Source organism: Nesoenas mayeri, assembly GCF_963082525.1.
Source record: "Nesoenas mayeri genome assembly, chromosome: 8".
Lineage (NCBI taxonomy): Eukaryota > Metazoa > Chordata > Aves > Columbiformes > Columbidae > Nesoenas > Nesoenas mayeri.
Window position 1 is genome coordinate 25432606 of NC_137554.1, and position 277878 is coordinate 25710483.

At 43.6% G+C, this 277878-nt stretch overlaps 6 protein-coding genes across 8 annotated transcripts; 5 read left to right on the forward strand and 1 right to left on the reverse strand.

The window, feature by feature from the left end:
• Nucleotides 1-8824: 8824 nt before the first annotated feature.
• Nucleotides 8825-50383, forward strand: RAVER2 (ribonucleoprotein, PTB binding 2; the record flags this gene model as incomplete). The annotated part of the gene is made up of 14 exons (XM_080348998.1): nt 8825-9001; nt 19955-20021; nt 32255-32724; nt 35992-36183; nt 37080-37206; nt 38134-38219; nt 40760-40864; nt 41045-41156; nt 42225-42475; nt 44320-44431; nt 44801-44946; nt 46539-46628; nt 47285-47413; nt 50237-50383. The coding sequence occupies 14 exons, from the start codon at nt 8825-8827 to the stop codon at nt 50381-50383; spliced, it is 2211 nt and encodes a 736-aa protein (XP_080205124.1).
• A 1586-nt stretch (nt 50384-51969) lies between these two features.
• Nucleotides 51970-108534, reverse strand: JAK1 (Janus kinase 1). 2 transcript variants are annotated; one of them, XM_080348396.1, is made up of 25 exons: nt 108374-108534; nt 79897-79977; nt 78856-79054; nt 77675-77798; nt 72449-72602; nt 70340-70503; nt 69448-69790; nt 67860-68033; nt 67467-67624; nt 66625-66748; nt 64946-65132; nt 63056-63162; nt 61832-61978; nt 60709-60796; nt 60098-60225; nt 59431-59566; nt 58843-58994; nt 57875-58025; nt 57046-57140; nt 56743-56935; nt 55991-56115; nt 55339-55511; nt 54833-54950; nt 54619-54729; nt 51970-54211 (listed from the first exon to the last, which is right to left on the reverse strand). In XM_080348396.1, exons 2-25 carry the CDS (start codon nt 79900-79902, stop codon nt 54110-54112), a joined length of 3459 nt encoding a protein of 1152 aa, XP_080204522.1. In that variant the 5' UTR covers nt 79903-79977; nt 108374-108534; the 3' UTR covers nt 51970-54109. The 2 variants fall into 2 exon arrangements, with proteins under 2 accessions (XP_080204522.1, XP_080204523.1); XM_080348397.1 differs by having other exon boundaries at nt 79897-79973; nt 108374-108399.
• Nucleotides 108535-124842: 16308 nt separating this feature from the next.
• On the forward strand, nt 124843-137335 carry AK4 (adenylate kinase 4). Its single transcript, XM_080348912.1, has 5 exons — nt 124843-125211; nt 130634-130753; nt 133028-133200; nt 133809-133927; nt 134682-137335. The coding sequence occupies exons 1-5, from the start codon at nt 125067-125069 to the stop codon at nt 134794-134796; spliced, it is 672 nt and encodes a 223-aa protein (XP_080205038.1). The 5' UTR covers nt 124843-125066; the 3' UTR covers nt 134797-137335.
• A 12894-nt stretch (nt 137336-150229) lies between these two features.
• DNAJC6 (DnaJ heat shock protein family (Hsp40) member C6) lies at nt 150230-184751 on the forward strand (the record flags this gene model as incomplete). Its single annotated transcript, XM_080348721.1, has 19 exons — nt 150230-150431; nt 163406-163556; nt 164427-164476; nt 164583-164731; nt 168106-168228; nt 169835-169968; nt 170726-170920; nt 171308-171425; nt 172639-172718; nt 172891-173084; nt 173177-173257; nt 174296-174727; nt 177058-177207; nt 178544-178612; nt 179393-179527; nt 181015-181275; nt 181642-181787; nt 183574-183750; nt 184650-184751. 19 exons carry the CDS (start codon nt 150230-150232, stop codon nt 184749-184751), a joined length of 2949 nt encoding a protein of 982 aa, XP_080204847.1.
• A 3724-nt stretch (nt 184752-188475) lies between these two features.
• On the forward strand, nt 188476-194280 carry LEPROT (leptin receptor overlapping transcript). Of its 2 annotated transcripts, none has more exons than XM_080348796.1 (4): nt 188476-188626; nt 188810-188885; nt 189597-189783; nt 191070-194280. In XM_080348796.1, exons 1-4 carry the CDS (start codon nt 188611-188613, stop codon nt 191184-191186), a joined length of 396 nt encoding a protein of 131 aa, XP_080204922.1. In that variant the 5' UTR covers nt 188476-188610; the 3' UTR covers nt 191187-194280. The 2 variants fall into 2 exon arrangements, with proteins under 2 accessions (XP_080204922.1, XP_080204923.1); XM_080348797.1 differs by having other exon boundaries at nt 191156-191193.
• A 20623-nt stretch (nt 194281-214903) lies between these two features.
• LEPR (leptin receptor) lies at nt 214904-243741 on the forward strand (the record flags this gene model as incomplete). The annotated part of the gene is made up of 19 exons (XM_080349089.1): nt 214904-214908; nt 215744-215802; nt 218292-218600; nt 220183-220300; nt 225811-226016; nt 227489-227634; nt 228228-228372; nt 229856-230152; nt 230331-230448; nt 233323-233522; nt 234566-234714; nt 234958-235117; nt 235207-235289; nt 237151-237367; nt 238494-238676; nt 239188-239283; nt 239819-239921; nt 240619-240694; nt 242941-243741. 19 exons carry the CDS (start codon nt 214904-214906, stop codon nt 243739-243741), a joined length of 3471 nt encoding a protein of 1156 aa, XP_080205215.1.
• Between the last annotated feature and the right edge of the window lie 34137 nt (nt 243742-277878).

Genomic DNA, 277878 nt, shown 5'->3' on the forward strand with positions numbered 1-277878 from the left:
TCCATTTTTATTGCAGGTGTTGCTGCCATGGCCCTTCCCTCCCCATTATTATTTTACTGTGTTAACTGAGGAGCAAGACCATAAAATGAGCAATTAACTGCCTGACTGGGGCTCATACCTGCATCTTCTGTACCTGTCACTGAAAAACTTTACAGCCGTTTTCCACTTGTTTGGTTTTTGAAACTTAGCCTGTAGGTTTCCTTCTTCCAGAACAAGTTATTTTGAAATGAAAAAGGTTTGGTTTGCATTCTCTACCATTAAATTGACTTAATGCTTTCAGTATTTGAGCGCTGTCAAATATTGATTTTTCCTACAGGTTACAAGCAGGTTCTCCATCCAGGTAACCCAGCTGGCCGGCTGCTTACATGGTCAGAATATATGGCTTGAAAAATTAATTAGGATGATTTTTTTTATTTGTTTACATTATTGCCTTGGTAAAAAATGTGATTTGGAAAGAGTATGTCACAGTTTGCCCACAAATGTTTTATAAGGCCACTTAAGCCATGAAATATTATCTTTACCCTCGCTCTTGGCAGTGAGAAGACAGATAAGAATTCATGAGATGTTCACATGTGCAGCAGTAATTGTGACTATAACTGGTCAAAATGAGGTCCCTGACTTTCAAAGGCTTTATTCTGTAAAGTGACCCAGAAATGGTGATGAGGATGGAAAGTAGATCTGTCAGAGTACAAATTATGGTAGTAAGCTGGCAGCAAATATGGAAAAGGGGGAAAAAATAGGATGCAGAAGTCCTGGCTCAAGTTCAGAGAGTGCAGGTAATCCAAAAGGCTGTACGCAAATGCAAAGATCAATTTGCAGTGTTCATAGCGCTTAGCTACCCATTTCAGTTGTTTTTAAAAGAGAATCTCCGCTATGGCTGGGGTTTTCAAAGGAGCCTGCGCTAGGCTTCCAGTGATGTTTGGAATATTAATTCCTATCGCAGTTAACTTGGTAACTGTTGGGTTGTTTTGCTGTACAATCCCCCCTTTGCCCTGAATCTTAACTATGAAAAGTAATCTAAGTGCCATCAAGAATATCATATTACTTTTTTGCAGCACTTCTGCGTGATGAGAGGTAATTATTTTCTCTGCTTTGCGTGCTCTGAACTGAGTCACGGAAGGACCTTGGCCCAGAAGGGCTTGTGTTTCTGCAGCCAAGGCTACAGTGGAATTTCGACACCCAAGTCCAGGAGTGAAGTCCTCCAGCCCCGGCCTCGTTAGCGAAGTGCCAGACATAGCTGGTGCGTTTGCCAGGGCATGCGCAGAAACACCGCCGGTTCCATCTCCGCAGGAAAGCCCAACACTTCCCCGCGTCTCCACCATCTCTACTGCCTGCTTCGGTTTGCACTTCCTGAGGCTGGGGTACACAGATCCAAAAGGAGCCTGAACTGGCAGAAATTTGGAGCGTATCTAACGCTGTGTGTGAACAGGAGGGTCTGAAGTGACTTACTGACTTTGCACAGCAGCCTGCACTAGAATGTGAGTTTGCTGGTTCCCTGCTGCGTTCCAGGCAAAGCCTCGATTGCTTCTACCTCTCTTCTGCAAACTCCCAGTGAGATTTTCAGTAAACAGTTGATCTAATGATATATTAAGGGAAAATAAATGTTTGAAGTTAAAAAGTTTCCTTCAAATAATGACATCTACTCAGTTTAACCAAGGCTTTTCTTGTCACGCAGCACAGTTCTACGCCCATCAGAAAGTGTCAGCAACAGCAATGGCCTGAGCAGAAGAGCAGCAGGAATTTGATGGCAGAGAAACATGTATTAGATCTGGAAGCTTCAGCTCCCAGATGAAGCACAGTGGCGTCATCTAAGTTCTCTGGAAAAAACTTGCTATTTGGATATTTTTACCCCCGGGCTGGTTTCATTAGTGGCAGCAGTAGATGGTACCGCTCTCAGAAGCTGGGACCCAGCAGTGACAATTATGTTTTGTTCTGTTTTATTCTACATTTTTATAGCTGACACTGGCAAAAATACTAGCTGCCTGGAGCGCTGCCTGAACGAGTGTGCTCCGCTGTTATTGCCACAAATGGAACAAAAGCAGTGACAGCAAGCAAGGGAAACTGTTGGCCAAAAAGCAGAGCAGGAACCGTCCAACCCCACCCTCACCTGGCAGGGAAAGGTGAGGGATAAAGGGGACAAATGTGGCCCCGAGACTGTCGAGTCGGTGCTTTTTACAGGCAACATCTGCGTGAAAAAACGTGCAGCAAGAGGTGGTGCGGTGCCACGTCAAAGTTCTCCGAAAACTGGCAGTGTCTCCTCTTTAAAGCTGGGCACTGTCACTCCAGTTGAACAATGGGCCAGCCTGGGGTTGGATTACCAGATATTTCCAGTTTAGTCAACACTGATGGATTTGTCTCATTTTAAAACTCTTCCACTGCACCAAGAGGTAATGAAATCAGACAGACACTCCAAAATGGGTTGGCGCTGAGAACTGCAGGAAACTGGGAACTTGGTCAAATAGTTTTAGTATATTTCTTTTCAGTTTTCCAACTTTCTGACACTTCAATTAATCTGCTCCCAATATCGATTCTCTTGGCATCGTGTATGCAAATCACGTGTAATTCGGAGAGATTAAAGATTGAGTAATTAAACTTACATGATCTAATTCCTGCAAAATAATAACCTCTTTAAGTGTGTTTATTTCCATTGCAGCTTAACCAAAGAAATCTCTATAAACAAGTCAAAATGTGTTACTGCTGTAACTTCAGCCAATAAAACTGGAAAACAGGAACAGGATGGATTTCTTTTTTTTGCTCCCCATGAAAACGGAATGAACATGTACAAGTCGGACAGTTCGGTAAGTGTGTTTATAGCAAAAAAGTCATGTTGCATGACGGTTTCTATGGAAACCTTTTTATAACTGAATGGCAGAACATTTTAAAGTCTCATAAATTTTTTAAGAATGTACTGGGAAAGTTTCGTTCGCATTATATTCTTCATGCCAGTTTTCCATATTTAACAAGTTACAGTGGTTTTAAGGACAAAATATTGTGGGGGTGTTTACAATTCCAACATCTGCTGGCAAGGATAAATCACTGACTGGTTTATCACAGCAAAACAAATCACTGTCAAGATGCCTGTTCGCTCCCACTATCCACGCACTATTCAGTTAATTGTGTCAAAAATTCTCAAGTTTATAGTTAGCCAGATCTGCAGGGACTGGAAATGAGATAGTAACGGAGATGTGCCGATCCACCCTAGTGATGGTTTTAATTCAGTGTGATAATTTCACTAGTTTTTAATGTGAAATTGTTTCTCAGTTCCTGTGAACTATCAATATCAGTTTCCAGTTCTTAGAAAATAGGCCTGTATCAAGAATCTGAGAGAATGATTTGAAACTACAATTTGCAGCCCATTAATGGGTTAGTCAGTTAGGAATCTGGGGTTGTACCTGCTTTTGCTAGAAACTCAAGGAACCTTTAAATTTTTTTTTAATTATTAAAATTGCCAAAATATACTCTCTGCCAGTAAGTTACTGCTACATTTGAAGTTGAGTCTGCATGAGGAAAAATAAAGCCTATGCGGGGAAGAATGACCATTTAAAGCAGGGAAGATATTGTTTCAGGAGTAAGGTTGCTGAGGTTCCCCTGTGAATATATTGGCCTTTGGGGCCATTTATTAGAGAGGAATGTACTTATAATATTTGTTTGATCTTATTTTCTACTGTTCTCATTTATTGTTCAAGCAGCTAGATTTGTTTTCTGGTGGTTTTATTTGAGATTCACTCTTTTTTTTTTCTGTCTTTAAATATAACCTTCCCACGGATTTGCTAACGATACTCCTTAGGCAACAAAGGTTATAAATTCTACTGCAAAGACCACTATTCCCAAAATAGACCATTACATTACGCTTCACTGTAATGATTTCCTCAGAATAGTTACTCATTTTGTAAGTTATAGCTCTTACCTCTTTTTACTGTTTATTTGCAGACCTCTGTGTTACGAACAGAAACTGAAGAGAAGTCACTAACGAGTCTGTTACTGAGATAATCCATCATTCCCAGCACACTTTGGAGAAATGTTACACCAAGTTTAAGAGCTATCGGGTTCCACTTAAAAGGAGAATGTTCAGCTGCGTCACTTGGAAGTGGTTTTGTGTATGGAAGAATGTTTCGGGAGTAAAGAAACATCCAATTTTGGTCAAACGTTGCAGTACCTGCCCTGTTCTAGTGACTGCACCACTAGAGCACATACAAGGCTCACACAAAGGAGGGTGAGCAAAGCGAAAATAATTATTTATTTGCAACGCAACTCTGAGTAAAGCGTGTGGCTGTTGTGGACTCTGTCGCAATCTGCTGCCCATCTGGCATCTCTCCCACAAGATGGGAACTGCTGGGATGTGATTTGATGGACCTGAAGCCTGAGCCTGTATTAGCACAATTCCTAAGTTTCTGGAGACTGAATCGTTCATCAGAATATCTCTGTTATTAAAACAAGATTAGCAGTTAGCTGGGAAGACTTGCCATGTCACAGTACCTGTTTCAACAAAACTGCAGTCTGGACATGCTGAGTTATTCGAGTGGTTAATTTAGTGAATTGTAACAGAACAAGTGAAGCCTCAGAGGGGTTACAAGGTTTTTGCTTCATCACGTCACTGCAGGTATCAGTTGCTCACTCAGCTGTCTAGCTTGGTAATTTCATATGAAATTCCGTTTGTTTCTTAATGATCCCCAGTGTTACTGCACTACAAAATGTTACACTCAGAATGCCAAACGTATTTAAATTTGTAGAAAAATGGTGAAAGGACCTTCTTTTGGCACCTCTGGGATATTCTGGAGGCATTATGCATTTGTGAGATAAATGAGCATCTAATCGATCATCACTGAATTAATTACTGGTGTTGACAACTCAATCTACATCTTTTGGCTTCAACATTTCAGTTTCCTGATGAAACACCAGGAGTTGCTAGAGCTTGAAACAGTGGCTATAATACGGACTAAAGAGAACGGGATTGTTTATGCTTTGTTCACATGAAGCAATCAGGGATTCTTATGGAAGCTTCGAATTTGCAGCAACTGATGGATTCCACACCCTCATTGCAGGAAACACACCCAGCAAAGGGCTTCAGATTTTAGAAAATCATTTCGATTTCTCTTTCATATAAGAAATCACTTATCTAAAGAGCTCACAGATACATTCCTTGTATCTCATATACCTGGGAACATCAGATGGATCTTGGAGATCCATCAGATGTTCTGAATCTTGGCTTTTATTTTTATCTGCACAGATCTGAATTTGTTTGTACTTTTGAACATGGACAATTATGCCTGAGGGCATCTTCAATTCAGGAAGAGTGTTTGTGACACAATTCTGTTTTAACACTCTCATCCCATAAAAATGAAAAAATATATCTAGGGCTTGCATTAGTTCAGAGCTGCAGCAGCGTGGGTAAATTAATCTTCAGCTTAGAAGAGCTACAAAAGCAACTGCTGGAGATGGGTACATTACTCTTAATTAACAAGGAATTTAGTGAACTAAATCACCACAAATTGGCTTATCTGTATAATAGCATCAAGCCAGCAGTGCAAAGTTATGCTTGCAGATCACTATACTTTTCTGCCATTTTTTAAATACTGCTTTTTGATTTATTAGCAATTTTGAAACATAATTCAAGTGCATGAGAAAACTGAAGGCTGTTTCGAGTGCAAAGCATAAATGTGTAACGCTTTTTTTGAAAGCAGCATGAGGTGAGTAACGATACATTCATACAAACATACGCATACAATGCATATAGAAGATGGTGTGTAATCAACAAGATCAGATTCACACTGATCGGTTTGTGGGGCTTCGAAGGAGGATGGATTGTTTGCTCGCACAACCTCCGTGCTGGATTAATGTGCCCACCGACACTCTGTGGGGACTCCAACGGACATGTTTTTCTTTATTGGTGCCTAATTTTGATTGTATTTTTATTTAAAATTATGTTTTAATTCACCACGTGCCTGCCTGAGGGTGTACTCAAAACAGGATGGCAGTTGGGTGCCAGAGGGAGCATCTCCTCAGGTCAGACTGGTTGTTGCTGCTGATGCTGGCTTGGCTGATTTTGGTTGTCAGACGAGGTGACGTGTGGCTTTGTTCATTTTCACGGACCATCTCCGCGGACAACAGCAAAGTTTTTGATCTTTCCTGCTCTCTTTGTCGTTGCCTTTTAGTGCAGGCAATTCTTTGACCTACCTGTGTGATGTCAACTACCTGTGCACAGAATGAAATGTGAACACTGGGGTGAGAAAAAAGATGAATACTTTTACCAACAACCTTTTAATATGTATCTCTAAGCAAGAAAAATACTTCTATCTCTCTGGAACTACTTGCAACTACTACAATGGTAGTTTTATTTTTGCAATTCATATCCAACTATTCCTTTCTGAACTATTTTTTTAGCAATGCACTTTAATTTTTAATGACTTTCATTCAGAGACACCTGCAGCCTATTGAAAAAAAACCAACCAAACAAAAGCCAGGCAGGTAAGTTTTTGAGAAGGTAACTGCTATAGGTAGCATTAATTATCAGTAACATACAGATGAACCAGAGTGTCCACCTTCAGACTGGAAAAATTAACGCTATAATTAGTTACTCTGCTTTTGCTACTTCCTTAGCTTCACTAAACTAAAATGACATTTTGAGCAGATCCTTAATTTCTGCTGTCATAGCTTAATCTGATAATTATTTCTGAGGAGACAGTTACGTGTTTCGGTATTCCTAGCAGATCAATCTTTTTCTTGGTCCCAGAATGATTTACATTATTATATGTTTCAGATAAGTTTTCAGGAGACCTCGTATCCCTACTTCAGTTTCGTAGCTTGACCTGAAAATCATGGTAAACATTCACTAGGAGACTTTGCATTCATCAATTTATCTTTTCCAAGGATAATTCTATAGGCAGCATGATCAATGATTTGTAAATCCTTAGGCATAAAAAGCCTGTAGCTCACAGCTTGTGCTGGGAAAGATATCTCATAGTTTTAAAATGCAAATCTTCATCTGAAATTTGAAAAAATAGCAGGCATGTACTTATTTTTAAGTTACATTTCTCAAAGAATGGGAACTATGAAAATATATCTATTTTTTAAGAGTATTAAACTTCCCTTAGATCAGATCTCACTCTAATAATTTCTTATAATAGTTTTTCCTGTTTCTTGGTTTAAGTATGAAGGCCAAATAAATGTTCAGGAGAGGCTGAATTGGGCAGTTCTCAAATTCTCCCATGACAAATACATGAACTATTTACAAATGCCCTTCATGCCCTTGATTTCCAAAAATTCATTAAACCTAATACAAATACTGAAGGAGGAGACACATTACCCGTTCAAAAAAAATCGAGAAAATGAAGCCGTTGAACGGAAGCTTGTCAGCCCTGATAATTGTATTAATAATACACATAAATACCCACAAAACTTTTATTATTGTTTGTTCAGTAGTTTTAAAATTAATTTTAGAAGTAATGAAGGTCCAAGATTCCTTGTAGTCTTAACTTGCTAGCACTGGGCTGGACTAATGCAATTTATAAAACACTGTTGTTTGGAGGTTTTTTTTCTGTAACTGGTAATCCTGTCTAAAATGGAATTAGATTTTGTTGATAAGAACTTAATCATATATACCCAATTTAACTGAAGATGTATTTCCAATTTCCTTTTTAAGACAACTGGTTTTCAGGTTTGGATTCTCTTTTGCCTGTTCTTTGTGGTCGGCCTCATATCTAAAAATGGATACAAACATTTAAATTATTCTTCATTCATTTATAGCAATGATGACAACGGTAAGAGCTAAATTTGCTGTGACATTGCAAGTAACTACGCTAAGGAGAAGTTAATTTTTCAAGAGGACAACCTCTTTTATTTTTTAAATTAAGCACTGGCTAACGGAGCGAAACATTTTTACAGACAGAGGCTTCGGAAAAGGGAAAATTTATTTTATATAGTGACTCCCAGCAATATTTTCCTTGTACCAGGACGCTGAGCTCCTTCTCTTGGCATGACAGTGGTGTCCCTGGACCTGCCCATCCGCCATCACACGGCGCTTTGCCACCAGAGGGTGACTCCTGCTGCAAGTGGTTCACCCATTTGGATGCTTTGTAATTTGTTTGGTATGTTTCTGATGAAGATTAAACTTAGAACGAGATCATCTTCGGCCACCATGCCCGCTGACCTCTGATGGCGCATTTGGGTTCGCTCAAGATCTGCTGTTCTGTTGTGGCTCTGCATTTCGGTCTCTCTGAGGGGACTTGTACCTAAGGCAGGTGTCGACAGTGGGAATTCTGGGGAAACTGGTTCCTTTTGGGGAAAAAGAGCCACTTCGTGCCTCGGTGAGTGACAGGGACAGCGTCCAGGCCTTGGGGCACCTCTGTCACGATGGCTCTTGGGGCGATTTCCCTCCCAAGAGCCTCAAACTCTCGTCAAGAGTGCTCAAATCCTTCCCCGAAATCAGACTCTACGTTACTGCGGGGATGAAACTCCCGCTCATCCCCGCACACCCCAAAGGGGTTCACAGCCCGAGGCCGTTCCGTGCACGACCGCGCTCCTCGCCACTTTTCTCCACTCCCACCCCTTGTCCTTCTCTCCTCACAAGGGATTCGCGCCCCTTCCACCTCCTTTGTGCGACACGGGGGTCGGGGCGCCTATTTCGGGGAGGCCGAGCCCGCGGCCCCCTCCCTGGGCTCCTCGGCGGGGCTCCGCACACTTGGGGGCAGGCAGAGGGCGGCGGGCGCGGCCCCTCGGCGGGGCGGGCCTGGCGTGGCTCCCCGCCGGGCCGTTCCGTACCGTGCCCCGCGGCTCCGCCGCCCGCCCACCGCCGCGGCTCCCCCCGCTCGCCCGGGCGCTCTGCAAGATGGCGGCAGCAGCCGAGCGCGGCGCGGACCTGCCCGCGGAGCCGCCGCGGGGGGCTCGGCCGCCCCCGCCGCTCGGCCCCGAGGAGGTGGCGAGGCGGCTGGCGAGCACTCGCCGGGAGCTGAGCAACAGGCGCAAGATCCTGCTGAGGAACCTGCCGGCCGAGAGCAGCAGCCAGGTACGGCCGCCGCCCCCCCTCAGCCGGCGTGGCGAGCTCCCGCCGGCGCCTCGGGCGGGCCGGGGCCGCAGGGGCACGTCGCAGGGCTGCGGAGCGGGGCCGGGTGCCGAGGTGGAGCCGCTCCCCAGGGCCGGCGGGAGGGAGGGAGGTGCGGGGCTGCCCGCGTTCGCCCTCTTTCCCGGGGGTGTTCGGGAGCTGCAGCTTCCCCTTCCTCCCCGCTGCGAGCCCGCTCGGGCTTCTCCTCCCCGCGCCTCCTTGGGCAGGCGGCTTTGTTACCGCGGTGCCGCCCGGAGCGGCTGCAGCTTGTCCTGCCCAGAGCGGGAACCGTCGCCCGCGTGGGCCGGGGGCGACGCCGGGCTGGGCCGGCCCCGCCGTTACCTGAGAGCCGCGGCTGGGGGGAGCAGCCATGGGGGGCTGTGAGGGGCGACCAGGTGTGTGAATCAGCCCGGCTAATTAACCAGTGTACTCACAGCACCTGGTGGCTGCCCCTGAAGGGGAGCGGTGGCCGGTGTGGGGCCGGTGAGCGCTACTCGTGAGGTGACACCTGTGTTGCCACAGCGGACAGGCAGGTGGGGCGACCTCTGCACGTCCAGCTTCTGTATAAAAGAAAAGCTAAAAGGCTTCAAGTCTGTTCGGTTTTATTTTTTCGAGGTGAGTAGTGCGTAGTCTGTGAAAGTGTTTTTCTGCAATCTATTGGTAGTTTAGGAGAATTCTGCTCAAATTGCTGCCGTTTGGAGGAGAAAATTGCTGAACTCGTAAACCTAATGCGTGTGAGTCAGATTTTGAGGTGATTTACTTGCACAGTCACTTTACCAGGTCTTTACCAGCTCCATATGTTCAACTTGATGCAGAAACATAAAAAATTGTGATTACAGTGTTTGTTCTAAACCTCTCCTCGTGTCTCTTTCCCTGTCTTTCTAAAGCACGGGCCATTTAACTACCTGCGGGTCAGTGTAGTGCGTGAAGACTATGATTTTCTCTGTAACTCTGGTAGAAAGGGACCATTCATTTCAGAGAGAATCTTTCAGTAATCAGTGTAATTTGATCAGAGTACCGAGCTGGGTTGCTGTGTCACTTCTCGATGTTTTGTTTTCATGCATATGGTGTCTTTTGGTCGATTTGACTGTGCCGTAGCATGGTTGGAGTTTTAGATGTGATGATTTTGCTGTGATGTTTTACACACAAAGCCTCACCCATATTTATAGCAAGCTAATGACCAAATCAATAGCAAACTCACAACTTGGAAAACGCTGCTAATCTTCATCATCTCTTTAAGAAGCCACCGCGCGTGAGTGTGTTGACAGGAAGGGCTTACTGGAGTATCACGGGGTGCTCGCTGCAGATGGCCAGGGTGGGATCACTTTGTCTGACACTCCAACAGTTGCATTACTTGCTGGAACTTCATAAATTCACACGTGGATGGTTAAAAGCACATCTCGCTTCAGTGGAAGCCGTCAAGTTTGGCACTGCTTGGTCAGACAAAGAATGCTGCAGGGAGGTGTGAGTGTGGAGGTCCAGTTTGGCACCCACACGGTATTTTGGAAGTTTGCCGTTTCAATTTGGTTCTGACGTTAAGCTGGTACTATGCTAGAACAGTACCACCATGCAGGGATCCTGAAATACAGCTTCAAAAGGTGTCATTTTAGTTTTTACCGTCATTGAGCTATTGGTGTTGGCATGGAAAGACAGAACAGTTTTGCTATAGAGAGGAAGTTTCTGTCCTGGAGCAGTTTTGGAAAGCAGAAGTGTGTTTGTGGTCAGGCATGTTAAGTATACCTGTGTATTTGGCTGTAATGCATTTCCACAAATTACCATGAAACGTAGTATTTCTTGTTTCAAATGAGCACCCTTGGTAAACACTGTGTGTGTTTCGTCTGCTGTTTTCTTCTTGGTTAGCCAAGTGAAATCAGATAAGCTATTGCTAACCTGTCTAATTTATTCGCCATTGTGAAGGAGATGAACATCGTTTAAATGTAATGAAGTTTTCCAGAATAGATTCTAATAAATGTAATTATTAATTTCTAATCATTGGGGTGTTGTGTTTGTTGTTATGATGTAAAGAGCGAGGCCAAGATTTACTGAAATAGTTTTAAAGTGAGAAACGGCTCTTCTGCTGGTTGAGATTGGTGGAGATGTTTCGTTTTCTCAGAAGGTTCATAATTTTCAAGTTGAGAACAAAACTCCAGTTTTTTACAGGTGAAATTAAGTAATAAACATTTTCCTCTGCCAGCCGTAGCTACATATTAACTTTTTTTATTTATTGTTGTACTTGTAATCTTCTATTACCTTTGGAGTTCCACCTGTGTAAAACTGAATTAAAAAAAAATACATATTCTTAAAGCCACAGAAGATAAGTACCTTAGCCATGAAGTTTCTGAACCAGAAACAGAGTACCACAGATTTATAGTCTTAGAAACCAAACAAACAGAGAGATCTTGAAGTGTCAGAAGCGTTTGGTACTTTAGGTGTGGGCTGGCTATTGCTAAGGGGCAAAGGTTGCCCACGTTTGAATCTTGGCAAGTGGGATTTCTCTGTAAATGAGTTTGGCAACATCTGTGTTTCTCAGGAAATGTGGAGCCTGTTTCCAGGAGGAAGGTCAACCTGAAGAAAGCACTTTGCTGTCTGTCACACCGAGTTGGTCAGCATTCCCTCATAAACTTTTTTCATTGACTGTCAATGAGAAACAAATCCAAAAGGGGAACAACTTAAGTCAAAATTACATCAAGAAGATTCTTTCTCCATTGGGCTTTGTAGCTCAACCTGTAAATATGTCCTTGCAGGATTAGTATTTCTTCCAGCAATTCTCTCACTGCAACCATGGAGAAAGGTATTTTTGTGGCAGATCTGCAGTAAACATTTTTGTTATCATTTTTGCTATTCTTGAAAGCAAAGTCTCCATTTACTGTTTAGTTGACAAGTCAATTGATTCTGTACAGACCCGTCATGGTGAAGTGTTCCAGGATTGCCAGTTAGCTCCCCACATTCATCCTGCTCCAATTCCTCCAGCGCAGCACCTGAACTGTGCACGTTATTAAACATGCATTGTGATAATGACCTAAAACCGGACATACACTGTTGCCATGACCTCTCTGAATCTGGAGATGAAGCACCATTGATATCTGCACAGCTGTATTTTTGTTACTTTTTAGATTGCTGGACCTGTATAATTAGATAGAAATGCATTTGTTATTGCTAATTCCTGTTAGTTGGGTCTGTGGTGTGAGTAAAACAGCTCACCAGATCAGCTGTCTTAATTAATGTCATGTTTTCCCACCCTCAATCTGATGTTTTTATATTATTGTAGCTATACACAAACTATATTAAAAATCTGCTCAGTATTTTCTTTCTACTTAGGGGGCAAGATTGTCCCATTAGTGCCTGTCGTTTTGAAAAATGTCCAATAGTGGGTCTGTTCTCGTTAGCATTAATATCCTCTGATGCAGTGTTGTGGTAAGGCTGATGTTTGCATAGAGAGTCTTTGCAAAGACTTCAATATATGCTTGGTTGTAGTAATTTGTTTTATTCTGGTCAGTGCTTGGCAATGAATTAGCAATCTCTTGCTTGGACATCTCTTGTGATTGCCTCACGCGTGCATCTCCCTGAGCCGTCATATCTGGTGGACCAACTAATCCATTTTGATAGCAAGGACCGCAGCGCATACGATTTTGAAAGCGCGGTGTCCAAAGGCATCCGTCACAAATTGAAGGTCTGTGCAACCATCACAAAACTGCTGCGAGTGCTCTGGGCAGGGAGAAGGAGGGAAACAATAAATTTTCTTCTTTACTGGTACAGAGATGTCAAGAGCTTCAGGATGACCAGAGTGCAAGTGAAGTTGTACCTTACTAAAGGGGAAGTATTTTTTTTGCTGGAGTATTGTATAGCAAGTCATGTTCTGTTTGTTTTGGTTTTTGTAATTGCCCCAGTGGAGGAGAAGAATTGGATTTTATTTCCCCCAAGTCATTGTTTTTTCACTGTTGGTGGTTCCTTGTTTATGTCTGATGAACTTCCACAGGAGCAGCGGCTCATAACCGGGAGGTGATCAGTCTGGTGCCCTGGCACAGCAGTTTGTATCCCATGGAGTTGCTGTTAGGAAGAACAGGCCTTGAGTTACCTTTTTTGCTAATGATTACCGAGATGCATAGCAAAATCTCCTGTCTCCACTGCTAAGATGAGCTGACCAACAAGGACTGTTCACTTTTCAATTCCCCTCTTTGCAGCTAAGGATCCAGTGCTGTGGAAGATGCACTTGCTTTCAACTCGTGTTTTCTGTGTTTAATTATCTTTAAATGCCAACATATTACATTCCCATTTCTGCTTTTCTTCTTTAACAGCTGAAGCTAGAAAATCAATCTTATAGAGGGGATGTTCTACTTAAATGTAGGGCATGAAATAAAGTAGGGCTGAATAATTATCTTAATACCCTGTAGTTCTTCTTGGGCATGACAGAATCTAAAGAAAGATGAAACTTTAACATATTGATAAGAAACTGGTGCAGTCCACCTGGGACAGAGATTCATCTTGTGGTTTGGGAGCTGATGTACCCACCCAGTTTTATTCACTGGTGCCTGTTCCTGATCAAAAGACAAATCGCTACTTAGCGTGATGCTGTTTCTGGTGGGATTGGGTTTTTTTAATTCTTCTTTCTCCTTGGATTAGCCACAATTTTTCCTTGTTCCTTTGTGATGGAAAGCCTTTAATGAACTGTGATGATTTGAGGAAGTCCTCTCCCTCCCGATCCATTGTATGCCAGATGTTTAAGTAGGAGGGGCCTTTGTGTTTTACTTGGTCCTGGTCACACCAACTGAACATGAAAGGCACACCCGCTGGATAGCGAGTAGCTCTTATGTCTGAGGATGCACGTGCTTTTTCATTGTCTTTATTGCCTTTTTAATTTTTTTTGCTTTGTGTTCTTGTTCTCTTATGTTACCCCTTCTATGTTTTTTTTTTATCTTTCATTTAGCTTGCGTATCACCCACTTTACCCAAGATGATGTAATGAATTTCCAGTGCCATAGTGTTCCTCTTACCAACACACTAATATGTCTCTGGAAGATCAGAGAAGTATGTTTTTCATTTCATGTCCATGCTAAGTTTATTGAGAAGCTTTTTGTACCTTAGTGGTTTCTTATATTATTTTACTAAAGGTCTTTGTAGGATATGGTCTTACAAAAGTGAGAGTCGATTCTCAAACCAAAAGGTTCACCCCAAAGGCACTTTATGGCCTAGAATTGTGGGCTTGATTTTATTTCAGGTTTCAAAGTTTGTGGAAGTGAAGAGGGAATGTGCTGAGCCAAAGCTTTAGACTCCACATCAGTCCTCATTGTTCTTGGGTACCTGGGCAGGAGAACATCTGCTGCACATCTTAGATGTGATCTCACAGCCACTGCTCACCTGAGAACTTTTTTTAACACCACATCGAAAAAAACTTGAAAATTTGCCACAGAAGAGTGCATCCTGTATGATGGAGTGAGCCCGATCTCTGTCTGAAATCTTGCTTGCTAGGTGCAAGGCAGGATTTATCTGGTAGTCTGTGCCTAGTTGGTGAAAATTTGAGGTCTTCCTACCTCTGTGGTCATAAGTAGACAGGAGGTGTTTAAAATTTGACTTTGCATTGATCCTTGTGCTTTGTTATCTAACCCACTTCATGGTGCTACTGACCCCACTTCTCCTCTGCAGCAGAGTCTCTGGGATTTTCTCTCAGTAACAGGTTATTATTTTAAACTTTATTTATTTAAATTTTATTATTTTAAGCTTTTTTTTTTGAGCAGACCTTTTTTTAATATATCTGCAGTGAAATCCACGTGTCATGTCATGAACTCAAAAATATAGTGGTCTAAAATTTGAATTAAATGAACACTGCATTATATCATTTGTAAATGTAAAGCTTTTTCCTGAGGAGTCCTTCTCTTTCCTGCTCTGCCTGCACAGATGGAAACAAAGTCTTTTTTTAGTTGTGAGATGATTTAAAACTTCTTTGGTAAGCGTTATTCAGTTCAACTACTTAACACATAATTGATTCCCATTGCAAGAATATGCATGTGAAGTTTAGGGCTTCAGCTACTTGCTGAGAGCCAAGTTACAGACCAGGCTTGTCCAGTGTTTATATTGGAAACACCATTGAAGCTTACTGTAGAAATCTGGCCAGGCACCACTATAATTGTTAAATATTTTTGTTGCCAGAATAACATAATTCAGTATTACATCTAGAGAGAGAAAAATACTTCGATTTAGGTGTTGTAAGCTTTATCCATGGTATGTTGTTCCACGTGGTGACAGAGTATTTCTTGCATGTTTCTTTTCTTGCATGATGAGATCTCGGGTGTGAAAAGCTGATTTTAGTAGAAAGAATACACTGAGCTTTGCTAACTTGATAAACAGAGAAAATGTGCCTGTTAATGACTCCCTTTCTTGTTTATGTTTAAAAAAATGCGAGCAATAAAGCATAACGACAGATCCTCTGGAAGGCCGGCATTCTTTCCATTGGAGAGATGCAAATTTCACATTGCTAGTATGTGGTAGGAACTCATGTTGACAGTTTTTCTATCCAAGACAAGACAGGACAGGCCAAGAATTGAAGCATTTCAAGACCACATTTCTTATGGTGGTAAATAATACATTTTTAAAGTATACTGAGCCTGTATTTATTAGTGGTTTCTCTTAAACTCCTTTTAGTATATTTGGCCTTGCTTTTTCTGCTACTTTTAAAGTATGGACTGATTATTTTCTAGTTAGGATTTTAATTGTTACTGATTATAAGATTAACTAGCTTTCAGAGTCTGCTTTTAAGAACTTTGCAGGTTTAAGGGGCTATGTTGTAGCTATGCATTAGTGGTTACATTCTGTTCCAAGATGTTTAGCTGAGCCGCTGGCATGGCCCATGTGTTTATGCCGCTGCTGTTATTCTGATGAGCTCTCTCCTGCGTTTTCTCTCTGGTTTTGCGGTAGGATCATCCTTGCTGTGACCAGGGGCGTTCCCCGGGAGCTGCCTGGCAGGGACTTTGCTCAGGTGCAAACACACCTCGTTGACCAAGAGCCGGTGCCGAGTTTTATATCCGGTTCAGGAGCCAACTACGAGTTGATCCCAGGAGTGCAATAATTAAGGGCCAAGATAGGGCACCACTGTAACCAGTGTTTGTGTTGGAAACTGCATGGGATTCATGACTGCTGTACCTCTGCCAGACAGCTTTATAACTGCCTACAAGTTTTGTTGTCAAAATATTATAATCTAGTTGGGCATTCAGTGCATGACACTCATGGCAGTGAGACTTTGCACATGTTAGTGGATGTTGCCACTTTGTGTGGACTTAATATGATGCAGTTAAACCATTATTGTTGTGGTAATTGTCAGTGATTTGTGTTTTTTTTTTTTTTAGACTAGCAGATTCATTCATTTGTGAAAGAGGAAAAAATCCTTTAGGAGAAGCAGTTTTGCAAACATTATGTGCAACAAATACTAATAGTGGCTAGGCTTGTTCAACAGATGGTTTGGATGTGGATATTGTGAGCGTGGGTGTAGTGGTGATAGCTGGGACTGGCAGCCCCGATTAGTGTGTGGTACCATTGCTAGGTTTGTTACTGCTTTGCTGAACCCCGTGGAGGTCGGGAACGGGGAACGAGCTGCGGCTGTTTGTTACCGCTGTGCTCAGGGCAACAGCCCTCTGCTTACATTCCTTGCGAGTTAACAGGGTTGCACCAGAGAATATACCTGACTTGGATGACCCGCTTCTCCTCGCTGAGTAAACACTCCTTCCTGGCCCAGACAGAGAATCATGGAATGGTTTGGGTTGGAAGGGACCTTAAAGCTCATCCAGTCCCACCCCTGCCATGAGCAGGGACATCTTCACCAGCTCAGGTTGCTCAGAGCCCCATCCAGTCTGGCCTGGGATGTCTCCCGGGATGGGGCATCTACCACCTCTCTGGCCAACCTGGGACAGGCTCTCCCCACCCTCAGGGGCAACAGTTTCTTCCTTATGTCCACCCTCAATCTCCCTCCTTTAGTTTAAAACCATCACCGCTTGTCCTATTGCAACAGGTCCTGCTCAAAAGTCTGTCCCCATCTTTCTTATGGATCCCTTTTAGGTACTGAAAGGCCGCAATAAGGACTCCCCAGAGCTTCTCTTCTCCAGCTGAACACTCCAACTCTCTCAGCCTGTCGTCCCAGCAGAGCTGTTCCAGCCGCTGATAATTTCTGGGGTTCCCCTGGCCCCTTTCCAGCAGCTCCATGTCTGTCTTGTGCTGAGGACCCCAGAGCTGGACCAGCACTGCAGGGGGATCTCACCAGAGCGGAGCAGAGGGGCAGAATCCCCCCCAAACCTGCTGGCCATGCTCCTGTTGATGCAGTCCAGGATGTGATTTACCTCTGGGCTGCAAGCACACATTGCCAGCTCCTGTCCCATCTTTCATCCCCCAGCACCCTCAAGTCCTCCTCCACTGGGCTGCTCTCCGTTCCTCCATCTCCAGTCTGTATTGATACTGGGGGTTGCCCTGACCCAGGTGCAGGACCTTGCACTTGACCTTGTTGAACTTCATGAAGTTTGCATGAGTCCCACTTCCCAAGCTTGTCCAGGTCCCTCTGGATGGAACCCCTCCCTCACGCGTGTCACCTGCACTGCTCACCTTGGTGTCATCCACAAACTTGCTGGAGGTATAGTTGTTCCCAATGTCTATCTCACGGATGAAGATATTAAGCAATACTGGTCCCAGTACGGACCCCTGGGAGACACCACTTGTCACTGGTGTCCATCCAGACATTGTGCCATTGACCACTACCCTCTGGGTGTGACCACCCATTGTAGGAGGCCGCCAGGTTGGTCAGGCTGAATAGTGGGTAAGTGGTTACCCCAGAGGGAGCAACTTCGTTCAGTGCTGGTGGTGCTGGGTATTTGGTGGTGCAGAGCTGAACCTGGTTAGAACAGCGGGTAAGGTGTCCTGTGGCTCTCCCTGGCAGTTCTGTTAACAACATTAAATGGTAGGTAGTGTTTGTTCTTTTCTAACAGACCTAAGTGTTGAAAGATGTTGAAGGTTAAGTTTAGATCAGTGCCCAAGTTAAAAAGCCAGCTTAGTAGTTTTGAAAATATTATGAGGAATCTTAGTCTGATGTACACAGACATTTACATATCTGTTTAATTTGAAGGAGTATACATTTGCTGAAGAGTTGGCATGGTGTGTTTTATTTTTGTAAATTGTCATGAACAGTCTTTGTGTGAAAGATGCTTTAGCTGAAATATTCCACAAGCTCAGCCCTGCCATGGGGGATGTGAGAGCACCAGAAAAGCACCTTCCTGGAAGAGCCCAGTGTGCAAACTCAGTGGTGTTTGACACAACCTGTGCAAATCAATATTAAAATCTCTACAAAAATTAATTTGCTTAAATTAGATTTTCATTTTAAATTTTTTTCTATGTTCTCATCATTTTTTACATGAGACTTCATGATATGTTCACTACAGGCTAGTTTCCCTCTCAGTTTAACTTTCAAACAGTTACTGGGAAATCATGTGAAATCATCTGATTCACAGATGACCTTCAAAAGCATGTTCAGAGCTGTTTGAAATAATATTTCCTGCTACTTAATAATCATATGAAACTTCCAGTGTTACTCTTTTCTTGTTCTAAGTGGGACAGAAATAACTTTGAGTTTTCAGTGCCACAATATAGCACAAAACCATGCAGAAAATGTTTTCTTAATCTCTTGTGATGGAGAATGAGCTCCCGTCTAGTTCTTGTTAGAGAGATGCCCACAGTCAAATCGTGCTTGACTTGAATCTTTGAATTGTGCCTGGTGTATTTTGCTTCTCAGAAATGGCGTCCTTATCATATCTGATGAGAGGATGGCTGGTAGCTTGAGAAATGCTGCTATGTTTTATTAATGTAGTATTTGACAGCTGTTAACTAGTGAAACTAGAGATTGGTGTTCGCTTGACTAAAAGGTATGCACCTGATACTGGTCACGGAGAACCCAATTAACCTCTAGGCTATATGTATTGAATTAGCAAACTGGCAAGTAGACTGGGCTAGTGGAAATTGTCTGCAATTAAACTTTCAGACAAAGATGGTTGATTGTTTTGCTGACTCACATGGTTTTTTTTCACTCTGAGGTATGGGATTTATCCAAGTAAAGGAATAAATATATCCCGTTACTACTCATGGTTTCTTCTTGGGAATGATTTTTGTTCATATCTACATTCTCACCCCTGAACTGATAATAGTTTGTGGTTTTGGGGGGGCATATGCTCTTGTTGGGGAATAGCTATAGCAAACTGCTGTGCACCTCTAACACTTGCTCCTACCTCAGCCCTATTCTCTCTCCATTAATTAGTGGGAGCAAATAATGCCCTTGGGACTGATTCTTCATTGAGCATCTGTGTGGTAATTGATAGAGGATACTTTCCAGGGGGTATTCTGGCCACAGTTATCTGCTGGTTGAAAGAATATTCATTATTAAAACAGTGAAAATCAAAGTGAACTTGAGCAGTTAAAGGAAATTAAAGCAACCATTGCACTTTATGATGGCGTTGCCCGGCCTCAGTAAACTGCGTGTTGTGATGTTGCCAGTATTTCTTGTCTGTGTGGTATTTTAACTATGCTAGCTGTATTTTGGAGAAATTGTGGGGGGGTTTGCTATTTAATGAACTGCGATGTTACTTATCTTTATCAACAGACAGTCAACAGGGTGCCCTGTTGTGCTTATGTGACTTTATATAATGACAAGTAAATTAATCAAATTCAGTAAGCCAGTTTTTGTGGCGAGATAAAAACATTGCTGCAGTAGTATAACTAGCTCTTTTAAAAACAAATATTTGATAGTGTTTCTATGGTGAGATTTTCTGTTTATTTGGACATTTTATATCTCTCTCTCTCTATATATATATTTATTTTTTTTAATGAAGATGAATTTATGCACTTACTTGGTCTGGTGGATTATTTATCTGATGTTACTTGTACTTTTCTCTTCTAGGAAATCCATGACTTATTTAAAGATTATGAAATCAAGTATTGTTATGTGGACAGAAATAAAAGAACAGGTAAGAACTTAAAGCCTTCCAGTGTTATACATTTCAGCTCTGTCATGAAACTCATGAGAAACATCATCTGCTGTGCATGAAGTCATCAGGTTCTCTGCCGCCACATAACTTCATGTCCCTTGGTGCCTTTTATGGCTATATAGTTTGTCACCTTCTACTGAAGCCAGCAGAGAGTTGGAAACTTTACCGATGTCAAGCAGAAGTAGACTGGTCCACTATGGTATCTCTTGGGCATATTCCCTTAGCAGGTGTCTCTTTGGGACAAAGCTGACCTCAACTATCTGATTTGCTTTGAAAAGTTAGACCTGAGGTTTGTGCTCTCTTAGGAAAGTGACGTGATCAGAGGACAACAAACCTAAAGCCACATGCTTTTGTGTCAGGTAATATAAGCCAGAAGTGATTTATTAAAAGAGTGCTTGAGTCTTTGAAGGAAATTAAATCCTGAATTTGAAGTCTGATTTTCCATTTACAAATTAATTCTATAAATAGAGGATTCACAGATTTTTAGTATTTCTGGGGTACAGGAATGGACAAATATTTCTCTACATGTTCCTGTCTTTCCAAACCACCACAGGTCCTTCCACCTGGCCCGGCTCCTGAGGCAACCTTCATTTCCAGGACAAAACCTTAATGCGGTAGCTGTGGTAGATTTCTGTCAGAATTTCATGAGGATAATAGTGTTTCTTGACATCTGCCTGTAAGGAGCAAGAATTTGTACTTTAATGTTCCATTATCTTGCAGATTTTATGTCTGAATATGGCCAGTTTGTCTGTGAGGTATTATAGTCTGCTATTTAACAGCAGACTGGATGTCTGTGTTCATCCTTCCAAGAAGGATGAATATTTTAATTTAATCTAGATGCTCTCATATATAACTAGTTTTTTATTGAGTATTTGTGTTGGTTTTAGAGTGTATACATGTGTCTTTGAGTATATGTAGATATTTATATAGTACTCTGCCTATTCGTGTGAAATTTTGTATGTTTTACTGCATGCCTCTGCAAATTTTTTTGCGACTGGAATACACTGTAGGTGGCTTATCTTGTTTTTGGCTTATTTGGATACATTAATTTACTTTATCTCCATATTCATGAAGACTTTAAAACTGTGTTTGGAGACCCTGGTGTTGCAGAATCTTATGTTACTATGCAATCAGCCAAATTCTTGAGCCTCTCAGCTCTTCCTATTCCTGTTCTTTATATTGCAAATTATTTTTGGTGATCATAACTTTGCTGTGCGAAAAGCAAAAGTTCTGTTAATGGTTTTGGCTGTGTCTGTGGGTGTTCATATGTATTTATTCCATCTTGTCTGAATAAGTAGACACAACAGAATAGTTATCCGTCTAAAAGATGGACATACGTATTGTAGTGTGAACTATTTATGTAAGGAACTCTCTTTGTATTGAGTGGGTTTTTTTGCTTTATTTATTTATTTAGTAATCTAAGGGTTTTTTTAGTTTAAGGGACATAATTGGAACTTCGTAGAGCTCTGTAGATGTTTCTAGTTAGATCTTCTAAAATTCTCCTGAGTTGATGACAGGTCTCTTCGGTTATGACGGATGGTAAAAACCCCTGCAAAGGCATTGGTTGTGTGTTAGTACAAACTAGTTGCTTGCAGGATGCACAGCAACATTCAGTCTGACTAGAACAGCAGAACTCAGATCTCAAATATCAGGTGTATGTCACCAAGACTATACTTGCTTCTTTTTTTTTTGCTTTATGAACTGCTACCTGATAGTCACAGACCAGAACTTGCTTTAAAACACACTGTGGCTGTTAGAAATCCTCATTTAGAAAGTTGTAACTAATAGAACCATAGAATAGCTTAGGATGGACAACACCTTTAAGATGTTCGAGTCCAGCTGTTAACCCGACACTGCCAAGTCCACCTCTACCCCATGACCCTGAGAACCTCATCTACCATCTGTTCAACCCCTCCAGAAATGGTGACTCCACCACTGCCCTGGGCAGCCTGTTCCAATGCCCCAGAGCCCTTTGGGGAAGAAATTGTTCCCCAGATCCAACCTCAGCCTCCCCTGGCACAACTCGAGGCTGTTTCATCTGGTCCTGGCGCTTGTTCCTTGGGAGCAGAGCCCGACACCCCCCCGGCTCCAATCTCCTTTCAGGCAGTTGCAGAGAGCAAGGTCTCCCCTCAGCTCCTGTTCTCCAGAATAACCCCATCCCAGGTCCCTCAGTCTTTCCCCATTGAGATTGGTCCTCCAGACCCGTCAACACAAGAAAAAGTCAGCACTTTCGGGCTGGCTGTAGGACCGCGAGGTGGTAAAGGTACAGTAGGCAATACAGAACTCCCTTTATCCACGGCTACACGAACCTTTGGTTCCCTGTGGGTTGGTGATGGGGTTCTGATATGGTGGGTGTTGTGGAGATGAGATGGTCCGTGGCTGCATGTTCCTTCCAGCTGCCGGTGGAACCATGACATGTTGGAGAGGTGATGGGTGTTGCAGCATTCCTGCTGTCCATGGCTTTTGGCACCTTCTGGCTTGATGCAGGATGAGGATGGGGTACAGATACTGTGGGTGTTTTGATGTTTCCATAATCCATGGCTGTGGGCAAATCTGAGTAGGTGGTGGGACCTGGATGGGGATACAGTTACATTGGGTAGTCTGGCTCTCCCTTGGCCCACAAGTGTGTCTGTAGGATGAGGACGGGCTACAGCTATGGTAGGTGTTGTGAAGGTCCCCTTGTCTATGGCTACGTGGTCCATCCAGCTGCTTGTGGCACCATGATGTGGTAGAGAGGTGGTGGGTCTTGTGACATTCCCTTTGTCCATGGCTGTGGCATCTTTGAGCAGCCTGTGGGACCTGGATGGGGTATAGGTACAGTCAGTGGTGCAGCTCTCACTTGGCCCACAATTGTGGGCACCATCAAGTGCTGTGTAGGATGAGGACGGGGTGCAGCTGTGGTACCTGTTGTGGAGGTCCCCTTGTCGACGTCTGTGTGTTCTTTGTGGTTGCCTGTGGAACCATGACGTGGTAGAGAGGTGGTAGATGTTCTGACATTCCCTTTGTCCACGGCTGTGGCACCTTTGAGCAGCTTGTGGGACCTGTATGGGGTAAAGGTACAATCAGTGAGGCAACCCTCCCTTGGCCCACAGATGTGGGCACCTTCTCGTGCTGTGTTGGATGAGGATGGGGTTCAGCTATGGTGGCTGTTGTGAGATCCCTTTCTCCACATCATTGTGTTCTTTCTAGTTGCACGTGGAACCACGATGTCTTGGAGAAGTGATGTCTGTTGCCGTGCTCCCTCTGTTCACAGCTGTTGGTGCCATCTGTCTGGTTGCAGGATGAGGATGGGATACAGAGACGGTGGGTGGTTTGGTGCTTCCTTTTTCCTTGGCTGGGGGCACCTTTGAGCAGCCGGTGAATCCTGGGTGGGGAACGGATAAATTGGGTGTTGTGGCTGACTTCTGAGCAAGGCAGTTGGCATTTCTGGCCATCTGTAGGATGAGGACAGGGTGTGGGTATGCTGGGTTTTGTTGCGGAGGTCTCCTTGTCCACAGCTGCGTGTTCCATCCAGCTGCTTGTGGCACCATGATGTGGTGGGTCTTGTGACATTCCCTTAGTCCATGGCTGTGGCACATTTGAGCAGCCTGTGAGACCTGGATGGGGTACAGAGAAATTGGGTGGTGCAGCTTTCCCTTTGCCCTGGGCTGTGGGCACCTTCTGTCTGTAGGGTGATGACGGGGTACAGATACGATGGGTTTTGTGGAGGTCCACTTGTCCATGCTTGCGTGTTCCTTCCAGTGGCTTGTGGGACCATGATGTGGTAGAGAGGTGGTGGATGTTCTGACATTCTCTTTGTCCAATGCTGTGGCACCTTTGAGCAGCTGTAGGACCTGGATGGGATACAGATGTGGTAGTTGTTGTGGCTCTCCCTTTGCCCACGAGTGTGGGCACCTTCTGGCTTTCTGTAGGATGATGGGGCTACAGCTATGGTGGGTGTTGCGGAGGTCCACTTGTCCATGGCTACGTGTTCCATCCAGCTGCTCGTGGCACCATGATGTGGTGGGTCTTGTTACATTTCCTTTGTCCATGGCTGTGAGACCTTTGAGCAGCCTGTGAGACCTGGATGGAGTACAGAGAAATTGGGTGGTGCAGCTTTCCCTTTGCCCTGGGCTGTGGGCACCTTCTGTCTGTAGGGTGATGACGGGGTACAGATACGATAGGTTTTGTGGAGGTCCACTTGTCCATGCTTGCGTGTTCCTTCCAGTGGCTTGTGGGACCGTGACGTGTTAGAGAGGTGGTGGATGTTCTGACGTTCCCTTTGTCCAACGCTGTGGCACCTTTGGGCAGCTGTAGGACCTGGATGGGATACAGATGTGGTAGTTGTTGTGGCTCTCCCTTTGCCCACGAGTGTGGGCACCTTCTGGCTTTCTGTAGGATGATGGGGCTACAGCTATGGTGGGTGTTGCGGAGGTCCTCTTGTCCATGGCTACGTGTTCCAGCCAGCTGCTCGTGGCACCATGATGCGGTGGGTCTTGTGACATTCCCTTTGTCCACTGCTGTGGCTGTGAAGAACAGGAGAATCAACACTCACAGCAGCCACCCTCTGTTTCCATAACCAGCCCCGGCATCCCTGCCCTCAGCAATTCTGCCTGTGGCTGTCTATCACATGAATCCCAGACAGTGAGGAGACACCTGTCCTGGGCCAACCCTGTTGCTTTACCCCACTGTGACATGGACTGCTGCCAAGGCTGTGTCCTCTATGACATGGCCTTGACATCCCCAGGGCTGGTGGCCAGCCCTTGGCTACCCAGGGAGGAGAGTTGTGGAGCTGCCTTTGCCCATGGCTTTGGGAAGCTCCCTGCCTAACCAGGACAGGGTAGAGCCCAGAACTATCTTACCTGTCCTGTCAAGCACTGAGAGCTCTCCATCCCGGTGGCAAGGTGGGAGGGGACAGGAACGTGCCACGTGCCATTGTGTGGTTGTGCCCGTGTCCAAACTGTGTCAGCCCTATTTATACCCGTCTGGGGCCACCGTGTCACAAACCCCTGACGTGGACCAGCACGAGCAGTCTGTGCACTGTGACATAGCCATGACATCAGCAGGGCTGGTGCCTGGAGGTGCTGCCACATCCACGTGTTATGGCTTTTCCAGCAGTCCAGTGAGAAGACACAAATAAACAATAAAATGAAAAAGAAAACAAGAACTGGTAGTGCTGAGAAGGGGAATGTAGTAACTGTAGGATCAATGTAAAGAAAAGCAGTTCAGCAAAGATGAGAAGAGACTTAAAAGCAGCAGATCTCACCCACTGCCCTGTTTTCAAGATTTGGGTGGTACTTGCTGCTGCAATTTAAGATGCTGAGTTTTCTGGAGGTGATCGTTCACACCTTCGGCATTGCAGACACATCCCAGTGCCCACCTGTGCATCACGACTGGCTGCCATTGCTGAGGGGATCTCTGGGGGAGTGCGAGACCTGCATCTGCCCTTCCCCACAATGAACCCAAGTGTTTGCCGGGGACTGCCCTGTGCTGTGCACTTCGGTTGGTCACCAGAAGAAAACAGAAGAAATTCACTTCCACCTGCTTGGTTCACTGCAGACTGTTACTATACATCCTGTGTAATTCACAGAGTACAAGGCAACAGATGCCAGCTGAACCGCAGGAGTTTCCCTGTGAGCATCAGGAACCACTTTTTCATTGTGAGGGTCACAGGTTGCAGGTTGCCCAGAGAGGCTGTGGAGTCTCCATCCTTGGAGATACCTGGACATGGTCCTGCGTAACCAGCTCTGGGTGGCCCTGCTTGAGCAGGGGATTGGGGAAGATGGTCTCCAGAGGTCCCTGCCAACCTCATCCAGCCTCTGGTTCTGTGATTGTGGGAAATGATTTACGGACTGAAAACCAAAAGAAGATCCAGTAACTCCAAAGTGAGAATTTGTGGATGCTGTTCTCCAAGAAATTCAGTAGAATCAGCAATGTGTTGACTTCAGTAGAAAATGTAATTTTCTTTTTCTTTCCCAAATAAAAGAACAGGTAAGAACTGAAAGCCTTCCAGTGTCATACATTTCAGCTCTGTCATGAAACTCATGAGAAACATCATCTGCTGTGCATGAAGTCATCAGGTTCTCTGCCGCCACATAACTTCATGTCCCTTGGTGCCTTTTATGGCTATATAGTTTGTCACCTTCTACTGAAGCCGACAGAGAGTTGGAAACTTTACCGATGTCAAGCAGAAGTAGACTGGTCCACTATGGTATCTCTCGGGCTTATTCCCTTAGCGGGTGTCTCTTTGGGACAAAGCTGACCTCAACTATCTGATTTGCTTTGAAAAGTTAGACCTGAGGTTTGTGCTCTCTTAGGAAAGTGACATGATCAGAGGACAACAAACTTAAATCCACATGCATTTGTGTCAGGTAATATAAGCCAGAAGTGATTTATTAAAAGAGTCTTTGAAGGAAATTAAATCCTGAATTTGAAGTCTGATTTTCCATTTACAAATTAATTCTATAAATAGAGAATTCACGGATTTTTAGCATTTCTGGGGTACAGGAATGGACAAATATTTCTCTACATGTTCCTGTCTTTCCAAACCACCACAGGTCCGGCCACCTGGCCCGGCTCCTGAGGCAACCTTCATTTCCAGGACTAAACCTTAATGCGGTAGCTGTGGTAGATTTCTGTCAGAATTTCATGAGGATAATAGTGTTTCTTGACATCTGCCTGTAAGGAGCAAGAATTTGTACTTTAATGTTCCATTATCTTGCAAATTTTATGTCTGTGAGGTATTATAGTCTGCTATTTAACAGCAGACTGGATGTCTGTGTTCATCCTTCCAAGAAGGATGAATATTTTAATCTAGATGCTCTCATATATAACTAGTTTTTTATTGAGTATTTGTGTTGGTTTTAGAGTGTATACATGTGTCTTTGAGTATATGTAGATATTTATATAGTACTCTGCCTATTCGTGTGAAATTTTGTATGTTTTACTGCATGCCTCTGCAAATTTTTTTGCAACTGGAATACACTGTAGGTGGCTTATCTTGTTTTTGGCTTATTTGGATACATTAATTTACTTTATCTCCATATTCATGAAGACTTTAAAACTGTGTTTGGAGACCCTGGTGTTGCAGAATCTTATGTTACTATACAATCAGCCAAATTCTTGAGCCTCTCAGCTCTTCCTATTCCTGTTCTTTATATTGCAAATTATTTTTGGTGATCATAACTTTGCTGTGCGAAAAGCAAAAGTTCTGTTAATGGTTTTGGCTGTGTCTGTGGGTGTTCATATGTATTTATTCCATCTTGTCTGAATAAGTAGACACAACACAATAGTTATCCATCTAAAAGATGGTCATACGTATTGTAGTGTGAACTATTTGTGTAAGGAACTCTCTTTGTATTGAGTGGGTTTTTTTGCTTTATTTATTTATTTAGTAATCTAAGGGTTTTTTTAGTTTAAGGGACATAATTGGAACTTTGTAGAGCTCTGTAGATGTTTCTAGTTAGATCTTCTAAAATTCTCCTGAGTTGATGACAGGTCTCTTCGGTTATGACGGATGGTAAAATCCCCTGCAAAGGCATTGGTTGTGTGTTAGTACAAACTAGTTGCTTGCAGGATGCACAGCAACATTCAGTCTGACTAGAACAGCAGAACTCAGATCTCAAATATCAGGTGTATGTCACCAAGACTATACTTGCTTCTTTTTTTTTTGCTTTATGAACTGCTACCTGATAGTCACAGACCAGAACTTGCTTTAAAACACACTGTGGCTGTTAGAAATCCTCATTTAGAAAGTTGTAACTAATAGAACCATAGAATAGCTTAGGATGGACAACACCTTTAAGATGTTCGAGTCCAGCTGTTAACCCGACACTGCCAAGTCCACCTCTACCCCATGACCCTGAGAACCTCATCTACCATCTGTTCAACCCCTCCAGAAATGGTGACTCCACCACTGCCCTGGGCAGCCTGTTCCAATGCCCCAGAGCCCTTTGGGGAAGAAATTGTTCCCCAGATCCAACCTCAGCCTCCCCTGGCACAACTCGAGGCTGTTTCATCTGGTCCTGGCGCTTGTTCCTTGGGAGCAGAGCCCAACCCCCCCCCCCCGGCTCCAATCTCCTTTCAGGCAGTTGCAGAGAGCAAGGTCTCCCCTCAGCTCCTGTTCTCCAGAATAACCCCATCCCAGGTCCCTCAGTCTTTCCCCATTGAGATTGGTCCTCCAGACCCGTCAACACAAGAAAAAGTCAGCACTTTCGGGCTGGCTGTAGGACCGCGAGGTGGTAAAGGTACAGTAGGCAATACAGAACTCCCTTTATCCACGGCTGCACGAACCTTTGGTTCCCTGTGGGTTGGTGATGGGGTTCTGATATGGTGGGTGTTGTGGAGATGAGATGGTCCGTGGCTGCATGTTCCTTCCAGCTGCCGGTGGAACCATGACATGTTGGAGAGGTGATGGGTGTTGCAGCATTCCTGCTGTCCATGGCTTTTGGCACCTTCTGGCTTGATGCAGGATGAGGATGGGGTACAGATACTGTGGGTGTTTTGATGTTTCCATAATCCATGGCTGTGGGCAAATCTGAGTAGGTGGTGGGACCTGGATGGGGATACAGTTACATTGGGTAGTCTGGCTCTCCCTTGGCCCACAAGTGTGTCTGTAGGATGAGGACGGGCTACAGCTATGGTAGGGGTTGTGAAGGTCCCCTTGTCTATGGCTACGTGGTCCATCCAGCTGCTTGTGGCACCATGATGTGGTAGAGAGGTGGTGGGTCTTGTGACATTCCCTTTGTCCATGGCTGTGGCACCTTTGAGCAGCCTGTGGGACCTGGATGGGGTATAGGTACAGTCAGTGGTGCAGCTCTCACTTGGCCCACAATTGTGGGCACCATCAAGTGCTGTGTAGGATGAGGACGGGGTGCAGCTGTGGTACCTGTTGTGGAGGTCCCCTTGTCGACGTCTGTGTGTTCCTTCTGGTTGCCTGTGGAACCATGATGTGGTAGAGAGGTGGTGGATGTTCTGACATTCCCTTTGTCCACGGCTGTGGCACCTTTGAGCAGCTTGTGGGACCTGTATGGGGTAAAGGTACAATCAGTGAGGCAACCCTCCCTTGGCCCACAGATGTGGGCACCTTCTCGTGCTGTGTTGGATGAGGATGGGGTTCAGCTATGGTGGCTGTTGTGAGATCCCTTTCTCCACATCATTGTGTTCTTTCTAGTTGCATGTGGAACCACGATGTCTTGGAGAAGCAATGTCTGTTGCCGTGCTCCCTCTGTTCACAGCTGTTGGTGCCATCTGTCTGGTTGCAGGATGAGGATGGGATACAGAGACGGTGGGTGTTTTGGTGCTTCCTTTTTCCTTGGCTGGGGGCACCTTTGAGCAGCCGGTGAATCCTGGGTGGGGAAGAGATAAATTGGATGTTGTGGCTGACTTCTGAGCAAGGCAGTTGGCATTTCTGGCCATCTGTAGGATGAGGACAGGGTGTAGGTATGCTTGGTTTTGTTGCGGAGGTCTCCTTGTCCACAGCTGCGTGTTCCATCCAGCTGCTTGTGGCACCATGATGTGGTGGGTCTTGTGACATTCCCTTAGTCCATGGCTGTGGCACATTTGAGCAGCCTGTGAGACCTGGATGGGGTACAGAGAAATTGAGTGGTGCAGCTTTCCCTTTGCCCTGGGCTGTGGGCACCTTCTGTCTGTAGGGTGATGACGGGGTACAGATACGATGGGTTTTGTGGAGGTCCACTTGTCCATGCTTGCGTGTTCCTTCCAGTGGCTTGTGGGACCATGATGTGGTAGAGAGGTGGTGGATGTTCTGACGTTCCCTTTGTCCAACGCTGTGGCACCTTTGAGCAGCTGTAGGACCTGGATGGGATACAGATGTGGTAGTTGTTGTGGCTCTCCCTTTGCCCACGAGTGTGGGCACCTTCTGGCTTTCTGTAGGATGATGGGGCTACAGCTATGGTGGGTGTTGCGGAGGTCCTCTTGTCCATGGCTGCGTGTTCCATCCAGCTGCTTGTGGCACCATGATGCAGTAGAGAGGTGGTGGATGTTCTGACGTTCCCTTTGTCCAACGCTGTGGCACCTTTGAGCAGCTGTGGGACCTGGATGGGATACAGATGTGGTAGTTGTTGTGGCTCTCCCTTTGCCCACGAGTGTGGGCACCTTCTGGCTTTCTGTAGGATGATGGGGCTACAGCTATGGTGGGTGTTGCGGAGGTCCTCTTGTCCATGCTTGCGTGTTCCATCCAGCTGCTTGTGGCACCATGATGCAGTAGAGAGGTGGTGGATGTTCTGACGTTCCCTTTGTCCAACGCTGTGGCACCTTTGAGCAGCTGTGGGACCTGGATGGGATACAGATGTGGTAGTTGTTGTGGCTCTCCCTTTGCCCACGAGTGTGGGCACCTTCTGGCTTTCTGTAGGATGATGGGGCTACAGCTATGGTGGGTGTTGTGGAGGTCCTCTTGACCATGGCTACGTGTTCCAGCCAGCTGCTCGTGGCACCATGATGCGGTGGGTCTTGTGACATTCCCTTTGTCCACTGCTGTGGCTGTGAAGAACAGGAGAATCAACACTCACAGCAGCCACCCTCTGTTTCCATAACCAGCCCCGGCATCCCTGCCCTCAGCAATTCTGCCTGTGGCTGTCTATCACATGAATCCCAGACAGTGAGGAGACACCTGTCCTGGGCCAACCCTGTTGCTTTACCCCACTGTGACATGGACTGCTGCCAAGGCTGTGTCCTCTATGACATGGCCTTGACATCCCCAGGGCTGGTGGCCAGCCCTTGGCTACCCAGGGAGGAGAGTTGTGGAGCTGCCTTTGCCCATGGCTTTGGGAAGCTCCCTGCCTAACCAGGACAGGGTAGAGCCCAGAACTATCTTACCTGTCCTGTCAAGCACTGAGAGCTCTCCATCCCGGTGGCAAGGTGGGAGGGGACAGGAACGTGCCACGTGCCATTGTGTGGTTGTGCCCGTGTCCAAACTGTGTCAGCCCTATTTATACCCGTCTGGGGCCACCGTGTCACAAACCCCTGACGTGGACCAGCACGAGCAGTCTGTGCACTGTGACATAGCCATGACATCAGCAGGGCTGGTGCCTGGAGGTGCTGCCACATCCACGTGTTATGGCTTTTCCAGCAGTCCAGTGAGAAGACACAAATAAACAATAAAATGAAAAAGAAAACAAGAACTGGTAGTGCTGAGAAGGGGAATGTAGTATCTGTAGGATCAATGTAAAGAAAAGCAGTTCAGCAAAGATGAGAAGAGACTTAAAAGCAGCAGATCTCACCCACTGCCCTGTTTTCAAGATTTGGGTGGTACTTGCTGCTGCAATTTAAGATGCTGAGTTTTCTGGAGGTGATCGTTCACACCTTCGGCATTGCAGACACATCCCAGTGCCCACCTGTGCATCACGACTGGCTGCCATTGCTGAGGGGATCTCTGGGGGAGTGCGAGACCTGCATCTGCCCTTCCCCACAATGAACCCAAGTGTTTGCCGGGGACTGCCCTGTGCTGTGCACTTCGGTTGGTCACCAGAAGAAAACAGAAGAAATTCACTTCCACCTGCTTGGTTCACTGCAGACTGTTACTATACATCCTGTGTAATTCACAGAGTACAAGGCAACAGATGCCAGCTGAACCGCAGGAGTTTCCCTGTGAGCATCAGGAACCACTTTTTCATTGTGAGGGTCACAGATTGCAGGTTGCCCAGAGAGGCTGTGGAGTCTCCATCCTTGGAGATACCTGGACATGGTCCTGTGTAAACAGCTCTGGGTGGCCCTGCTTGAGCAGGGGATTGGGGAAGATGGTCTCCAGAGGTCCCTGTCAGCCTCATCCAGCCTCTGGTTCTGTGATTGTGGGAAATGATTTACGGACTGAAAACCAAAAGAAGATCCAGTAACTCCAAAGTGAGAATTTGTGGATGCTGTTCTCCAAGAAATTCAGTAGAATCAGCAATGTGTTGACTTCAGTAGAAAATGTAATTTTCTTTTTCTTTCCCAAATGTAAAATTGTGTTGTTTAAAAATAATGATGTTGTGTATATCTGTGTTTCTGTGGTTACTTTTTGAGTTGATTACTCGTGACGTCCAGTTGATAATGCCAGATTCTAAATGTGTATTACAGCATATCTCTGTGTCTGTTGCATCTTCAGGGTAAATCCCAAACTCTTGTTTTTCCTGTGACTTCCAGCGGTGGGTTTTAGGGGGAGGGAAGAGGTTAATTACCTCTGTAGCTGGAGAGATACTGTGGTAGATGGTCTAACTTGTTCTGATCTCTTCCAGCGTTCGTCACTCTGTTAAACGGAGAACAGGCTCAAAGCGCCATTCAGAAATTTCACCAGTATTCTCTTCGGGGAAAAGAAATATCGGTGCAGCTCCAACCAACAGATGCTTTGCTGTGCATTACTAATTTGCCCATTTCATTTACGTTGGAAGAGTTTGAAGAACTCGTGCGTGCATATGGCAATGTCGAGAGGTGTTTTTTGGTGTATAACGAGGTTACTGGCCATTCAAAGGGCTACGGCTTTGTGGAATACATGAAGAAGGACTCTGCTGCCAAGGCGAGACTGGAACTTCTGGGGAAACAGTTAGACCAGAGCACCCTCTTTGCACAGTGGATGGACGTGAACCAGCTGACAACAAATCTTATTCACTCCAAGTGCCTTTGTGTAGATAAATTTCAAAAAGACTATGCTGATTCAAAAGAACTGATCCAAGCTTTTTCACTAAAGTATAAACCCGTTTTCTGCCAGGTATGTTGAATTTGTATCTTTGGAAGATCATGGTTGTGATTTAAGTAGCTCTGTATTTGCATATTCACTGCTTGCTGCATTATCCTTTTATTTTTAATATAGGTAGTGAATAGTCATGCATCTGCATTGTGATATATGATGTGGTACAGAAGCTTTATTGATCTGGGTTTGCAGTGAGTGGCCGATGTCATCGGGGAATTCTGCAGGAGATTGCTCCTTTGAAGTGCCAATAAAATGTTTATAGGACATCATTTATTTTATTGAAAATAATTTTAGAAATATTTTGGGGAGCTTTTAATGGTTGATGATGGTTTTATTCCTCAGTAACGAAAGCCAGAGTATATGAATACCAGTGCAACAATTTAGATTATGGAGAATATGTATATGTGTATAATTAAGATATTTAAGAAACCTCTGCAAATATCTGCTGTGTTTTTTTGCTGATGAAGGTGAAGGCTTGGGATCTCAGTCACTGGGCTTGCTTTCTTTTGGAAAGCTTGCAGGTACAGAAGAGGTAGATTCTTATTGCCTTTGTGTACCAAAAGCAGGCAGTTGAAAGTAAGTTTGCTTTATAGTCACACAGGCAGATGTGATCTCAGTTGTGGGCTTGTTTGTTTGTTTGTTTGTTTGTGGTTTTTTTTCTTTTTCTTTGTTTCCCCTTAAGTGTCTTGGAAGGCTGCTCAGGGATTAGCTTCAGGGATAAGTACCCAGAGATTCTCAGCTTCTGAGACCAGCAGGTCCATCAGGCCGTCTGCTCTGACCACCGGCAGCCCAGCACATTTTTCCTCGTGCTCCTTTCAAGCCCCAGTAATTTGTAGTTGGCTAAAGCCCATCCTTAGACTTGTTTGATCCAAATACATCAGGAGGTGCCTAAATTGGAAGTAATTTTTTCCAGAGAATGCCTGTCCTTGTTATTTTGCACTTAGTGTCTGTTTTCTCAGTTGAATGTATCTGGCTTCAGCTTCACCTCTGATGACAAGACTGAGGAGCCTTCACTCCCTGCTATTTTCTTCCAGTAAGAAGGTATTAAATACTGTAATCAAGGCAGGTACTAAATACTGTAATCAAGTCACCAGCTCAATCTTTGTTTAATTAACTAAACAGACTAGTCTTTTAAAGTCTTTTACTTCAGGGCATTTTTCCAGCTGTCAGATAATCCCGAGGCTGTTATCAGCTCTCCTAACATTTTTTCAATGTTCTTTTAAAATCCTGAAGTTCAAGGAATAACAGGCTTTTTGATAAAGATGCTTTTCACTAACAGTATTCTACCGTGCACTTAAAAATTTACTTTTACCTTCCTTCTTAAATTATAATGATACACATGGTATAGATGAGGAGGGTCTCTGTGTATGCACTATAGCAGTAAAAGGCCCTAAATACATGTTTGGGTAAAATACAGGGATTAAACAGTATGATTTTGAATTAGGAAATAGGCACCCAGTAAAAAACATATCCAAGAGAACATTCTTAGCACATTCTCATAACACCTATTGCTCATATATCGTTCATTCTCAGTCATGGAAACCATTGGGCACCCAACAGGTTCTGACTGGTGAGGGGTGTGGGGGGAGGCAGCAGAGGTGCTGGTTTGCAGGTGTAGTGGCTGGTAAACAGGTGATTCAGATTTCATAGGTGAAAAGGGAAGATGCTGGATGAATTATTGTCAAAATAGTGGTAATTAACTAGGGGTTTTTTGAGTGAGTTGACCTAAAATTGAGGTACAAGGAAAGGAGAAGGAGGGAAACCCAAGTAAGTGTGAAAAAAGCAAGGAGGGGGGTGTGACATGATGGGTAGAGAAAACTTCTCCAGGGACAATTCAGACTCTTCTCATTTTACGCCTAATTTCTTTCATTTTATTCCAAAGTTGCCATTTTTTGAGATACATTTGATCTCTCTGTTATTAACAATAGAAACGTTCTGTCAGGAAGAGCTGAAGCCAGATACCTATACACGGGTCTTAGAAAAATGGCATTTCCTGGGACTTACAGCAGCATGTTTTGTCCTTTGCTTCAACAAAATGGACCAGAAAACCTCATTCTTTTCTCATGTCAACTTTAAATGGTCACTGGGGCATCTAGACTGTTATCTAGATAGGTACAAGGGGCTTTTCTTCTATATCTGGGAAGTTTAAAAATTCCTGATGTATTTGCAGGTCACATGTCGAGGGAGTTTTTAATTGCGTGTGAAACTACAATATGTACCATAGCTGCAAACCTTTCTTTTCTTAAGTACTTCAGGTCTTTACCAGTGCAGCTATACTGATGTCAAAATAAAATATAATGTTTCTCCACACAGACACACACATATATAGCATGTTCATATATGTGTGTATTTACTATGGGTATCAAAGTACGTGTGTTCTCCAGAGCTCTTCCCAGAGGCCAGTCTTTAACAGTGCCATTAAAGATCTGACCACTCTCTTTTCCTTCATAATCTTTGACATTTCTATTTCAATTATTAGTGTAAGTTTGTGGGATCTAATAGTTGGAAATAAGTTGTTTTTATTCAGTGACATTTCCTCTCTTCTCCTCCACATCAGAACTAGTATATAATTTCTGTTCATTTGGGGACTAGAGATTTTTGCCTAAGCTTTATTCCCTCCCTTCTCACCCTCTTTTTTTTTTTGTTTTGTTTGATTTAAATCTGCTCATTCTGCTATAAAACTCTGCAAACAAAGGGCAGAGCATTGTTTGACACATTAGCCTGTTTCCAGTCTGCTTGATTGATCAGTCTGGCATCTTCTTTTGGCATTAAATAGAACCATAGACTTCATATTCTCCTAAAAGGTGGATATATCAGTGGAATTTACGTTGTTTCATGTTTCAACAACTGTCATGCAGTCTGATGAATGACGTTTTTATTGGCTTAGAAACTGAACAATAATGAGTTTTTAATTCTGATCCTGCAAAAAAAAATTATTGTAGCAAACAGGAGTATTTAAAATTTCCTTCTAAGTCCTTCTTTATTCTGAAAATATGTGTTAAATACATTTCACAGCTCAGGTTTTCCGTGAGATTAGATGGAAGTGAAGGTGGTAATTCAAGTAGATACAGCATGTATGCCAAGTATCATATGTAGATATGATATTCAGCTTCTATCTAGCATGTTTGAAAAAGAACCACGGTGATATGGGTAGGCATTAACACAGGCTATCTAATGTTTGCGAAGCGTTCTGCAATACTGCAGAGCAGTTCCTGAAACTCTCCTTTTTGTTTGAGATTTGAAAACCTTCCATTTTCTCAGCGTATTGTGCAATGTTGTTTCCAGTTTGCTCAGGATGAAGACAGTTTCATTGGGGACTTTGCAGTGGTTGAGTATGAAACTGCAGAGCAGGCTGAGAAGGTCCAAGAAGCCACCGATGGGATGATGATCAAAGGGAGGAGAATCCAGGTGTCCTACTGTGCTCCAGGAGCGCCGGGCAGGAGCACATTAGCGGCACTCATAGCAGCGCAGAGGATGGTAAGATATTTGCAAATCTGTTTTCAGAATGAGTTCAATACAGCTTGAGCGGCCTGAGTTGGGCCAGAGGGATTCAGCTGCTTTGTGTTAGGAAAACGAGGCAAGCTTTTGGAAGCATTAGCCTTGTTTTGTTTTTTAATCAAGTCAGCCCAATTTGGTGTCCTTGCTAGGAAAAGCGTGGCCATGTTCTGCAAGAAGGGAGGGTAAAATATGGCCACAAGATATCACAGAGTTATACATACACAGTGCTGGGAATTTAGGAACTTTAATTTTCTGTACAATAAATTGTTCGAGTTCAAAAGAAAAATAACACTAAGTGGAGTCATTTGACAAGCTAAAACTCGGTTTAAAACAGAGAGGCAAGAATTTGCCAGTTTTAAGATAAATTTCAAGGTAGGAGAAATAGTTTAATTTCATGCTTGATACAGAAGAAAGCTTTTTACACCCACATCTTAGCAATTTATTTCCTAGAAAATGGGATGTGATAAGTGTTTCATGAAACTATCTTAAATGTGGAAGCAGAATAGTCTCCTTACTTCGGCTACCTTAGCCCATGTCTTTATATGAGTGGTGCTGTTATGAGGGAGTACGTGGTGCTCATGGTGACAGTGCGTTTGCTGTTCTCCTTTATTGATAACGCTGTCTTGGTTTAAGGGAAAAAAGAAATGTGTTTCAGGAAAAATAATATGCTTGAAGTTTTCTGGAATAGTTTGTTAGGCTTTTCATTTGAGGGAGAAGGAGCATGGAAAGGAGCACGAAATGGGGGAGGACACTTTGGGATTATTTTCTGTGTAAAACAAAATATGTACTTTAACATCACACAAATTTGAGGGATTGCAATGTATTCTTTTTTTTTTCTCCGGATCCTAACGTTTTTGTGTATGTCTTAATTGGAGATGAGGAACAATAGGAAAGGCTTGCTTCCAGAGCCTAATCCAGTGCAGATTATGAAAAGTTTGAATAACCCAGCAATGTTGCAAATGCTGCTGCAGCCTCAGTTGCGTGGACATGCTGTTAAACCTGGTAAGTTGTTTTAAAACAGAGTTTAAAAAAAAAACAAGCCCGTTCTTGGTGATACAAAGCTTTCCGCGAAGGAGAACAGCAGGAATACAATTTTAAAATCTGCACAGCCGCTGTTTCAGTGTGTTTGTGTAGACACTTTCACATTTTATGAAAGCAAAAGCAAGAGGTAGATGACCACACTCTTGTGTTTGGGTAAAATTTAGTGTTAACTAAAAATGTCCACATGTTAACTTGTGGCCTCTGAATATTCATGTTAGAAGTGGGTTTAGAATGAAATGTTTTTTGCAGATATCCTTAAAATGGCAAGTTTAATTCTGATTCTAGATCTGAATTTTGCAGCCTTAGTATTTCTTCTGTTGAATCCAATGCAAATCATTATTCACTTGGTTGCTACCGTAGTTGTACGCAACATTCCATAACAGCATCAGCCAGAAACATTTCTCTGTCTCCTCATGACGATGGATGTGAATAAACATATAAAACTCAATCTTAACACAGTGGTGAAAGTATTAGGAACAGGAATGAGAACAGATAATTTGAAGTCAACTGGGAGGCAGCTAAGAGTTTGTGACATAATCTACTGACTGAAGATATGCAGAAATTGCGTGTGAAGTGACCACTTCAGTGAAGAAACACTTTAGGTGCCACTGATATCTCAGAGCACTTTAGATAGCGCTGTGGTCTTGTGGGTGTGCGTCTTGGAGTGAAACTCGCAGCTTTAGAGGAGCCTCTGGAGATAACACTTTGATCTCTCATATCCTGTTAATTGCAGATCAGAGCTGAGTGTTTTGAAGGGTTTCATTATATTGATATTTAGTGCCATGGAAAGTTTCATGGAAACCAAATCTAAAAAATATAGAATAACTCTTATAAAGATTTGTACTTGCCTAACTTATAAAACTGCAACTTTTTCTTGTGTTTCTAAAGCAGTTCTTGGAGCATCTGCAGGTTTACCTCATCTTATAAATTCAGCAGTTGGCCCACCTTTTTTGCAGTTGAATAAAGTTCATCAGGTAAGTGACAAAATAACTTTGGTCCAAATAGATATTTGTGGACGTCTTACCCTGAAGAATGTCCGTAAAGTTTTAAGTAATTACAACTAAAATCAAGTGTTCTCGTTAAAGCGATCTTTAAGAAAAGCACTCTAAAGCAATCTGTTATGAGATGCATATGGGGTGTAAGAGCAGACTGTGCTCATTGTCCGCAAGTGAGTTATTTTATCTTAACTGAGCTTTTGATCTGCTAACTCCTGATGTAGGAACACCTTGCCATTACTGGCAAAAAAATCCCTCTTTAAATTAGAGCTGGGGTAGCAGGGCACATGCATTTCTTTTGGAGCTGCTCATACACACTTTGGTAGAGACCTGATTGTTTTCTCTTGTTCAAACCGACAAGCTCTTAGCATCATTGTCTTCATTTTAGAGCTTGCAGGGACCAAAATGTGCTATATATGCCATAAAAAATCGTGATTTGCAGATGGTACTTCTTAGTAAAACAATACCCAAGGTTATAAGCTGTTTAAAGTGTTCTTGGGGGATCTGTAATTCATTGTGAAGTTGATACAACTTCCATATGGACACCAGAATTTCTGAAAGATCCTATACCGGATATTTGAGATGAGTTTGCCCTGGAAATTTACCTTCAGTATTCGTGGTGGGGATTTTCATAAGTACCTGTGAGGGACTGGAGTCAGTCGCTTTGATTTACCATTTCTGATGTTTCGGAAATTCCCATTTGAAAAAGAAAATCTCCTTAAGTATTAGTTCTTCTGCCATTCTTTTGTCAAAGATAGACTGATAGATCTTAAAAAAAAAATGCAGAGGTACTCTTAAGTATATTTAGCTTTTCTGGTTTGGTTTGGTTTGTTTTTCTGCTAAAAACTGATAGGTGAATGTATCCTTTTGGAATAAATACTGCTTGATTTTGCCCCATCAAATGAGTTGCTTTTGTCCTGTACAATGAAAAAAATCACATAATTCTTTGCTCCTACTTCTTTTATTTAAATGGCATTTCCAGTGGGTACATTTAGTTACTGCTGCTCTCTCTTCTGCTTCCTTGGAAGGCAATGGGAGCGTTTTCTGATCGCGGCTGCAGACAGGCGTGTTTTACACAGTTAGCAGTGATATTGATGGGGATCTGATATTTTTAGGCTTAGGGTTGCTGCAGCCAAAACATTTTAAGTGTTTTCAGAGAGACTCATGAGTCTTAATTCTCTTCCAGAGAGCTTCCTGTCATTGAATTAGCTCCAAACCTGGTCTAATAGACTGAACTTTATTGACAGTGATTTGATTTTCTGTTACTCAGTGACTCGTTTCAGAGTATTCTCTAAAGCCAGAGAACCAAGTCACTGTTTTTATTGTCACACACTGATTCAGCTTCCTGTGTATCCTGGGTTTGCTGTTTTATAGTCGAGGTTTTGTAAAGTAATATCATGAGAAGAAACTGTGTTTTTTAGGATGATTATGCCACAGCATTTCAGTAATTGATAACAAAAGATTCAACAGAGAGGAGTTTGAACAAATGGGTTATTCATCCAGTAATCCTTCAGCATGACTTTCAACTTCTTCCTTTAATTTCTCTTTGTCACAGTTATCATGTGCTAAAGTAATGTGTTTTAAACTTTCTCAGTGGTGTGTTTTCCTGAGTCGTCCAGCAGTTTATTAAATCTTTATTAACCCAGAAACTTTCTTTTGAGGATTCTAACCAGCCTGCTTTTCCTCTCTTGTATTTCTCAAAGTTTTACAGTTGAACTAATACGTTTACTTCATTGACTTAACTAAGTTTAGAAGGAACAACCGCTGGTATTGGTGGCAATAAACAGCCCTGGATAATTTCTCCTGGAAAACACTAAGACAATTAAAATAGCAGATGCATAACTAATCCACAGTCGAGATGCATAACTAAAAAGGAAAGGGAAAAACATACCTGGATATTCATCTTTGAAAATAAAGATACTGTTTGGTATGTGTAAAACAGGGGATGAGAGTCCCTGCCAGCTACAACCCAGTCCTGCAAACTGTATAGATATTTGGCGGGGATTATGTATTTGAATTGCAATGCAAGGCACAACGCAAACGTTAACAAACAATGAAGTCCTTATTCCCAGAGCTCATCATCCCCTGAAGTCCTCGTGTCTCATCTTTCTTACTGGCGCTGTCGGAAACTCCCCCGTCTGCAGAGGCTTCAAACACATTTGGCTTTTCTCTCTTGGCTTAGACACGGGGGTTGCAATGGAGTCTGGCTTGTATTTGGAGTATATTTGATCCTTTAAAAGCCAGGAGAAAGCATACTTGTGGTTATGAGGTGAAAAAAGGGCTAGGAGGAAGAGAGGTTAAAAGAACTTGAAATGAGCTTCTATGAACAGAGCAAAAGTTAGTTTTAGTTTAGTTAGTTCTACTTTAGTTAGTTTTGTGGAAGAAGTAGTTATTTTCCCTTGCTGTATTACCTCAGAAACTAATTTAAATTTCTTCCAGCAGTATCATCTGAAAATATTTCAAGAATGTACTGTTTTCCATGCCTGTCAACTTAACACTTTCTTTGATGGATTTCGCAGAGTTCGATTCTGGGGAGCACATCCAACCTGCTGCTGCAGAGCCCGCCTCACCTCCCGGTGCCACAGCAGCAGCTCATGAAGATTGAAAACCTCCAGGCTAATAGTGTAAGCTCCTCTCTTGGACTGTCTTTTCTTAGAGCTGATAAAACAAATAATGGTCTTCATCTAGTCTAATATAACAATTTAGTGTATCTAAAAAGATCAACTGATTGTGAAAGCTTTGTAAGAAATACCTACAGACAGATTATTTTAATCATTTACACAGTTTTTTATTCTTCCTTATAGAAACCGGGTTTGCTGGGAGAACCTCCAACAATGCTACTTCAGACAGTTCTGGGAGTAGGGGTAATGCCGTCAGTGAGCTCAGGCATGGGAGCCCGTGGAGAAGCTCTTAAGTGTAAATGACATTTTATTTCATACCGAATCAGTAGAAATGCTCAGCTTGAAATGATGCACCTTACTTTCGCCCACTTCAGCAATAGCAATGATCTGTTTGAAGCTTATCACTGCACAGAGCTGGACAATCATGCATGTTATATAGCTATATAGCTAAGTTAACAAGTTCTATAGCTATACAACCAATAGCTGGTTTAAGCAGGGACCAAACTTGGAATATCTTGCTTTCTTGTCTGGCTTCGCTCATCTGTTTGTAAGGGAAGAAAGAGGACACTGTGGCATTGGCTGAATATTTGCAGGTTGTTAAATATTCTGCTTGCTCAGTTATTGCCATTTTTAGTGCACTTGGAACATGTTGTAATTTAGGATCAAAATTTGGGGGTTTGTTGTCAGATAAATCTGAGTAGCTGAAGAGGCACTGGAAATAGTGGGTTTTTTGCATTCATGTTATTAAGCAATAGATCTTTGACATCTGGTCTGTGACAGATGTCAATTTTGAATGCAAATTTCTGCGACAATGATGCCTTCAATTTTTATGAGGAAAGATCAGTTGTGATACTACTTAGTGCCTCTTTTTTGTTTCCTCCATTGAGAGCCACATACTCTGCAGTTCTAGCCATGATTTGAGTCATGGTAATAACCAGTAGCAAGGACAAGCTTGTGGGGAGGAGCAGAAAATAAATCTATTCTGAATGTCTAGGTTTTCATTTTGGAGAATACTTTCTTGCTCTTTTGTTTGTAAAAATAATTTTACTAATGCCAGTTGAGGTGGGGTCTTTCCCCTGCTGTTCCAGTGCAGGATCGTCTGGGATGTTGTTCACAGTTTTTTTTGAAGGTGACAGGACTAACTTATAGTAAATGTTTAGAAAAGTCAGAGTTTTCTTCTATTGTATTTGGTTTAAATAGAGTCATTTGCTCCCGGGATGGTGAAAGAATAAAAACTATCATCAGAATCCAGTGTAAAGTAGATCTCTCAATGTTTTTCTCATCACTTAGTAAAAACCACAAACAAAATGTACTGATAAATCTTGCCTAACAGAGAAGTTTCTCCATTTATGGTTGACTACAGCATCTAATCTGACTGCAATGCAAGCGGCGGCGGCTGGGATGGGCATCCTGCCATTCTTCCCCAATCAGCACATTGTTGGACCAGCTCTGCCAGGGCAAAATAACGCTCCGGATAAACAACCGGCTACTGAAGCGGTTGTCTCGGGATCGCAGCCTTATCACCAGACCTTAACAAATCTTCCTGCGGGAGCTTTGCGGGCCGGCCATGCCAAACAACAAAATCAGCTCAAAAATACTGACACAAATTTGGGGGTAAGGAACACTGAACATTGAATACAAATACTTCCTTTTTTTCACGTGTGGATGTTAACATGCTTAAGAGTTAACTTCAACTGCTTACTGTTGTTCTTCACTATAACATTTGCTAAATCACAGGATCGTTCATGAGATATTTTAAGGTCATTTCAGTTATGAATAATAGGGAGAGAACAATAATGCTCTTTGGTGGTCCAAATGAATTAAGAAAGGAATCTTTTTACAATGCTGGAGGGTTTTTTTCCCGTGTGTCTGCCTCATAGTGTTTGATGATGAAATTACCTCAAGGGCAGTGTCCCTTTCAAAGAATGGAAATTGAACTTGTGGTTGGATTTCATGACTAATCAGGAGCAATTCTGGTGGTATGTAGTGCCTTTGGGTTTTGAAGTGGTGTGTCTCTATAAATATGTATGTGTGTATATATGAATTTTCCACTTTGAATCTGTACCCTCTTAGCCATAGCTGGCATATTCTCAGTCTGAAATCAGTTTTAGGAGTTACTCCATTTAAGTCAATGGAGGTGATGTTGATGGCATTGGATTTAAATTAAAGCAGAATGGTCTATTGATGTTTTTTAGTAATTTTGTTCCTGTCATTATCAGAACTTACTTTTTGTCATATACATAAATCATTTTATATCTGTGTGTAAAAATGTTCTTAATTCAGATCCGATCTGTGTTTTCCTAAGCATTTGAAGCAGTTAGATTATAGATTATATAATTAGAGTATATAATTTTGGTGTCTGCATTTGTTAGACAGCTTTGACAGATTTGGTCCTACTTCAGAAAGTACACTTTTAAAATTTTTACAACACTTTTTATTGTAATGAAGTCGGATTTTACCTATGTACAGATACACGTGGATAAAATACATAGGCTGTGTGTGTATTCTTATATAAAATCAGTGGTTTTATTTAGTTAAAATGAAATTTAATTAAACCATTAGAAGTCTAGGTAATTCCTTTATTTCTGTGAATATTTATCAGGAAAAGTGTGGGGTTTTTTTAAATCCTAGTAGATGTTTTAATTGTTTCCATTTCTGCATCAGTAGATAGAAGGCCCAATTTGCAAAAATCACTACCTTGACAAGACAGCCACAGCCTGTACAGTCACGTTATCTTAAATACCAACTTCTGCATCAGATAAAGAATTACAGCACTCTCAAGTTTTCTGTGTTTAAAACCTCGTCTCAATGTTTTTGAAAAGTTGTTGATTAATACTATTTTACTGAAAACAGTATTAATCCCTTAAAATAATGGATTTTTTTTTTCCTTAATGGGTTTTGAAAGGATGAAAGGACATAGAATAGAAGTGTCTTTCAGTTACATATTTCAGACAAGCTATGGAACATGTTATGGCTACTTCTTCCTGATTTCTGTTATTTATTCTACATAAGCTGACGAGAAATAAGCTGGTAGTGTAGATGAGCGATAATGGCAGAGTGCAGACAGTGTCATCCCTCCTGTCTAGGGTTTGTTTGTCCTTTATTTGCTTATTTGGGTGAAGAAAGTTTGTTTGTTTGTTTGTTTGTCTTGGCCACTCACTTGATGCCAACTCCCTGCACCTGGGGTCTTTATGGTGGTTATTATTCACTTACTTCAATGCAAAAGGTTATCTTTTGTTTGTTTATTTTTAATATCCTTTAGTAACTCGCAATCAAAAGAGAAACATTCCTACAGAATTACTTGGTACAGACAATGTGTCCAGATATTTATTTTACAAATCTTCTTGTTACATTTCATAGGGCTAAATTATTTTCTAAATCCTGCTGGGACACTTCCCTTATTTTTGACAAATGTTGTATGAGTATAATGCACACTGACCTGTCCGATTGTTTGGCAGACTCCCTTGAAAAAACAGACTTCGCTGCTGGGAGACCCACCAAAAGAAATACGGCTTAGTACCAACCCCTACTTGAATTTGGCAAGTGTGTTGCCTGGTATATGTCTTCCAGGTAAGCAAACATTTAGTGGTTTTAGTCGCAAGTTTCCTCAACCAGAATGTGGCAAATAGTTGTTGTGTTTGGCAGGTAATTCCAGTTACCACAACATTTATCTTTAATTAAATGCTGTAGTCTGTCTTAAAATTGCAATGCAGTGTGTCCTTAATGTTTTATTGGGGAAGGATAAATTTTCAGAGTTAATGGGATTACTGATCTAGACAACTTCAGAAAGCCTTTCAGTTTTTAGAAGACTGATTAATTATGGACACAGCCTACTATGAAGTAGCAAATTTCTGTTGTAATCCCAGAATGTTGCTAAACAAGAGTGCAACCGAATTTGTGCAGTTTATGCAAACCACATATTCTTTGTGTTCTGAACAGCAATTGCCAGCAAAGCCTCCAGCCCACCACAGCAGACCGGGCTTCCGAACAGCGTTGTGGATGCTGCCGTGTCTCAGGGAACCACATCACAACACGCCATGGAAAATTATTTTAATTACTCCCAGCAGCATGGGGAATACACACAGGTACGTTGCTCTGCTTTCTTCTGACGCCTGGTTCGTCCCTCGGAGCTCTGGTAGCAGGGATTTTGGCAGAGATCGGCTCAGAGATCCCTCCCTGAGCTGCTTGTCGTTTTTCTCTGTGTGCTCTTTATGTGTTTTGTGGCTCATATGTGGTCTGCCAGCCCCATTGAACAGCACTGCCCAACATCGCAGACCCTCTTCAAGGGCTCCTAGGTTTCCTGCAGCTGAAGCCAACCCTGTTCTTCACTGATAGTTTCTCCTTCCGTGTACAAAATAGATGTGGCACAAATTACACCTCATGCCAGTCAAAAACAGCCTGAATGCATTCCCTGCTGCGGTGTCGTAACCATGGAAAGATTACTTCTGGAGAACCTGAGTTGATAGCAGTCAGCTAAAAAAAATTACACGTTAGAATTTCTGTCTTGGCTTTTGTCTGTCATCAAAACGATGAAGTTTTTCTCTTTCCAAGAAATGTTCAGGTTTTCTTGAGCTTTGGCTGGATCCAGAGGAGAGCGTGCTCTACTAGAAGTTGCTGTGTAGCTTTGGGGATTTGTGCAGTCTCTGCTGGCTGGTTTCACAGCACGGGATTTCTCCCGTTTGGTGGTCAGAGCGTGGCTGTTCAGGGAGGGCTGCCCTGCCGTGGAAAGGGGTTTGTTGTACTGGGTTTCACAGGCAATGGGACATTGTGTGAGATAATATTTACATATTTTCATTACTAGTCTGTGTAGAAATATAATTCTATACTAATCAGAGAACTAGATCGTGATGTCAAGTGATGTTTAAACTCTTGGGTCTGCGCTGCGACACCCACCCTGGCCCTGCTGTAGATCTCCTGCCTTGTCCCCATCACCTCCTCCTCTCCAGGGTCTGTTGAATCTCCAGAATCTGCGTTGCTCCAAAGCTCCTGGGGCAGAGTCAGTGGGGTGCGGAGGACAGAGCGGGCGCAGGGGTGGGCACGGGGCTGGTTTCGGAGGGGTCAGGGTCACCACACGGCGTTCGCTGCAGTGGGGAGATTTGCCAGGGGCCAGACCCATCTCATCAGGTCAGATCTGGTGACAGGGTAGAGAAGCAAATGAGATTGTCACATGGGCTGTTGTGCTGTGTTCCTTCGAAGCGCTAACATAGTCTTGAAGTTGTTTTTTTTTGAACCTGATTGTTGGCTTTAAATTCATTCTGGCGTCTCCTGGAGGTAGTTCCCAACCCTAAATCCTTAAAATACTGTAAAAAAAAAAAAATAGCTAGTATTGTAGTGTTAGTGCTATTAGTATTATCTTTAGTAACGTGGAGGACTCAGATGATGTCACTGAGGTGCAGAGATGCCACATGTCACCATTCACCTGTATTTGATGCAGCAGAAATTACATTGCCCTTGCATCCACTGCCAAGGAAGTGCTGCCTTGTGCATCTTTTAAGCACTTAACATAGTTTTAAGTGTTTGGTTTGAGCTTTTTCACTGGTGTTCAACATGTTTCGATGCTTCTTGGAGAGCTTTGCCTTTTATTCATTCTCATGTCCTGCGAGGCCTTACAAATTGTTTCCATTTCAAATGATCTCAGTAGACAGCTAATGGGAAGAGATTTTCTCCTCCTTTATAGGAGGCTGTTCAGCACTGGTATCAGCATTATGCTCAGGCATATAACTCTACCCAGGCAAGAGTCGATGAATTTGAAAATGAAGCCTCTGAGGTGAGAAATAATTCTATTTCCTTCCTGTCTCTGTTGGCTGTTTCTCCCACCGGCCGTACGGGTGCTTTTGGATCTTGGACACGTGCTTTGTTCGCTGATAGCGGCTGCTGCTGCCCGTACCACAGAAATGAGGGACTGGAGAGTGTGGGACAAATGGCACTGCATGGGCACCCTCGGCAGGACATCCTGCATGGTTACTCTTCAGGATTCATACTCACGCTTTTGATTATATCTGCCATAAATAGCCCTCTCTCTAAAATCCCACAATCCAAAGTTGCCTGTAAAGTTCAGGAGTGTATTAAAATCCTCCTGTCAAGAGACAGCACACCATAACCTTATTTCCTAGGGAGTCTATTGAAGGATTGTTTCTCGCCCAGGCCATTATATAGCCCCAGGTTTTGATGGCCAGTGAGAAGCACACTTTTTTTTTTTTTTTAAAGGAATTATATAAACTGTCCCCCAAATCCTACATTTTGCCCAAGAAATTGCTGCATGCCTGAGCTGCTATGAGTTGTACACTCCTTGTAGCAACTGAGTGTGACTCAGCTCTGTTTTTGTATCTGCTGGGTGCTCATTACTTACAGCAAGTAAAAATGAATTATTAAACCTATTTTCTTTCAACTTCTGGTTGATGACGGATCCCATTCTGCATTTAGGAATCTACAGGTGGATCTTACCCCGACTACAGTACCTGTTTGCAGGTCATGCCTACACTTTACAGTGGAGCCCAGGGACCATTCCAGCCAGGCAGCTTGTACCTTCCTCCACAAAAACCAGTAAATAAGGTGAGAGGAGAGACCCAGCAGACCGGCTGCAGCTGCAGCCTCTGCTGGTGGAAGCGCTTCTTAATTGTCTTCTGCTGCCACCGAGTGGACTTTGGACCCACGGCAAGCCAAGGCAGAGCTTTTCCACTGCGCCCGCTCTCTGCAGGACCCTGAGTTGCCAGGATCCCGCATGGTTCCTGGTGGATGTGACAGATAAAAGCAGCTGGGCAGGGTGTGCCAGCGCCAGAGCCCTCCAGCCCCTAGAGACCCTTGCTCCTCGCTGCCCACAAACCACCAGGCAAAGAAAGGCTGGATGTTTGCAAGCAGACTTCTTGGAAAGATGGTATCTGTGAGGCTGAGTGTGCCAGAATGCCTTGAAGGAGGCAAATAAAGTAGGACATGAACAAAGGAGGAGGAGGAAGTTCACACTGGTTTTAGATGTTATGCAGTGAGTGCCACTGGGATAAAACCTCTGAAGTGGAGTTAGCAAGTCACGGCAGTGTCCAGATAACTACAGCCACCACTTTGTAGTCCTGCTAACTGGCTCCTGGGAGGAAAACCATTGTAAAATGGCTTTAGTTCCAAATATATAACAGATGTCAGATGCAGCCTACTTCAGGCAGACTCGTTGCGCAAAACTTCCTTTGTCTGTCTCACCCAGTAGATACTTAGTTTTCATCAATAAAGATGTGGGAGAGATGGGGGAATGCTATGGAAGCAGTTAGGACCAGCCTAAAGGAGGCTGGAGGCTGAACTGACAGGAGGATGGTTTAACAAAGACTGAGCCAGTGGGGATGAAAGCTTTGTACAGTGTGAGCACAGGTTGTCTTTCCTGAGTGCCTTAGAAGCCCTGAGGAATTCACACCCTCATGCTGTAAGTAAATCGCACTCCTCCTGTTTTTACAGAAGGGAGAGACCTTAAAAGGTGGGATGGGAGAGACCCTTTTGGAGGAGATTTAGAAGGAACACACAACTGCAGCAATTTGTGACTCCTAGATAGGAGCTGGTTTTGCTGTGTCTTGGTATAAAGACACAGAACGTGGTGCCATGGGCTGTGGAACCTCTAGCTCTGTGCAGCAAAAAGTGGAGCTTTTGGGTTCCTGACAGCTTTGATATCACTGAACACAAGTGGAATGGTAACAAGAGGAGATAGTCTGAGGTTTGAGCTAACGAATACCTTTCAGTTTATCTCCAGCCTAAAGAGGAAAGCTTGTATGTGGAGGTGATGTTGAACAGCTTGCTTGAAAGTTTGTTTTGATGCCAGATGCCATAAAAGGCAGAAAGAGAGCAGTCAGTCCCTTGGCACAGACCAAGCAGAGGATGGTTTGCCCGCAGTGAGGTACTTTGCTCGTTCATTCCTGGAATGAAAAGATAAATGCCAGTGAAGAGGGACACAGACCGGTCCCCAAGAGGCTCTTGTATCGGTTAAGAGCGTGTGCTCACATGTGTGCACTTGCATTAACCCTGCAACCCATTTGTCTCCTGTGTCTGGGAGCTGCATTTCAGGGGTTCAGAGCATGGTCGGAGGTTTGTGTGATGCGCACAGAGATGCTGTGCTGGCGCACGAGCCAGGACCTGGTGGAGCTTGTAGTACACGTGGGACATTCCCACGGGTGCTAGAAGCGCCAGGGGAGGCGGGGGAAACTAAATGTCACACGAATTCCTATTTATGATAGTGACAAGTGCATGCTAAAATGAAATTGGACTTAGCGGGGATGGTTTGAGTTGTGAATGGGAATTAGTGAGGGCTGCTTCTGAAAACTGCTGAAGCTTGGGGACACTTAGTTCTTTTGGTTAAGGAGTTAAGTGTCTTGGTTTGTAAAACGTTAAGGTTTCTAAAATATTCACTCTAACATGAACCAGAACCTGAAATCTTCTGATCTAGGAGCCAGACTTAACCCAGGATGCATAATAATGTTGAGCAGGATGTGGTGAGCTCAGGTTCAGGTGGTTGTTACAGGGCAGATGCTTCAGTCTTTTGGAACAAGGTGACTGTTTAAGATACTTGTTAATGAAATTAATAACACGTTGGGGGAAGAGAAAAGCGATCAGGAGGAATTGATAGGGCGGTGAGCTCTGCTGTGTGTGTACAGCTCCTAGGGCTGTAGAGCTGTGGATATTGCAATGTCCTGCTCTGGTGGATGCTGGAGATGAACCGAACCAGAGTCTTGCAGACCCCAAGGAGCCCTTGGTGGTGAGGCAGGGTCAGGTCCTACCTTGGGACCCTCGGGACTTTGTGTGTTAGATTGAGCCATTTTAGTTGAAGTTATGATTAAAGAACCATTAACGCTCTGTCCTTCACTTCGGTACCACGTGGAAACTCATGCCTGCAAGAGGCAGATGCTTTCCTGTAATTCACAGCACAAACCACTTTGGCACAGCTGGAAACCACATCTGTCAACATCTGCTTTGCCATGACTGCTGTGCCAGGACACTTCAGCCCATTCAGCTCTCCAGGAGAAAAGAAAGAGGCACCAAAGGTGCTACACTGGTGCCTTATTTGAACAGATGATGCTGCCTGGAGCTGCCGAGGCTGCAGCGTAACAGCATGGCCATTACACCGCTGCTTTTTAAACGTGCACTGTGGAGCGGGGGCACCCGGCCCTGCCAGCCCTTTGCCCTCACAAAAACGCATGGATGGTGGGACACCAATGCTTTTACAATCCTTTTTTTTTCTGTAGGGAAAGGGCACAACCACTGACTCATGAGCTGTGTATAGCTGGACCTTAAAGCCGAAGGAGTCGGGCCTTTGGAGTCGGTTACCGGCTCCTGGTCCTTCCCAAGCTGTATTTATTGACACGTTGGCGCTGGATCATGTGTCACTTGTTTTCTTCTTGTCCTTAGGTGGCTCCGCCGAGAAGCGAGAAGCGCAGCTCTTCGTACCTCATCCCCTCCCCGGATCCCGGCCCCGGGGAGTTCCTGGGCCCGCAGACTCAGGGCTCCGCAGCGCGATACGCAGAGTCCTCGCTGAAAAAAAAGCGCGTTTATTGAGACCTAAACAATCCCTCCCGCCCTCGGGTTGTGAAGATGGGCTTTTCGTACCTCTGCTATTTATTGCTGCCTTAACTTCAGACAAATAATTCTTCTTTCTGTGTGGGTTAGAGGTATCCCAGCAGGAGCAACAGGCAGATTTGCCAAGGAAACGGTACGTTTGCTACAAGATTAGCCATTTCGGGGTAGTCAGATTTGTCTTCTGAAAGGACGGATGGTGTTTCCTTTGTCGTCTGCCACTGAGGGAATCGGTGGGCCGGGGCTGACAGAGCCAAGGAACTCGGTGAGTTTTGGTACTTAACGTACCAGCTGAAAGCAATAAAAATCCTGAGGAGGGAAAGCTGATCCTTTCTCTGCTCCTCGGGCTGAGCAAGTTGAAAGATGAAGTATTGACAGTAATTTTTTTTCTTATTTTTTTAACTCAGACTGTGGGGGTTTTTTTCAATCTTTTTTTTTTCCAGGATTGAGTTCTGCATTTACAGCCTTTATATTTTTAATATTTCCTCTTAATCCTGGAATGGAGACATACCAAATGTATTACCAGAGCCTCTGTGATGTTTTTCAATAAATGTTTGTTAAAAGTAAGGTGCTGTACTGTGTGCTGCCTTCCGATGTGAAATGCAATTTGGACAGGTGCTACTTGGACAATGAAGTAAGTAACCTTTATCTGCTTTTAGGCCAAGAAGCTGTAGTTATTCCTTGGAATAAGTAATTTGTGGTTTGTGACTGCACCCGTGTAACACAGGGTGTGGGGCAGGGCTGCTGCCCCACTGCAGGACATGGAGCGGGGTTAAAAATAACTGAAAGTGGGAAAAATCAGGTGTGTGTTGTACTTTTTGTGGATGTGGATAATTCAGAGTTACAGCCTAGACTGGGCTGTGAGCTTGGCCTGCCCATAAGACTTCCTATTTGTAGCTTAGTCATTAAGCAACTCTGATTAGAGTTTGGTTTGTTTTGGGGTTTGTTTTTCCCTTCTGCTGTTAATCTTTGTAGCTGAAGATGTAGAACATATTCCTGTTGCAATCAGTGTATGTGACAGGTAAATGATGAGCCAGCCCTCTGCGACGGACACTGGGGCTTTGCTGCCTTGGAATCTTGTTTCAAATTCAGGTCCTTCTTCCTTAATTGTGCCAGATAATACTGAAGCCATTTAGCAACATTGATATATATTTTTTTAAAGTCTTAAATCCTGCCTTTCAAGCAGGATACAATTTTCAAAGCTTAAAAAACCACGCTGAGGGTCCCTCGTGGCTCCGAGTGGGGATGCACAGCACTAACTGCTTCAGGCCAAATGGCAGCGCAGGTGACAGAAGCTCTTCTGGGATTTGACCCGTGTGGATTGATAACTCATGTAAAATTTTGTTCAGACTGTGTGTATATGCAGCTTTCTCAACTTGTCATGCTTTACACTGACAATACATTTAAAGTGGATTTCTGTGGGAAGAAAAGATCTCTGGACTATCTATAAAGTAACTGTTTAGTGTAGGGAAAGGTTGTTTTGAAGACGCGTTCTCATCACCGTTCCCGTGGAAGTTACATTTTAAAATCTTTCTCTGTTTAATTTATGCTTTTAAAAGATATGCACGTGGAGAAAAAAAAAATCTTTATTAGATTTGTTTGTATAAAGAGTAACAAAGTGCTTACAGATTTAAACCAGGCTCCTAAGTGACATACAGAAAAAAAACAGGTAATACTGTAAAAATAAATCTGACCTCGTTGCAACTCATAATTACAATTTTATATATATATATAGATATATACTTAATGACATCTTTCTGTTATTGGCAGAACTATCATCTCCTCAAAGCCTTTTCAGCAATCCAGATGTGGTGGGAACACAAATCCAAGGACGGGGTGTCACACTCATTGTCAGCAGGGGCACAGCAGCCTTGTGGTCGCCTTCAAGGGCCAAATGGCATTTTAGGACTATTTATACAGTCCTGTTTTTAAAGGACTATATAAATCAAACAGATTTAAGTCTTGCATTTTTGAATGCTAGATTTGGGTTTAATTAACAAAAGCAAATATTTTTAATGATCTAGCTGTGAAACTGGTTGTGAGAGCAACAGGAAAGTCAAAGGCTTTCAGAATCGGATCAGAACTGCTGTGTGGCTTCTTTACATGCCATGGCAAATCAACAGTACCGGTTTCACCAGTTTCACTAACACTAGTGGAAACTGAGTAGTTTCACTCAATAACTGCAATTCCATATTGACTAAAATGGGATAAACCATTCAGGTGCTCTTATGCAGCCTTGTGCTTTTTCTATACTTCTCTCTGACCCTCCTCCAAGCTGTCACACATGAACATATCTTCTTAATCGGAACTGCCACAGATATGACAGCATTCTGCTCCTCTGCACTGTGCCTGAGCAACCTGAAATAGCCCTGTTTGTTAGCACAAGCAGAAGAGGGAACCGCTGGCATCACGTAATAATGCAACATCCAGCTGGTAAAATTATAAATACGTCACGGAAAAACAAACAGAACAAAGGTATGTTTTTTAAAACTATGCTGTGCTCTCTCCTGCAAGGTCCATTTGGTCTGTGCACAGAGAAATCCAGATCAAACAAGGACACCTGTGTCCTGGACATGGGTCAGCAAAAGTTTCCAGTTAAACCACAGCTGTGGGCCCTGGCTGGACTCATTTTCAGCTGAAACGCAAACTCTGGTCCTGACAAATGGTACGTGGTCCCAGCGCCGTCCCTTTGGCAAACTGGGTTTCAGCCCATACAGCAAATCAAATAAAGGGCAGTGCTCTTAAAGAATCGTCACCATTGGCCAAGTGAATGGTGTTCCAGAACTGCTGAAATGAACGAACCTGCTGCCGTCTACTTTAGCTCGTTCTTCTTTCACAGGGGATGCTCCCCCAGGTTCTGTACATTGATTCATTTTCTATCCCCAAAGTGTGCAATTACTTTTTGTCCGCACACTTGTCCGCGCTGCAGCTCCCTGCGGTCCCAGCTGCCACACGCTGCCTTTGCACGGGTCAGAGCCACGGACACGGGGAAGCTCCAGCGGGCAGCAATGGGCCACGGGGCTGAGGAAAGGCAGGTATATTTATCCAGAATACATGCTGATCCAGGCTTTGTTTTGCTTTGTATTTTTTGAACATGACAGTCAAGCAAATTTTTTTTAAATATACACCAGAGCTCGGCCCTGCACACTGGTTAAGATGAGCCGGTTATTTTGTCTTCTCTGGATTTTTATGCCAGAGTTGGTTTTTTGTTACTAAAATTTAAGTGCACATGAAGGATATTTGTCAGCCAAACATCATCTTAAAAACCTTGATACACTATCAAACATTATTAAATTACTGTATCAAGCCCTCTTATGTCCACCAGTTACTCAAGGAATAAGCGCGCATAGCAGCTTGTTTTAAGTGCTACAGATTGCAGTAACTGCAGCATTTTTTTGACATGGCTCCTTCTGTTGGAATCTATCGGGGTCCTTCAAATTGTGGTGAGAACATAATGAGATAAAACTGCCCTGCAATAACAGCAGCAAAAGGAGTTGAAGCTATTGTTTCTGCCATAGCTTTGAATTCATTTGATCCAACCGTTGACTAAAACTGAAAAGGAAAACTGTTGGAAAAAGAATCCTTTAAACACATTAGCACAGTCAGAGTACAAATTACGGTAGTTAAAAAACAAAAACAAAAACCAAGAGGTCTTGGGCATTTACATTTTGACACTGACAAAGTACTGACAGTATAAAAAAAAATTAATTACATTTTACTCATAATTGTTTCAAATCCTTGAATCAGATTGTGAAAGCTTGTCCGTTCATCATGCATGAATATCCAACACTTCCTCATCAGCTGGTCCACCTAAAAAATAAATAAAGAAATAAATTAAGGGATGCCCGAAACATTTAATTTGTTTTTCCAGTAAATAGAATGGAGCGGCTTCTCACTGCTATAAAGTGAAGAACTCTGACAGAAATGTGCCATAGATTTTGATCAGAATTAGCAACTGCCTGTTACTAGTGGGGGTTTTTTTGTTTAAGTGGAGGTGACAGGGCAAACAGTGATGCAGTTGTTGTGTAACAGGGATGTTGTGAACTTGGGAATGCCAATGTCTAATGCTTAAAAAAACAAGGAAAAGCTTTTTCAATAGCAAACCTGAAGGTTTTCCTACCAGGATTAGCCAGGCCTACTGAACTGAGGACATGTGGGGCTTTTGGTGTTTAAAATGCAGCGCCAAGGGCACAGCGCTACCAACGCACAGCCGTTACCTCCTCTGGGCAGCCGGGCGGACGCGGCAAACGCTTTTCTTCCTGCAGGACGCGCACCAACCGCGCCACCGTCATCTGTCCCTGCGTGGGGCCGATCATCTTCAGGAACTCCTGCAGAGAGAGCCGCCGTCACTCTTGTTTCCAAAAATAATCCTGAATTTATTTTTAAATATCCAATTTAAGCAACTCGAGCAACTCTTTCACAAGCACTTACTGCCATGGGACTGGACTCGGAATCACAGTAGGTGAGCAGTTCGTACAGCGTCACGCCAAACGACCAGACGTCTGAGGCGATATAGAATTTACTCTGCAGCAGGCACTCCGGGGCGTACCTGCGGCACAACAGACCCTGGTAAACTCACAGCAAACTGAAGCAGCACATTCTGCAATTACAGCGTATGTAAATTAACATGCCCACAGGGCTTGGGGTGTCTCAGAAATAGTAAATAAGGCACAAGTGTCACACAGCACGTCGCTGTGGAACTAAAGAAGGCCAAAAACAAGATTGTGGGAAAATGGATCATTAAGTGCAGGAAGAAATAAAAAGCACAGGAGTGGATACGGAGAGTCTGCCAGGTGCCTTTTCCTTGTTCTGGTGTTGTATCATTATTTAGGCCTCTTAGCAAAACAGGAAAAATCTTCAGGATGCCTAAAAGCCTATGGCTACAGAAGCAAACAAAGTATTCTGCTGCATAGTCTGGTTAAAAAAAATGTTAATACCAAAAAACAGGGCTGTCGAGGTCGTCCTTGACCGTGTAGTACTCCTTATCCGTCTCGATGGCTTTGGTGAGACCAAAGTCTCCAATCTTCACTCTGTTCTCGCTCTCGACGAGGACATTTCTTGCTGCCAGGTCCCGGTGCACGTACTGACAGGAGCCCAAATAGTCCATGCCCTAAATGAGAAGAAAGCCTTTCATGCCACATTCAACATTTCAGTCGCTGTTTTTTCCCCAGCATCCCCTTCAAATGCTCCCTTGTTCAAGGGGTGATTCTCCAGGTTTCCCGTGACAGATCCTCTTGTCTGATGGCACTTTCCAGGGTCCTTTTCTGACACCCCCTCACCCTTAAACTCAGCCTTGGATTCCTTGTTTGTCGAGACTGTTGTTTCTGCTTTGTGCTTTTTAACTTGTGGCTGAGCAGTCACCATCCTCAGACCCTTCTCTCTCTATAGTGATTATTTTGTGTCATGATTGATAAAACTGACTCTACACTTCTTAAAACTGCCCCATCCACCATGAGCACAAAAGCAGCGTCTCTTGCCGAAAGCAGATCACTTCACACGGCCTGACCTCCCTGTGCTTGCATCTCTTCCTCACTTCAGATTTGCACGTTGCTCCTTCCCTCTGGCCAACAAACCCTTTCTGACGCTCACCTTGCAGATCTGAACCGCGTATCTGAGAAGCTGTTTGAGGTTGATTTTGTTCTTGTTGCGGGGGAGATATTCCTTGAGGCTCCCAGAAGGGAGAAATTCCATGATGAGTTTAATCCCGCTTCCTCCTAAAAACAAAGCACAGGTTTAATTTGCAGACCCACAACCCTTCCCATGTCATTAACACCAATAATTCTTGTACAAGCCCACAGCACCAGTAGCATTCAATGTGTAACGATATCACCATATCGCGTGACTGTGGGCAGACTATGGCCCAAACTCCTGTTGCCATCACTAAACCAATCCAAAGGAGAATCTATTCCAGGCAGGACAGTTACTGAACATTAAATTCTTAAAGTTTTTTTAAAATATTGATTTAAAACAATCTCTATTGCAAATGCCAACAATACAAGGCAATAAGGCTTTTTTCTATGAATAATAACATTGGCTTCTAACAACAAGCTCTGGGTTTAGGGGGTTAAGACCCGGCTCGCTCCTGGAACACCGACACCACCAGCCTGCCCACGTGCTCGTTTTTTAATGGATTTGGTGAGAGCAGCAACCACGTTGCTGACATCCAAGTGAGCCAAGCACAAAAATGGGCAGGAGGAGGGACTGTAGAGAGAAAATTTTCCATTAAGAAGGAGACCTAAACCTATAAGAATGAACTAATGCTGTTTTGCTTTTTAAAATATTCAATTTTTGCATTAAAACCCTTTTAGTGTATACTTCTAATATTCTACATGAAGATTTACCATCTTCCATGCAAATTCCCTTGTATTTGACAATGTTCTCATGATAGAGATTCCTCAAGATTTCGATTTCCTTCTTGAGATCAGCGATGTGATTTCCTCCACTCTCGGGCTTCAGAGATTTAACTGCTACTTGCTCTCCTGTGTTATCGCCTTCTGGGTCGTATCTGCAAAGTTCAACCTTCCCAAAGTGGCCCTGATTGGAAAAGACCATAAATGCACCATTTTAGGCTTTTATCATTCACATCTTCCAGCTGTGTACACACACACATTTATCTGGTGTTCTGTATGTGACATGGCTCTTACCTCTCCCAAGTCACGGATTCTTTTCAAGAACCGTTTTTCGAAGAGCGTGGGATCGACCTCTGTAACGGGCTTCTTCTCTGAGACGATATCAGGATCTGGGAGGGGGAAAAAAGCCCCAGGTCAGACAGATTCCTGCACAGACACCTTGGTCTTGACACTTGAGAGCATCCTCAGTCTGCCGCTGTCAGTGCATTCCTATCCCTACAGTCACAACTTTGCTTATTTCAGTCCTCCCTACTTCCTGACAGGGAATTAATTGCTCCCATTAGTACAGGCTGGTCTGTCACCTGCTGATCTTCCTCCCTCACTCTATGGGTTGCTCCTTGGGTCTTTCTTCCAGATTCTGATTCTGTTTTCTCTCACCATACTTCCAACCCTGTAGTAGTTACACATTTTCTATGATGATTTATTTCTAGGTTTGGGATGTCAGTTTTTGCCCTTGACTGATCTGTAGTTGATCTGTAGTGATTTAAACCCAGGATGAACCAGGAGACAGAGTTACCTGTGGTAATGCTCTGAGTTGCTCAAGAGAGTCCTACGGAAATCTCACAGAGCTTGAAGTTGTCTTGAAACTAACCGAAGTCCAACCATGACCTAAGTCCAGCACTAAACCATGTCCCTAAGAGCCTCATCTCCGCATCTGTTCAACCCCTCCAGGGATAGTGACTCCACCACTGCCCCAGGCACTGTCCACCAATGCCCGACAGCCCTTTCCAGGAAGAAATGTTTCCTAATATCCAATCTGAACCTTCTCTGGGTGCCCACCCTGGCCAAAGAAACCAGCCTTCCTTGTCCCTCCCTCCCACCGATAAGCAAAACTGGGCCTTACTTTGCTCCTCCAGTTTGTTGATGTCCCTCATGATGGCTCTGAAGAAGGGTCTCTGGTGGGGGTCGTAGTTCATGCACTGCTTCATCAGGTCTGCCAGCTCCTTGCACGACGGCGTCGCCAACACAAAATGCCCCTCGTAGAACCTCTCCTTCTGTTAAGACACAAATGGAAACTCTGGCATGAATTTTAGCTTTTAACTTAATAAACTCATGTTCTACATCAGAAGATGTGACCATTAGATCCTTAATTCATCATGAACTTTTTATTTTGCTGAGGAAATCCTCCTTTTCAGCAGTAATGCTAAACCATCTCCTACCAGTAGAGAATTATTACTGTGCTGACTGGTGTATTGGAGCAACCACTGAAAACACATGAAGTTTCTAAAACACAGCGAAACTGTGAGAGAAAGAGAAAGCAAGCACATTTGGAACATATGCTGAGGGGCTCCAGCAGTGCTGAAACTGCCGGCAGCGTAGCAGAACAAGATTTATTCAATTTATTTTTAAGAGTTCAGAGTGAACAATAATGGTGTCCCACAGGAGAGCAGCTCTGAACCAATGGCCATAAGGAACAAGCAAGAACAGAAAAACCCGACTGCTTTTAAGCAGAACCTCAGTCAGTTTATAACTGGACAGAGGGGTTAGAAAAGGACAAGCTTGAGAGCATAAGAAATTATATTTAAACATTATATAAATTATATAAATTATATAATTATAAATTATATTTAATTGTTACTATGTTTTTAAAACCCCCAGCAAGGTCAGGTTGAAGCAATAATTAGCAATTTTTTTAATAAAGACAAGACTTCCTGCTGCAGCCTGTGATAATTTAGATGGATCAGCCCATTATCAATTCCAGCCAAGCTGGTTTTCCTGCAAGTTGAAAGCAACTCAAATTGGGTAAGGAAAATGAAGCGCTAAAGAGGGTGTAGCCAAGATGTCAAGGTGAAGTTCGTGTAACGGGTTTACCTCTGCTAACGTCTTGTCTTTGAGCGGTATTTCTCCGTTATAGCAGATCTCCCACAGCGTCGTACCAAAACTCCACTTGTCTGCCGCAATGCTTAAATTTTTGGAGTCTGCGACACACTCAGGTGCGATCCAGGGGATTCGCTCAACGCATTCTTGGATAAAACACAGAACCAGTGCATCTTGGACTTAGTATCAAAGGACTGAAAAAACAGCCTTCTAATTAATTATTCTTGTCTAACAAGACAGGTTAGTTTGCTTAACTAACAAAACCTAAAGCTGCAGTATTTGTCCAGTTTCAGGGAAATCTTCCTTTTCAAACCCCTGCTCTCAGAAGGATGTTTCTGTGGCTTTTACAAGGTTGTACTTTGAGCCATCCAGAAACTGAGACTCCTTCTGTATTACCTCACTAGACTTAACATGACTTTTTAAGAGAAACAAATACAACCAGCACCCGCCCTCTGCCCCGCTCCTTCCATGTCCTTTTCACAAGCTGGTTACTTCTACTCCAGAGCCAGTTCTAGCTGGTATAAATGGTATTTCTTCCTTTCCCCCTCCCCACCACACTGAAATCTGGTTCCTGTATCATACCTTGCCTGGACAGCACAGTTATGGGTATTCCTGGGTCGCTCAGCTTTATGAAAGGACCATATTCGGTGTCAATTCCCTCTCTTGCCAGTAGGATGTTTTTAGTACACACGTTGCCATGTACCAAATCCTTATCCTCCTACAGCAAGGGAAGAAAAGCACCGTGAGTGCAGTGGGCCAGCAATGCTCTGCGAGTGCTCTAACACACACACAGCATCGGGGATCGCCGCAAAATACTCCCAAGCTGAAAGCCAAAAATACAGCTTGGAAGAAATTATCCTAGAGAAAAACAGGCAAAGGAGGAGTAGGGACACATACTGTTCACACTTAAGTATTTGTAGAGCTGATGCACTTGGGAAAAAAGATCAACATGGTATTCCTTTATCACGAAGAGCGTATTTGCAGAACGGGGAGGCTATGAGAGCTTCCCCAGGCACATGATGGAACTGGTGGCAAACGCAAGCACACAGACTGGCCTGCTGCTAAAAAAGGAGCTCATCACCTTCACACCTTCACCAAGAGTCTTTCTCTTCATTTAAAGCAACGTAATGAATACAAAAAGAATATCATTGCACCATCCCACTACCCAAGAACAGAAATTCCTTAGTTACTAATGCACATGAAACCTCTGTAGCATTCAGGCAACACTTTTGTCAAGGTCCCTCCTTACCAAGTAGCTGAGGGCACTTGCGAGTTGTTTGGCAACTTTGAATTTCCAAGGAGTTGTCAGAACTTCACTCTTGCGATGCATAAACAGATCCAGAGGCCCAAATTCAACGAACTCTTCAACCATGATATCTGCAAAGTCAGGTACATAACATCAGTATTGCAATAATTGGTGTCTGGAGTAATCTGATAGGCCTGTTACCACCTTCCCCCCGCCTCAGGCAAGATGGTTATAATTTGTCTTTATTTCACCTTCCTTAAAGTTTATTTCCACACTCAGAGTCCAAATTAAAAGGCTGAGTGGCTTTATGTAGTAAATCTGGAACAAAGCATTTCAAAGCCCACAGGGCAAAGCCTTCCCAGGGCAATCACTCCTGCCAGAGGGCTGGTGTGTACTGACACCACCTCTCCAGCCTTCGTCAGGACTCATCCACTTACTCAAAGACAGCACTGGAAGGGAAAACTTGTTAGTGGAAAGGACGCTGCTTTGCTGTTCCAATTCCACTCCTGTCTGCACTGAAAAATCAAGAGGCAGCAGCTGCTGACCCCATCTCCCCCGTCCCCATCAAACCTCCCGCTGAACGTGCTGCCCGGGGTGATGTTCACCCAACTCACTCTCGACATCGCGGACGCAGACGCCATGGAGGAGGACGATGTGCTTGTGAGACACCTGCCTCATCATGCTGGCCGTTTCAAAGAACGCCTGCGAGAAAGGGAAAGGGGTCAGCCACAAAATTGCCAGTTATTGTGGTGGTCATCCAAGTCCTTAATACAGAGCATCAATAACAAAAACATCTGCAGAAGATCACTGTGTTTTCTAGTAACATGAAGGGTCCATGATGGTAGGGATCACAGAAGGGTTTGTGTTGAAGGGCCCTTCCCAGCTCCCCAATGCCACCCCTGCCATGAGCAGGGACATCTTCACCAGCTCAGGTTGCCCAGAGCCCCGTCCAGCCTGGCCTGGGATGTCTCCAGGGATGGTTCATCCACCACCTCTCTGGGAACCTGGGACAGGCTCTCCCCACCCTCAGGGGCAACAATTTCTTCCTCCTGTCAAGCCTCTGCAGCAATGGGCAGCGGAGAGCTGTTGGAGAGGGGCTGTTGTTCATTAGGTCACATAAGCAACCAGTGCTCTTCCCCATGGCCTTGCAGATGTGACTCATCAGCCTCTCTTACTAGATGATTAAGTAAAATGCAGATCAAGCAGCTTGCCCATGGCCATGTTGGTGACAGACTGGTGACAGACTTAGCAGCCTGGCGCACAGGGCGGGGGTGATTTCTGGCAGGCAGCCGGACCCTCTCTGAACTCCTTGGCTCTCAGCTGGCGCAGTCACGAAGTCACAATACCCTGGGTGTGGGTGTGGCGGCACATTTCATAAAATCATGGAATCATTTTGGTTTGAAAGGACCTTTAAGACTGAGTCCAACTGTTAACCTGACACTGAACCCTGTCCCTAAGAACCACAGCAAGGTCTGGGTCCCTTTTCCTTGTGCTTATGGTCTGCACACACACACACTGGTGTGCCTGTCTGATGAGATCAGCTTACTGGGTGACTCCAAAATTCTAGTCAATGATGGATTCGACTGCCTACAATGGTGAGATTCACCTTCAGCATCTCCCATTCCCTTACCATACACACAACCCCTTGTTTTTTAAAGGCTGTTCATATTTAACCATGTACAATGTGGTGAGGCCCAGTGTTTGTTAGTACAACAGACAAAAAGGAAAACAACTTGCCAAAGAAATGTCTCTGTGGCTGGGGTCCAGGACTTTGAGGAGGACTTTAATATCTTTTTCATTTTGATATCCTTCATTCTCATCATCTTTGTAGTTGAGAATGCCTGAGTAAATCTGTGTTTTCGTCCCTCTTCCAAGATGTTCGCCCTAAGACACAACACATTGTACATTTTTCAAAGCAGGACATGAAGCAAACAAGTGTAGATTTACAGGAATTCTTGAATCTCCTTCTCCAAGTGGAGAGTGAACTCAGCCCTCCACCTCATCTAGCTACATATAAGACTTAAAATTATGACAGCAAGAAATCAAATGACAGCGTGTTATTTTTCACTTTAGTGGTCTCTGACGATACTCACCAACTGTAAACACATGATATTAAAGGACTGTTATATCTCCATTAACATGGAACAGGTTCAGTGTGATTGAACGTTATGAGACTAAACACCAAATGAATAAATAAGTGGCCTCTTATTTACAATAAGCTGCTATCGAGGCCATCTTTCATGTGTTTCCAAAAGTCAGAGGAAGTAATATTTCAACAGAACGCTTTGTTTGGGAGAGCAATTTCCTCCTAAATAACAGAGGATTCCGCCTTGCGAGGCTTCTGCAGGAAGCCTGCATGCTGACTGTAAATATACCAATCAAAAAACAATTAACAGCAGCTACATCTGTCCTCCCTGCTCAGTCATGCCATTTAAAAAAAAAACAAACAAAACCACTGTGTTTTTTGAAGTTTACTCAGGTCACCTGCATCACTAACTGCAAACAACCATCAGAAAATTTGGGTGCTAAATCCATTTAAAACACAAATTTGTGAATGGTCAGATTGTGCAGAGCTTTTGAATATTTCGTCTTTTTTTTTTTACTGTAGGATATTACCTTAAACCACAAGTTGCCTGTTCCTCTGGTACGTCAGGCTTTAAAAGATACAGCCTATTTAGCAACAAACCAGTTATGAAAAGCAGTTTTTAAGACTTTGGTGATTTTTAAAGAATGAGCTGAGAAGCACCTCCTTTCACAGACACTGGAAATTGCTCAAATATCCATTTGATTTCTAGTGAAAGGCATCGCTTCCAATCTTCTCTTCTTTTTCATGCAAGGGCATATAAACATTTAGAAAACAGGAGTGGAAGAACCAGCCAGCACGGGGTGATTTTATCTAATTTAACCAGGTCTAGTGGGCTGTCAACGCTTCTTTGCTTCTCAGGTTCAGCAGGTACCTACCTGTATGATTTGTTCCTTGAGGATTCGATGGAAACTCAGCTGCCCCAGGTGATAAACCGGCTGCCACTCCTGCGCCTTCTTGGTTGCCACGAGCAAGTTGGAGATTTCTGGAAGGCAGGGAGAGAAAATATTCTTTTCAAAGAGAACTGCATTCACCCTTCTCAGTGATATACATTATTGTGTGTGCTCACTGCAAGGTAAATCCCTAAAAAGAAAAAGAATAAGAAACTTTGACTTCTGCTCTGTCATTCAAGAGAGAGTTCACTAAAGCAGAGCTACATATTTTATATTATATATGAAGGATATGAGCTATATTGGGGCTGATATAGAGAAACTGATAGTGTTCACTGCACAGAGAAATACCTGGAACCAAAAGAAAAAATACCTCTACTGTACATTGAGTAAAAAACCACACACTCCCTCCTGCCAACAGGTCCATCTCCAGCCTGCAGATGCGTTAAGGGGCAGCTGGTGTTTCTTCTCTTTATCTCCTTGAAAACTTGTGCTCTGGGAAAAACCAACAGCCTGTTTCTAGAGCGCTAGAATTAAATTGGGGAACGGGAAATGAAAGCCCTGGTGCTTCCTCCCGCTCTGTTTCAGGTCAAGTTAGATCCTAAAGTCTTGCACATGAATTTTGTCTTCGCGTGTTTGACAGCAGGTGTTATTGAATACGATACGATGGGTTTAGATGTGCGTGTGCATCCGGCCTTCCCACTGCTGGGAGCAGAACATGCGCGTTGGGGCTAAACCGTGATCTGAAAACAATCAGTAATGAACCACGCACTGGAAAAACTGCTTTATTTCTGCATCCCCTAAACTGCTTTGTGAACAACCAATTAGAGTTTCAAAAATTAGAAAAATACATAAATAAAAACAATAAAAAGAGACAGAAGAGGGAAGAGCAGAGATGATGCTCTGGATCCCACTGTAACCAATGCCACTGAAAAGCTGCAGTGGGCAGCCCACTCCTTGACCCCCTTTATTTAATTCCAAATACAGCTGTCAAAATGTAACCAAAATGTCCAAATGTTTATCTCTCCAAGCCCCAGACAATTACTAATGTCCTCTACATGCATTAGAACAAGCAGGTAATTCATGTAGCTCAGTTATTCCCTTTATTCTAACAGGAAATCACTATCTGATCGACAAAATCACACCGCTGTGTTTCCTCTTTCAAACAAAATCGAGGTGCAAGACACTTGTAGTTTATAGCAAACATTTTTACTAAGTGTTGGCATTAACAATTTAACAAATGCAAGATTGTCCCTCTAAAATCTGACCTGACAGAGGGATTTACTGACTGACAGGCTGTTCTGGTTGAGTCCTAAACCTTCCCTGCTGCTTTGTGGTAATTAACAGAGTGAAGAACAGCTCATAACGAGAGCAAACGAGCTCCAAGCCCTCCTTTGCTGGAGGAAGGCACCGCGATGCGCGGCGGCGCTGCCGGGCAGACGTGACTCGCTGGAGCAAAGGAAGAACCTTATATGGTCCCTGCTCGGCCGCAGTGTTTCAGCCCAGGACTCTGAGTCAGCTGTGACATTTGCTTTTTAAACAAATCTGCAGTTCCACCTCTGCCGCCAACACCACAGGGCCAGCTGTTTAGGTAAAAAAAAAAGGGAAACCAGCACTTTTCTCCCAGTCATTTGGAAAGTTCACCCAAAGAAGGCAGATGGGAAGCACCAGCCCCTGAGCGTCCTGCGCTGAGCTTGTCACAGCACAAGGAAACCCTCAAACCTCCTTCACAGCACCTGCTTTTGCTTTCTGGCAAGACTCCTCCCCCACAGAGAAGGAATAAACTTTAAATATCATTTTTTAAGTGGCAAAAGAGCTTCCCGTAAGAATGCAGAACAAACCAAAGCTGCTTAGAACACGTACCTACAGGCCACCTACCTCTGGGTTTGGGCTGGCAGCACCTCTTCAGCGTGAAGCTGATGTTGTCTGTCCGCAGTATCTGTCCTTTCAGGTGATCCATCAGCTCTTTTAAGGAGGAGAAAGACTTGTTGGAACCATGCAGGAAGTACCCGCCTTTCTTCACTTCAATCTGGAAGTTCTTGTACTGGATTGAATTATTTATCGTCTGCCATTACAGGGGAGAAGGGAAAAAAAGGAAAGGAAAATCCCAATCATTAAAGTGAAAGAACATTTGTAAAGCCATAAAAGTTCCCCAAAAGCCTTTGCAATTAATGTAGGACCAGTTTATCATTTCCTCCTAAGTGAGGGTCCTCTGATCAAACTCCAACAAAGTAGAAAAAGGCCCTAAAATTCCTATAACCTTCAGTCCCAGGAAGGCTCACAGTAACAGAGTGGAAGAAGAGCAATATAAAGATGCGATCACCTAATGATGGCCTCGGTGTTTTGCAGAGCCCCAGAGCATGCAGAAGCCCTGACAATTCAGAAGGAATTTTCAGTTGGTCAAGAATTGCAGAATCTGGACCACAGTTTCAAAATCTCAACTTAAAAATAGCAAAACTCTCTTTCACAACCCAGACCGTTCAAGGAGTGAGACAAGATTTGTGGCTGTTCGGCAAACCTTCCCATTTCATTCAAATGTATTGAGGAAGAAAGACGGAATTTCTGACATTTATCTCAAGCCTTTTCAGGTCCTGCCCTCTGCTCCTGCTCTTCACGTCTCCCACCTGCAGCTCCACGTCACCTCTCTGAGCCTCACAATGATTCCCAAGACAAACTTCATTTCTTGTTTCAATGTCTCAGTTGCCCTGTCTGTTAGAAGGCAGCTTTTCTGCAAATACCTGCAGAAATTACCCAAATATCAATGGTAAGAGATGACTCTTACTTCCAATAAGGTGTTTTTTTTACCATTTTGTTGTTTCTTTTTCAAATGTCTCTTTTTGACCTCATCACTGATTCTGTTAACATTTTTTTCTAAGAGAAGGGAAACAGTTTATTTGCCTTTGTGCTATTATTGTTCTTATGTGAACACTTTAAATATCCTCCCAAAACTAGCAAGTCAGCTGCAGACTTCCAATGGAGGTCACTAGAATTCACATTTCTGTGCAGTTGCTGCGTTGTTCTTTTCTATTCTAACTGGTTCTCTTTCCTATCCCACCTCATGAGTTTTCGCTTATCATTCATCTTTCAGAAACTATGTTCCACCAGCCAACTGTGTATATGTATATTCTGTGGTGCTGTACACATAAAGGCAAATGTCCCCATGCGATATTTTTACAGCGTGTCAGTAGAAATATATTCATATAATTAAATCCACATTCAAGAAACATTAAGTAAGCTGCAGTGATAATTCTGTATGTCATTCTCACACCATATGAGTTAAAAAAGCTTAATTTCAATCACGTTCATGCACAGTTTTATTGCTACAACTGTTCTGGATGTAATGAACTGTATTTGTTGATATAGTGTATTTGTAGAGATACAAACACACATGAAAATGAAGCTGTGAGTACAAGTGTCTATACTCTGCTGCATCAGCTGTCAAATAAAGATAAGAGTGTCTTCCCTAAAGAACATAAATATATCAGCATGGATTCCAGGAGCTGCCAGTCTTCAGCTCGTTATCATATTATGGCTGCGAATGTCACACCCGACGTTACCTCCGAGCCTTCAAAACAAGTCACCGTCATGAGGATGTGGTTAAAGTTGGTGCAGCTCCACCTCAACACGTACATTCCCGCTTCGTTTCCTTCCTGCCGCAGTTTGTTGATGGCGTATTCCGTGCTGGAAGAGTCAGCGTATTAACACAAATGAGGAAAAACAACAAATGAGCAGTTGCATCCAAAATTTGTTATTAGTAAATACACAGGAGAGTAATCCTGTATTTGGAATAAAAATGTATAACAACAACTTAGAAATATTTCTACTATTATTAAAACATGACTGAATTGTGTGCATTACACATGCTCACATTTAGCTGCAAAAGAGCAAGGGAAGGAAGTTTTATTAAGTTGTTAGCTTGCTTAATGGGGAAATTCCACATCCAACACTGCACACGTAAACTCTCAGTTTTCTATACATTGCATGTTCAAAGAAAGAAAAAGCCCAAAAGGTGGATAAAAGGGAAAATAATTGCTTTAGCTATTGAAAAACCAAAGGCTTTGTGCCTCCATCCAAGGAATCCCGGGGTCAGTGTCGATACAGTTCAACTCTGTTTAGCTAAAATATCCCCATCTGTTCAACTGACAATGATCTTTGGAGCTGTTAGTGAAGTAAGCCTCAAAATACTCCTAGAGTGAGGGAACGCTGGTTTGAGAGATAAGTTGATGTGCAGAGAAACACTGATATTTTTTCCATATAATCCTGAGCAAAACTAAGTTGTTTTACAAGTTTTTGGTAACTTGCAGCCTTCCAAATGTCTGATTTCCTCAACAGAAGATGCAGCAGCATTAAAGGACTAAATTATTCAATTGGGAGAATAAAAATCCAACATTTTACTAACCAAATGGGTCCATGGCATCCATTTTTGATGTTGTGCTCGATGAGCGGGGGGGCCACATCGGTGCAGAGGTAATGGTGGGCGTCCGCCGTCAGCCTGAAATACCCATCTATCAACGACGCAAACGACAGGGCCTCAGCGTGCGAGGACAGTTTTAATTCCTACAACAGAAAGATATTTCAGTTCTGTTTCAACATTCCACGAGTGGTTTAATATCCAGCCATTTTTGCATAAAGGGGCTAAAAAATTGTCAGAAAGGTACAACAGAAAACCTTCGATATTCAAGTGTTAATGAAGAATCCCATTAAAATTGTTCTGCAAGGAGGTTGCCACCCAACAACACTGTGTCACCACAGCTTCCCATGGCAGGGAAACCAGCCAGGGTTTGGTTCTTACCATCCTTTTGTTGTCCTGCTTGTTAATGCTAACTCTGGACTCCTTGATGACAATGTGGGTAATTTCAGGAAAATAGGAAAAATTATTCCACAAGTCTTGGATTTTGTGTTTCTCTTCATCCTTTTTGTTTTTGCCATCAGACTTCTTCTTCTTTTCTTTCTCTGTCTGTACAGACTGCAAATATATTTTGGATAAATGTATATGAATAAAATGATATGTTTGTAGCACAGTGTTTTTACACTAAAACAAAAATTCATGGCAAATTAATCCAGCTATTTTATTCTTGAATGCCTTTTGCACCGAATTATGGATTCATTTACATGTTCAGTGTATATTGCAAGATACATTTCAGTCAAGAACTGGCCATGAGACAGTTTCCAGGAGGATGAAAGCAAGCAGTCGTTAGCTGGGTAAATTACCTCTCAGTATCCTCAGCATAACTTCAGTAGCAGTGCAGGGCTGAAAGGGTTCTACTGAAATTTCTACATTATGCACTTGAAATACTCTTTCAGAGCTCAGCCCAAGGGCAAGAGCCACATTCTTCTCGTGCTGCACCCCCAAACTGCCAACAGCAGAGAAATTCTGCATGCAGACCACAACGAGCATCTCACAGGTCAAAAATTATTGACAATTATTAGCAACTATTTTAAAAGAGACAAATGTTCAGGTTGAGCAAAGCTTCCTGGTAGTCACAGAAAGGTTCTCACTGAGATGAAAGTCTTTGGTTTAGGCATTTAGGTAAATATAATCTGTAAATCAGCAGACACAGGAGCCTTGAAAGAAACACGCTGCACTTCTTGCAAGCTTTTCTGCTCAAACATCAGTTTTTCCTCCCCTGTCCCCCATTAATATTATCACTGAAGACAGAAATTCTCCATCAGAGATATAGTTGGGTTATGTCTAAACAGACTGAAGCACGATACTGCCCGTGCTACAAAAGATCCTATCAGCGGATCTCAGCACTGCGGGGAAACGAGGTGAGCAAAAATAGGTCTATTTGTTCAAGTATTAAACACGGAGACAAAGCTCCCTCGAAACCTCGAGCGTGTTTAATGTTTATGTACACAAAGTACAGAAGAGGTTAAGCAAAGCGGCCTCAATTAGCAGCACATCTAAAATATCACTGACGTGAGAAAGCTCAGCTTTGCTGTCACTATATTTTAATTTATTTGTGAAAAATCTATGAGTATGAGCAAACACAGCACCTGAGGTGCCATGTACAGAATAAGCATTAACTGACTTTGACGTGCAGACAGAGCACCAAACCATAAGGGCCTCCACAGACATTAATCTTTGGAGACTCAAGTCTGGTCAGGCAGACATAGCGCAGTCTTGAATTTTCCCAGTGAACAGGTTGTGCCGTGTCCATCCTTGGAAGTTCCCAAGAGCAGAATGGTCAAAGCCCTGAGCAACCTGCTCTGATCTCAAAGAGTGCTGGACAAGACACCTCCTGAGGTGCCTTCCAATAATCCTACAATCCTTTCAATAAAAAGCTCATCTGCAGTGTCTGAAGATCATGACCATTTTTTAATAGTTGTTACACCCACAAAAGCAATCCCCTAATTCTCATTTATCAAGGAATACTTACACTTGGCTTGAGCCTCCACTGAATTCCATTGTTTCCTGTTACAATGACTTCATATAGTGGGAGGATCTCATTGTCTCCACAATTAAATCCATTTATTTCATTTTCAGATGTAATCAGCAAAAATGAAGTCTCAAAAATTTCTGCTCCATAATGTTTGGTCAAGGTTTCCATTGTTGATAAGTATTTAACTTTCAGATCACGAGGAGACACGCTACTGTCACAAATGGTTTTGTTGTTAAACTCTTTAAGGAAATGCTTGAAAACATTATTTATCCGAATCCTGGTTAAGAAATTCCTCTGTCTGATGGTCTTGTTCAAAGTTTCAGGAATATAATGCTTATAGCTAGAAGGAAAAACAATGCCATGAGTTAATACTGTTGTCTTCTAAACTTCTAATTCTCTAAAATGTGCAAGTGCCTTTGAAAGTTGAAGAGAACAAGATGCAGTGAACCACTGTTCAGTTGGTTTACAGCATTAATAGCCAAGAGGAATTCAAATAATAACCTTATCTGAAAGCTCTTTAGTCATATGGATACACCCCACTCAAATCAATAACAATTTATTCTAACCGTTTTCTCATTAGGTTGCCACTCAACAATGCCATTTCTGAACCTAATAACCAAAACTCTGAATTTACAGCAAGTCAGTCAGGACCCAACACATCAGTGCGCTGGGTGCACCCGCTGCAGAGATTTCAAATACTCTTCCAGTAAGAAATAAAACAGGTTTTCTAATATCTCAATTGACAAGATTAGGAAGACCCACTTAGCAAAAGTAGCTGGAGCTTGTAACTCCTGTACAGTCAGACTCTGGAAGGCAAAATGCTTAAAATTCCACCCCGGAAGAGAAGCGCAGCAGACCCAGCAGTGACAAAGAAATTATCCCAGCTCACCTGATATCTTTGGGAAGCTCCGGGAGCTTCACGTTTTTGTTGATGGCATAGTGAGAGATTGCAAGGACAGCCATCCCCAGACATTCGTTCTCAATTTCATGAACCTCTTGATCATTTTTAGGATCACGGATCGGTGCCAGGCCTTTCACTAAGTCATACTGACCCTTAACAGGAAGAAAAAAGCAAGCCATTAGATTTGGTATTTGTCATAGTTTATCTATGAGCAAGCAATAGATCACAGGTTCTCCTCCAGCAAGAAGAGTCGTCCAAAATGGAAACCCAGGGTAGGAAGGGGTAGGAGACAAAGGGAAGAGCTGGGCAATAGATGGAGCATTCTCATAGACCAGAGAAATAAAAACATGGACAAGCACTAGTGACCTCGCAAACCCTGCCTGCTTGAGAAGAAACACCAACATTTGTGTCCAACATTTGTGCCTTTCAAAATGATGATTTGTGGAGCAGGTGGAATGGCCATGTGGACCATCCCAGCACATCCATCCCACCTCCATCCACAGCATTGTTGCGTTGACCAAGGACATGTATAGACACCCAGGTAGAACATCTGTACTGCTCAGACACTTCCACAAGCCCCAGCCCCTTCTTTTATACATTAGCCCACCAAAACCTCACATGTTTTTTGTCACTAACTAAAGAAAGCACTACCCCTGTCTGCCTCTAGCACCAGCATGATTTTTTTTTTTCCAGAACACAATAAATACTTTGTGTCTCTGCTTATCTCTGCCCCCATCGCCGGGTGACTCTATGAACTTCACGCACTCAGTCTCTAAACCACATCTCAAAGCCAAGATTGCAAACTCTGTGGCAGCCGCTTTGCCCTGGGAGAGTCTGAAAATATCTACCAAAAAGCAAAGACATTTCTGTTGCCTCATACTAGCACTAGTGTTTTTCTATTTGGCCTTGTGTTTAAATGTTATTACCAAAAAGTAAAATTCTGCTTAATGCAATATTGTCTGACAATACCCATTAGGGTCCCTGCTCATTCCACAACTTAAAAGGTGGATCATTCTTTTTGCCGGCACTCAAAATAAGGAAAATTAAAAAGAAAAAAAAGAACAAACCCAAGTTTTGCAGCATGCTTTCAAGCAGTGATTTTGCAAAGCTGCACCCATGTACACAGAAACATTCATACAAAACATGGCATAAGTTAGTGTGATTACACAGAAAAAAATATTTGCTTCTTTTATTCTTTTAGAATGCAGGTGGCACCATGCAAATTCGCACATAACTGTGGCTGAAGTTTCTTTCACTGTGGTTTCAGGACAAAACAACAAGGATTCACTGGAGCAGGTTCATGCTATCTCTTTTTCTGAAGGATGCAATCCTATATTTCAAAAGCTGAAAATTCTGCAGTAATTAACAGTAATTAAATTCTCAGAATTAACAGCAAACATGATTTCCTCCAGTGCATTTAATTTGCTCATTTCACAAGCCTGCATCAACTTCAATGTTCCCATTTCTTTTATGAAACCAGACAGTTTCCAGTTTGCAAAACTCATTTGTGTGTATATAAACTTTTTCGTACAAGTGCACAAGTTTTCTGAACTAGGGACCCTGCTCACTTGCCATGCCCAGCTGCACATACAGTCAACATGTGGGAGGCACAACAGAAGGAACATAAAACTGCACATAGCAGGCTGTGTGACAGCGGTATTGTCAGGCAACGTTTTAACACCACACAGTAAAAAAAGACTCGTTAAAAGGACACCATACTGTCAGGTTTAATACTGCTACTGCTCGTCTACAGAACTACAGATGTCAAAGTTATTATGCGCAAATGGTTCGCAAAAGAAAAGGTGATGGCTTCTCTATCCAAAACCAGTTAATATTAAAAGAAAGTATGCTATAAAAATATAGCCCGTTTTGGACTGGGAGACAGTTTCCTTACATGTTCTGCATATGAGTAGCTTGCTCTTCATGTAACAAGTTCTCTCCACTATACAGAAGTATGAAGAAAACACTTATCAATGTTAACAGATAATGTAACATGCACTTTAAAAGTCTGAATATAGTTTTTCAGGGCATCTTCTAAAGGATAAAAAAGTTTTTGTGTGACTACGATGGCAAACATACTTGCAAGCAAGCTCTTACCTGTGCAAAGATGTATTCTAAGGAGTTTGCATCAAGGATGGGGGTTCCTTCTGGGGCCAGCTTCTTCTCGTACGCGCTCTTCGCCTTCCTTGGGGAATGCCTCCACACTGAGGGCTCGCTTTCACTAGTCCCGTGCCAGTTTGTGAAGTAGTATCTTGAAAGAAAACAGGAATAAACTTTAAAAACTTGTGGGAAAATCCTCCATGTACATTAATATATATTTTAAACTTTTGAAAGAAAAGCAGTTAAAAGTCAAAATCCATCAATCTTCTGTCCTGAGGTTGCAAGGTAAGTGGTCCACTGCTGAAACGACATGCCTGGCCTGGGTGACTGGAGAAAAACGGGTTTATTAGTCAAAGGTCTTCAGCGTTCCTACTCAACAGTATCTCACTATTAACTCACGATCCTTGTCGCATCCCTGCACAGCCCACCCAGCAAGAAGGCCCCGCTCAGATGATGTTTCCATCACTTCTGACATCACCTGAGCAGCGTCAGAGGGTGTAAAGTCTCTGCTGTGCATTATCATTGCAAGATAAAGTGGGTTAACAAGATCTCAGGGCTCCTCCTCCACTTGGGCTCTGCCTCACTCCCTGGAATTTCTGCTTCCCTTTGGTTTCTGATGGAGCTGGTGAAAAAGACACATTCAAATCACCTGGTTTTAAAGGGACAGTCTATCTTCTAGGTATATTACAAGCAAGCTTTTTACCCATAGCTGTACACTAAGCTGCTTAATTAAAAACCTGCTAAAGGAGTTGGCATCTACTAAAAATTAATGACATTTTTGAGTTCAAGCTCTGTTAGCACCTTTTGAGAAATCTTTACCTAAATTATTCCAGAAATCTGTGTTTTTCTGGGTTCTAGTAACATTTTAAATCAAGTAAAGTTTAGTTAAATCCAATTCAAATCAATGTACCTTCTGCAAAGGTTCATGCCTCGCACATAATTATGAGCTGCTTACAATTAAAAGGTTACAGCAGAGAAGATTTACCCCACTGCTAAGTGGGAAGGATTTCTGAAAGAACATGTCAATCTAACTCCAGAGGAGCATTCAGCACCGGCAAGAGAAAACAATGAGAATTACTGCATTGTGTATATATATTGCTGCATTGATACAAAGGGTGATGTGAAATCTGACATTTCTGATGGACAGGGATGACCATGTCACATAATTTATTTCACATTACCACGACACCTCAACAGCGAAGATTTTAATGTCTGCCTAAATATGTGATCAAAATTTAAAGATTTTTTGCGACCAAAATGAGATTAAACAGTTCTACACAAGAAAAAACAAACAAACAAACAAAAGTGAATGGTAATAGACACTGCACATAAGAGAAGTAGCAAAGCAAAACTGAGTGGAAAAAAACTAAGGTTTTAGGTAGAAAATGCTGAGGCATGTGATGGGCATATCCAACTCTCAAATTGGAAATACATGTCTTCTGTACTGAAAGAAAAAGCTGCATAGATAAACTACCTCATCATCTACAAACATATTTTGAGATTACAAATACCAAATCTGTTTAAATAACAAATCACTATGTTGCCCAAGCAGTTTCATTTGAAATATAATGCAATAAAAATGGCAAGGGACGTGTCCTGAAGAGAAGACAATAGGCAGGCAGCAAGTCAACTGCCAAATGCTTCCGAACACCATGGTGCAGGACAACTCGCACGCAAACATGTATGTTTTATAATATGTGACTGTACCTTCCTGACTCGTCTCTGACCAGAACAGGAGTTGATGGATTGAGCCCCAGCACTGTGGTGGTTGAGGTTGGTGCGTATCAGCCTCAGCGCAGAGAAGAGCAAAACAAAATTCGTACTTCTAGTTCAGCACTGTGTGTTTTAATCACACGTTATCTGCACAGTAAGTTGACCGTTCAAATGAAGAATTAAGTATCAAATTCCTCTTTAAGAGGTGACACTTTCTGTCCTGTGTTGCTGTCCATCCTTTCTTTTTCATAAGTTTTTTGAAGTCCCCATAAAGCAGGTAGCTATAGCACGAGCAGGAACATCAGCACACAACTATGCCAAAAACTCCTGACAAATCCTGTAAGATCTGACCAACTCCTTTGGTTGAAGCACAAAAAGCAGAGCAAAGCAAATCCTTCTGCCTCCAGGAAATCACTTTGTTTCCGTACGTTTCTTTATAAGATGAGTGATAATTAATAACTCCAATTGTTTTGGTATTTCCTGAAAATCATTATGGGCAAGGTATTGTATATTGTTTGTAATTGAGAGGAGAATTTGGTCCTTTCCCTACTTAATTGCACTGATTAAGACAACACAAGTTACAATAAAAATTAGAGCCCTATTGTTTGAGGAACTGTATAAGTAAAGGAGACTCTGCCTTGAAAAGACTTGTGGTAAGGGGGAGACAGATTATTACCATCCTACTTTCACAAAGAAAACAGGAGCATGACATTTCCAGTTCAGAACTTCTGGAGACGAGCTGGAAAGGAGACTGTGCGCCCAAGTTTCGGGAGCACGACCCACCTCTCCTTTTGAGCAATTTAGCCCATTCAATCTGGCCAAGAAGTGGTGGAAATGTCAGATCTGCTGTTCTCTTTCACCTCTAGCAGCCCTGATAGTCCTTTTTTCCCTCAGTTTCCAGGAAACACGTGTCTTGTGTCCCTTCTCCACACCAACAAACGCTGCTGCCTCTGGTTCAACCGCAATCCAGCTGTGGAACAGTTAAACTCCTCCTCCCTTACTCCAGGATATTACAAAATACTGTGGTTTCTTACGTTGTAGACAGTTGGGTTTGTTTTTTTCTTAAACTTGAGGCAAGTGAAAGAAATATAGGGCTAGTTACAAAGTTTCTAGTGAAAAACACGTCCTTTTAAAATATCACCAAAAGTAGAGGGGCTGGCACAGATTGGATGGGGAGAGGAGGATGGGGAGTCAGAAACCAAATCTAAAGCTTTCAGCAGGGAGAGAAAAATCAAACATCTAAAAGCATTTGAAGCTACTCGGTCATATACCTTCATTTTATATATAGAATTTTAAGAGGACATGACTAAATTGAACCTTTCAACGTAATGAATTTCAGAAATAAGGGTGTCCACATAAAAATGATTTAGTCTCTAAATGACATATACAGTCTAATACAATGCACTATTAAATAAGCCCAGACCATTTTCCTTTCTCAAGTGGATTTCTGCCTCTTGCAGAGCTCAGAATAAACAATATTCATTGAGAGAACAGTTTCACAATCCTGTGTTGCTCAGCCCTGCTCTCAGTTCAGATGCCCAAGCCAAGACACGCAACATATCAGAAACGAAAGAAAGGAAAATACCACTTCATCGATAAATACATTACAGCATTCCTAGGGAGACAGGAATCTTCATAGATTAGCGCCTAAACTCATATAATCCCTTCTTAAACACATATGAAATTATGTTAAATACATATTCTTGGGCCAAAGTTTGCCAATCTTCATGCATCAAGTACATCTGACAAAAGAGACGGCCCTGCCAAACTTCACATCCCAGCTTCAGAGCTTAAAAAAATAAACCAGCAGATCTTTTAAATACATAAAGCAGGGCATCTTCCACAGCTTCAGCCTATAAAATGGTAGAACAGAAAACACCAAATACAGCCAAAACTATTTGTTAATAATGAAGTTTAAAACAGCATTGTAGTTCTAATCACAGGATTAAACTCTCACAACTACATTTTTTAACTACCACTTTATTTTACTGAGAAAACCACACCACATCAAAGAATTTCAGTGTCGAGGGAAAACACCCCAGATTCTCATTATATCAAGAAATTTTATTATCCAGCATATGGTTAATCTGACTGATTTCTTAAAGCAAGAAGGGGCACTTACTGCTCTAAGAGGCCATTGGAGCCCTCAGAGCTTCTTTTAGTTACTCCATTCCATTATTGTATGGTGTTTATCTGCCAAACTTATAAACAGCTGTTTAAAACTGAGATTAGCCAAGGTTAAGTCATTAATACCACTAAATAAACTGTGTTAAAGTAAAAAGAAAATACTACAATATCCTCATCCTCTTCTAAAATTGGTATCAGTATTATAATTACTTGAAAAGCCAAGACCTTGTTGTTTTCATTATTTTTTTTCTCGTAACAGTTCATCCAGCAACAACAACAATTTCAGCCTGGCACAAGTGGAATCAGAACTGAAACACCTCATAGTTCAAAGATCACATTTTCAGAGCTCTCTCTTTGTATCTGCATATATATAAGTGTTTTTACACACACATACATCAGCATGTACATGCGATAGTCAGGTTGTCTAACTAGAGATTATCGGGAAAAAAGATGTTAAAATGCACACAGCTATACTGCAGCTTGAAGTTTCTCCTGTACAGCCCAAACTGACCATGTATGTGAACATTACATTTTAAGGCAAAGAGGGAATATTATGTAGAAGCTCATTTTCTTATAGTTGTACCTTGACAAATTGACAAAAATGATCTTTAAGATGGGTAAAGTTCCTAGACTTACTAAGCCTGGAAGCAAAGCTTAGTGCACATATTTTTCTCCTACATCATACATTTAAAGCTCATATGGATGCCAGAAGAAAGTCAGAATAAAAAATTTTAAAAAAGAAGGCAGTATAAAGTGCAGAATTAGATTTCTATCAAATCCTAAAAGACGGACATCCTTCCCTTAGCATGTGAGATGCTCACTGTTGTCACTGTTACTGCTTTCATCTTGCAGCAGCCGAGGGCTGTGGTGCCCATTCAGCCCCAAAATCTCAGCAGGCCACATACTCTATTTTGGGAACTCCACCTGAAGTGACATCCCCAGAGGAGAATTTCAAAAGCAACAGAATGTTGCTTTTCCCTTTCAAGTCTGTAGCAAAATTCCCATTGAGTTCAACAGGAGTACAGTTCAGTTTGAACACTTCAAATGGAAATTGAAACATGCAAAATACTGACATAATAAAACAACATTTTTGAGCCATTTTTCTTCAGTTTAGCTTTTAACTAGTTCAGTCACCTACAGCTTTGTGGATACAGGTTCTTGGGGTTTTTTTTTGACTTGTGGGGCTTTTTACAAGGTTATATAGCAAGACGAAAAAAAAATCAGGAGACATTTTAAGCTTTCCTGTTAATCTCTTACCTATGCTGTGAAAAGCAAGCTGCTTCATTTGGTTTTGCTTTCCTGCATCTTCAGTGAGTTCAGTACTAAGAGTGAGAGCAGCTACCTATGGCTACCAAAATAATTTTTCAGCTGTTTTGCACCTACCTCATTCGATAATGGAGCCGGTGTGATGTTTTCTCATCTATCTTAAACACCTGGTTTGGTGCATACCAGAGTTTTTTGTTTTCATCGTACAGTGCAAAGAGATTATGGCACAGAGGAGATATGGCTGTCAGAGAAAAGTAAATTAATGTATGAATTACAAGACTAAAACTGATATGCACACCTCAAAAATACAAATGCATAAAACAAATATCTGATCTTGCAAAACAGACTAAAAAACCAGAAACTGATACTAGGACTAGCGTGAAAGAAACATTAGAAAGTTATGCTTAAAGTGCAACTGGAAACTCTGCATTGGTTGACTCCACTGGTTCCATCATGTATTAAGCAGTATATCATTTCAGCTATTTCTAACATTAAATTTATTCTGAAATCCTGATTTTGCCAAAGGTCTGAACTTAAGAGGAAATTACTTAAAAACCTGCACTTTTTACAGATCACAGAAATGGGTATTTCAATAAAACCACTCTGCAGTACCACAGCTTTGTTCTCAGTGGGTCCCTTCCAACTCCGGACATTCTATGATTCTGGAGTTTTATTTTATTAATAAATTTTACTCCTATAGTTGAAAGAGAAGGTTTTAGTGAAGTGATGAAAATCCCCCTTCTCATTAGCAAACAGAAAGCATAGTGTGTCATTTTTCCATTCTTTGCTAATTCAACAGAGGCTTTTCCAACAAAGAGCAGACTTTGACCTGTATGTGCAGGCTGTCCTGCTTTAACCTTTGCATTTACAGCATCCCAGAGCAAAACAGGCTCCAGCTCCCATTGTTGTCCCTCCCCCAGTTTCCTGCTCCATCAGAGGCAGCACCTTTGTGCAAAAGCCCTGGTCAGGGAAATGACTCTTTTGCAGAGCCCTGTAGCACGTGTGAAAAAACAGAGAAGGCAGAAAGAAGTTCCCTTAGGTAACGCTGACCTTAAGTCATTTCTTCAAAGGTTTTAAATTTCCAACAGAAATTACTGGGAGCAGTTGCAGAGTCTGTGGGTTCACATCCAAACAGCAGCAGCTCACTGCTCCTACATGCTGACATTAACAGGTGGGTTTGAAGTACTCATTTTCATTAAAAATATTCAAATATTCTGCAAGCATTGACTTACATGCAGAGGATTTTCAATACCATCAGGACCTGCCACCGAGAACTTATTTAAAATCCATATACTCACAACAGCGCTGGGCAGCTTCGATGCACAGCTCCTCCGAGGTAAACTCGCCACTGGTATAACAAATGGGATTTTTATCTTGCAGGTAGAAAAGTATTTCTAAACCCTGATGCTGAGCTTCCAGGTTTACTTCGCTCTTCTTTGTGCTCCTCATTTTTGCACAGAAAGCCATGGCTTTGCAATCTTCTTTTACGTTTAGATACTGAAAGTGAAGGGAAAATAGTTAAGGAAAATGTGAAGAAGAGTTTGAACGTTTGTCAGAACATAAATCCATTGCTTAATGAGGCTACTGCATACTATGATGGGCCAGGCATAGCATTTCTCAAAGTCTCCACCTTGTTATTCAAAATCAGTACTTTTCACAAATGAGAGGAGAGTGAAAAAATAAATATCAACGATTATTCTGTTTCTGGTAACTCTCTTTCAAATAATTCCCCTCTGTTCTGGTGGTTCCATGACTATAAAAAATTTATCTTCTTACTGTAAAGGAATAGCTTTCACATCCTTAAGCACCTAACTAACTGGAAAACAATACTTGTGGCTTGTTAATATAAACAGTACAATTTATACTTCCTTTAAATATGTTAGCTTCTATTTTTACAATCTCCTAAGCAGCTAAACATTTCTGATTGTTTTCTCCCCTCTCACCCTTTGTTTTTTAAACTCTTGATAGTTAAGATGTGGTGAAATGAGCTTTATTGGAGAGTTATTTTTTTATTAGTACTTTTCTCTCTCTCTCTCCAGAAGGAGAGAGTAGAACTAAGTAGGTTTAATACAGTATCTGTTAGACTGCCAAGAATGCAAACAAGACAGCTCTGACTCAAAAGAAAATGCATGTTGCATTTTACACCCAGTGCTTAAATAGAAAGAGTGGAAAGGAACTAGATGAGCGCACTCTGGGTATCATGGGGTCTGTGTTCTGTGTTTTACTAAGCTTTAGCTCAATTACTAACAGAAGCCCAAACCACCAATACTGTCATTTACAAACTTAATCCTCCCACCGAAAAACAAACAAACAAAACCAAACCTCAAAAGCCAACACACCTGCATTTATGTGACTGTCTGATCCTCTACACAACTGAAATGGATTTATGTTCGCACTCTGCGAGGGCAACTTGGCTCTGGCTGAGGAAAAAAAAAAAGAAATTGTTAGGAATGGTTTTGTGCAGTCTGAGGCACAAAAGAGATGGTCGGGCTGATAAAATGCCACTTGCAATCCGAGGGAATCTTTCCATCAGCAAAACTGAGACCTGGATCTAGTCTCAAGCACAGACAGTCACAGCAAGAATCCAGGAATCTATGCAAGTCTGCTGATTTCTCCTGACTCTTTGGGTGCACCGGCCGAGATGCAAACAAAAAACAGGAGGAAAGGCTTGGTTATTCATTGGGTTTTTTTCGTATTTTCGGAGTATCAACCACCAGTTTGGTGCTGTACTCACTGCAACCCTCAGTTGTAGCAACAGACCATTCTTCTCTTTGCTTTACCTCCTTCAAGGCTTTTGAAGTCAATTCATTCTTCACAATTTTAACTACATATTGTTCATTCCAATTCTTCCCTAGTCTCTATCGTTTCTTCCCCTTCCTTCTCCTTCGCTCTTTGAGAGGTGCAGAGCCTTGGCTGGGCAGCAGAGAATAAGGAAACATCATCACAAGGGTCACTTCCCTCAGAGGAACCCTGTTCACAAGGAGCACAGTCCATTACTTCAGTGCCCCCACCTTCCAAGAGCCTACTTTTTTTTTGTAAGCCTTATCGAACACCACAGACCACCTTGGCATTCTGGGGCTGGTTTGCAAAACTACTCCCATCCAAAGTTACAAGTTACCCTTATGTAGCAAGGCTGAAAAATATCAACACAATCTTTTTTTGACTGTAGGAGTGACAGTGTCACTATTTAAAGCATTGTCTGATGCCAGGGCTGTAAAATGAGTCTAAACTAAACGTGACGGTCCAGGTGATTTGGGAAACATCACCCACCACTCCCCCAAGGCTGTCAGACTCCTCTGCTTGTATCCTCCATCCCTCCCTTCTTCTCTTCTCCTCCATCTCTGCTAAAATGTACTTGGAACTAAATAAATACGTATTGTTTTTGCTGCAGCAGCATTAGGCCTTGATCTGATATAGAGACTTCAACAAATGTTGCTTTATAAGCCTTAGGCTTAGTCTGGAGAAAGCCTGACCCTGCTGCACAAGCTTCCCTTGCGCTTGGAAAGTGCCCAGCACATGTGATACCATCATAGAAAAAACAGCATTTAACAGCACAGCATGTATTTACAATTAAATTGCATGTTTCTTCCATTCGTGCCGCTTTAATGCTAAATTTGAGTTTCCAAACACATTCCCTCAGCAATAATATGGGGAAGAAGTAATTGTGAGCACGATTACTGGAACATGCAGAGAAGCCAGTTGTTATTTCTGCACAGTACCAGAAAATTTAAATGTAAAAGGTTAAAGACATTAGCTTTAATCTAATTGAAAACACTCACTTTTAAACAACATATCTTATAACTGAAACTCAATATATTTTAATGTCTGTGTGGCCACAATATTAAAAGGATTGTCCAGACGTTTTAAAATGTGAAGGGAAATATAAAACCATTGCCTTCTTGCAGATCCATAAATCAAAATTGTTGCTTTTCAACATAGCATTCTTTGGTTTTGCTTAATCGCTCGTATTCTTGTTTCTAATCACAGCAGCAATTCTCCAAATACAAAAGAACCTCAAGGGTGGTTTAGTTTACAATATGTTTGTGGGAATGAACCAACCAAACCAACATCTAATCTCTGACTTTCTGTTTACTAACAAGTGTTTCAGATATTCCCATGGTCAATGTCAGGAATTTGCCTTTTTAAAAATGTATCTTGATCTTCCAAAAAGTCTCCTTTGAGCAAGACAAATTCCTGCTCTGTCTCGCACTAGCATCTCTCTCGCCAGTCCTGCCCGGCGATATTCTCACTCATGGGTCGCAGCATCACATTACACAGCCCTCACGCTTCATCTCAGAAATCTGAGGGAGATTTTTAGTCTTTGCCACTTCAAAGGTTTCACAGACTCAGTGGACCATTGTTTTTTGTGCATCTTCTGCAGATTATCTCCCTCTCTTGCATCTCCCTGATGAACTTACAGATACCGGCTGTATCCTTTCTCAGGTTGATTTTCCTTGGCTTGCGCCACGTTACACTGGCCCCCTCCTGCAGGACAAGCTCCACTGTCCCCTCCTCATCCTCACAGCGCTTCCTAACTCGCACCCCACCCTCCCAGCAGAGAGGGGTGATGATTCATCCTCCACAACCACAAAATTGGTGATTTTGGGTGCACACGGGCACAAGAAACAAACCACACACCCACAACTGCCAAAAGTCACATCTCGTTTCTTTGGATGAGGTCGGTGAGCACGTCTGGAGCACACGGAAAGTATTTTTTTCTTCATATGCAGATGAAGGCCTCACAAAATTTTGGTATCAAAAAGATGAAAAGTTAAAAATAGAGAAAAGGAATTGTAAAGACAGGTGGTTGTGAATTAGCTTGTTTCTGGTTTGGCTACTAAACTATTAAGACTTAACGAAATATGTGGAAGAGAGTAATATTAGGTAAAAAACATCAAGTTCCTGCCTAAGACTTGCCTCAGCCAAAATCTCCTTAGTAAAAGCAGAGTGGTTCAAACCCAGCAGTCCTGGCATTTCTAAGGAAAAAAAAATGATTGTACAACACTGCTAAATAACCCCTTTGAACTTCTGTATGCCTCAAAAATCAAGGAAAGAAAAGGCGGAGGCGTAAATTAAATACTTTAGAAACTATTTGCATATTTTCCTTGAAGCAGAAGGAAGAAATTAATCCGCCCTTGAGGAAGGAGGAGCCTGGGTGAGCCAACCTGAGGCAAACATGCCCTCTGAGACCTGCTGAGATTAAAGGTAAATTTTGTTTCCTGCTCCTTTTAGGGAGTTCTGACAGAAAAACCAGCCTCTGCTACACTGTCACTGCTGGGCTGCCCATGCTTCACCAAAAACAAGGATCACGGAAGCCAAATGCAAAGGTAGAAGGTCTGTTTTGAGGGCAAAAGTCCCTAAAATGTGAGGAAAATCCCAGATAAAATCTGACCAAACCACAACTCAGTTTGAAGCTCCATTTGCAGGCTCTTCCTCTTTTTTTTTCCCCCTCTCAGCCAATCTAATTTCTAGTTTCATGACAGGGACAGAGCCAGGGGATGTTTGATTGCTTATAGCAGATAGACTTTCCTTAAGCATGCAGGGCATCCCATTTTGTAGTATTCATAGTTTACGTCAGCCCAGAAGTTCTCATTTATTATTTCAACACAGTAGTAAAGAAACTTGTCACAGCCCATACAGCACGGGACATGCATCTAATCTAGGATAACCTATTGGAAAATCATTTAAAATAAAACCAGGCACTCTACTTAACTTCATAAATACTAACAAAAGAAAACGACAGTACTGATATGATAGCAAATGGTGATGAAGTAGTACATTAAAATCCCAAATCACTGAAGGCACTGCAAAGGCACAACGATCACCATAGCAAAGCTTGGACCAGCCTCGATTAACTAAACCTCATTGGAAAGAAAAGGGTTAAAGCTTTTAATTAAACAAGAACATGATCATACACAGAACTCCTTCAGGTCAAAAGCTCTGGTTCAAGAAAGCCTAAGGGCAGCAAAAGGTTTGGTTCTTCTGACCTGTGGATCTGCTCCCTACACAAACTCAGCTCTCAACACTCCCATTCGCTAATAACAGATTATTTAAGATTAACTACACTATCGATGCTCTTTTCTGGGGATGTTTCTTTCCAGTCACACTGAAGGAAAAAACTTTTAAAGTATTGGAGATTCAAGAATGCAAATGCTACAGGGCAGAATGAGGTTGCCTTTTTAACTGTATTTGAGTCCCTTCTGTGCATACACAATATTTGATCATCTTTATGTATATGATTACATGCTGGGTTTTTTCCACAGGACTCCTTCACTGAATGTGTAATTCCAGTTTTATTTTATTTTATTTTCTCTTTTCCTCTTCTCTTTTCTTTTTTCCTTTTATTCACAGTGATCTCACCACACACTGTTTACCTCTGCCCCAAACCCAGAATTACCAGTCTCCCCTGGGTTTTTCTATAGCATTCATTCTGTGACATGACTGATCTATGCTGTAAAACTTTATTTTTAAAATCATGCTGAGAGTGCATAGAGCGGAAATCTTAAGCAAAAATAGTTAATGCATAGCAAAGTTCTTAAGAACTGAAAATCAGGGTGCGTACGATGAGGTATGTCAGCCAGCCTTCACTATTCGCACACTTCTATTAACAGATGTTCTATATTTTTATTTTTAGCAATCTGACTCTGAAAAGCAGAGGCGGCAGACTCCTCTTGTGTTCACTGACCCGACGCTTGACGAACCCACTCAGTTCACTGTCACGCTGTAAGAACGAATCGTGCTCGTTTCCTCTGCTTTTCCAACACAATTTCAGCTACTTCTCTGAATTTCGTGATGTGTCACCTATGTGGGAAGGGGTTTTTCAGCTTGCGTGTTCATTTACCACCTTTATTGTCCCATCTGTTAAAGCTGTTGCAGGTGCGCAAGCACACACACAAAATCACATTTTCCTTTGTATTACCTAATCTTTTCAGCCTGATGTTCCTTTAGATACAGACTCGGCCTCTATGAAAGCAAGAGAGACCAATAATTTGTATAGCTTGCTTCTAAACTGTCAATGTGGATTCTAAATTATTTCTCATTGCTATTTCTGGTATAATAACAACTATAAATGATACAGTTCTTGAGAAGCTTACAACCTGTTACTATATCCTTGTATAATCAATGCTAACCACTTCTCACCTAAAGCAGTATCAATTACTTTGGGGGCAAATATATTCATGTATCAAGCTTCAGGCCATCATGGAAACCAAACAACCAATTACGTGATTTTTATGTAATTACCATGTAGCCAATACTCCAAAGCCTATTACGGGCAAACTAGAGGAAAGTTTTTTTGTTTGGTTTGTTTTTCCCCTTACAAGCCAAATATGTCAAAAAGAGCATTATTACTAAGACTGATGCTAATGGGACTGAAGGGAGATTCCAGCCTTAAAGAGATTCGCACGGACAAGCTGTTTTTACTGCTGCCTGTGACAGAGCATTAATGATCCTCTTCCTTCTTTTACGTTCTCCTCCACGCCGCTCTCCCACGTCCCCTGCCCGTGCCGGCGCCAGCATGCAGCCACCCGTTCGCACCTTGCAGATGCGATGGAATTTCTCTGGCAAAGAGCCACAGCATCTTCCCAGCAATGAAGCAGATCTTCAGGAAACGCCGCCTCTTCCTGGTGGCACCGCACTGATTTAAGGGGTTTCCTGAATTTCAGTTCCGATGTGTGGAAAAAAGTTCGGTGTGGCAAAGACCTCCAAATCCACACTTTCTTGAAAGTGATGAAGTTGTGCAGAGCTTGTTCTTTTGGGGCTCACCTGGCAAGTGGCCCTCGGTCAGGTCACTAGAACTGGATGTGGCAAGAAGACACATGCTGTTGGTGCCCCAGTAAAAGCTGTAACTTCAGTGAAACCCGATTTAATGTGCCTCACAACTGGGGCAAATAAGGCAAACCACAAGGTCATGCACAGCAGCTCTGCAACTCTCTGAACTCAAGAGTCTTTGGTTGGATGCCCAAGTCTGAAGTCAGCGGAGCACTGAGGTCTATAAGGAGGTGCTGAAGCCCAGGGAACGTCTCTACCTTCTCCAAGAGAGGAAAACACACTGTAGCCATTGCACAGATCCATCAGAAAGGCAGAGGCGGAAACGAATATAGAAATAATGGGAAAAAAAACCACAACACTGCAACATGTAACATTCTTGCTCTGACAACTGGGAGACTCCAGAGAGATGATGTTGTCCCACAGCTCACTGTGACCTGGATGGTGCTGTGACACAGGAGCACAAGGGGGATTCAGTGTCCAACAATGTGCCAGGACTTCTACAAAGCTTCAACACCTACCTTCCTCCTCCACAAAACTTCCTAGTAATTCAAACTCCTTTTCTTTCTTAAGATTAAGGAGGTAGCAAAAGTTTTCCTGAGCAGGAAGAACATGAAGCAGTTCCACTGTCCATGCCTGCTGGATAAAGGTGTGGACCTACAGAACAACTCCCCTCTTTAACCAGCCTGGAGCTTCATCCTGCTCTCCCGAGCCTTAAAATATGAGAGATGTCACCACACTGAAGAAGAAATTGATGAAGAAATGACTTGCTATGCATCTACAAGCTCTCCTCCAAGTGCTCCTCACAAGCCAAGGGTTTTCCAAGCCACAATCCATCCCATCCCCACCTTATTCCCTTAACTTTCATCTGCTCAGCAGTCTGTACATGCGGACAAGACATGAGCCCCATGTCCTGGACACGCCATCCTGGAACAGCACCGTTCCACACACAGCGCTCTTCTGCTGGGTAATTATTTAGACTGAGAGCGTCCCTGGGGGGGGCGTCTGGACCTCCAGTTGCAAAACAACGACATCGCCTTTAGCATAATACCGAGATGATACATCCCCTCAGGTACAATGGCCAGCTCCATGATCAACTGGTGCTCCTCAACAAGAGAATCTTATACTCTCCTTCTTTTCAAGGAAAAAGAAAGCTTAGAGTTATTACAACATCCAATTTTGGATCATGTCTTAGTTCTTCAGTAAGAAAAGAAAACAAGCAAACCGTCGATGTCTAGCGAAGTCAGGTATGGTGAAACAGCACAAGAAACAGTATCAGCATGTCTCTTCTGCAAATGAGGAGGAGGAGAAATTAAATCACTTGCCCGCTTACCCAAGCAACCGGCGCCAGTATCGGTGACTAGCATGGGTCTCCAACATCCTACTCTGCAGCCTCTGACACCAGAGCTAGGTTTAGAAACAATAGTTTCTCCAAATGCCAGCGGCCTGAGTAGGCGGAGTTCACACACGTGACAGCTTTCTAGTTCGAGAGTATTTAAAACACGTGAAGGGGCTGGGATTTCTGGGTGACCACAGCGCTACTGCAAAGCTCCTCTCTGCTGAGACTCGAAGGCTGTTCACAAGCCAACCGCAAAGCTCACGGCGCAGGAACCGTGCACGGTCATTTCCCTCGCGCTCAGCCCTGTAGCCACTTCATTGAGAGCAGCCACCAGATGTTCTGAACCCTTTCTCATTTTCAGATAGTATCACAAAATGGGCCCTCTTGTCCCGGTGCTCTCCATCTCCTGCTTCCTCCTCCCCAGGCTGGGCAGCACCATCTGCACAGGCTGCACGGTACAATGGTGGCAGCAAAGAGGGACCACAAACAAGCCCCATGCTCCCTCCCCATCCTCTCCACCATGCCCCGTGTGCGTGGAGGTGCCCTGGCCTCAGAGAAGGAATGGGTGAGAAAGAAGGTTTTGCCACAGCAAAACTTCATTACCCCAGAGGAGGAACGTGCCCAGCATCACTCTGCAACAGGGCTGAGCTGCCCAGCAGCAGCTCTGGCCCTCCAGCACCTCACAAGAGCTGGAGGTACTGATGGCAAAGAGCAACCTCAGGCGGACCACAGCAGCCCTCAGAAGAACAAACTGAAATATGGGCACCCCTTTGCATTCTACCTGGTTTAAAAATAAGCGTCACTAACTTGGTGCCACTTAGGCCTTGAAGAGTTTTATCAATGTGGTCAACATCTACTCTGCATATGGCAATCCCCTCGGTCGCTGTACTCACCAAGATTTCTGGTAGTCACATGCTTCCTGTGGTGGCTTTGCACTTTGGTAAGTGTTTTTTCATGGTTTGCCTTTTTCTTTTATTTTTTTTTTTAATGTGGTGAGAGGATATTGTTAAAGTTCACTCTTAATGGCTCACCATTTAAAACAAGTCACAAACAAAACCAAACAAAACTTAACCAGTTCTCTTGCCCTTTCTGTTCAGAGCAAACCACCAACAAAGCCATCCCCTAACCAACAAACATTCTTTCTACAGACTAGTTGCAAAAACATACAATTTCACAGCAAAGTTTGAATTTGCTATTGACAGCAAGAGCAACTTGATCTTCCAAGTCTCTTACCCCTCTCTGTGTTCTCATCTCATATTAAGTTAAAATCACCCTCTGTAATACTGGAAAACAGCATGCAATTCTGGTTGGACAAGGTATGGCCAGGTGGTACAAAAACAATTGCAGGTTTAAATATAGTGTCTTAACTGAAGCTCTTTCTGTTAGGCACTAGATATATAGTTCCGACATAATGACTAGAACAGCTGAGATTTGAAGCACAAAAATCTCTGTAAAGCAGCAGGTGCTCTGGTAGCGGAGGAAGTGATAATTGTAGCTGTGCGGTCCCGTAAGTCACCGTGCAAAAACATCTGTAAAGGCCCTTGAACATGGTAAAACACAATGGGAACGGAGCAATGAGAAAATTTTCAATGGGACTCCAGATCTGAGCACAGATCACTTCTGGTCTTACCAGCAGGGCTGCAGATTAATCATATTTGGCAAAAAAAAAAAACCCAGGCATCATCAACCATGAAGAACTATCAGGTGGCACCTCCGCCCTCCAGGCAAAACCCAGTTCCTGGAAAATCTGCCACCTGGCAGCATGAAACTTGGCAATAGGAAGAAATGGAGTTTAGCCTCAGTTTTTCTCACCCCCCTGCATCTGTACAAGGGAGGAACACAGTAATCCCAGCTGCCAGCACTCCCACAGCGTTCCTTCACTGAGGACTCAAGAGAACTGCAGCTGGTCTCACTCCAGCGGGAAGCCCAACTATCATCAAGAAAAAAACCCTTAACTCCAGACTGTGCTTCCAGGTCCAGCAAGTTGGAAGCGCTAGTTGGAAAAAGAGCATTACCTCTTTCTCTGCCAGATGTAAACTGCATTGCAATTCCTACTACATGCTGCAAACCACCACTCACATTTGAACACAGATTGTAGCTTTCCTCTGCGTGACTGTAAGCAAAGCGAATCTGGCTTTTCCAGCCCGTCCCACTGGCCAGCACATGCCACCATCAAGCCATCACAGGCTGTGCCGGCCACCACAGCATCCCAGACAGCGAGGTAACAGTGCCCTAGTCTGCAGAGAAACTGCTCCTTTGTATCAACGGATCATTTTTGTTGCTTGTGGGATCAAATGTTCTCTTGCAAAAGAGTTTGCAAGTGTTGCCTTGGAAAGCCACAGCCATCTGAGACCATTTACAGGAAGAAATGAGCTCTACAGTAGCTACGCCAATGCCACCCAGAGCTCTGAAAATCAAATACACCGACCTACAACTAGAACCTATTTGCTGGGAAACTAACGAAGGAGCATTAATCACGGTAACATTTCATCCTTGTCTTACTATACCTATTAACTACTTTATTTTGAAGAACCTGCTGCTTTCTAAGACACTGGGCTTCACTGTTCTCACTGTAGGGAATGGCAGTCGCCATGTCGACCAGCGCTACTGTGCTCACTGGTGCTATAGCAGTTGACAAACTGAGGGTAAATATTCTAATAGTGGTAGATGTACCAAGGAAGAGCTATTACTTAACATTCCAGTAAATAATATAACAAAACAAAAATCTAGATTTAGCCACATAGGTTCACAAAAGACCTGTTCAATGGGAAGTGAACAATATGGAATTTTCTAACCCAAAGGTTTCCCAAGGAAAGTTACTGGATTACAATGGCTCACCATGTATTGAAAAAATGTTCTGAGTTCAGAAAAGCTGGAGGAGAGCGACTAGCTTAGTACTAACCCAAGGGAGAGGCCGGTGACAGACACCTCTGGCTCCACAAGTAATGCCTGGGGACAGGACCTGCAAGCTGGACCAAGAGAGCTGCAAGCTCACAGAGGAGGCACAATGTGCTTCAAACATTGCATTTGCTTTTAGACCTCTTCTGAAAAGCAAAGGCTGGATGTATAGGTCAGTATAGGTGAGTGGGTAGGCTTCAGAAAAGGAATTTTCTCTGCAGAGTTCACTATCCTTCAGCTAACACATCCTAGTGTCACTTTCCACTGTGTTTTGTTATCTGTGCATGTGGAAGCAAACTAACAAGACATATTTGGCTCCATTCCCCACCCCCTGGTGGGTTTCTCATTGACTGAAGTGAAATCTCACTGAGCCGCATTGAGGGGTTGCACCAGGGATGGGTGTTGAGGAGGTGGCATCGAGGGCTGAGCAGCGTCGTGACGATGTCCTGGCAACTGTCTTCTCACACTGCACGCACCCATTAAATATACTTAATTGGCATTTCATACTGGCTCCCACCAGCACAAAGAGCAGTCCCCAGAAAGGAAAACCGAAGTGCTGGCAGTGCTGTTTGAAGCTAATTGTATTTTACAACTTTTAATTTAAGCAACAATTTCTCAACAGTGCAGTCTGTATCCACCTGTGTGTGTTTTTCAAAATATGCATATGACTGGAGAGTAGAAAGATTTACTGTCATTGAGACATCATTTTTAACACAAGCGGGAAACAGAATTCTTTATTGTCCTTCTGTTGGGATAAACACACAAAGCAATTACTTTTTATTATCAACTAATCACCAGAGTACACCTGTATTAGTGGTTAGCTGTAAACACATTTATTCCTATTAGTCAGAGGAACTGTGACTAGTTAATTGACTTGCCTGAAGCACAATGAGACACAACACTAAAGTCCACCCAGTCCATTTTAGGGACTTATTTTCAGCTTATTTTCTGCTCTCCTCACCATTTCACAAAAGCCAGAGCTTCTTGGGGCAGCTCATCGCAAGGTCCAGTCAGAGGTGTGTGCAAAGTGTGTGCAAAACAGAAGAGTTCAGAGGATGATGTACAAAACAACCTTTTGAGACAAAGGATCACAGTGACAAAACTTGTAACTGGTTTATTTTTATCCTCTGCCTGAAAGCAACAGGGCAGACACTTATCTTTTCAAAAAGCCATGCACAGCTGCACTTCTCCCACAAATGAGCAGTAGGGCTAACAGCTGAAAAATGAGTTTGCACTGAACTTCACTCACCTCAGTGAAATGGTTTGTTAAGAAAGAAATTGTGTTCAAAACAGGTTTCCCAGCCAGATATGAGAGGGGACCCCAAAAATACCTGCATGTTGCACGTACTGGCTAAATGCAGACATCTGCCTGCAGGCTAGACATGGTGTGCCACTCTCATTGACAATCGAGACAATGAAGTCCAAGATTTGTTCTGTCTTACCCTGAAACAGAAACCTGGAGTAGGTCAGATGAGGTTTCCAAGCCTTTCCTTTGACTGAGAAGGGATCTCAGACATCCACATCTCTTTACACTGGAGATTCAACAGCTGGATGAGCAGGCCCTCCTGAAGGAGAGCATTCAGTTTGCTTGCAATTATTTTTATGCTCTCAGGCTTTAATGAATCCTTACATTGCCTATCTCACTTTAAGAAGAGGAGGTAAGTCCAAAATAAGGGTAACAAAGGAATGACATGCTTCAGATCCCACCCTAAATCTTTTTTCTCTGATCCCAACTGCAACAAAGACTGGGAAAAAGAACATCATTTTTCACAGCTGCGGTCTCTTTTCTTCCTAAAAACCATCAAATACAAGTAAATTGGCAGAAGCCACTTGAAACAAAGGAAGCCAATTGTGAAAGCCAAATGCAGCCATTTGGAAAGTTGTCTGAATAGACAACTCGAGCTCTGCCAAATAACAAGGATCCTTGTGCCTCCTTCTGGTGATGGAAAAGATGAGTCTGAATGGCGGTGGGTGCCCCGTTGTAGGGTCAAATGCTCCTCCTTGGGTAACCGGTTTGGGCCGCTGTGTCCAATCTTATAGATTGTGCTTGCTGCTTGTTCACTTAGGTGTGTACACACACACACACACACACACACACACACACAGAGTCAACTGCTCCTTTCAATGCAAACACTGTGTCGGTCACATCTCAGGTGCCCTCTGGATAGTAAAACAGAACACAGCCTCCATGGTGTTGTACCAATTCTCCTACAGGACTTCAGAACATGGGATAGCTGTCATGTTATGAGGGCCAGGCCGCCAATGGCTGCACTTGAAGTCTAATCTAACACTTGTTTTCTGCTTGAAACAACAGAACACCCTGATATTCTTCTAGTACCTATTTTATCTCTTGAGATGACAAAAGTAACTGATAATTTAGTTTTTAAGCACAGCAAGCTTGCCACAAGCAGCTTGTTCTGCAGCAACCCGGGGCTGAGAAGGAACCATAAATCCAGTCCACTCCTCCACTATCACCTGTTAACACAGACAGAAGGATTTCCCCAGCTTGCACATACCTGCAGTGGTAATCTGAGCAAAGCACTGCAGTGTTTCAAGACACCTATCAGTAATTATGGATTTTTTTCCACCAACTGAAGTTCTAACAATTGTTTTCAGCAAGTTCTTTACTGAGTTTCTACTATCTAATGTACTTGTGAATACCTGACATGGTGCACTTGTTACAATTAAGAGAAGTGCTGGTGTGAGTCTTTAGTCAACTATGAGCTATACCCCAGTATTGCCCTATCAAGCAAACTAAATATTTACACTCAATCCATTCAATCTCTTGGACAAATACATATGTTATTTTTAACTAACTAGCTAAATAGGAATAAATTTTATACATTTACCTCTGACAGTTGTGTCAACAGTGGTTCAAAGGTGAAAAGACACGTCAGTGGCTTTAACATACAACAGTGAGCAAGGGACTTTGTTTTTCTTTTCTTAGAGAGTCCTGTTTGGTTAAGGACTTGAGAGGTTGTACTGTAGGTTGCACAATGATCCTGTTGCTGACAGTTTGGTCCCAGAATGACTTAAGCTGGCCTTGACACTCAGACAGACTCTACTACACTTGGCATTTGCCACAGGTGTGGGTCTCACCCGTACAACAGTTTCAACCTTACAATCTAAGTACTTTTCTGTCTAGAAAGCCTTACGCCTCTTCCAGTTTACCAATCCTATTTAACTCTTCAACAAAATTCCAGTAGGGCTGAATCATCTCATGTTTATTTAAAGTTCACCAATTTATCTTTTCAGCAAACATTTGCTTGTCCTATTTTCTGCAGTTGCTGCCTGGTAACTTGGTGGTCTTCCCTTTAACAAAAAAAATCATCCTCCTGTGAGTCTTGTACAATGTATGAAAGCTGAAAAAAAATAGTCTGAATAACATTCTGTGTTTCAGAATACCAGTGTCACTCTTCAAAGTACAATTATGTCTGTCCAAAGTCAAAATTAATGAGAGGAATATAAACTTCTACATTTTCAGGAGTCTACTTGCACTCCCAGTAGCATCTTTATGTTATGAAAATTTACAGTAGCTCACTGTTTCTCAATTTCCAGTTCTGGACAAGAGCAGTTTCATACAGGTTCATGGCCAATTCACTTTTCAGTCCAAGTATAACTATATTTCAGGTCCCTGGAAGCACCGAGCAACAGACATTGCTCAGCTGCTCCTCTCTCTCCCTCTGGCCCAGCAGCAGCTTTGGATGCAGGACCATGATGCTGCTGCTGGGACTCAATGCCCACAAATCTTTGGGTCTCGCTTTGCTCTCTGCCACTGATGAGTCCCAAGATATCAGCTGTACATGTCACGGGTAAGCCTTTCTTCCCAAGAAGCTGATAACAAAACTCAGCTGATGAATTATGACATGAACCTCGTCCCCCGCTCCAGTGCCAACACGTTGCTCAAGAAACTCAGCTGCACACCGGGAAATCTTTTCAGCAGCATGAAAAGAAAGCAATTTCCAGCCCGCGTACCGGTCCCACCGCTGCTCCACAGCAAACACCCCAACCCACAGCTTTTGGCAACACCTCACCAAGCACAAGGAGGTGCAGGGCAGACATGTGTACCAGCAGATCCACAAGGCACCCTCCTGCACCCTCTCTGGCCCCAGCCCAAATCCTCACCCTGCAGCAGTAAACAGGAAGCCACCGCTGAACTCCACATACGTGCACCTCAAGCAACCTCCTTGACTTCTTCCTCCTGCAAATAGAGCTGTCAACATCCGTAAAGAGGAGAATATCTGCATTTGCAAAGAAGGGTGTCAGGGCTGCACCTTGCTGGCCATCAGCTCCGCAAGCTGAACATGCTTAGGCAGCACCCTAAAGATTAAGTAAACTGTAAGCAGGGTTTTACAACGGAAAAAAAAAACCCTGTGACTTGTATATTGCGTTGTAGCTAAAACCCACAAATATTTTTTTAATATATTAATTAATATTCCTTATAAAACGGACTTCCACCTGATGAGGTAGAAAAGCACTTCTGGGTACTACCAAGCTACTCATCACCACCCCTCCTTGCCGCTTCCCACTGCTGATCCAGCTGTAAGGTCCGGCCTCGATGCCAATTTACCCTTGTAGGTCTAAACGCAATGCTGTGCAAACTGGACTGCGGCATTTCTGGAAGCATCAAGCAGAACAAGAATTATTCTGAGACTTAAAAATATCGGAGAAGGCAGGACTGAATTCATCACTCCAAATCAATAAAGTAAGCTGTCACCATGAAAAGTGGCTTGAAGACCTTACTACAGCTTTTAACTACCTTTCCCGTAAAGAGCTCGGTACAGTAAATGTGAGTAAGCAAAATATTAAAAATAGCTAAGTAGGGACGCTCTTGTTCGATCACTTTTAGCACTGACTCAGACGTCTCTGACTCACCCCAAGCACCTCCTGCCGTATCTGCTTTCCCAGCGCCGGCTGCAACGTCTTAATTTACACACTGGATAACACCACTGCCCATCTTGCGACCTCCGGGATGGACAGGTCACCACTAAAGCTTCATCTGAATTTCCTACTTGTTCTTTCAACCTTCAACGACCATTTCTGAGTAACTAGTTCAGAGGATTACACTGCAAAGGACTGAAAGTCAACATTAAAAAGGACTAGAAATAAAGGAGTTATGCTTCAATTACTCTCAAAAAGTTTGACAGGCAATGATGAAGTATCTCACTTCAGAAAGTATTTCGTTACTCTCTCTCCCTCCTGCAGCCATGCTGAGTTACTGAGTCACCCTCCAACAAGATTGTCCTCCTAGAAATCAGCGTGTTGTCTCAACAGGCTATCTGAACACAGCGCCTCTGCCACTCTTTGTTCAAACCATCCAAAAAAAACAGAGAAAAACCCTTCTAAAGCAAGTCTTAGTCTTTATGTACTAGGGTTTACAGGAACTAATGGTTATGTATAGGAAACTTCCACAGAGTGAAGTTTGTAGCCATTACAAAGCCTTTGTAACAGATGGACAATTTAATCAAGGCTAATCAAGCTAATCAGATATCAACTGCAATTGTTTAATGCTACCTATATACTACTGGTGCCAACATGCGATCCTGTATATTTTTCTTATGCGACTGAGTGGCTTTTTTGGACATCAAGGGAAAAAAAATGCAGAAGGAGAATCATTAACCTGAAACCTTTAAGAAAAATATTTGCTATTTTAGGGAAATCCTGAGTTGAGTGCTATATTTGCCCTACTTTATGCATGAATATTCATAGTAACTTCTTCTCTATATTATGTTGTGCCAGTCTTAAAAATTGTTACTTTCTGCTCTTCTTTGACAGGAAAAGCATAACAGGAAAAGTTTGGGGGATATTTTCAGCACAACTTAGAAGAAAGAGAAGATAGATATGCCCAGACTGATTCATTTACTTAACTGTCAAGGAGCACTTGTTTGCTTCCAAAACTAATAAAAACTGGCAGTAATAAAGTCCAAGCTCAAACTGTCAAGTGAGAAAAACAGGAACTGTGCTCTAGAATTGGGGTTTCGTGTTTCCCCTTTTGAACTTGATACCAGAACTAACAATATATTTTGCGTCTAAGAGATCACGAGACAAAAAAAAGTCTTATGAATTTAGAAGGGGGAGGGTAAACTTAAAATCAATTATCTGTTGCAAAGACTCAGTTTTAACTTCAGCTAAACAGAGACAGTAGCTTCACACACCACGTGCTGCTTTTGGTACTCAACAAATGAGAAAACACAGAAAGGTGAACATGGCTGAAAAGGGAGGGCTACCAGAGATCCCCACCGCTGGAAATTAGGAAAGACCAGGGGAAAAAAGGAAAAGGAGAGCAGCAAGTCTGAGAAACTTTAAATCACACCTCTTCCCTCTTTACAAGCTGTGATGAAACGGGATGTTTTACAATCACAGTTCCAAAGCCTGGATTTCAAAACTAAAAACTATGGAGAAAAGGAATTTTTACAAACCAGCCAGGCATTTTGCTCTTTGATCCAGGTCTGGAGCTGGACAATCTGCAAATACCACAGTGTAGCTATTTTGGGCAATAAATAGTTAACTGTAGTGGGCAATAGCACCTACAAAAAATACTTAGAGGAAAAAAAACCTTGGGGAGCAAATCTGCCTGTTAAAGCACATGCACTTCTGTAGAAAATAATGAAAACTAAAAGCAGAAGGTGCATTGTGTGTACACAAACTGTGAGCTCTAACATGGCTCCTTAAGCCTCAGCTCTAAATACTCTTCACCATAACCCTACTTCCTTTTTTCTGTCCTTAAAAGCAACTTAGAAATTTAATTGCAAGTTAACAAGCAGGAATCGTAACAACATAACCTCTTTCAGATTTCATTACGATGTTGGTTTATCGTAACATACAAATATCCCCAGTCTTAAACTGTTCAGCCTCTACAAAAATCAATGTTATGACATCAGAAATTCCTCAGCATTTGTGGAAGCCCTGTGGATTTTAGGAAGATAAGAACCTTCCCTCCAAACCACTGCCCTAAGTCACTGTAATTGCCAGAAGGCTGTTAGCCCCTGAAAAACTGACTCAAAATGCATCAACACATTAAAAGAACTATAATGCTTGAATAGTTTCAGAATTACATTCAAGACCAGTCAAAAAAAAACCCTACTGATTTGTAGCCTAACACACTGTTCTAAAATCTGGAAGGTTTTATTTTAAAGGGAAAAAGTCTTTTAATGAACATTAAATGAATATTAGCTACATTAAGTAGATCTCTATATTGAAAGGTTAAATCGAGACTTCAGAGAAAACTCACAGAAATAAGTTATGAGTGATCTCTACAAACTTTTTTTTTATTAGAAAAAATAATCTGTAAGTGCTGTAGCAACTGGAATGTATCATCCCTCCAGCAGTTTTCTTAAGAAATCCAAGAATTATCACATGAACTTCATAGAGAGGAAATACCCCGTTTTTAAACAACTAACCAAAATCTTCTCTCCTGTCTTACAGCCCAGAAATCTGGCTATAACCCAGCTGCATATCTGTCTTGGTATTTACCTCTATATTGTGAAGTAAAATCAGTTCTTTTTCTCAAACAACTAAATGCACATAAATTGTATTTAACCAGAAATTATAAAGTAAATGTTGATTTTTAGGTGACTTCTGTGCACATGCAGTGGTTATCTTCAGTCTGCAAGGTTACCTGCAGTGTCCTGCATTTCTCTATCCTGTTCTAGACACAGCCTTTCTATACACATAGAAGAAAATGTATTTCCTTCACTCTTAAGGGGAAATAAACACAAAAAAATTCAGCATGCTGTTGGTCTACAGACAGTCAACAAGTCAGCAGCACAGAACTTGCCACTTCCATGTCTGAGCATCACGATGACGAACACCACAAAACACAAGCATCCCCCAGTGAACATCACCTCTGTGCTTGGGGCTCCTGGAACCGTGTCTGGAGTGTCCCCAGGACACCACAGGTCACACAAACCAGCTGATCTTCCCCAGCAGGAATCCATCCATGCAGGTTTCTGAGGGAGAAAAGGGGATTCTGGCGCTCCCCACAATTTCTCCTTTCCACTCCAAACCATGTCTTATACCAGCGCTCAGGAGGGGAGATCATCTTTGGAGATCTATCCACAGTTTCTGCTCTGGCAGGACCTTCACACACATGGAAAAAAGATGTTCACACCATGCCCGTTCCACGCTGTGCCACTCTGCTCCTCTCCAACTGCAGGCTCTTGAGCACAAAAAGAAGTTCCCGATGATGCTTCTCTTTTTTTTTTTTTTTTAAAGTGTGTGACACCTACACTTATGAGAACCTCAAATTTCTCATTTTCTGTTTTCTTACCAAGCCACCGGAGAGCTGGCTCTCAGTATCCATTGGCTTCCAACAAGAACCCATAGCCTGTTTCCTCCTCCTCCAGAGTTCAGTGTACCATTAATGTCTTTTGAAAATCTGAAAGTCTAGCGGAACAAGACATGCAGAAAACACAAGTTCACCTGAATTTCAGCAAAAAGGCCAAAAGCCTTTTCCACAACATCCCTGTGAGCAGCATTCAATTCCTGACATCTGCAAAGAGAGAAATCCATGTGCCACTGTCTCCTTACCATTCATAAAAAGGAAGCCAAAGTACATCTAGAGATTTGCGAGATTCAGAAAAACTCCTCAATATTTTTTTAATTTGATGATAATACAAGACTTGACTTGTTTTAAACACATCAGAAATACTAGACCACTTTTTTCCTCGTCAAGAAATTCTGAGCACTAGCGGATTGTGAGCAGAAGTCACTGAAATCAGGGCAAAGGACTTCATTTAGGCTGCTCTAAATTTTGTTTTTGTTAGTTATCATCACATACTTAACTCTTGAAAAATACTTTGGACAAAAAACTCAGAAAGAGCCACCCTGTCATTTTAGCTGGGAATGATGAAAGCTTAACTGAGAATCACAGAAGCCAAACCCACCATTTTTCAATCTTGTAAATTCTTTTCTGTTTACTGTAACAAGAGAGCAAACAGATGTGGCAAGGGAAACAGAATAAGCATACCAGATATTCCAATAACATGCTATTCCATGCTAGTTATTATAATTTACTTTTTTTTTAGAGGACTGAAATACACAAATTCAATCTGGCAAGAAATCCAACTAGGAAATTAAATTTAAAATGGACATATCGAGGTGTTAATTTTATTAAACCACAACTTCCATGTCACAAAGTGGCTGAAGTGGGAAGGAACCTCTTGAGAGGTCCTGCTCAGGCAAGAGCATCATATTTCTGAAGCATAAGATGATGTTTTGCCTAATAAAAAAAGAAAATCAGGATCAAATTATGATTTTTCTTTGCCTAAAGCCAGTGCCTTTGACTAAAACAAGTCCACAGCTATAAAATTATAATATGAAAGAGAAAAGAACACAGAGTTATTGCAAAATGAGTTGCACTGAGCTCCTTCTTCCCCACCCCCCTTACATTACTCATGCTCACAGATGAAAGAATACACCAGTTAATTTTTTAAGGTCACAACTTCTGGAAATGAACAGGACCAAAAGCAAATAAAATCAGGAAGACAGACCTCAGCTGTAAACTCAGAAAGCAGGACTCACTATGCAAAATCAAGACCGAACTCTACAACAGCATTTTAAGTCATCAGTTTATTGCAGAATGCTTCACTTCTCAGGCCAAATTTCCAATAAGGTACCTTTTCCTCCTACCCCTTTAAAAGACATTTTATAGCTCATCACTAATTACAGATGAGAGAAAAGTGAATTACCGCATTTTTTCACAGGTTATAATGGATGTTCATGGAGCAGGCTGCTTGCTGCTCCACAGAACTATGCCACGTTACCTACCCTAAGAAGAGTTTGATTCAAAAGTAAGTCCTGAAAAATTAATCTCTATTAACGCAGAGATGTAACTCATTAAGTGGCTTCTTAAGACTTTGGTTGAGGCCCAGCAAATTATATGTTAATGCTTGTAGGCTGTGCCCTGAGTACACACCACTAGATGCCCCACTGAAACCAGCAGAACAGCTTTGTAAGACCATAAGTGTGCGTTTGTTTCCAAGATTAGCATTGTTATGTCAGTCTCGCCTGCTAATTAAACCACTCTCAACTTTCCCTGTCTCTGAAACCGAGTAACTACAGGTTTTGAAAAATAAACACCTTGAAACGGTCTGGGAAAGCTGATGATCTTGGCTGCTTTTGAAAGCTTCTAAGCCATATCTAAGAGAGAGGATTTTCTTTTAAAATATAATTCCGTCACTTCTAAAATTACTTTGGCTGTGAGCAGATGTCCATGCTTTTTGTACAGGCAGCAGAGCCTGGTGAAGATGTTACTATTTTACTGGTGGCTACCAGTCTTTGCTGGCAAAAAAAGAAAGTGTAAATGGTTCAGTGTGTTTTTTCCGACAGAAAGGGAGCAATAAACACCTGGGGATGGTACATCCCAAGTGGTGGTAATGAATGTGCGAACTGTCTTGGCCTCGAATGCAGAACTAGAATTGATTAAATGGTTTTTAAAAAGTGAGCTGAAGTGTGTGGCAAATCTTATTTCCAGCTGGAGTCATGCAAAAAAGGTGCAGTTGTAACAAGAGCCTTTGTCAGCTTCAGCAAAATTATCAGGAAGAGACAGCAGTTTGCATCTCAGGTCTGTTTTAAAGGCTGAACTCACCAGAACTTGGCACAAATCAAGTTCTTTCTGTAATTGCTCAGCTTCACTGATAGGCACTGTCTGTGCAGAACTGAGCCTGTGTGGAACTCTAAACACATGTGGCGTATATGTACACAAACAAGCACGGCAATTCACACTAACTGCTAATTAAACTTTACCGAGCAGTTAAGTAATAAAGATATAATGGATTAAGAAATTTTAAGGGATTTGTTCATTGGAGAAAGCATGAAACAATCTGAAGGCACGCAACAGGTGAAGGTAACGCATGATCCAGACTTCTCACCCTAAAGAGGCAGAGTCCTGTCATGGATTTATGGGTTGGCAGGCCCTGCCCTTGTCACATAAAATTAATACATAAATGCTTCTTCACACGCTAAATGATGTGCAAAGCATGGCAACCGGCATGCGCTGCAGTGCAAATCAGCTCCAGAGAAAAATATTTTGTATACGCTGGGCTATATGAAGTTGTTAAATTGCTTCCACCAGTGTTTCTTCAGCACGATTTTCACAAGTGTCCAATTTCATACATCCCTGCGGAAGGCGAGGGGGAGCTGGTGAGAAGCCTGAGCTGGAACATTAATCCGAAGGGTGACATGTCACGACAGGAGCGTCTTAAGAAGAATGTGCTGCCGTGATCTGCGAGGTGAAACCACAGCCTCGCCGATACCCGGCTCATCTCCTTCCTCCGCACACACCCTCAGCCAAGGAAAACGCAGGCTCGTTTTCCACTGAATTCAATGGCAGCCTTTTAAGAACATGGTGCGATTAAACCTGGAGATAACTGCACGCTTCTACTGCAAGGTGAACTTGCTGTCAATCCCAACAAAGGGTCAACAGTGAATTCATAGGCAGCCAGGCCAATGTGACCTGCATCTCAGGTTTTAGTTGTTCCAGGATTTAAAGGGTGCCCTTTTTTAAGCAAACTGAGCCCTGTTTGCGGATGTATCTCAGTTATATAGATGTAACTTGGCCGTGTTCTAAGTCACATGTACAGGAAGCTGAAAGGACTGTAAAACCCACAGGACTTCTTTTTTTTTTAACTTGGCAGAAGAGAGCTGTTGTTCTTTTGTAAAAATAAAGCTCTTTAAGTCAGCTATCCCTGTATGTTCTTTCACTTACCACCTGTGGCTTTGACAGTGAAATCAAACCCATGCTCTCCTGTATTAATCACTTCCACACTTACAAGAAAGGTGTTCATGGCCATGAATTACTACTCAAATTAGTGTTGGTATAAAACAACACAAGCTGATTTTTTTCCCAGGTGATGCTGGTGGCAAGACAGAGGCTTCCGAGTGAGAATCCCTGTTGGAAACGCTCATGCCAGCAACTCGCACCTACATACAACATGTTCACCAGGGTACGGGGGCTTGTTCTTTATCCTCCATAAACACAACTGCTGTCCCCCCTTCGCGGGGGGAACGATACAGCAGAACAAACACAAGGAGAAGTTTGCTCAGCAATGAAGAGTTATGGTCCTTCAAAAAAAATTAGGATCAGATAGGCTCCTTTTCTCTGACTACACCAGCACTTTGCAGAATCTGGATGAACTCTTCACTATTCTCTGTCTTTAAGGGACAGAGTTATTAAGAGACTTTCTAAAAATCAATATGTAACAGTCAAATAAAATACATTTAAGCCATTCCCGGCACTGATGCTTCTAATAGAAAAACAGGCAGAAAAGTCACAAGGCTGTGACACCATTTCAGCAGAATGTGGTGTCCATGGCAGCCTGCACACCACTCATATAGACTTCACCATTACAAACAGCAGAAGCAAGTGCTAAATTTTAGACCTACAGCTCTTCCTTCAATAGTAAGTCAAATGCACCTTTTTATCTCCCTTCAGCAGAAGTCTGAAGAACAAGAAAGAGAGCTGAAGATTCAAATAAGGAAAAAAATATGGTTTAATACAAATGCAACAAAAATCAACAGCAGGAAAAAGCAAAAAGGCTAACAGTACATTCATAATCTTGTTTTCAGTGGGGAGGATAACTCCTGCAGAAGAGAGAGCCCCAGCACAGGTCACAGAGCTGGAAGAGGTGACAAGAGATGCTGATCCATACAAGTTGGGCTCACTGATTTAACCCCCTGGTTTGTTTTGAACTTTTAAACTCTCTAAATAGACAGGCTCTGGCAATTTCAAAATTATTAGCATCTGTTTTGCCATACATTTTTGTATTTCGCTTTTCCTCAAAGTTCAGGAAGAGAAAGGTTATTTCTTGTGTGTCTTCAATAAACACGAAAGACACAGAGTGCACAAGAAAAACATATAAGTGAATTGCAAATGCCAGGTCATAGTTGTTTTTGATCAAAAACCTCAGAACTGAGGGTGGCCACATTTTCTTTCCATGCAGGAGCCCACCAGCTTGAGCTAAGACCCTAGGGACGAAAAAAAAAAAATCAAGCCATGCAAAATTGCAGATTTAAATATAAAACGCTGAGCCTAATCCAACACTTAAGCTAGATGGTACCTTTGGGGTTTTTTTTTCCTTAAACACTCTCTGTCCTTTATTTAAAAAAAAAAAAAAAAAAAAATTTAAAAAACAAACCTGCTTTGAATTTGATTTTGTTATTCTATTCGGTAAAATCCAGGAGTGCAGAGACAGGTATTTATGGATGGCAAGCAACAGGAAGTTATTTAGACTGTACAAGTGCCAAGGCTTTTAATGTTTGTTTTGTTTAATGTATCTCTTTGTGCTGCTAGTGTCTCAAAATGAGTACAATAGCAAGTTCTGCCAAATTAATTTCCTGAAAAACTGAGGCCGCATACAAACAGATTTCTTGCAAGCGTTCCCTCTCCTGTCCAAGTCACAGCTCTAGCATGTTCTTCATTTTTCTGATGTAGAAAAGCAGAAGGCTCAGATCTGTCCCTCCCCCTGCCACGAAAGGTGTCAGGATTTTTGCCAGCACAGCCCTGGGCACGGCAGCTCTCCCAGCAGATCCAGGTACAAGCTCCCAGGTTGAACAACAATTTTTTCCTGTTCAAAATAGCATGAGTCAATATTACCTCAATCTCAACTTCCAGCCAGTAAAATGAAGAGGTTTAAAAGATCTGAAGTGGAAGACCAACAAATATTTTGACAGAATATGCCCAAGATGGAAGTGTAATTATTAAGAGTATCACTAAAAATTGAATATTTCAATACCCTGCTAAATTCCAGCTGGGCCATCTGATGGGCAATCCAGACTCTGCTCAGTCTTTGAATAGCTGGAAATGAAACAAAACACTCAAGGAGCAGTTTAAACAGCACTTGATGTCCAAAATTGCTAAAAACGTGCACTGTGTTCACGTATTGGTGCCTCAACAAGTCAGGGCCCCTCTCAGATCCACTTGGCAAACAAGGGAGATTTCGCAGCACCATCTGAGGAACACACACATTTTCCTTCAGAAGTTTTCTCCTGGAAGTATGAACAGCAGTGGTCACTTAGATTTTGTGTTCAAAGCGAATTAATCCTTTTGGGACTGAGAGGGAACGCAGCATTTCCTGGAGAAAGTCGGGGAGAAAAGTGTTGAAGGAATAAACAGGTTTTTTAGCCAACATCAGGCACTGGCCAGAGACACGGTTGAGACTAAAACACTCCAAGGCTTCTAAACCCACTGAGTGCTGCGTTTTATGCTTCTCCACCTGCAGAGCAACTCCTTATCTTTGCGAACTTCCCCGTCTCCTCCTCTAGTACACACACAGGCAACCCAGGGCTTGACTCATGGCAAATCCTACATGCTTCAAAAGTCAGAGAATTAAATACTGCATTTATTCAATTTATTAGCAGACCCTCCTCTACGTAGCAGACCAGCTTCAAAGGAGAAGTCCAAAATATTTCACAGACCAAAGCTGCCAGAGACGTGCATTTACAATGGATGAGTTTCTTGAAGCCGGTTGCCTTGTAAAAGCCTGTTCTTTAGTAATAAGCCCTTTCTGTTCCTTCAGGGACTCCATAGCTACAGCAGAACAGTGTCGTGGAATTTTTGGAAGATGGTTTGTTTACTATCAGAACCGCTGACAAAGCAGAATCAATAGCAACACAAAGTAATTACTCTAATAGAAATTATTTTCCTCTTCTTTGGTTAGAGCTGGTCCAGAGAGGGGCCATACAAATGACCTGAGGGCTGAAGCACCTCTGAAGATTCAAAGCAGACATGAGGAAGAAACTGTTGCCCCTGAGGGTGGGGAGAGCCTTGCCCAGGTTGGCCAGGATGCCCCATCCCTGGAGACATCCCAGGCCAGGCTGGACGGGGCTCTGAGCAACCTGAGCTGGTGAAGATGTCCCTGCTCATGGCAGGGGTGGCACTGGGGGAGCTGGGAAGGTCCCTCCAACCCAAACAATCCTGTGATCCTATAACTGCACTTGTTCATAATCAAAGCTCTCCCAGCACAAACTCCAGTTTGATTTTTCCCAGGCTCTCACCACTACCTCACTCCTTAGTTCAGGACAACATGCACATCCTCCACTTTTCCATCAACTTCCAGCTTTTCATTCCTATTATACCTTTCACAACCTGCAGGAAAAAAAAAATCCTAACAGATATATTTATGGGCCAGCTGTTTTAATGTATAATCACAATCACATAATTTGCAGAGAATCATATTTTGTGTCACTGCCATCAAACTACTCATACTGCCAGATGATGGTAAAAGGTAACAATATACAATATAAGAGATACAAACTATACTTTTCCAAGTAGAAGCTGCTCTTCTAGTTTCCTGTAGCTCAGTTTTTCTGCTAGTTACGCAAGTTATGTTACATTTATATAACCAGTTCAGGGGAAAAAAAAAAAAAGGTAATTATTCTAACCAGCCTGTCTGAACTTTTATAAGCCCTTGAGCATGAAGAGAATGTCAGGACCTGTTCCTTAAAAATCCACCTGTGCTCAACAGGCCAGGAAATTCAAACCACTAAATCGCACTTCCGTACTTTCCCCCTCCCATTTGAATCGAGAGAAATTGCAACCAGTTTGCTCAAGAGAACCATCATCAACTTATTTTTCCAGTAACCTAGTGCTTTTTAGAATTGTTTCAGTTTTTTGGAAGGTCTAGTGAATGGGAAAACAAGTACTAGACAGGGTACCTAAAGCGCTGCTAAAGGTATTGAGTGAGTGAGCAGAATAATCCCCCCGCCCCCCATTCTGTCACTTCGTGTACTGTATAGAAACTACAGCAGTAGACAGAACTAACAATTTAGCTGCCAAACACCCCAAAATGCTGTTCTTTTGAGATTCCATTTTTCTTCTTGATGAGGTTCAAGTGCATTTGTCTCAGAACTGAGCAGGGTCAGCCCATGAAAAGCTTTCTCGGCAAAAGGCAGCCTGAGTATTAACTGTCTGAATCACGTGCTGAGCTGTAAAAGCCATTTTCTATCAATTTGGCAAGTGTTTGCCATTACCAATACCTGAAATCTAATTGCATTTTAAGTGCTTTAGCAATCTAAAGCAACTCCGAGTACATTTACGGGAATAATGCTTGATCTTTAAGAAAATGTAATATTGCCTGTTTATTGTCCAGAAGAAAACATTTTATCATTTTTAACTGCTGTTGGACATGAGACGAGTCAGGAACTAAGGCCCAACTCAGTATTCTCTCCATAAACTGGCGTCTCAGCGTTCTCCTAACAATCCTTTTCATATCTAAATAAAAACAAACCTTTAAGACTGGTTTGTATGTGCAAACGCTATAACCTCTCAAATCAATTCAAACACCTTTATATTTATGTAAACACAGGGCAGCTCCTTCTTGTGCAGTTCATGCCCAACAGAGCGTAGAGATCCGAGGGTTCTCCGTTTGGGTTTGTTGCTATATTTTGAACTTCTCTTCCTCATCCTAAGTCAGGCAGTAGCATGATGCCAAGAAACCTGAGGCCAGTTCTGCAGGTGAAAAGGGTATTTCAGCTCTTATTTGAGGGAAGATGGGGAGGTACGCGGTAGGAAAAAGGCGAAATCCTCCTGTCTGAAACAGCAGGCATCACTGTCCGGATACTGCCTACGAAAACGGAAAGATTTTTTCCCCTCTACACAAAAAAGGGAAGCTAGTTTCTGTGAATTCAGTCTTTCATTTGCAAGACTGTGAACTACTACAGAAATGTCGATCGAAATTTACTGAGTTGGTATCACTTATTTTTCAAACATAGAGCCCTGGATTAGTTCCAGCCCCCAAGAGGTAAGGTAAAAGAATTACAATAACTTTAAATTGCAGACTCTGTTTGACTAAGAAAAAAAATTAGTTTAAAAGGTGACTTGATTTTACCCACCAAGTCTGTTCAGTGACTGTTCAGGAACACTTCAGCTTTTTGCTTTACCACTGATATAGGTTTGCTTTCCAAAGTTTTGCTCCAGATCTTACTTCTCATTTGTTTTGTTGTTTGTTTGTTTGTTTGTTTTTAAACTAAACTGATTGAACAAACAAGTCAATTTGGACATACAGAAACAGCATATTCCTGAACAGTTTGAGATTTACAGAATCTACCTCTCAGAAAAGGCCACATTAATTCTGAAAGATTTTTTGCAGTGCAGAGACTTCCAGGAGTTCACAAACCTAAAGTTATTCCAGTTCTGTGTTTATATTCTTGTGCAAATTTAAACCCACTCGCCTTGGCTTTTCACAAGTTTTTCACCCAACCTTTTGCGAAGGTCAAATGTTTGCAGTTTTGCTCTGTCCGAGCACAGTATATTCTCTGTTCCACTGGGCTTTGGGACAAACGGCTTGCAGATCCTTAGATAAGTCAGATATTTAAAGAGAACAGAAGCACTAAAAATGTACTGACAAAAACACTTGTAAAATCTGCCTGTGGTCGCTTTTAACTTTTAACTCTGAAAATGATGGCAAGAGCCTGTTTGCTCAAACGTGAGCAGCGTGTCCTTAACTGGCTGTGTTTCAAAGCACCTGTCTCGGTGTCACCCAGCACAAACCCCGATCAAGGTGCAACTTCCTGTGTGTTTTAAAAACAAGTCCTGGAGGAAATGCCTACCAGGCCCCATATATGGTCAAAACTGAACTTAATACTGAGCTCCAGCAGACACAAATAGAATTCTCAGCTCAAGAATAAAATTGCAGAGTTATGACCAAGAGTTAAACTGGGCTAATTGAAGTTGCGTTTAAACACTGACGCAACTTTGAATTATTTCCATTCCCCTCAAAAAAAAACCAACAAACTTGCACTACAATTATCTGCACTGTTCTCTATGCCTCAAAATATATCCCTCCCATCCCTAATTGCCCCGTTAGCCACAGGCTTCCCCAGCATCACCGCATCCTTCTCCTAAGCTGTTCAACTGAGACGGGTCCCCCTGTCCTGCCACACTGAGCGACTGACATGTCCTTCTGCCAACAACCTACATGGCTGGTACCAGGTCAACATGCTTCACACTTTGGTGCCCTGGTGCTCCTCACATATGAACTTTCTGTAAGTATTTTGAAAACCCCAACTGACAGCAATTGACAGCAATTTTTTTTCTGCACACACAGACAAAAAGCAAATTACATTTTTAGGTGTCTGGAGAAAGTGGAAATTAGGCGCAACTTGCCAAGGGCCAAGTTACCTGCTCCGCATCCCTGCTTGTCCTTTGGGTGATAGACACCCGGCCAACAGGTGACCTGGCTGTCAGCACGCTGGGGGAAGGGAGCACCTACAGAGGGGGCTGAAAGGTGTCCCGAGTGTCTCTATCGCTAACAGAGGAACAGATGCCAGACTGACAGCTGGACCCCGTCCGTTTTTCCAAGCCCTGAATTTGCACAGACGCACAAGGCAGCAGCATCTTCACAGCAGCTCCACTTGCAGAGAAGCCTGAGGACTCCCGGGAGCTCACGGGGGCCCGAGCTCACTCACGAGCACCTGCGTATTTTTTACATTTCACGCATGTCCACCACCAGCGGGCAGAGCCGAAGTTATTTCATTCTGGTTCCTCCTCAGCACCAGGGCCCGGCCTTCCCCGCCGCCGCTCGCCGAACCGCGGCCCTGAAAACCCGCTCGGAGCCCGGCACCCCGCGGACTCGTCCCCCGCCGCTCCCCGGGCCCTCTGTGCTGAGGGGACTGAGGGGAGCCCTGCACCCCTGCGTCGGGCCCGCCCGCCGCGCTGAGCCCGGGAAACCCCCGCGCCGCCTCCGCGCCCGGCGCCGGCCGCCATCTCGGGAGCGCCTCTCCGGGGAGCGCCCGCCGCCCGCACCGCCCTCCCGGCTCCCCTCGGCCCAGGGCCCGGCCAGGGGGCCGCAGAAACCCCCTCCAGCCCCACTCACCGCTTCCGTCGCGCCTCGCCGGGGCGAACGAGATGCGATCGCGGGGCGGCCGTGCCGCTCAGCCGCAGCCCCACGGGGCTGGGGGCGCGGCGATGCTCGGCCCGACCCGGCCCGGTGACGAGGAGACCGCAGCCCGCGGGTCGCAGCAGCGACAGGGCGGCGGTCCCGGCACGGCGGCAGCGGCGTCCAGCCGCGGAGCATGCGCGGGGCCGGGCCCGCCCGGGGGTGGTGCCTGGCGGGGCCGCCTCCCGCCGGCCGCGCTGAGGAGGCGGTCTCGGCGCTGGGCTCCGGTAGCGGCCGCTGCTGAGGGGACTTGCTGGCCCACGGGAGGCAGAAGGCCGGTCAGGCCCTCAGGGGCCGCCGAGCGCCGGCGGGCATAGAATCATAGCGTCATTTCAGTCGGAAGAAACCTTCAGGATCATCGAGTCCAACCATAACCTAACCCAGCTCTAGCACTGAACTATGTCCCTAAGAATCTCATCTCCGTATCCGTTCAACCCCTCCAGGGATGGTGACTCCACCACTGCCCTGAGCAGCCTGTTCCAATGCCCGACAGCCCTTTGGGGAAGAAATTGTTCCCCAGATCCAACCTCAACCTCCCCGGCGCAACCTGAGGCCGTTTCCTCTGTCCTGGTGCTTGTTCCTTGGGAGCAGAGCCCGACCCCCCTGGCTCCAAGCTCCTTTCAGGCAGTTCAGAGATCAGAAGGTCTCCCCTCGGCTCCTGTTCTCCAGCTGAACCCCCAGGTCTCTCAGCCGCTCCCATCACATTGTGCTCCAGCCCCTCACCAGCTCCGTTGCCTCCTCTGCGCTTCCTCTAGTATCTCAATGTCCTTCTTATGATGAGGGGCCCAAAACTGAACACAGGATTCAAGGTGTGGCCTCACCAGCGCCAAGTACAGTGGCACAATCACTTCCCTTGCCCTGCTGGCCACACTGTTCCTGATACAAGCCAGAATGCTCATGGCCTTTTTGGCCACCTGGGCACACACTGGTTCATGTTCAGCCATCTGCCACCAACACCCCCAGGTCCCGTTCTGCACACCCCTGCCCAGGCCACAGTGTGCACAGGGAGAAGGGAGCTTAAAATGGATCTGCCTCCTGGCTTTAGCGGGGGCGGTGGGACCCAGTCCAGCACCCAGGGGATTGACAGCAGGTGCTTAAAAAATGCCCATCACCCAACATGAATTTTGGGACCTCTTGGACAGTGCTGGATTTAGGGGGTTTTCTTGGCCACCCCAGCGATGAGACCACCGCTGACACCACAGAGATCCAGTGTCTGCAGCAGTGCAGGCACAACTACCCCTGTATTTGTAGCATTTTTAAAAAACATACAGCCCTATCTCTAGCCTGACACAGATGTCAATAAACCAGCGTAAACAACTTGTGTGTTTTACAGCAAAATGAGGAGAGACACATCATTCTCCCAGCTACAAAGAAAATAAATGGGTTTCTTCAGTGCAGTTTCGAACTCTTCTTGAAGCCACAGGAAACAGCACAAGTGGAAGTAACATAAGTAAGCAAATGATTCAGTTCAATGAAATGATTCCCCGCTTCCCACACACACACACGTATTTGGCATTTTCTTCTGAAGAAAAGCCAATCTGCTGCTGCCTTCTGGGGGAATTGCCCTAGCAGCCAAATTAGTCATTAAAAAAAGTGTCCCCTTTTGACATAATAGTAGTTTCATGTAATTCAGACTAATCGAAGCACACTGATAACACCTTTTTGTCAAGGTCTTGTCAGGCACAGTTCACGGGTGTGCAAGACCCTTTGCTGTTACGAGGTGTTTATAGAGTTTACACCAAAACAGGTCCCAGCTCATCTGCCTTGTGCCTCAGTGATCCTGAGTTTTGAACCTATTCTCCAGGAAACCAACCCAAAGCTTTTCATCTCCTGCAAGGGAGATGGGGGCTGATAGTGTGGGAGTGCATGTGTCTGCATCTCCAGGTGGCTGGAGTTTACAAACTAATGAGAGATAATCACTGATTTTTTTCTCCCCCTCTCCCAAGAGGCCACAAGCCAGCCCTTCCCCACCTATTTCCACAGCTGTCAGGGAACCAGCAGAGTGTAATTCGGATGTTTTTGCACCACATTCACTTTTTTTCCCCAGGCGTGTGGCATCACTGGATCTCAATTAACCACACGCTGTGGCTGCATGGGAAAACACAGGAGTCTCACCCCATTTCCATCACTCTGGTAATCTTAACTCAGGTTAGAAAAGAGCCTGAGGCTGGAAGGAGAGGGAACAAACCCTGCAAATGTGTGTGGCTGACAAGCCCAACATTTTCTTGCTCTGGTGTTCCCTGTCCTCCGGGAAATGCCTGCAGAGGCTGTGCTTCCACTGATGATCTTTCATGCTTGCTGGCCCTTTCCATGGCTTTGCCTTTATCATGATAAAATCAGTTTTTCTTGGTGGGTTGTCATGCCCAATAACACACCAGCTCTTTGTTATTTATGCTTTACAGGCAGGGCGCATTTCCCAGCACAGCAACTGATATCACTAATGTCCTTAAACCCTGAAGCTCAGACCTGCAAATCAAAGCAAAGCCAAGGAGGTGGCCATGACAGAAGGATTGCATAAGGGGCTTATCCTGGGACTGCTCATGGCTGCCACGGCACAGAAGAGACCAGCTTCACCTCTGCCTCTGCCTAAATCAGTGCCCAGACCAGTGCCCAGTCCAGGAATGACCCAGGCTCCCAAAGACCATGTCCTTCAGCCAGAATTAAATTATCACGTGCTCACACACCTCACTTTGAAAAATGGAATTGGGTTCCTATGGCACTTACAGGCTCACAGAAATTGTGTGTTCGGTCTCCTAGTCCTGCCTGCAATGCGAGATTTTTGCTTTTTCTCCTTAATTTCAGGACACTGGTGTCTGCTGATTTCTGTTCTGTGAGATACAACTGGGATGAAATCAGTCTGCTTCTAAAAATTACTGCAAGAACTATGTTAATGACAGGGGAGGATTTCCAACGTATCCCCAAAATGGTTTGCTCTTGCCACAACATACCATCCTAGGGAAAGTATATAATTTTGCATTAAAACCTTTAAAGTAGTTTTCTCTAAGGAATTAATCACATGGATTTGTAGCTCAGCATGTTCTCTTGCTTACGAAGAGAACAGGCAGGCAAGAGCTGCAGAATAGACCTGTGATACAAAATAACTTTTTCTTACCCCTCTAAGAACTGGGGTGCAGCGACAGGTTGGAAGAATTATTTTGTATCTTACATCCTTCTTTATTTTGCAACTTCCAGGACATACTGATAGCCTCCACACAGGAACTAGCAAAATACAGATGACTAGACTTGGCTGTCTTGGTATTTGTGAATTAAAAATCAACTAAATTCAAATAAATTGTCTCTTGTAGCCTTCTGTAAAGAAGGAGTAGGGATGGGTGCACAAATTATCCCTTACCTGCCTTTGCTGCAGTTTGGTTTTCAAGCTTCCACAAGCCAAATTCCACCTTTGCCTCTGAAATGATGATGTTTCACACTACTTTAAACAGTGAAAAAGCTTAGAAAGCTTTTTTTTTCCATGGCATTTCAAGCTACCGTAAGGGGCCCTATGTACGGTAAAGTGCTTTAAATCACCAGTGCTGTCAGCTTGGGATTGACTGGACCTCTACAAAAATGTGATTTAACACTATCTAAGTGGTTTCGGTTTGTCATCGATTTGTTCCCGGCAGTATTTCTGGAGCCTGGTTCTTCTCATACGTCCTAGCGAAAAGCAGCAGGATGCAATGAAGTCACAGGCACTGTGTAATGAGTAAAATGGGCCGCCAACTTGCAATGTCAGCAATTCTTGAAACAGTAATAGTATTAGAAGGTATACTGAGAATAATTCTCTGCTTTTATGCGCTTATGCAGAGCATGGGGCTATGTTCAGCGCTGCTCAAATTGGATTTTTTTTTTCCCCAAAACACTCTTCCATTTTTATCTCCAGGGAAAAGAAGTGGAAGTTACAAAGGAGAGCAAGTTGAGCTTTTTCCCTCAAGATCAACAAAACCCATCTTTTCACTTAGAGTTATTGTTTTGAATGCAGGGAGTAGAAGCTGTTCTGAGCAGGACAGATGCTGGGTTTGGTTCACCCTGCAGCCAGAGCCAGGACATGGGACCAGGAGGAGCAGAAGGAGCAGGAGGACCAGGCTACGGGGCAGCACAGAGCTGCCCCAGGTGAAGATCATCACACAACAACCACCTTCAATGCTCCAAACCACCTGTTGGTGCCCATCAGCTGGGTGTTGTGGATGAATTCACCCTGCACTCTCCTCCCTGACGTGTCTCCTCATCGGTGAAGTGGATGGCACTGCACACCATCCCCGTGCAACATTTCAGAGACCGCGAGGCCCCCAGACGCTGCAGCCACGGGGTGGGACTTGCCACAGGAGCTGTACAAATAGATCTCCTAAGTGCACAAGTTCTTTCATCTGATCTGTCACTGAATTTATCTTAAACTTCCTGTGCTCTCATAACATACACGAAGCTGTGTTTGTAACACTGTTTTCAGAGGGCTCTGTCTCTGCTTGGAAAAGCAAGTGAGAGAATTTATTTTGAGACATATGGAATGTGTGAATTGCTTCTTCATAATTACTTCTAACTATGGTGCTCAACCCTGTTGGTTTTTTTTAAGCTAAGTGAGGTTTCTAATAATACCTGTTTGGGGAAGGAGAGGTACTTCATGGTACTTCACATCTGTAGTCCAAATTTACTTTGCAAAAAAAAAACCTATTACATTTTGTCCATCCAAAGCAGTGCTTGTTGTGAGGGTGCTGTGGCAGCCGCTGCCAGAGGCCAAGCTGCGGGGGATTTCCTGCACAGGGCTGGGCGAGCTGGCAGAGCGCGGCTGAGAGCTGTGAGCTCCATTTCCCCACTTCCCTGGCCAGGGGGCTGGAGTTCACTCACTTTGCTCCAAGCTCCGGAGCGTGGAGATGCTGCTGCCATGTCTCAGTCCTGCATCAGATGTGTTCCTGTTGCTGCTTGCCTTCATAACCCATTTTTTCCCACTGCAAGCTTTCTGATTCTTCATTGTCCTCCTAACACAAACTGAACCAACAGCATTATTTGCATTTTTTTTTCCAGATTTCTCTGCTGGAAAACATACCTTATGTTCACTCATTGTGAAGCAGAAACTGGGTTTGTGCAAAGAGCTGTAGAGTAGCTGCAAAGGATGGAGTCACACCAGTCACACTAGTGCCCGTGGTAGCTGGCACACGGCAACCAGTGCAGCCTCAGTCTGCTTTGTTGTCTCAGCCATCACTGCTCTGAAACATCATGGAGCAGTGTGGTGGTGGTGGTCATTGTGGTCATCATGGTGCTGGCAATGGTGGTGGCCAGCTCCAAATCCCACTTCTGATTCCCCCTTCACTGAAGCCAGACTCCATCAGCAAGCACCTTTTTATTGTGCTTCCAGGAAGCTGAGAAAAGTACTCTAAGACACATCAACATTGCCCAGAACCTCACATACATTTTCTGCAGCTCATGTACTTTCCAGCCTGGCTGTCTGCAGAAGGATGAGTTTGGTGCTGGCACAGTTCACAGGTACCGGCTTGCTGCCTGCCATCCACACCGCCACAGCTAGACACACTTATATACTAGCTCCATATATATAAATATATATATATACAACCCAGAGAAAGCTATATGTGCAACAGTCAGGTTTTATAAGGGCAAGTCTAGCACTAACTGGAACTAGAGGTGGATCTACTGGTGGGGAAGGACAAAAGAGAGAAGTGACATCAACCAGAGCAATGATTAAATGTTTTGGGGTTGGAAATGCCATATTTGTCACATACAAAAAAATGACACACAACATTGATTCACGTTCCTCATGGTTTGCAGATTGCAGAGCTTGTTTACTTGGCTGGGGACATTTCTCAGATCAGTGTCCAGCATCCCAGATCAGGTGCTCCTGGCTCTTTCAGGAGAATGTATGTAACCTGGAGCACGCAGCATTTCTAAAATCTTTAATGAATTGCTAGAAGCCAGGATATAAAACCTTGCTTGGACAAGTTCCAAAGCACATTCTGTTGCTGTTATTTTACTCTTGTGTACTTTTGGAAGCTGAATTTCCTTGGTCTATGTTATAAAGCAGCATTTTTATGTGGCATTTGCCATGTTCTCCCTCTGTTGAACACAGAATTAAGGCCATGTTTTGAGGAAGGACAGCCCAAAGGGTTCAGAAATACACGCGTGATGGCAAACAAACTCCAAATCTGGAGAAATGTGGACTTTTTCCCAAGCCCGTTTAAGATGGGCAATATCACCATCAGGAGCTCAGTGCCCCAGTCTTTGTCCTGCCATGCTGCTCAACCATATGCACTGAGGACATTTCATTCCATGAAACCTATGGAGGTGAAAAGTAGCGTAGGATTTTTCTCTCATTTCATGTAACTCTGGCTTTCCTCGTTTCCTCTTAAGTGAAACAAGCTGTATTTCAAACAATTGTTCTAAAAGGCTGTGGTGTGTTTCCTTTAACTTGTCTGAGTTAAAGGGGCGAAAAAGTTAAAAATCCTCAGACTAAAAAGGAACTAAATAGTCACTGTGTTCCTCTAATAATTTTCAGATGAAACACCCACTGCAGATTGAGATCAAAATGAGTTTTCCTTTAACAGGCATGCAAATGCAACTGCAGCAGCATGTCACATTTACATCCAAAATTAATTAGGCTTCATTAGCAACAAGCCTCTGGAAATTTTAATTTCCAGAGTGCCCTGGAGCAGCACATTTCAAATGGAATGTAGCGAGGCTTTGGATGCTGGAGGGGTGGCATCACATGCTGTCTTGAGACAATGTTGTTCTGCACCAGGTAGAAATTTTTCTAAAAAACACATGTAGTTTTTTTTAATCACTCTGGGAACATGAAGATAACACGTTTAAGGAAATGGTTTGTTTATGAAATACACCAATCCAGCAGGTAACCCCGGGCACAGCCTCTCTTGCTGTGGTTCCATGGGAAAGGTCCCAACTCATCCTTATCCATGTCCCTCTGGAAGAATCACATCTGCTCTGGTGCTTCAAAGCACTGACTCTAAGAGGCATCTGTGCATTCATCTTTTTGCTTGTTTTTATTAAAGTTATGCTCTCTTTATTTAAAAAAAAAAAAAAAAAAAAAAAAGGAAAGCAGGAGGTAAGCCTCTCAGTTATAGGAAGGAGTTACCCATGTAACTTCAGGGTAACCATTAAAACCCTGATGTTCAGACCTGTTCCTGAGCTCACCTACTTCCCTACCAGCCCTTTCTCCAGGGCTCTTTGCCACAAGCTCTTTGCTACTACTCAACCAAACCCGCCTGTGCTGGTTCTGCTCTTGTGTGCACAGCCCTCAATTCATTCCCTTGAACTTTCCACCACCATCAGCCCCAGGTTGGTCCCAGTGGCAAGGACAAGACCTGGTGTCTTCTCGGGTGGAGCAAGATGATGGTGTTGGGATGGGGTCCACAGCTCTGTTGTCCATCCGCCAGCACCTCAAAAGGAATCATTTTCTCTCTCACTGACTTATTTTTAGGCAGGAAGAACCTGAAGCTTGCGCAAATATTCAAGCACACGTCTCTCCTGAATTATTCAGTGTACTTTGCCTGTTTCTGGAGTTAATTCAAATGGAGGGCAGTCAATAGCAAGCTCTCACCTTCACTGTAGGGAGGAGGCAGCACACTGGCAGAGGGAGCGTTGAGCACCACCTGCCTTCTCCACCCCTCCGGCTCCCTGACCACAGCACCACATCTTAATGTAAGGAGACCAGTGTCCACGCAGCACTGGGGACTGACATGTCCTGGGCTGTTTGAGGCTGCACTGCCTGATTTCAGAAGATCCAGGGAGCCACCCAAACCATGAGCTGCTTCCCTCCTGAGAAGCATCACACCTCTTTTTTCCTCTGCTTTCTGCTACACTTGAAGGAGGCTTTTTCCAGTGTCAGATGCACATCCCTGTGTATCAAAAAGCCCAGATTAAGTGCAGCTCTCGTACTCTTAAGTCAATGAGGAGCTTGAGATTGGGACCCATGATCTGCAGTGCAGGTTTGCGCCACAGCCCTTTGGAGTGAACAGGGGTTGTTCCTCTGGCTCCAGCAGTATTTGGTCCCAGAGAGCCTGAACATTAGCCCAACATAAATGCATGATATGGTGTAGGAGTATATTAATCCACACATAGAATCATGGAATCATTTTGGTTAGAAAAGACCTTTTAGATCATTGAGTCCAACTGTTACCCCAGCCCTGGCACTGACCCATGTCCCTGAGAACCTCATCTCCACGTCTGTCGAACCCCTCCAGGAATGGTGACTCCACCACTGCCCTGAGCAGCCTGTTCCAATGCCCGACAGCCCTTTGGGGAAGAAATTGTTCCCCAGATCCAACCTCAACCTCCCCTGGCACAACTTGAGGCCATTTTCTCTGGTCGCTTGTTCCTTGGGAGCACAGCCTGACCCCCCCTGGCTCCAACCTCCTCTCATGCAGTTCAGACATCAGAAGGTCTCCCCTCAGCTCCTGTTCTCCAGGCTGAAGCCCCCAGGTCCCTCAGCCAGTCCCATCGCCCTTGTGCTCCATAGATCCATGGCCCTCTCCTGCTCCTCTGAAATGTTATGAAGAGCAAACTATGTACCGAGTTGCACAATCCTGACTTTATTATCTGCCTGGATACAGAAATGATAGCAATAACTTCGATACTCTACCACACTGAAACACTCAGTTCCTGATGAGTATTTTTGTCCCCAATCAGACATCAATTAAAGTCACAGTTTCCCTTTGTGAATCAAGCTACTGACAAAAAACACAGGGTTAGAAGATATCTTCAAAATGTGAGATACAGTCAGAAATAATTTATGCAGAAAGGAAGAATGATCTTGTCATCTTCTGTTCACACAGTACTCTTGGGGACTATGTTTTCCAGTAAAAGGCACATGGAATTGCTGTTACTGTTACTCAACAGCGTTTGCACAGAGTGGAAAAGGACCCTCACCTGACAACAGGAGTGAGAACACAAACCATAATCACGCACTCCACTGAGAACAGCTGGAGCAGGAATGTAGCTCCAAGACATCGATTGGATTTTACTTCAAGAAAGCAAAAATAACACCACAGTTGAGCTGAGCATATTTGTAAAGAGTGAATAGTGTTGAATTATTGTTTAGCTCACAAAATTTTGCAGGGAAGGTTCTCTAACTGAGCAGTTTCTGGAGCTGGCATGCCAAGAAGATGCTTCTGCATCCAAAGGAAAAATAACGCTGCATGGCTGAGCTGGTGACATTTCCAACCACACAAACAGACTTCAACACAATCTACATCAACTTGTTTTTTTCATTCTACTTTGTCCAGCATCTCCAGGTTCACATTCAGAAATTGCTTAACCTGACCTAAAACCAAGTTGCATTCTGGTACATGGAATATTTGCACATATCTGGACATTACAATTAGGCTACTTGATTCGTAAAGATGTTTAATGAAGAATGCCTGGATTACTGTTCAAGGCGAAGTGCTCTGCACTAGCCAGAGATGACTTGAACGAACAGTAATTAAAACACAATTTGATTCATATGGGGCACTGCTGGACTTGGAAACAACGACTGCATACTTGAAACTCCGTTGGGAAGGATTCTTTTTATTTTAGTACAATTAAGCCAAGGCTTTTTGATACTGAGGCTTCATGCTGAACAGTAACAGAAGTCACATTCTTAAAAGAAAAATGTGCTGGGGAAAGGCAACATGTTCACCTGGTTTCAAGGCTGAGTGCTTGCAGACAATGGATGTCTTTGATCCCGCGGTTGTCAGAAGCCGAGAGCGGCTGGCCAGCTTGCTCGAAGCAGAGACTTCGACCCTTAAAAGGCTCATTTGTGGACGAGAGCCAGGAGCAGAACAGCCGTTCCTGTCTGCAGCCTCGCAGCCCCGAGATGTTGCAGGAGCAGAACTGCTGCTCTTCTCATGCAAAATGTGGGTGGGAAGGCGACGGCCTCCAGATGGGAAAAGGGACTTTCCTGCTGAAACGGCCTGAGAACCACTGAGTTAGAACTAATCCATCTGGAATGACAGCTGAGACGTGTCACAAGGAAACTGCCTTGCCTTGGGATCAAACCCATAAATTAGAGAAAGTTTTATCAGAAAATTGATGGTCCTCAGAGACCGTATTTTTGAGCAGAAAGTGATGCGATGTATCATTGTATGCATGTTGTTTACATCTTGCTTTAATATGGTTCATGGGAGGAAGTGCTCCACTGCCAAAAAAGACTTGATAGTTTCATTGTTTGTATGTAGCAATATTTAGATATAGCAAACCCAATATTTATAACAAGTCTGTCCCATTACTGTATCAGTAGGAAGCTACAGGAAAAAGAGATGGACTCTATGTCCGCTGAGCTCGAGAGGGAGATAAAGGCTCCCAGTAAATCTGATGGCAGAGGTGTTGTTTTCAGGCACAGACGGCGCTGCAGTTCCTGTCCCATGCCAGAGCTCGAAGCTGTACTTGTAACAGGAAACGAGAATCACAAGCTGAAGCCAGAGGCAGATGTCATTTGAACAGGCTCTTTGCTCTCTCTCAGCAGAACGTGACATGTCCTGCAGCACACAGTGAGTAGCTTTGCTGCACGTCCCACCAAATAACCCAGGTTGGTCATTCACCCTCATACCTGACCCACAGTTTGGTAGATGAGGGACTTTATTCCTTGGACCTGGTCCATAACAAACCTTCTATCTGGCTCTGAGCACTTATTTCCCATAGGAAGGAAGAGAACTTTTTGGTTTTTAGTCCAAGTCAGCATCCTGACTGTACTCATCAGAGAACATCCAAAGCTGTCCTTGAGGCAGCAACGGGAGAACCTGGGTGCACATCCCACTCCTTCCAGCCCCAAACTCCACTGGTCACCTGCCTTTCACCCAGGAAAGAAGAGACATGTTCCCAGAGCACCTGCTGGCTCCTAAAACAACAGAAATAGCTACAAAGAGATCAAACCCAGCCCTGGACAGCCTGCAAGCTTACGAACGCTCACCCCCCCAAGATCCCACAGCCCCTCTCGTCTCCCGTCCATCCTGCAACCAAAATGTGGCATGGCACATGAGAGAGGAACGCTGGTGTCCAGGGATGGCCGCTGAACACACAGGCAGTGACCACCTCTGCTTTTTGGGGTGAGGGTACTCCTGCCCAGGTCAAGGGCTGCCTGCAGGCTTCAGAAAGAGGCAGAGAGGAAGCTGAGGGTTGACTCTGTTCAGATTTTAATCTATCTAGAACTTAAACTCTTGGTAGCAGGATGTCTTTTTTATCATTTGCAGAGTTTCTAGTACAATAGAGTCCTCCTCCAGAAACGGACTCAAGCAACTATCATAACACTAGTAATAATTTCCCCCCATTTAAATGACTCATGCTGGCAAAATGTTCCACCATGGCTGTACAGCATCAACCTCATCTGGGCCAACAGACATCGCCAGAAGCACAGTCTGGCAGAAACAGCTTCCAGTGAAGAAGACTGTAACAACAACATCAACCATGCAATTGCCATCTCAGAGCAGAGTGCTGGTTGAATTCGTCCCCATCCTCTCCCCAGAGCAGTGAGCGGCAGCCGGGCCTGCACAGGGAAGCACAGGGCAAGGCCCTGGACAGTCATGAACCATCTAGTCCAGAAGGAAGAGTTTTCTAAACACCGCAGGGTTAATGACCACACTTAGCGTGGTATCAAGAATAAACTGTGACCTCTGGCAACTGATGCATCAGCCTCCAGCATCCACAGGCTGAGGATCGTGTACTTCCTTGGGGGGAGGGGAGGTGCACTCATGGGAACAGGCACTGCACTAACATATCTGCACGTCTCCGCTTATTTTTATCTAAAAACCCCTCGGATCTCACACTCCTCAACACAGCCTGGCCCGCGGGGCCCCTCTGCTGTCGTGTCCCAGCACTGCAGGACACATAAACCCTCAGCTTTCCACCACCATTGAATTCACATGGCACAAAAAACAGCCAGCAGCTGCAACCAAGAGCAGGTTCCATGAAAACCTCCTCCTTTCTAGGTATTTCGATGACACTGCTAGAGAAACTACCCGGGAAATTTGCAGTTTCCCACTCACTGGGGCAAAGAAAACCCAAACAAACCCTGTACCAGCTGCATCAACAACCCACCTCATGGGCAAAATAACACATCCCACCATCTATTTCCAGATATTGAGACATACAGAAAATGAGTTAAGAGACCAATTAGCCAAGACTGACATTTTAAACTAGAATTATTTTTAAAAGCACCAAAAAAGGGCTTTGTTTTCTGAGTAGCTAGTCATTTCTGTCTGTGCTGGTACCAAGTATTACCCGTTGACCCACCCGTCCGCTCTTTAATACTTTGCCATGCTGCACAGAAATCTGCTTTCTGAACCATTTTTGAAGATTTCCAAAGCACAGCATTTCTAGAAGATCTTTCAAGGCAAAACACTCAACAGGCAAACTTTAAATAAAGCATATTTTATTCAAATAAAACCTTTGACTTCTATGCAAAGGGGTGCATTTTAAACAAGTACACTCCACTCCAGCAGGACACTGTGCTGTACATCCGTCAGTCCGCAGGGCCCCGTGAAGCTCAGATGGCTGCCATCCTTCAGTTATCACAGTACTGTACCTTTACAAGAGACAGCATCAGCACTGTGATAACTGAGCCAGGGCAGCCTGTCAGTCAGCGCAGCCCCTCCGCAACACCGCCCAGTCAGTGCGTCCTCCGTATCCGCATCCCCTTACGCATCCCAAAAAAATCCGTGTCACCCCAAGGGATGCCCAGCTGAAAGGTTCAGGAGAGTTTAACAGAAGCGAGATTTCAGTCCAGAAAATTATCCAGATGATTAGTGCTATCTTAATGACCATGGTGGCTTCTGCAGAGCGTTTAAGTAGTAGGTTCTTCTGGCCAAACACTGGATTTAACAGAGAAAAGGTAACTAACCACTCTACAGATACCACTAGAGAGAACAGGGCTACACCCCCTCTCCCTGTTAAATTTACCGGAGATAGAAAAAAGCATTTGGTTTATGCTACTCAAGTATTGAATGTCACGAAGCAGACAGTCAGTGGGCAGAATGGCAGAGAGCCAGGGCAGTTACCAGAGCTACGCTGGCGGCAGTGGAGGAGCAGGATCGCTCGCAGCCTGAGTATGAGGGCAGCACCACACCGTGACTGCGCCGCACGCTGCACCGAGCCCGCCGGGCGCTGGGGTTTTACGCACATAGCTGGGCTCCATCGGAGTTTGTCACACACGATTCCAGGGCTGGCTACGCCAGCCAATGGCTTGGAGGGGAGCAGCACTCAACGCAAGGGACGCAGCCTGAAGGTGCCTCAAGGATGCAGCTGGCATTTTTAGGTCATAGGATCCAAATGTGAAATAAACAACACTGCAAACTATTTAAATTATACACTTATATCAACATATATTTTACCCTCTTCCTTTTTTTTTTTTTCCTTAAAAACAGGCGTTGCTGAAAAGATCATGGAACTATTTCTACACCCCCCCCAACTTACCCTCTGATTAAGGGAATGAAATACACTGAGTTCTGAAGTTAATTTAAAAAACACAACAGTTTTACATTGTAAAAGTTAATGTGTTATTAAGTTTCTATAGAAAGTTAATTTATGATGTTGACAGACTTCACCAGTACAAGTTGCTCTCATGTTTCTACCATGAGGAAGCCGAAAACTCCAAAAGTGGTTTAACACTCCGACAAACTTACTTGGAAAACAGCATGTCCTGAGATGTTATGGAGACTGTTTTTAAAAGAGAAATACGTAACACTCAGCTGGATCCAGCTATTAAAATGGTGCCTTACAAGTTTTTAACTCAAGAGGGCAATGGAGAGACAAACATGAAATATCTGAGAAGCACGCAGTGTAAAAAAAAAATATTCGTACATTTTAAAACAAACTACAAACATAAATTACACAAAAAGGGGACATTCAACAGATTACGCAATACTGACGTAAGATGACTTAAACATATATCCCGAAACCTGCAGATTTACCACCATTTATAGATTAATCCTTAAAGAATGTGCTGTCGCTAGAAGAAAAAAATCCCACACAAAACACTTGGTAAAAAATATTAATAAATTCTGTGAACACAATGGTCACTTCTGAAAAAGAAGGAAACTGCTTAACTAATGAACCACTTGCTCTCACTTTGAGGCATTTTCACGCCACCATTACCATTCCAGTAGAAAAATTCTACAGATTTCAGTAGAGTGGCATCACTGTAGGATGGGGAATCCTACATTTCACAGGCTGTAGCGATGAGTGAAGAATTGCTGGTTTCTAATTCAAGTATGCCTTGACCCCCGTTTAAAGATTTTATTCCGTGCCCCAACGATTACTGTTACGCTATTTAAAGGGAGCAGACCCAACCACAGAGGTGAACACCCCCTTCCCGGCACCCTCTGGCACAAATACTGAGTTACACACGTATCCTAAGGGCTGATGCCATTTTCTCCAGAGAGGATCTAGCTCTTACTCCAGCGCAAATATGATTTGTTTCTTCGCATCTAACACACACACCCCGATTTTTGCTTTGCTTCAGTCAGACTAAAGATACAATGATGCAAAAAGACGAAGTGGGCTCCCTATTATCATCTGAAGAACCCCCTTTTTAGGCAAAACCCACATTTGTTTTGCAGTATAACACACGTTTTTTGCTCATGGTATTACTAAGGTATTGCCGATTTCCATACACTTTTTAAAAGCCCTAGTTTCCAACGCTTGCTGCCAGTTCTTGCATTTAGAAGCCTTTTACATGTGTCTGGCTGGTTTTTAAACTCCTCTTCCACCTCCTGCCCCTTTGGGGCTGGTGATTCTACATATTTTTCACTTGGTTTCCTACGAACCGTGGCTCCTTTAGCATCGCACGGCCGGGATCCCCGCTGTGCCCTGCCCACAGCCCATCCCTAAGCACAGCACAAGATCTTTCCAGCCCCACTCCCTGTCTATGGAGAAACCTGGCGGGGCGCACAGGGAGCAAACCTGATCTCCATCTCGGTTAGTGCGGTATAAACAAAAAACCTAGAGAGGAAAGAAAACAAACAGCAAGTTATGAGGATCCAACAGCGCGATGAGCAATTACACGGGTGCGATATGGGGACAGAGCGGGTGTGTGAGGGGGGACGGGCCCCCGGCCCCACTGCTGCTCCCTCCCTACTTTCCCCCGCGGTTCGTTACCTGAGCCCGGGGGCGGGCGCGCCAGGAGCCACCGCCGGCCAACGGTCCGCTCAGAGCCTGCCCGCCCCCCTCAAGGATGGAGCCACCCGGGGAAGGGCCCCGCTCCCCCCGCCGGGCCCCGCCCGCCTCCACACCGCCCGGAAAATAATAGTGCGCAACGGGGGAGCGCCGCGCCCCGGCCCCGCCGCCCGCCCGCCCGCCCCGCGGCTCCGCGCTCCCCCCTCCTCCCGCCGGCGGGCGGCGAGGGGCCGGGCCGGACCGGACTGGACCCACCTGCGGGCGCGGCGGCCGGAGGGGCCGGGGGCGACATGACGCAGCACGGGCGGGCGGCGTGAGGGCCGCCATCTTGCCGTGTTTATGGCAGCGCCGCGCGGCCATGTGACGGGCGCTTCCGGGGGCGGGGGGACACGCACACGGGGACGCGCCGCGGGGACGCGGGCGTGGGCGCTCGGGGACGCACGCACGGGTGGAATCGCGCTCTTGCACGGCAGCGGGCGCGCACGCACCCGTGGGGCTGCAGCCCGCGGGGAGTCCCGGGAGGGGTCTCGTTGGTGGCGCGGGGTCACGCGTGCACTCACACGGCGGTGTTCCCGGTCCTGCCGCCACCAGCGTCGAGCCGCCCGTGAAGATGGCAGGCTGTGCGTGTGCACACTGCGTTTGCACGCGGCGCACTGACAGCTCGGCGGTGGTTTTTGCACGCTGTGTATGTACAGGTGGTGCATTTTCCAGACTGCATTTGCACGTTGTGCATTAATGAGTTGTGCGAGTTTTTTTCAGACTGCATTTGCACGCCGTATATTTGCAGATTGTGCGTCTTCTTGCACGCTGTGCACTTACAGGTTGTGCACTTAACAGAAGGCATTTGCGCGCTGTGCATTTACAGGTTGTGCACTTAACAGAAGGCATTTGCGCGCTGTGCATTTACAGGTTGTGCATTCTTTTCAGACTGCTTTCGCACAGCATTTCTCAGACTGCATTTGTGCGTTAGCAGGCTGGCTGTTTCCAAGCTGCACGTCTCCAGACTGCGTCTGCACACGGTGCCTTTGCAGCCTGTGCGTTCCCTGCCTCTGTGTTCCCTGCTTCTGTGCTCGCAGCTGCGGCCGCAGCCCCCTGTGAGCTCCCGGACTCTGTGCGAGCACAGCTATGGGCGCTTGGGTTCACCACACCCCCCTCGCACCCAGCGTGGTGGCCGTGCGGGACGTGCACCGGCCGCCCAAAGTGCTGCCGGTACCTCCGGCTCTTTCTGTACGACCCTCAGCCCGGCCTCCGGGCCCCCCCGCCGCGTCCCCTCCCCCGTCGGCGACCCCGGGGGCCGGGCAGAGTCGCCCCGTGCGGCGGGGGCCCCGTCGGGCTGCGGGACTACAAGTCCCAGGGTGCCGCGGCCCGAGGGGGCGGGCGGCGCTGCCTGCCGGTGCCCCCCCCCTCCTCGCCCTGCTGATGTGTACGGACCGCGGCGGCGGCTCGGCGGGCGGCGGGGGGGTCGGGGCGGGTTGGCGTGTTGTCCTGCCCCTCAGAGCCCCGGACCGGGCTCCGGCTGCCGGTCATGGCCTCTAAGCTGCTGCGGGCGGTGGTGCTGGGACCCCCTGGCTCGGGCAAGGGGACGGTGTGCGAGAGGATCGCCCGCAGTTTCGGGCTCCAGCATCTTTCCAGCGGCCAGTTCTTGCGGGAGAACCTCCGCGGCGGCGGCGGTGAGTGCCCGGGGGCTGCCCCATCGTGGGGGACGGCGAGGACCGCGGGCGGGGGGGGTCTCCAGCCCCGGGCATCTTCGACGGGGCGGCGATGGGGATGGGATGGAGATGGAGATGGGGATGGGATGGGATGGGTGCCACAGGTTGTTTTATTTCCATGGGTTTATCTCTTGCCCTCCCTCCAGCCTGGGCTCACGGAGCTGCCTGGTAAAAGCGGGTCCGATGCCACAATGTGTTTAGTAGTTTCATCGCAGTGTCAAGTGGGTACGGTACAAATAACCCACCTGCTCGGGCACCGATGGTTAAAGACAGCATCCATGGGCGCAGGTCGTGTGTTATTAATAACTTCATCCTGCTTTAGGTGGTTGTACAGGAACGGGGTGAAAACTGCGAAGCAGTGAATGGCAGATGGCTGAAATGCTGGTGCGTGCTGTGCCTGCGCGACACCCACGGTGGGAGGGATGGATTGGAGAACGTGCGTTCGTCCATGGGGGAAAACCCCGCTGGGAAAATTGCTGCGGGTCATGGGGTGCTGAGCTTGGGTGCTGTGATGTGCCGTGCCAGCCTCTGCAGCACAGCCCGTGGGGTTCTATGGGGTGCCAGTGCATGTCCCCTGCTCCTTATGAAATTCTCTTCCAGAAAGTAGGGAGGTGGGTGCAGCACCCACCCTGCGCAGGTCACCCCCCCCGAGACTCAGCTCTTTAGGGGTTGCAGCAGCTCTTTGCTTCTGCCCGTCCAGTGTTCAACATCCAGGTCCAAAGCCCTTGGGAGATTGAATGGTCTTTGCTGTATTTGCATCCCGTGCAGCTGCTGAGATGCTCCCTGGCCCCAAGGAGGCTTGGGAGCGGGTGTCCTGCACCCCGGCTTGCGTTCAGGTCCCTCCGCAGCTGCCATTAGGCAATCCCAGTGTTATTTCTTTTTCCAGCAACTCCTCTGCTAACGTGTGAAAGACCAACCCAGAGGGGAAGCTGACTCACTGGGCAGAACGGTAAAACGGCATTGATACAAAACAAGCCAAGAAAACCCAGAAGCAATTTCCCTTTTTAGAGATGTAACAAAAAGAGGAGGGAAAAAAAAGGGGAGGGAGATAAAAGTTTTGGAGAGCTGTGTGCTCTGCGAGGGGCATTGCGTACGTCCCTGCACTGGTCACTAGTTTAAAAATATCCAGATTTCCTTTTATAAATAAGAAGGACAATAATATTTCCTTTGGAGGGAGGCTCAAATTTAGGAAAATTCCGATGACTGCTTTGGCTGAGTGACAAAAGACCTGGGTGAAAAGGGAGCAGAGGTGCAGCATGTGGGAGCGGGGCAGCATGGTGAGACTGTGTGGCCACCCGGGAGCTTGCATGATCAAGCTCTAAATGAGTGTCTTTCCTGAATATCATATTTTGGTTCATACTCCTGCTGTAGAACTTCTCTGGGGACACTGGAGAAGAAAGAAGGGGCTGTAAACAGAGTTAGCTGAAGGTGTTTCCCAGAGCACATCGGCTAAATTCATTTTCCCAAAGGAAACAACACTGAGAAACGTGGGTAGAATTACTCAGAAGTAAATCAGCCTTAGTTTGGTACATCTGGCATGAAATTCTGGTCCCACCTTTGACTCAGCCTCTGGTTACAGCTCTCAGTAAGCTGCAGCTATTTGCTTTTTCTTTCTTTTTTTTCCTTTTTGCTTTGGGCAAGCTATAACATGACAGCGCTGCGGTGTGCCAGCTCCGGGGGAGACCAGGTGCAAGTAAGAGTCTCCTCCTGCGTTTATCATCTGCACCGCTGCCTTTGCATTTTAGGGGAGCTGGCACCCTTCAATATTAAAAGCTGCATTACAGAATCCTTGTCCCAAAGGGACCCGTACGTCCAGCGTTTATAGAGTAATCCGAGCGAAGCAGCTGAACACCCGGCTGCTGCTGGGTTGTTTGAAGTCTCGCTACAGCGACCCTCTGAGTACATCCGCCACCGGACATCTGTCTGTTAATTAGTGTTCTGCTTAGTGAGTAGCTGTTCTGCTGTAAGAAAGGGCCTTTTTCAGATCTTGGAAAAACTTAGAAACTGCTTTTGGTGCCAGGCAGGGGTGCTGGAGTGTGGTGAGCACTTTCTCTGGCCAGTACTTGCCCCGGTACCCAGCTGGTTGTCTCTGGCGTTGGCAGCATCCCAGGGTCTTAGCAGGACTCAGTAGTTAATTTGCAATACAACTTAATTTATTTTCCCTGTTGCTTTGGCTGAGGGTCAGAATTTGGGGCCACATCAGGCTCCGGCTTCCCAAAGTGATGTCCTACCAGCAGGAATGGGGTGGGAGCGACAGCCTTGGATGCAGTATCTGCATCGGGAAAGAGGTCTCAGGGTCCCAAAACCGGGGTGACATCTGGCCTCAGCTAGTCAGGGTTGTTGCAGTTTAACTGCGCTGGTGCACATGTGGTCGGTGCCCTGTTAACCTCCACCTCTCCGTTAACTCCAGATTGTGTTGCTGTAGCCTAAACAAAAAAAGTCATGTTTTGCCGTGAGGCAGAAAGTCCAGGGTCTGGAGGCCGAGCTCCGTGTTTGGGAACAGCCTCTCCAGCCCATCCTTCCTTGTCCTGGGTAGCTGGTTTGTTACTCGTGGCCTTGGTGGGTGGGAGATGTCCGTGGTGTTGCTGTGATAAGGGTGATGCCTGCAGGTCAGGGTCTCATCCGGGGAAGCCACAGAGAGTCTGAAGTCCCGTGCCTTGAAGGGTTGATTAAACCCGCGCTCATTAGATAAATGGGACTCCACCACTGCCGTGGGCAGCCTGTTCCAATGCCCGACAGCCCTTTCTGGGAAGTAATTTTTCCTAATATCCAATCTAACTCTCCCCTGGCGCAACTTGAGGCCTTTTTCTCTTGTCCTGTCACTACCTGGGAGTCAAGAGGACGGACCAGACTCTGTTCAGTCTTGCCCAATGCCAGGGTGAGGGGCAGCGGGCACAGACTGAAACACAGGAGAGTCCATCTGAACATGAAGAGAAACTTCTTTGCTGGGAGGTGCCAGAGCCTGGACCAGGCTGCCCAGAGCAGGTGTGGAGTCTCCTTCTCTGGAGACATTCAAACCCCTCTGGACCGACCCTGTGTGATCTGCTCTGGGTGAACCTGCTTTAGCAGGGGTTGGACTGGGGGATCTCCAGAGGTTCCTCCAACCCCGACCATTCTGTCATTCTGCGCTGCAGAACCCTGGGCCTCAGCTCAACCTACAGTTTGTATTTCCAGATTTCACAACCGCAGCTCGGTGTATTTTTGGTTTGCAGCACCAGGCCTGGCTCCAGCAGCCCTGCCGAGCAGCAGCCGGTCCCTCGGATGCCCAGCTCTCGTCGGGATGGCAGCAGGACCTTCTGTGCAGCTCCAGCCCCCACAGCCAGCAGGCTTTGCCCCAGGAGCAGCTCTGCCCTGCCAGCCAGCACCTTCCCTGCAACCCTGGGGCAATCTGCATGCCATATGAATAAATATTAAAAAAATGTAGGCGGATGCAATAATATTTATGCTTTAGCAGGTCTCCATGCTGGTTGCATAAGGCGTCACGTATTATCGCCATCCCCACGTCCTTTGCTTCCCCAAGCAGGAGAGCTGCCAGCAGCACTGGCGACGTACGGGCAGCAACAAAAAACGTGTTGTTAAAAACAGGTATTTTCTGCTCTCGGTGCTTGGCAGCCACCACAGCTCCCAGCAAAGAGCTGCCCAGCGGGGTGAGCTGAAATGCCTTTATGGAGCAGAGGGAGGGGGACACAGTTCCTGTCCCCGCAGTGACTCAGCCCCACACCGGTGACTTGGCACCTGCTGCCAGCCCCGTTTTGGGGACAGGTTTCCAAGCGGGGAATGTGGCTTGGCCAGCAGCCCCAGCCTGCCGTCCTCTGCAAATCATTTCAGGAGCCTGCGAGGTTTCCTGAGCACACCCCGGCCCCATGTGCCATGCAGGCTGTATCAGATTCCTCCATTAGACCAGATGAACTCTCTCTAGGAACTGTACATCTTGCAAAAACACCCCTCCTGCAGCTCAGGAATTCAGCCTGTGGGCAGGTGCACGTGCCTGCCCGCTTTGACATCTCGCTGCAAGCTGGAAAACCAGAGCCTGCCCCTAAATGCAAGATCCTGTAGCATTTTTGAGAGAGGACTCGTACTTTCGGAGGGCTGAAATGTGCTGTCCTCACCAGAAACTGATCGCGAAATTGTTCGTTTCTGGTGACAAATCCTATTTCAGGTGCTGTGGGAAGAGAGCAGAAGAGGTGTTGTTGGGGTCCTGGTCCAAGAGGAAAGAGGCCAGACCTCTTCTAGTGGCAGGATCAGGGCTTGTCACTCATCATGGCAAAGAATATTTGCATTTTCCAAACAGTTTCTTTGTGTCTTTGAGTGGCTAAAAGAAAATTTCAGGCAAACAGTAATGGAAGAAGCAACTGAATTTATTGCATCTCTCCTTGAAGTAATATCTGTTTTATCCCAGCTGCAATAAAAATATAAGCAGAATTAACCCTTACAACTTTGACTGCTGGCAGCAGCTGCCTGGGTGGTGCCATGAAGGTGGATCCACACACAGTGGTACCTGTGCAGAAACCACCACTGGCTTCTCCTACCATGCTGTCGGCTCCAGCTGAGCGACGCGAGGTATTTACCTTGCAGTGACACTGCAAGTATGTTCTCAAGGGTTTGATCTTGGAAATAGTTGTATTATCTGAGAGTATCTTGATTTGAGCCTCTGAAGTCTTAAAGCTCTTTGGGTAGGAAGCTGTCTTCTGCTTTCAGCAACGATTTAACAAATGCTTGGAGGTTTGGGTTTTGCATGAGCTCGCTGGCAATGCCTGTTTACTGCCACGTTTTGCGTGTGAAATGGTGAATTTGCACCCCTTCATATAGTTTATAAACGATGACACCAGCTTCTCCTGATGATGGCTGTACATGGAAGCTTTGTGCCTATGAGCCAATGCTGCCAGATCTGCAAGGATTGCTTAAGTGCATCAGTTGTCTTCATGGCTTTACTGGAAACCTCCTGTGAGGCACCAGAATTTGCCACTGTGGCTCAGTGTGTATGGGAACAGGGATTATTGGCATCCTGTATCTGTGTGGATGTTGGCAGCATCCCTTGCACCTGGTTCAGTGTCTGTGACATTTGATATCCATGCTAGAGTCACCTGTAACTGCACCGGTGCCATGTCCAAAACCAAAGAGGCTCTGTGCATGGCACATGGTGTGCGTGTCCGGTTGGCACAGCCGGGTTCCTGCTCTTGGGTGTTTCGGGCTTTTCCATTTCTACAGCACCAAAAGGACCATGTGGCCCCTGGCTATCAGAAGCAGCAGATACAAGCAGAGGGATGCTGCCAAAAACCTCCTGGAGGAGCAATTTGGGAGAATGGGCAGAATTTGAGGGGGAGCGATATTTTTGAAGCAGAAATGTCATGCTCTTTTTTTTTTTTTTTCTTCTCTTGAACAGAAGTTGGTGTCTTGGCAAAGCAGTACATCGAGCGAGGCCTTCTGGTGCCAGACCACGTCATCACGCGTGTGATGATGACAGAGCTGGAGAAGCGGCGGGACCAGCACTGGCTGCTTGACGGTGAGTGCGCTGCTGGCATCCCCTCTGGATGGGAAAATCCCAGCCCCTTTTAAAACATTATTTTGCTGCTAATGGTTTGGCAGCACCAGGAGAGAGAAAAACCAGAAGGTGCCTTTGCTGGCTGTGGGGGCAGAGGCAGGAGCCGACCTGCTGGCAGAGATTTCTGCTTGCGGATATTTCTTCCCCCTTGGCACGTGTCCAGGAAAGCGAAAGGCAAAGGCAGGGCAAGGAGATGGGTGTTCTGTACAGCAAAGCCAGTGAGCAGAGTGGGGCTGGAGGCCAGCCAAGAAAACCCTCTCACCACCTCGCTCTGTAGAGCCCCAAAGCCGCCAGAGGTGCGGGTGGAGAGGACGCTGAGAGCAAACCAGGAAGGTGAGTGGTGAGAGGAGCAGCGGAGGGCGGGCAGGAGCTCCTGCAGCCCTTGGTGGTGACACGGCTGCCAGCAGCCCTGGGACATTGCTGCTGGAGGCCTGGGACCTGGCAAGTGTTGATGGTGGCTCTAGAAATCACTTTGGGGCTTGGTTTTGGGGATGGGATAGGGCTCAGCAGGTTGTGTTTACGTGCAGTGTTGGGCACAGGCAAGTGTGACACATGGGGATGAGTGGCCATCCCTTGCCAACCTGCTGCAGCTCTTTGAAAGAGTCAGCGAATATGAAGATAAGACTGAGCCAGTTGATTGATAACAGATTTGGGCTTTTGGAGAGCTCTCGGGGTCCTCACAGGGAAAATACACAATAGTTTACAACTAATATAAGTTCATGGTCTAGTGCCATGGACTGGAGGATGGTAGAGCCAGGTTTCTTCTCCATAGGGCCTTGAGTGTCCCCAGAGGAGGGGTGGCTTGTGCTGGGGCTTGGGGTCCAGCCAAGCTCTTCTCATCCCAGTGGGCACCAAGGATCTGGCAGTGTTGGCACCAAAGGGTCCAGCAGTGTTACCTCACTGGGCTCACAGGGTGGATGTCAGGTACCTCAAGCCCTGTAGGTTCAGGCTGCCTTGAAGATGCCCATGAATCCTCACTGTTAAAATTTCATTATTCTTACTACAATGCCGCTTAATCAGGAAACATAATGATTAATATATTACAGCAACAAGCACTGCCTAAACAAGTACAAATTTTGTTGTATTAAAAACTCTGGTGTTTCAGTGCATCGATGGGGGTTTGCACCCACACGCTCAGATTCGTGTTCTTGCAGCTCAAGATGTTGATTTATCATGGTGTGACCCTTGGCCAGCTCCTGTTGCATCACAGTTTTGCATCTGGTCGTGCCACAAGAGTGAAATAATTCTGGCCGTGGGCTGGGAACGAGGATTTTGGGAACCACCTGCTTCATGTGCTGACTTTTGCTTATACCAAGATATTTGAGGAACGGGCTGCCCCCAAAGCTAGAATCGGAATGCAGGTGGCAGCGATGCTGGCAGCCCTGCACTGTCACCTTCCTCCTCCTTATTTTTTGGGGGAATTAATCTGGTGGCATGAGTGGTGGCTGCAGTCAGACCTCCACTCCAGCAGTATTGTGATGAGGACCATATTTGTTTCAATTTGATAACTTAAATAACAGACTGGCTTTGCTTGGTAAGACAGACTAAATGTATTGGGCTGGTATCCTGACAGGCTCTTTGCTGATAGTGTTCTGCTTGGGAAAAGTCTCAGAGGGCTTTATGGAGGTGAAAAACAGGTTACAAAAATGGGAGAAGGGTGTTGTCAGCAGAGAAAGCTGGAGAGGCGACCAGCTCAGAGTCAGCCCTGGTTGTGGTCCAGCAGCAGAGCAGATGCTCCCAACCCCTCGCTGATTTTTCCAAACTAAAGGCATCGCCTGGTGCCTTTGGAGGATGGTGGTTTCAGAGAGCTGGTGGTGGCTGTACAAATCATTTTATCGCAGCATCCTTGGTGTTCTCCCTGTAAACCAGAGGTGTGTCATTCATCTGTGCACAGCGTTCTGTTTCCTTCAGACTGCTGTGTAATTCCAGCATTTATCCCCATTTTGTCATTGCCTCCAGCCCCTGTGCAGGGACACCAGCCCTGCACCGGACACAACTTTGCAGGAACACACGAATCCACAACAACCCATGTGTTGTATTTCAGGAGTTGGGGCTGTAGGAGCTATTTTTTATTGCAGCCATATGGTGGATCCCTGTCTTTCACGCTGCTGGTGCTATAGCAAGAAGTCGTGGTGGTTTTGCAGCTCCAGGGCTGCGGAGTGGGTGGTTTTGGCTCCATCACCACCACTTTCCTGCCTCTCCTGACAGCCCCTTGCTATTGCGGTACCTGCACAGGTTTCCCACGGACACTGGGACAAGCCGAGGCGCTGGACAGGATCTGCGAGCTGGACCTGGTGATCAGTTTGAACATCCCCTTCGAGACGTTGAAGGATCGTCTGAGCGCCCGCTGGATCCACCCGGGCAGCGGGAGGGTGTACAACATGGACTTCAACCCACCCCAGGTCCAGGTAAGAGCCCGTGGCATCGCGGTGGTGGCAGCTGGGGACGATGCACAAAAGGAAAAGATCAGAGAAGCTTTTCTCTGTGTGAGCTGACACCACAAAAAAGCATTGGGGAAGAAATCCCAGGCAGCAAGCGCTGAGCACCCAGAGGGCTTTTCTCTTGGGAGACAGCCTGAAGTAGCTGTGCAAAATGTCATTAGGAAAGATGGGGTTTATGTTAAACACTTAGGATGGTCATAGAATCATTTTGGTTTGGGAAAGACCCTCAAGGTCACCAAGTCCAACCATTAACCCACCCCTGGCACTACCCCATGTCCCCAAGAACCTCATCTCTGCGTCTGTTCAGCCCCTCCAGGGATGGTGACTCCACCACTGCCCTGGGCAGCCTGTTCCAATGCACGACAGCCCTTTGGGAAAGAAATTGTTCCCAGGATCCAACCTCAACCTCCCCTGGCACAACTTGAGGCCGTTTCCTCTTGTTCTATCACTTTTTACTTGGGAGAAGAGATATGGATCAGGATGATCGATAGATGTGGAGCAGGATGGGGCATTTGGCAGTGGTGGGTGCTGGGGGTGGTGGCCGCATCCCTGTGATGGTATTTGCCATCCCACAGGGCGTTGATGACCTGACGGGCGAGCCGCTGGTCCAGCGTGAGGACGACAAACCCGAGGCTGTCGCTGCCAGGCTCCGAAAATACAAAGACGCTGCAAAGCCAGTAATAGAGTTATACAAGTGAGTTGAACCATGCGAATAAACCACTATGTGCCCATAATTACAGGCACAAGTGCTGTTTCCACTGGCTGGTCCTGACAGCCTGGGGGGCTCTGGCACGGCCCCCACTCAGCAGCACAAAGTGCAGCCCTTCATTGCAGCCAAGCCTGTTTGGAGGGAGGAAGCCAATGCAAAGACATTCCCAGCTCCTATTTGTCTTGCTGGGCTCCACAAAGGGTTTTGCTGGTGCTGGTGATGGGAGAGATTTTTTGGCTGCAGTAGGTGGTGCAAATCCCTTTGCCGCCCTGGCTCCACTGTGCACGGTAGAAAACCTATTTTGTTTTATTTACAGAGGTGCTGCCCGTCAGTGCTACCAAACTCCAGCACAAGAGATGGAGAAGCTCCAAGATGCCTGTCATGGGGTGGGGGCAGAATTAGGGGCCTTATTTTCCTGCTCACTTAAGCACAAGAATAAATCCTGCTGATTTACATCTATGAAGTGCTTTAGAAAGCAAGCAGTCTTTAGGGTGACGGGGGTGAGCTGTTCTCCTGGGTAGTGAGATTTTTCGTGGTTATCTGGGTTTGGTTCATCCATGTGTTGGGCTCCTCCCAGCGAATGCTGCGGATGGGGGCAGCTGCTGCTCATCCCCTTTATCCTGCTTTTCTCACCCAAAAAAGCCTTTGGTGTGCTTCCAGCCTGGCTGGGCTGTCCCCTGCCCATGACCCCTGTCCCCAGAAGGGGCTGGCACTGACTTCTACCCCATCTCTCCCCCAGGAGCAGGGGCATCCTTCACTCCTTCTCAGGGACAGAGACGAACAAGATCTGGCCGTACGTCTACACGCTGCTTTCAAGCAAGATCCCTCCTGTTCTCTCGGACGATGAGAACTAAACACCTTGTGACAAGGACCAAGAGTTAATTCCATCATGGATTGGGTTTCCCTGTGCTGTGCTGGGGCTGTGCTCAGATTAGGTGATCGTGCGGTATCTAAAGTCCCTTCCCTGGGTGAACTGGGTGACATTGGTGTTTACATGGTAATAACCGGTATCAGCGTGAAAAGATCTTTGCTGATAAGGTCGTCTGCTAGAATAAGGATGTTTTTTCCTCTTTTGAGGCTATAAAGAATTCTTGCCTATGGTCCAAGTACACACAGATCAGTGATGCAAACCTGGGCAATGATTGTACTGGGCTTACTCAGCTTGACCTGATGTCCCTGCCACCCCTGTACCCACCCCAGTCTCTGAGCCTGTAATGTGCCATCCCGTTGCTCCACAGGACCGTTTCCCGCAGAGTACTCTATGTTGTTGGTTTTTAAAATATAAATTATTTTCTATTAAATTTATTTCTCACAGAAATGAGGCTTTAAAAAGCAAGACTTAGCCCAGTGGGAATTGGTGAGCAACATGGAAAACATTTACACTATGAAGCTCAGAAATGTGAATATCACATTTCCAGCATTAATACACACAAAAGAAGGAAAACATTGGAGGTAAAACCCACAGTTGTGCTTTTTCCATAGAGAGATATGAAACCTCTGTTATAAAAAGTTGCTGTACTGTCTAGTTTTCATGAGATGCTGTGACACTCAGCAGGATCTGTGCTGGGGAGGAGTTGCACTCTTTTGGGGTTACCTTGTTTATAGCTTTTAATACCACAAGATACAGATTAGAGTTTCTCCCAAAGATTAATGTGTGCTTCAGTTTTGGGGAGAAAACAAGTTGTTCCATCTTCTGTGCTGCCTTTGTCCCTGAGGTCCCCTGGATATGGGATGTTCTCCAAGCGGTACCCACTGCAGCATCCCCAACAGATGCAGCTCCCTCCCCATGAACCCTCAGAGAGACAAGAGCCTTCCCTTCCCCAGAACATGTGCAGGGGCTGCCGAGGGCCATATCCAGGCATTTCCCCCAGATTTACAGCATCACCTGAGTGTGCTGCTCCTCCTCACAGGAGCTTTGCAGCTGGGTGGAGCAGCTGCTCTCAACTGGAAGTGCCGCAAACCTCTTTGGTGGCAAGATGCAGGACTTAAGCAATGGGGATGTTCTTTTCATCTCCTCGAGTTGCCTTATTTTATAGAATATATATTTAAGGAAAAAAAAAAGAAAAGGCAAGATGTGAATTTTTAAAGGTTTAACAAAAATAAAGTGCTGAATTTTCACATCAACTTTTGGGAACTCTGCAGGAAGCTGCTGGCATTGGCAGAGCCTGCTGCCGTCTGCCGGGGCGGCTCGGTGGGGAGGCAGGAAACCTGTTGCTCCCCTACACCCCTTTGATTCATTAGAGCAGCCTGGGCAGGTTTCTGTTGCTGAAATGTCACTGGTTTTTATTTTTGCTTGGAGAGCGGCCCTGCAGCAGGGGAGGGGGAGCCAACTGGCTTTTTTGGGGTGTGCAAAACTTCAGCACATCCCTGGGAGTCTGTTATCCCCGCTGAGCCCCCTGTGTCCTCCTGCTCTCCAAGGATCTTTGCTCTCTTGGTCAGAGGCAGCTTTGCCCTGGTGCTCTCCTAAAAAGAGCCAGAAGTCATCGGGCATCTGCCAAGCGGGATCTCTGCCCATGTTCTGCCTGCTCGCTGCCTGCCTGCAGCCCGTGACAGCGATGCTGCAGAGGATGCTCTGCGTCTCACTCAGATGGGAATTTCTCATGTGGGAACAGGGAGAACATCAGGTTTCACCACTGTCCCTGTGGATCTTTCCATCCCCCCGGAGCTCCCAGGATAGGACGACGCAAATCTTCCACCCTGCAACAAAGTCCTATTTAAGAAAGATTTTTCAATTTTTCTCATAACCCTCAGATGAAGGTCTGGGCCATTTTTAAATACAAGTCTAGAAATAGCCAAAATGTGGGTGCTGTTTTCTTCCTAATAGTGTTGGGCAGGAGGAGAGGAAATGGTGGGGGGTGTTTTTTAGGCTATACAAGCAGCCTGACTGCGGCGGGTGGTTCTGCTGGGGCCGAGTGCCGGGCAGGGAGGCTGCTCCCTGCTTTCCCTCGCCTGATTCTTGTGTCTCATCCTTCCCTCCTGCAAAACGCCTCCTGTGGAGCGGTTTGCCCCAAGCAGCGCCCAGCGGCAGGTCAGGGCATGCAGATGCCTTTGCCCCAGGAGAGCTGCCCAAGCACTTGTTTTAAAGGCTTTGAGCTCCATCATAGATGTAGAAATCCCGTGACTGTGCATGCGTCGAGCCCTCGGGATCGATTTTTCTACAAGAGTTGTCATACGGTGCATTTTCATAGACCAAATACCGGCAGGGATGAGCTCTCAGAGCGATACATGTCCCTTGCCGTTCCTCCCCGCCGCGCTCCCCTTTGGTATTTTACTGTGAATCTCACACCTTTTGTAAAGCGACAGCAATTTTGTACCGACCCGAGATACTGTGTGATGGGAGGAGGGTCCTCCGCGCACGGGGCATCCCTGCCGTGTCATGTTGAGCTTTTTTTCCTGGAGTTTCTTCCCGGTGAATCGCTGCAGCTGTGTTACTGCTCAAATGATGTAAATAAATCTTTTTTCTCTTGCTTATCCCTGTGTTGGCAGTGTCTGTGTGAATTATACCCCATTGCTGCTCGAAACAGGGCTCTGCATGAGGCTGTGGTTATTTCTGACCTGGGTTTCTTTGTAGGAGCCTAGGAGGAGGAGAAGTGGGGTAGAAAAGGAGGCAGAGCATTCCCACTTGAACATGAGAAAAAATCCCTCCGTAAAGGGGGTCCCCCAGGTTTTGGGCTTGGCTTGGGTACAATACTGCTGTTTGGGTCCTGTCTTACAGCCAACTCCTTTATTAGATACAATCCAAAATATCTGTTAAAAAGCCAGTTCTGACTGTACAGATGAAGCCAGGGGCTCCTGCCCTCCTCTCCTTGTTGCATGTAAAGTGGTTTTTATTTTCCTATTGAATTTCTCTCAATAAAATTAATGGCGAGCATGAGGCACAGCAAGACTCTGGCTATTGCCTACACCCCGTGGGATCCCTCACACGTATTTTGGTGAAGAGAATGAAAAACCATGAACTGAAGTGCCTCTGCTCGTCACCACCAGATTGTAGATCCATTAATTTTTTGCTTTTTTCTTTAATTCCCAAAAAGCAGCTCAGGGCCCTGTTTGGAGTAAGCAGAGACTCAGAAATTATTAGGAGAAGCAAAAAAAGAGTGATAAGCAGCAAAATGTCTGCCCAGGAGGTGAGAAGCAGAGACACGGCCGAGGGTCACATCCATGGGCAAGGGAGCTGACTCCGTTGAGGGGGATTGCGGGTGATGCTGGAGTTCGGGGTCCCAGCAATCCAGGGACAGACAAGGGCTGTATTGTCTACGTGCAGCTCCATCGGAGGGTGCAACGGCAGATAAATATTAATATGAGGAGGAAAAAGAGCTGCGTAAGCTGGAAAAATGAACTCAGTCTAAAAACAAAAGTTTGGAGATCAAAAGGCAGCGGAATCCATGAGGACTGCCAAAATCAAGCTGAGACCAAAGCCTTGGCTTCCCCCGGGTGCCGTCAGGGGAGCCGGGGTGGCACAAGGGTCAGTGTCCCTGTCCCTGCAGCCTGACCACATGCTGAGGTACCCGTGGTCACCCCAAACTGGGGTCCCCCAGCTGCAGGGGACATGCACCCAAAGCTGGCACAGCCGGGAACATGAACAAACTGCCCCGGCAGCCACAAGGCAGCATGTCCCTGCGGGGCTGCTCGATATTCTGAATTTCAAAACAGCACCAAAAGAATTAAAATGCCCACCTTTATATTATATATATATATACTGTGCAATATCAATCCCTTCAAGTAAAGCTTGTAGTATGTTATTCTTTATTTGCTTTCAGTGCTCCACGCTGCTTATTTACAGCGTGGTTATTTTAACTTATCCTCTTGCATCTCCGGGGACGTGTTCCTTGAACTCCCCCGTTTCCCCATCACTCGTTTACACGGTTCTGCACTGCGTGGATGGATTAAAGCTTCTGGGATGCTCTGATATGGTGGGGATGGGGGATACCCAAGGAAGATAACTGGAATTACTGATGCCTGCTCAGAAGAAACGACACTGATAGCTGGTAACACCGTTGCAGCTGTGGTTATGCTTTGATAAGGATTGGGGGTAATTAATAGCGTTCATAGCATCAGTTAGTGCTGGCCTTTTGGGGTACCCAGGGAAGTGTCTCGACCCTGTTTCCAGCTCTGCAAAGCTTTGACACACTGCACCCCTGCTGAGTCCACCCGAAGGATTTAACCTACTCCAAAAAGCAAAGATAAGGAAGAAAAAAAAAAAAAGGGAAAAAGATTCATTAGGTTTGCATTTGATGGCTCAGCCCTGCAGACTCCAGATCCCACTCCATGCCACATTTTAGAAGATGTGACATGTCTGCCTTCATCCTCATCCTTCCCTGAGTCTGTAATCCCAAATATAACCGTCCGGCCCCGCAGCTGCCGGCAGTTCCGTGGCAGCAGCGTCCCACGTCCCACGTCCCATGTCCCAGCCCATGGCGTTGGCCCCGTGACCTGCCATCCCCACTGGATGACGAGCCACGAACCGGCGTGCGGGAGGGCGACCGGGCTGCAGGAGCCGGGAGAGGAGGATGCGGGGATCTGAGACACCAGGTAAGGGACACCGAGCCGCGAGCGGGGGGCGATGGGTGAAGAGCGAGACGGTGCCCGATCAAACCGAGGACGTTGTTTATGGTGAATTTGTGCTGAGTAATCACCGGGAAGGCACGCTGGGATCCTGCAGCAAAAAAATTCTGCTTTAAAGCCTCGTTATATAACAGGTTTGAGGGAAGATATTGCACTGAAAATTGCTTTTCTTGGCTGTTTAGCACATATTGCTGTCTGACGGCAAGCTAAGGTGCTGGAATTTGGCAATGTATACCTGGGCATATAACATTTAATAACCTGGAGCTGCCTCCTGCTCTGGGGACCTCAGTAACTCCACGCAGAACATAAGCATCTCTTCTTGCACCCCAAAATTGGTGTTTGTGTATTTTAGGGCTGTAAAAGCTATTTGGGCATATTACCTTCAATGAAGAAAAATGAAGTGATTTTAAATGATAATTGTAGCTTATGTCTGAACATGAGCTGTGCTTCCTACAGGGAGGGTAATGAGGTGTATGTGTATGTGTGGGTATATAAATGCTGCTATAAACTCCTGATACCTAGCCTTTCGCAGCACATTCCCTGCGAAGCTGACCTTCAACCCCCCCTGCTTTTTTATGCTGAGACAAACACAGAGCTGCATTCCCTTTAAAAACCCTACTTCGGGCCAGAAAGAAAAACATATAGCTAAATGCATACATCATTGCATTGGCTTCAGTCCTGCTGAAGCCGGGGTGCTCCGGGGAGGGGGGACAGTAGAGATGGGGCGGCTGTCGCAGCTGCTTCAGGTGGATATTTATCCCCCTCGGTATCACCTCAAGAGAGCTGCAACTTTAAATCAGGCAATATTTAATGTTTTGCTGATGTATTTGTGGCTGTGGTTATTATAGTCTTATTTTTGGACACTGCTGAGGAGAGAAGGAGGAGGAGCGGGGGAAGGAGGGTGAGGAATATTTTGGATAGGCCCCCAGGTCTGCAAACTCCAGACTTTATTCACCTTCTGCATTTGGGCTAGGGCCTCCATCTTCTGATATCCCTTCAACTGTGGATTTCTCTTAGTCATAGCCTTTCCTGAGGAAGGAAAAAATAAATAAATAAAATAAAATCAATGCAGCGCACCAAGTAATTCCAATGGCATAGGCAGCACGAACGCAAGCCGGGCTGCACTATATTTAGCCAGCCGTGACACGGCCGGCTTGTTTATGGTCCCAGAAACGCTCCCCGCTGATAGATGCAGCATTTCGGAGCGGCCGCAGCCTTTAAGGAGGAACCGCGCTTTGCCCTTGAACGCCGGGTTTTTTCCCTGCGCACCGGTGGCGGCGTCAGCGCCAACGTTTAATTGCTGACCCGACTAATCCATCTCACGTCGGGCTTTGCCCTGCTGCGGATTAATCCCGGGGCCTCCCGCCGCACTCGCCGCCTCGCTTTGCACTAGTCCTCAAAGCTGGATTTTTTTTTTGGGGGGGAGGGGGCAGGATTTGCTAAAATCCATCCTGCTTTGCTGCAAAAATAGGGTGGCAGCCCCAGGGGCCTCATGGAAATGGGGATTGCTGGACCGTAGAGGTGGAGAGGTTGGTACCCAGATGTGCCACGCTGGTTTGGGGATTGAAATTGGGCTATTTGGGCTCGGTGCTGACACTGCGGGGTCGTGTCAGCACAGTTCTGAGGTTTGGAGAAGAAAAATCTCTGTCTGTAGAGAACACAGCCTGGAAATCCCAGCTGTGACTGCACCGGACCAAGATACTGTCATATACATCTGCTGTAAAAATCAGATTATAGATGCTTTTTCAGCAGTGGATAAAGGAGCTTTGGGAAGCTATCAATATTAAAATGCTATAAATATTACTTTTTATTATTTGTACTAAATTATAAACAATATTTCATGAACTCTTGTGATAGTTTACATGACAATAGTGTATGTAATGGGGATGTGCTGGATTTCTGGCACCCTGTTTTGATAGGCACTGTAAACAACGTACAAGATTTCTTTCTCCTGAATAAGTTCTGGTCTTCAGTAACCAGAAAAAATAAGAATGGGAAATAGTATAGTGGAATCATGGCTGGGAAAATAGTATCATTTACATTCTTGAATCACAGCTGGGAGGCAGAGAGAGAGAGAAATTTGGTGTGCAGAACAAAATCATGCAGGGACAATGGGGCATAGGCCAGGATTTTCTCCAAATCCTCTGAAATGGGGTTTCTGCCACACAGGAAACTTGTGAAGTTTATTCCCTTCCCTGGACCATGTTTTGAAGCAGAAAAAAATGACCCAAACACTTGAATTCCTTTTCCAAGTAGTAGTTTTCATGGAAAACTTTACAAAAAGAGCAATTTGCTTTCTCTCTAGCAGAGGTTTCCCTGTGATACGATGTCTGTGTCATGGCACAGTGGGGCAGGATGCAGGCAGGCTCTCTGACTCTGTACACATTTACTCCTGGCATTAACTTTCCACCCCAACAGATATTTTTTTAAGGTATTTAAAATGAAGCATATCCGTGCAAGACTCACAGCCTGGGAGCTGCACAGCATAATTATTTTAAAGCCACATGGTATAGACTAGCCCCTGCAATATTACTGTCTGAGTTAACATCTATGATGATAAATTCTTTTCTGCCCTAAGTGGTATTGAAAATGGAGCAAGTTGAGAGAAGGGAACGGAGCTGGTGAGGGGCTGGAGCACAAGTGTGATGGGAGCGGCTGAGGGACCTGGGGGGTTCAGCTGGAGAACAGGAGCTGAGAGGAGACCTTCTGATCTCTGAACTGCCTGAAAGGAGCTTGGAGCCAGGGGGGGTCGGGCTCTGCTCCCAAGGAACAAGCGCCAGGACCAGAGGAAACGGCCTCAAGTTGCACCAGAGGAGGCTGAGGTTGGATCTGGGGAACAATTTCTTCCCCAAAGGGCTGTGGGGCATTGGAACAGGCTGCCCAGGGCAGTGGTGGAGTCACCATCCCTGGAGGGGTTGAACAGACAGAGATGAGGTTCTTGGGACATGGGGTAGTGCCAGGGGGGGGTTAATGGTTGGACTCAATGATCTTGAGGGTCTCTTCCATCCAAAATGATTCTATGAATTAGTGGGGTTTGTTACCTTTTGTGGTGTAAATGGGTCACCAGGAGAAGGCTGAGGATATCCATACCCAGCCCTGCATAAAGGGCCTGTAATGTCACTGAGGACCAGACTTCTGGCTCCTGTACCACCAAATTTACAGCCTGCGTCTGAAGTCACGATGATCCACTACAAGCCATTCCCTCGTCAACGCAGCTGAGTCTCTCCCCTTGAACCACATCCAAGCTGTTCTTCCACAATTGCAGAGCACCATGGGGATCACAAACAGCATAGGGGGAGAAAGCATAGGAAGCCTTGTAGCGTCTGCTTGATATTCATTTTGGAAATGATGAGCAGTGGTAAATCTGAACCCAAACTGCATCAGTTAGGTGTGGTGCAGGACCAGTAGATACTGTGAGCTGAGACAGATATAATTTTAAAATGTTTTATATAGCAGCCAGAACAATAAAGCTCTACAGAAATAATTTTTCCTACTAGTATTAGATAAAAAATATGCTACCAAAATCTGTAAGAAGGTAGAACAAATATAATGGGGATGTGCTGGGTTTCTGGCACCCATATCTTCCTACCCTTCATCAGCAGGATCTCACTTTCATGTCCATCCAAGAAAGAACAGCACTTTGACGCCTGGAGTGAGGATACTTGTCCCCTGGCCAAGTCCCCGAAGGGAAACCCTCATCCCATACATCCCAAAATGAAGCAGTGATCGGATCGGCGAGGTGGGCACCACCATCGACATGGGCTGGCAGCACCGGCTGTAATTTCCCTTCTGGTTCCATGGAAAGTCTCACTGTTTTGGTGGGTCCTTGGTCCGAGCTACCTGAGAGCAATGACCTGAGTATTTTAATTATATCATTTGCTGCTGGAGTCTGACCCTGAGCACAGCAGCAGTTCCTGAAGCCACCAATGATGAGTCACTTGCTTGTATAATTCTTCTCCTCATTTTTCCCAGCAGCCATTTTCCAATGCAAACAATAACCTGCTGAAAAGAAATTCAAAATTACACTTTGGACTTTTTGTACAGAAGCAAAGATCTGGGCATATTATTGTTTAAACTGCAAGTACTAGTGCAAGCGGCAGCTAGGCATTCTAAGTGCATGAGCTGAGTAATTCAGCTTTGTAACTCATTGCAAGCAGCCAGGTTTAATATAAAGCAGAGGTTTTCCCCTGGTAGCAACTACGGGCCCACCTCTGTCATGGTTAATGGATGTAGAACTTCTCCCGCCACTAATGGAAATGTTTGTGTGTTTCTGAACTCGTGCCTTGCATTCTGTTGGGGATTACACGTATACATATTTTGCAGGCTCACAAACAGGCTTTAGGAGGCCTATGCCCAGATTTTTCTTGGTATTTAGCCACTTACCTCACCATGAATGGCAAATGATGAATGAGTGGTAGTTAGGCAGCAAAATATCTGATTTTTACCTAAATATCCAATTTTGGCCTGAGGAATGGCTGTACAATTTCCCAACAATTTGCAGGCTGGGGACTTCCTGAGCAAGCAGTGATACAGTCCTATTTAATGGCCCCTTATAGATTTGTTTTTCCCATATGTTTCTCCACCCTCTTTGTGAAGCATGTACATTTTTAGCACCTACAACAGACTTTGGCAAGCAGCTCCGCAGCTCAGCGTTGCTGAGGAGCCAGTCAAATCCTTAAATACTCGGAAACAAAGTCTTGGGATGGAATGAGTAAGTTGTGTTATCATCCCTGACAGCACTTTAACAAGACTAAAAGGCAAGAAATAAAAAAATATGCAGACACAGCAATACACTTAATGGTGTGCACTGTCACGGAGAGGAAAGGATGGGAAAGAAGATAATAAGAAAGTCAAATGCTAGTCGTATCCTAACTGACTGGAAAACAAAATTATGAGAAGCAGCCGTGTGGGCTCAGCAGTGTGTCCCAGTTGGTTTGGCAGGTGAGCAAGGTAAGTGCAGCCGTGACAAGGTTTCTGATAGTAAAACTGTCCTGCTCACACTCCTCAGATGCTCTCAGGGTAATTATCTATTATCTATGACCAAAAGGAACACTTTTGTGGGAGTGGTTGCGAAGCTTTCTCTGCCATCTCTTCCTGCCAATGAGGGTTTCCTTCTACTGATGCTTGCGTGAAGACCATGAACATCTCTGAACTGAAATTATGGGTGTTGCTCGACAAACATCTGGAGAAGAGGAGCTGAAGGGAGACCATGGAGGTTGGGCTCTGCTCCCAAGGAACAAGCGCCAGGACCAGAGGAAACGGCCTCAAGTTGCACCAGGGGAGGTTGAGGTTGGATCTGGGGAACAATTTCTTCCCCAAAGGGCTGTCGGGCATTGGAACAGGCTGCCCAGGGCAGTGGTGGAGTCACCACCTCTGGAAGGGTTGGACGGATGGAGATGAGGTTCTCAGGGACATGGGGTAGTGGCAAGGGTGGGTTAATGGTTGGACTCGATGATCTTGGGGATCTCTTGCAACCAAAATGTTTCTATGATTCCACAAATAATGGAGGCTGGTGCCTAAAGATAAAATGCGAGAGTGGTGGGAAGGCTCCTGCCTTGGGGTTGGCCAGTCCTGTAAGATGACAGGACTCAATCTGAGTTCAAGGCAGCCTCAGACTGAGGTTCTGGCTTTTTTTAGAGAAAACAATTGTTTAGAAGACACTGTTTATTCTAAGCTGGCCTCAGAGATGAGTTGTAAGATAAATCGTTTGGCTGAATATGTGAAACTTTATTTATTGTCTCCTCTAAAGGCTGGGACTGATTTTACAATTGCTATTTTAATGGGGAGACAGGAGGAGGTATTTTGGTTCTAGTTCTCTTAGCACAAGAAGCAAAAGAGGTGATATCATAGAACATCCTGATGACTTTAGTTCGCTGTTATGATTCTGAATTGGTGTATTTTTTCTTTTTTTTAAGAAAAACAAAGCCAACCAACCAACAAAAATGACCCTTTTCTGAGGCGGGATTGTTTTAGCTCTCTGGTTTTGTTCCCCACCACACTGAGCCTTGATCAGGAGGTAAATGCAATAGTCTAAGGTGACACAGTTGTCAGTGCTGTCAGTTCTACACCTGATTAGTTTTTAGGGCAGGAGACATACCTGTGCTACACCAAATTTTTGATGACTAATTAGATTAAGTGTCAAAATCTCAAGCAATACCCTCCTACCTAATGTGATGGCTGTGCTGGAGGTCTGGGTACCAAACAAACACCAAAAGGTGGTGGTTGTTATTTTTTCGTCAGAAGTTTATTAAACTGCTTCAATTTCTACAAGTGTTTGAGCCTCCTTCTCCTGGCAGGGTGGCTCATAGCATGGCCTAAGTCCTCGATGATGTGGTGATGTGCGATGGGGCTGGTTATGGGGTTGCTAAAGGGTTTTCCAGAATGTAACTGTGGGTAAATGCCACAGGTGCTCCTGGCAAGGCTTCAAGGGAGCTAAGTAAAGAGCTTGCACTGGTTTGTTTTGGGGTTTTTTAAGATCCCATTTTATAGAGTACTTGCTAGAGGAACGTTGAAGATAACCTTAATTCACAGACTCCTGAATTTAGGGTATTCCATTAGGATGTGAGTGTTTTGAAGATGGAAAAGGCAAAAAAGTTGATTCTTTAGAGCATGTTTTGATGGCCCAGTGTCCCACTGCAAGGTGCATGTAAGCATGAGGAGATGGGCAAGAGGAAAGAAATTATTGTAGCTTGTGCTGCAGAGAGAAGGACCTAACCTGTGCAGCGGGATGAAAATGGAAATATGAAATCTGCTTGAGGAATATGACAGCTGCTTGAGCAAGTCTTGTTTTTCTTAACAACATGTGCATTCTTTTTTCAGGCAGTGATAGCAGTTGATGTCACGCAGCATAGCTGGTACTTCACATATACTTATGCGCATACACCTGGGTTTGGGCTTCTTGCAGAAGCACTTTGTGCAGGGAGAGTTCATGGTTCTCAGTGGATTAACTTGGGAAAAAATGTTTGGTTTATTGAATTTTAAAGGTGCTGCTCCAGATATTAAATTAATTTTCAAGCTATATTTGTAATTCTTGCAACAGTTCACAGTTCAAATGTGCTTGTGAAGAATTAAGGGTATAATATTTCACATTAACTGTTCACCTTGTTGAAGGAAAGGTAGAAAAAATGAAATTGCATCTCAATATAGCTGGTGCTTGATTACAGCTACGAGAAGAGACTTTACCCAAGAGAGGCTGCAACCCAGACACAGAAAAGCAGACACAGGGTTAGAGGCTGGCAAATCAATTGACTTTTCCAAGGTCAGTAATGGGGAGAGAATTTGCATCTCTTGAGTCTTAAGCAGCATACAACCCTCCTTAACGCATCATTAACATCTCCCACAGCCTTAATGGCACCTGTCAGCCTTGCCATTCAAAGGTAATACATCCATATTCTGTAGTATCATTGGCCACCATTCAATAAATCTTCAAGGTTGTTAATGATTTTTTTTTTCCCTAAGTAGCTGTTGCCCTGGATCATTCTTTCTTCACTCTCATTTTTGAAAGCCATGTGCAATTTAACATGACTTGATTTGGGGTTTTTTGGAGGTCTACAGGATAAAGAGTGCCATATAGAAACGACAGAAACCACATGGTCCTTTGTTAGCCCAACTTAAAGAGGGAATTGGGCAGAGGGGAATATTACTTTATGCATTATTTTCAGACAAACTTCTTGTAGGGCTGGAAAAGGCATGGATAAATGCAGATTCAGCTGAATCCCACTCAACATGCTTCCCTAATCCTATCTCTTTGTGTTTGTAGCGATGGTAATTACAAGCAAGGATGGGATTTTGTGGCCTGTTTCCTCCTATGTCCTCTGCCCTGAGATCCCCTGGAGAGGCTGCTCAGCCCCTACTTGGTCCCTGTGCTGATGTTTTGCAAAATCATCTTTCTCCAGGCTAGAGCTTCAGTCCTCTTGAGACTCCTTGGAGGGAAAGCAAACTGCGATCCTCCAAACTCTGGGACAAATGTGTAAAGAAATGAATTAATAACAGTTTCAACAAGGAGAAGCAATTTTTTTTTCTTCGTAAGTATGACTGCCTCTGCAGACGTAGAAATGAGAACACTTTCAGTGGGACTTTCCTTTTGCTGCCTCATGCAGGCAGACCCTTGCTGCTCACCAGTGAGAGAGGTGACTTCTGGGTTTAGAATATGGAGTTTTGTGTTAGCTGAGCTTCTTGAGTTGATGGATCAGGGCAGCAGAGCAGGTTAGAGATCACAGGTGACAGTTTAAGATGGGGGACAGGTTGCGTAGGGTGTGTTGTGCCAGGTTCCTCAGCAAATTCCCTCTAACAGGCTGCAAATTTCTGATTTTTATATCCTTGGTTGACTAGAAAAAACCCATAAAAATACCCGCACTTTTATTCTTTCTTTAAGTTGCTGCATATGGGTGCCAAGAGGGTGGGGGACCTATTCCTCCTGGCGAGCGCTGCAGTCCATGTATTGCTCCATACAGACCGATGTATTAAGAACCCAGCAATGAGGAGGTAGAAAACACACATTTCTAACCTTGAGGTCAAGCTGCTACCACTGCTCACTGCAAACTGTTTACGTTAGGTTAGTTCATTTTAGATTGTTGCTTGTAAATCTGCTTTGATTTTTCTGAGAAAATTCTAGGTCACAGATGTACTTTGTCTCCACTGTAATATAAAATTGCAGGAGTTATATAAACAATAGCACACTACAAGGTATGGGTGCACCAGATGACCGCTGCCCTGGAGTGTTTAGGAAAATTTAAGCTGAGTCGCAGTAATATTTCAAGTTCTGGTTATTGCTACACAAATGTTTATTGATGTTTTTGCTTTAGAAACAAACCCACACTCTTTTTCTAAGCAGAGTACTTGCTGTCCTTTCTGTAAGAGACTGAAGGCACACTTGTGTCTGGATGCTATGGCTTCTTTTTTTGCCTTTGTTTCTCATTAAATTAAAAAGAAATCCATTTAGAAGGGTTTAACAGTGGTCATTTCATTTGGAGCACCCATCAGTTCCTCTGTTCCATGTAAAACGAAAAGATAATCTACAGACTGTGCCTGTGAAATGTGTTGAGCAAGACACAGCTCATCAGTTGTCCAAGGACACACTACGTGTTGGTCTAAAGTCTGTTTACATGTGAAGAGCTAAAAACAGATTTATGCGACCTAAAAACAAAAACAGCTTAGTGCTCGGTGGTAGCACTTCTCCAGCTCGGTGCCACCAGTTTGAAACCAGCATTTGCAGGGGCTTGGGATGTTGATGTGTCCCCCAGTACCCCCTGTGACACCCGCTGCAGTTCGACAGCCCCCCAGTTACTCGTCTGCAGACAGACGTGGTGTTACACCAAACCAGAGATGCGCTTTACGTTCTGGAGGCTCGGCGCAGAACTGCTGTACCATTTCTCCTCCTTTAGACCACAGAATTGGCTGTCTGAGCCCATAAGTCGGTGTCATAGGCCCATTCCCAGGGAATGCACCTTTCACTGGCGTGACAGAACCATGTTCATGTGGATTGCTACCTTGAGAACCTCTTCACACCAGCTGTGCAGCTTAACCCTTTGATGTGAAGGACCTCTTTTGGGAGACGGATGTATTTGCAAAATGTGTGAATAATAGCCCAGGAGGAGGAAAGAGAATCTAGAATCACTTTGGTTGGAGAAGACCTTTTAAGATAATAGAGTCCAACCACACTCCTGGTGAGGGGAGACGGTGACTCTGCTTGTAAATAGAAAAAAATAACTTTTTCTGTGTCACCTGACCAAAGTAAATTTTACACCAAATGTAAAATTGCAGGAATTTTACAGTGCTCTACATTAATCATAAAGTATGTAAAACTGTGATCACCAAACCTACAGAAGCATCCTTCAGCTGACACCAGGATTTTATTATGTCCAAAGAACAATGGACAATTGCTCTCATTTATTCATTTCACTATTGTTTCACTTATAACCTAGCAGATTCATTGACTTCTGATATTTCCATTATTGGAATGAAAAAGAAGCCAGAATGGAAGAACTGCAAGTCACCCAGCTCTACAGCTGCTGCCTCAGCCTGAAACAACCCAAAATTTCTTCAGGCTCAGCTTTAGGGCTTTGGTTCCATAGCCTTCCTAGCACTGTGTTACCTGCATTGCGTGGCCTCAAGTTGCGCCAGGGGAGGCTGAAGTTGGATGTTGGGAACAATTTCTTCCCCAAAGGGCTGTCGGGCACTGGAACAGGCTGCCCAGGGCAGTGGTGGAGTCACCATCCCTGGAGGGGTTGGACAGATGGAGATGAGGTTCTCAAGGACATGGAGCAGTGTCAGGGGTGGGTTAATGGTTGGACTTGGTGACCTTGAGGGTCTCTTCCAACCAAAATTGTTCTATGACTTTTCTTACCACTAGAAACCGCTTCCTAAATAGAGTGTAAATCTAGTGCTTCTTGCCAACTAATCGCCCTCAGCAGCTCATGGTATGTGGGGGGAACACCCTCTCCTGCCGAAGCCGCTTTCTGGCACCCTGTTCCGAACAGGTTTAAACCCGTTCCTCCCGGGTCCCGGACACACCACCGCGGCCTCCGTGATTGCTTCCGGGCCCCGGCGGGGCGGGCAGGGCCGGCCCGGGCTCCGCGGCGGCGGGCGGGGCGCTGAGGAGGCGGTGGCCCCGTCCCGTCCCGCCCTTTTTCCCTCCCCTCGGGGCGGCCGGAGCGCTTGTCTTTCCCCCCCACCTCCCCACCTCCTGCCCGCGGCGTCAGAGCAGCTTCTCCGCCCGGCTCGCCCATGAGCCTGCTCGGGAGCTACCGGAAAAAGCCGGGCAGTGACGGGTATGAATCTTTGCAGCTGGTGGACAGCAGCGCTGAGGGCGGCGGGGACAAGCCCGGGGCCATCGCGGCGGCGGGAGGCCGGAGCCCGGCGCGGCAGCAGCAGCAGCAGCCGCCGCAGCAGCCCCGAGGGGAGGGCGGCAGCACCATGGACAGCTCAGGTAGGGGCGGGGCCGCCGCGACACGCGTGGGGTGTGGGGCTAACGGGGGGGCTGTGGCCGTGTCCTTCCACCGGGGACAATAGCGGCCCTTTGTCCGAGGGAGGGCGGTGGGATGGAGGAGGAGGAAGGAAATCCGGGCGGGGGGGGGGGTCGCGCTGCAGAAATCAGCCGCTAATGAGTGCTCGTGGTCGGCTCCTGCGTTCAGCCCCCGAGAGGAAAAAGGTTGTTCTGAAGCTAAAATGGATGGAGTGGTTTGGGATCTTTCCTCAAGTGGCTTATTCCATGGAATCATCATTACTCTTTTTTTTTTAATTTTCTTTCTCTACAAAGCCCTCATCAAACTGAGCTGGATTAATTCTGATAGGTGATGCACCGTTTGTTTGCGTTTGTTTTTAAATCAGGGACCATGGGGCCAGATGGTCTTTATGACTGGTAATGGGATAGAGAGCTCTTCACCTCTCTAAACCACAGGTTCAAATTTGCCTGGATCACCAGTAATCGAGAGTATTTTTAAGTGATCTCTCCAAACGGACTGGCCCTGGTTCTGGTTGTGCCCATCACAGTGAACATCTACAGCCTTTGCAGGGAATCTCTAAAGCTCAAACTTGTGCAGGAAAATACCCTGTTTGTTTGTGGGGGAACCTAATTTGGTGTCTGCCCATCACAGCGGGGTGATCTTGCAGCAATACCTGTCTTGTGCAGTGAAAGAAAGGGATGAGCCCAAAGTACTTAAACAACATCACCTCTGGTTTAATGTGGCAACCTCTTCTCAAGGGGCAATAGAACTCCTAATGACCTGTGTCTGGGTTTGGGTGGGGAGAAAAACCCCTAAGGACCTCTGTCTGAACTTGGGCGGGGAGAGGCTTATCTTCATTTTTTTCACATTTTCTCTGATGCAATGAGGGTCACGTTTTCTTCTTCCCCCTTGCTTTTTGAATTTGCTTTCATGAGTTCTTTTGGGACCTGGCTTTGGTTTATAACTCTTTTTCAGTCCTGAGCTTCAGATTTGAATTTGCTGCTATGATACCCCTGCTACAGTTGCTTGTAATCATAGTGTGTGTCAGTAGGTCCTTACTCGCAGTAGGCTGCTGCATTACAGTTATTTGGCTTCTTGCATCGGCATCCACTGCGATGGTTAGATATTGCAGTTTAATACCTGTTGTTAAAGCAATTATCTGGATGAGTTTCCTCGAACTTTGAGACCCGAAGGTGTGAGTGTTGGGGAAGGTGGCATTTGCCTCCAGGCAGGTGTGGAAACGTGCTGCAGCTTGTGTCATGGCTTTTGTCTCATGTCAGCTCCCTCTATTATTTGAGTGTTGCTGTTGCAATCGTTCTGCTCAGTTTCTTCAATCCAATATGTTCCCCGCCAAGCAAAAAAAAAAGCGCTTATGGATAGCTAAACTATGAAGCCATCATGGAGCGTTAATTGCATTAATGCCTTTTATCAGTTTTTAGGATGTTCTCCCCTGACACACAGGGACTTGATCAAGGGCCATCTCTGGGATTTGGAAGGTAATGGTCAGGAAGTCTCTTTTAAACAGATTTTGCATCCCTTAGTTCATTTTGGTTCTCTCACTGCCTAAATTTTACAAGCACTATAAATGACACATTTGACACTTCTGGCCTCAATATGGTCCTTGAATTGAGTTTATAATAATTTTTTTTTTTTAGTATTTTATCTGTTTAATAAGGGCTTTTTGGTGGGTGTTTCCAAATCTTCATATGACATTTTTAAAAGCTGTACTGAGTGTGATGCACTTTTCTAAATCTGAAGTCCTTACTTGTATCTGCCCTGTTCATTTCAATGCTCTATGCTGATAAATGCCTATTTTTTATCAGTCCATTGCAAAGCCGTTTTTCTTTGCCAATTATGAAATTATAAAAGCTTAAAGAACCATATCCACCCTTCAGGTGTGCTTGTGATTTCTAGTGATTTGGTGACTGAAGCTGCTCATTAACCGTGGGACATGATTTATCTTTAATGCAGTGTGAAAATGGATATTTATGGGGGGAATTGGGGAGCAGTCTAAGAGAAAGATGGGAAAATAAGCTAGCTGGGGCTTAGGCTTAATAGGAGCAAGGAAAAAAACACCACCCACATTTTGTGTTTTATTTTTTAAAATAGAGAATGTATTCCTCTTATAGATAATTGAGACTTCTCCCATTAATGATACTGAAGTCTAAAGTCCCAAGATGGGCAGTGATAGAGCAGATTTCAGTGGGGAAAGGAGACCTGAGGTCCTCGGGAAGGAGAAGGGTGAGATAAATTGCTGATGTTATGGTGCAAGGGAGCTGTGGGGCGGGGGAGCCACTCTGCTGCAAGATTAGCTGAAGGTGGAATCCTTGAGGCACCCTGGCCAAATTAAAGCTCGTTATGTACTTCCCACACACCTAAAGTCACATTTCAGTTTTTCAGGGTTTGTTTCTTTGTGTTGGTTTGGTTTTCTTTTCTGGTTTTAAATAATGGCAGAACAGTTGCTGCCAGAGTTACCAAAATTAATCAGTCATGGGGTTAACCCTGTGTCACCATTTGGGACGCTCGGTGCGGCGCCTCTGTCTGTCTGGCAGGGTTATTGCTGGGCTTGAGCCGAACATCTCCGGGTGCACATAAATAGCGTCTTTGATAAAGTTAAATAGTTGGAGAATCAAACCTTCCTCCTTTCTCCCCACATGTGAAGTTTAATCTGCACCAGGAGAGTGCACTCTGGGCATAGAAAAATGGCCTTTGCTCTCTAGAAGATGTGTTGTAGATTAATATTAAGCAATTATAGAAGGTAGATGAGTGAGGATTTGTGCTGACAAGAAAGCGCTGGCAATTCTGGGGCAAATTGCTATTGGCTTAGCTAGTGTGGCTGTGATTGCTATTGCCGCAATGACTCTAACTCGCTTGAGTTGAGAATGTGGGCTCCTGTTGGGTTTTTCTATTAATTTTTTTAAAACTAATCCAAAGTATTAAATCTTAAAGTATCATCTCTTAATGTGGGCTTGCAATCTCATAAACAGCTTCTTGCAATGAAAATAATCAGCGGTTACAGCTTTGCTGTAACTTCTGAGTAGTTATGATTATTGGCTTATTTTTTTTTCTTCCCACTGGTGTTGCTTAGGGTCAAAAGAAAAAAAGCAAAAAGAGACAAAAGGCAAGAACCAAGAGCATCCTGTGTGCTGGGGTTTTGCTGTTGGAGGGCAGGATCTGCTCATGGCAATCTGGAAAGGGGGCTGGTATGGGGAGGCTCACAAGAGGCTCTTGGATGCCGTCACAGAATGTCAGGGATTGGAAGGGACCTCGAAAGCTCATCCAGTCCAATCCCCCCACTGGAGCAGGAACACCCAGATGAGGTTGCACAGGAATGTGTCCAGGTGGGTTTTGAATGTCTGCAGAGAAGGAGACTCCACAACTCACCTTGGCAGCCTGTTCCAGTGTCTGTCACCCTCACTGAGAAGAAGTGTCTTCTCAAATTTAAGTGGAATCTCTTGTGTTCCAGTTTGAACCCATTACCCCTTGTCCTATCGCTGGTTGTCACTGAGAAGAGCCTGGCTCCATCCTCATGACACTCACCCTTTATATATCTGTAAACATTAATGAGGTCACCCCTCAGTCTTCTCCAAGCTCAAGAGCCCCAGCTCCCTCAGTCTTTCCTCAAACAGGAGGTGCTCCACTCCCTTCAGCATCTTCATTGTCCTGCGCTGGACTCTTTCCAGCAGTTCCCTGTCCTTCTGGAACTGAGGGGCCCAGGACTGGACACAATATTCCAGATGTGGTCTCACCAGGGCAGAGTAAGAGGGGAAGGAGAACCTCTTTTGACCTACTAACCACCAGGGTCTGGCCAGGCTGTGTCCAGTCGCTGAGCCTGGGAAAATAAGATTTTTTAATTATTTTTTTAGATCTCTGGGACTGGAAAATGCTTCTTGGTTCAGATTGTTAAAAATCTTTCTGCCACCATCACCTGTGCCACGCAGAGGAAAGCCAATATGAGCTGTTTAACTGAAGCAGTGACAATTTAAGTTGCTCAAAGTACCTGTGGGTTCACAGGCACCATAAATGGAAACTCTTGCCCACAGGTTTGTTGAGTGCTTCCCTATTAGGCTTGAGTTTAGCTCAAAGGAGCCAAGAGCAGGAACTTTATTTCAGGTAGGGTGGCCATATCAGTTAGTGCTGGTATCTAATGATACTCGTGTGATGACCTTGTCTGTGGTTGCTTTAAACTTTGCCAGAGTTAAACCAGCCAGAATGAAATATCAGTCAGGGTGTGGTTTAAATCTCAGATTTAAGTCTCACAATTTTGTCTGTTCATACAGGCTTATGCTTAAATTCTGTGATGCTTCAGGTGGGCATTAAAGCTCAGGGCGACTTTAGCATCTGCCCTTAACAGCTGAATGTTCAGCTCCTGATGTAAGATTTTAAACAACTCCTGTGAAATATGCTAGATGTAATGTAGTAATACAGGAGTATATCAGTCCAGTGGGACCTATATATTCCCTGTATGTTCCTCCAGAAAGTGTCTGGACTCGGGTTGGAAGTCTGAGGGTGGAGGACAAAAAACCTAGCGAGCTCAAAAACCAAATTCCAAGAACAGCATCTCTGTAGTACTCCCTTTGTCTCTTTATTTTTAAGCTGCTGAAAGTGCTCACAAGATGAGAAGCAGGCAGTGAAGAAGCAATTTATTTATGTTTTTGCTGTGGCATTCCGTAATGCTTTCTTAGCAGCTGGCTGAGCACTGAGAGAAGTTCTAGGAAATAAGATATAAAAGTAACAACAAGAATACATGTTAGAAAAGGAAAACAACCCCTCTTTCTGTGCTCTTCTGTGGTGTTACAAACTAGATAATCTACAAAATAGCTTTTAAACACTCAGGGGATAGACTAGCTTGTGCTATGTGCTTCCTCAGGCAGAGTAACTGCAAAAGAAAAGCGTTTAAAATGAATTTCAAGTGTTGAAGTTGAGATTTCTTGAACTGTTTTACGCTTGCAAACATAATCTCTTGTAGTCTGGTGATTCCTTTTCACTGAGTCAGAAGAGAGACGTCTTGGTGTCACTGGCACGGGGACAAAGGCTGCCGCTGACAATGTTGGTTTGTATTCTCTCCTAGCTGCATTTTCAAACGAGGAGGTTCAGTTTAATAACTCTTTTGTTTGGTTGGTGTTTTTTGAACACTTGAATGGTTTGGCGTTGGCAGTTGTGCTTTTCTCTCTTTTTTTGTTGTTTTCACAGGGAGGAGAAGCAGAGACAATGTCAATCAACTTTAAAGACCAATTTCATGGCTTGTGTTAGTAGTTCAGTATTCCAGCTTTGTGCATTTTGTTCACTGTGGTATGAGCTTCATAAGGGGAAATATATAACAAATGAGATAAATTTGGCACAGTACTGGGTGGTGTGTTTTTTTTTTTTCTCAGTATCACTGCCCTTCTCAAAAAGGAAGGAAAACCCCTGTTTGTGGACATGCTACATGTTGCTTAGTCAATGGTGCAAGCAGCATTCTTTAGTTACTATTTCTTAAGCAAAAGCAGAAATATCTTAATTCTTCAAATTTCCATGAAGTTTACATTTAGGCAGTCTCAAATGAACCTTCGAATACAAAGCCTTGGGCTCATACAATATTAGCTCTTGGTTTTTATCATGGAAAAGCTCAAAAAGAAGTTCTGGAGCTTCTGTACCCTACGCTGCGCTACGTGCTGCCAGGGGATCCGAGATCTTCCCGGGGGGTCAGAGACCTTATCCCAGCCCACACACAGAAAAGGGACTGTGACTTCTTGTATTTTTTTGTATTTTGGGGGGAATACAGCTATTCCTGGAGTCGAGGAGGGAGGCAGTGCCGCCTGCCTGGATGTGCGTTGGCCAACGGCAGCAGAATTGCACAGAAATCTCCCTGTACCAGTGATTCTTTAAGATGTGAACCCAAACCTGTCACTACTCAAAGCACCTTCTTTATGAACTTCTCAGTTCCTCCTATCTCCTCCTTCCTGATATCTGTTATATATGAGCCCCTTGTGGGCTTATAATGACTTTATTTTCCTAGCCTAACTTCACCTGGAAAGGATGCCGATAGCTTTTGGGAGTGGGAAAGGCAGAAGAACACAGAGTGGCCCCTCTGTTAGAGGTAAAGCTGCCAAGTTCTTGGGCAGGTAGTGATGCAACTTGGAGTCTTGAGGTGGTTTCTATCTATTCCAGGCAAAATTTCCGGATGGGTGCAGTGACAGCTAATTGCTGGAAAGTAGCCCATCCTCCCCCAAGCTCGCCTAGTATTGCATATAGAGTTGCGGTTTGTATTACTGTCTGCTTATGAAACCAATATTCTGGTTTTACCCCTCTGTTGGAGCTGGTTGTGTTCTTGGGGTTGGACTTGCCTCTGGTGAATCCAGCTTTTCCCTCCTTGAGAACCGCTGGGTTTTGTCTTGAGCAGTCTCATTTTTAGTGTGCTTATTGCAAAACAGCCAAACTGCCTGGTTTTGGGGGTGGGGGATAATACTGGTTTATAATCTCACATGATATGTGATCTGATGAGGCATTAATGTTCATTAGGCTCCTTGGCTTGCAGTGCATCTCCCTGTGCTGCCCTGTACCCTTAGAGAGTCCAAACATCTCTACAGTCTGATCTTGAACTTCCCTTTGGCCACCCAGAACCCATTCCTATGGATTTTAACCTATTTCCTTAGGGATCACACTTGCTAATGCAGCCTTCCTTTTGCATGCCTCCACTTTTGAAAGCATCAGGACGAGCGAAAACTGGGCTTGGGGGTCTCAGCGATGGGGTTATCAAGTGGTTCTGCTGCTCTTGTCCTGCAATTCTACTCTGCATGTGGTTTGCTTTTTATTTTCACAGAACACCACTTTGAGATATCTGTATTCAGCCTGGTAGGGAGTCTAAGTCTACTAGGAATCTGGGACAGCAGTGGAGGAGGGGACAGATGACACTGGTGGAAAAAAATAAAGAAATAAATAAATAAAAGAAAAAAAAATCAGTCTTCAGGGTCTCTGTGTGTCTGAGGAACTTCCCAAGTAATTTCTGCAGGTAGAGGCGCTCTTCTTTCCTGTGAATGCCACTTTATTGCTGTTTGAGCTGCCTCTTGCTGCTGATTATCTTGCCAGCCCCTTTGCAAAGCACCACTCAGTGCCTATTAAAAAGTTCATGTAATTATGACACTTGGGCTGCATCCGATTTAACAGAGGACATAAGTGCATATAATAGCACGGATGTTTTAGAGCCTTTGCTTAAATGTGGTAAAGCGCAGCTCTCCAGAAGAGAGCTATGTGCTGGAAGGAAGGGTTAGGGGGAAGATTGTGCTCTTAAAACATAGACAAGTGAAGCACTTGGATCTAAATGCTATTGATTATCACTGGATGCAAAGGAGCCACCTGCCCAGAGATTTTCATTTGGAAATACCCACCACCCTCCCCTTTGAAATGAGAGTTTAAACCCTTCCAGTAATGTCTGCAAATTGATTTGCAATCCCCTGGAAGACGAAGTGCTGAGCATGGAAGATAAACTTGGTGTGGGGAATGTCAAGAACTGGGGATGCGGGGACTCTGCTCTGCCTGGCTTGGTTTGGCCATCTGCCCATTTTTTGCAAATGTATACCGCTCCATAGGTGATGTACCTATATCAGGATGCTCTAATAATGCGGAGGCCGGGGTGCCTGCACCAGGGCTGCTGCTTCTCCCCTTTACACAGTGTGTGCTCTTGTGCAATGCCAAGGCGAAGCCCGTAGATGAGGTGACGGAACTTCAGCAGCCTGGTTTTATATCCCGTAATGCTGGTGTGAAATCACGTCCTGTGTTACACAGGCTTTGCTGGGAAAGCTGTATGTGGGAGGAACGTGAGTGGGGGCTGCTCCTCCGCTGGCTGTGGGGGGGAGGCAGAAGCACAAATAGTATCTTTTTTCTTTTTTTTTTCCTGAGTGTTCCTGAAAAACAATTCGGACTTTGTTGCTGAAGCCACAACAACAGCGGCTCAACTTCTTTCAGTTTGGGGACCTTCAAAAGGGCCCTTTCTGTGCCCAGGGCAGCCTCCACTGCATCCCTTGCTGCCCTTTCATGTTGTATCCTGGTAATTGTCTGCGGGAGGAAGACGAGCAAACAACCTTTCCCCCCAAAATCACTTTGTGGGGCAGGAGAAGGCTGCGACGAGCGGCTAAAAACTTCCAGAAATGTGGCATTTGGGACATGTACGCAGCAGCTAACAAGTTTTTTTTTCTCGTCATAGTGTCAGGCTGTCATGGTACCATAGAAAGAGAATACAAAGGAGCATTCAATACTCCTAAACTAACCTCTTTTTTTGGGAGGGTGGGAGATGAAGGCTTTAATGCTTTTCTAGAGAAGAACCACAGTGAGGAACAGGGAAAGTTTAGCTCTTTCCTCGCACCATCTCTAAAGAAAGCACGGACAGTAGATCTCTGAGGGTAAAATAAAATGACATTGAAAATACATATAGTCTGGGCAGACTGAGGTAAACCTGCTTCCTTTCCTATGGTTTCATGTCTGCTTTTTGTCTGCCCTTTACAGGCAAAAAGGGTCTGCTTACTCTTGCTAAGTAACCCATGAAACGCAGTACTTTGCTGCCAAGCTTCGATTTCTAGGCATCTTGCTTTCACCTCCCCACTCTACAGCGAAGTATTGCTTCATCAGCATAAATACGCAGACTGACACAGTTTAAAATGCCTTTTAAATGTCAGCTCATTTCCCCCTTAGCTCCCTGGAGAGACGGAATTCATGGCCTGTGGTTTGTTGGGTATGTGGGTTGCCTAGGGGGGCTGGTGCTCCAGGACTGCCCTGGCAGATAAGGACCACAATGTGCAGATCTTGCAAGGAAAGCTTCCAAATAGGGCATTTCTCAGATTTTCCAACCTGTGAGCGCCTCCATCAGCTGGTAGTAGCGTGGAACCCTCTGTTGCTGGTTTCTCCATGACCCCTGTGAAGCCTCCAGCTGCAGGTGATGGTGGCTGGTGCCGAAACATCCCCCATCACTTGGGGTCACGCCTGTTTCATTCACCTGTTTCTGGCCCCAAAACCCCGACTTTACCTTCTCAGCCGAATGGATGAAGTTGTCTCTCCATGCCGCTCTATTGACTTGAGGTGCTTCAGTGAGATCATCATTGCCATCACCTAATGGAGCTGTTCAAGAAGAGCCATCCCGTGCATCCCAGGCCCTCTTTGCGGTGCACGTGCAGCAATGAAACCACTACATTAAAGTTCCTAATATTTAGGAAATGAAAAGGCCTCTGTTAGCAAGCAATCCCTCTGAAACTCATGCTACAAATACAGGTCAGAATGTGTCTCTGAAGCGCAATAAGCCATTCGGGGAATATCCAATAACTGGGTTAATAAAGAGTTCTTGCCGTGGAAGGAACAAGATTCATCCCATATACATGGAGGCTAATTCTCCATAATGAGGCTTCTAGACATCAACTGCAGCCCATGGCCAGTGTTCACTGAACTGCTGTGTGACAGCATGCCGAAAACTGGGATCCGAGCCCTGTGGCACGCTCCTGTGTTGCTAACTTGGAGCAAACTATTTTTATGCAGACAAGCTTGCGAGCTCCTGTTCCTGCTGTACCAGAAGGTGCATCTGAGGCTTGCGTGGGGTCTGTGAGTGTGAATTTTTGGCTTTGGCCTCGGCATATCAAATATGCGCAGGGGATGCAGTTCCTGGTGGGATGGAGGGGAGGGAGAGGGTGTCATGTCCCTGGGGCACTTTGTTTTAACACAAAATGTGCCTTTTGCCTTTGTGTGAAGGGAAAGGACTGTTTCCCTCTTTTGAGTTTGCCACCTGACTCTGGTAGGAAGATATTTCCACACAGGGAAATGCTGTTATGCTGCTAACTCAATATCCTGGCGAGCTGGTGGTGGTCACATTATCTGCACAGTGAAACCTGAAGAGGGATCAAGAAACAGCTCATCACTCCAGACCCAGTGGGTGTCCTTGGTCCTCCCTGTACCACAGACCAGGTCACGGTCCTCTCCAGCCTGACACATGTTCTTGAGGGAAAACTCAACTGCGATTTTCTTAGGACTTTTATGCTCGAAGAGCAAATGCGGGAGCTCAGCTGTCTCTGAGCATGGCTCGGGATGTGCAATGGCAGTGGTGGGTGATGCCAGGCCAGGTGGCTGAATTCCACAGGACACACTTAGGGCTCAGCCCTCCCTGTCCTGGTGCCCCGTCCAGCTGTTGCCTGTGACCCAGGGACCTACAACTGTCCTTCGGAAAGGTCTGCAGTCACTCTGAGGGTCTCAGTTTACAAGAGGGATGTAGCTACCTTTTTTTTTTTTTCCTTTTTTCTATAAATCTGACTTTTTTTCTCTGTTCTTCTAGGTTTCTGTATATATTGTCAGGTTTGTATCTTAACGCATTAACCCTTACTGTTTCTTTATACGTCTTTATGCTTTCTAGGAGACACTGCCTAGCAGAGGAACCTTTGAATGTATTTATTTTGTTCTTCTGTGAGTAGTTTGTGAAGACCATATCATTGCTAATAACTGAGAAAGAGCCTCTTTGTCCGCACAGAGGATGCTGCTCTCATCCAGTGGCTAAAAGATACCCTAGCAAATTACTGCAGCTGGTATAGTACTATATAGCGCTGCTACATTGTAAGCTTCCTCAATAGCTTGACAATAGCTAAGTAATACTTGCCTCCCGTTAAATCTTAAATACCAGGTTTGTGCTCTTGCTTGAGTGACACCAGCTTGGATTTCTTCATTAGCCATCCTTTCTGTTTCTGTTTTAGTGTATGTAGTAAATGTGGAATTAATTGCAGCTGCTGCTTCTAGAAATACAGTGAAATTCTCATTCTTGCTCTGTTTCTCCTCCTCTCTCACTTTTCCTTAGAGCTGATTTCTAAAGATTCTGGGCTTTTCATACTCTTGAAGCTTTTCTGTTGCTCTCCTACAACAGTAAAAAAATTGTCCAGTACGTGTGGTCCTCTGGTCCCTTTGTCCCCTTCCCCTGTTCCAAGTTACCACATTTCTGCCTTCTTTTCTTTTAAAAGCTGACCTGGAGGACTGAAAAATACATTTGAACATTACTTTCTCCTTCCACCCTGGCTCTCCTAGCACAGCATAATAAGAAAGCAAAGTTTTTGAAGAGAGATCAAACACTTATTCCATATTTGGAAGCCAACAAGCTACATTGATTTTTTTCTTTTTTACTTTCTCTTTTTTTTTTTTTAATCATACTTGAAGTACATACTTGCAAGTGGTTTGGCAAGAGAAATATTCCTGTGCCTCAAGAAGACATCTTCTGTTCTGAAGCTGGCAGAGATGTTCTCTAATTTTACTGGTCTAGCACGTGGATCACATGCATGTGGATCATGACCACACCAGAGAGCATTAAGCACCCTCTGTGCATAGGGGAATAGATAGCATCACTTTACCAATGGAGTCTCCAGTTTAAAGATATATATTAATATTTACTGATAGCTCAGTAGTTTTGAAAGAGTGAATGACATTAAATGGGTTTGGTAATCTAGAGAGTAAATCAGCAGGAGTAATGGTGATTTTGTGAGTAATATTTCAGTAGCATGTATCTAACACCACTGGTGGACACACTATAGAACCGGAGCAGTGATAGCTGTAAGGTCACTTTGTAAAATCTATAAAGAACACTGGCAATGCCACCAGCCTACCTTAACCATGATAAATCTTGCCCATTTCTGGGTGCCTGAGCGTTAATAATGACCAGCAAGTTCTTTTTACAGAGCAGCTGTCCCATGGCTCTACAGCAGGACAAATGTTCTCAGATTTCCAGGGTTCTCTGGGAAAGGCAACTCTTTGCAGATGCCATCTTGATTCTTAAGACTACCCAAGAGCATGGTGTGCATTTACATAGGCTGCTTGTTGCTTAATTTGGTGTGCTAGAGGATCTATGTCTTCTGACTAATCTGACATAATGAGGTAGCAAATGTATAATTACAGGAATGTAGGTAAATTTTGCAAAGATCAAAACAGTTGAACAGAAAGCAATTTAAATAGTCAAGAGCTTAATTTGTATCTAATAAGCAGTTAAAATATCATTTTACTAGGTTTGCATCCAACAAGTCAGTTAGTTCTGCAATAAAACAAAACCACATTTACTCAAGTCTACATCCAATTTATTATACTTTAATTTTCTAAGAATGATGCTGTTAACACAGTGCTGCTATGAGAAGAAAGGCTGCAACAAAGGGGTTCTTAGCTAAGACAGTGGAATAGTTATTACAGTTGCAAAATGAAAACACCTGAGGTGTAAGGCCATATCATAGCCCACCAAAATAACCCTTTAAATGGCTCTTGGTCTTCGTTGATCGCCTATTACTCTGCAGCTTCATGCCATTTCAGGCTGGGAAGGAGAAGCTCCCCAAGGTGGTCAGCCCTGCTCTGCTTTAGCCTTGGCAGTTTGCTGAGTCCTACACTAAGGCTGCAAACATGCAAATATGCAGAAAGATTCTCATCTGGCAAGTTTAATTCCTGAACTTTCCTCTTTTCTCACCAAACCCCAAACTTTTATTTTCTTCCACTCCAAACCTAACTGGATTTTTAAGTGACTTAAGATCACTCTGACTTCTCCTATATCCATAGAACTGGATACTCCTAGGACATCCTTCAGCTGGGACAATTAGGCTAAAGAGCTGTCATATATACTAATGTGTTGGAGGTAGTTGTGAATTTGGTCTTAGTTATGATTGGCAAAAGAGCTGTACGCTGAAGAGCTGGTCTTGTGTTGGGTTGAGAGGTGAGGGGACTTGTGTGGTGGTTGTCCATACTGTACTGATACCAAACAATCAACCTACATACAATGCTCAGGGTCGCTGATGGTTTCTGAGCCCAGTTGGCAAGAACATGCTCTCTCGTATCTGGAGAAGTATGACTTTAAAACTATTTTTGCCCTATGCTTAACATGCAGCTGCTCACATGGGTACATTTGGTCTGAAGAGAGCAGCTGGGTGTGTTGGCTTTGTGGATTTGTTCCAAATAAGTGATGTTGGCTTTGATTTTGTTGTACTTGAAGGTGCCTCATCACCAGACATGGAGTCCAGCTATGGGGGAGGCTTGCTAGATATGGTGAAAGGAGGAGCAGGGAGACTCTTCAGCAATTTGAAGGATAACCTGAAGGATACCCTGAAAGATACGTCTTCAAAGGTCATGCAATCTGTTGCCAGGTACAGTACGGCTGAAGCTGCCTAACGTAGGTAAAATCACGAGCTGCAAAGTGCTGGTCCGAGCTGCCATCTTAATTAGCACAGCACAACTTCCAGCTTAACCTAATGAAGGAAGGAGGTGAAAATCACAAGTGTCTTCTTTGATTCTGTCTCCTAATTGGTATTTGACCTCAAGGAAGCAGGAAAATGCAATTAAAAAAAAATAAATCTTAAGCTTCATAGTAAGTGAGTATCAAAATCTGGAAAAGCCCCCCCAGTGAAAGGGGAGCAGTTGGTCTCTGATGCCCCCACTGACTCTGGTGCTATTCTTCTGCCCAGCCACCACTGAAATATTTTATCACTGAAAATTGCCTCCTGTTGTGCTGTCCCTTTCCCATGCAAGGAGACTGTTCTTGCTGATGTAACTGTTCCCTTTGATATAAGCCACCTTTGGAGTAGAAGAAAGTGCTGAGGTGACTTTGCTTTGGTCACTTCTGCTGGTGTTGTCCCCTGTGCTTGGCATTCTACCTGCCTCTGAGTCATGTGTGGCTATGATAAATTAGAGAAACTTAATGCAGGCAAGACCTTAGAGGCTTTGAGGGATCTGAAAAGTGACAAACTACTAGAGATTTTTCTTGAAAATTAATGATGAAAGGGAAAAGGGACCTTTTTGCAACTTCTGCATCCAGTTAATTGCGTATGTAGATGGAAAGGCTGGATCACTCTGTGCAGGACCCCCTTGTTTGTACCCTCTTCTTAAGAAGTTTGAAGATCATTTTTTCCTTGTGTCAAAAGCAGATATTTGCAGGAAAACACTCTTCTGGTTCTTGTAATGGGCTGTCTTCTGTAAACATGTGTGTAATGTCTGTCTCCTCCTTTGTCTTCTTTTAGTTACACCAAGGGAGAGCTGGATATTTCATATATTACCTCAAGAATCATAGGTAAGTAGTGCTTATCAGAAAAATAAAACCTGACATACCGCAGGGTTCAGAGGTCCATAAACACGTTTTAGTGCACGCTCAGCCTGGCTTCTTCTCCTGTTTCTAGTGATGTCTTTTCCGGCTGAAGGCGTTGAGCTGGGCTTCAGGAACCACATCGAAGACGTACGGACGTTCTTGGATTCCAGGCATCCTGACCACTACACCGTCTTCAACTTGTCACCCAAGTATTATCGCAGTGCCAAGTTTCACAACCGGGTGAGTGTCTTCCCAGAGCTTAACCAGAGCAGGGGGTGAAAATTCTTGGGAAAATGGGTACTGGGGCTTGTTTCTGCCTATCCTGAGGGTAGCAGAACATGATGTAAAAGGAATTACATGTGTTTCTAAAGTGCTGTGGTCATTTCTGTGTTTTAGCGGATGCCTGGGACCATGGGGATTAGAGAGCGGGGAAGTTCAGGGCATGATGCTTGTGTTAGGAGCCTGTGAGAGTACGTGGCATTGCCCTAAGCTGCGCCTGGGCTGCTTTTGGCTCCTACATGGCTGTTGCAAGCTGTTGCAGAGAAATAAGGAGTAAAATGAAATAGCTTTGAAAGAAACAATCAGTAAAATAAGGTAGATTATTTTCATGTTGAACAGTCCTTCAGCTGTGCTTTAAGCAGGAGCCCTTAGCAGGCTAAGCGTAGGGCTGGAAACTGGGGGCATTTTGGCTCTTCCACTAGTGTATGAGTTAAAAAAAAAACCATCTCCTCTCTCTGCCCCAGTTTCCTTCTCTAAAACCAGAACAGCATAGGGAAGCATTGCAAGGCTTGGGTTGATTAATAGCTTTTAGAGGAAATCTCTATGAAATGCTGCTGTTGAAATGCAAGATTAGATCTAATCTTTCAGAAAACTTCCTGTTCTTTCCCTCTCCCGCAAGGGAGCAATGATTTAAAAAAAAAAATCCTTATTTTTGGTGCCTTCAACAAAAAGGGCAACAGCAGTTGCCAGGCTTAACCCTTGGCCAGGGTAAGCGAATCTCATGCAGCACAAGCCTCATTTCATTTTACATTGAGCTACACCTCAAACTGTCTTCAGCAATTGCTTTTCTCACCAGGAATCACTCACACTTGAAGCAAATTTCTCAGTGGCAATTGGTAACCAGCTGTGACTTCAAATATGAGTAAATGAGCAAGAAAGACTAATTAAAAGATACCAAGGGCTCTGGATCTTCAGTCTCGCTTGGTTCTGGTGCAATCACTGTTGCTCTTGGTGGGAGGAGAAAGACAGATCTACTTTTGAAAGCCCAGCATTAAACATCTGTTGGTGCATTGCTTGACCTGGCCATAACTTCTCCATCCTCTGTACTTTATCTCCTACCCTATTCAACGCCTTGTCCGATGACTTTGTGTGTCACTCTCAACGCATGACTAGGTGCTTTGTAAGCTATTGTCTTCACACACATAAGAACAAAGCAATCAAACCTCTATTAAAATATTGTGCTTTTGGGTTATGAGCTTGGAGCTACTGACTCGAGTATTGTTTAGGAAAACAAAATGTGCTGAAGAGAATACATGAGATCAGATGAAACATGAAACAACTATAAATATGAGCATGAACTTCATGTATATTGGAAAAAAAAAAGTGCTATCAAGCAGGTGAAATCACATTGAGAGTATTTTCTGGATGAAGATGCCAGATGAGCTGAAGTTTTGAGATGCACACTTGGTCTTTGAAGTGAAAGGCTTTTTAATTCCGAATTTTAAAACTTTTTGTTCCTAGGATCAAAGTAGGTTGCTTTGCTGTGTGGTGGCACAGGAGGGAGGTGGCAGTTAATGTCCGGCTGGGCCATTTCCCTGCCCTGATGTGGCTGCGTGGGGCACGAAGCCCCAAGTGCCCAGTCTATAGAGGAGAAGAGGGGACTACGGACACTAAAACCTGCTGCTCAAACCTAGTTGTGCTCTGCTCTCCTCCCTGCCTCACCACCGTGAGCAGTTTGAAAACATATAACTCAAATATAGCATTAAACAACAAAACCAAACTTGAGTGTTCCTGATGGGTCACATTCCTGGCTGTTGCTGCCCTTCTGCTCAAGTAAAACAAGTGCTGGCTGCTTATTTCTAAAGCTCTAGGAGAATTCCTGTTACTTTTTTGTAAGTCGTGAGCGGTAGTGAGGTTATGTTTGAAATATATTAAATGCTACATAGCGTGTATTTAATTTCCTAATTGCAAACCAGCAGGCATATGTGTAATTACAGGCAAAGTAAATATACAATTATGGGCTGTTGGGAAATGTATATTATTTACTTGGTAAGTGACAATGGCTTTGCCAGATGCTTGACAGTGTGTTGTCATGAGGTCTGTTCAGAAGATTGTCACTGAAAGAGTCACTGGTCATATTAATTCTAACAGCCACTTGGAATCTGAATTGTGTTTTAGTGATCTAATTGCAAGTGGGTCTTGTGCCTTCAGAAACCTGATGCAAAAATATTTGGGGTTTGGTGGAAAAGACTTATGCTTGATATAGAAATAACAAAGTAATTGGCATGATATGATTTATAATATATGTCATTTATGGTATCAGTACTCTGGCTTTATTAAAGAGTTGAAGAAATGTTTATGGCAGCACAGCTTGGCAGTTCTCCGGTTTGAGTGGGGATTCCTGTTGCTGCTGTAAGATGTTGTGCAGGCGTATGTAAGAGAGAACCTTAAATACAAGTTTTCTGAAATCTGGAGCACTTCCTTGCTCTGAGAGATGAAACGGTCTGGTATGGAAATCATACAGCTGTTTAAGAACATCTGGTCAAGCCAGCTCCTTCCTGCCCCTGGCGCTCATTAAGCAGGATCCAAATGTCAGCCGAGAAAGAGAACCAATTCTTTGTCTAAGGGCAAGCCTTGTGATGTCCTTTAAATTTCTTCTAGCCAGAAATGCCTTTATAAAAAAGATACTTCAATTAAAACCAGATGAAATGGAGATGTCTGTAGAAGGCTATTTGATGTGCTGTTTGAGCCTGCAAGGACTGTTCTTGACATAAATGTAATGACTCAGAATTAGTACATCGATGAATAGTAACTAGACACACTTCACAATTTGCGGGTTTTCAGCTCTAAGAAGCCATTCACTTTTCTGGCTCATCTCTTAACTATACTTACTCCTATATGATTACTTTTTTGGACAAAAGTTTCCCTTTCATTGGCCTAATATCTGTCAAATAGGGCTTGAAAATCCTATGACACAAAACGGCTGAGAACAACAGATGCTCAGTGTCCTTTGAAAAATCGGAGCCATAGTTTTCAGGGACAAGTTGTACAAAGGCTTTGGGCAGAGCAGAAATCAATGTGCTGTGGTGAGACTGGAGTGTTATGAAAGACCACTCAAGATAAATCTGACTTGGAACGTAATTTTTAAAAAATGTGTAGTCAGTGACAATACATCAATGTTATGTTATTCAGCTGAGAATTCTTTTTTGTTTGTCTCCTCGTAATTCATGAGTCACAGAGCAGAATTATGCATGAGAAGAGAGGGAGTAGGTTTCAAGCACATAACTTGAGGTTGTAAGAGAGAAGTATGTTTCTTGGCAGAAATCTCTTGTCAAAGCGTGCCTTGCTTAATGCTTTAACAAAGCTGGCTTTTGCTCTTTGTGCAATCCCTGCAGGTATCCGAATGTAGCTGGCCAGTCCGACAAGCACCCAGTCTGCACAACCTCTATGCTGTCTGTAAGAACATGCACAACTGGCTACAGCAGAACCCCAAAAATGTCTGTGTCATTCACTGCATGGTAAGTAAACCAGAAAGTAACCACATTTATAGACCTGTGAGTCATAAGTCATGGTGCATGTTGCATGTTTGGAGTCTGTGTACAAGGATGGTGACAATTTCTAAAACAAAAAGAAATGTAATAAAACTGACCCCATAGAAAGGGGCTTCATCTGCTATGTGCAGCTACATAGCTAAGCTGGAAGACCTAATGCTGAAGGAGAAGGAGGAATGCAAAGCAAGAGAGGTCCCAGTCATTCCAGCAGTCAGCTACTCGAGGTGACAAGTAGCAAAAAGGTCTGAACTTCACCTGAGACCTGACTGTAAGGGTTGTCAGCCTGCTCTGAGTTTGCATTTTATTGTAAGTAGTCACAGGACAAAATGCAGCCTCTAGACTGAAGGTTCCTGATGGAAGTTGGGGAGAAAACACAGAATTGGGAATTCTGTCAAGCTGTGAAACTGAGATTGTGAAAGTCTCCTGTGGTGCCTACTTGTCAGGCCTGGTCCAGTTGCTTTCTGCTCCTCTTTCTGCACCATCGCTGACGTGGCTGATAAATCCCCCATAAGGGTTATTCAGTACTGGGGCAATGTGTAGATAAGATGCATGAGAATAGTGTGATTCTATATGACTAACTTGTAATTTACCCCATACAACCTTTAATATTGACAGTAATGGCCAAAAGAAGAGTTCTGGTTTGCTCTTGAAGCCTAAATTAAATCCAGGAGGCTGTCAGCCCTGATCAGCATAAATTGGAAGGACTGAGGAAAATGATGGATCCCAAACTGCATAGACCTTACATACGCCTCTGGCATTTCTGCTTTGTGTAGCACAGCCAGCGGCTACGGGACGTAAATTCCATTCAGAGATGAAGATGCACTTGATGCCTTCAGTCCTAGAAATCTAGCTCAAGAATCAAATTCCTTTACTGTCCTTTGAGCAATGAATATCTGAATAACTCTGTAAAGGACAGGGAGTGTTTTTTAACACTTTCTAGTAAGTCTGCAGAAGCCCACTTAGTTTATATGAACCTGAGAGATCTTTTCAGAGCAACTGGCAGGGGCTAAACCTTAAAAAAACAAATAGCCTCTCAACCCTGAGCCTTATAATCCCCCTAAAGAAAACCTAGACTTGTTCAGGAGCCATCTGTAGGTTGAAGGCTGTGAATGTGTTTGGGTGAGGAGGGAGCCTTGGGCTTGATTTTTTGTTTGTGAACTTTTCTAGGTTAAATTTCTATTAGACGAGTGCCTGCAGCTGTGGGACGGGTGTCCTCTGACCCCTGTGGTCAGTTCCAGGCCTATGTTTGAAATAATTATAATATTACAGCCATGAAACACCAACATTTGTAGACAAAACGTACTTTTGGGCTTTCAAAACAAGTCTGAAGCATCCTCAGGTTTGGCTGCTTACTGGATATTATCTTCGCTTTGATCCAGTGCTGCTCACTGAAGTCCCAGGTATTAAACAAAAGACACAGCACTGGAAATTCCTCATTATCTTGCAGTTTCAATCCTAATTTTTCTGGAGAAGCTATTTTATGTGATTTAAGGAAGAATGGAGAGTATTCTGAAATTTAAAGAATGTGTCTGACACTTGTATATTTTTCTCCCTCCATCCCTTTCCTTAACAGGATGGCCGTGCAGCCTCGGCAGTTCTGGTCAGTGCAATGTTCTGTTTCTGTCACCTCTTCTCTAATCCCGGCCCTGCTGTGCAGTTGCTGAACACAAAGAGACCTGGAATTGTACTGTGGCCATCTCATAGGAGGTAGAGTATATGGCTAAATGCTACACAAGCTATATTCCTCACAATAAAAACTGCCCAAGCAGTCCTCATGCCTCAGCCCTGGCACTTGGCTTTGATGGGTCTTAATCGATGTTTGTGGCCACTTCCATTTTACCCACATTGATCTAATGGAGGAAAAAAATCAAATATTATAATGGCTTGTCTCACTAGTTCAGGAACACTCACAAACCTCTGGTTAACAGAGCCGGGGTGAATCCCTGTCCCTGCGTCAGCTTCATCCTTACAGGAGTTTACACTGTAAAAACGTCTTTTTAAAATTTTCATATTTTTTTTTTCCAATTTCCATTAGGCAGAGGAAAAACTGCCTCTCAGAGCAAACCAAAGATCTTGTCTTATATATGTAATAATAATGATCCTTCAGTACATGACTAACAAAGTAATTAATCTGCTATGTGCATGTAAATAGAAGGCAAACCGCTACTAGTAAACCAGAAAAAACATTGCTTAGCATCTTCTCTCTTAAAAGGTGAGGGGAAATGATCTTCAGCTCAGAGCTAAAGGCCGACTGCCTTCCTCTTGAGCTCTCATTCTTGTAATTAAGCAGAAATAGAAGCATAGATTTTGTGCCAGCTGTAAGGATGCTGGAGTACATGGAAACTCCTGTCCTGGAACTGTGAAAGAATCCCACTTTCACTGGATTTCAAGGTAGACTTCAAGTTCAGAATGAAAACTAGTCACTTGGGATGGAGATTTCGGTAATGACTTTCTCTGTTTGCAGGTACATAGGATACATTTGTGATCTAATAGCAGACAAGCCCGTCATTCCTCACTGCAAACCACTTACGATCAAGTCAGTCACTCTCAGCCCAGTCCCCTGTTTCAACAAGCAACGAAATGGGTGCCGGCCCTTCTGCGACATCCTCAGCGGAGAAACCAGAATCCTCACCACTTCCCAGGAGTATGAAAGAATGAAGTGAGTTGCTGTCATCTTCTGCCATCCTTAGGAGCTTAACAAAAAGAGGCTTTCATTTTGCTGCAACGTGGCTAATGCCTGTGCTGTACTTATGGCCAGGCTGCCTGGCAAATGATGGAGTGCATTTATTAATTGAAAATTAGTGCCTAGTGTGGAAAAAAAACCTGCCAGAGTGAGCCTGAAGTTTCAAATAGCTCAGTGCTGTGTTGGTTTCCCCTGTGAAATGTTTTTGTTTGAACTAAGCCTAACATTAAGCAGAGCCCTGAATGCACCTTCTGTTTGCTCAGCTTGAATGAGATGATGGCTTTTCTGTTGACATTGTTGCTGGGAGGTGATGGCATTGTGGAAGGGAGCATAACTGTGGATTTTCTTCTCTTCCCTTCAAAGAGAATACCGCGTGCAAGAAGGGAAAGTCCTAATTCCGTTGGGAGCCACTGTCCATGGAGATGTTGTTGTTTCTGTCTACCACATGAGATCAACCATTGGGGGACGCCTTCAAGCAAAAGTAGGAGTTGTTTAACTTCTCTTGCATGGTAGAGGCAACATACTAAGACATGGCTAAATATAGGCTCTCAGAACACACATGGCACTCGTGACATAGAAAGTTTCCTTATCTGACAGTAGATACAACAGAAATTTGAGCAGTGCCAAGTGAAAACAAGGAGCTGTGTTTGGAGAAGTCCATGATGCCTCTGGGGTCTCTATGGAGATGGTGTCTATGATGGGGTAGATGTAGATGACAGAAACTCCCCATCAGTAACCAGCTCAGGGCAAAACACCAACAAGGCCTCTACCTACACACTCTAAGAAGATGGAAGATGATTTTCTTTTGCTCAGATTAGAATGACTTACTGAGCCATCACTCCTGCATGGTGTCTGCTTTGCTTGCTGTAGAGCAGCCTTCATCTTTTTTTGGTCATTAGGGCAAAAAGGCGATTTATGTGGATTGGTCAGTCATGAGGATGAGAAAGACAGTTTAAGCTGCAGGCTGGTCAGAGACCCAGCCTCTTCATAGCCAAAAAGCCTCATAATACTTGCAGATCAGAGAACTGAGAGACAATGGAAACTGGGGAGAGAGAACAGAAGGGTGCTGGAGTGACAACACCCCAATAACATAGCAGAGTAGCAGTACTGAAAGATAGAATATTTGTTGGTCTGTGCTCATCTAGGCTTTGAGCTTACTTTAAAATGCTGTTCTCTGGCTTTTGTGGTTGTAAAAGAGGAACTGGGAAATTAATCTGAGATGTTGATAATTTTCCTGATAGTATTTTCAAAATCTTAGTATTCAAGTTGCAGAGTGAACAAGTATTTTTCTCCTAGTTCGTTACTGGTGCTGTTTGCTGTATAGGTGACACTTTACTGAAGCCTTTACTACGAGTGAAATGGTCTTAGATTGTCCTGGGGTACAAACCTGTTGCTCCAATGTATTCAGTGGAAACAGATATTGGTTTCATTTAACTGATCCCAGAAATGAAGCCAAGCAGGGAAAGAAGAGACATGAAGGCTGGGAAGGCTCTCGAAAATATTAATATTTGAGTTTGAGAATGAAAAGCTCTGCTTTCTGTAGAACAACCAGAATGAATTAGCTTATGTAGAAGTTACGATTAGTCTATATAGTAACTGGTAGTAAGGTAGACTTAACTGCGTGTGCTATAAACAAACACTTTAATTTCATTAATTGAAGTGCTTGTTCAGCCTGGTGTTCTGTGTTTTTTCAGATGACCAACACACAAATATTCCAAATTCAATTTCATACTGGATTCATAGCCCTGGGAACAACCACACTAAAATTCACCAAGTGAGTATTTTAAGCTGAACATTAATCAAACCTGAAGCATAAAAGCCTTATAAAGGCTGAAGGAGAATATTTGCAGATGAAAATATACATGCAGGCATATATTGAAAGACTTCATATAGCTTTGCAGAAATATCCCTTCTGTTTTAACTGTACAATTGTTGTCCCCATTTAGGCCTGAACTGGATGCCTGTGACTCTCCAGACAAATATCCTCAGCTCTTTCACGTTATACTGGAGATAGAAATACAGTCTACTGATAGACAAACTGAGTTAACTCCCCCGTGGGAGAACTTCACAACAAAAGACATCAATCCAACCATTCTCTTCTCCTCTCATCAGGAGCATCAGGACACTCTTGCTTTGGCAGGTAGAGCTGCATAGATTTATCCAATTTCCATGTTTACTGCATGCTGAACTTTGTTTTGCTTGATTTTATTTCTTTGGTGCTCTGTGCTGCAGGTAGAGGTCCCACAGATTCACCCCAGGATAACATCAGAAATGTTGGACAGAGCGCGTTCTTCTCATCTCTCAGCTGGCAAGGTATGCAGACTTGGTTTTCAAAGAAAAATCTGCTTCAAACAAGATACACAACTCTTAATTCCACCCCCATACACACTCCCTGGAGCACAGAGTCAGGCTGAAGGATCTGATTGTAACATGTCTTTCCCATTAGATCTCAGTGTATCGCTGGGCACACCCTTATGTTGCAACTGAGTGGGAATTAATTTCCTACACCACCCTCATCAAACGTCTCCTACTTGTGCTGTATATAGAATCGTAGAATCATTTGGGTTGGAAAAAACCTCCAAGATCGTTGACATAGTTCTAGCGTAAAGCTTTGCTCAAGGCCTCCTTGATGCTAAAATCAAATTTAAGCTGTTTTTTTCCTCATGTTGCACATCATAGAAAGTGCTATGTGGATTTAGCACCAAGAGTGATTACCTGAGAGGCCATTTAATACCATCAAATGCCTTGAAAATCTCATGGTGCTGCCAAATGCAGCATTTCTCCTCTGGATCAGCACCACATTGGGTAGGAACCCAGTCCTTGTGGGCACAGCGAGGATGGCGGCTTATGTCCCTGCTCCTTTACAAGGAGCCTTGTTCTGCCTGGATTTTGAGGAGATCATAAAGTAGTTAGGGTTGGAAGGGACCTTCCCTGCTCCCCCAGTGCCACCCCTGCCATGAGCAGGGACATCTTCACCAGCTCAGGTTGCTCAGAGCCCCATCCAGCCTGGCCTGGGATGTCTCCAGGGATGGGGCATCATCCTGGATCCTTGGTCCTGACCCAGAAACTTGTTCTGTTTGTATCTGTGGGTGTACGCTTGCTGGCTCTTCAGGCTTGAGGAGAGTCAATTAACCTCTCTCTGTGTTTCTGGTCAATAAAGCTGGCTCCTTATGATAGAGCCCAGCGAAGACATTAACTTAATCTTTGCAAAGGACTCTTATGTTAAAATCCAGCAAAATGCTGCTGTGGTTTTCTCAGTAGCTTTTTGTTCTGCGTATAAGCTAACTTTTATGGGACCTTTGTGATGACAAAACTAACAGCTACCTAATTTTATTTTTAATCATCATTTAGATCAGAAATCTGACAAAAGTAGCTCTCACCCCACCTCAGAGGATCGAGCAGCGTTGGTCCATGAGGAAAGCGAACAGTCAGATGACGAACTCTTGTCCCTTTCCAGTCAGCACAGTAATGCCAGCGGTGACAAACCTCACGGGACACCAAAACATAGCAAAAAGCAGCAAGAACCTCCGGCACCACCTCCGCCTGAAGACGTTGACCTGCTGGGCCTGGACGGTAGCCCTATGAGCAAGAGCTTTCCCTCGCAGCCCACTGCTGCCCTCTCTAACTCAGACTTGCTGAACGATTTGTTTGGTTCCCAGAGCCAAAGCGGACAGCCTGCTGCTGAGGAGGTCTTCCCAGTGGGGGGACCTGGATCCGTGCAGTCAACTCCTCGGCGTTCCGCAGCTTCGGCATCCCCGTCGCCGTCCCCGAGGATGGGAGAAGGTAATAGCGGCTGTGCCTGGTGTGTAGCTTGGGGCACATGTGTTGAGAATCCCAGCTGGGTGATTTGCTCTGGGCTGTTGGGTTCCTCTTGGGTACACTCATTTCACCAAAACGAAGAGCTGTGAGGGATCCCAAGAGACCAGTCAGCTCTGCTACTCTGAGACAGGAGTTGGTGCATCTTCACAGTCAAGAAAACAAACCAGATTGTCTAGTTTGTTCCCTAAAGTCTCCATTGGAGCTCACCCCAGTGTTTGGCTGGCTCTTTATGTTGACATCCACTGGAGATCATCAGATTTGCTCTCAATATATGTCCAGTAATGTATATAAGGAGAATATGTACTCATTTAAAACAAAAACAAAAAGCACACATGGAAAAACAGAACCTCTTAGGTTTTGGGTAGACTCACAGCAGTTTGAATTTAACTTCTCCTCTAACTTTAGTGGGTTTGGAGCTATTATACTGATCTTGGACTATGAAAGTTCTGCAGTTTCTGGTCTTTCTGCAGACAAAATGGGCAATATGAGAAGATCTTTTGTTTCTTCAAAGACAGTCTGAGATGAGGCTGGCAGAAGGAGGGGTTGAATAGCTATTAGAAACAGATCTTCTGGAGGGTTAAGTGAACAGAGGAGAGCAAGTGAAGATCACTTGTAAGTGAACAGGTGAAGAGCCCAATACAAGTTGCTCAGATTCCCTGAGGGCCTCTGGAATAGGCCATAAGTTTGGCCAAAGACAAAATGTGAACAAGTGGCCAGATCTGGGGGCAGGTCTGTGCACCGCAGTGAGCTTCCCATGTTCAGTTTGTCCTAACCCTTTATGTTACAGTTTAAGAGCTGACGTTGTCAACACATAGTTGATTCAAAGAGCACAGTAGGCTTACTTAACTTTTTCTCAGCAACTAATAACTTAAAGCATTTGCAACACCTGCCAACTTTCTTGTACAGAAATGGTATTTTTAAAATTTTGTTAAGGAGGCGCAGGCCTGGGTGATGCTGGCGCTGGCACCAGTAGCACCTACCGCAGGATGGCCATGCAGCCAATTTCTGAAGGCTCTTCTTGAGTCATTTCTCAGCTAGAATTAAAAAAAACAATGGATTTGGGGAGGTTTGTGTACTACTACACTCAAACACCAGATTTGTTGATGGTCTTTTCCAAGTGAAATGGACAGGAGCAGTTAAAATCTCATACTGGGACTTGCAAAGGGTGGGAAGAGGAGGAGACGGAGGACAGGAGGCAGGAGAAGTGAGAAGAATACAGGTTTTAATGAAAAGATATCGGGCCATTGGTATGTGGAGAAGGTTCTCTCTCACAAGGCAGAGCAAAAGATTTCTGAATGTCATTGTCGAGCAGCGTAACAGCAGGAGTTGTGTGATGCTGCTTTACAGGGGCCAGATTAGCGCTTGAAATGGAGAATAACATCATCACACAGCTCAACTGTCCCAAGATGAAAAAGCAAGAATAAGAGCTTGCAAGATGAGTAAAGACTAGTAATTTATTAAGTATCCTAAACAATCAATGAGTAACATAAGTAATGAGGAGTATCACAAACACAATGTATAGCTTCTCAGGATTTTATCTTTTGTACGGTAGTATATATTGCAGCTCTGTTCAGGATGCTCTCTACCTTAAACTTATCGACAAATAAGACTTGGAGTGACTTCATGTTGTGTTTTGTAGTTTTTGTGGGTTTTGTTGTTTTTGTATTTTGGGGGTTTTGTTTGGGGTTTGTGTGGGTAGTTTGTTTTGGTTTTTTGTTTTTTACATGAAAGGCAGTAGGCTAAACAAATTGATCAAAAACGGACTTTGAGAATGAGCTGGATTTTGGTAACAAGTGATGCTATGTAGGAAAGATACCAGTTATTTTCTACAGCTGTTTCTAAAAGATGGTCCCTTTACCCTCGACATTTATAACCTTTAACAGCCTAAAATCATCTTGGACTGCAGTCAGCTCTTGAGAGGAAGCAGGAATTGCACAAGGGCCCTAACTTGGAGCTCCAGGCTGTCCCTCAGCATCCATTTCTGTGTTGGCAGTATGTGCACGTTGAAACATCATCTCAAGTGTTTAACTACTCACTTTGCTCCTAAATTCAACCCCTCTCTTCGGAAAAAGACAGATGGGATCAACAAATGTGTTGCCATGACCAAGTCATGGGGCTCTCCAGGTCCCCTAGAATTTAGGTAGGGTACTGATACTTTCCAGTTGCTCTCTCATTTGTCTCCTATCTGGTATCTGCAGATATTAGGTTTTCTTCTCCACACACCAGTGCCTTTTCCCTGAAGCACATTCCTTGTACAAGTTAATGATGTAGTTTTCTCAAATGTGTTTTTACAGCCACTGCCTTTGATCCGTTTGGAAGTAGCCCTAAGCAAACTGGTCCAGACCTCCTGGGTTCCTTTCTTGGTTCATCAGCTGTCCCTGGCGATCCTTTCCTTCAAGCAAGGAGTCCTTCACCAACCGTGCACAGCGATCCCTTTCACATGGGTAAGAAAGTGAGGCTCTTCTAGTGTATTTAAATAAATGTGAAATGCTGCTTTTAAATACTGATGGAGCCATTAAGTACAAATTGATGCTTACTATAAAATGACTAAACCACAGAAACCCCACGAAACAGGAAGGAGTTTTTTCTTTCCAGACTTCAAGCATTTTCTTAATTTGAAGTGTGGTAGGATGAGACTAGTTTTACTCAAGTCTTATATGTAATTAATAAGCCATTTGGTGTACATGAAAAAGAGACCATGAAGAATGTCTGCCTGCATATTCCTGTGGTTATGAGGTTTCATTTGAACCAAACTACCATTAATTGAGCTAAATAGAGCATGGCATATTAAGCCTGCTAGAGAAAACACACATCCTTTGGTGATTTTAGTTACAGGCATCTGCTTTCTTTAGCCCTGATAGTAACGCTGGCCAAATTCACAGTTGAATTTGGCTCTTATTTTAAGATAAGGATTTTTTTTTTTTCTTTCCTGGACGTTTTCTTCTCTGTGTTTGAAATGTTCCTTAGTTGTCTCCTTCCCCCTCCATGCTAAAATTTAATGTTGTAACAGTGTCTGAAACACATTCAGATATGAATTTGTGTCTGATCATCTAACACACGTCCCTTGGGCACAACAGTCTTGCTGGAAAGCCAAAATGACAAAGGAGGGAACTAGTGTGCTGCTGGCACTGCTCACATCTTTGCTTTGCCAAGCTCGGGTGTTGGATATTAACTCTGTGAATAAGGCGGTTGGGTCACACTTGGAGCTGGCTGCACTAATGAAAGGAATTTAAATGGTGTCCCAGCAGGACAAGGTATTAAATTACAGCACTGGTATCTGCGGATAATGAAATGCTGGCAGGGTGGACTGCGTAGACGCACAGGCTTTATTTGATACAAGGTTGAAAGGACTGTGTGTGTTCTTTCTGGTTCACATCTGTGTGAGCTGCTTTGCTGCATTTGTCTTCTCCATCCTTGCCCTTTGCATGTAGAATACTTGCTTGGGTTTGAGATGTATTCAGAAACATAACAGCCCATGTGTTACTCTGGTGGTAAAAAGTTTTTATAAATAGATATATAAAGGCTCTGATCAAAGCTATCACAAAATGAACACTGTAAATGCATATCCTTGCCCAATTGCCTCTGTATAGTGTAAGATCAGAAAGAAACCATTAAATTTGTCATGCCCATCATGAGGAAGAAGTTCACTCATAATTAGAAAATGGTAGATGGACACAATACTGCCTGTCCTGCTCCTTGCCCCCTGCTCTTTGTAGGCACTGGATTATGTGATTTTTGCTGCACTACTTTCAGATACTTACATGTAATCATTCTGTTTAGCTTCTAGCACACCAACAGTTTCCATACAACCAGATGTTGCCAGTGGTTGGGACTGGCCCAACAAGCCAGGTATGTATCGTAAAAATTCAGGACATTAAAAAAAACCAAACAAACCCTTAAGGAGCCCAGAGAGAGGAAAGGCAGAGGGAAAATGCTGCCAGTGACTGCAGAGAACAGGTTCCCACTTTCCGCTGCTTGGCACTTTGACTAATACAACGAAGCTTCAATCAAGATTTGTCAGCCTTCTCTGCACCTGTTGTCCTGGTCTCGCAGACCTCCGGGTGAGGATTTGGCTAAAGGCTACCAAGCTCCTTCTGTTCAAAAAAAAATCTGGCTTTAATTTTCCTCAAGAACCAGGGCCTGAGGTGGGACAGGAGCTTGCTGAGGGTCTACATATGCAGTTGTGTTTCATTCCAGCACAGGGCCACGAGAAGGACCTGGGAAGTGCTTTGCATTCTGGGATACCGCTAAATAATGGCATGATTCTTTGTAATCTGGGGAGAGTATGTATGTCCTACCAGAAGTTGCTTTGTGAAGGCTTCTAGTTCTTAAAATATATCCCTTTGTTATAATTACTCTGTCACTGCAGACAGTCTAGGGAACATTCTTGTTGCTGAGCCTAATTGTGAGTGGGCGTGCAACTAGTCTGGGCCAACGCTGAGCTGAGACTGCTTAGGAACCTGACAATGATACACCTAATTTTAACAGCAGTCTTCTAATATCATGCGACTGAGCACTGGGTAAGAGCTGCACTCATGAAAAATAGAGATAAAAACTGAGTTATTTTTTTCTTTTATGTATATATACATATATGCACACACATATATATGTATGTATTTTCCCTTTAAGGTGGCCTAGGAATGGGAAGTAAGTCAGCTGCCACCAGTCCTACAGGATCCCTCCACAGCACTCCCACTCACCAGCCTAAACCCCAAACACTGGATCCATTTGCTGACCTGGGCACTCTTGGAGCGAGTTTAGCAGGTTTGCATCCCTTGTTTGAAAAAATAAAAATAAAAATTACCAGCTTTGTTTTAGAGATAGAGGATGAACAGCCTGGTATGTGACAAAGAGCTCTGTGGGACCTCCCAGTCTACCTGCATGCCAGTGCTGCTTTCAGGCTTTGCCTGTTGCCTAATTTCTCTGTAAGCTCTCACAAATCTGTGCTTTTACTGATCCTCCATCAAAAAAAGCTGCTCGCAACTTGCTGGGACCTCGGTAGAACACATGGATTGTCAAGCATAACCTCTGTCTCCTAAGTCTGAACAGTCTCTGGCAAAGGATGCTCCGCATTTAACTGTGACTGGAGAACAGACCTTGGAGCAGCCTTTGACTCTCCAAAGCTTCTGGGGTCCTTGAGGAATCATTTCCTTCTAGTCTTGACTCATTTATGTCCTTTGTGAGGAAACGTGTGGGACATCACTAATCTGCCTCTAATTTGCAGTTCTGTCTAAAGGTGGAGTCTGAATCCATTTTCATTTGCACCTTGCTACAGAGGGCTGCTTGCTTGACTGCTTAAATGAGCATTTTCTCCTTGTTTTATCTCAGAAAATGATCAGCAGACCCTTGACTCCAGTGTTAGAAAGGCAGTTCTGACAAATCATTTACATTTTTCTTAAAACCCAGCATGTCAGCTTCTGTGACTCTGGTAAACAGATTTTTTTCCCCCCTCCCTTTTGTCACTGCCCTCGGCTCTTTGCAAGCCATTGTGGTTTTGTCTGATGCTTGTTTTCTCCTTTGCGTCAGTACCAGCATGGTTCTGGAATTAGGTTTCCCAGTTCCCTCTGCTGGATCACTAACTGCTCTGCAGGAGCAAAATAAAAAGTCTGCCAAGACCCGTGTCAGAGCCATCGAGGTGCTTTTAAAACATGTATTCTGCAGCAAAGTTATGGAGTTTAAAAACAAAGGACTTGGCATCCACAGGATATTTGACCACATTTTTGTTGTTCATGACTAAGTCAAAAGCACTTGATCCAGTTTCCATGACATGGTTCAGAGCTCAAAGTTGAGTGTGGATGTTAGTCCCAAATAATAAAACATGAACATCACACTCCTCCCTCCACAAACCAAGCCAGAGGAGCACCCCCTGAAGGAATAAGGTGCTGAAACATACAACTCTGTGGAATAGTCTTACATCAGCACAGCATCAGGAGATACTATTTCAACATATGTCAACTTGATGTTGCCAACTGTAAGGCACGGCAGCTGTGGTTCCCTGTTAGCTGCACCAGCGTTCCCAGTGAGCTGCTACGCCAATTCCTGTGCAACCTTCAAAGGCAAGTGCTGTGTTTTAAGCAGCTTACAGAGCAGTGATAGGGAAGCTGAAGGGCTTTGCCTGATATTGCAAAAATAAGTTTGTGGCAGAGCTGAAAACAGAAACTAGGGGCGGTTGTTGAGTTTCCCTCTTTGGAAGGCAAGTCCGGATCCTGTTTGCCAATACTCACCATCACTCCTTTCCCTGTATTTTGCAGGAGGCCCTTCATTTGCCAGTAAACCAACCACACCAACGGGCATGGGTGGAGGATTTCCCCCCTCGCCGCAGAAACCGTCTCCGCAGCCCATGGGCGGCAGTGGTTGGCAGCAAGGAGGTGGCTATGGCTGGCAGCAGGCACAGGCCAAAGCCCAGCCCAGCGGCCCTCACGCCTCCCCTCAGAACAAGCCCAATTACAACGTGAGCTTCTCAGCAATGCCAGGGGCACAAAACGAGCGTGGAAAAGGACCGGCTAGCGTCGGTAAGTTATTCAGAGCTCGGCATCCAAAAGGTTGTCTCTTATTGTTGCTTTGGTGCTCAAACAGCTTAACAGGTTAGAGTCTAAGCATGTCAGTCATGCTGATCATTTGATGATATATAAAGTTCAACACTAGTTGTCCTGTCCTAGACTCTACAGTCTGCTAATATTTAGGAAATCCTGTATTCTACCTAGGCTGCAATAATAATAATAATTCAAAAGTAACATTAGCCTATACGTCTTTAGTGAAAACCTGCGCTCATTAGCGCTGGGAGATTGTTATAGTGGTAAGTGTGGGGGGTGGCTTGGGTAGAAGTGTTAAATAAACCTGTGTTGTGATAACAACTTCAAATCTTTTTGGTTTACAAGATTCGAAACCAAAAGTGTCTGCGGATTTTGAAGATCTATTATCTGGTCAAGGTTTTAATGCTCACAAGGACAAGAAGGGCCCCAAAACAATAGCTGAAATGAGAAAAGAAGAAATGGCTAAGGAGATGGACCCTGAAAAACTAAAAGTAAGCAACGTTCTTCTTTATGCTCTTAAAACCATTCAATATGTCTTTTGTTCTCATGCTGGAGGCTGCTTGAAATACTATCCCTGGAAGGTGGAGCGGGCAATGAGCCACCAGCCATCCCGCATGGCCAGTAGCTGAGCAAATCTTTGAGCTCATTTAGTGCCAGCAGCTGTCCCCTGGTTTAGCTCCTACTTTAGTGCGCAGCTTCTACAGCATCACTGGATCCCAAAGACCATGTGCTGTCTCTCCTGCTTGCTTTCCACAAAATAGGTGTCTAAACTTGGTAGCATCAGAAACTGTTGTACTCCCCATTCACATGCCAGTCTCCACTATCTAATCAGAATGAGAGATACTACTTAAAGAAAGTAGCGAGTTTGTCAAAACTCCTTTCTGAAATAGCTTCTGACAAATAAACCAGATGAAAGAACAGTGACCACCTCTGCCAAATGCAGGTTTTGGTGAAAGGAGGGATGTTCTCACCATGATAAGATTGCCTTGGGGCAGAAAGTGAGAACTTCCTGCTGTTTGCCCATATAATAAATTCTCATGTCTTCCCTGGAGCTGTGAACATCATTTGGAATAGATTTAAGATTCCAGGGTTACATTTCTGTCCTAAGCCAGACTTTGGCAAACAGTGGCTTGCTCACTGTTACTGTCAGTGCTGCTCCAGCTCTGATTAGCAGGCACAGCTAATTGAACTAGTCTTCTATCATTAATCTTGCCTGCTTTGGAATTCTCTCATCTCTCCCTAATAAATTGCCAAACCACAGATCTATTATGAAAGGAAGGAAATTCAGTCCGTTCCGCTCTACATTTGAAATATGAAATTACAAATTATAATTACAGCAGGATACAGAACTGAGAGGAAAAGCTTAAGCAAAAGCCAAGCAAACTTGTAGAAAACTGAATAAGTGTTTTGTTTTGTTTTGTTTTTTAAATGTTATTTTTTTAAAACCTTGTGGAAAGGTTTTAATGTCTGGAAAATGTGTGCCAGCAATCATGCTGAACACAAATGTCAGCCACTTGTAACCAAGCTGGACAGCTGTCAGGCCATCAAGTGCGCAGTAGTTTTCCCAGTTCATAAGCTCCACAACTTCAGCGGTTCATGTGGCACTACTCAACACGTGCAACATTCCCTCCCAGCAAGCTGCCGAATCACTGAAGCACCCAGCTGATTCTCCCTTCCCAATACAATTCCCCGTGCTCTGATGCATTTTATTTCATTGAGTCACTTCAGCCTGGAACTGTTAAATCTATTCCCACTTTGGTTTTCATGTTTGCTTCCCTTTCCTCCTCACCTTCCCCAGCTGTAGGCTAAGATGGCAACCACTAAGGGTGACCACACAATCTAGAAAAGTGGGCTACCTATTGCTTTATTTGACTGCTGGGTTGCAGGTAGCAAATAGGCATGTGGAGAGAATTGAGGCTTCTGACTTAGAGCTTAAAAAACTTTGCATTGAAGCCAAATTTGCATTGAAGCTTGCTGAAGAGCCACACAGTTAAGCATTTCATTTATCTTTTGAGTATTCCATCTAATGACTGTTGGTAAGTGTTACCAACTCAGTACTTTTAGTAGAGGAGTTGCTCAAGGTGTCTTTAATTTTTATATCACTGCTTGAAAGTTAATGACAAAGTAGAGACTGACAAATATCTTCCAAAGCTTTGCTAAAGCTTGGAAAGAAATAAAAGATGCTTCTTGGAGTCATTGCTATTCAAATGAAGAAACTTTTTCCTACTGGACTATCTAATGTAAGGCATAAATTGAGAGTCATGTTATGTTCTCCAGATCCTAGAATGGATTGAAGGGAAGGAGAGAAATATAAGAGCCCTGCTGTCCACCATGCATACAGTCTTGTGGGCCGGGGAGACCAAGTGGAAACCTGTTAGTATGGCGGATCTTGTCACGCCAGAGCAAGTGAAGAAGGTCTACAGGCGGGCAGTGCTTGTCGTTCATCCCGACAAGGTAAGGTGGTCCTACTTTCACGTTGTTCAGAAATACTCACTGTTCTCTTAATTATAAAGTGCTGAATGCGACTGCTTAATTTATTGGTGCAAACAGCTTTGTAGAAAGCAGTAGTTGAAGGTTTTTGCTGGTTTCTGAAAGGTGAGAGCTCTCAGCACTCCCAGCCCTGAGGCTGTGCTTGGTACGTGCTGCTTCAAGCAACGAAGATTCAGATCTTCAGCTTATGTCACTCTCACTATGACTCTAAGCCGTACTGGTGGTGAACAACAGTCTAGAATATTGTGCCTGGTTAAGGAGATGAAGGTGTGATAAAGCACATGAGAAGACAGTGGGTTTAAAATCAAACTTCTAAAATTGAAGAATTTGGTTATCTGGTTATCCCACTTGTGGATTTGCTGCTCACACTTGCCAACCAGAGTGAGACGGCACCATCTGGGGAAATCTTTGCTGATGATGATGCTTCCACTTTTAAGGAAATGGAGGCCCTGAGAGTTCCAGGGCAGTGGACAAAGCTTGAGAAGATGTGGTCTGCCCAGAGGCATGCAGGAATATTGCTTTTAGCAAGTAACAGTGTCAGGTACCAGCTCTTGCCCTTCAGGGCAGGTAAAATGCCTCTTGCAAAGCCAAGTTGGATTTTTTTTTGCCCTTGGGACTGCAGTGCTTTATCACACTTGGGGGGGTTATCAGCTCTGAGGAACAGGAGAGCTGAAGAGCCAAGAGATTCTTAAGCTGTAAGGAAGGTAAGAAGCCCTCAACAGTAGCTTATTCTCATCAAAGAATAAGTGAGAACCCTTCGTGGAAAGTGAACAGTAACTGCTTGAGAATCTAGCTGCTCGAATGTCAACTTTTGGTAGTCTGATTCAGTAGATGTGATATCCCTGTTTCTCTTTTTATTCCAGGCTACTGGGCAGCCGTATGAACAATATGCAAAGATGATATTTATGGAGTTAAATGATGCGTGGTCAGAATTTGAAAACCAAGGACAAAAACCCTTGTATTAGGTACTCTCTCAGTCTCCACTACAGACCTGTGCTAGTGCTTAAATAGTCTCTTGTCACAAATGTCACAGATCAACCAAGCTCTGGCTGGAAATTCAGAAGTTTCAGAAAACTAAGAGCCTAATACTTATCATGAAGAACAAGAGAAAGGTTTCCTTATACTTGTATCCAGAATCCTGAGCTGAGAGGAACTCTAGCCACCTGGCTTGTCCTATGGGAGCCACAGGGCTACAGTTTCTTGTAACTTTTATATTTTTCTTTGGATTCAAGTGGGGCGAGAGAGGACACATTCTGGGAAAAGGTGGAATTGTTCTGTCTCTGACACAGTGTAGCTGGTGAATTTTCTTTTCGTTGTGATTATGTCATATGGCAACACTTCAGTTGAGTTCAGTAACTGGTGGTGAAGCCCAGATTTCAATGTACTTTCTTCCTAAATTCAGATCAAACCTTTATCAAATTTAAGTGCTCAGCTGTGGTTTAGACACACATCTAACAGTCACCATTTGCTGCTTAATTGCTCATATAGTAGATTATGCCTGATTAGAGACAAAGCTGAATTTTGGGTTGGATCAGTGTGGCAGCTGACTGCTGCTTCTGCATTAATACTGTACTTCATCTCACAGTCCAGCAGTAAAATGTGCAGAAGAAATTCCCCCGCATTATGGAGCAAGTGTCTTATAAAGCAAACAACAAGTAATCAATGTTAAACAGCACCTTGTTGGTTTGTTAAACAGCAGTTCTGGGGGAATGAATTGGGGGGAATGGTGAACGTACTGCATTTCCCATGAAGTTCTCATCAACAGCTTGAAACCATCAAAGAAAAAAAATATCAACAAACTAAAACTCTGCTGCAAAGTTCTAGAAACTTCCTAGTCTATAAGTAACTCTTCCCCTCCTGAGGATTTAGATTTTTCCAGCCCGCTTTTGTCACCTCTATGCCTTTATCAGCTCCAGAGCACTTGGCAAAGGCTCTTGGTGGAATGCAGCCTGGTGCAACTTCACTTTTCAGACCACAGTGTACCAGCTGTCATGTAGATATCTGTGGACCGGGTCTGATTTTTGAGGTAAATACAGTGCAAATTGGTTATCTTAAAAAGTTTATATTGGACCAAAGCAATAATATCACAAGGAGATATCTCTGATGCTAAAACTGAAGCATCTTTCCTAATTAACAAGCAAGTTACACTCTTCACCCCAAATTCTGGTGTTCTCCTTTTGTAGAATAACTAAAGTTTAGCAGTTTATTGACCAACATGTTGTATCTGTATTTGAGCTTTGCAAATGCAGGTATATTAAAAAGATGAGCAGGAAATCATTTGTATTTACTGCTTAGGGAGCAGGTTGCCATCGTTGATGAGTCTTTAAAGCTGGTGGTTTTTAAAGACAATCCACTTGTTGTTGCACTTCTGTTTTCAAGTGGCAAAACTTTTACTGCAAAGACAGTGTGTCAAAGTACATTGCTTTCTGTATAAAAGTCATCTTTTTGTTGTATTGGTCCATTATTTACTACAATTAATTGAAAATGTGAAACCAACACATAGGTCTCCTTTTATATAAAAGACCTTAAGATAATAGTAACAAACTGGATGTTATTTATTAATGTTTTGATCCAGTATGTGCTTGTCTTATTTAAAGAGATAACTGGAATGTGAATCATGTTCCTGTGATTTGTTGGTTTATTGTTTCTCATTCACATTTGTAGATATTGTGACCTATGCCTATATAATAAAAAGGATCTCGTTACTATAACGTACTTTTTTAATAATGAAAACTACGTTAGCTTTGTATCGAGTTTGTCATGGCACATAACTCTGGATACTCATATGTTCATAAAATACAAATCCATCATTAAACTTTATCTACCAAAAGAAACCCTACTCCACTTAAGCTTTGATTACTTCCATCCCTGATGTTTTTATGGATGCATGAAAGTATTAGGATGTATGTATATCAAAACAGTTAACTAAAAAATAATTCTTGTCATATCTGGTAGTGACAGAGGTTATCAATGTTCAGGTTTACTGTTTGACTAAATTATTGTAATTTTTGTAAATACAGTATATACTCAACAAAATTGTGACTGGTCTAAAACATTTGTATATACATTAAAAAGGTCAAATTAACAAATTTGGGTATCTTTTGTGCTTGTGGGGAAAAGGTCTACCTTCTGGCTTTAAACACAGTTCGGAGTGATTTATGTGCAAATGCTAGATAAACAACAACAAATCCGTGTATGTTAAATGGAAACTTCTTTTGTCTACAATGTCTTATACCACCTCTCGTGGGTGAGATATGTGTGGTACACATAAAGGTAACCATAGATTACTTGCTCTAGAGACAAATCCTTTTTTCTTTCCTAGAGCTTTTATTTCCTCAAGAAAGAAGCCAGTTCCCATTACTGCCAACAGATTATAAGAACAGTAAGTGCTTCATTTAGACAACATTTGCAATGGGAAAATATATGCAGCCTTTTGTGCTTGAGGAAAAAAGCCCTTCTACCCAGCTGAAACAGAAGATGGCAACTTCACTTGCTTCTACTTTTTGATTGTTTAGACAAGTTGAGTCAGGTGTGTATACATATTTATTGTAGGTATAAAGCTGTTTACATCAGCAGCAGCTGCACCAAGATGTAAACTTATACTAAAATTCGTACCGTTTTTTTGCTTGTTCATGGCAGCCAAAAGATTTACAGTATGGGAGGGTACAGTAAAAGGATCTCTGTATAATTTTCTGTTTCCATGCCTCAAAATAAGCCCAGAGATGCTGAGCTCGGTTGCTGCTCGCAAGCTGTGACCAGACCCCAAGGTTACCAGCTCACACCATATGGGTGTTGTGCCTTGGCTCGTTTCAATATTGCGTCTTAAAGTGGTTGCTGATGCTGTGCAGTAATTCACAGGTTGGCATTATAGGTGGTTTTCCCAAATTAAGATATTTTGGAAACAATTTGTCACTTCCTATTATGTTACTACACTTCAAAGATGAACAGCCAAGCCAGTCAGCAAACGTGGTGTCTGACAAAATATTCACTTGTAGCATTTAGCTACTTATGCACTTTAGTTTGTCAGCCTTCTTGGCTCTAAGTTGTTTAAAATTAATAATTAAATTTGGGGGGAAAAAAGTCTGTATAAGAGAAGATATGAACTGCGAAGAGCTGGGAGGCAGAGATGAGAAATACCTAAATAACACCTTGCCTGAGTTGTGTATCCAAAAGGCTGTGCAAAACCTCCCTCAAAAAGGCTGTTCTTGGGTCAAAAATGGGGACCCAAAAATCTAGGAGGTGAAAAGGCTGTTCTTGAAAAATACTTATCTTAAAAATATTGGTCTTAAAAAAAAAACCCCGCCGTTCTTGGTGCGGATTAGCGGCAGCACAGGGCCCTATCGAAGAAGGAACCGTATGAAATGAGCAGGCAGACGGCTTGTTTCTTTGGGGGTGAAAACGGTGTTTAAGGAGCAGGCTGCAAAATGGCAGTGACTGATGGGCGGGGGCTCTTTAAAACCGTGCTTATGTATTTAAATCCTGCCTGCGCCACATGTGTACAGCTATTTACACAAGTATACGCTTTACATGTACGTATATAAGTGTGTCTGCGTGTATATACATTAAACACCCGCCCCGGGGCCTGACTAGAGGCAGCGAAGCACCGCCCCGTCGCCATGGCAACGGGCGGCTCGCGGCGCCTTAAAGGGCGCGCCGCCCCCTTTCCCGAGCGAGGGTGGGGCTGTTCGGCAGTCGCTTCAGGGGTGACGCCGGCCCTTTAAGGAGGCCGGTCATGTGGCGCGGGAGGGGGCGGGGCGGAGCGCCCGGTAAGGCGGAAGTTGCTCGGTCGCCCCCTCAGCTCGGCGTCGTTCGAGAGCCCCGAACATGGCGGGGATCAAAGGTACCGAGCGCTCCCGCCCGCAGGCTGCGATCCTCCGGCTGTAGGCGGCGGAGCGGCCGGGTTGGGCTGGCACTTCCCGGGCGTCGCCTCAGAGGGGGAGCGGGCGCGGCGGGGAGGGGTGACCGGTGAGGCGGTTCCCGCCTCTCGCCCTGTCCCCTCAGCGCCCGCCTTGTACCATTGCAGCTCTCGTGGCCCTGTCCTTCAGCGGAGCCATCGGGCTGACGTTCCTCATGCTGGGCTGCGCCCTGGAATACTACGGGTGAGCGGGCCGGCTGCCTTTCTAAAGCTTCCCCCTTTTTATATGGGCTAATTGAGGTGTTAATTTTTGTTAACTGGGCTGTTTGGCTTTAGGTGTCTTCCACCCATCACCTGCTTTCTGGCTCTGGACACATGGCCGTTTGTTTTGGTTGAATACCCCCTCCTTAGCCAGCACCTGCATTTCTGCAAAAAAATGACAGAAAACAGCTGTATACTTTCTCAGGAAAAGTGGTGCCATCTTGCTGAACAGTCACTCTTAACCACCTACAATTCTTTCCCTCACTTCCCTGTTCCTTTAACCAACCCTCCCTACCACCGGACTCTGGATGGGATTCTTACTATAATCCTGGTGGAGCTCCCAAGAGCCCTTCCAAAGAGATGAGTGTGCCAGGATGCGCCTTCACGGCTGGCTCCTCTATACCACAGCATCCCTCTAATTTGGGAAAGTTCATGTTTTCCATCTTATGTTTCCTGTGGGGTGACTCCTTTTTGTGAGGCGGTGGCGTGAGCTCAATTTGCAAGGTGGAATAAATAGAAATAAATTAAGGCTTGGTTGTGTGAGAGAGGGGATCCTGCTTGTGGTTAAATCATGTAATCCACTTTTCAAACCATAAAGTACAGCTATTGCCATTACTCTTTCTAAACACAAGATACTTTCTGCTGAAACATCCATCTAAACTGATTGTGTCTTTCTTTCTTGCTCCCTTCCCAGTGTGTACTGGCCTCTGTTTGTCTTAATATTTTACTTCATCTGCCCCATTCCACACTTCATTGCAAAAAGAGTCAGTGATGACAGTGATGCCGCCAGCAGTGCCTGCAGGGAACTGGCCTATTTCTTCACCACTGGAATTGTTGTTTCTGCTTTCGGATTTCCTATAATCCTCGCACGGGTTGAAGCGGTATGTTCTGCTTTCTAAATTTTATTGTAAGACACCAGTTACTGAGTATAGTCTTCAGCTGCGCTGTTGTTGCTTGTAAGTCCTGTCTTTGATTTCGTTATTGCGATGTTTCTAAATTCTGATGAAAATAATCACTCTGAAATTGTCAGTTCTGCTTTTTTTACCTAAACAAAGGACTTGCATGACTGGGAAGTTTTTAACTCGTTTTTTTTTCCAGATTTGTTTTGGTCCAATACAACAGTTATAATCTCCTACACCTCATGCCCCTCTGTCTCATCAACTTTTGCATGGCTTCTTGCACCACCTTCCTTATTTTTCTTTCAGAATGTCTGCTCTCTTCATCCAGGATGCTGAAAACCTGGTGACTGGAGTGTATTATTAGTTAAAAGATAAAAGGCCCAACTTCCAGAGCTGCCCTTCTGGTTTCCAAAGCATTTCCCAAACTCATGCTTTGTCTCTTCAAAGTCTGAGGAAATTCTGCTAGCTGCTTTTCTCTTTGCTTTCTGAACTGCTCTTCAGCGGTGAGATTTTTGTCCCATTTATTTTGCAAAGCAAAGGACTCTCTTGTCCTGTCTCCCAAGCTACCTAATGACATTTTTATATGTTACGTTGTTTTTCCCCTTCAGCCTTTCAGTTTTGCTTAAAACCTGTGTGCTTAGTTTTAATTTATTTGTAATGCAGAATTTCCCTGGCACTGTATTTTTAAGTTGTGGACCTGACAGTCGGGAGAACCAGAAGTGACCACGAGGGGGAACTCTAATTCATAGCTATAGCTTTTAATTAACAGTAAATGTTGCTTATTTAAGTACACTTAGTTGGGCAGATCGTTAAAGAAAGCTATTTACCTTTAAGACCACGTGCTGTTTTCATTGCTTGTTAGTGGCATTTATTTGAAAGGTGATCTCTTATTTTGTTGCATGGTAATTGAAGGAGAGCACTAGTTTCACCAGATTTTTCTATGGCTTCTGTACGTTTCAGTGATTTGTATGGCAAGGTAATTATTTTGTTCTAAAACATAGTGTTATTAGCCTGTCTGTCGAAGTGTTGTATTAGTAATGTGAGTGTTTGCTAATTGAATAATTAGTCACGTAAATGGAATTATTTATTGCTTGTCTTTTCTAGTTATGCTGTGTCCTGGTTTTGGCTGGGACAGAGTTAATTTTTTTCCTAGGCGCTTTTAGCACCTTTCTGTAGTATTTAGTTTAGTTTATCTAATGCATATGAATAACTGGCCTGAACCGATGTTACAAGAACTGCTTTGATTGTTTCATTTCCTTGCATTTCAGATCAAATGGGGAGCCTGTGGTCTGGTGCTGGCTGGCAATGCAGTCATTTTCCTTACTATTTTAGGCTTTTTCCTTGTGTTTGGTAGAGGAGATGACTTTAGCTGGGAACAGTGGTAGGACATCGCGCTGACACTGGTAATGTTTTACGGCATGTATCACCGTATGTATACGCTATGTGTATATATGTGTGTGTCCCTGCTGAGATGTACGTGTGTGTATATGCGTGTAGTTTTACATTTTCAGATCTTAACATGCTTTTTTAAAACACATTTCAGCCAAAGTTAAGAGACTTTTGTGACAGCTCTCTTCATGTATTCAGTAAAAGCTGGAATCACGGTTGCAAATTTGTCCTCAAATAAGTTTACAAAACATAAGCCGTTCTACTAATTTTTTCACTATATATGCATTAACTTTTGTTTTAATCACAGTAGTATCATTGATACATCTGATATTGTCAGCATGCCTGTTGTTTTTTTTAACTGTGTAATCCAAATAGGCTAATATAAAGATAATCCTACTTGGTTCAGCTTGATGGATCTTTCTGCTCTGATTAGGGATGTAGGAGTACTTGTTTTTATTTGGGTAATTGTAATTTTAGTGGTTTTTCTTGATAACATAAAAACAAACATAAGGCATGCCAACTCTTTTACTACCTAATTGAAGAAAAAGAAAATAACCCTGGCAAAAGATCTTTCCTTCCACTTAGGGTGTTCATTTAAATAGTAAATCCCCTCCAAAGGTACTGAGGCTTTGTCCCTGTTCAACTTAACTGTGGATATATTTTCAGAATAATATATTTTAATGCTTTGAGCTGACATTACTTCTCTTATGAAGGTTCACAAAAGAAGAAACTACACTCAGGACACTTACGATCACAATGTAGTATACAACTCTGTATTCTTACATGTGAAATGCCTGAATTGCAAAGAAGTGAGTGTTCTGCTGGGTAGGACTTCGTATCTCCTCAGTTCTCGTTGCTTTTAAAACATACTTGCTCTACTACTTTTGTCTGTAAGAATAGATTGTTATAGTAAACCACTATATTTTAAAATAGCATTATTCTAGTAAACATTCACATAGCCACACTTAGAAAAGTAAACTTTATTACTGTTTTGATTTGCTGAATCCCGCAAATTGTGGAAGCATGTAGTTTTGTCCAAATGCATTCTGATACAACTCTAGAAGATATTTCAGTCATCTGCCATGGGGTAGGGGAAGAGACACCTTAGTTTACTCTTTCTTTGAAAAAAAAATGGATACGAAGAGGTTTCTTCTCTGTGAAGTAAGGTGCTAAATTCCTGCATAGGGTATGTTTTACTATTGCAAGTTCTTTAGACTAGCAGATTGCGAATGAGTGTTTTCTAGTTGTGTGGGGCAGTTCACAGCTGGTTGTTGTCACCCTGTGCAGCTGGGAGAGACACTGTGCAACCAGGTGATAGAATCCACCCTCCAAAACACAGCAGCTTGACCAGCACAATGCTTTTTGCCCCCAAAGTTGCATGGCACTACTCATGCTGCTCTCCAAACTCTCTCAAGACTTGTGTACTGCAAAACAGTGTCCTGTGGATTGCTGTGCAGAGCGAAAGTTCACAAATTAATGAATGTTGCGTGAGTGTTCAGATGCTGGGCACAGAAGTCATTCTGTGGTCTAAAGTAATGGAGCATCACTGAGGTAGGGTAGAATATCAGGTTTCAGGAAGGTTAATTACATGTTTCAAGTGTAAACTTTAAATGTGTGTCTAGGCTGTTGTTCTTGAAGAATTAACATTAAAGGACAGTGTTTTTCTGGATGTTAATGCTTCAGAGATGTAGCAGGAATATGCTTGTAAAGATGCTGTGTGTACGTAAACAAATTCTCTTGCAGTGTCTTCTGCCTGACTTTAAATGAAATCTGTTGGACTCTACTGATTTGGAAAGTATTGCCATGGAAACTATTTGTTCTAATTATGAGCCAGGTTGTTCAGAGCGATCATTGTTTCCATGTATAAGCCCTGTTTTGGTTTTTGGAGAAGTTGCTTTTTTTCCCTATACTGTGGCATTTTTCATTCAAATTGGTGAAGTAAAACGGCAACAATAATACACAATTTAAGTGCCTGATTCTGCAAATGCCTAAAGTTATTGCTTACAATTCTGTTTAACTCCTGTTAAAGTACATGTGGGCTGGCTGGGTTTGGTTCTTGAGTATTGTTACTCCTTACAATTTACATACCGAAAGCTGCAATAGAAGTCTACAAAACTACTCAATTACTGATGGAATTTTGCTTTCCAGACAGTGGTGTGAAAAACAGCTGAGATTAAATTTTCTTTAGAGAATCATTATTTGTTGAATCTGTTCCAGATCTATTGGTAAATAGTGTCCTAGAGGCAGCAAACATGACAATCTGAAAAGGAGGACTGGGAAGTACAGTCCTGAAAAGACGTTGCTTCTTTGAGAAATGATTCTGTTGTACTCTATGTCCTTTATATTACTGTGGTTGGTGGGTATCTTATGGAATGACAGGTATATGTTGAATGGAGAAAGTCAATGCTTTTTTTTTTCCTTCTTGTTTTGAAGCACCTACACGTACTAATCTTTAATGTGAACTTCATGGAGTTTTCACCATGGACTTTTATTTCAAATGCTTAACTTGAAAAATTGTGTTTAATGGTGTTTAAATCATGGAAATGTTCCTTGACCTCTTCCAAAGTAAATTTGCTTGAATGAGTCTATGATATCAAATAGTCGGGGTAAAAAAAAGTTAGTGTTGTGGGTTTTTTTTAAATCGGGAGCTTCACTCATTCACACAAAGCTGGTGCTTTGGCCAGTCCTGGGCATAATGTCACTGTCTGCCAGTAGCAGTTCACTGTGGTTTCTCTGAAATTGTTTTCTTATATGGAACTGAATACTATGTATCCAAAGTGCCTTAATTTCGATACTATGCTGATTGTTTTGTGAATGCATATACACATGGCAATATCACCATGTTTCATAATCAGGTGAAAATCTGTTACTGCATTTTATAAAGCTTCCTTGTCAATTAATCATCTTTTCTGTAATTTGGAATGCAGTGCAGCTTTTGTAACTTTTGTAAACACTATTTTTATTTTCTGCAATTGCCAGTTTCTTGAGAGGATGAAGTATTAAAACATGCAAGTTAAAACATATTCTACTTTTCTTTTTGAATTGTCTAATAAAACTGACTTTTTGAGTTGTCTAATAAACATATCTGATGCTTAAGGATTTGTCTGTCTTAAATTTCGAGAGGTGACAGTGACAACAGACTCTTGTGTGAGAAGATAAGAGAAACAACATACCCAGTGGTGCTTTCATAATGGTGTTGTAGCTGTCAGGCACGGCCACAGTGGGAGGTTAATGGACAATTCAAGCACCTCTTGTACTGGTGTTGATATTTCTTAATTGCTTTAGAGAGAAATGGGGTCTTCAGGTGGACTCTCAGTATTAGGACTCTTGGGGACTATTTTGCCAGGTGCTCTTTCTCCCAAGAGCTCCTTCACATCTTTTTCTCTGGAGATACATAGAGCTTGTGGTTCTTGGCTCTGCAGAGTTGTTGGTACTTGGCTTCTTGGTCATCGGGAAGGTCGGTCAGCGCTGATGAGATCAGAACACAGGGGAATGAATTGCAGAAGCCCTGACCTAACTGCAGTAGGTGGAATGACTGTTCTGTCATGCTTTATTGTAGAGGTCATGTTCAGATACGTAGGGTGAGTTATCAGCACTTATCTCTTACGTACATGGTAAATCTGTGAGCTTTTTAAAGACTTTCAGAAAAAGATGGTGTGGAAGGTAATACTTGACCTCTTCCACCTTCCTTGCTTCAAAAGAGTCGAGAGTGAGACATTTCTGCTCTGTCAGCACTGATGGAGCTGGGATGCAGTAGGTCAGTACTCCTGTAGTTAAGTTGGTGAATATATTAAGTGGGTGATTTTGATCCCACCAGTGCTTGTGATAAATGAAGCCTGTTCAGTTATAATATTTTAATGCATTTGTGAAAGCACCCACCAGCAGAAGGCAGCTATAGCATCTGTGTTCTGAACAGCTGATGCTTTCTGTTTACAGCAATGATTTGAGCAACTAAGCTTTGGAGAAGGTGAGTATATTCGCGCTTTGAATCAGTTACCTGCTGGCTTTGCCCTGGTTTGCAAAATGAATGTTCAGGCCTGCTATTGTGTACTGTCCAGCCCAACTCGTGCTTTGCGTCTGGAGTAACTTCAGGCTCTAGGCTTGGTTCCTGAGCTCCCTTATTTAACCCAGTTCTGGATTTGCTAGGATTATCTGTATGGTATAACTTCTATTTACTACCCCTCCCACCCTTGTTCTTGTAGCTGCTTGTTTTTGTAGTTAACAGAGCTGTTTCCTGTCAACTTATACTTAGCTGAAATTAAAAAATAAAATATGCATTAAGGGGTTGGGAGCAGGGGGCACTGGTCACTGGCTTGCACTGGTTTTGTAGTCTGTCCAATCCTTAGGAAAGCTGGTAACCTTCCTAACTGGTTATGACCTCGGGTAACTTAACAAAAATTAAAACACTTCAATCCTATAAAATGAATGTAAACGCATTAATACCAGGGAGTTAATAAAACAAACTTGTCCTAGTAAGCCACATGTAGATTTTTATTGTCAAACAGAAAATGATATAAAGCTCTAAAATGATCTCTATAGCCCAAATCTCAATAGTTAACACAGCATGACTTTTAAGGGACTGCATCATTTGCTCTGCGGGGATTGTTTCTGATCTGGGATAATGGATGAAAAGACTTTCATTAAGCTGCATGCACACCAGGTACTAATGACTAATTGATTTAAGTGGCCCGAGCAAATACATGACCAGTATGTACCGGGGCTTTACAGGGAAGTGTCTCTTAGTAAAACATGTAAGGAACCATCAACCGGTGAATTGTGATTAAATTTTAAAGATCAGCTGAACACTTGTGGGGAAACATTTCTTCCAATGTCCTGTTCCTATGTTTATCTCTTGTTTTATTGGTTTGTTTTTGCTCTTTATGTTGAGGTTTATTTCAGCCGTGTCTCTGGGTTATTTTCAAAAATTGGTTACAGGTTTTTATGCTACATGACTGACACTTCAGCTGGAGCTATTTCACTTTTTTTTTTTTTGGAAGTGCTACTTCCCATAGACTAGTTCTAGATTTTTTTTTTTAACAAAATATTCTTCTTTCTAATGTCTCATTTTGAATGGACTGGTTGGTTGGTCTCTGCTTTCTCTCCTGTGAGGAAGCTGATCATCCCCCGTGTGCCTGTGCAGATGGTTTTCTTCCTGCTAGCACAGGGGTTATAAAAACATACTATTGCCCCCAGAAAATCCTTAGACAACAGGAAGATGATGGTTTTCAAAATGAGACTAAACCTATGGCTTTGTTTAATAAAGTAGTTTATGTATAATTAACATAATTGAGCAAAATTGCATGTAATATAGTCTTGCTTTACATATAGGAAACATTTATTCTTGTGAAGTGTGCTTATAACATTGCTGTCTATTAAAATGGAGAATGTTAGGTATGTATTGTAGCCGTACTAGTCCTCCCAGCTGTTGTGATCTGAAACCCTGAGATTTTCTTTGTTACCTGTTTGTTTGCTGGCAGTTGGTGTTCAGTGGTGGAAGTTGCTTGTGTTATATTTTATCTTTAATAGCATGTTGTCCTGGGGAATGCTTTTAAAATTAATTGTTTGCTTTTGTGGAGTTGAAAAGAAAGAAACCTCACACAAATGAACCCCCAAATCATATTCAAGTTGTATGTTGCTCATTCAAACCTCTGAAGTGGAGAACAGAGTGCTGAGGTTATCAAAGTCTGTGAATTTTGGTTTTATCACCTGCTTGAGCTTCATTTTCCAGTATACTGGCTAAGTTGCTTGAATTTTCTTGAATGAAATACATGACAGATGCTACTTGGATGTTTTTGTTTGCTTGAGGATTTGGGGAGAAGTTAAACGATATTTATCATGCTTTACAAAGTGTATGCTTAGAATAAGAGGATTGATGGTGACATTTATATGTTTTGCTTACCTTTGTTGTGACTGTTTGATCTGGGCTTGTGATTTTTGTTATTCATTTAATTTCTGCCTAAGACTGGTATGTCACAATATAATGGGAGCCTTTGTTACCAGTCTTCTGTCTTAAAAGAAAAAAAAATAAGGGGCCTTTACACAACATAAAAAAAAAGCGCTGCAGATCAAGTTCTCCCTTTTTGAAGCTCATGGGAATTTGCTGTTGGTGTCCATGGTGTGGGGAAGGAGAAAGGAAAGAGATGGAATTCTATTAGATCCTGCATCCCGAACATCTGGGGCAATCTGAGCGTAACACACTGTCCGTCTGGTCCAGGGGTCTTGTTTCTTCTGGCTGTGCTACCCAGGGTATGGGGTGATATGTTGGCTACAAAAATCCGTATGTCTGTATTTCAACAGAGGGCACTTTACTCTGGGAGAGGATTCAACAGCTTGTCCTTGTTTGTAGTGACATGGCTCAGTGTCACCCTGCATGGCGAATCTTGTGGTGGTATTCTGTGGTTTTCTAACTACATAATGCTAATGATTGCAGTGAGAGGTGGGGATGTTCTAAAGCAACTCCACAATGATACAACAATTTCCCACAAAATAAGCCTTGACTACTTTCAGTTAAATTTTAAAATATTAAAAAATGCAGAATATTTCCCGTATGCATATACAAAGTAAACTTTATCTTTCAAATCAGATAATAAAAAATAATATACCTTAGGCTGTCCAGAGTGCTATCTCGTCATTCCTTCAGAGGAGATTGCATTCTTAACAAATATTTTGCTGTTTAATTAAAATCTACAGCAGAAACACATTAGTTTACAAAACTTTTTTCATAGCTAGACAGGTGCTCATTAGAAACAATTTCAAAATGCACAGTCTTTCTGGCAGCCTCATAAGCAACGCTACCCTAGTGCTGGCAGTGCCAGGTTTTCCACAGTAAGTGAATTTTACACTCCCTCAGTCAGTAATTTGAACCTGTCCTGGCTTCCCTGCCTCAATGGGACTGAGCCCTTGTCAGCTCTGGGTGTCACAAGAACCTGAGCCAAAAGCAAGTCACACTTTCCAAACAACATACACTGATTGATAGATGGGAACAAGATGGAAAGAGAGGCAATTCAGAAGGAGCAATGTCATAAAATACTGATTGGCTCTGACTTCCAATTTCTAATTACTTAAAACTTGTGTTTGGCAGAAAGAGGCTAAAAATACTCAGTGCTCTTGTGTAAGGACTGACTTTCCCAGATGCACCAGGAGCCCATTCTGAGATGACAGTTCTTTTAACCAGAGAGAAACAGCTTGGGCAAGTATAATTCCTCCTTTGGAGTGCTACTGTCTTCATTGTCCCTGCCTGATTTTCTCTCATTTGCCTTTTGGTGTCTTAAAGGCTTTGTTAATAATTTTTAAAGAGTTTTAAGAGAGGAACTTTTTTGCTAGCTCTGATTTGGCATATTTGGAATTTTTAATACAAATTCTTACTCATGTCCTAAGCTGCATACAGAATGGCAGAATCTTATTAAATATAAAAACCTAATGTCTGTTTTATAATTCTTGAAGTGTATGCTGTGATGGTGTTTATGACTTACTACGTTTCACTATGTGAAGTTTGCTCAAAAATGGTTTCTTAAACTGTGGGCTGTGAGGTATTTTTAGAATCTATACCTCCTTGATTCAGTATGAAAAATGGCCCAATTAACTTAGTTTTAGCTTCATCTTCTGTTTATGAAGTTGATGTTTCTGACAAGTGATGGAAGTCATAGTTAATGACAGCACTGGTAGCTATGCATACTCCTTGCTCTTTAGTGACAAGAATAATTACACTGATAGACAGAAATAAAGTCAATGTTGGTGGGTCATTTACAAATAGATCCTGAATGTTCTTTTCCTTGTGTAAGTAAATCAAAAGGTAAAACCATTATTCCTCCATCTTTTTGTCTGACATTTAAGTGCCTGTTTTTATTGTGTACAACTCTTCTGAGTTGTGGTGTAAAGCATTAAAAGTTACTGAAGCTAATTGTATTCACTAAATCTCTTCTGTAATGTGCAGGTAATGAGGAGGTCTGCAGGTAAACTTGTTATGAGGATCAGTCAATACATGTTTTCCTGTAGCACTTTTAGTAATCACATTAACTTGATAGCATTTCCCTGTCTGTCTGAAAACTTGGAAATTGCAGCAATAGGCCATTTGTTATTACTGTATTTTTATTTGGAGACCAAGTGTGGGAGCAGGATTGAGGCTATTTTGTTTTCATTTAACCATCAAACCTTCCTACACTGAATGAAACCTTTTGAAGTTAGTTTCATGAATCATGTTCAATAGTCAATTTTCTCTCTCTTTAACCCATGTACAAAGAAACTGGAGTGGTGAAAATGAAAAGTGCCAAGGTAGAGGGAAAGGTAACTGTGCTTGGCTGGGGTTACCGGTGGGTGCCGCAGTATGAGCAGCCGTTCAGATGTCCTGCGATCAGACACGTGATAGGATAATGCTGCATTAAAAATGACCTTTCTGAAGGGAAAACCTGTCTGAACTGAATAATCCAATTGGATTTGTGTTTGACACATCAAGTGGAGACCTTTTGGCTAAAATACCTAATCAATAAGGGAGAATCTTGATGTTTGGAGATGCAGAGTACATCTAAATGTGCAAAACAAAGGATTTTAAAGAGGATGCAAGTGGAAGCTCAGAGTGTGTTCTGGACCTGAATCTTCTTGTCTGCTCTAATATAGTCTTGTACGAACAGCCCTGATCTGCAGATAGCACAGCATTTTGGTGTGTGGAAGGACTGAAATTCATGTCTGCTCTTCTTGTGATCTGGATTTCAAGGTTCACCGGTGCCTGGGCTGACTCCTTCCTGTACATTCTTCTTGTCTTCTCTAGCATGGGCCATGGCTTCGCCTCCGCCTCCTCATGCAGAAGCAAGAGCACTTGGCAAAGGGAGGTAATGCTGTCTGAGGGGACATTTCTGACTTGGGGTTCTTGTGGGAATGAAACATGCCCCACAGATCAACTGCCTTCACACATCAGCATGCTCTGAGCTTAGTCCACATGGCACTGAAAACTGGGGTGGTTACAGCAGGAACCAGCTGTCCCAGCCTGTGCTGGTTGGCTCGGTGCCTGTGCTGGACTGCTCCAATTTTTGCTGCCAAGCATAGAGGGCAAAAATATCAAAATCCAGTGTCACAGAAGTGCTCTCAGCAGCCCCTAAATACAAGGACATAACAGAGGAGCAGAGATGCTTCCTGCAGGCAGCACAAGCCCCTTTGCAGGGCTGTGTCTTCACACTGACCCTTTTCCCACGGTTTTTCCTTCAGTCACACCTCTTCTGTGCCAGGGCTATCTCTACACATCATTTCCACCCCAATGGAGCTTATCTGTATGTTCTTGCTGCTTTCCATATCTGGTCCTTCTTAGCCCATTTTTTCCTGTCTTCCCACCACACAATCTTTCTCTGCCCTTGTTTTTTCTTCACATGCTTTTTTTGCCATGCTGTGCCTTCCTCTCACCTCTTATTATTTGTCTAGAAAACAAATCATGCAGAATGTCAACATAGTGTAGAAAGAGGTCCACCCATTTCCCACTTTTTTTTCCATTCCATTTTTCTGATCTCCTTCCAAAACTATTTGCCACGTGCATTGGAATATTCCCTGATGTTTTGAAATTGTCAGATCTGATTCTTGAAAGTTACTGAGACAGAAATGTCTTCACTGCTGCACATAATGTCTCAGCAACCCAGTACACCTGGTTTTGAGATGCATGTATGATGTGCTTTCCTAATAGGTTTTGATCACAGTGCATCTTAATATGGATGAAAAACTGCCAGATTTTGGAGGATGAGGCCCAGGTCCTCAATGGTAGATGCCAAATTCTCCCTAAAGTTAGTGCCTAAAGATGTGCTTTGGGGCAACATTGAAAAAATAGTAGTTAGGCCTTTGCTGAATATTTAGGTAAGATAATGTGATTTTTAGATTTTTTTTTTCATTGTTGCAGCTACTTTGGGGCAAAATACACAATTATCTAGAAGCTAGAAGAAAAAAGCATATTCTCTGTAGACACTGGATCATGAAACACATCCAAACATGATACACTGAGGAACATTCTAAGGCTGAGGTAGGGCTTTTTGGCAGCAGCCCTTTGCTGAGCTGTGAAATTAATAGCTGTTCAACAAACCACTTAAAATAGCAATTGTTGCTGAACTGAAGCAGCAGACATGGGATAGTACTTTTAAGATACCTGGTATCCTCAGCGAGCTGAATTCCTGTGGAAATGGAGCTGTACGCACCAATGGGAACATGGCATTTTGGGTGGCAGAGTACGTGGCTGGCTGGTGCTTTCAAGGTGAGTTCTACCTACTCCAAAAATACATTCATCTTGGCTTTATAAAATGCTCTGCAGCTATTCCTAGTATTTTAACCACACTTTAGAGGTGATTGTGATAAGGAGGTATTACTGACGTGTCATAAATGCACGCAGTGTTTTTACCAGCGGTTCATATATTGCAGTGATCCCCATTTAGTTTTGCCCCTGACACTCAGCAGCAGTGCAATCGTTCTTAATGGAGAGCAATGAAATATTTTCAATGTATCATGTATTCTAGTCATGTAGGTAGACAAGCTTACAGTTTAATCATTTTGCATAATGCATTTACATGGTTTTGACACAATATTGTACAAGTCACGTAAACCAGATGGATTCCACCTTGGGGAAACTCTGCTCCATTTGCACTTGTTAAAGAACATTGTTGAGTTTGCCTCTTTTCTGGCTGCCTTTTCTGTCCTCCTGTAAAAAAAGCCTCGCTAAGCTCTAGTGGATGGACATATAATCCTTTCCTTTTTTAAAGAAGAATAATGCACCTGAAAAGAGCTACGGCAGACGTGTAATGTTCTCTCATGTAGGATTTTTTTCCCTTTTGGGGTGGTGGGACAAGGTGGGTGAGGATCCTTGTACCCACTCTCAAACTTCCCCTGCTTTCATGGAAAAATTGGGGCATTTTCATTGATTGTGGGCATGAAGGAAATTAGGTTTCTATTTTGTGTTGGATGAAGCTCATCACTGATACATAAACTGATACATAATCCTGTTTCCACAGCCAAAACCTCAAAAGTGGCCTCAGTTTGTATTATACCCTGTTTCATTTGGCTTTTTTTTTTTTTACTCTGTACTATTGAGTGCATGAATGTCACACCGGGCAACAGACTAAACTTCTGCCAGGTTTAGAAATATCTAAGTTGCTAAAATGCTTAGATTTTTTTTTTAAATGAAGGTATTTCTTCAGAATATCTTATTTTCTCCACCACTTATCTCTCTTGCCAGCTATATTCTGTGAATTTGTATCCTCTATGCTGGATGACACACTTGAGAAACTCAGATTGGTGCCAGGTTTTATAAAGCGCTTCTGGAGATAAGATTTCCACCACCACCCCCTTAGGGAAAAGTAGTGTTTTTTCTTTCTTTTCACTGAAATGTAGTTGAGTAGTGTTCTCATCCTGGCAAGGATCATGGGCATCATAGACTAAACAATGCTTCTGAATGCAAATCATAGGTTTTTTTCCATGGTTATGACATCAGTGAAGAGTAACTTGACATGACTGGCGGTTTTGGCTGTGCTACAGTCCTGTTCATGGACGTTCTCACTGGTCTGAATTGAGTGTATATACATCAGGGAGAAAAATAGAAGGCAAAAGCAAGTCAACTCATTGCAGAGGTGTCTGCTAGCTTAAGTTACCTTCGATCTTTCTGTTATCCTCTGCTCTCTGTATTTTCTAGCTGGCAATTCCTGTTAGGCAAATGCATGATCAAGAAGTGTGTTTACTGGAATCAAGAACCCTGGCTAAAGCATCAATGATCTTTCACTATGTCAAGCTGCATTTCTTTAAATTCCCTTTTTTTTTTTGTGCACTCCCCTTCCCCAACACATTTTGCTGGTGTTGAAGCACATTTTTACCCTAACCCTTTAAAGGTGTCTTCCAACTCAAACTATTCTATACAATTCAAGGCCAGGGTGGACGGGGCTCTGAGCAACCTGATTGGGTTGAAGACATCCCTGCTCATGGGAGGGGTTGGAGTAATGACCTTTAAATGGCCCTCCCAAATTATTCTATAATTCCATGGAGGATCCCATTCTGCTGTTGTCAGTTGGAAACATTAAATTGCACACAGTCCATAAAGTGACTTGTAGATAAATGTTGTAAGATGAAGAGTTCAGGGAGGGAAATCGACACCTAAGAACCCACAGAGAGTTTTTTTCCATTTTCCCCACCGTGGGGCCTCATGAGAGGAGACTTTCAATAGTTCCTTTTATTATAACTTGATTGTGCCTTTGGAATCTCAGTCTTTATTCCTACCCTCAATTATATGAACTATGGAAAGGTGCAGCTACAGTCACTTGTTCTTTATGTCCTTGGTTCATTTCCTCCTCATCTCCCGAAAAGGGTCATGTTTTGCTATCTAAATATCTTGGTTTTGTAGAGTTATAACAGAGTTTAACCATGCCAGCTTGCAGCAGCAAGACCTCATGGTCAGCACACATCTTCCTAAGCTGGCTGAGCAACATTGTCTGTTCTGGTTTGTGATTACTATTAATAAAGTAAACTGATGCAGGGGTGCAAATACAGCAGATACAGAAGATAAGAAACTGGGAAAATAGTGGAAAGGACAGTCAAGGCAGAGCTCAGAATGGGCCGTGCTGCTTGGCTGGTCTAACAGGCTCAAATAAAAGCTACAGGGAAGAACACTATTTGTCTAAAGAAATAATAATCTCTCATTTAACCATGATTCCTACAAGAGGAAACTAAATTACAGAATGACTAGAAAAGCGAGATTTGTCTTGTTTCCCCATACTGAAGTTTTCTATCTTACATTCTCCTTGTTCTCCCTGGAACCAGGTTTCGTGTTCCCACACACGGGGCTTAGTCATTTAAAAGAAAATTAGATAAAAGGCATTTTAATTTATAATCTGAGAAATAAAATAGAGAAAAGGGCAATTTATCAGAAACCAGGTTTGCCGATTAAAATATTGCAGAAGTGAAGTACAAAGGTTCACATACCAGATCGGTTTTCTGTATCTCAGAGGCAGCGCAAGTACAACCTGTGATGTAAATGTTACTATAGTAACTAGTGGTTTTATTTAAAAGCCCAGTAAATAGACATATCAAACCCATATAACTTGTCAAAATGTAAGTTAAACTGCAGAGCATGTTAGTTGAAGGAACACTTTTCTTTTTTTTTCCAAACTGGTATTTTTGCTGCTGCAATTTTCCCCAAATGCACTTAGTATTTTCTTCTGTCCAAATGGCCATTTGGCATTAGGGCTACACTAATGGTGCCAGTACTAATTACCTGGGACCTCTCATGCAGCCACGTGAAGGCTTAAAAAAGATTGATGATTCCTTCTAGTGAATTTTGTGTAGCACGTTCCCTTCTGCCTCCCCTGAAAGCTTATTCCTCATAGCTAGAGCTACCTAACTATAAAAAGAATTAAGAATATGTTATGAAATATTATGTATTCCTCCCTCCTATTGCACTGATTTAGCTGACATGTTTTTTTCCTGCAAAAACTGCCATTTGTAAGGATTTTTAGTATTGCTTGTATAGATGTTTCAGACAGACTTATTTGGTAAACTCTGTGATGGTTAATGGAAGTAACACGGATGCTTAAAAGCACAAGGAAACATAAAAATCTAGAAACCTGATGTGTCTATTGACTTGAATTATTAATGTGTGGAAAAAAAGCATGATGCAAAAGTGGGCAATTTGTTGCATATGAATCAAACTTTTTACACTTCTCTCATGAATAATTTTCCACATCTCTATTATCCACAGAGACTTATCAGCTTTGTGTAATTTCTATCTATATGACTCACTGAATTACTTCATCCTCTGTAATGATTTTCTTGCCTCAAAAACATCCATTTAAGATGGCTATAGCAGTATATACCACAATCTACATATATTTAGGTTTCTCTCAATTTTTTTTCTCTCTATATTAGGAATGGAATATTTGAATGCACACATTTCTGAGCATCTAGAATACTAGATTTGGTATGGACTGTCCCATCCCTCTTAGGGCAAAAATACTTCAGCCCAGGTAGAAATACTCATGGTAGGGGGAATTATAGCTAAAAACCAAACAGTTCTAAATCAAAACTTTGTTCAATATTATCCTATAATTTCCTAAGGTTTTCATCTGTCTCTTGTTATGCTCCTGGCTTTTCCTGCACGCTTTTTGGGACATGGAGCATCCTCTCACTCTGCATTGGCACAATATCTAAAGCATGAAGTTCTTTGGAGAAAAGGTTTAATGTCAATACAATTCTGCAGTGAGGCAGGTTTTTCAATAATATTAAATTTAATCCCAAAGACAGACCCTGTTAACTATTTGTCAGTAATGTCACCTGGATTTGTTTCTCACAGGAGAAGGATCTACTCCCTCTTGGGTGCTTGTCCAGTATGTCAGGGAGAGAGACAGATTTTATTTTTTCATATGAAGCCAGGGATTTGGAATCTGTTTTTCCCTTGCTAGCATGTTACCTGCTCTGCAGACAGGACAGCTCAGCTGTTCTACTTTTCACAGACAAACTGACGTTATCCTTCCATTGTGTGAGACAAAGATATGAGTTTGTGGGTCTTTTTCTCTGTAAAGATCTTGGCATACTACACTCATTCAAAAGTTTCTCCTGCTGATGACATAAACACCCGAGAGTGAGTCAATGTTTTAGGATCCCTATTTTGCTGCATCTCTGCTGTTACAGCTGTGATTCAGTCCTGTGTGCCTCCAAGGTGAATCGCTGCTGCTGAGGTTTAGACACCTAATAATGAATAATTCTGTCCTGGAAGGGAAATGTCTGTGCTCCCAGAGCTGCAATTTTCACTCTAGTCTAAAAGCAACACTTTTGTCCTATAACCAAATGAATCAACAGGGGACTTCTGAATAATAGGGAGGAATTATAATGCCATAGCATACTATCTGCAGTGATGTTTTTGGTTTTGTCTCATGTGACTTTCTCTGAAGCAAGCTAGGGAAGTCTAATCTATAGTAAGTGACTCTGCAGTCTTCAGCTGGATGGAAAGGAACTTTCTGGAAAAAAAAAAAACAAGCAGTCAACAAGTCAGAGATGGGAAGACTGTATATGGGGTGGTTGTTCAGGGGTGCACCTGAAGTCTAAAACTATTTGGGTTTTTTTTTTGCTGAAAAGTGCATGTTATATGAAATCTTTGGATAACAAAATGTTAGCAACAGTTGCAAACACCTTCGAGAACAAGCTTAGGATTCAAAGCAATCTTGACAAGTTGCTGAAGCAGTCTGAAATAAATAGGCTGTAACTCAATAAATACAAGTGCAAAGTGCTTAACTGAGAAATAATCAAGTGCACAAACCAAAGTTCCACTGGGGGGACCTGAGGGTTCTGGAGATGGGCAAAGTGATCCTGAGGCAATGCAGACACACCGGTGGGAGGAAAAAAAGCCAGTGTCCTCATGGGATGGGTCAACATTGTTGTGGAATGTAAAAAAATATTTCTTCCCTCTAAATAGCCCTACCAAGGCCTCAGTTGGGGTACTTCGGGCATTGCTCTTCAGAAAAGAGAAGGAAAACCAGGAAAAAGTATGAAGGAGATCAGTAAAACTTCACAGGTCTCCAGAAAAGATGATCAATAAAGACTGGAAGAACTGGAGTTTTTGCTTACACAAAGGAGGACCAGTATGAGACAAAAACATAATGTGTCAGAGAATTTCTGAAAGGTGGTCTTGCCTGTCTGCTATCTTTCTGAAGTATATGAGAAAGTAAGAGGACTAAACTTCAGGAAGGTTTAGTTTATATATTAAAGGAGAGAAAAAAAACCCAAACAAACTTCAAAAAGAAATAAATATGTACTGATGTAGGTTACATAAGGGTGTGATGGTGTGTTGTTTGTTTTTTTTTCCTGGTTCATTATACACCAGTGCTACACGGGGAAGTGAAAGCAAACTTACTCCGTCAAACATTTGTCTCAAGATGTTCTAACAGAAATAGAAAATGATTTTTTCTACTGGTCCCTCTGTATCTCACCCAGCAGGGGCATGGCAGATGAGGCAGCTGCTCACAGCTTGTGCTTGTGCTGTGAAAGTCTGGGGTGCAAAAACTTGAATGGCTTTGTTACTTCGGACACAAATTGTGTCAGATTTCCCCAAACTGTTGGATTATAGAATACAGAAATGTTTTAAAAATAGAATTTATCAATTAGAGATGGTGCTTATTTTAATAAGGAGCGAAATGGGCTGATGCTATTTTGAGGAAATGGATCATGAATTACGGAAAGTCAATAAATAAATTAAAGCTAATCAGTAGGTTTGTATATACAGCCACAGTAGAGCTATTTACACAACACAAAAGATGGTTATGATATCACCTTCAAGTCTGTTTACTGAGAAGAGCTTGCAGTAAGTAAACAAAAATATTTTTCTTTATAACTCACCAAGCAGAGATACTGGGGTTTCATTTCTTTTACAATAATATTGCTGAAAAGAAAAAGAACATTGTGGAAAAACCTCACTTGTGCATATTTGGGATTTATTGGTCTCCAGGACATTGGTTCTGAACTCTTGCTGCCTCCTCCAAGGAAAAGGAGGATTAAAGGTGCATCTTCTCTAGCAGAGCTCAGTCCTCACTTTAAGTTCTTTGACATAATTTCTGGGTTTTGTTTTTTAACTGGAAATTGCTGTTAAATATGTGGTATTGCTTTACACATGCTCTTTTCTCAAAGAGCTTGCTATTTATAAGAACAAACACTGAAGTGCAAAAAGGTCAAAATGTGATTTACTCCACCACTTGTGAAATAAAGCGTAGCTTCGTGTCAAGCAGCAGTGTCACAAAAAGTATATTCAAATAGAGAGCAAGTTAATAGACTGTCAGGTAGTATAAGAATTTCAATCTGTGTGTGTGAAAAGGAGAGCGATACCAAGTGGACTGAAATACAGTGAAATGAGTTGTAGCTCAAGAACTCTTAGTGGTAGCAAGGAAACATGAGGCTGGGACACCGGCTAGATTATTTTGTTAAGTTTTCTTTTCATTAGAGGCACAAACTTGTATAATAATTATTTTCACAAACTTATTAAACCTTCACTTAAGCTGTTTCTTTTGTGTCCTGTTAATGCCATGAGAAGATTGTTCCAGAACTGAGTCTTCTGTTGGCCAAGACTCAGATTTTAATAACAGGCCCAAATGTTTCTGTGGCAGGTTTAAACCCATCTGACTTAGTGCCAGTATTGTCCTTTGCTTTAAACAGTTCATAATTCCTTCTCCTTGGGGTTTACTCCCCAACTGTTCATGTTTAGAAATCAAATATGGTCACACCCAGTTTTTGTTTCTGTGGATTTTTTCTGTTTTCTTAGCTCTTATTGTGTTACTGCTTAACAGATTTCATTAAAATACCAGTGCCTGGGTTGTGCAGTTTCATCTAATTTTTCATAACCCTCTTTTAATGTATTAAGCTCCATGTTCTCCCTACTATGGCTATAGTTATGTTAGTTTCCTTGCCCCCTTGTTATCCTTCCTACTGCTATGGTCAACATTGTTATCTTTATGGTAAATTGAACAGATTCTGTATCTAACATGGGGTTAGAGCAAATCTGTAATCCCTATTTTTGCTGTTTGTTTCAAGAGGTTATCTCTAATCTGTAACTTAATCTCTGTGTTTACCATTTGGTTTATTTTTTCCAAGTCTCAGGTGCATAATGGACCCATAGCTATGGGTTAGGAGAAAGAATGAATGTACAAGAAAGCGGCGTTTTTTAATCTTAGTAACGGTATTTTTGTCTTCCATGTGAAGGTGGCTTCTAAGATATGTATGGTGTAGGTTTTTGGAGAAGTACAGATCTCTCTGGTGTGCTTGTTGTTCATTTTGGGCATTTTCGCTTGTCCAACTTCAGACCTGGTCTTCATGAATTTAATACTTGACAAACTCATTTGAACAATTCAAGGTCAGGATTTAAATTTAGTTCTAGTTATTAATTTTCACTGTCAATTTCTATGGTATGGCTCCGGATTTTTAAGTGAAACAAAATCTTTGTGATAACAATCTATATATAGTTGGTATTAAAACACTATCGGCTGTAAGAGAGTAGTATAGTAGAGATGAAAATAGTCTCTCTGAACCCAGGTTGTTCGCAGAAATGTGCAGTTTCTGAAATAATGCAAAATAATTGTCTGTGTCAACAAGGCGTGAAAACCAAATAGCAGAGTGCTGTGTAATGTGCCATTTACAAGAAGCATATCTGAATCAGATTATTGCTTTTAAACTCTAATCTCTGTCCTTCTACTGACAAGTAGGCATGTTTGTGTTATGAATAATAATTTACGGCATTTGTTTATAATTCTGTGAAATTTCAGGGATTCTTGGGAAATTCAATTCAATTAATGGCCAGAAGGCATTTTCTTATACTTCTGGTCTATGTTGCCTTTTACATTAATAATTGTCTGTTTTGTACAGCCTTCACTCTGAAAACCACTAACCGAAGGTGAATATCAACTAAATTCTTAACAAATGTTTGCACGGATCCAGACAGCATTGAAGGTTCTGTTTAGGTAAAACACTCATTCTGCACTACATAAAATAAAATAAAAATCTGTAATTCGATTTCCACAAGTGTTAAACTACTGGAAGAGGAAAACTTGGCATATTCACTCTGTTCTCCCTGGAGTTGCCCTGGACAAACTCCTGTATCACCCCCATGCAAAGCAGCAATGTCACCACAACTGGGCAGGAAACCAGCGCAATGTTTAACCTGGAAGGATGCGTGGAAATTTTTCTGTGAAAGCACTTTTATTAGTACACTTTACAGAAGAGAGAAGTGATGCCAGGTGGCTTAACTTCTGATACTTTTGGGGACAAAGCCTTACAGCTTCACCGCGCTGTGGGGCTGCCCAGGGCCTGAGGGGACAAGAGGTGAGGGGGAGCGTGCACGGCCCACGTTCCCGCCTCGCTCGGTATCAGTTCTTTGAAGGCTCAAATATGTTTTTCTTCAGCAACCTGCAGTTTGTAAGACGTTTAAGTACGGGAGGGGAAACACCCCCCTGTTCCCCGGCATTGTGTGTGTGGGGAGCCCCCGGGGGAAGCGGCCTCTCCCCCTGAGGCGGGGCGGGAGGACGAGGCGGGGCGGCGGGCTGGGCCGGGGCCCGTCCTGCTCCCCGGCGGAGCAGCGGGCTGGCGGCTCACACCGCGGGAATGGAGAGAAGTAGGTGGGTGCATTTACTTTCTTTTTCTGCTTGCGTCTTTAATTTCGGTTTCTTGCGGCCGCTGCCCGCGGGGGTGAAGCCTCCTCCACCCGGCTCCCACCTGTGGGGTGGCGGGGACGCGGGAGGGCGACTCGGAGATGTTAAAAACCAGGTGTTTTTTGCCAAAATACACGTTTAGAACGGACCTCGGTTGTCTGTTCCTTTAGAAAGCTGATGTGTGGGTGAGTGTTGGTCTTTTACCTCACACATCAGCTCTCGAAAGGACCGCGCAACTTTGGGGGGTTGGCGCGGTGAACCCAAATCAGACTGTTCTGGTTTGGTTTGGTTTGGTTTTTTTCCTCCTTTTCCCCCTGCCTTTTTTTCCTCTTCCTCCCCCTTTTTTTTTCCTCTCTTTTTTTTTTTTTTCTTTTCTTTCTTTCTTTCTTTCTTTCTTTCTTTCTTTCTCTCTTTCTTTCTTTCTCTCTTTCTTTCTTTCTCTCTTTCTTTCTCTCTCTCTTTCTTTCTCTCTTTCTTTCTCTCTTTCTTTCTCTCTTTCTCTCTTTCTCTCTTTCTCTCTTGAAGTTTAGTGTTTTAGCAAAAGGGAAAAGGAAACGTCCATGAATGTGAGTTGTTACTGATGCTACAGAAGCCATTATGGTCCACTCTGATAGTAAAGCCCTTTGGAAATTTAATGCTAATTATTGACACTGCATTTCTAAAGCGAGTTTTAAATGAAAACGCTGAGAACCCTTAGTGTGGTTATAACATGAACCAGCTTTAAGTGCCGGGTAATGACAGGAGCTCTGCTTACAGCTGCAGGTAAGGAAAAAAATGTATGTTCATCAGTGAAAAACAACGGGAGATAATATTTGTTAAAAACGCTTTATCACTGGCTTTAAATCAGGAGTATTTATGAAACTTAAGTCTCAAATTGAGCGTGCACAAACTTCAGTGTGGTGTTCAGTGTGGTGGTGGTGGAGACAGATGCAGGAAAAATTAGGGGGTAGTTTCAGTGCCACCAAAATACACGGTACAGTCTGGGGTAACTCTCCAGAGTGTGGGATGTTTTGCTGATGGGTTTCAGAAGAGGCTGTGTTTGTAGCTGTGATGTGGGACAAGGGTAGTTCTGCTACTGATTTTACTGGGCTCAGTGTATGGGGAGACACGGAACGTGGGTTGCCTTGCTTAAAGTTGTGGTGGGATTAGAAAGCAAAGTTATCTAAGGGAAGTCATTTGCACTGCAATTTTGTGTGTTCCATTTACTTGGAACTCTTTATTAATAATGTTTACTAGTATAGTAAATGACAAACAAATGCAATGAAATTCCATGCCTGGGGGGCTGACTGGGAACCTCTGGTCTTGCCAAAACCCACAGGACTGGAAAGCCTCTGGCACCCTTGAAGAGCTGGCCAGAAGGCGCTCTGCGTAGGCATTATTGCTAAAATATTTTTCTGCTTTACAGAGATCTTTTAAATATTTAAAAACAGCTGTAGCATGCAAAAGTCAGAGACAATCTGTGTGCTTGCAATGTTATGTTCCTGTTTCCCATTAACTAGCAGCTGTTGTTGTTTTTTGGGAGGGTGGGAATAAGAAAGAGAAAAGAGGAACTCCGGACTCTGTATACATAGGGGAAAAAAGCAGGAGATCCTGGCAACTGGATTTCTGTCTATAGGCTTTGAAATTGCTGATTGGAAGCCACTAATATGCAACATTTGCTCATCTAGTCCCTGTGTCCCTGTTACGTCGGTGAGAATTTTACAGTTGAGTTTAGTGGTATCAGGGTTGTGCTGTGTCCAGGGTGCGTTGTAGAGACTCATCACTCTTAGTCACCAGTGCCACCCTCTGTCCACTGCTGTTCAAACTGGACAGGTAGAACTGCCTCTTGTTGCCATCCTCTTTTCATATTAACCTCCTTTTTTTTTTTTGGTAGTTCAGAAAGGAGACATGCAGAAGTGTTTTCAAAGCAAGAAACTGAAAAAAAAGGCAGCTCCAGAGGGAAAAGGAAAACTCTTTGTATGTTTTCTGTGCCCAGTGAGCAGGTGTCTGTGGGATGACCAGCCGTGGTTGTTTCAGGCTGTGCCGAAAATGGTTCCCATGCTGATATGCCAGTGGATTGTACAACTTCTCAGCCAGCCTGTAAAGAAAAATGATCTTACTTTAATTGTTGTCCTCCCTGCTTGTCCTATCTGCTGCTTTTTGTTTTAAATTGGGTGTTTTCATTATGGGAGGGACTGTCCTCAGTAAAGGTCTTTGTACACTGGTTAACATGGAGAGGAACATGCTATTTACATATGAAATTGGAGGATTTCTTGTAAACAGCAGCAGCAAAGTTGGTGGATCCAGAATGCAGTATCTTAAGATAGATGCATTGAATTGTGCCCCAGTTCCTTCGATTTGTGTGGATACTTCCCCAGCCACGCGTGAAACCATTTGTCCTTTCTGAGTTAATTTACTCTCTCTGGGATAGAGCTATAGTTCCAAGTGTTAAAAATTCTCCTTTATTTGACTTCACATTCCTTGTAACTCTTCTTGTAAAAGTTATATTCTTTCTTACAATGAAGTTAGAAATTCTGGTAAGTTCAGTATTCTCACCAGAAAATATATTGGGTAGCCCTGTGTCTGGTCCAGTGGTACATTCATCTAGTTCTGGAAGTTATCTGTAGGTGTCTCTTTTACCCAATTCCTGTGCAAAGTTTACTCAAATGATACTGAACATTGAACAGAAAAGGAGCTAGTGATGGTGACATGCAGCTTACATTGGTTTTTTATTATCTACAGCACTGTTTTTTTGTTTATGAATGTTTGAACCAGGACTGAAAAATAACACCTTTGTAAAAATCAGCCTAGGTCTATGCAATAGATGTAGGAAGAGAAGATGTCTTGAGCTGGTCTGAACTGTGTTTTTGCTTTCTGATCCAAATATTGTTAATTATGGTTCAATTAGTGCTGATAGCAGAATCTGATTGCTCTATCTGGTCATTTTTAGGGCATGAGAAAGTGAAAATGCCTTTATCCTCAGTGCACTATGTAATTCTAACTTGCCTTCTTTGAGGTGCATGTGGATCTGGGGATCTGTGGTTCCTTTTTTCCCAGTCCACAGTAGGTATTACATGGCTGTAACTAACACAGCAGCTGCATTAACACAATTAACTATTTGTCTTCTTACTTACAGGAACAAATGAGGGTGTTTCATGTTATGCTTTGAAATAGTAAAATATGCGTAGTTACCAGAATAGTTGTTCTTTCCTTCAGACATCTCAGAGCAAGAGGGCCAAGATACCTGGGTGACAGCTTTTGCTTCTTGCAGTGCCTATGATGGGAAAGCAAGTGATGGGCCATAGCTTTATAGATTATTTCTTGCTCTTGATGGTGGACATTTTTTACCTGTTTTGAAAGAGAGACTTAAAGCATTTGCAATGCTATTTGTGACATATTGCTAATGTATGACCTTTTGAAATGCATCTTATTTTCTTGTACAACATATGAAAGTGATCTCTGCCAGTTTTTTACTGAGAAGTGGTCAGACTATGAACAGCAAATTTTAGTTGTACCTTTAGAAGAGGAACATGGACTATTTTTCATTAAACCATACATTTAATAGTAGGAATAGAATACACTTATGTCAAGTAAATTATTTTAAAATATATTTTTTCTTTCAGTCAGAAACTTGGAAAAAAAAATAGATAACTTCTATCTTTTAGAAATTACCCCAAATTATCTTTGTGAAATTACAGACTTAATAGAAGGTTGTAGCTGGGTAATTCCTCTGGCCTTCATGGGTCTCCCATTAGAAACAGACTAATGGCAGAGGTACAGGAAGACTCAGCCTAACAGCTGTGCTGAGAGGCACATTTTCCTCTGGAGTAGGAGTTGTGAAGCTCTGCCTTTGAAATTTTGAGCTTTCCTCTTCAATTCTCAAGATGTAGTTTAAAATTTACTCTGATTATAACCTGGGCAAATGGGGAGGAAAGTGGATGGGACTGATTCATCTTGCAGACCAGAATAAAGATGGGCTGCGCTGAAGAAATGACTTGGCTCCCACTTTGGCCCCAGCTAAATCTGCGACAGCTTTTCTTGCGGGAGAGCTTGGAGGAAGACAAGAACATGGAGATATTTGAACTTCACTACTCAGTTGTCTGAGGTAGAGAGCTCTGCCTGTTGAATCACCTCTTGCTTTAATCCATGGTCAAGGCATAAAGCTCATGGTCACTGGGTGAGGTTGAAGTCTGGTGAGGGCAAAGAGGAGGGATCACCATCCCTGGAGGGGTTTAAAAGACACATAGACAAGGTTCTTAGGGACATGGGTTAGCGCCAGAGTTAGGTTATGGTTGGACTAGATGATCTTGAGGGTCTCTTCCAACTGAAATGATTCTGTGATGGACAGCTCTGAGCAGAGGCTGCCACTCCTTATCACAACCAAATTCTTTGGTTTTATCAGCAGCCTCCAGTTCCTCTGTGGGGCTGACGCTCTATTCTGTGAGGGCCTGTTGAGGAGATGAGACAAAGGGCATATACTCGGAGTGTGCGCTGACAGGGGTGGCAAAAAATACAAAGAAAACACCCTTTTTCTTTCCTTTTGGTCTTTTCTGTCCATCTATACTTTCCTTCCAGGCTGCAGAGCCCACTGCTATGTAGCCAGTATGGAGTAATCTATATTTATCACACAGTGTGTATGTATATAGATATATATTAATAGTATATACATTAATAGCACAGTACATGCACCCCCAAACTGAAAGGCCAGTGGATTACTGCATGTTGGCACCAGTTCTTTTGGCACCACAGGTGTTGTCAAGGAAATTGTTCTCAGAAATATTTAAGGAATGACACTACTTTGGAGTGACTCCCCAGATTTCTTGCCCCAGCATTCTCTGTCTGACTTGAGCTGTAACTTTTACTAACCTTTTGGTTCTGGTTAACTACAAAGGCAACCGAACTCTCTCTGTTTTATTCTGATATCCACTACTGAGCTTTATTTAAAATACAAAAATGCTTATATTTGGATTTTAACAGAATTTGTGTAACTATGGGATGAAAATTAAAAAGAACAAAGTACCTGAAATCAAAGAACAGTATTGAAATATTACTGTAAAGTTTAGTGATGTTTTCACTCTTAAAATGGGTGCCCAAGTGCTTTTGTGTATCCTGCACTTGGAAAATTGAATATCTCTTGAGCATTTTGATTGTTTGGATTTGTAGTGCCTTTCAGATGGGCAAACACAGAAGCTGAATGATGACGAGCAAAAGCCTGGAGAAAAGAGGTGCCGTACAGCTCTAATGATGAAGGAAGAGCTGTGTTGACATTTAATTGATATTCTAAGCAATGGTTTTTTTTCTCAGACTACATTCTGATTTTGTTATTCCTTTCTGCGTACAAAGGTGTGGGTATTAAATTAACTGAAGTGCACCAAAATTAAACCCAAATGAAATAATAGACAGGTAACTATCAGCTCTCAGTTACTTTTCTGTATGTTTTTCAGATCAGCTCTACGAAACAAGATGTATCAGCAAATCATTCTGGCCACGTTTGTCCTATTGGGTAAGTTACTAAAAAAATAAGTCTGGTAGTTATGTAGAATGGAGAGTAATCACCATTTCTGTTTTACAGTGGTATTTCAAGTCGTGCTACTGGATTAGTATTTTATCACAACATGCAACTAGAATATACAAAGGAGCTGATGTTACCACTGTGCAGAATTGAAATGTTGACACTCTCAGGGTTGTGCCCATGTGTCTTGTCCCAAAAAACAGTGCAACTCACTGTAAGACCAGGAAACGCCAGTAGGAAGTATGTGGTGAGTCAAGACCCAATCAGATAAATGTCCCTGTCCAAATTTGGTAGGATAGTTCATGGACAATTTGTTTTGTTACCTTAATAGGGCCAAAAGTGGAAGACAAAATCTGGGTTCTGTCAGAACTGCAAAGTTTCTGTTAATTCAGTGTAGCCAGGATGTGACTTTGAGTTTGAGCTCTGCTTTCTTAGGTAGTTGATGTTCATGTGACAGTGTTGTTAATGGGTGCTCAATTAGCTGCAAACGTTTGGTATAATAAACTGGGTTTCTAATTGGAAAACATCTGTGGTGTATGCTGTTCAGGAACAGCTGGTATTCACCTTTCATTTTTTTTATTAAAATAAGAACTATTGAAAGGTTTTTGGTGATGATGCTTAGGGAGAGAGCAGATACCGTAATCCGATTAAGTTAGTTTCAAAATTTGTGTTGTCTTGTGTCTTTACAATATTGTCTTGTTGACTTAAGCTAAACAAATTGCCTATGTTTCAGTTAGAAAACCTGGCTGCCCCAGGGAGTTTTCATTGGGCTTCAGAGCAGTTTGTCACTACCTTATGGCCCATAATGACCAGAAGTGTATCTGTTGAGTCGCCACCTTGGGCTGTTTCCAAATAAACGAAAAGCCATGGCTGGCATCTTGGTAGCCATGTTAGCCCAGACGTGAGGGACAGAACTGTAAGTGCTGGCCTCCTTTGTGTCTGTGTCGTGGACAAACGGAACATCTGTAGCAGGAAAATATTTTGAATGTATGCTGCAGTTTATTAATGGCCGTTTAAGAGCTATAGCAATCCTACACTAAACGTTCTGTATTGTAATGCATTCTCATTTTTTAACACTTCTGCAGAAGTGGTAAGTAGCTGCACACATTTTGATTTTATAGGATTTAATTAATCCTGTGAGATTATCTGATGTGTAAGAGGGGAGTCTGTATTTTAGAAAAACAGATGCCTGATAGGAACCACTTCCCACCCTGCTGTTGCCTCTGTGAATTGCTTGATATGTTAGTTACCTGTCCTGCTTCGTAGGCTGTCACATCACTTACTCGTTTGTCCCTTTTTAATCCTGTATGATAGACTAAAAGTCCATTTGGCCAACTGAATCCTCTTCATGGAGCCAGGAGGTGTAATGAAACTGATATCTACAGAGGCACAGACTGTTAAATGAGAGAGGAGGAAAGAGCAGAACCCTTCAGGAGTCTGGCAGTGCAAAATCTGGGTAAAGAAAAACCAAAACACTTTAATGCACTGCAGAGGAACACAGCATCTACTTTTTAAAAAGCTTTATTTTTGTGGTTTTATATTGTTTAGTCTATGCTTTTGTGCTATTAATCAAACAGTGCTAGAGAAATTCTGTTTTTCTTATGTTGGCTATTGCAAGGCATAGAGCATGAATTAATTTCTATCTAATGAACTGCTTAAAATATTTATGCCCTTACTGAGCAAAAAGCTAAATGCAAAGTGCACAAATGACCCACATGCCTTTCTGTAAGTAGAGCTTTAATCTTTGAAATTCATGCAGTGTTTTACAGTAAGCTGTTTCCAAAATCAACATGCTCATCATTCTCAACATCATTGTTAGCATAATTCAAGCTATGGCTTACCAACAAGAGCTACAAATGTGATCAGAGTGATTTTATTTTGAAGAATCTAAGTCTGATGGAAAAGATTATTTTCCTACATCTCATTTCCCAGATAATGCCCTGGGGTTGGGTAGTTACATCCAGTCATATATTCTTGTAATACTATTATTTGGTATTCAACAGTTACAACATGACTATGTGTTATATTTACAATGGGATTATTTTTTCTACAGTAATGGAGCCTTGATAATAAGAGCTGGATTGCAAGTGTCCCACCACTGCAGGGGGAGATGAGACTCATACCTGTATAGTGTGTGGACTTAGATTTAGGATTCAGTGTATTTTGAATTAATGTAAGCCAGTTTACCCCAAAGAGATGCTTCCCCTACAGTCTTGACCTATTTTAAGAGGTGGAGAAAACAAAAAGTTAGGTGTAGTAGCTTTGTGGGAGAAAACTTTGGCATCTGTCAGTTGTGACACCGGTTCAGAGGGGATGCTGATAGTAATTGTGTCTCCAACTCAGAGGAGAACAGCCTCTGGAAATGGTCTGATTTTTATGTAATGAATGAGTTTATGTAAAACATCAGCCACACCCTTTTCATTGTCAAGTAATAAGAACTTTTTGTTTTATTTCCAATATCTTTGCCTTTATATTTGCAGGCTTTCTTCAGGTGGCAGTTGCCCAGTGCATGGTCCATCAGATTCCTCCCAGGAACTTTACATTACCCTGTATGCTGCTGAATAAGACATTTTTGAGTCCTTTCTCTGCTGAAGTTGTAGAGAGCTGGTCTGGCTTGAGAGGAGAACATAGAGCTCCTGAAACCAAACCTCCTGTGCTAATGAATGAAGAAAGTTTTCTGTGTTGCCTTTGGAGCGATAACAACATTGATTGTTCTTTGTACAGAGCAAGCATGCAAGCAAGAAAATTTATTCCTTCAGAAATCAGTATTTCTGCTTCTCAGGAAATAGGTATGTTTTCTATTCAAAGGCATAAGAAGTTACTTCTTCAGAACATGGTTGGGGTGTTTTGTTGTTTGAGGGGGGTTGGGTCATATCAATGGGTATTCATTTTTATCCAGAGCAGACAAATTAGTATGGTAAAATCCCTCTTCATGGAGTTCTTTACAGGAAGATGTGGGAAATTGTGTAGCACAGTTTCAAAGGGAAAACAGAAGTTGGCTGTTTTTCTGGAGGAGTTCTGAATAAAATATGTAGCACAGGATACGAGGACATAAGCCCAGATCTTCAAAGGTGTCTAGATTCTATGAGAAATATTTTCAATCTTTTTGTGGATATGGGATTTAAACTCCTTCAGGAGGTGGCGGCAGTGGAGAGCAAGTGCAGTCTTTTCTTCCTGGAGTTGTGATGCCTTAGTAAATATTTGCACATGGATTAGATTGAATTATTTTTTCCTAGGCTGTCTTTCTCCTCCTGTAAACCTCAATTTCTGAGCAGCATACTGGCCTGTTGATGTGCTGCTAGCAGTGTCAGGAATCTCATTGACCTCAGTAGAGTAGAATTTCATTTTACAAGAACTGTCCCATGGGACAAATAAATCTCTGTTAAAGACTGCCACACAAAATTTGTTGCTATTGTGTGTGCATGCACAAAGTGTACACAGTTCAGCCTTATAGAGACTGTACCAGTTAGCAGCAAAACCTTCAACCAGCAGCTTAATTTCTTTCTTCCTCTGTGGCCTTGCCTGTAGAGCCAGGTAAAATATATTCCTGCTCTAATAATTAGTATGCAGCAGTATTGCTGTCATGGTTTAACCCCAGCTGGCAACTCAGCCCCACGCAGCTGCTCGCTCACTCCCCCACAGTGGGAGGGGGAAGAGAATCAGATGAGTAAAACTGAGAAAACTCATGATTTGACATAAAGACAGTTTAATAAGTAAAAAGCCACGCACACAAATGAAGTAAAGTGGAAGAAGGAATTCATTCACCGCTTCCCTTCACAGGTGTGTGTTCAGCCGTCTCCAGGAAAGCTGGGCTCCATCACGTGTGACGGTGACTTGGGAAAACAAATGCCATCGCTCTAAAAGTCCCCCACTTCCTTCTTCTTCCCCCAAAATATATACTGAGTGTGATGTCGTATAGTATGGAATATCCCTCTGGCCGTTTTGGGTTGGCTGTCCTGGCCGTGCCCTCTCCCAGCTCCTTGTGCACTTGCAGCTCCTGGCTGAAAAGTCCTTGCCTTGGTATAAACATGGCTTGGCAACAACCAAAACAGTGTATTATCAACATTCTTCTCATACTAAATCCAAAACACAGTGCTGTACCAGCTACTAGGAAGAAAATTAACTCTATCCCAGCTGAAACCAGGCCAGTCACTTAGGTTGTTAGTCTTTTAAACGTTTAAAGACACATACAGGTGCCCAGTTCAGCAAGGATAATTCATAAACATTTGCACAGTTGCAGTCCAGCCTCACCTTCATGAATGTCTGTTACTTGTCTTCTCTTTGTAAGTGAATTTTATCCTGGCTTTTCAGTTGTTTGTTTTTTTCTTTAACATAATTTAGAAATGTTTCATCCCTTTATATTTTTTGCAGATTCAAATTGGAACATTGAATGTTGGATTAAAGGCAAGCTGGACCTGCTAGTTTGTACTGTGCAATTTTTGAAATTGTACTTGAGAGCTGACTTGAAGCTTAATCTTTTATATGCTGCGTAAGTACAGACTATCAAATTAGCCACTGTTAGCATTAGAAATCTAAAAGCATTTTCTAGAACATCAACATTGGCCTCTGAAGCTTGCAGCACAGTGGCAGGATTAGCTGTGCAAGCAGATGATATGTTATGTGCCTTTGTCTTATTCAAAAGTAATCTTGGACAATATGGAAAGTTTATGTTTCCGTCTTTGAGAAATGGGTGGAATGGGCAGTCCCTTCCCCCTGTTCTTTCTGTGTTTCTTAAAATGCTTTAATGAAATAATTATTGACTTGGTAAAATATCTTTTCTGTTAGAATTGCTTAATTTTAAAGCTTCAGTCCTGGTTATGCCTTTTTTATGCTTTTGACCATAATGTTCTCTCTCCTTTGAAGTAATTATGTTACTTAACACAGTACCAAATGCTACTCTAATCACATGGATGCCTCTGGGAGACACCCCGTGTGTGCTTGTCTCTGTGGTAAATATTCTGACTGGAGGGTGGGCAAATCTTGTACACCAGCACCTGCCTGATTTGATCATAAAAACATCTCGTTAATTCCACTCATGAAACCACACTGTTTTTTCTGAAGTACTGATATGTTGGAAGGAATTGCATGAACACACAAACTTAAATAGTTGAACTAGGTAAATTTACAGGTGATGACTTCTTAAAAAGCCAGATATGAGTTGCCACTAACTATCCCTGCAGCTAGGGTAGCAAGCAAGTCTATTAACTAGTAGTAAATATGGTTGTTTAGTCGATATAATACTTCAGAGCTGAAATCCGATTTTGAGTGGGTTTGCATTTCCAGCGTTCCTCATTACTTTGACTTCTGAAATACCATTACACGTGTGTTTGTGGGAGAAGTAGATGTGACTTTGCCTCTGTTCCATGCAGTCTCAACAGCAATAGAAAAATGTTTGCCAGTAATCCCAGTATAGTAATCTCTATATTGATTTTTTTTTTTTTTGTATGCCTGATGGCTGTGGAACAGCAGATTCAAGTCCCAGCTGGGATGAAGACGTTCTTTGTATTACAAAGGGAATTCAGTAAGTGTCATGCAATTTATGAAAGCAGGCCCTATAGACTCACTGGAGTCCTTGCGGCATTTCTGTATTTGATTACTTTTTGCTGCAAGGGCGAGATGCAGTGCGGTCCCTTATGCTGGAACTTGTTTCACTACCCAGATTTCATATTAATATTTTTCTTTTAGGGTCCCTGTGTTCTTGGGGCCCAGCTAGCAGAGCATTTCAGATGTTGGTAAGGTGACAGCTTTCCCTGCTGGCTTGCTGATACCTTAACATTTTATTCACATGAGCCAAAATACCTTGAAAACATTCCCAGTTTTAAAAATATGCATCCCTGGCATGTGTTACTCCCTGGGAGTCTGGAGATCAAGCCAGAATTCTCACATATAGGACAGGCAAGGTACAAAAATACTGACCTAGAAGAAAAAGCCTGGGTCCTCAAGAGCTTTTAATTGTTTCAGCATTAAAGAGGTATCTTCTTATTGAAGGCATCCACCGTTCGCCTGCTTCTAAATGGTACTGAGTTAGTTTGAGTAGAAGATGTCCTGTTCTTTGCAGAGCAAATCTCTGTCAGTGTTCTGCAAGAGGCTTAAGCAAGAGGAATGATGGGGCTTTTCCCTTCCCTGGCAGCATGTCTTCGGGTGGAAAAAGATAGCTTTGAAACTTAATTAGACAAATTAGGTTAATTTTCTACCAAAAGTGAATGCTCTTTGCAGCTGTATGTATTCTAGGAATGCTGTAAACCCTGATGGTTAATTACATTGACTGAAATAATGTAGCCTTAGGGATCCTTTTGTGGTGACACAACTGAATGCTCCCAGTTTAATTTTGAGCACTGATTACAATTTGCCCTTTCAGCAGATGGTGATGTCCAGGGTGTACTCATGTTTCTGACCTGTTTGAAGTACCTGTGAGGCTCTCCTTTAGTTCTGAGCCTAGACTCCCATGTTTCTAAGGATAAATCTTGCAGTCTGCCTCAAGACTGGTGTCTTAGCTGAGTGCATTGATGATACCTTGAGCCTTCTTCAGCTGGACAGCATTAACCTTTTATTAGAGAATTGTCCTCTCATCAGCTGGGCAGTCATCAGATGTTCTGCAGTGTAAAGGAGCAGCTTGTTCAAATAAGTATTGTTCTAGAGCTACTATGTATCCAATATATTGAGAGATAATGATTGAAAAGCCTTAGGACACCAGACAGCCTTGCTCTGTGAGTTCTTGTCAAGGTAGAGCTTGCGTAGACACATCATATAGAAATTTTGAAAGCAAAGTTACAATGATGACCTTATTTCTTACACGCCTCAACTTGGCTACCTAAATAGTTCAGTGAACTCCCTATGTCAGTAAAGACATCCTGTGGCTTCTAACTTGAAGTCTGAAAGCTCCACAGGGCCACAGATTAATTTAGCGTGAGTAACAATACCTGCTGAAGTAGTGTTGATTTGTGCACCAAAATATAAAACATTTAGGAGGTGTTAGCGTAAAGTGTTGACTAAAAGAACTGTCTGTGCACAACTGAAGAGTGTTCGGATTAGAGAAGAAAAACAAGCCTTGGACTTGTGCCTTTGCTGCAATGGTAATTACTCCTGTGGTTCAGGGCATGTGGTATTTATTTTTTCCCGTCTTCTGCAGCGTCTTACACTTTAGTCCCATGTTTCCGGCTTAAAGTCACATTGTCTTTGCACATTCTCCCTCCTTCAGCCAGTAAAACTTCAGTAAAGCTCACTAGTTTTCTGTTGAATCTCAGAGGTGGGCTCCAGGAATCCGTTCACAGAATGTTGTCATGTTTAGTACCAAAGTGAATTTTGCTTACTGCTCTGTGCTAAGGAAAATCTCTCCAATTCCAGCAGCCAGCACTATAAAACTGCCTGGGGATGTAGGATATACTCATAGATTTTATAAGCCCTATGACTTTTCTTCTTCCCAGCACAATTTGGATCTGGCTTTGGTCTGATCACTGTTGCATGATATAAAGCGCTTGTTGGACCAGGATTTATAGTTTCTCTCGGTAAGCTGCAGGTTCTATGGAAAACTTCAGTTTTTAGTAGCTCGTTGCTTTAAGTGTACCCAAAATTTCTATCTCATTCTACTGAATGAAGGCACTGACCTCTCCTGAACTTATGAGGGCTTTAAAAGCCAGTTTTTACAAAGCTCAGTTTGATGCTTAAAAATGAAAATAATTATTCGGAATGAAAAGGAGAAAGATGGGGGAGTGGTGAGGTGGTAACTGCATTCCAGATAGATCAGATTAAAGAAACGGTTTGATGAAACTACATTCTTCTGGATTGAGTGTGGGGTTTTTGAGACTAATGAAATCTGAGAGCAATAGGAGAAGGCAGAGAACTTAAAAGAAAATTCTGCGAAATCTTTGAAAGGAAATTCAGGGGAAAGAAGTGGAACCACAAGTATAAAAACAAAAATATTCCAAGTAATTTGAAAACTGTATGTCTGCCAAATACCATCAGCATAAGGTTCCATAATTCTTGTGTCCTAAAGTCAACAAGTCCTGGTAAAAATTATTTTAGGAATGTCAGTATTGACTGACATTAGCACTAATAAATATAAACTACACATTCATATAAACCTGCACAATTTACAGGGTCATCATGCCCGTTTCCCCTGTGCTCTACAGTCGGTTAAATATACTGGATACAGAATTGATTTAAAAACAAAAAAGGCAGAAAATCTTGTCCTTTCTTCTCCTCCAGTGTAGAGTTCTCTGCCCTCCCTGAATTCAAGTGTTACAATGAGTCATACCAACTATAAAACCATTTAAAACTTCTACAGAAAGGTTCTTAGTCTAGTAACTTCCATTTCTTTCTCTGAATTAGGGAAAAAAAAAAAAGCCTTGCTATACAGAAATAATTCCAAAATTACTTCAGAACAGTTCATAAGCTTTTTTGTATGGATGAAATGTCAAAAGCAGGAAGGAATCCAGGATGGTTTAACTTTTAGGATTTGTCTTGGCTTTGCTGCTGTAAGGAGTTCGGCCACAAAATGTTCACGCTATTAAATTCAGTATTTTAAGGAGGCCCGTGCCACTGAATACCTGCAGCACACCATAAACGTGTGTCTGTGTCTGGATCAGTCTGAAGAGTATCTGTGGAGTAAAAATGAGAATGAAGAATTCTTTGGGAACTGGTGGTTGCTCTCAGAACAGAAGCAGCTTTGTGCCCACTTGGGCAGTGTTTATTTCAGAAATCCAGAATAGTTTGACTGAAGCAAATGGAGATTGAAAACATGTTTGAAAGAGCAACTGCACACATGAGGATTGCTCTAAAAATGCCTGTAAACCGTACTTGAAAAGCATCTGTGTGCTAACGTGTGCATGGGAAACAGTTTGGGGTGTCTTCGTGCTGCTTCTTGGAGCTGACCCAAGACAATTGTGTGTTTTAGAGACATTAACTAAATGTGGTGGCCATTGAGAGACACAATGCATTACTACCTGTATCAGTATATGCTACTTTGTAGCTTGTTTCATTTAAAATGGATTGAAACCATATTACTAAAAAATCCAGTTAAACTGTTTATGAAACATATATTATGCCCATGCAGCTGTTAGTTACTTTAAACTTCAAAAGTGTATCTTTTTGCAGTGGATTATGTCATAAAAAATGTGTATATTAAATAAGAAAGGAGTGTTAATAGAAAAAAGGAAGAAAAAGTCAACCTCCCCTTGAAACTACATCTAAACATTCAGTTAAAAATAGTCCCATGTGCTTTACTTTGAGAACCAATAAAACCAAAATGCAGTAAGTTAATTACTGAATACTTTCTGTGAGTCTGTCCAAGACAATAGTAGGAATGTGTGTATATTGCATTGCATTGCATTCCTGGCAAACATCACACTATCGAATAGACTTCTCGAGGACACAGGAGTCTATTTCTTGTTTAAAAATAATAGAGAGTAACTGAAAATGAGTACTACAATGTGTTCTGAATGGTGGAGTTCTTCAGCCTTTTGCTATTCCAAAACTTGTTTTTCCTTCAAATAGTTGTTTTTTATTATTATATTGCTTGTGATGCTTAATTGGAGCAGAAGCTGGAGGGAATGTTAAATTGTTTAGCTTTTATTTCACTGCCTCATGAATAGGAATTAGAACATAATCTCTGTGGGGTGTCAGGGAGCAGACGATTAGTCCACTGTAAGGGAAACTCAGTTTGTGTGCCTGTGAATTATCTCCTGATATTTACCATCAGGAATCAGAAACTGGCCCAACTCAATACAGGTATCACCCAGTATTGTAAAACGTTTGTTTTACCGTCAAGCCTTAGGAATACTTTTCATGAAACCATTTTAACTACTTTACTTGGAAAACATTTAAAACAGGAGAAGAAGCAAAGTAAAAGCAATCGGTTACAGTTACTGCCTTTTAAACTTTTTTCAATATTGTTTTTTTGTAAATGAACCTTATGCAGATGGACAAACGTCCTTTATTGACATAGAATATAGAAAGAAATACTGGTTTGTTTTGGTTTAAGGTTTGTTTTTTCCCTTGCAGATCAGAGCTGTCACTGGGAGATGTGTCTACGAGCTCTCTCAAGGGGACTGTGGTGGCCGCTCAGTGTGACTGCAGTGCGTATGACAGGTGTGAGTGTCACCTGCCTTCCCTGGGACTCAACCACACGCTCATCATGTGGCTGAAGGCGACGGTTGGTGGGACACCTCTGTGGTCACCTATGGCATCAGTCAAGCCCATAGACATAGGTAAGGATGACCTGTACCTGAAACCTGAAAGGAGGTTGCAGCCAGGGGGAGTCGGGCTCTGCTCCCAGGGAACAAGCGCCAGGACCAGAGGCAACGGCCTCAAGTTGCACCAGGGGAGGTTGAGGTTGGATCTTGGGAACAATTTCTTCCCCAAAGGGCTGTCGGGCATTGGAACAGGCTGCCCAGGGCAGTGGTGGAGTCACCATCCCTGGAGGGGTTGAACAGACGAGAGGTGAGGTTCTCAGGGACTTGGGATAGAAGTGGACTTGGCAGCATTGGCTTAATGGCTGGACTCAATGATCTTAAAGGTCTTTTCCAACGAAAACAGTTGCATGATTTTCCTGGAGAACAGCAGCAGGATGTCTTTGCAGGAGAAGGAGGCACAGACAGGGCAGGAAAAGGCCTCCTGGTGCTGTCTCACTTGCCCAGGGAGGTGTTGAACATGTTTTGTAGCCACCTAATCCCTGTCTGGGCTCTAGTACAAAAGCAGCCATGTAAAGGCCAGGATGTTAGAACTGAGCTTCCAGTTCTGATCGTGACCTCTCTATGCCTGAGTCTGGGGCAGCGGTGGAGGTTACCTGTCTGTGTCACTGAGGACTTAAATTAAAATTGAGAGGAAAAAAAAGCTGTTCCTAAAGTTACTTAGGAAATAAAACTACCTCTTTTCTCAAGCAGCTCTGTTGTCCTGATGCTTTCTTCCTTACACATACAGTTCCAGCATTTTCCACGTTTGAAAACATTCCTCTGTGTTTAATCAAGTTAAAACTATACTGACATTATTAATTTGATACATGTTGCTATCCGATATGCACAGTTCTTGCGGATTTTGGCGAATTTCACAAAGGCAGGGATTCTGTCAGCTGTGGAGAAAAAAGCTGAAGTTTTAGAAACCTCTTCAGTACTATATGTGCTTTGCAGACAGAATAAGTTAAAAGTCCCTGAGTGGGCTAGTTCTGAATAGGAGAGGTCACACGTATCATCATGCTGCTTTTCAAATATGCTACAGGAAAAAACATAAAAATTCAGAGTCGCATCTGCCAGTGCTTAAAATGACATAACTAGCTTGTTCTGCTTAGTGCAGTATATTTTTAAAATGCATAATATTAGGATGTGTTCTGCCAAGCTCAGTTAAAAATTCTTTTGAAAGTAAAACTATGAATATTTGTGTAATGTAGAGGTGATATCAGTAGAACAGGTGGCATCAGCAGAACAGACATCATTATCTGGGGTGGAAAATTCATGAAAATGTGATGTAGAAGTTACTGACTTGTGTTTAAAAGCTATGCCTCTTGCCAAATCACTTATTACTGGTTGTCTTCACTAGGATAATTGCTTTGAGATGGTATGTAAGTAATAATAAGATCTGATTTACCATAGCGAATTTATATGGAATCACTAAAAACAAACCCATTACTGCCAGCAGTCGCAGGCAGTAGGGTTAGTGGTAAACTTGTTGATTAATTTGTCCTCAGTAAAGCCTGAACCTCCTTTGAACCTGCATCTAGACATGACAGAGGAAGGTCAAGTGAAGATCTGCTGGTCCCACCCCGAGCTGATGCCGTACCCGCTGGAGTACGAGGTGAAGATCTCTGCAAGCTCAGGTCAAAGCAGTTGGCAGGTGAGTTCGCTCTGCTCGTGGTCTAACGATGGAGCAGGTCGGTGGGGCCTTTCCAGAGCCCAGGATTTCTGACCGTGGTCCTTGTCCTCCGTGGCTCTGGTGGAGCTGGGCTTGGCATGCTGGTTCTACTGGTGTGTCCAGTAGAGCCTGGTAAACATCAACAGCGTGGTGAAGCTGCCAAGATGGACTTGACACTACACAATGGTGAAAGACCTCTTGGGTCTTACAGACATGCTCCCATCTTTCTTTTGGGATGAAATGCTAGATTCTGTGACATCTCTTCCAAATTCAATTATACCTGCATATATGTTTAATATTTATAGATTTTATTAGTGAATTAGCTTTTTCTCTTGCTACCACACAGCTGGCTCTGGAATAAAAAGCAGCTGTTAATTAGCATCCCGTAATGAAATAATGTTTTTCACAAAGGTATGCAACCTCTACTGTATTCAAATTTACAGTAAAGAAGAAAGGTTTTTTTTACCCATCCTGCTGCCTGAAAAGTACTTTCTAAACTATTAGTTTTGGTTCCCCATTATCTTTCTTTTTGCTGTTGCTTTATACAACAATAATGACTTCTGGTAATCCAATAGATGGTTCATGTTGCTCAAGAGACCTTCCTGGCTGTAGACAATACGCTACTCGACTCTTCAGACTTGGTTCACGTGCGGTGCAGGAACCGCCATGGTCCGGGCTTCTGGAGTGACTGGAGCTCCCCATATAATCTCAGCTGGGGAGGTAGGTCACTCACAGTCACGTGCGGTATGTAATATTTTGGAAGAAAACAAATTACCTAGTTTGGTTTGTTTTGTGGAAAGAGTATTTGAGAGCGTGTGTTCTCCAGGGAGGAGCAGTATGTGTGAGTGGGGCTGAAAAGCTTGGTGGAAGTTCTTTCCCCTTCTGCTTCTCTTTCTGCATGGCTCTTCCCAAGATTTTGCTCTTTCCTCTGTACGTGACTGGGACTCAAAGAGTTCTGGACTAATGGGTGTAGACTGGACATTCAGCTCCATGACACCTGTATGCTTGCTCCCCAAACACCTCTTCAGACCCAGAAGAAGCTCTTTCTCTAAGAGTTTTTTCATTTCAAAAGACAGCTGGCAGCATTTAACCTCCACTCAATACTCAAGTCTCTGACAACGTTGTAATTCTGCTCTGCTAGCTGAGAAGGCCTGTATTTTGGAAAAACCCTAGAAATATCTGGTGCGATTCCTCCACCAGGGAAAGCAAATCTGCCCTTTTAAGGATTTTCATGCTGGCTTGGGGCTGATCTTTGGCAAACCGTTCCCCTTCAGCAGGCGTGTAACACCTGTCGCTTGTGCCGGGGCTGCTGCTTGTTTATGTGCTTTGCAAATTATTTGTCTTTAGGTGCATCACTTACTGTATCACTGCTACTATTTGGTATTAACTACGCTGCTGAGATTGTAAAATAAGTTTTTTGAGACATTAATCTCCTGCTGGCTTTGATAGGAATGGGATTAATAACTACTGAAAAGCTTGATTAGTATTTTTAAAAATATATATATTTTTTCAGTCCCCTCTCCCCCATTCCAAAGAGCAATTCTCTCAAAATTGATGTTCCTCTATTACAGTAATGCTTCAGCTAACATGAGATTTCAACATCCTTGCATGGTTCAAAAGAGCAATTTTTTTTTTTCAAACTGAAATGTCACTCTTCTTCGATTTGGATCTTCTCTCGCTTTTACCTGAGGACAAATTTACAATTTTAAAATTTGTGGTGTGTGTGTTTGTGAGAGGAGTTACAGAAGCCAACCCTGGTGAGGTTGCAAGTACTTGTCACAGTATTTAAATAACCTGATGCCTTAAGCAAGTGGGCTGAGTAAAAAGCAGCACTGTTAATCTAGTTTCCAATATTTAGTTTACAGGAGCCTGTATGATTCCCTGTTTCCCTTGTGCTGCTGTGGATTGCTTTCACCATACCCTCCCGTGATTTTCTGCTCATTTAATTCCTATTTACCTGAGGATATTAAAGATTATTTTTAACAGAATTTACAAAAATTGGTTATGGAGGGAAACAGTCAAAGGCTCATCTCTGCCCCTCTTCCCTGTAGTTGTTAATAGTAATTAAGAAGTAGGAAATTTAGAAATACAACTGGATGATAATATCTTTTTTTCTATTGTTATATACCTTTATGATGTTATATTTTTTTGGTTCAAATTCTAATCTCAATGTGTTTCTTTTTTTCCTCTTTTTTCTGTGCAGCTGAAGTCTTGTACTTCCCTCCTAAGATACTGACCAGTGTTGGTTCTAACATTTCATTTCATTGCATCTATAAAAACAAAAGCAAGACTGTAGTGTCCAAGAAGATTGTTTGGTGGCTGAATTTAGCAGAAGAAATCCCAGAAAGTCAGTATACGCTTGTGAACGATCGCGTAAGCAAAGTTACTCTTTTCAACTTGAAAGCAACAAAACCTAGAGGAAGTTTCTTCTATAACACATTATACTGTTGTCATCAAAATAGGGAATGTCATCATAGATACGCTGAATTATATGTAGTAGGTAAGACTCCAGATGATTTTAAATTATCATTTTGGTGCATTTTAATAGTAAGGTCAGAATATTTCCATTTTAAACTCCAGTTAGCTTTTATTGAGCAGTTATGACTTGTAATGCTTTTTTTTTTTTTTGTCTAAACAGTGATATCTTTATTGATAAACTTGCCATGTGTTTTAATTAGATGTGAATATTAATATCACTTGTGAAACGGATGGGTACTTAACTCAAATGACTTGCACGTGGTCTGCAAACCCAACCACAGTGCTCCTGGGGAGTTCCTTGCAGTTAAGATACTACAGGTACGTACAGCTTTGCTCTGGAAATACTGTTACAGCAAAGAATTGGGAATAGATATGATTATAAAATATGCCAGACTTTTTCCCAACTGGAACTCCAGAGGTATTAACTATGTGTGCAGAGAAGGGACCACACATACCCAAGTATGTAATGTGGATTCTATTTGCAGGGTTTTTTTCAGCATTTGTAAACCCCATCAGTACAGTTTGGAAGGCAGTTGTCTTAAAGTACATGTGTTTGCTTGTATCAGTTATAAAAATTATTCTTCTAGTGGTTTGTATGTACAAATTATAAGGAAATGAGGGAAAAATAACCATTCCCAGTGAGGGTGACTGAGCAGTGGCCCAGCGAGGTTGTAGAATCTCTGTCCTTGGAGACTGTCAAACTTCGACCGGACAGGACCCTGGGAGCTTCATCTGACTTTGAATTTAACCCTTTTTAGTTGGAGGTTTGACTAGAGACCTCTGGAGATCTCCATTCAATCTTTGATTTTTCTATAATTTCCTATCTTCTTTTTTTCTATATACAGACAGTAGATAAAAATAGAGGGATGGAACTTAATTCATTCCAGATAGAAAAAAAATCTTGCTTGTAGAGAGAGAATCGAATCTTGGTCCACAAAAGGAATTTTATGAAAGTAGCAGCTTCGGTGGCCAGAGCACTTCTTGGTTTCCATGGGTTTGGTCACGTGTTTTGGCCTAGATTATTTTTAAATAGTTGTTTTAATTTTGTCTGGTTTGGGCAGAGCAGAGGACCTGGGGTGCGGGGTGAGGCAAACAGTTATTGTTTACAAAATAGAAAACTGATTATTAAATTAGTGGAATGATCATCCTTATCTTCATTTCTGTGCACAAATGCTACCTGGGATAGTATTGTTTTCCCGTGAAACTAAAAAAATCCCTTTGAGTTACTAATATATTGAGCTCAGGAGTTTCCTAGAACCGTGTTAGTCTTTATATAAACAAGACAGACAGACAGACAAGCCTTTCTGAGAAAAATATCTCTAGTTTTACTGCACTGCTGGACTGGCTATGCAAAGGTTTTGGCAAACAAGCTTCAGTCAGCCCTGACGGCCTAATCCTTTGGAAGACTGGACTGTCCTCTCTGGTGGAGGTGGGCTGAAGTTTTGGACTATCATAGTATCCAGGTGAATATTTCTCAGGGTTTTGTGGACTAAAGTAATAACTGGAATGCTCGAGATTTCAAGTGGAGACTTTTAGGGCAGGATTAGTGACCGACTGACTGCTGGAATAGGTTCTGTTTCAACTATCTTCACAAATATGAATATGAGTGTACTTCTGGGCAGGGAGCTTGAAATAAAAACTGTGCTGCTCTAGCCATAGTTTTTATTCTCACTTTTCGCTGTTCAGGTTTAGCTAAAAATGCTGGTTTGTAGTAGGAGGTGATAATCTGTACATTTGTTACAGCGTTCCTGCTAGATCCAACAGTGAACATTAACACAGACTGAAAGCACTTCCCAGATGCTAGTGTTTATTGTGATCTACCTTTTTGGTCTTTTTTTTTTGATTTGTTAATAGGAAGTTCTGAAAGAGGAGAAATAAAAAAAAAACCAGAAATCATTGGGGCCCACATGAATGTAGTGGCTACCAAACGGTTGAAGCATAAGGTGTTTGAAAATGTTTAGTTATGAAAACACCAGAATAACTTGCATAATGTTCTATTGCATATTAGGAACAAAACCACAAAAAGAACTGGAATGTTTATAATCTTGGGACCAAGTGAAATCATCAGGTTTTTTAATTGCCTGAGCTCGATTTTAGAAGGCACCATAAATATGTTGGAGCTGGTGGGTTTTGCTGAGACACAGACAAGTCCTCATGATGATGGTTGGAACTCAGACATGTTGCTTCAACATCAGACATGTCAGGTTTTCCAGAGCTTTTCTTCTGCGTTGCAGGTGCAATTCTCTTTTACAGCTGAAACCCGTGTGGTGGGATGACTTTGCTGCTGGGGTTTTGTTGTGGTTGGGCTATTGCTGCATCTTCCTCTGCAGTCGGTGCTGCCAACAGAAACAGCACAGAAATGCACGTATTGGACAAACAGAGAATGCTCAGCTGAGCCTTCAAAGCACGAGGCACCGGTTTGATCAGTATTGGCGATGTCGACAGGCAGAGGAGAGATTCAGCCAAGTGTAACTTTTGTGGTTCAGTTGAGGAACTAATACCCGATGCGGCTGCTCTCACCACAAGTCTGAGCCGTGCGCAAGCTTGGGAGAAATTAGGAGAAATTTGAAAACTTTCCATCACCGATAAGATGTCCCACGCTGTTCTATCCAGAGTGCAGCTCTCCTCTCTTCTGTTGCCAGATGCGATACTGACTGTCTGTGGGATTTTAATACCACCCTTCAGAACTGATATTTTTATAGGATTTCCATCTCCTGGAGACTTTGCTCTATGTGTCTGATGGGTCCACGTGGCAGCTTTCCCCTGGATGCCAGTTGGGATTTTGAAAGTCATGTTCCCAGCTGGAATGAATTCTTGGCTGGGATCTGCATTACTGTGCTGGTTGCCAACACCTACCACACCAGTAACCTGATTTATGAGTGTTTTGAGATACCTGTTCCTGTCGTATCTGTTTGTTCCTGTTGTGTCTTATCAAAATATTTTGCACTGGGGAGAGTCTTCATGTCCTGCTTGTTTCAGGCAAAGAGCCAAAGCTTTGGGGAGCAACACTGCAGTGTTATTTATCCATTTAGTGCAGATTCAAGTTCAAGATCTGTCCAAATAATCATCAAAAAACCCCAGATGGTGCCAGTGACACCATTTGTTTTAATTGCCTTCAGAGTTCTGTTTTACTGATGCCATGAGCAGCTTATAGTTGCAATTTGTTAACTAAATTTTTTTTCCTCTTTCAAGGAGCACAATTTATTGTTCTGACATTCCAAGTACTTCTCCAAAATCAGAGGTGAAAGAATGCCGTTTACAGAAGAATCATTCTTACGAGTGCACATTTCAGCCGATTTTTCTTTTATCTGGATATACCATGTGGATAGAATTTAAGCACTCGCTAGGAACACTTGAGTCCTCACCAACTTGTGTCGTTCCAGCAGATGTGGGTAGGTCAAGATTCGTGCTTGTTTTTCTTCACTTGTGACCTGGGATCTCATTCCTTATATGATGTAGGTAAAGTACTTCTCCATAGCATTTTAAATAAATTAGGCTGTGGAAAGAACATGCAGACATAAGAGTTTTGATTTTGTCTTCTAAAAGACATGGGATTAGATGTTATTTCCATACATTTTGCTTGGCACAGGAGCAGGTTGCGACTGCAGCTCATCTCTTTAAAATGAAACACCTAGCTTTGCATGTTTATCCTATTGCATGTTTTGCAAAGACAACTACAGAAAATGCAAGTATTATATTTAGGAAGGCAGTCTCGTTCTTAAGGTTCTTGGTTGTTTTTCTGAAGTCTTCAATTAGCTGTTGTTTATACTTTGATACAGTGCAGCACTATCTATATTACTTAGTTATATATATTCCTTTAAAATCCCAGGGACTGTTGACCCTCTTGCATGCTTTTGCGAAGTTTCTTTTGTGACACATAGCGCATTTACCTGAATTTGTATAAAAGCAAGAGGCAGGAACAGTGCTTGAGTGTTTTCAAACACTGCAAAATGTGCAAAGCACACCTGATTATCTGGTCTGTGACTCAGAGTGTTCATTGGGCTGTGTATTTTTTGGACACAAGTGTGAACTTATGTAGAGAGAAAACATGGCAGCTAGGCCACAGAAGGGCTGTGTGAAGTAAAGCAGAATAATAAAATAGATCATTATGTGTTTATTCTGTAGGAAACTTTGATTTTTATATTTCAACTTAATATTTTTTTAGTCATTTTAGTTTGTGTCCAAATTGGAATGTGTTTCCCATGAGACAAACGTTGCTTTTTTTAGTCTGCAATGCTTTGATCTGCAGTGAGTGGGCCGGGCAGCCTGGATGGGGGAGTTGTTTTGATTTGTGTTATAGTCCAGCTTTACCTGGAATAGCAGAGATGTGTTACCTGCCGCCCTCAGGACAGGGAAGAGTAAACCACGATGATTTGATTTAAAGAGAAATGTTAGTGCAGACATTATACTATTTATTTTTCTTTCCATTTACTAGTGAAGCTGCTTCCTCCCTCCAATGTTAAAGCAGAAATCACCAGGAATGTTGGGCTGCTGAATGTGAGCTGGACAAACCCAATATTTGCAAATGATGATCTTACATTTCAGATTCGGTACGCTGTGAACAGGGAAGAAATTACATGGGAGGTACTGTCTTTTTTAGTCTAGACTGAAGCACGAATTGTTGCGGTGTTGTCATTTAGTGTCTTAACTGTTTTTTGTGGAATTTGTGGCATGTGATGAATCACGGTTACAAGCATTTGCATTATCTAGCACAGGAATATTACTGATTAGGGCACTTTCTCATTGGGTTCATTTTCAGGAGTTTTGTATCAGATGCCTAAACAGCCTTTTGTTCTTACTCTTAAATATTTTGACTTCTGTTTACAGCTTTACGAAGTTTCAAATGCACCAACAAGATCAGCTGTGATACAAGTTCAGAAACTTTGCGTTGAGTATGTTGTTCAGGTCCGGTGCAGAGCGCTTACTGGAGCAGGTTACTGGAGCAACTGGAGCGGATCAGCCCTCACGCTTGTGAAAGATGTCAAAGGTACGTGTGCTCCAGAGCGTGCTCGGGTGGCCCGACTGGCTTCAGATTGAGATCTGATGCTGTTCGTTCAAAACTCTGCAATCTTGCAGCTCCCTTACAGGGCCCTGAATTCTGGAGAATTATTATTGAAGATCCGGCAAGGAGGCAGAAAAATGTTACGCTCCTGTGGAAGGTGAGAGCAATGACCTTTCGGTTTTTCACTTTGATCCAAAAACCGCTGGTAGAATCACCCAAAAGGGAGTACAACAAGCACATGCTTCCCTGGGAGGCAAACTTGGGTGGTCACTGTTGATGGGACTTTGTATGCATTTGGGATATGACTTAATTTGTGCTACTGATGCTTATTTGGCTAATACTAGAGCAGGTAGAGGTTGCAGGTGGTTATTGATGGTAATTCTGCAACACAAAGTGAGATGGTTCTGCTGTCCTTGCTCAGCCTGGCTTGTGCTCTACTCCCTCCTGGTTTTGTTACTTCCCCCCTCCTCCTTTCTGTTTTTATTCTCTATAGCCTTTCCTGCAGATAGCTGGCACACCTTGCTCTGATTTTGAACCCTACTGCATTATAGTAATGCAGTAGGACAGACACTTCCCTAGTGCTGTGTGCTTGCTCTGGAGGGTTGAGAGGTCAGTGAGGCTCAGCACAGACTTCACTGGTAGCAGGTGTGTTTCCAGACTGAAAGAGCTGATTTTGGTAGAGTGGACCCATCTGAGGTGCAGCCATGGCAAACTGTATGTAATAGGGAACAGGCCGTTATTCCTGAAGTCTTGCAGTCCTCACTGCTTGAGGAGAGCCCTCAGACCTCTGGACAGGCTGCAAACTTCCTTGCCTTTGTGCAGAGACCAGACCTGCTGTCTGACTTACAAAATCATAGACTAGTTTGGGTTGGAAAGACCTTCCCAGCTCCCCCATTGGCACCCCTGCCGTGAGCAGGGACATCTTCACCAGCTCAGGTTGCTCAGAGCCCCATCCAGCCTGGCTTGGGATGTCTCCAGGGATGAAGCATCCACCACCTCTCTGGCCAACCTCGGCCAGGCTCTCACCACCCTCAAGGGCAACAATTTCTTCCTCATATCCAGCCTGAATCTCCCTCCTTCGGTTTAAAACCATCACCCCTTGTCCTATCACAACAGGCCCTGCTCAAAAGTCTGTCCCCATCTTTCTTATTGGCCCCTTTTAAATACAGAAAGGTGCAATAAGGTCTCCCCGGAGCTTCTCTTCTCCAGCTGAACACCTCAACTCTCTCAGCCTGTCCTCCCAGCAGAGCTGTTCCAGCCTGGGATCATTTCTGTGGCTCCTCTGGCCCCTCTCCAGCAGGTCCAGGTCCGTGCTGTGCTGACGACTTGTCCTAACACAGCTGAAGTGTCGCTGCTGTACGACACGTTCCATCAGTCTGCACTTTCAGTCTTAGTTATACAAATGCCATGAAACCGAGACTTAAAATGCAATTTGTTCTAATAGTCAGAAAAAAATTAGTAACATGGAATTGAAGGCTGGAAGTTAGAATGAGATTCAGTTTTCAGCGGCCAAGTTCTGCTGCCCCCAATCCCTGAGCAGAATGTGCTGCTGCCTCCCAACAGCTACCCGTATAAACAGCGCTGGGACTGCTTGCAAAGTGTGCAAAGCTGCAGGGAAAGGTTAATGCCATACAGAGAAAAAAAGCACATCAGTGACTGCCCACCCCTGTTTGCCCGTGTTTGGTGTGCAAACAGTCACCTGTGCTGGGTTTTCCATCCTGAAAAATACTGACATAAAACAGTGAGTTACTAGAGGAGTCCAAAAGTTTGTGTTTCCTTGTCCCCGCTGCCCTCCTGGCACTGGAAATGCAGTGAGTGTGTCAGGTGCTGGAGAGAGAGACAAGAAATGAAGTCTTTAAATGGACTATACTCCCTTTGCTAAAAGGACGGTAGCCAGTCTATAGAATATCTTTCTTGGGTCGTGTTTTCTTAAAATTGGAACAGCGCCTTCTGCCCAAATAACATTTGCTTTTGAAACGAAAGCCTGGGAAGTGAATTAACGCCAATGTTTGCTGCAGCCACTGATGCAGAATCGCTCCTTGTGCAGCGTGAGCCGCTACGTTATAAAGCATCAAACGTCAGGAAACACCACGTGGTCAGAATATGTGGATAACGGCACTACCTGCTCATTTCCGTGGACTGAACACACACATGCCGTCACAGTTTTAGCCATGAATTCAATGGGAGTTTCTTCAATTAATTTTAATTTGACTCTGTCACAGCAAATGGGCACAGGTAAGAATACCAACTGTAACTGTTTGGAGATGTGGAAAATGTTAGGAATCCTTGGGATGCTTATGGGCAAAGTTTTCTGTGTAATAAAATGGCCTTTGTTAGAATAAAAAATACTTTCTGATTCAATGTTCAGCTGTATATGGGAAACAGATTCTGTGTCTCACCAGCAGAGCTATTTGAAAAATGAAATTTCCACTGCCTGAAAGTCTTAATGATCTTTGGGTTGGGAAAAGAGTTGTCTTTCGCTGAGCTGTCTTCACTAATAGAATATAAAGTAATTAATCGAAGAAAAATAAAACAGTACTGTAGAACTGATCTTTTGTCTACTTTGTCTTGGGAACACCCAGCATTCCTGCTGGGGAATGTTCTGTTGTTTCCAAAATGCAATACGGTCTCATTTCTCTGCCTGCTCACCTGACGGGCTGCCAGGGTACATAGTTTGCAGAGGTTTGGCTTTACTTCCTCAGCAGCCTCCTCATTAATTCGGCTGCACTCTGCTGTATTAATAAAGTAAAGGCTGTTGCTTTTGAATACTCCAGTTGTGTAACATTCATACGCAAATACTGTGCTAACATTAGTGCTGTTCTTGAAACTCACCGACTGTAGTGCAATTTTTCAAGCATTTTTATGGGTAGAATTCTTTCTGATACTGTGTGTGAGTGTGTTCTGGGAACCCTGTGGTTGGAAGCAGATGTCACGGGAAGTGTTTGTCCACCTGGACTGTGATCATGGTGTGTGACTTAGAGATTTAATAGGATTTTGCTTATGGCCTCTCAGTTTGTTCTGTACTAACTGAATGTTGGCAGTTCAATTGTTGATAATTTTTTGGTTAAAGAGTGACAATTAAGGAGGTGCACATGAAAATCAGGATTTATTTTTTGGTGTCTGCTAATAAGCTTGATCTGTTTAATATTCAGGACTAGTTGGTGTAAAACAGGCTTTGCTGGCTTAAAGAGAAATATGTCTGCTGATGCAAACTGAAGATCAGGCTTTATTATGTAGGAGATAAAAATTAAAGAAGCAAATGATAAAGTGCTGAAGCTATAGCAGTAATTTGTGTGTGTGTAGTTTGTATTATACACATCTCCTCATGTAATTCACGGCTGTTTTCTCCTTCTCCTGCCAGTGAATGCAGTGGAGTCGCTCCGCGTGTACCTGGTGAACAGCACCTGTGTGCTTCTCATTTGGACGCTTTCGCCTCCAATATACACGATAACATCTTTTGTTATTGAATGGAAGCACCTTAACAAAGAAGAGGAGCTGAAGTGGGTGCGAGTTCCTCCAAATATTAGTCAATATTATATTTATGGTGAGTGTGCATTTGAAAATATGTTCATTGTTATGGAACAGAAAGATGTAGCATTATTAAGCTCTCACATTCCATTTTTCCCCCACTCCCTGATGGCTTTTATGGTAAGAACCAGTAGAGTAATTCTCGATTATCATCAGAGGACTGAATGGCGCATTAATAATCAGGTTAACAAAGAATGAAGCCATTTTTAGCATTACAGTGAAATTCTGGAGTATTGAGTCCAGCAGACAATTATCTAAGTTAATATGTGCATTCCATTTGCCGTTGAGCTTTAATCTTAGAAATTTTTACATTAGCTCCATAAAGGTGTTCATTCTGTGACAGAATAATGCTAGATTATCCAGTACAGATCAATAGTTTTAATCTTCCGCTATTAAAGTCTGTATCTATAAAAGATTCACCTCTCGGGACCGATCTGAACTCTGATATCTGACCAGATCCTCTGTGAGATAATTGTTTAAAAGTAGAACAACAGTTTTGATTCAAAAGGCCGATTTCCTCTTTCCAGATCACTTTATTCTGGTTGAGAAGTACCAGTTCAGCCTGTACCCTGTGTTTGCTGGAGGAGTTGGCAAAGCCACAACGACAGATCATTTTACCAAAGGTGACTTACAGGATCTTTATGTGGTTTATGAAATAGCAGCTTGTAAAGGTAAACTTTAAATGTGGGAGAAGTCTGTATCTTATCAGAAAAAAAGGCAATAATAAAATAATTGCAATATAACTATAAGCAGTGATTTAATTGCTTTCATTTGCAAACTCAGTGGGATTATTTGAGCGAGGGATCTGTATTTCCACACACATAAAAGCTCATCCTGGGACCCTGAGATTCTTCCTTCTCTGGTCATTGACTCTTGTTTCAGATGCTCTTGTTTCAGATGCTCCAATTCCACTTGTTAATAGCAAGGCAGCAGTGGGCACCTCCCACAGGGGCTGGGGGAGGCACTGCAAGATTTAAAATAATTCCTTTTAGTCTATTAGTTGTCAAGGTAAAAGTTTGTTTTTCTGCAATAAAACTGTTTATCAAGAGTTTTTTGTGTTTAAGTAGTTGTTTCTACAGTTTATTTCCCTGTTGCAAACTATTAGTTCACAGACAAATTATTTCACTGCATTATGAACTGAATTCCTTTGATTTCCAGGTGGATATGAGAATGAGAATAACACCAGCCTCTCTGTGGTTCTGCCCATAGTTATTTCAACGTCGGTTTTGTTGCTTGGAGCGCTGCTGGTTTCACACCAGAGGTACGTTGTTTATTGTGGGAACGTCCCAGCAGAGCGTGATGCAGCTGAGATGCTGCTGCTCTGCTCAACTGAGTCTTTCTGGGGAAAGCCAGGAATTATTTTTATCATCTATTTGATGGACTGTATGAAAGGCAGCGGAGCCTCTGGAGTACAGCACCGAGAATTAAAGTGGGCTTGTTACCCTGCGCAGGTCGGACGCTGCCCTCTGGGGTTTGGTGTACTCACAGCAGGGTGCTGAACGGTGCTGTCCCTTTGCACTGTGAAGTGTCACGTCGGCCTGTGCCACACGCTCACTATTCCTGCAGCGTGATCTGTGGGCAAGGTCAGGACTGTCTTGTGCTTTGAATTTGTAAAGCACTCTGAGCTCCAGATTTAATTGTCATTACAAACTAAGGTCTGAAGCAAAAGCCAATTGAAGAAAATCTCTCCGGGTTTTGTGGAAGGTGGGTTGGAGTCATACTCAGCAAAGACTGCCCAAACCTTTTATGTTTTGCAAAGCTGCCAGCTGGGATGTCACTTCTTTATTTCTTCTATTAAATTTTGGCTATGTATAATGTGTGAAATGCGTGTTTCATTGTGTCACAGTGTTCTGGGTAAATAAAATGGTGCAGATCCCTTTTCTGACCCAGCAGAAGTGAATGATGGCAGCAGAGCAGATGAGAACAATACTAACTCCACAATTTACCTGTTATTTCAGAATGAAGAAACTCTTTTGGGAAGATGTTCCAAACCCCAAGAATTGCTCCTGGGCGCAAGGAGTTAATTTTCAGAAGGTCTGTATTTCCCTGGCAATGCTTCTTCCCCCATCCAGACTCTGGCTGCTGGGTGCTCAGTACTGAGCTCAACCTATCCCTTAGACTAGACCTGGCCTGAGTCACTGAATGAAGCAACTCACAGCCTCCACAGTTCATGATACGCGGTTCTTGCAGCTGGAAAATGATAATATCTGAATATGGGCTGGGATGGGAGACCAGCACCTCTTTGGGATGTGTAGGGGGTGTTTAAATTTCAGAGCAATTAGTAAATGAGTTGCAGAATGACACAGGTGTGAGGCTCACGCACCTCAGTGAGTGCCAGGTCTGGATCAAGGGCAAATTCTTTGCTGGGTGAACTGTCTCCCCGTTTGGCCTGTGAGTCAGGAGCTGGGATGTGATGAGCTGTGACAAATTAGAGCAGGTAATCACTGAGACAATAACCTAAATTCAGGCCTGTTATTGCTAAAAGAAACGGCATCTAATGGCAGAAGATTTTTCAGGTATTTAGTTTGCATTCCCAGTGAAGGTTTCATTTCTCATCTTTTATTTTATCTCATTTCATTTCAACAGAGAATGGACATTCTATGAAGTCTAATCATGGTTTTTGCCCACTGAACCACCAGGCCCTCAGGCTGCCTATACAGAATTGTTAGAAGATTTTTCTATTTATATTCAAAAGACAGGAAGCACAGATACAATACAATGCCGATTTATTTAAATATCATGAATCCTGGAAGTAGCTCTGTCAAAAGTCTAAAGTGCTCTCACAAAAATGAGGCACAAGTGCCATATTACAGATGAAACACGGTTTGTTACTTGTGCAGGCAGAAGCACTTTAGATTTGGTGGTTATAACTTTTATTTCCTGCCCTGGGGAAGCAGAGACATCAAACTGGGTTGGGATTTATCCTGAGTGCGAGATCTGCCCAGTTGTTGACTTCACTTGAAAGTGTGGTGCTTTTTCTTTTTTCTAATTGAGTATTTGCTCTAATTACAAGCTAGCCTGGGAGTTTCCGCTCACTCCAGGCACAAAGGGATCAAATCTCTTATTTCCACAAGCACTTAGTTGTCCCGTTACGGTCCTTTGAACTTTTTACATACGGTTGGCTGCAGCAGCCACTCAGAGAATGCAGAAACCGGGCGTCTGTTGTGCATTACTGGGTTTATTTTTTTGTTTGCTTGCTCGCTTTTTCCTGAAGATGCCAATGTGCACGCTATTTATATGACTTAATTTGTCATCATTTAAACATGCGGCCACATCAGTACAGACGCCTGAATAATCTCTAACATTAGATTGTTAAATCCCAGCCTGACGTGTCCATGTCCTAGGAAGGGCTGAGCTCTTCAAACAGCTGCTAATTGCAGGAAATGCCATCAGTGGCTCTGCCAGGTGAGGGCCCAGGCCTTACTAGTCTAGACTTAAGTTGTAGCCTAAGATATGCAAGTTAGTGCATGCTTTCTATAATTGGACACTAGTCTAAGTATTTTGACATGTTCCAAGTTGTATTGGCAGCTTTCTTGCTGTAAAATATGGTTTGTTAATATACACAAAATCTGTTTTTATCTATTTGTTTTGTCTTTAATTCATTAGGAAATTTATGTTTTTCGAGTGGGTTTTTTTCCTTTGCAGCCAGGAGTTCAGTTTCACTGTCACTTCACGCTTTTGTATATCTTACATTGCACATACATTAGGTTGTAGTAGACCACACATTTCCCCCAAATCCCTGTGGGTTTCTCGTACTACAACTCAAGCACACAGTTGGGAAGGCTCTAAAAATACTGTGGAAAGCTGAATTTGCCTCTAAATAATATAATCCTAGCAGGGAAAGTTACTTGAGTTGACATGTAAATGATGAAGTTTATTGTTTGTACAATCTAAATAAAAAGCCAAGGATGTCTAAGGGTATAAGACCTTTGTCTTGCGAAGTGCTTGTGTGTGTGTTTAGCAATATGTGCATGTTAATTAATGCTGAAATGAACGGGATCATTCAGCTGCTTCGGTTTCACCTGCAATTCACAATTGCTGTCTCTTGGCTGAGTGCCGTGCACTTCCCAGACCATCGCTTTGCAGCGCTTGGTGCACAACCATCTTCTCGCTTTTTTGTCTTGTCCCTCAACCTTTACCTACAGACAAACATAAAGAGGATTTTCAGCTCTCTACCCCTACTTAGGGGGTTTTGTCTGTGATTCTTAAAATCAGTAGCTTCATACTGAATTAAATCTCTTAAATAACCAATGAGCATTAAAATCTATCTTTTCTTCTAGCCTGAAACTTTTGAGCATCTTTTTATCAAGCACCCTGAAGCAATGTCATTTGAGCCTCTTCTTCTGGAACCAGAAATCGTGCTGGAGGACATCAGCGTCACTAAAGCCTTGAAAAAAGAAGACACGCAAGATTTTTTGGTAATTGATCCGATGTTCACAAAAATTCAAGACCCTGAGCATGACTCCGCTTGTTCCAGCAGCCACTTCAATAGCAGCAGCTTCTCCGAGAGCTCCCAGGATCACCAAATCAGCGCGGAAACAACAAGGCAGTCCGATATTAAATACGCTGCTGTTATCAGTAACTCCCGATCAGGTGGGCTTTATGAACAGAAAACGAATTTACGAAGTTGCTTCATAGCTGAAGATCCCTCAATTCCAGGCACCTGCTCAGGCGGCTCCTGGGAGGTGGGAAATGGGACGTTCCTCGTGTTTCCCGACCCGCCCGGAAAGTCCCTTTCTATTATTTCTTCGGAGGGGTTTTCAGAGCCTTCAGATCATGACGACGCTTTCGCAGACGGAGACAGTCCTGAGCGGAGCCTGTATTATCTGGGGGTAACATCCTTGGAAAACAGAGAAAATGACATTTTTGTAACAGAAAGTTCCGGGGTGATGTGTCAGTTCCATCCAACCGATCTACTCAAGGATGGGGGGTTTCTTCAGCATCCGCCGCCTGATTTAAACGCGTTTCTCCAGAGCAGCCTGAAGTACAAAGCCGTTGTGCCTTACGTGCCGCAGTTCCAGATGGCGGCTGTCAAGGTGCAGGAGCCCACAGAGAAAACCTCAGAACTCATCACACCGTGATTTGATGCTCTTAATGTTTTTTTAGGTGTTGATAAGTTCCCATTTTTCCTGACGTCTTTCAGGAGCGTTCCTGGTTTGAAGCTGAGGTCTGTATTTGAGTGCCAGGATTTTAGTAGGAAGAAATTCCACTTCTTGACCTAATTTTCAAATGTGAGTCCTTCCTCTGGAGATGTGATTGCGTTCGAGTCAGCATCTGGTGCCAAATTACCTTGTGTTGATGCTTGTTGGGTCTGAGCACCCCATGAAGAACCACACTTGAACTTGGTGTCAGCCAGCCCCGTGTTATCCCCAGGGACCCACATACACGTTTCTGCTGTTGAGGAGTAAAGAATCTCTTCAAATACGTCAACAGACTGTGCTGGAAGAGCTTGTTCTTGGTTTAGGGTTTGTTTGCAGACTGCAAGGGCAAGATCGAAAGGAGTGACCTCATGTGTGGATTGAAATATATACTTTGTGGTGGTTTTGGGGGGGAAAAGCTGGGATGTGTTATTTCACTGGGAATATTTTGCGATATTGAGTTGACCTGGATGCGGTGCAGCCACTGGGTGCTCAGTCAACGGGTTATTGTACATCGATGGTAAATGGATGCACTGTACAAGCACAAGTTGTTAGACCTTTTTTCTCCAAAATCCTGATGTCCCCAGGGAACAGCAGCTGCAACACTGGATTTCAGGCGTTGCAAGGGAAGCCCTGACCGGTGATGACAAACTTACGGCTGCTGTTATGGGGCCTCTTCTAAAGTCAATTGAAAATATTCATCAGTAGCATTGAAGAGCTGTAAGAGAACTGGGAGGTCAGACATGCTGAACATCTGTATCCACGGAGAAAACGCTCCCTGAAAAGTGACGGTTCCAATGTCTGAACGGTGCTGTGAGAATCAAAATTCTCGTGGCTGCATTAATTGTGGGGTGTTCTGTGGGTAAAACAATGTATTTACAGGTAAAACATCCACATTTTTGTTACGGAACATGAGATTCTAGTACAAGTGGCACTGCCCTAAAACTAATGTCTCTTTCAAACTATTTTGTGGGATAAGCAGGTAAGGATGACGACACTTATTTGCAAGCCAAATGTATTTTTTCTACTTTATAGTTAGTAAATATTTTTGTCTACATGCCTTTTCAAAGAACTATTTTGAGGAGCCAAGAAAGATGAATATATTGTGTATTCCAAAGCTAAATTTATGTAAAACTTATATAGACAACTAAAAACAAAAGGGCAAAACCCAGCAACAATAGTAAGTTAAAGGAGTGTGGAAACACGTTAATATTAGGGATAAATCCTATGTAGCAAAAGGGACCAAAGCAAATATTTATCTGCACTTTGATTTTAAGACAAGCTTTAAAAAACCCCCAAATATTCCCTTTTCTCAAACAAGCTGCTAACCTGGATCTTGCTGGGGGAGTCTCTGTTTAAGAATGTTGAATATGACACTAATCTAATGTACTCGTTCCAAAAATATTATGGATGGCGGGGGAATTAAAACATGTTTTATGTTCGTAACCGAAACTCCTTGTCCCTTGGAAATGTGGCTGGAGGCTGCAGGGCCAGCCCTGGAGGTTCCTGTAGGGTTCCAGGAGTAAAGCTGGGAGTAGCACCTCGGTGAATCCTAAACCTGGAATTCATCTGAAAACAGATGGTGGGTTCTGCCTCTCCTGGTGGTTTGTCCCCCAGATCCATCAGCCCCTGGACACCGAGGGGTGAGGATGCCGATCTGCTGCCCCACATCGATCTGTTCTATCTAAAGATCATCCTAAGAAAGGAAAAGCTCACGTTGATTTTACTGTACCAAGTGACACCAGCAGCTGTGCTCAGGGGTTGCTGTGTTCAAAAAGCAGCGCAGAACATTGGTCCTCGCTGGAATTCGCTGGATATCCCAGTACTGCCACCCCTGGGAGTCCAGCCCGTCCCCCTGTGTCCTCCCTGCTGTCCCGACTGCGGATTTTTCCCAATGGCCAGAGCAAGTGGTGCTGCTTGGAAAAACAAATCGATGGGGTGTTCACAAAAACCCCTGCTGTGAATGTAAGAAATACTGCACATGCGAGCTCAGCTGCTTCAGCAAAAGATTTTAACTCCTGTAGAACCAAGCAGTTAAATCCCTTAATGTCGGTGTCCCTTTCCTGCAGCAGCCTCCACCCCGGCTTTCCAGTCCCCAAGTTCGTGACAGTGCAGGTGAGCCCAGGTCCCGACTCGCGGTGACGGGCAGGACGCAGATGTGCGCGTTTATTTGATAAATACTTCCTAAAACTGGCATTTCCAGCCGTACCACATGGACATTCAGTCCCACCCGTCACCTTCGCTCTTGTGTAAAGCCAAAACCTGCATATCTTGAGTCCCCTTAGCCCTGGAGAGAGGAAATTAGGAGCCAGGGTCAGTTACCAGGTGCTTTTCTCCCCATTATTTTTTCCCCTCAACTTCGGGTCAGTTTGTTAGTTTAACGAAACTGAGCGCATGAGCTAACGGTGTTTCACACGTGGTGACAGTGATGTCCTCCCCTCGCAGGGCAGCCAATGCACTTTATGCAGGAGTAAAATCTCATTTTCTTATTTCTGGCTGAGACTTGAGGCTCAATTCCCACCCGATGGACTGAGGACACGCTCCACCTGCAGCCACAGGTTCTGCTGGAGCCAGTCTGAGTCTGAGCCTTGATTTTTAAGAGCAAATGCGTTATTATTGTTAAGTACACAGGTTCTGTTCGCTCCTGAAAGTGAAGCTGTTAATGCTTCCCCATAAATTACCTCTGCTACTAATGACTCAGTGTTAATTCCCAGTGAAGTCAGGCATTTTGCAGATCAGTGGGGTTTTTGCTATGGCCCCGTGCCCACCAGGAAAGGCCTTTGCGATTTAAACTGGGCAAGCAATTAGGAGGAACCACGCGCAGCTTCTGAAGTACATATTAAGCCTTAATGTTAAGACCTTGCAAATTAATTTTGAAGAGCATTCGGGAGTATAGCTCATTTATCTAAGAAAATGAATGAATTGTGTCATTATTCCTTTTACACATCCCTTTTAGCTACAGTCTGTGAAGACTGTCATTCTGTCATTGAGCCATTGGTCTGTGCAGTTGGCCTTGGCTGTGACAGTCTGCAGTAAAACGGGCTTTGGGTTCCTTTTCCCCTTTCATAAACTGTGAAGTTATTTTTCTTTATGTGGCTTTCACTTCTGGAGCATTTACGTAAAGGCTTCCCACTGATGAGAGTGCAACCTGAAGCACCGCTTTGTAGCAGTGTCAGATTTGCAATTATTTTTGTGAATAAAATGGTTATTGTTGATGGTGCCGTTGAACGGGTGTTTGTTTGGTGTAGCGAGCTCAGAGCCAGTCCTGCCCCCCACGATTTCCCACTGATCAACTCCAGCACTGACCTGGTGCTTTGGGTTTTTTTTAATTGGGAAAATCTTTAGTTTCACTTGGCAGTTCACTGGAACGGGGCCTTGAAGGCAGCAGAGTTGCTGTGTAACACGGGACGTTTCTGTGGGTTGGTTCTTGAAGTGGAATGTGTTGTCCTGCAGAGCTCGCAGGAGCCGTGGCAGGTGTCCCCGCTTTCCCTGGGATCATCTTCAGGGTCTTTTCCAACCTGAATGAGTCTGTGGTTCTATGATCCGGCTCATGTCTTGTTCCTCTGTTTCTGTGCTGGTAGGCGCAGGTCTAACTGATTTAAAGAGCAGGTTTCTTACCCGTCCCTGCCCAAATCGCTCTGTCCGTGGGGCTGGCACAGCACACGTCACCCGCTCGCTGTCCGCTCCGGCTGGTGGCGTTTCCCTCCCTGCCTCCAGTGAAATATTCAACCCCAAGTTGTCTGTTATTTTGTTATTTCTGCAGTCGCAGAGTTCAGGTTGATTTGGGACAGAAAAATTAAGAAGAAATTAAAACAATGTGCGCTGGGACGAGTATTCATTTTTGGAGGATTCAATCCAATGTATTCAAAGGTTGCCTGTAATAAATACTACAGTGTGACGTACTTCTGGAGTGTGTTTTTATAGGTATTTGATTTTTTGAGTAATAATATTCCACACAAATAATTGGGTTAGTTTTATTATCCTACTTTATTATGGTTTTACTCAGTAAACCCCCACTATCGCTGGTTTTATCCCTGTGACAAGCGCAGGGAGATGCCCAGAGTGACAGGGCACGGCCGGAGCAGGTGGCTCTGGAGCCCGTGTCACGTTTCCCGGGGCACAAGCGCTGTCTCTGTAAATGCACCATCAGCTTCTGCTTTTTGCAGTTTATATTTAGAAGCCCCGCAGGTGGAAGGTGCTGGAGCGGGTGATCGCTGCCCTCGGGCACGTTTCCATCCCCTGGCAAGTCGGGCAAATCAGCCTGCGGGGGCCAAGCTGCTGAGCGCAAGCGGCTTTCTGTTCCTCCTTTCGGCACACAATATGTACTTTGTTTCCTCGATTTCTCTTTGCTGGGATGTCGTCCACCAAGCCTGCACGTCCCCTCTCCCACTGCAGAGCACCCAGCCCGTGGCACGCAGCGGCGCTGCTGGCAGGGAGGTGCGCTGTGAAGCGGAGGAGAAACGTCCCCTGTGTGCCCGCAGCCGTGCTGCCCCAGCCGAGGCGCCGCTGTCACACACCTGCTCTGTATTTTGTGGGTTGCTGACAGCTGGGGGCTGAGGGGACCTCACACACCTCGCCGAGCATCCCTCATCTCTCTGCGACATGGGAGCTGAGGTGCTGTTGCTGCTGCCAGCACGATTGGTTCTGTCCGGTGAGATCTCAGTGTGCTGACTCCGTGTTCTAGGATATAACACAAAACTACTTTTATGTAATAAAATTGCCAGCCACATGGGACACTCCAGCACAGGGCAGACACGGAGCTGCTGGAGAGGGGCCAGAGGAGCCACAGAAATGATCCGAGGCTGGAACAGCTCTGCTGGAAGGACAGGCTGAGAGAGTTGGGGTGTTCAGCTGGAGAAAAGAAGCTCCAGAGAGGCCTTATTGTGGCCTTTCCGTACTAAAAAGGTTCCAATAAGAAAGATGGGGACAGACTTTTGTGCAGGGCCTGTTGCGATAGGACAAGGGGTGGTGGTTTCAAACTGAAGGAGGGAGATTCAGGCTGGACATGAGCTTCAAATAGTTACCAAGACTGTGATTTTGCTGTGGATATTCCAATTTATGTGGTTCCTATTGCAGAAAAAGTAATTAAAATGCAAGCTTCTGGTGTGAAGCTCTGGAAGAGGTGGGATCCCATTCCTTCTGCTGGGAAAAGCAACAGGAGTTAATTTTGAACGAAATCCATCGGCCCCGGTGTGCATTCAGGTTTTTATCTGCCGTGCAACAACAAAGCACTGAGATTTCAGCCCCGACCCGCTGGCCAGATGCTGCGGGTCACAAGAGGCCCTGGCAGCGTGTGGCTGTGACAACGGAGCCCTGGCCGCTGGCACCCGGCCCCATCAAAACCAACACCACCCCCAAAATAATTACCCTTCAAAAAGAGCCAAACTGGAAACATGCAGGACGCTCGTGGATGGAAAACTGCTTGGTTTTGGCAGGTGTCGTTCTGCTCACTAATTATCCTAAACAAAAAAAAAAAAAGGGAATTGTCTGTGTGAGACTCTAATTAATTAGTCCCCATCAGGAGCTTCTGATGCAAGAGCTGTCACCAGCAAAGCAGGGACAGGCACAGAGAAACGCTCACCAGGAGATCTGAAAATCAGTCTTGATGGCTTAGGAAATAACGCAGCGTCCTGCTGTTAGGGAACGGACGGAAAAACCAACAGTGGAGGGAGATGGAGGGAAGGGGAGCCTGGGGGGCTTTTAATGTCATTGAAAAGCTGTGGACAGGGGGGTGTCTGGGCTGCGAGGAGCCGTGTGAGAGAAAGGTCATGGCAAAGCCACCTCCATCTGCGTTTCAGCTCTAATTAGAGGGTCTGGTCTTGCTTTTCATGCCACCAGCCATGGCAGCTCCGCTTTGCATAGACTTAGATGGCTCCTTTCCGAATGCAAATGAAGCATTTCCCTGAAAATCCCCTTTAAAACATCAAGTTATGGCTTTGAACCTGAGCACAGCATTAAGGAGTCCTAAGCGCAGCGCTAAGGGCAGACACCAAACGCAAAACTTTCCAGTGCTACTTCTACAAAGCTGAGAAACTCATTTAAATATTGAAACCAATGGCTTGTCGGCTGCGTCACCTCGTGAAGAAGAGTGGATGTGATGGGAAAGCCAAGGAACAGACTCACTCAGTTCTCCCAAATCGAAGCTGGCAAGACAGTGCGGGGAGTCTCACCCAGAGGTGGGCAGGAGACACAGCGCAGGCTGGAACTTGTGCTGGAAACAAACATTCGGAGACTGATTTCAAGCTCCAAATGATGATTCAAGATCTGGGCCAGAAGAGTCTGGCAGCAAAATCATTATTTAGTCTTCTGCCTGCCTGATGTCAAGTGCGAGCTGCAGAGCCCTGGTCTGTTTTGCCGCACAGCTTCTCATCCCTCTGCTCCCATTGTGTGAAAACAGCAGCTGAAGAGCCGCGCAGCTCCTCACCAAATGGGACCGACCCCATCCCTGGCTCGGGGACCCGGGAGGGCTCTGGGGTCCCTCCTGCCCTGTCCTGCACGCCCCGGGAGCTTCTGCTGGAGCCAGAGGAAAGGTTGATGCAGACAGATTTCTTCCTACAGCTCTAGTATGAAGGATGTTTGCTGGCCTTTTGTTTTTGATTCACAGGATCTTGAAACACGCTCTGAAAATACATTTTATTTGCTTCTTGTCTTATAACTGTGGGTCCCTTTTGCTTTTTCCCACCAGTTGAATGTGAAAACAGATGTCGAATGAGAAGCTCTGTCCTTATCACCCTACAATGACTGACGTCCTGTTTCCTACCTGGGGATTGCTCTCTAAACCACGTGGAGCTGAAGCAGCGGCTTCTCTGTTATTGCGTTAGCGAGGTTAAAGCTGCGTGAGATCTAAATTCAGCAGAGCTGAAGACACATTCACTGCAAGTGCCGCTTTGGGATACCTTGGCGGTGCTGCCCGGAACACGACGTGGTGACAGCGCCCAGAACCACGAGCCAGGCCAGTGTCAGCCAAAAAGGGCCGAATGCCAGCCAAAACCCAGCTCTTCACAGCCCACCCGGCTGTCATGGGCAAAGGAAGAGGTAATTCTGCTTTGATGATGGTTCAGGTAGCATGGAACTGGAAGAACAGATTTTTGCCTCACATTTTCTAAGGATGTTCAGCATCCTTCGCTAAAACCCTCTGTCCTGCTTGCTCCACCGTGAGCACCCATAAGCTGGCCCTGAATTTAGCACCACACTTTATAAAAATACAGAATACAATTTGGGAAAATATAGGGGCGGTCTTCAGAGAGCAAGTATTTCCACTGTTGCCAGGGATGTCAGCAAAACAAATCATTAGAACTGAGTTTCATACACAGCACTCGGATCGCAACCTGGATCTTATCTTGTCTGCCATTAAATGGTCAGAGATGGGCCGACACTCATTGCTCTCAACAGCTGCTGTTTATTTCATCTTGTTTTCCTGGCTCAGTTATTGTCAGGCTAAAACATAGAAGGTTTTCCTCTAGTTTTAAAAATTTGCCCTGCTTTTGTAGGTAGGATGTACTATATGAGATACAGTGGAACTTTTCTTGCCAATCTGAGATCCTTTGTCACACTCCAAAAACTGCACAGGATTAGGGGCTAAAGTCTAAATGGCTACTGCTTTGGTATGTTTTTAGAGAGCCGACGGTAATTAGCTGAGCTTAGTAAATTAATTGTTTCGTAAAATGGGTTATGTTAGTGGAGTTGTACCCTGACTAAATTAGGCACACTTTTTGGATGTGATTTTCTAAGTCTAGTGAAAAACCCAGATACAAACAAGAAAGCTAAGTCAGGCCTTGTCTTTTTGGGCCTCCTTACATGGAGGAAAATCACTTCCCTGTGTATTTCCCAGATTAACCCCACAGATCATGTAGCTGCTGCCTTTGGCTGGTGTTCCCCATAGACCAGGAGCGCTAGTCCGGGTTTGCTCGCTGTGCTGACGCAGAGCAGCCCCCAAGAGAAAATCAGGAACAATTTCTTCCCCAAAGGGCTGTCGGGCATTGGAACAGGCTGCCCAGGGCAGCGGTGGAGTCACCATCCCTAGAGGGGTTGGACAGATGGAGATGAGGTTCTCAGGGACATGGGTCAGTGCCAGGGGTGGGTGAACAGTTGGACTGGATGGTCTTGAGGGTCTTTTCCAACCAAAATGATTCTGTGGTTCTAAGAAAAGGTGCCTGGGCTGCAAGAGTTGCCACTGCTGTGCAAAAACCGCGTGTCCCCACTGTCCCTGTGCTGCGGGTTATTGAGGACATGGGGTGCTTGTGTGTGAGGTGCAGCTCACCTGCTCTGCACCCCGGATTTGTGAGTTTGTGTGTGCACACAGGCAACAGCACTGAAACCTCGGACCGCCCGCCCAGCCGGAGATGAGCTGTGGAAAAGGAGTGAGGAAAAACTCCTTGTAAAGAAGGTCGGATGATGTTAACGATATTAATAGCGATGGGCGCTGGCAGTCTGCATCCAGCCAGAGGACACGGGTTACAGCAGACGGCTCCGACTGTTCTGTGCCCTGTTTGTGTAGTATAACGGCCTGGAAAAGGAAAAGCAGGAGGTTGGCTCAACTCAACAAAAGATGACGATTCCTAAGGGGAATGATGCCATCAGTCAAGATGAACAACTGGGAAAAGGGACGAGAAGTCTGAGAGCGCTAGGAGCTGGGACACAGGGATGTGTTCATCCCGTCACTGAAATCATCTCAGTAAAAACACCGCAATGCACACATGTAATTGTGGCCCGTAACACGTAGTTTGGACCCACCGTTCTTCAGGGCTGATCAAAACACCGAGAGCTGCAGGAAAGACGTGCAAAGTGCAGGGACTGTCATCCAGACACCTTACGGACTGTCACGACAAAAGTGTCACAGGCTACTTCACAGACATTTCTCTAGACTCAGACTTGTAGGTCAAGCCTAGAAAGAGGAGGACAAAGTCTGTAGAAGCGCCTGTTTCATTACGTGCAGCTGTGCGAAAGGTGGGATGAGGCTGAGTGACCCCCATGTGGCTCTTGTTGTTTCTCCTGGTAGCAAACAAGAGAAAATCCCTTTGCCTGGCACCTGGTAGAAGTGCTGACCAGCCCCACCTGGGGCCTCCACCCACACCCACTGCCCTGGGGCTCTATTTAAGCTCAGTCCAGGGCCCTTAGTGCCAGCTTGGGCTGTTCTAGGGGGACATTTGTCTGTGATTCTACTGTAGCTGTCCAGGGCTGCTCTTGGTCCCAGCCTAGGGGCTGGCTTAACCTCAGGCCTATCTCATTGCTGCAGACCTGCCCAACAAGCGCTAGGATGTGTCTTCCCTCTGTTTCGATCACTGGACCTGACCTGGCCAGTGTGCCCCTGCTCCCAGAACCTTGGGATGGAGACCTGCCTGGGGTGGTGAGATGGTTGGGTGCATGTTAAAACAAAGCAGGGATGAATCTCACAAAATGTAATAGCTGGAGGGGTTTTTATTTTGATTGCTTAAAATGATTTTTCCTAAGCAGCTGGAAGGAAATGGTATGCAAAATGCATGATTCAGATGAGCGTATAGGCAGTTTGGGTTGGTGATTTGCAAATATCCTGCCAGAAAAACTACTTTGTGAACCGAATCATGAAATTCTGGAGGTGGGAAGGGACCTCTGGAGATTGTCTATTCCAACCCTGGCACAGCAGGGTCGGCCAGGGCAGGACTGTGGCCCCTGGGGCTTTGACAATTGAACAAGCTTAAGGTATCATTTGCAAAGGTGTTGTTTTCCTCTGTGGAGAATGGGTTGTGCAAGAATCATCACTTGGGATTTCCACAATTGATGTGGGAAGAGAAAAGCCCACCGAGAGAATGGGTTGAAACTGCACTGGAAGCTGTGGTTGTAACTATCTGTTAAGGATAAAATATTTTAAAGCTGTTCTTCATAGCAGTATTGAGCCTTTGCTATTTGTTTCAAAGTACACCTATTTTTCTATTCCATGTAAAATGTTAATGTTTAATTAGAGTAAGTGGCTGGATTACTGGCACTTTATGAGATCAACCCCTTCCCAACAGATAAAGAATGACAGCTTTTCTGTTAGGGCCTAATTGTATCTGTTATATATATATCACTTGCGATCAGATCCATTTATTAGGTGGAATTTTAGCTGGCTCCTTCATATAATACAAGGACCTTCCCGCCTTAGCTGTTATGCAAGACAAGAGCTGAAAATTATTGTCAGCGGCTATTTTTTCCACAGAATTCGTCAACATCCAGCCAACAGGCCAGCCCTCCCTCCTACAGTTTTATAAACCGGGCTGGATGCATCGCCGCTCGGGTTTTCGGCTGCCAGCCAGCGAGCCCTCACCGGGAGGAACAGAACGATGCGCCGGCAGGTTCCTGTGTGAGCGCCAGCTGTGACCCTGGGCACCGCGCTCCCTGGCCCACTGAGATTTAGGTATTTAGATATTCCTAAAAGGCCGGGTCGGATGAATCAGCTCCGTGTCTGACGGTCTCATCACCTGCTCCCGGGTGGCGGAGGGGGATGAGAGCAGTGAAGGGCACGTACCGAGCCGCGTGTGCAACCCGGGGGAAGCCACAGCAACGCCAGCCAAGCAACATAAGCTTCTTCCTTTTTTTTTTTTAAATGCTTTGCCTGAAAGAAACAGTCTTGTCCTTCCTGCTAAAACCCTTTGTGCTTGTCGGAAAAGCTGCTGAACCTTGAACTGAACTGATGAGAACAACTCAGCTTTTCCAAAATGGCACACAAAATAAGCTGCCTTCCTGCTGATATCTTGTTCTGCTCTGTCATGTATATTTTACAGGGCATCTGGTGCTTCCCAGGTAACGTTTGGGATGATGCCTCAGGGCTAAGAATTCCCCCAGTGCCCAGTCTCCCCTAGAGTCTGGTTTATAGAGGAAAAATGGGAATTCGAGCCATCTCAGTGTCACATCCTGCTGGAATGTTACTTCAGCACTGAAACACTGTCTTTAACCAAAATATTCTGGGTTTCAAACTTATGCCAGAAGGAGAAATCATCCACAGTATTACTCTCATGGATTTCGGGCTCTGACCACACGTTTCATGCTGCCAGTGCTTCCCATCTCCTGACACCCTGACCGCGGCACCTGCACGCTGCTTTGTAAGTGAGAAATTCCCGTGGTTGCGTTCTGCCCTTGGCTTTGCTTTAGGGCTGCACGGAGGAGGCTGAGTTTAAAAACTCCATTGCATGTTTAGAAGACTTGTAAATTAATAAAATGAGTTTCAATGGCTTAGTAAGCTACTGCCCTTTTGATAGGGGAAGCCGGTCTGTGGGGTGGTGGGGCTGCCCGGATTGCTATGTTTATCTGCTTACATGCACGATTTGGGAATCAACAGCAATATCCTCATCCATTTGTGAGAGTGAAAAGACTGATTAACAGTCTCCCAAATGAACCTTTGAAGGGGTGGGAAGTGCATCCTTTGCAGCACAAATAACTTGCATGCATTTCTCACAAACGGGTTTCTAATAATACCACCAGGCAGCTAAGGGGGATGAAGTGCCTGCCCTGCACCTTGTCCCTCTTTGCTCTGTCTTCTTTTGGCTCTTGAAAGCAAAAGCAACAATTCTTCTACTTGTGGTATTAAATGTGGAGGGTAAATTTAATTGCCGGAGCACAGACAGAATCTGTTATACCCTGTTTAATTCCCTTCTACTTGAGATATAGATGAGCTGCTTCAGTTATTTCAGCTGTAGTGGGAGGACAGAGATGGGAGCACAAACATTCATTAATTATGCCAAATGAATTAATTCATTGATCTCTTACAGTATTCAGGGTGTTTCTTTCCTTCCTCCATTTCCATACTGTCCTCAGTCTCCTAGCAGCTCTCATCTGTATTCTTTTTCTGGTACCAAGACCTCTATGGAAGAGGAGAGATTATTAAGCCATTTGGGTTTGAACTAAGGGCACAGAGGAAAGAAGACAACTGGGGGAGGTACTGGCTGTCTTCTCTGCTTGGTGTCAGCAGGACCAAGAGACCTCCTCCTGATCCTCTCTGAAAACAACAAACCCAGAAAATTGTGCGAAATACCACAAAACAGGAACCATCTTTTCAGTGGAAGTTCTGGGCTCTGCAGCCTTTTGGGGATGTAGTGGAGGGTGCAGGAACCACAAGAACCGAGAAACCTGACAGTGATGTCCCTCATGGTGCAACCCCAACTAGCTAAGCAGTGAAGAAGAGACTGGGGAGGGAGGTAATTTCATATTACAGATGGAAAAGTGTTCCATTTTCTTTTGGCAGTGGAGTAAGGGCTGTGTTCCCCGTCGCTTCCCCGTATTTTTAGCATCGCTAATACCAGCTATCCTCATTCGAAACGCATTTGCTTTCACTCCTTTTCTATTTTAACAGGAAACATATCTTCTTTTTACTGTTTTGACAGTACCTCACTGAAGCCATTTATTCTATTCCATACAAGCTCTCCTACCACATTTATCGCCAAAGGTTCTGAGTGTATTAAGCAAAATGACTAACGTTTGCCAGGTTGGTTTTTTCCTCTCTTTTCCTCAGGAAAAAAATATGGATGCAATAGTGTCCTATTTTGGTAAGTGGGACTTTTTCAAATCCTCTCTTACATTGCTCTGTGTCTTTGGTAGCAGGGAAAGCAAAGCCCAAGAAATGTACTCCTCACATGGAGCAATAATTGGTGACACATTTGTTAATGGTCTTTACTTCTTGGTTCATTCCATGTCCTGAGACAATTCTGCTTTTTGGCCGCAAAGCTGTTCCATCCTCCCACCGATGGGCGGGTGACATAAAGCATTACTGAGACTAGTGAGAGCTCCGTGCCAACCATGCATCCAAAAATGCTGCACGGACCACTTGTGCATCATCTCTATGCTGGTGGCACCTGGGTGTCTGTTGGGTGTCTGTCTACTGAATGCTACAGGACCTTGTCAGAGAAAGGTCCAGCTGTGGAGGAACATGGTCCTGTTACCGTGTCCCCCTTCAGAAATCACTCCAAGCCTCGCTGTGTATCACCCTGCCAGGTCCTGAACAGACCACAGTGAGACCGCAGGGTCAAAAGCTGAAGCATGAAGCGACTCTGGAGAATAAGAACAGATGCCCCCCTCCTACCTACTGTGAAGAGAAGACCAATTCATCACTGGCAGCAAAACTGCTTCATCTCTATGCCTTAGCCTAAGTTTGTGCTGAGCTGGGAGTGGTGGCTTCAGAGCGACACGCTTGGAGGTGGCCGTTGGGCAGCTTCTCTCACAGGAACGGGGAGGTTTGGCTGTCAATACACATCCTGAAAGTTCTCACTTGTGGCACACCAGGTTTTGCCCAGCTACTGTGTGTCTGAGAGTTAAACAGATGTCTGTGAAAGAGACAGAGGCATTGATCACACAGTACTGGTCAGTGTAAGTCACTTACAACCTTTTCACAAAGCTGTCACGATATTGGTCAGATTTATGGGTATTAAGTCCTTTAGGATGTTTAGAGCTTCTTGATAATGAAAAATTTGTGCTTATGCATGGTATTGGGTAAATATTAGCACTGCAGTGTAAGAACAATGAGCTTTGCAGCTTTGAGTAGACAATTTTAGTGCGGATTCTGAGCACTCAGGGCTGGGGGAATATCTTAATGCCATGGATGACTTCTTGAAGTTCACTTGGCAGGTTCAGCAGAGGAAGATAAGAATAACACAGCCTGTGATATGATCACAGACGGAGCTCTAAGGAGCTTCTTAATTTCATCCCCCCTGTATCAGCCTTTTCTATCAGTATTTGAGTTTCCACTATGATGCCAGAAAGCCAGAGAGCTGTGAAGAGAGGAGGATGGTTTGTGTCTGCTGCTCCAGGCCAACACGCACCAGTAATGACCTGGTCCTGATCCCATCGGGGGGAATCGCTGCTGTCTGCTGGGCTTTGGAACTCCATCAGTGTTCGTGAATCGGCGACTCCATCAGGGTTACCGATATTTCTTGTTGCCAGGGAGTTACAAGATAGTATGTGCTGTCTGAAGGTTGTGGGGGACTAAAAGCAATATTTTAATTTTCTTGGCCTTATAGTCTAAAAGATAAGGATTTCTTTTAGCTGTTTGAGAATTTTGTGCCCTGCCATTACTTATATATGTTCCATGCCTACACTTAAAAGACAACCCTCCTAAATGCTCCATACCTAACAATGAAGGATTTGCCTGAACCTAAACCACAGAGATTAAATCTAGAACCTAGGGAAGAGCTGCTGAACCTGACCTCACTGGAGAGTTTCACAAAGTTTAACAACCTCGCACACCAGACTCTTGATCTGATTTCTTACACATGAGTCTCTGACCAAGGCAGAACACAGATGGGTGGGGGAAATCGCCTTGCTTATTACTCACTGCCCCTGTGTGCTGTTGAAACAATACAAATGGTTTTGCAGCCCAATTTCTGTAATGGGCGTGGACATGTTTTGAGAAGCCTATGGAAACATTGTAAAAATGTTGAAGAAAATGCCATTTGTGATGAATTTGATCCACTTGGCTTATCAAAAAATGGATTAAGAGGTGACTTGATTAGCACGCAAAATACTCTTAGTTTTTGGTTTAGCGGGGAGGGCATAAGAGCAACTGTTTGAAAGCTGAAATCGGAGTGTTAAGTACATATTTTATTGTTGTCAGGGAGCAACCAGAGAAACACGCTGTTAAGTGGGGACTTCTCTGTCCTGTCTTCTGACCCAGGCCAGGTGATTTTGGGAGATCAAGCTTTAGCTGAATAATACTGAGTAAGAAACTGGTAATGTATGTAATGGCCTGTGAAGTACAGGAGGTCAGCCTAGATCTGGTGCTGCACTTTCAGACCTGTGGTCCCATCTCAAGCAGGGCTTGCTTTCCAGTCGCTTTAAAAATTCTGGCACTACAGCATCAGATGTTCATGGAGGTTGCCTTCCGTACCCCTGTTTACAATACAAAGTAATGAAGGAAACACAGTATACACCCCCAAATCATCATTTGAATCAGCACTATTGCCAGTCTTACTTGTTTTTTACACTACATATACAGAAATAGATTTGCCTTTCTTTGCGGGGGGGGGGGGAGGAAAACTGAACTTTTGTTAATAATTAGGTTTATGTTTTGTTTATGCTAAAAAGCAACATCTGTATGTTACATAAATCTATGAAGCAGTTAACTCTTAGTTTTACTGCAATGTAACTGAATAGCTATACAGACCTTTTTTCTTCTTTATGATTATGTGGTACAAAACTTCCATTCAATACTGTTCTTTTACACTGTACCGTATAAAGACGGGTTTATCAAAATCTAGTCTGGGTCTGTACTGTGAGCCTGTGGGATAATAGGCTATGGGATGGTACTTGAGCAATAATTGCAGCACAGCAGCCTTCTGTTCAGTTTTCAGAGACAGTAGTCATTAATTCCTGGAAAAAATCAAGGGTCTGTGTCTCATCCACAAATAGAGAGTTTAACTATTAATTCAAAAGGTTTTATAATGAATACATTTTATTTTTGTTTTCTGGATTCTGAGGTTTAGGAAGCTGGAATGGGTTCTTTAAGCCCTTTAAATACTGCTACTCAACCACAAAGCCTAGACACTTTCTCTTTTAAAATGTGAACCAAGTTCTTCACATTGTTACTCCAGAAACTTGGCCTTTGATAAAGACATCAAACGCCCAAAGATCTTGCATGACTGCTGGGATCAAACAGAACTTCCTGCCGTAAAGAAACCATATCAAACGAGTTATGCTCATCTTCCACATCATGGGTGGTTGGGGGTGGTGTGACCAGACAGCAGATCATGGAATGGTTTGGGTTGGAAGGGACCTTGGAGATCATCCAGTTCCAAACCTCAGCCATGGGCAGGGACACTTTCCACTAGACCAGGTCACTCAAAGGCCTGTCCAACCTGGCCCTGAACACTTCCAGGGATGGATGTGTTTGAGGTCACCCAGCTTCTCTGGGCCATTGCACCTTTAACGTTAGCAACTGCTCTCACCAGCCTGGCCAAGCGCTGTTGGTGTGGCTTTCCATGTGTCACCTTCCAGGGGACCCGCGGTGCCTCTGCCATGGCTGTGCTGGGGGGTCCTCTGCTCCACGCCTCGGGCTGCTGGCTGCAAGTCCTCCAAGCGCCATGAGGTGCCTCCTCTCCTGCGGCAGGAGCTTCGCCCTGCCCAGCGGGGCTGTTGGCCGAACCCGCCGGCGAGGCCCGAACGCCGTCCGTTCGGTTCGGGGGACCCCCTCCCGGCCCCCGCGGCGCTGGGCCCGAGCTCCCGCGCAGGGCAGCGCCGAAGGTTCCGCGGCCGCTGCGGGGCTGGGCGGCCTCAGCCCCCGCCCCCGGCTCCAGGCCGGCCCGCTGCCGCCGCTCGCCCCTCAGGCCGCCCCCGGCGGGCGGGCGCGAAGCCAGGCGGGGAGGCGAGCCCGCCCCGCGCCCACAGGGACGGCGCCGCTCCTGCCGGAGAGGGGAGCGCTGAGGGGAGCGGAGCGGGGCGCAGCCGAGCCGAGTCCAGCCCAGCCCAGCCCAGCCGAGCCGCCGGCGCAGCCCTGGCAGGTGTTGGCCGCGGTAGCTCCGCCGCGCTGAAGCTGCCGCTCCGTATTCGCGCCCCGCTGCCATTGCCGGCGCCGGCTGGCGAGAGCGGCGGAGCCATGGAGCGCTGAGGAACGGCGGCGAGCGGCGCTGACGGGGAACCTGCCGCCGCCGCGGGTAAAGCGGCACAGCCCGCGAAGACGACGCAGGCGAAGGTAAGAGCTCCCCGGCCGCCCGCCCGCCGCTCCGGGCCGGGGCTGCAGCCGCGCTCCGCTGCCTGCGTCTCACCGCCGCCTGCGTCTCACCGCCGCTCGCCCGCCCCGGGCCGCGGCTCCGCCAGCCCCCGGCGCTGGGGGACGGGGCGGGGGCCGCCGATCTGCCCGCGGGGCCCGGAGGGTTCGGGGTCCCGGGGGGCTCGGCGGTCCCGCGGGGCTGGGACCCGTGGGGTGCCCGGGGTGCGCGGCATCGCCACCTGCGCGCAGCAGGTTGGATGGGGGAAAACATCTTAGTCACTAGTGGGTTGTTTCGGTGGTTTCGGTAAGTTTTGTCATCTTGAATCACATGGCGTAAAGAACCGATAGTTTAAAAAAAAAAAAAAGTTTTGATTTTCCAAAGAGGGACGATTGTTGTATTAATTGTTATTTAAAAAAAATATATTTTCTTGCTTTTTTTCCAAGTTTCTGTTGGAATTACTCATTTTCTGTTGAACCTGTTAAGACTGTCTTGTCACAGCATCGCGTTTCACTTAAACGTGTGTCCAGGAGCCATATCCTCCCTGCACGGTGCTGGGGATGCTGTACCTCCCCCCCCCCCCCCCCGCATTGCTGTACCCCAAACTCATCTGCAGCCCCACGTCCTCGTTGCTTCTTGTGGGGTCAGCCCTCCTTGCATTAATTTCTCTGTGACATTTTCTCTCCCAGGCTTTACTGCTATGCATCACGTTCGCTAACATGTGGTTTGAGTCAGTTTGTTTTTCCTGGTTCTCCTTTTCTCAGTTTGGTGCCTGGTGGGAGTTGTGACTTTAGGGAGGATCTGGAGGCTGAGCAGAGAGGGGGGCTCCTTTTACCACGTTGGGTGAAGGCTGATAAATCCGCTTTGATACACAACAACCAGTTTGCTGTAGGTTTGTCGGGCTGGAACGTGGCCATGGAGGTACGGGGTTGTTTTGTGTGATGCTCAGCATCTGCTGCAATAGAAAATACCCCAAGACGTCACCTACACTGAAGAGAGAATTCCTGATAGATTTCTAAGTTATCTTAACAGCAGAATTTATACCACGCTTTTTATTCTTTTTCCTCTGAAATTCTCATGTCCAGAGGAAGCGACAGTGAATAAGTGGAATAATTGCATTTACATGTTTTAAATCCAAGGAAATGGAGAACTTTTTGTACCACTTTGAGAGAGACGCTTATGTGCTGTGTCCCTCACTGTTGGCTCCAGAGATGGTGGCCAGATTGTAAACAAATCTCTGATTTATAAATAATCTAGACTCTAAAGCTCTTTAGTACAAAGGGTGCTCTTCTGCTACACTATTAAGTATACTGGCTGCATATAGCAGATTATTCACTGTAATAATCTGTTTCTCTTGTCATCTTATCTATTTTAATATAGAATCATAGGTGCTCCTGGTACACCTGTGTCTTACTTTATTGTCACCTTTGGACATTTTAGATTCTATTAAACCATTTGTAATGTAATGCTTAAATGTCAATCTGAAGTAAAATAGAAGATTCAGCCTTGTTGGCTGCTTCTTCCAAAAACATACTCAGGGTGAATTTGCATCCGGGTGCAAAAATTCAAGGGCAGTCAACTCTCTGCCCAGTTTTGGCAGCTTTTTGTCCCAAACCCTCCTGTTCTTCCCCAGCCACACCTGTACTTGCTTCCCAGCTCTTTCCAACTCACATGGAGGCTTCTACTTATTCAGGAATCAAATCCTGACTCAAGAGTCTGACTTACAACAGATAAGCTGACTAGTGGTGTCTGTGAACAGTAGTCTTGTTCAAAAAGTCATTAAAATGAACTATCTTGAATTTCTGTATTCAAAACAGATAGATCTGTAAAATCCACCCTAAATGTCAGTTTTAAGTGCCGACAAGTTGGGCCAGTTGGGATGATTTGTTTTACTCAAACAGTGAGTAAACTGGAGAAATCCACGTGGGACAAGCTATTCCAGTGGTTCTTACCTATTGAGAAAATAGTGACAAAATGGTGCATAGAGGCACCTTTGTTTGTTTAAATTAAGTGCTTGTTATGCAGAAATTAAAGTCTTTACACTAGTTCATTAGTAAATTAAATTGTATAATTATGGCAGTAGGATAAATATAGCTTTAGCAGATGGGAAAAAAACTATTAGAAAGGCGTAGAAGGAATGACGATGTGAAGGAACTCCCCTAAACTTAAAGGCTACTGTGAATGAATGTGTGTCTGCATACATTAAATATTGCTTCTAAAGCAAAAGGATATTAATCTTGTGTTATTACTCATGCTCTGTGGGGTTTTTTGCCTTGTATTTCTCTTAGTTTAGCGAATTAAAATAATTTGTCAGCCTCACTTTCAGATTCTTGCTGCTGCAATGTTTTGGTTTCAGGCAATGCAGAGCAATGGTTATTTAGCTGTTTTAGGTAAAACGTATGAGCTGAGTTTCTTTAATTATGAAAATAGTTTTCAGCTTTAAAAATTTGTTTTTACAAAAAAAGAGCGAGTTGATAGTATCACATTGGTTGCTAAAAACATGCATGAAAGGCCATTCTGTTTGTCTGTAAGCCCTACATGCCATTTACTCTCAAGTAGTTTAAGAGCATATCCCTTATTTGGGTTAAAATATTAGAGAGAGAATGATGAATGGTATGAGGAAGGTAAGTTAAGAGCCTTTTTCCTGGTCGTACAATATAAGAACAAATAGGATGCAGTGAAATTGAAAATTTCCAGACTGTTAATTATTTTTTTTTTCATTAGATATATAATTAGACTGAAAGACTATTTGGCAGAGTGTTCTTGAAGCACAGAACTTGGCTAGATCCAAAATAATTGCTGTAAATCACAGAAATATCCAGAAGTATGCAAAACTTTCTACTACTGAAAAGACAATTTAGGGGAGCTGTAGAAAAAAATAGAAATGTTTATCCTTTATAGCTTAAGCCAGTCTCTGAGAAATAAAGCTTGGAGGAAACTTTCTAGGAGAGCAGATTATTCTGTGTCTGCCTGCAGTGGAATTTCTTGCACTTTCTGTTGAAGCATCTGGCGTTACTGTCGGTGATGAGAAAATAGATTAGTGGATGATGGTGGATTAGATCTGTGGCTATTCACATGCTTAAAAAGCATAATTCTGTAAGTGCACATGTGTGCTCTGACTTGGGTGCTTTCTCATGTTCGTGCACGTAACAGTATTCTTCGTTTATTTTATTAATAAGTCAGGGGAAGAAGATCCAGAAAATTCCCCTGCTGTTGTCTTTGTTTCTCCCTTTTCTGTCTGTGTGGGTTTTTGTGTGTGTGGTTTGTGGGATTTCTCTCCTCTCCTCCATCCATCTCCCTTTCCTGCGTGTTCCCTCCTCTTTGGAAGCCAAGCAAATGGCGTTACATATATTTTAGGGATGGGGAACAAGGAGACAAGTGGAACCAAAAGCTGTGTCATGGTCTGGATAGTTTTTTGTGGTGGCATTTGGCCACCTCCTCCAACCTCTGCTGTGGCTTTCACCTTTGAGAGCTGGCCAGAATGCAGAGAAAGGAGGAAAGATGTGCCGTCATGAGGGAAGATGTTACCAGGTGTGGGTAGGACACTGATAATACATTTCCATGGGTCAGCCGCAGTTCCTTGCTGTTGATAGAGGAGCCATGAAACCATGATGTGTGACCTGAAGGGCTCTTGCACAGATTCAGGGCCTGGAACGAGTAAGGGCAATCTTGGTGGTACTGAAAATGTAGGGTGGGAATTGGGACAGTGTATGCCAAAGATATTGTGTACAGTGAATTATTTTATAAAGGAAAAATGGTAGCTTATTTGAAGTAGAATTGTAAAGCTTGGTAACTTATGGGCTGAACACCTTTACTGTTAAATTGTTAAAGAGTTGAGAGACGGATCCAAGTTGGTGGTAGTGCAAATAAATGGTTTATGATGGGCTGTGGGACAGTGAAATGAGGCTGGTTTGGATTTGGCATTTGGGCTCAGGATGCCATGGGTGGGTGATCTGGAGTTACTGTTGGTTTGGCTGAAGTTACAGTAGATTCTGGTGGGGTGGAAGTAGCTGAGAGTTTGGTGCAATGTGGCTTAAAAAGCCTCCGGAAAAGGGATAAGATCTGTCATGTGTGTAAGTGTAGAAATACTACATGTAGTAATGTGACTAAAATGACGGCTAGGGGTTGGCAAGCCGTGGATTGATGGCTGTTTCTTTCTGTAACACCAACAAGGGCTGATACTAACAGGGGGAAATGCCTTGAAGGATTTCAAGTCTTGATGAGATGGTGGTTAAAGCCATAGATACGGCCAGGGTTGAGTTTCTGAGCTTGGATTTGGAAACAGGGAAGGTAGAGCCTGAGGAATGTCCTGTCTGGGCACTTACAGGAGAAAGGAACTTGATGAAAAGGAGCTGCAAGCTTCACAAATTTTTATATTATTGAAGACTTTAAATCCTTGTTATTACTCTTCGGAGGTATTTTCCTCCTCTCTTTGCACTCTATTAGCTGAAAATGGAAGCACTAAGGTGACTGAGTCTTTAAGTTTCTTTCTATAAGTGCAACGCCAGTTAATTCAGAGAACCTTTGCTACTCAGGTGTTTGAAAGCCTCTGTGATTTCACCAAGTTGTCTTTTCCTGTGGGCTCTAGTTAATTTGATGAAATACCAGTATTTCAGTGTAGGATGTGCTTTATCCTATGTTAAATGAGTTTCTGATAACAGAGAAGCAGTAGAAGCCAGAGAAGTTGAGGTGACTGATGTGCTCTTTGTTTTCTTTGTCATGAGTACCTAGAAGAGGATGGAAAACCTCAGCCCTTCGGTGTTATGTTGGAGGTCCAGGCTACGTTTCAATGGGAGCATAAGCATGCAAACTATTAGGTGACATTTTTGAGAAATACTTTGAATGTCATTTCCCAAAATATACCCTTCATTTGCAAACAGCCGCCTGTTGAGAACATTGAACTGACCTGACGCAGCTGCTAAACAGTTAATATGTACTCATTTGCCCTCTAATTATTTGCAGCACAGCTGATAATACCCTACTTTTGACCTAATTATTTTGCAGGGAACAGCAGCTATTTGTGGTAGAATGTCTGCCTTCCGAGCACGAAGTGTTAGCGAGCAGCAGCACAATGAGAATGACTAAAGTTAATACATAACAGGTAAAAAAAAGGTTGACTAAAAGGGTCACCAAGCAGCAGGTACTAATACCTTTTTTTAATCAAATACTTTTCAACTTGTACAAACTAGGACAGGGATTGTTGGTGTGATGTTTGCGATGAAAGAATTATTTTGCACAGAGTATTCAAGGCGTATGTTGTAAAAGAAGGCACAGGGCAGAAGCTCTGTTCTGCAAGTAAAGAAGTGGGAAGGGAGAAAAGGGGAAAGAGAGGTCATGTAAAACAAATTCAAAGAAACAATCTAGTCTTGAAGACTCCAGAGAGCTGGGCAAGAGTGGGGAGCAGCTAACAAGCTGAGGCCACATGGCTTTGTAAGTCCTGTCTGGAAGAGAAATCATCTCAGCTCAGCTAAACCCAGAAATAAACCCGAACTGTGGGCAACATTTGATAGACAATATCCTACTGAGGTGGTTTTGTGCTTTTTACAGACAAAGATACCTCAGGGAGGCTGCAAAAGATAGCTAGAGAGAGAGCTTAATGCCAGGATTTTCTCCTCAGTATTCTTTTAGATGTTTTTCTTTTGTAACAGGGCTTCTAAACTTGTAAACAAGAAGTTGACCCTTTGCTTTGCTGGAATAAATAACCATGATATTTTCATTTTTGTTTTTGCCTGGGGTCCTGAGTGAACTCAGGTGCCACTGACACACACAAGAAACAGTGTTTTTTTTCTGGAAATGAATCCAAATAAAGTGACTGTGTGCAGCATACAAGAAGTCTGGGAGCTGTCGGAGCTGCAGTGTTCTCTCACTGACGTGTAAGGACCGCTTGTGGGATGTAAACTATGAAATGTCAAGAAAAAAGAGGAGAAGTTTCCCTTGATGGGGGAGAACTTTCTCTAACCTTCTTGTTGCTAACCAAAGCTTAACATCAGAGTCATGCAAATTGATGTGGATTTAGTGCTTTCTGCCTGCCAAAGATGGTCACCAAGTGAAAAACTACTTCAGAGCATTGAGTGAAGGAACGGTACTATGCTCGGATTGAAAAATAAATTCTTGCGATTGATTTTTGTTTCATTCATGCTTTTGTAATTCAGTAATTGCTTGAGGAAGCGATAGGCTGCATACTACAAAGGAAAAAATCCTCCTGAAATTGCCAGAGCACTTGTTAAATGTGAAGGATAAATCTGGAGCGGAGCTCCTTGCAACAGGGGCGCTCTCAAGAGTGCTTATAAATAGTGAAAGCAGGAACTTCAGGAAGAGAGGAAACCGCAATGATTAATCCTCGGCAGTTACCATTTCTGAAGCTGCAAGCCCAAATAAGATACAGAAAATGATCCAACCTCACAAGAGCTCTTGTGGAGAAAATAAGTACAAAGCATATGGAAACCTCCAGGGTGAAGCTGCTCCGTTTGATGGGGTTCTGCTCAAAGCAGATCGTGTTCTCGGGAATGCTAATCACACATCTCCCAAACCTACCTCTGCCGCTTTGGTCCTTCCACTTGAAGGAAAGGTGCCTACGTGGAACATTTGCAATCGCCGTAGGCATCAGCTTGGAGAATTGTCACTGAAACTGGGTGAGATTCTCCATTTTTCGATGGAGGACGGCTGGCGGTGTTTTGAGTTCATGATAAGAGTTGCTGTTCTCGGGCGGGAGGCAAAGAGCATTTAGGAGCAGGATGTTAAGGGTTGTTTTGAGAGCTTGGGTTCTGATCACCGCTGCTTCTAGAAGTGCTTCTCTTCCCGTGGGAGAAAACTCTTTGGGATCCTCACGGGAGAGCAGGAGACCCATCCCAGCATTGTCATCTGTCAGAGTGCTGGAAGCTTCTCTGGGGAGCTTGGGAAAAGCAAATATGCCTTTATTTTATTTTTTCCTCTCCTTTCTTTGTTTTCTTTGCCTCCATTTTGTGTTTCCTTTCTAGAATTCAGCCAGAAATTTCTATTACCACCCCTCTTCTCTGCACTTGCCTAATGCATTATGTATATACGTAACTTACAGACCTTTGGATGAAAACCATTAACAAGAGAGAAATACTTGGGTAAGCTGGATGATTAGAACCCTGGCACTTTTACGAAGCTGCTGATCTTCTTTTTTTTTTTCCATTCTGAGCTTTTAATTTCCTTTCAGTATGTGCATAATGTTTTGCTATCCTGAAATCCCCTGCCTATACGGTTTGATGTGTTATTTGCCATGTGTCCATATTTTAATCGAGCCTGTGTGCTTTTTCTCGTTTTTCATTCATTTTTATTGATTTCTTTAATTTTTGGAGGAGCTACAGGACCATTTTTTTTTTCCCAAGCTGCATGTGGGTGACTGATGAATCAATTCAAATATAAATTGAAGATTTTCAATGCCTTTTCTCCAAAAGGCAAGAATAAGGCAACGTTCAAATGAAGTCAGGCGTAAGAACTATAAAAATAAATACTTGTTTCCCTGATGCTTAGTTTTCTCCTGAAGCCTATTGCCATAATCACAGAAAAACATATATTTTTAGAAAAGGAAAAATAATCAGGCCACAGGCAAGTAGTGAACTAGAAGGAAGTAGAAAGAGACCTTCTTTCCATCTTCTTTCCGTCCTTCTTTACCATCGTTCCTTGTTTCCATCCTTCTACTATCACTGTAAAAAAATAGGTTGTACAAGTACTAGTCTGCAAGACTGGTTAATCTCTACAAGACTAGTACTGTTCTGGTGCAAGACTCCTGCCATGTGACATAATTGTAATGAAATTAATTCCTCAATTCAGTTATGTGTAGTAGAAGTTCAGAAGCACTTGGTAAGCAAAAGATAAGGTCCTTGTTTAGATTTGTGTAAAAACAGAGAAGCTTTATGATAAAAAATAGCAACTTAGCCCTAAGCAAACTCCTGTTCACTTTGTGCACAGTGGAAATCTTTGGTGGGTTTTTCTTGGTTTTTCTTTGACCCGAGGTATGGCCGTTGTGGAGTTTGCTTGTTGTTCTTATTACCAGCTTATGCCAGCTGCTTTTTTTTGTTTGTGTGTTTTTGGTAAGCACCATTGTTTTATTTATAAGACAAGGAGCAAGCAAGAGACATCTTCCTGTGGAATCTTCTCCATGGATGGTTTCTGCTCCCACATGCCTCGTCACTAGCACGTTCTCCTCTTCTGCTTCACCTTGTAGCGGTACCAATGTTCCTCCTTTAGCACTCTTATATTTTAGGAAGCCCCTCTTCCATGCTGGGGTTGAATGCATTAGAGAAAGCGCTTGCAGCTGGCCCCCAAGACAAAATACCCTTCTCCCTTCCCATGACTCGCTGTAGGATCGGACTGCAATACAGTGCAATCCCCGGAGTAGCTGTTGACTTTTTCCATTTGACTCTGCAGAGATGTCTAATTGCTTCTTTATTTGGTAGGTCTTGTGACTGCCTAATGGATCAAAGACCTGTGTGTTGGTGGGTGCCAGCACTTTCTTTCCAGTATAGCAATGTAAAACCAGTAGGGAGATGGTGAGCTGAAATGGAATTCCGTTCCTCAGAGCTGCTGGGTCCGGACACAACATTTAAAGTTCACTCACATGGAGGAGGCTGGACAGTCACAGAGCATTGAATTTGTTTTTCACTACTCTTTGTGGTTGTATAAAACAGATTTTCTTTAGGAAAGCTTATGCTTTTCAGGAAACCAAACCTATTTTGGTTTTCATTATTGATATTGTGTGTTTGGGAGCAAACAAGCTGTACCTGGATTAGTGCTGTGAAGTGCAGTCAAGTGGAACACCTGGCTTCATACTGGCTTTTACTTCATGCATATACCTTCAGTATTTTTTTAAGTATGATTACAGTGATAGAATTTAAAACGGTACTTGTAGGTGTCTAACAAGTCTACTTTATAATCAGAGTAATTAAATTCATAGAAATTAGTTGTTTGAAATAGAAATAAATTTGCCAGCAGCATAAAATCGTGTCCTCTGTGTTCTTGCATTTATCACTGCATACTTGGTGACTAAAATGTAGTGCATGTTTTTACACTGTAAATATAAACAACATTATCATAGCTTCCATGTTTTTTAATATATAAAATATCTGGAGAAGATTATTTTTTTTCCCGTGTTGGAAGCCTGTGGGATGGGCTCATCTTTGCTTTTTCTGCAGAGGAGGGTGAAAGGCGCGTTCTCCATATGTCTATGGGGTTAAAATTATCCTGAGCGCCGTGCGGCTCTGGTTCTGCAGCTGAACACAGTTCCGCGCTCTGCAGCTCAAATGGAAAAATCTAAATGGAGAAGGCAGCGGGGATGCTTCAGTCCCGAGTTGTTTGGGCTGTCCAAGTTCAGGTTCTCCACTGTGCCCGGTTGCCCCCATACGTACGGTTTGGCCGTCTGAAGTAGGACTTCTTTTTCTTCAAGTAAGGAGTAGAGGTTTTTGCAAAATTAAGTGTGTAAGGTGATATTGTAATATTCATTTATTAACTGGGAATCTGCCAAAAGCCCTATCGCAGAGACCTGCAGTGATATGTAAGGACACCCAGGCTGTCCCCACCGGTTCGCTCAGCTGGGAGGGATGCGATTTGGTGGGTCCCCTTGTTCCGGGCTGTGGAGGAAGGAAAAGAGCCAACAGCTAACATCTACCCAAGGATAAAAGCTTTATAAAAGTATAAAGCGATATATACTGAACACCAACATGCTGCAAGTGCCCCTTGACAGATCTCGATTCACTGATTTTACGTTTTTCCAGCCTGTCACCCTCCAGACGGCTGGCTGTCATCCTGCGGCATGCCGCGGTCCCACCGTCCTTCGGAAGCGGAAGGAATTTGGTGTTTGGAGCTTTTCTACGTTAATTAAATGCTGTGCGGGTCTGAAGTAGCAGGGGGTCAGTGCTGTTTGATCGTGAGTGGAGCAGGAACGTCTCCTCTGTCCCTGCTGGGCTGGAGATGCTTGCCTGTCCTCCCTGTCCCTCTGCGCTGCCAAGGGAAGCAAAGTCTTTGCTTTTATAGAATCACTTTGGAAGAGACCGTCAGGATCATTGAGTCCAACCATAACCTAACTCTGGCGCTAAACCATGTCCCTTTTTCTGTGTTATTGGGTAGAGGTGGCACTTGCAATCTCTGTATCCGAAGCTGAGACAAGTGCAAATGAAGGGGGCTGATCCTGCTGGCTGCAACGCTGCCGGACCTTGACATTTGCCTCGAGTTTCTTGCGTTTTTTGCCGTTCCCAGCAGCAGAGTTCTGCCTGCTCCTACCCTGCGGCTGCAAAATGGAGACATAATAAATTAGATTCTGCCTGCTGCTGTGCTTGGGCTCTCAGTGGCTTTGCTTGCAAAGTGCTCAGTCTTTCTCTGCTGGGATGTATTAGAAATGCCAGTTTCAGCCAGGTTACAAGCTGTTCTGTACACCGTGTTTACCGTAGGAAACCAGCTGAGGGCACATCTTTTCACAGATTTATTTTGGGCACCTTATTTGATTTCAGGGAAAAACCATTTCCTTCTGTTCTGAGTTCTCAAAGGAAGGAATACCTTGTCTCAGTGGAAGGAGGTTTATGGAGAGAGCACCTGAGTGTTGGAGCAACTTAGGGATGTAAAAGCCTTTTAAAAGGAGAAGAGGAGCTATCATACCGTGCCTCCCCCAAAATCCTCTGTGAACAGATTAAACCGAATGTAATTAATAACATCAAGAAGAAATCCATTAAGTTGTTATAGTAACTGGGAAGCTTGGGTTTAAAATGTATGATGGGAGTGAGTCAGCTCTGGGGGAAGGGATCTGGAAGCCCACGGATGGAGAGCTGGTGGCAGCCGCGTCCCTGGTCCCTTCATTGTCCCTCGTCCCTTCAATGTCCCTGGTCCCTTCATCCCTGGTCTCTTCTTCTTCCCTGCCCGGACAGCTCCACCGTTGGCACGTTGTGTGGTTAAGGGTTTCCCCAAATCCTGAGCTTATTTCCTAGCAGGAAGGATGAGTTTATCCACCCTACCTGCTGCTGTGGTTTTCCTGTTGTATATCTGCTTAACGATGGATGCTTGTCTCCGCAGAGTGTCTGGGGGTCCTTGAAGAAATTTGGCACAAATAAGCGGTGGTGGCAGCAGTGCTGGGTCCTCCTGAGAGGCTCTTTCATAGGGATAATAAGGAATCTGTGGTTCCTGTGTCCTGCAGAGTGGCACCACCTTGTTTCTGGAGGCCCCTTGGAAGGATATCTACGGAGGTTTCAAGAAAGAGAATTTATTTCCTATAACTTACTCAGTATCTGCTTAGAGATGTAGGAGGATGTACGTTACTTTTCTTGACCTCGTTAAAAATACTTGTGTAGGCTGAATGTGGGAAAGGATTGTTTTATTTGTGTATTTATGTGCTTTCATTGTTTGCACTCCATGTTTTCTTGGGATGCAGCTGATACCAAAACAGCACATAAACATTTACCTGTTAATGTCAGGTAATGGCATTGATGCTTGAAGAATGGGATGCAGAAATCTGGGGTGCTGCTTCCAGCCTGCTGGGAAGATGGGGTTTTTTTCGCCTTGTAATCTGGTCGGTTCTTAGCATGTAATTCTGCATCGAGAATTAATAAACCTTTGCAATAGCAAAGGCTTGCTATTTGTAGGGTAATTCTCATGGCTGTGTGTAGCTTCTGCCTCAGGAACAATTAAGCTTTTGTTGAGCAATTAGCTGCATAAAGGCAGCCTCTAAACCTAGAAGTAATTTCATAGTGTAATGGTCTATGGTAATCATGAAACATTAGGCAATATATAGATATTTATTGCATCTTGTTCAGGTAAAAATGAATAGTAGAAAGGCTTGTCCTTTTTATATAAGAATTTGGATTAATTAAAGAAAATAGATAAGAGGCTGACTGTGTTGGACATGTGTAGACTTCTCAGTGTGTGTGTGATTTATCAGCTGGCCTAGTGCTGCAGTTACTTCAGGTTTATGTGGAATTCATGTGCTGTAGGTAGACATTAATCTCTGATGAAATATAAGGGTATCCAAGTGTTTAATTTCTGATCCGAACTTAACATTTTGTCCATCAGCAATTAAAGTTAGAAGTAATTGGGCTCCATTTAGTTAAGAGGAATGTTTATTATATTTGTAGAAGGTAATTGCATGTATATTAAACTGCACAAAAATTGCAGGTGAGTATATGGTTGGACTAAAGGCCCCAAGAAAATACTCTGTTAATTGTGTAATGTGGGATCCTTTGATCTCTCTACTGGGGCCGTGATAACAAGACGAAAAGCTGATAATTTTTTTTTTAATGGTTATATTTTCCAAACTGAAAGAAAGATGTTGATACATTGCTTTAAATTTTGCAGGGAGCACAATCCCCGCTGTAAAATCCATCTAGGCATTTCATAGTGCTGTTTTACTACAGGAATATGGGTGCCCTTTAGCTTTTCAGCAATGTAATCCTGAAAAACAAGAGTTTTAGAACTCCTCTGTACTGTTTTTGTGTTGGGGACTCATGTAGCTAGGTGGTAATTTAATGATTGGGTAGGGCCATAGTCAGTCATATATCCTCTTAATGTGCAGTTCATCTTTGCAAATCCTTACCGTGACTTTCATACAGCAATTTGTAGAAATGAAAGCAGTAGCCCTGAGTCAGTTCGTTTCTTAACTGACTCAAAATTCTGTTACCTGGGAGTGCTGCAAAGCCTCCATTTACCTATGAGAAGTTGGTGGATTTGCAGCTTTCCCACATTGGAGAGGTGGGTCTCGAGGACACGTCCAGCACAGGACACATTGCCATGGACATCATGTCATCATGTGGCTGAAGTGGGACAGGAGCAGCTCTGGGACGATCCAAGAGCCTCTGCAAACATCTGCAAACCCTCTGATGCTCAGCACACCAGTGGGAATTTAATTCTTGAGAGCAGCAGCAGCAGCAAGGTCAGGTCTCCAGTGTGTAATCTTGCTTGTGGGAGAAGAATACAGGACAGGCAAGACATCTTTTGTCTTGACAACTGACATTTCTTCTGCCCAGAAGAAAAACCTGCTTTGCTATCCAGAGGAATGAGCTCAGCTTTTGTCTGAATAAAGCACATCATACCAACAAAGTGGGAAACCTTGCAGGAATGTTAGGCCGCTCTAGTGACTTACAATATTTTATAGGCTGATGACTTGTGGCATAAAAAGGTCATTTTGTGTCTGCGCCATACTGTTGTTTTGACTTTTTTTTTGCATTGGAACAAGGAAAAGCTTTATGTTCTGCCCTAACCTAAGGCTAGTTTGAAAGAATACTGTACTGATAATACCTAAATATTTAATTTCTGGGAAAAAAGGTACATGAGGGAGTACATCATCATCAATGGCTGATAGAATTATGTGTTTTAAAAAGAACTCAAATATTTCAAATGCATTCTTTTGCTTCATTGCTGCAAAGGTGAGGAACTGCCTTATAGCACCAAATTTTCAAATCTTAATAAAGAGCAATATTAATTGAAGTTACCAACCAACTCTTTAGCAGTAGTTGAATCTCTCTTATTTTACAGGCCAAAGACTATTGAAATGGTACCAGTTATAGCATTTATAGGTACAAATGTTGAGTTTTGACCTCAAGAGTCCATTTTTGGTTGCTATAGTTTCCCAAAACCAGCACCTGCCTGCAGAGCGGCAATATATTCTTGCTGAGCCCGGTTGTAACCGGCCTGGGATTCATCCAACCATCCTTTGAACAACCTGGGACCCTCGTACATCCCTATGGTTTGCAATTTCCAGTTTTGCGGTTCCCCTTGCGCCTTCAGCAGTGGATAATTTGGACAGAAGAGCCAGGATTTTCCTGGTGCCGCGGACAAAAGTGGGTCCCTGTGGATGGGATGCTGCAAGCAGAGGTCACCCCACAGCACGCTCCTGGGTAATTGCACTCTCTGAAGTGATTGAATTTGATAAAAACTTTATCTAAAATACGCAGCATGGGGCAGACACCGAGTGTTAGAAGTATCACCCCACATAATTAAAGGTTTGAAGAGTTTTAAATAACTAGGGGAAAAAATTACAATGAAAACTCTGAGGAAAATGGTGATGTTACCACTTTCACCTAACATAATAGCACTTGATTTCTGAGGAAACTGCAGCGTGATCTGAAGTATTCTTTCATTATTTTTTTAAAAAACTTGCTGATCATTTCAGCCTGAAATGTAGGATAATGCAAATATTTTCCCAACAAGCAAAATCTCAGATACTGAAGGAAACAAAATAACAGTGGTATAAAGAAACATCTGCTTTGCCTAAAATAAAAATCATGGAATAGGAAAGCTTAAATGTTCTTCTAAGTCAGGCTTTTTCTAAATCTCTTGTTATACATTGGCTTTTCAGTATACAAAAATGTTGTCATAGATGCCTCTTAAAATACATGAAGTAAAATATTTTAATGAAAGTGGTCTTAGCTAGTGGTTGACAGAAGACATATGTGCATTTGAAGAATACCAAAGGCTTTTCCTTTACTCCTAATTTTTTTGTTTTTAATTTATTGTATGGACGGACAGAAATTTCACTCTGGAAGCTTGAGATAAATCAAGTTTGTAGTTGACCATGCTGAGCTAATGCAGTCATGTCCTCTTTAGTTCTCTGAATGGTGCACTTTACTGTTGCAGATGAGGTGTTGAATTCACTTTTTAGTTACTCTCTGTTTCTATACGAAAAGCAGACTTTTTGAAAAGCAGAGCCATTTGATGAACCACTTATCCTCTAAAGGGTGAGAGTTGTGACAGATGCTTTTAGGCATGAATTCTGGAATGGACTTTACTTCTGACAAGCCTCAAATCCGACGTTTAGAGAATTTCCTGAGTTCCAGTTGAACAATTGTGTTATTTTTGAACTCTCAGAATGTAACTGTTTTGTGACAAATAGTAAACAGGGCAGTTAAATGATGAACATGACTTAAAAATACGTTTTCTAATCTCTGCACATACGGCTTGTGTACTCCTTCCTAAGTGTAGCTGGTCCTCCATCTTATTTCTGGCTCTGCTTTGACTGATAAATGATTTTTTGAGCCCATCACCTATTTTTCTCAGTGGATTTGTGTCCGTACTGTAAGGCTGAGCACACTTACCAAATGCTTTGGGGTCTGCAGGTGAAAAGTGTTGTTAAAATACTCAAAACCTAGATAGGAGATGCTCAGACAACACTTAGCTTTACTATTGACAAATGGCAGTTTTTCTTCTGATGTGCACATTTTATAAAGTTTTATAGACAGTAGCAGAGAATGGTTATTCCTGTACTTAAAAAGAGAGTGATAGCAGCTACTGCTACACAAAATCTGTGATCTAAAAAAATAAATCCTTCGTGTTTCACTAACGAAAATGAAGCTGCAGACAGGCAGAGCTGTTAGAAGCAATATCTCGTGTGTGGCTAGATGCTGTTACCCTAGAAGTAACCACATTTTGTACTCATTTAACAGCACGGAGAGGTCTCTCCCAGCCTCTTCTTTCTCCTTTCTTGGACTCCTTATAGGATTGTCTTTTATGAGACATTTAGGATGCACAATTTATGAAAATGCAATTTATCAGCTGCAGAATCCTTCCTGGTGAAGAGAGGACATGAGGGCAGGAGACAAAGAGCAGCAGCTGTTTACCTTGGCGCGGAGCAGCCTTTTGCCTTTTTATTGAGTTTTTGTGTCTGTTTGTGGTCAGAACAGCTCATTACGTGTTATCACTACGGAATCGTTTACTCTAATTGGCCATGGAATAGGTTTTGCCTCAGGCAATTAAATGGTTTTATTAGGTGGTGTTTCATGGCCCAAAGGGTTGTGTTTGTGACTCTGGGCTGTGAGATGAGCAGGACCTGCCTGAGCGTGACTGTCTGGTACCAAAACCCACCGACCTGCATCATGGAGAGCTCTGTCCCAAACTGTTGAGTCGTGCATTCTCTTTGAAGATCAGAGAATCACAGGATGGTTTGTGTTGAAGGGACGTTCCCAGCTCCCCCAGTGCCACCCCTGCCATGAGCAGGGACATCTTCACCAGCTCAGGTTGCTCAGAGCCCCGTCCAGCCTGGCCTGGGATGTCTCCAGGGATGGTTCATCCACCACCTCTCTGGCCAACCTGGGACAGGCTCTCACCACCCTCGGGGCAACAGTTTCTCCCTCATGTCCGGCCTGAATCTCCCTCCTTTAGTTTGAAACCATCACCCCTTGTCCTATCACAACAGGCCCTGCACAAAAGTCTGTCACCATCTTTATTATGGGCCCCTTGTAAGTCCAGAAAGGCCGCAATCAAGTCTCCTTTGAGCCTTCTCCAGGCTGAACACCCCAACTCTCTCAGCCTGTCCTCCCAGCAGAGCTGTTGCAGCCTTGGATCATTTCTGTGGCTCCTCTGGCCCCTCTCCAGCAGCTCCATGTTTGTCCTGTGTGATGCTGCTGGGTATCTGATCATTTTTACTTGCCTAAACAGTACAAGAAATAAAAAAGAAGGGGCTGCGTGCCTGGCTGTGGAGGAACTGAGGTGGTTCTCCTTGCAGGGGGGGAAAAGACTTGTGGAGCGGTGTGAAAATGGCATTTATAGCAAGGTTCTCCAGAAGGAGCCCACCTTGGCAGCAGTGTTGTACTGTGACTTCTCCCCTGTATGCCCTGGGCTGCAGGTGCAAGGCACGGATGCCGCGGTGATAAAAGGGAGTAGCTAAGCCTGACTCTTTTATACCACACAGAAGTTGAGGAGTTTGCTCTTCGCACGGCTGTTGGTGTTGCTTGTAGGTGCTTCGGGCCTTCTCCTCCAGCCTCCTGCTGCGCAGCCACTGTACGGTTAAGATTTCTTCTTTCTTTTGTAGGTCCCCTCCTTTGCACTTCTTGGATAGCTGGATTTTGGTTCTTTAGGGACATCCCGCTGTTATCTTTTTTTTCCTCCCCTTATCTATCTCCACTATTCTTTAGCAATTTTTAGAAAGGGAAACACTGGCAAGGTTAGGAACATTCCTCTGTTAAAAGAGTTCTGGAGGGTGTCTTCTTCTGAGGATGCTCTTTATTTGTAGGCTTGATTGTGCACTTGGGGTCATTGTGTTTGTTACTCCATGGCTCAAGTATTAAAAAAAGAAAAAGATAAAAAAATGCTTCTTGCATGCGGTTTGAACTTGGCTTTTCCCTTAAAAACTATAGAGGAAAGAGTAATCTGAGGATTTTAGAACTTTTCCTCTTTGACTAGAGCAACATCTGGGTGAGTTTAGGAAGGTAAGAAATAAATTGGTGGCATGGGACAAGTGCCACTTTAGCTGGTGGTGACACAGAGAGGTTCTTCTCGCTGTTCACCAGCACATGGTGTAATCCCACCCGATCCGCAGCCTCTACAATATCTGCGTGGACCAGCAAGACTTAGCGCATTCCTCTCCTTTCCTCACAAAAACACACGGGAAACATCACATCTATTTTTTTTACCGAACTAAAGGGGGAAAATTTGCATTGCCAAAATTTTCTGTCACACTGTTTCTTGTTTTATTTTTAAACTGCCGTGGTTTTCT

What these genes read in the sequence shown, in the direction of transcription:
- JAK1 (XM_080348396.1), bottom strand. An exon ending in CTGCCAGCCCAAACCCAGAG is followed by an intron (nt 63,163 to 64,945) that starts GTAGGTGGCCTG and finishes CCTGCCTTCCAG; the next exon opens with AAATCTCCAACTTGCTCGTG. An exon ending in CTGCGTCCGCGATGTCGAGA is followed by an intron (nt 60,226 to 60,708) that starts GTGAGTTGGGTG and finishes CTGACTTTGCAG; the next exon opens with ATATCATGGTTGAAGAGTTC.
- AK4 (XM_080348912.1), top strand. Translation starts at nt 125,067, where the DNA reads ATGGCCTCTAAGCTGCTGCGGGCGGTGGTGCTGGGACCCCCTGGCTCG. An exon ending in CCAGCACTGGCTGCTTGACG is followed by an intron (nt 130,754 to 133,027) that starts GTGAGTGCGCTG and finishes GTACCTGCACAG; the next exon opens with GTTTCCCACGGACACTGGGA. An exon ending in TCAACCCACCCCAGGTCCAG is followed by an intron (nt 133,201 to 133,808) that starts GTAAGAGCCCGT and finishes GCCATCCCACAG; the next exon opens with GGCGTTGATGACCTGACGGG.
- LEPROT (XM_080348796.1), top strand. An exon ending in TGCGCCCTGGAATACTACGG is followed by an intron (nt 188,886 to 189,596) that starts GTGAGCGGGCCG and finishes CTCCCTTCCCAG; the next exon opens with TGTGTACTGGCCTCTGTTTG. An exon ending in TCCTCGCACGGGTTGAAGCG is followed by an intron (nt 189,784 to 191,069) that starts GTATGTTCTGCT and finishes CTTGCATTTCAG; the next exon opens with ATCAAATGGGGAGCCTGTGG.